This window comes from Pleurodeles waltl, chromosome 10 (assembly GCF_031143425.1).
Source record: "Pleurodeles waltl isolate 20211129_DDA chromosome 10, aPleWal1.hap1.20221129, whole genome shotgun sequence".
Taxonomy (NCBI): Eukaryota; Metazoa; Chordata; class Amphibia; order Caudata; family Salamandridae; genus Pleurodeles; species Pleurodeles waltl.
In genome coordinates this window covers 1,017,835,299-1,018,047,215 of record NC_090449.1, presented here as the reverse complement: position 1 = coordinate 1,018,047,215, position 211,917 = coordinate 1,017,835,299, and the positions used below count along the sequence as shown (strand labels likewise).

Sequence of the window (211,917 nt, the reverse complement as noted above, 5' to 3'; positions counted from 1 at the left end):
TTAGGTCAGGGCAGGCCTTAGGGGACCTGTGGACCCATTTCCATGGCCAAATACCCCAACTCCAGGAACACCCCCACCCACACCCACACCAGAGAGACACTGGAGGATGGGTTTTGCATCAAAAAGTATAAGTACGGGCCACAGTCTCTTATTCGTCTGCTAGATCTCTCCCAAAGGCAACTGGAACTGCCCCCTATACCAACTGACTGCCTAATCGCTCGCTATGGGTCACATGTATCCCCTCTTTTGACATACTAAACTGAGTAACTCTTTAGCCACATGTGGCATTCTTGTATTGCACATAACAGCATACTAAGCCTGTATTCATTCCAAATTCATAACATGTAACACCAGGGCCAGAATGGCCATAGCAGGCATCGGGCATTTTCCTGGTAGGCTGCAAGGGTTGGGGGGTGGTTTTGCAGCGATGGGGGCCACTTTTGTTACTAGTTCTGGTTTTGCAGCAGTGCCCCCGGCAACAAAAGAAGCAGTGTTTCCCACTTGAATGCACCCCCCCCCCCCTCGACCCGGGGGCCGGTCCAACAAAATTGCCAGGGCTGCTTTGGGTTCCCAATCTGGCCCTGTGTAACACTCAAGAAAGTGCTATCTAGCTTTCCTGTGTCATTGGGTCCCATTCGAAAGACCATAGACTGAGCTCGCACATTTGGATATATCAAGGCCTCTTCCCATACAATATTCATCTATAATATAAAGGTTTTGAACTTACAAACAAAGGCAGGTTGGTTTGCCTTCTCCTGAGCTCATGCTGGACATCCACTAAACTACTCAATACTATAACTATTGCTCATTTCAAGGCAGGCTGGTTTCAGTTGTTTTCACAGAACTGCTCCCTTCCCTTGTGTATTCCACCCCTGCAGAGCAGGCAGTCTTTGCTCAGGCAATAGCTCCTCGCCCTATGTAGAGACTAGAGGCGTATGAATTGCAGCACCCACAGTTCAGGAGTAGGACTGGCGAAACTTGGGGAGTTTCACTCCATGGAATCTCACAGAGTTACATGAAAACTCAGCAAGAATATGAGGAGCTCCACAAATAGATGAAAATAAGCACACCAACCTGCTTGTGCTGATTTTATGTGCTGAAACTCGTTCCGCATTGAAAAATTAGAACGAAAGGCAGCATGCCAGAGGGCTCTGCTTCTTGAGTTGATTTTGCTACTGCTCAAGTAGACTTTCTACTCAAACAGCAGCTTTCTGACCGCAATCGGTTGCAACTGCCCAAGTTGGGAAAATCTTGCCAGGTGCCCTCCTAGTGTAAAAAAAACGTGATATAATTGACGCAAAATCTCGCTCACACTCACCAAATTACCATTGGTGAGCCACGTGTGAGAACAAACTCCACCATAAGGTGGTTGGCGGAATTTGGTCGTAACTCCACATTACAAGAATTACAAGCATCACGAGGAGTGGCCAAAATGACACTGGTGGTGCAGATTTTATCACCCACCCCTATTCAGGACACAATATGGCATCTGGCTGTTATCGGTCTTTTGGTGTAGAACATCTAGGACAGACAAAGGAGAAGGCCTTGCCTAAAGGATTCCCTTTGTAGTACAACAGATTTTGGTGACCCACCTGCCACCATGTACCCAAATGGCAGTGCTCCTCGTTGTGATAATCTGCAGCTCCCTTTCAGAAAGGTCACTGTTGAATTTCTAAGGGCAGCCCTGTCCCCATCCCCCCACACTTCAGTGCATGGGCCACACTCTCCAACACAGCAATACTCTGCCATTTCTGAGAAGGCTGATCACAACCTCCGTTTTGTGCTCAGTGGTACATGGTGGAATCCATCACTGCAGTAACAATGGTATTAACAACAGGGGGGGCTACCAGCAACATAGTACCCACACAAACACAAAACACAGTACACAGTACACACACGCGATTTCAAAGCATGGTGTGGGCTCTATAATTTAGTGCAGTGGTTCCCAACCTTTTGACTTCTGTGGACCCCCACTTTATCAGTACTGGAACCCGGGGACCCCCACTGAATCATTATTGGAATCTGAGGAACCTCTAGTGAGTCATTACTGAAAGCTGGGCACATAATCTGTTCATATTTTTTTATTTTCTGAACAGCCGCGGACCCCCTGAGGAGGCTTCGCGGACCGCTAAGGGTCCCCGGACCACAGGTTGGGAACCACTGTTTTAGTGGAATTATACTCGAACATGGTCAACAGGCATCGTTATCACCGAAACAGAAAAAGGCATGTTTAAGTATATGAATTATTAAACAGTATGCTGCCACCACCACCACCCCTTAATGTACCCAAGATGGACACAGGCCGTAGTCTCAGGTCTACTAATGGCCAAACTAGGTCAGCCCCTCCAGGACACAAAGTCCACCTCTGGGTCTCAGAACGGAGACATAAAGCCTGGGACTCAGCACCCATGGAAGATGGTCATGTGTGGTTGGTCAAAACAAATTCAGGGCACGAGATAATCTGCAGCTCAGGACAGAGATGCATGTGTGTGTTCACTATGCAGGAGACATTCCCATCATAAGAGGCATTGCTGAGTAAAAGAAGACATTCATGCCTAGAGACAATGCTGGTCTTACTGTCAAATAAATGCAACAACTTTCGGATGCATACTGCAAAACTGGTGCCATATGGTTTGAAAAGACCACAACAGACCTTGAGATGATAAATGAACATGCTCTTGTCCCAAAATGTGACTGAGCAAAATCGTAGATTTAACTTGGAGCAAAAAAGTAGACCCCAATCCATATTCGAAAAAAAAATGAAGAATCACTAAGAAAACGAAGTGTAGAGTGTCTTTCAAGGGAGCAGCTATAGGGCCAAAAGATGCTGTGTCAAAGCCACAAGGGGGGTGATGATAAAACTGTATAGAAACGTTGCACTGAAAAGATGTCATTCAGTGCCCAGGTTGCTGACAACTGAACATATCTTAGAATCCATTATCTTGCAATTACAGCAATGGCTTTGGACATCCCTGTGCAATGTGCTACACATCAAACTATACAAGATTTGTGATATGCCGATTACACAAACACCTATCACAGTTACAAATTCCAGTATAGAATATTTTGCAATGCATGCTATTTTGGTAGACAATGGGCTAACATTTATTTCTGAAAAAAGGATAACTGGCAGCAATGGCGTGAAATGCAAAACAAACTAATTTGCTTCAGGCTCCTGTTATTAGAGCCTGTGTAGAAGGTCTTGCATTTTCTTTCAAGAAAGTCCTGTCGTCCAGGGAGGCATCTAAATGTACATCTAATTAGGTTGATGGCACTGCTGTTTGAACCAATGCACTAACGCTTCTGTAAAGAATTGCCTTTTAAGGTGGTTTGCTCCATGGTGATGACATCACTGAAGCCAGTCAACAATGTATAAGCTTTGCCTTTAACAACAATTTTAAGCCATCTTAATTGAAATTTGACACTATTTACTACAGCAAGCATGACAAGCATCAATGAACCAATAAATTGCAGCCAAATCATTTGTTTCCGGATTTCACTATGGCATGACTGCATAACTTTTAAAACACAAATCCAACTTTGAGCCTCCAAACCCATATTGGACACAAGTCATATCTAGTGGAGCAGTCCTAATGGTAAACCAGCTATAGCAGGGGTGGAAGGGTGGGGAGTGATAAGACCACTTTGTTACTTTCACTTGGGCTCTGCAGTCAGTGCACCAGCACCCCAGAAGCAGTCTATCCACTCTAACATTAGCCCCTGCAACCCCTACGGTGCGTGGGGGCAGGAACTCCAGCCCCCCACCCAGCCTCCAGTAAAGCTGGACCTGTGCACAGGTGAAAGGCCCCTGCCCTGGGTGCCCCACTGGACAGTCAAGCCCTGCAAAGCTTTGCCTATAACAACATAAGATCTGTTCATATAAAGTCACAAAGACAAGTTGGCTCTCAATGCCCAACCCAAACTGGTAAAATTAGTTTCACTCCCTATCCACCAGCTTTCTTTGGAAATAAGCAGCCACTAGCTGAGAGATCACTCCAAATATTAAACAAAAGACGAGCACAAAAGTTGAATGAACAAGTGATTTCATGAACTCGATAAAAGATATCTCCACGAACATCGGGTTCCGAGTCGGCTTTGAATCATAGACCCAAGCGGCCAGCGGATCCCCAGAAAAGTCGGTGGAGGCTAGTTTGGAGACAGAGGCAGGATCCAAATTTACACAACAATCCCAAGTTCCTAGTAGTATTCACGTGATACAATTCTCACGATTAATACAAGCAGGAACCTAGCCTGAGCTCACGCAAATCAGGGAATGTCCTTCACTAGTAATAAACATTTTAAAACATGTTTCAGCTGAGCGAGATGATCTGCTTTTCAAGTATCGAGACCCAAAACAAGGAGCGGATCCTTGGCAGAGACAAGCACTTCCTGTGGGCACTGCTAGCCTAAGGAAGGTACCACAGGTGAAGCAGGAGTTACACTCATGCAAACAAACCAGGTTTAAAACTTTTCACGACTCTAACCAACTATATGTGGCTTCTGGGCAACAACATCAGACAAATGACATCTAAGATGCTGGCACTGCTTGTTTGATTGCAAGCTGCATTCAAACATGTTACAAACGAGGTAGCAAACGTCACAGTTATGACTCATACATGTTCCACCTCAAACCTCAGGTCACACCTCCATACAAGACATTACTGCGTGGTCCTCCATGTTAGGTAAGTGGTAGTAAAAAGGCATGCAGTACTATTGTGCTATGACTTCTACCTTGCAATCACCTACACGTTATGACAAGCATTGGTATAGCCAATAGGTCTCGCCTTTGGGACCTTATGTATTTAGCTAGAGCTATTGGATTCGCCAATGTTCGTAAGCTATATTGTACAGTATTGGGCCTGGTATGCAGCAATGCAGTAATGAAACACCTACTTTTGACGACTAAAGAAATATCGCCTTAAGCGCAATAAAAACATGCTGACATGATGACGTGATATGTCAGAATCTATTACAGACATTTTGGAGAGAAATGTTGTGTTTACATGTCATGCAACAGCCAGTAAAAAGCTTATTTTAGATCCAAACAGGACCTAAAATGCGAGAAATGGGAGGCTGTCACAGAGATTATTTGCAGTAATATTAGTGAGTTGCTGCTGTGACAATATTGAAAACACATGTAACTATCCCCGAGTATTAGATGTAAATACATTTAGAGTTTGGACAAGTGCGCCTGTGTACTGTCAGTGACTTGGCCATAGAGGGCCAGTTGAAGTTGGATCATAAATTTAAAGCTGTCCAAACAAAGGCCCCTGAAATACGTTTGGCCCAGGTCCCCGAAAATTCTTAAGATGTCCCTGAACCAGCGACGCGTTCATAAGAAAAATATTGGGTTCCTGTACTTAAGTAACTTTTTATATGCATTCGGTACTGAATATATGCTATATTCCACGGAAAATGCACACATACATCGCACCACTAACAGAATTTAAATTATTATCGTTTTTAGTACTAAAATCCATGGTATTCCTTTAGTCTTGGAAGCGTGAGGTGCTGAGTTTAAACCTGTAAATTTCAAGATACAGAGACACCTTATCAGGAGGCACAAACTTCAACCCAATGAGCTATCTAACTTTGATTTATCTAATCGGACTACTTCCTCGAGCTGTGTGTAGGAAGGTAGCCTCTTTCTAGCCTTGTTACCCCCACTTTCAGCCTGTTTGTGAGTATATGTCAAGATGTTTGTACTGTCTCACTAGGATCCTGCTAGCCAGGACCCCAGTGCTCATAAGTTTGTGGCCTACATGTGTTCCCTGTGTGGTGCCTAACTGTATCACTGAGGCTCTGCTAACCAGAACCTCAGTGTTTATGCTCTCTCTGCTTTTAAAATTGTCACTGCAGGCTAGTGACTAATTTTACCAATTCTCATTGGCACACTGGAACACCCTTATAATTCCCTTGTATACGGTACCTAGGTACCCAAGGTATTGGGGTTCCAGGAGATCCCTATGGGCTGCAGCATTTCTTTTGCCACCCATAGGGAGCTTAGACAATTCTAACACAGGACTGCCACTGCAGCCTGAGTGAAATAACATCCACGTTATTTCACAGCCATTTACGCTGCACTTAAGTAACTTATAAGTTACCTATATGTCGAACACTCACTTGGTGAAGGGTAGGTGCAAAGTTACTTAGTGTGTGGGCACCCTGGCACTAGCCAAGGTGCCCCCACATTGTTCAGGGCAAATTCTCCGGACTTTGTGAGTGTGGGGACACCATTACATGCGCGCACTACATATAGGTCAATACATATATGTAGCATCACCATGGTAACTCCGAACATGGCCATGTAACAAGTCTAGGATCATGGAATTGTCACCCCAATACCATTCTGGAATTGGGGGGACAATTCCATGCATCCCCCGGTCTCTAGCACCGAACCCGGGTACTGCCAAACTGGCTTTCCGGGGTCTCCACTGCAGCTGCTGCCAACCCCTCAGACAGGTTTCTGCCCCCCTGGGGCCTGGGCATTCTGTTCCCAGGAAGGCAGAACAAAGGATTTCCTCTGAGAGAGGGTGTTATACCCTCTCCCTTTGGAAATAGGTGTGAAGCGCTGGGGAGGAGTAACCTCCTCAGCCTCTGGGAATGCTTTGATGGGCACAGATGGTGCCCATCTCTGCATAAGCCAGTCTACACGGTTTGAGGGATCCGCCAGCCCTGCTCTGGCACGAAACTGGACAAAGGAAAGGGGAGTGACCACTCTTCTGACCAGCACCTCCCAGGGGAGGTGCCCCGAGCTCCTCCAGTGTGTCCCAGACCTCTGCCATCTTGGATACAGAGGTGTTGGGGCACAATGGACAGCTCTGAGTGGCCAGTGCCAGCAGGTGATGTCAGATACCCCTCCTGATAGGTGCTTACCTCTCTCAGTAGCCAAGCCTCCTTTCTCAGTGGCCAAACCTCCTTTTCTGGATATTTAGGGTCTCTCCTCTGGGCTATTCCTCAGATAATGAATGGAAGAGCTCACCAGAGTTCCTCTGCACTTCCCTGTTCGACTTCTGCCAAGGATCGACCACTGACTGCTCCAGGACGCCTGCAAAACCGCAACAAAGTAGCAAGACGTGCTACCAACAACATTGTAGCACCTATTTCTGCCGGCTTTCTCGACTGTTTCCTGGTGGTGCATGCTCTGAGGGCTGTCTGCCTTCACCCTGCACTGGAAGCCAAGAAGAAATCTCCCATGGGTCGACGGAATCTTCCCCCTGCTAACGCAGGCACCAAACTTCTGCATCACCAGTCCTCTGGGTCCCATCTCTTCCTGACGAGTATGGTCCCTGGAACACAGGAGCTGGGTCCAAGTGTCTCCCACAGTCCAGTGGCCCTTCTGTCCAAATTTGGTGGAGGTAAGTCCTTGCCTCCCCACGCCAGACAGTAATCCTGTGTATTGCGTGATCTGCAGCTACTCTGGCTTTTGTGCACTTTTCCAAGGATTCCTTTGTGCACAGCCTAGCCTGGGTCCCCAGCACTCCGTCCTGCATTGCCCAACTCGCTGGGTTGGACTCCAACATCGTGGGACCCTCCTTTGTGACTCTGAGTCCACTGCTGTCCTCAGATCTTCTAAGTGCCTGCTCCGGTACTTCTGCAGGTGCTGCCTGCTTCTGTGGGGGCTCTCTGAGTTGCTAAGTGCCCCCTCTGTCTCCTCCTCCAAGGGGCAACATCCTGGTCCTTCCTGGTCCACAGCAGCACCCAAGATCCTCAACCGTGACTCTTGCAGCTAGCAAGGCTTGTTTGCGGTCTTTCTGCGTGAGAACACTTCTGCATCCTCCAGCACGCTGTGGGACATCTTCTGACCAAAGGAGAAGTTCCGGGCACCTTCCGTTGTTGCAGAATCTTCGGCTTCTTCCACCCAGAGGCAGCCCTTTTGCACCTTCATCCGGGGTTTAGTGGGCTCCTGCCCCCCTGGACACTTGCGTGACTCTTGGACTTGGTCCCCTTCCTTTACAGGTCCTCAGGTCCAGGAATCTGTCTTCAGCGTTTTGCTGGTGGTTGTAGTTCTTGCAGAATCCCCTATCTCTACTATACTGTCTTTCTGCGGTAGTAGGGTAACTTTACTCCTACTTTTCAGGGTCTTGGGGTGGGGTATCTTGGACACCCTTACTGTTTTCTCACAGTTCCAGCAACCCTCTACAAACTCCCATAAGTCTGGGTCCATTCGTGATTCGCATTCCACTTTTGGAGTATATGGTTTGTGTTGCCCCTAGACCTAGGTCTACCTATTGCATCCTATTGTGATTCTACCTTGTTTGCACTACTTTTCTTACTGGTACTTACCTGATTTGAGCTTCTAGACATATAATTTGTGTATATTACTTACCCCCTAAGTGAGGGTATCTTCTGAGATACTTTTGGCATATTGTCACTAAAATAAAGTACCTTTATTTTTAGTAACTCGGAGTATTGTGTTTTCTTATGATATTGTGCTATATGATATAAGTGGTATAGTAGGAGCTTTACATGTCTTCTAGTTCAGCCTATGCTGCTTTGCCATAGCTACCTCTATCAGCCTAAGCTGCTAGAAACACCTCTATTCTACTAATAAGGGATAACTGGACCTGGCACAAGGTGTAAGTTCCACAAGGTACCTACTATAAGCCAGGACAGCCTCCTACACTGTGTTTCTGTGCTTTAAGGTAAGTGTAGGTCTGCATTTGACCTACAGCGAAAACCAGAATTTGAAAAACAATCAGTACAGGTGTGGGTGAGAAGCGCACACGATATGAACCAATGCTGGATCCGTGCAACTATAATCAGTGCAGGCTCTCTCAAGGTTTAACAATCAACGTTAAAATGTGATCCCATTAGTAACGCCCCGGGAACGAAAAAGGTGGAGCTGGGCTGACATGATGAACATTTGTGCACAAGTGCTTTGCAACAGCTTCCCTACATGTATATTGCCAATGCGTTCATCTATGCCAATGGGTTCATTTTCAGCATTCCAGTATTTAATACCAAACACCCTCACTAAAAAATGAACATGAACCATGGTGCTGAGCCGTGAGGAAAAAGGATTACGGTTCGGATTAAAGGGAAAACCAAAACCAGAGGGGAGGAGGGAGGCAGGGCCCTGAAACTCTGAAACAGGAGGAAGCGTGACGTAGTGTGATGGCCAACAAAAAAGTTATTTTAGTGAAAGCTCCCGAGGCAGGAACTTAGCATGCAAAGGAGGGACATTTAGCACAATGCACCAGCAAAAGTGAAGCATTTAATACAAGCACAACAAAGAACAAATGGCAAGAGTGGGCGTGGCTGAAGCCCCTATACAGCATGTCTCTCAGAGACAGCACATGCACTGCCTAAGCTCAACCTAAAAAAACATAATGTGGTTGAAGCTGATGTACAGCTTCTTAGTATACAAAATACACAATGTGAAAAAACGTTTGTGCCTTTAACTGCAGTTTTGCAGCTTCCATCTATTATAGGTTAACATGCCACTGCCTATACATTCCCCTAATGTGGATGGGTAGCAACCAGGAATGTCAATGTCATTACATAGTACTACTACAGTCAGGGGTCTGACAAAAGATACAATATAACGGAAAATACAACCTGGTGAGGACATTGTGAGCTTCTGGCCAAAGTCATGTTGTCATTGCCTAGTATTTTCAGTTTGAGAAATAAAGTAGCCATTCTAGGTCCAGCCTGAGGGCGGTGGAATTATAAACAACACTGTAATGTTTAACAGACACATGCTGCAAAAGTAATTCAGAAGTAATTGATATTTACTTTGAATCGTTTCATTGGGAAGAATGAGTTTACCAATGGGGCAATTTTTGTTTGAGAAATTGCCTCAGGAAATCAGTGAGGCAGAGTATTTCTACCTGAAATGATCAACAAAATTAATTATTTTAGTGAGGGTTAGTGTAAACAAACTAGGGATGTTGGTCATTTGACAGGTGACAGGTATCAAGGTTGGAGTGGTGCAGTTTGCATTGATTCACACAGGCATGTTCTCATCAGGGACAAGTTTGGGATTCCGTTATATCTCTTAGCACATTTCTCTAATTACTGTTCTTGCGAGGAAGTCAGTGGTAAAGTAGAGGTGGACGAATGTCTCAAGGGTTAATGCCCTACAGCATTATATTGTAGCACGGAAATACCTCCTTACAGATTCTGCCTCACCCCTTACCTACACGAACAACTGACCAGGGTTTAACGCAGCAGCTATTATTTGCAGCATGTGGCAGGACTATCCTTGTAGAGGGCCTTAGTCATGGCTCTGGCAGATATATAGTAAGTAACTGATGTATTGCTAAAGTTTACATGAAACTATATACAATATTCATTTACATAAATACACACTTCGAAGATTATTGGCTAAAAACACATTAAAATGATAACAACAAATAAAAACGATACAACGCAGGTTGAAATAAATATGGTGCCATTAAATCAGGCTATTTCCCTTCCAGAGCTTGATGGCATGTGTCATGACTTTTACAGATTTGCCCACAGCTTTTACAGTACCACCCATAAAGCAAAATGATAATGCCTCTAATATTGTTCTCATGCGTGCTGCGTTAAACCTGGGTCTTTGTTATTTTTGTTCGCGCATCTAGTAGGGCTGGACACAAGCAATTTATCTCTTCAATGGACTCTTGGGCTGACTTATGCATCCAACAGGAAATGACAATGTGGCCCTCTAATTTCCATACCCCATCAAAATCCTTAAAAGGGAGATCAAAAATCCTAAATTGCATGAAGGCAATCTTCTTATGAGGCTGCATATTATAATTGAGATAAGTTTGCCTTGAGCAAGAAAAGGTTTCTCTGATGTACCTAGTTTGCTTATACCTAGATGCGGGCTCAATATCCGTAGCTAAAGTTAATCTAAAGTTAAAGTTTGTATCTCCCTTTTTCACCACTAACCTTTGAGCTGTTCCAATCATAGATGCTATTATCGCCATCAAGGGGGGATTATGTTTTACCAGCAGATTTACCAGTAGCCTTTCAGAAAGAAATGCTCCTCCCCATGCAGTGCAGTAAATGTTTTGTAAATAGGTGATCTTACAGTGTTAATTCCTCCTTAGCATCTATGAAATAAGTGATCCAATTTATGTCAACCAAAGCAGAAAACGGAGTCAAGCCTAAATCTAATCTTATTTGGCATAAAGGGGTCAACAGCCTTAAACGTAAGTTTTCGAATTCAATTAAAAAACTTGAGGGCTAGGTTTTGTGTACTTGTACTAGTCCCTATTAAGGCTCTGTATAAAAGAACGGATAATATTTGCCTTTATGATGTGGAACAAAGGACCTATCACTCCTCCCCAGTAAACCGTGGAGAACCTTTTTAGTGCTCCCAATGTACTTGTAATTCTAACTTTTAAGTTCTCAACATGAAGTTCCCCAGTGAGATTTGTATCCATTATAACACTCAAATATGGGACCTCCTAGATTTTAATGCTTCCTATCTTCCAGGTGAACTTAGAACTATTTTGACCAAAGGACATTACCTTGGATTTATTGCTGCTAATAAAAAACTTATTTTCTAGATTGTACAATTAGATTTGATCGAGGTGCCTCTGAAGATTAATCTGGGTTGTCGCCAAGATGACCAGATCATCATTGAAAGCTAAAAAGGGGACTTTCATTTTCCCTAGCTTCTGAACATCGTCTAATCTATGTACTAGTAAGTATGCTAGGTCCATTATGTACAGGTTAAAAAGAAGCGGGCAACACTACACCCTTGCTTTACACCATGATAAGTAGGACTTTTTGGAGATAGACCATAACCATTGGCCATCTTGACTAACACAAGTTTACTGTGGAGTTCTATTATCAGATGTAAAAAACCTGGGGAACACCCCACTCCTGAAGCTTCTCCCACAGCCTAGTTTGGCTCACCCTAACGGAGGCTGTTATAAAGTCTATAAAGAGGCAAAAAGGATGTTGTTATGAATGCACCCTTTCTGCCTGATCGATGTGGTATATAGGGTAGAGCAACAGAAATTAAAACTTAAAGATTTAGTGAAAATACACAGGTTCAGGTTCCAATGTACATTAGGTGGGGGAAGTACATAAAGTTTCTAGATTTATCTGAGCATCATTGTCTTTGAGATGAGAGGCTATGACCAAGATATGTATGAGATGTAGATTGCATTGTTTTGTTATACCAACATGGTTGCAGGTCTTGTCCTTTTCAACCACGTGGCCTACGTTAGTTCATATATTTATACAGTAATTTAAATTGTGAGGAATGCGGGTGTAAAACATAGCACAGAGGTTCAGAGTGGCCAGAAGAAGAGTTTTAGGGAAAGACCCTGATCTTAGGCAATTTGTTAAGTTAACATGAATACCCTGTCATTCTAGGACAACAATGTGTTGGTGCCCTTCGGTGGCCAGCTACTATGAGGCGGGTAGACGTCAATTCCACCATAGATAATCACAAGGATATGTATTTCACATTGCGCGCCCTCTCAGGTGCTGCTTAGACCACATTAGACTTAATGTGCAATTATTCTTTGATCGATGTCTGGCGGCACAAACATCTCCTAAATAGAGAACATTTATTTTATTCAACAGTCCATGACGCACGTTTGCGTATTGATTTCTGGCTGGGATGTATGTGGGAACTGTACTGAGGCGCTTATCCTTCCGAATACTGTATTAGAGCATTTTCTGGTCTACCTAACATTGATTATGACGCATCACCAAGTACCACCCTTGGGTGTTCACTTCTGCCTCACTATCAGAGTCTTTAAGGAGTAGATCCAATAGGGTATACTCAAATACTTTGCACTCCATGAGGGCTCTTAATGGCAATTCTACACCCTGGGAGGCTATCAAAATTTATATTTGTGGCGTCTGCATTTCTAAACAATTAGGTATACTGCAAGCAATATAGAGAACACTTCACACTCTGGAATGGGAGCAGAAGTGGTTAAAAGATGACTATGCAGAGACACACAACTATACTACCCTCACCCACATTCAGGCTGCATTTCGTAAGTTCAGTGATGAAACAGAATGAGAAGTTAAGCTCCTGGGTAAGTTTGCGATAGCCAGTTGCTATGGGGGTGGCGGACATCTAGGCCGCAAACTTGCTAAACCTCTAAGTCATCCAGAGTATGCAAAGCTTCGACCGCAGAAGATACCTTGTACACTTTTTCCTCATACCACTCTTTATCAACTGGATGGGTCTGCCGACACAGCCTGTCCCACTGAGTCCCTTGCTGATGTCATCCTTGATTGGTTTGAAGTACTTAACAGTGTACCCTTTAATATGCCTGTCACAATAGAAGTGATTGAAGTGATTAAATCACTATTCAGGGAGAAGGCACCTAGCTTGGATGCATTAATCACCGAATCGTATAAGGAATATTTAGGTATTTTGGAGCCCAAGCTTGTAGAACTTTATGGCGAAGCCCGAGTCTGATAGACTTTTCCCATCCCTAAGAGAGGCGGTCATCACAATATTGCTGAAGTCAAGGAAACCTGCATGAGATTGCCAAAATTATAGATACAAGGGAAATATAAGCTGAATGGTCTCCCTTGATCAATCAGGCTTCATACATGGCAGATCAACGTCAGACAATATTTGCATCTTCTTTGCATGCTCCAAACAGATAGATCCTTAACTTCCAGTTGCGGCAGTACTTCTGGATGCTCAAAAAGCTTTTGGCTCTCTATCTTTCTAGCATGGGGATGAGTGAGGGGCTTTTAGGTTAGATATAGTAGCTGCATGCTGAAACTGTAGCTAGGCTATGGATCAATGGCTACATGTCCTCCCACTTCAATTATCACATGCAATGTGGCAGGGATGCCTCGTCAGCACTACGGCAACAGAACCTCTCATTAGCATTTTAAAAGAAAAGCATCACTCTCACGGCCCCTACACTGCAAGGAAGAGCGATCATCTCCCTATATACAGACAATATTGTTCTTTACATCAGAGATCCCACCCGAAATCTCAGCCCTATCACGTGAGGGATATTAATATTTGTTAGATACTCGGACTGCAACTTAATTGGAGTAAATGGCAGATGATTCCCCCTCACAACCGGGGATATGCAAACCCACTGTTAGGTTTCCACTGTTTTGGTGTGATGGTCCAGCAAGATATTTAATAATGGTTCATCATGACCTGTCTTCTGTGATCCAAGCAAATTATAGCTTGAAAGTTCAGAGAATTGAACCCCCAAGCTGAGCCATACTCCTGACCCAACTAGCAGTACACGTTGTTATAAGACGATATTTCTAGCACAGCTACTTTATTTATTCATGAACAATACCCTTGTTCCTTACAAACGTTTTCTTCAACACAGTCTGCTCCATCTTCATCAGAATTGTGTGGGCCGGGAAACATCCTAGAGTTAAGCTGGGCAACACTTACACTCCTATATGTCAGAGGAGGATTTGCTGCATCTCATCTATAGTATTCTTAGCTCGTAGCTCAAGCCAAATATTGATTTAAATGCATACATCCTGAATTTAAAGTGGCAGCACACAAAATTAAATGAGACCTGGCCAGAAACACCTCGCTCATTGCTCTCATTGCTGAAACAATATCCAAAACCCACTTCTGCTCAGATGCGATGACATGTATATGTCACGCTTGGCACATGCTGGCACACTTAGCAGGGATTCAAGAACTCTTCTCTCTCTGGCTCTCCACATTTTGCACTCTGGTCCTCTTCTTTTCCTATGAATCGAAAGCACAACAGCAACTGACAGCATTGGGGCTGAAGATTATTGGTGACCCCCCTTTTGTTTTTTTAACAGATGGTCAACTTATCATGTTAGAAGCATTTAAACAAAGGGGTGGGACTTTACCCTAAGATATCTTCCTAAAGTAGCAGATAAAAAAACGACACTACAGGTACCTTCTCCTACTTTTCCAGCCACCCCCCACCCTCTTCTTGCCTTGTCACCAGGGTATGCCTCTACCTCCCACCCGAAAGACTCATAACCAAATTGTACAATGTTATGTCAGATGTGCCCATCCTCCCTGAGCTACAAACCAGGAGCAAGGGGGACAACTCCTTGTGCAACAGAATATCCAGATGTCATCTGTTAGAAAAACCCAAACTCAAAAGGTATCCTTAAATAGCAGACATAGATTTTACTGCATTTTAAGTTTCTACATAGCATGCACTGCACCCCAGCTACTCTGCACGCTATAGGACTTGCAACCGATTCCACCTGCTCTAGATGCCAATACCATGCAGCAAACTACTTCCACCTGCTACGGGTACCCCCTCCCTCTACCCACCCCCAAGCGGGATCCTGGGACAGAATATTTACTATCCTGTCTCAAATATCGTTAATGCAAATGACTTCTTCCCCGATTCAGTCCTCGTTGACATTGCTATGTATGTCACCTTTAATCACTGATGTACTAATGCACGATCCTACTATGTATTAGGCATTCGCTGCACTCTGATGATTGTATGATTTGATTCTATGAATATTTGATTTATGATGCTGATAGCCATGCACTTGTTGATATTTTGTAATGAATTATAACTTCATAAATAACATTTTAAGAAAGAATACCTCCATAGGTAGTAATACACAATTTACAAACTGCCTTTTGTGTACGTTAAAAGAGGTACAGCTTTTACAACTTGTCAGTAAAACCTGAAAAGGGTTGTAACATTTTTAGATGTTTCAAAATCATCTTCCAGACATGCTGGCTCTTATAATAACTGCACATAAGAAATTAGGAAATAAGATAAGACAACTTATATGAGTTAAATCTCCAGAGTTCAATATATTTTCCTTAATATATCAGGTAGACATAAGTACAATAAGACTCAATTTTCTAAATGGTATTTTTGTTCTCTTTTTTAAAAGAGTAATTAAACATATATTTTGGAATCTTTGCCGACAGTGCTTTTTCACATTAGTAACACACACTCAGGGCTTTAATTTCAGGCAAACCACAAAAGGAATCATTTTTATCAGCAGCACAATGTACAACTTTCTTTGCCGTTGTGCAAGCTTGGCATATTCAACACAATCCTGAATAAGGTTGCTAGCTAATCTTTCTGGACCAGGAAGTCCACTATTAAAGTGCTCTTTTCATTAGGGCTAAATATTCCAACACCAAGTTTGAACTAGCAATGCCTCAATGGTATAAGCACATTCTCCAGAACAAACAAGGGAATTTACTAGCTTCTGCTTTTCAGTTGACAACCCTATTAAAGCAGACAAGCAGTTTCCAGGGAAAACTGGGAATGAGGAAAGCAACTCTCCAACTTCCTTGCCGTTTGCGAACAGTTCTCCTCTGTGTTCTCCACGGGTTCATCTCTTTGCTTTGTTGCACAGTTTCATATAATACCGAGGACCCTTCGGTCAAATTTCAGAGTGCATGCAGTGAAAGGATCACTTCCACACTTTCACGATTCCATCTCTGGAAGCCGTCACTATGAAACCTTGTGTGGTCTGAAAGGTGGCAATGTCAGTGATGATATCATGATGGCCAACAGGCAGCGACTCAGGGCCCCTTCGGGGAGTATCATCTGTGGGTCCAGGTTTTGGTTTGCTTTGAATTTCCTGTAGAAACAGGAAAATAAAAGTCAGATAGCTTATTTCTAAACTCAAGAGGTTCACCCTAAAAACATGGCTGGTGTGCAGGCAAACAGATTGTAATATGAGATGAGTTGACAGCAACTCATGAGCACTAAAAATCAAACAGGTAACTTTATTGGGGTTTACTTCTACACAAACCTTAACAGGGTCCTGCCCCGATGCAGCGACATGTACACATATCCTCACCTCTTCAGCACCAGATCGCTACTATACCACAGCAGGGCATGACTATTATAGCCTTAGAACCCACCGTAGCGGGCTCTACCGGCTATTAAAGGCCCGCTCCCCGCGTTAAATGCCCGAGCCGAAGGCGAGGGCATTTAACAAGGGAGAGGGACTTTAATAGCCGGTAGAGCCCGCTACGGTGGGTTCTAAGGCTATTAGAACATTCTGCCACACAGGGCAGAATGTTCTATTAAAAAAAAAAATGTTCACGGAGCCCGAGGGGATTTAAATCCCCTCGGGCTCCATGAGGCTTTGTTCACAGCTGCTGCTGTGAACAAAGCGAACATTGGAATGCTGGCGCTGCGGGCTTTTACCGGCCAGTAAAAGCCCGCAGCACTCCATTGTTTTCAATGGAGCCTCCAGCATTCCAATGTTCTAATACATGTTGAATCACATACGATGAATGACATGGAGACCCCTAAAAACCAACGGTCAAACATATTTTACAACTGAAATCATCATACGCTAACGCAGTTTGGAATTCTGGTGGGTCTATTGGACTTGTATGTTGCTGATCTTGGAACACGGAGAGCTGTGTTCGGTACATGAGCAAAACCTAATGTGATTCTGCACAAATCACTATCTTTGTTTCTCAACATGCAAATGTATATACTGGAAGTGTGTTAAAACAACTGCACTGCCTACTGCTAACTCAATTACACATACCTTACACCAACAACATTTACATCCTGGTTTCCTGAGATGTTCTACTCTGGTGGGGAAGTATTCTGGATTCTGTATTAATGGGGGAAATCAGTGATGTACTCACTAACCCCAGGAACCATGAACAGACTCTCCTGATGTCTGGCTAAGTTCAGGAAAAATGTGAAACACAGAAGAAGCCTACCACTTTTGCTATTGGGAAATGCAGGCTTATTCAAACTGATCACATTGCCAACGTTTTAATTTGTGCTCCAAAATAAGACCTACCCAGTACCATAACTAATTTCAGAGACCAAGCTATGTAGTTAAATTCCTCCTATAAAAGGAGCACCTTCATGAATACTGACAAATAAGTTAGCTAGAAGCAAATATGATGGGGGCGTTGCTCTCGCAGCCTTACCAGCGTATTACGGAGCTGCACACCGACAGTGTTTAATGAGTGGGCCTTTGCTCCGCAAAATAAACCTTTGCTTACAATAGTTCGGCTTACCCTGGGACCTCAAACTTACCTAGCTGCACTGCAGTGGAGGGGGAAGATATATGCAGCATAGACCTACTAAGTGGTGCACTTTAGGAGGGGAGGGAGAGAACTGTGAAGATAAAAGATAGCTCCTCAATAGAAGGCAGAATCCTGACCAAGTCCCTTTCACCCAAAAAACGCAATTTCCGTTATCAGCCCTGCCAAGTACCATGCATCATGGGTTAGGCTAATGCATTTTAGTGCAGGTGTCCGCATCAATGCACTTATAATGCATTAGTTATGCAAATATAGTGCGCCAAGGTCTACCCCAAGGTGCACTATAACGAGAAGATGCTGCAATGCAATTAAGCAGCACACTTTGCAGTGTGGCCCAGCTGCATGCTCTTTGTCCTCACAATAGTAGACGGCTCATCTTTATTTCCAAAAAGAAGATACATTTCAGGCGCCATGGGTCTGGGATATCGCATGCCTCCGGGAGGCAGTTTAATTAAGTAAGCCGTCCTGTCCATCTAGTGAGAGTATTACGTGGCATCTGAATACACTGGGACTGAGTGCACCGTAATGTGGTCAGTTAGTCCCTAATCACTTACAGCTGATCAAACTGCATCAGTTGCTAGCCGGCTTCTGCCTCCCACAGCTGTGATGACTCTTAGGGCCTGATTTAGATCTTGGCAGAGGGAATACTCTCCGTCTGTTACGATCTCTATAGGATATCATGGGATCGTAATACGGCGGACAGGAAATCCATCAAATTTGTGACTGAGTATTCCCCTCCGCAAAGGTCTAAATCAGGCCCTTGGTTCTTCTGACCTGAAATGGGATCTCTCACTCAATACTGCAGAGCACCACCTGATCCCCCCTCAGCCCCGCTTGGCTGCATGAAAAAAACCCAGCTCAGCCTGGCAGTGAGTCAGTTACTCAGGCTGCACTTGTGGCTCTTGGCATAGGTGAGATAAACAGAGTTAAGAATGGTTTTAAAGTAAGACTGAAGCAGGCCAGTGGCGTTGTCACCTTTCCCCAAAAATAATAGCGTATTTGTTCATGATCTGGCAAAGGCCTGACAATGACAAAAGGGATTTTATATAAAATCGTCCCTATTCATTTTAAAAACTGATTTTCTGCCTTTGTTTGCTTTAATTATCAGTCACTGATCATTAAAGCAGTTCTAGAACACATTTTAAATGTCTTTATTTTCATGGTGCTGTTTTAAGTAGTGCTGATAAAAGGAAATATTACCAGAGTAAGGTGATTTTTCTTAATTTTGTGTGCTGCCCAAGACATTAAAATACTGGTCAGACCGGTAAAAAAAAAAGAAAACAACGGCCAAGTGGAAACCCTATTTAAAGCTAGTTCAGGTCTATATATAAGGGGCTAGCATGATTTGAAATGGTGATACAGATGGCTATTTATAGTGTTTGAATGCACTGCTCAGGGCTGACTGGTTCAGATTGCAAATAGGGGTATTGGGGGAACGGGTGCGGACAGGCTGGTTCTGATGGGTGTTTATGAGGCTACAATGGACTGCGCAGGGTCACACTGGTTCTGGTTGATGCAAATGGTGCTAGAATGGCTTTGAACTGACTGGCTGGGCTCTGATAGATGTGAACAGAGTTGGTGCGTATTGAGGAGGCTAGATCTGGATGTGTATAAAGTTTGAACACGCTGGGTGGTACTCACTGTTTCTGATACTGTTAATGGAGTTGGGATAGACAGGATTAGGTCATGCTACTACTAGGTGGTGTTAATAATGTTAGAATGGACTATGTATTTAGCCCAGTACTTATCATTGCTCGAAAAGTGGTAATTTATTAATTTATGATATTTAGCTCTTTATATGGACTTTATTGCTTGGTTTTGCAGGCGAGAAAGTGTTGAAGTGTCACACATTAGGTAGTAGAATGTCACTCATAACACTGAAACTATGGAAATGTCACACATAATCTGAAAACTTGGCAGCTATACATTATATTTAGGAAGATAATCAACAACACACCCACCACTCAGAATAAACTAGGAGAGAAGTGGCCTACACATTTGGTGGAAATGGAATGTGCAAAAGCACTACAGTGGCCCAGTGACCATAAGCGCAGAGTTCAGTTTGGTACAATTACAGATACTTCACAAGACCTATTGACACACTGGGCCTATCCCCAAATGAAGCCATTCTGGGAAGGAGTAACAACATGTTGTACAGGAATTATACATAGCCCAATCGATCCAAATGCTAATCTGTTGGTGCTGGGAGGACAGGATGAACAGACCTCATTCAAGTATCTGAAACTGTTTTGTAACTTGGGCTTGATAGTAATAGGATGGAATTTCGCTAGACTATGGGGGGCATCATGGGTATTATAGAACTGAAAAGGAGCTATATGTCAGCATGGCTGAAAAGTAAAACTATGAAGGCAGAGGGTGGTCAAAGAAATATCATACATTTAGGGGAGCATGGGGATAATATAGTGGGTTAATTTAAATTCACTGCTATAACTCAAACAACCAGATTATGTAGACATAAGAAAATAGGAGCAGAGATTAATGATTTTCCATGTCCACAATATGGTTTTGATTGGTTTAATACGATACCTGAGTGAACTTGCAATGCAAGGTTGGCAACTATAACTGTGCAACCGAACTGTCATGTTTAAAGTGAAAAATTAATTCAATATTCTTTTAAAGAAATGTGTTACTTACAAGCAACAATAGCATTGCAGCATTACATCTTTGTAGATTCACATATTTTGCATTACTCTTTCGGTTTAATGTAGATTTAGCCTTCTTGTTCAGTGTTGCCCACAGCCGTAGGCAGCAGAACTCACTATGAAGTCCAACGTAATTTACAATCCCCAGTACGTACCTCTTATCTTAAGTCTACTTCTCTTTACTGTGCATCTTTGACACAGACTACTGGGTTTTACAAATTAAAAATGAAATAAAAATTCTTCTGTTTTGGGTGCACTAAGTCTTCTTACACAGGGAGGTGGGCATGTGCACCAATTTACCTTGAAGCTGACTTGGAAAAGATTTTCTAACTCAAAACACAGCCCTAATAATGCATATGTTTGATCACCTCTTCTGGTGTCTACTGAACCATGAACTGTGATTGCTCTGATGTTCATGCCACAGCATATGTAAGACGTGTGATTGTGACTATATGGACCAAGGTAATCTCTACCTTTGTAAAGCTATTCTAATCTCCCCAAAATTCTTTTTGAAATGCAAGTATCAAGTTGGATCTAAGGCACTACTGCCCATGAACCACCTTCCCTTACATTATAATACTTTGCAACATTGGGAGCAACTGCATTTTGCCTTAAAGTGGATGTAGCGTCTCAAGTAGTAAAGCAAGAAAGTATGAAAAGGTTTTGAGAATCTGGGTGGAGGGCTTGCTTACATCACATTAAATCCGGCATATGCAGAGACTGCAGTGTTAGAGCTGTGGAATTACCATAACATGCAGGCAAATGTACTGCCCGATTCATGTTGAAGTCAGAAAATACCTTTGGAACAAAAGGAGGTTGAGTATGCCTTCATATGTCTTTTCAATGGAAATAGCTTCTATCCCACAAACCCCTCTAGTTGCAATTATAGCAATCAAACTGGTAACTTCCAAGACAGATACACATGACTTTGAAAGTGGGGTGTATCAACATAGCTAGCACAAAAGATTGGCCCCTAATAGTACAGAAAACGTCATGGAGACCCTTTCATTACAGGTGAGCTGAAACAATGGGGTATGGTTGACAAACTAATTCTTAGAGCTTTGAGGACAAATATTGAGGACCAGCCATATAAATGCAGCAGGCAAGGCCGTTTCTGCAGGCATCTACTATAGAACCTTTTCAACCTAATCAGTAGCACTTTATTGTGGATAATCTTTTTACCTTTTTATGTCCTACATGCAATATGAAGACCTAAAAGGCAGGTTGCCATGCAAAACGATGTCAGATTATTGTTGACTATCATGCACTCCAGTAGGCCGGCCCTATCTTACAACAGTATCCAATATTGTTGGTCTGATAAGCATAGAGGGCTGAGAATAACCACTGGTGAGGCCTGACGGAGGCTATATAATCATCCAGGTTTTGGGCTTTCCAATTATCGATCCAGCTATGAGGACCACATGAATTGTAACAAAAACATAAGGAATTCTCCTTAACCAGAGAATCAACAAGGCATTCCTCACTAACCTCAGATCTAGAAACCTGGAGGCACAGCCTGCACATACCACATTGTCTGTTGCTGTTAATACATTTGTCTCTTTTTCAGAGATGAAAGTGACAACGTCAAGAGTTTAGAGCTACCTTGGGTTACCTCAACAGCACTCTCAACTGTGAAAAAATGCCACTTTTTCCAGGGGCAACCCCATTTTCTGACGAATTTTACTCCTTCTTCTTAGGCTCTGCACATAGAGGAACTGCTATCCAGTGCCTAGTGTAGGTGCTCTGACCGCTTAAACAAGTACAAATTGGCAAATCTCTGGCATATTTAAATTTCCTATAAGGCCATGGTATATGGTACAGAAATACATCCATGCATCGAAAGTTAAATGTCACCTGTGGACTTCAGCACTTATTTTGACATCCACTAGAGTGAAATAGAAAACATGGCCTGAGGTCTACCAGTGTGGCCTGACTGCTGCAGTTTAAACCAGCTGTCCAACCTGCCTTTGTGACAGGGAAAAACCTCCCTTTTAAACATTCTCAAGGCACCCTCTATATAGGCCTTGTAGCCCACGAGGCGGGTACATGGTATTTAAAGGTTGGACAGGTAGCAATGTAAAGAAACCATGTACCAACAGTGACAAGGCCGGAGACGCTATATTCAATGTGGCAAGACCCGGCTGTCCAATAAGGAAATTAATAGTAAAGATTAAAATATGAATTCTGGTATCTCGAGTTTGGGATCGGCTACAAAACTGATTAAACCCCATTGTTTTCATAGTTTTTAAAAGCCCTATTCAATGGTGAATTTGGATGTATAATAGGTATTTAGGAAAGTAACCTTTATAAAGTCACCTTTTACCTGTCTGAAGCACCTGGAGGCTAACTTACATTACTTCTCCAGCAGTTGTCGATAATAATGTGTGAAAACGGCTTGTGGAGCAGAAACAATGGCCTGGCAGTGCGGAGGTGCTTTTTCCACTGGCAGGAAGCTGCGATGGCCCAGGAACTTAATTAACTTCAAAAGGTGCCTGTCTTCCCACAAGTTAATGGCAGGAGACACCTAGAAAAGCTTAGCCTTTGTCCCCATAGTCATCAAACTTAATTGGAGGAAAGCTACTCCAGTACCGGTTTTGAGTGACCACAGAAGAGGGGATTGTTCATTATCCTGGTTATACAACTGGGTGGGCACTCAGGCTCTGCACAAGGAGAGAAGTGTTTTTCCATTTTGGAATTTGAAAATAAAGTGCACTGTGGGATTGTTTGCAGTAGAGCAAATGAAAACTGATGCACATGTGGGTATGGATGCCCTTGGGAACTTTTACTCCATGAGTTAGTGAAGGGCCAAGAGTCGTTCCCACCCACCAGTTGGCACCATCTACAGAATACTCTCTGGGCCTGTTAAAGAATAGAAGGAGGACTGCACCTACTGTTTGACGCTTGTGAGGAGCCCTGAAGAGCGATGCCTGCTTCCACCTGTATCAAGGACAAAGAAGTGCACTCAAAGGGTCTATTAGCTGACCTCTTGTGTTGTTACTGCGACACAACAAGCTGCAAGAGGCCTTTAGACCCTACTGTTGGCCTCTGCATGACACGCAAAGAGTCTATAAAATGCCTTCCCCTGAAGACATGGGGACACTGGAAGTAAATCCTGTGACTGTTTAGGCACCAGAAGAAAGTTTGGAAACTTTTGAAAACTTTCCCTCCAGAGCTTCAGCAAAACCCACCTTGAAATGTATCCAATCGGCAGATCTTTAACATTATATTGTCAAAGTAATGGCACCATAATAACAAAAGTCTCTCCCTAAATACAACTCCTGAGCAGCAATCAAGGGGTTTCTGCCAAAATGGTGCCCACATGTCTACTTGTGTGGGTGCCCTATCTAGATGTGCAGGTTGATTCAGGGGGAGGTCAAAAGAAGGAGCAAATAGCCACTCATAAGTCATGCCAGTTGGCATAAAAAAGCCTTCTCAGGGAGGTACATGGATATCAATTGCATTGCAGCCTTACAAGGAAGAACACTGAAAGCTTAATTAATGCACATACTTATGCAATTTTGAGTTAGTCCTACAAAAAGTACTAAAATCTGGAGCTTGGGGAATTGTAGGCTGGCCTAAAAAAACATGCAGCCTCTCTTAGTGTTAACCGTTTGACATCATTGCCACAAACGAAGAAATGGTAAGTTACCTGGACAACCTCTGTGCCATCAATGATCTTTTTGTAGTAGGACACTGGTGGGGAGTGGTTTCCAGTACCAGCAACAATGTACGATCTCTCAGGGCACACTAAATCCCAGAACCTATTAAGAAAAAAAAACTGAAATTAAAAGCCAATAACATGCTCTTGGCATTTTTTCAAAGTAGACACACATCACAGACCGGTATGGTGAGGAAGAAGGGGAAATAATAGACATCATGAAAAGTCTTTTTTGATAAATACATTTAGAGCTGCTCCGACAAGCATTCACTGCATCAGCCCATTGGCGACTTCTTGGTCTAGATCACCAGCAATGAAGGAATCATCCTCAATACCTACTTTTGCTTTTTTCAAATAGTGAACATGCTTTTGGGGAAAGAATGTTCCTAGATGCTGGGGGATTGGATGAAATGAGAAAGGAATCATGGCTAGTTAAGCCAGTTCTGCGCCCTTTCTCTGCCTCCATGTTTTGCCAACTGGTCGAAGGAGTTGAGTTTACATTATTCAGTGTCACAGGCCTTTAGGCGACTCTCAGTCTCCTAGTGGAGACAGATTTTGGAATGGAGCTCACCCGTTTTTCCCCTCGATAGCAACAGGGACACATCTTGTGTCAGTCATTAGCAGACCCAACATCAGGATTCTGATCTGCATATCCTGACTGTGGAAGGGCTACTCAACCCTGTAGTTGCCTTGCAAGAAATCTCTTTTTTCTGTGGGTTCGCTCCAGATTTTTCATCCTTTTTAATCTTATTTTGCTGGTATTATGGCTATATACACTGTGACATTACCATTCAGCTTCACAGTGTATGTGCTTTTCACTAAAACCTTATTGCAAAATGAGCATGTACCAGCTGGGTTATTTCAGTGGTATGAACGTTAAATGCCATATCTGGGCTGCAGCATGTATTTTCAAAACCCACAAGTGACAAAAAATGTATGCACCAAATAGCACACTTATGTTATGCCTGGGCTGCTGTTCAAAAGCACTGCATTGATACATGGCCAAGAAAACTGCTGTTGTCAAGTAGAAAAAATACTTTTATATATCAGCAAGTTGTTGCTAAAGCGTGCCCACTAAGCCCACAGGGATCTGTGCTTAATATATAAAGGTGGACCATATTAGCTATTTGAAAACATATGCCTTCAAAGTGAACACTTGCAAAACATTGTTTGTCACTATTTAGGTAAATCTACATTATCCACGAACGGGCGTAGTCATAAATGAAAAAAACTTTTTTTCATTTTTTGGCTCTGGAAAACTTTAGTGTGGTCATTAATAGTTATTTTCCATTCACTTTTAAAAATCAAACGTAAACTAAACATTTGGCAGTATTGCGCTATGCTCAGCAGCTCCTTCCCTCCATTTTAATGCTGCAGGAGACCCATCTGCTGGGCACATCCTGCCCATTCCTTGCTCGCTATGATTTTGATCACGTATGCCATGCTGGTTTTACATGATGAACCAGTGGGGTGGCGATGTCAATCCTTTCATTTAGTGGTGACTCAGTCCTGGATTGATCCTCAAGGCCATTTCCTTGCCTTAGGTATGTCGGAGGGCCACCCCCTGAATATTTTCTGTGTTTATGCACCTCCCACGGCGCTTGATTCCTTCCTAGCCACACTAACCGAAATAGTGGCCCACCTTCCTCCTGGCCCCACAATCATTGGCGGTGATGTAAATGCAGACCTAGAAGCAGAAATGGATTTCACAGGTCCCCCCTCTGCCACCCGACGTCAAAGATCAGCCTTTCTCTGTAACTGGGTAACAAACCTGGGTTTATGCAATGTACAGAGGACCATGCACCCCAGGAAATGGAAGTACACCCATACCTCAGCCACACACCATACACATGCGCATACTGACGTCTCTAATGCCAGCTACTGATATACTGTCAGTCACACACACCCAGATCCTTCCTCGAGGAATCTCAGATCATGCTCCATTACTTCTCAGGATTGACCCACAGGACCCTCTCAACGCCCCCTGTGGCTACTCAATGTGTGGTTCCTCAGGTATGAGGCAAACACCCAAGACGTCCGACAAGAGACTGAGGCATACTTTTGCAATAACGCAGAAATGGTCCAATCCCAGGGAAGCCTGTGGGCAGCATGTGCAGCTACCGTCCGAGGACCTACCAAAGCTCTTCTCAGGCAGAAAGAGAAGGCCCAACAAGATCATATTACTCAAGTGGAGGCTCGAGCCTAGAATCACTGGCCCAAGATAGCCAGTACAATGCCGCTAAAACCCTGACCTTGGTGAGCAGAGCCCACTCCTTAGAGGTAGCAAAACAAATCTGGTGCTCTTCTAAGGCACAGATCTACAGTTGGGGGGACAAAAACAGCAAGCTGCTCTACTGGCTCGCTTGTGGGGCAGATCATACCTGCAGTGACTAATTCGATGGGATTTATGCAAACCACCAGGAACTGGAGATAGGCACCTTCCCTCTGGACCTTGACCCGGCAACTCTAGCGGTCATACTGGAGACACAACCCCATTTATATCTTGTGCTGATTACTAGCCTAGCTCCCTTATCAACACGGAGGTCAAGATTTATGCCACCATCCTATCTAATCACCTGCCACATTTACTGGGTTCCTTAATCTACTCTGACCAGTGTGGTTTCATTCCTGCCTGCAACACCAGACACTGCCTGCAACGTCTAAAAGTTGCATTTGCCCAGCAACACACTCTCCCAGCTCCATAGGCCTTGTTTCTTGATAGATTTTGAAACAGGGGACTGGGATTACTTATTTCGAGTCCTACGAAAGATGGGCTTTGGACCCTGCTTTTGACGCATGGTTCGCCTGCTCTGTACAAAACCAACTGCCCGAGTGCCCATCAATAGGGTGGTGTCAGAGGCATTTAACACATGCAGAGGCACCTGGCAGGGTGCCTTCTACCCCCCCTCCTTTTCACGCTGGCCATAAAGCCTTTCGCATGGCTTGTACGCTGTGACCCACTGATCATGGGATGGAGGTGGGAAACGGGCCACGAAGGCCGCATCGCACTTTATGCGGACAACATATTATTGTACCTAGCAAAACCGGCAGACTGTGGCCCTCGTTGTCTTCACCTCTTGCAACTATTCACAGAAGCCTCAGGCCTGATCGTTAACCCGGCCAAGTCACTCCTTGTTCCTTTGGCTAAAACACAAGATGCAGTGGACTGACAAGCGAACATACCAATCAGGCACCTTAGCTTCCACTATTTGGGTATCCATGTTGCCCTTGACCCGTGCCTGACCTGTTCCCTCAACATAACTCCAATAGTCCGTAAGGTTAGACAAGACCTTAGGAAATTGCAATCACTCACATTAAACACCATGGGACAAATCGCATTATATAAGGGCAAAGCATGTCCAACCTATATTACAAATATTTAGCATCTCAAATCTTAATCATAAATGACTGGTTCTCCGGGGGCTTGTCTGAGCCAGCCTACCGACTAGAACTCACCTTGTTAGGCTTCCCCCGTATTACAGAGCTGGTGGCCCCATCTTTCTAAACATTCCAGAAGTCACCAGGGTGGCGTTTTGAGGTTGGAGAGCTGCACGGGGCACACAGGAGGGTGGAAGAAAATTACCTAAAATACCCTCCTATGGCATGGGACGTGGCTGCAAGATGGCCTAGAGGGGTTCTTCCGACGGGATGCCATAGGTAGCCTGGTTGGTGATGTATGGTCAGGTACGAACATGATCTCCTTCCTGGAACTCCAACAGAACTATGCACTATCCAATAAACAATTTCATAAATATTTGCAAATACACTATGCGTTAAGGGTACATATTCCCCCCTACCCCCGACACACTTGTGCCAGGATTCAGCCCTATGGCAGCTAAGGTAGCGATGGGTGCACTGGGTAAGGGAGAGAGCCACCCAGATATTCCACTCCTTGATACTGAATGCCTTTGAGACTCTCCAGTCCCTTAGATCCTGGTGGGAAACATGGATTTGCCCCATGGAAGATGAAGATTGGCAAGATGTGCTGATGGTGCCCAGTCATCACAATCTCTCCCAGACTGCGACTGGTAAAGGTATACTACGTGCACTGTGCCTATCTTACTCTTGCCAGACTACATCGAGACAGGCCTTCTGGCCAACCCACAGTGTAATCGCTGCTCCTATTCACCGGCTGACTTCTTCCATGTGTCCTGGTCATGCCAGTCATAGCATGTTGCTGAAAGGCAATCCTGGACGAGTTTTCTGCGGTGCTGGTTCAAGCCCTTAACTTCTCCCCACATGTAGCCTTACTGGATGAGGGGTTTGGGGGCTCACGTGCAGATAAGGCCTTGCTAGGTACCGCCCTAATGGTTGCTAAAAAGGACACTGCGGCGCACTGGAAGTCACCTGGCCCTCCTGCGTTCTCGAGATGGAGGTGAGGAGTCGACTGGTGCGCCCAAATGGAACAACCAATGTACGTGGCACGAGGATGCCTCCAAAAACATGCTACAATCTGGTCCAGATGGACAGATGACGCAGGATTGGGCGCTGAACTGTAATAATAATGGAGTGGATTGTCCTAGTACGGTGATACTACCTTTGCATTGCACAATATGTATGTACTATAAGGGGTGTGTGCGGACTGGGACGGGTTGAGCCCATATTTACTGGATCTGTAATTGTGACTGGTTATCATTTACACATAACAATAAAACATTGTTTATAAAAAAAAAAAAAACATAATTCAATAGTAAAAGTATATTTTTGTTAACTTCAGTAGAAAAGTAATGAAAATGTCACTTACCCAGTGTACATCTGTTCGTGGCATCAGTCGCTGTAGATTCGCATGTTTTGCATAGCTCGCCATCTGGTGTTGGGCCGGAGTGTTACAAGTTGTTTTTCTTCGAAGAAGTCTTTCGAGTCACGGGACCAAGTGACTCCTCCTTTTGTCTCCATTGCGCATGGGCGTCGACTCCATCTTCGATTGTTTTTCCCCGCAGAGGGTGAGGTAGGAGTTGAATTGTAGTAATAGTGCCCATGCAATGGAGTGACTAAGTATGTACCTATTTAAGGTTGAGATGATACATATACAAATAGTTGAAGGTAACTTCCAAACTGCTACAGGCTCCCGGGGAGGCGGGTGGGCACATGCGAATCTACAGCGACTGATGCCACGAACAGATGTACACTGGGTAAGTGACATTTTCAGTTCGATGGCATCTGTCGCTGTAGATACGCATGTTTTGCATAGACTAGTAAGCAGTTATCTCCCCAAAAGCGGTGGCTCAGCCTGTAGGAGTGGAAGTAGTTTGAAATAATGTTCTTAATACGGCTTGACCTACTGTGGCTTGTTGTGCGGATAACACGTCTACACAGTAGTGCTTGGTGAATGTGTGAGGCGTAGGCCATGTGGCTGCCTTACATATTTCTTGCATTGGGATGTTTCCTAGAAAGGCCATGGTAGCACCTTTCTTTCTGGTTGAGTGTGCCCTTGGTGTAATGGGCAGCTGTCGTTTAGCTTTAAGGTAGCAGATTTGGATGCATTTAACTATCCATCTGGCTATACCTTGTTTTGATATTGGGTTTCCTGCATGAGGTTTTTGAAATGCAATAAATAGTTGTTTAGTCTTTCTGATGTTCTTTGTTCTGTCAATGTAATACATTAATGCTCTTTTGACATCTAATGTATGTAGTGCCCTTTCAGCTACGGTATCTGGCTGTGGAAAGAACACTGGAAGTTCCACTGTTTGATTTAGATGGAACGGTGAAATAACCTTTGGCAAAAATTTAGGATTAGTCCTTAGGACGATTTTATTCTTGTGTAGTTGTATAAAAGGTTCTTGTATTGTAAACGCCTGAATCTCGCTTACTGTTCTTAGGGAAGTAATGGCGATGAGAAATGCAACCTTCCAGGTTAGGAACTGTATTTCGCAGGAGTGCATGGGTTCAAAAGGTGGACCCATAAGTCTAGTTAGGACAACATTTAGGTTCCATGAAGGAACAGGTGGTGTTCTTGGTGGTATAATTCTCCTGAGGCCCTCCATGAATGCTTTAATGACTGGTATCTTATATAGGGAAGTTGAATAGGTAGTCTGCAGGTATGCAGATATTGCTGCAAGGTGTATTTTAATGGAAGAGAAAGCCAGGTTAGATTTTTGTAAGTGAAGCAAGTAACCCACTACATGTTCTGGAGTTGTGTGTAATGGTTGTATTTGATTAATATGGCAGTAGCAAACAAACCTCTTCCATTTACTTGCATAGCAGTGCCTGGTGGATGGCCTTCTGGCTTGCTTTATGACTTCCATACATTCTTGGGTAAGTTGTAAGTGCCCGAATTCTAGGATTTCAGGAGCCAGATTGCTAGATTCAGCGATGCTGGATCTGGGTGTCTGATCTTTTGGTTGTGATGTGTCAACAGATCTGGCCTGTTGGGCAATTTGATGTAGGGTACTACTGATAGGTCTAGCAGCGTTGTGTACCAGGGTTGCCTTGCCCAAGTTGGTGCTATTAATATGAGTTTGAGTTTGTTTTGACTGAGTTTGTTTACCAGGTAAGGAAGGAGAGGGAGAGGAGGAAAAGCGTAAGCAAATATCCCTGACCAGTTCATCCATAGGGCATTGCCTTGGGACTGTTTGTGTGGGTATCTGGATGCGAAGTTTTGGCATTTTGCGTTCTCCTTCGTCGCAAACAAGTCTATTTGAGGTGTTCCCCAGAGTTTGAAATAGGTGTTCAGAATTTGGGGGTGAATTTCCCATTCGTGGACCTGTTGGTGATCTCGAGAGAGATTGTCTGCGAGTTGATTTTGGATCCCTGGTATAAATTGTGCTATTAGGCGAATCTGGTTGTGAATTGCCCAACGCCAATTTTTTTGTGCTAGCAGGCTTAACTGCGTGGAGTGCGTCCCCCCTTGCTTGTTTAGATAATACATTGTTGTCATGTTGTCTGTCTTGACGAGAATGTATTTGTGAACTATTATTGGTTGGAAAGCTTTTAGTGCTTGAAAAACTGCTAGAAGTTCTAGGTGATTTATATGCAGTTTTGTTTGATGTACGTTCCATTGTCCTTGTATGCTGTGTTGATCGAGGTGTGCTCCCCACCCTGTCATGGAAGCATCTGTTGTTATTACGTATTGTGGCACTGGGTCTTGGAAAGGCCGCCCTTTGTTTAAATTTATGTTGTTGCACCACAGAAGCGAGAGGTAAGTTTGGCGGTCTATTAACACCAGATCTAGAAGATGACCCTGTGCTTGAGACCACTGTGATGCTAGGCACTGTTGTAAGGGCCTCATGTGCAGTCTTGCGTTTGGGACAATGGCTATGCATGAAGACATCATGCCTAGGAGTTGTAATATCATCTTTGCTTGTATCTTTTGTGTTGGATACATGCGTTGTATGATGGTGTTGAAATTTTGAATTCTTTGGGGACTTGGAGTGGCTACTCCTTTTGTTGTGTCTATTATGGCTCCTAGGTATTGTTGTACCTTGCACGGCAGAATGTTGGATTTCGTGAAGTTGACGGTGAACCCTAGTTTGAAGAGGGTTTGTATGATCTGATTTGTGTGATTTGAGCACTCTATTAACAAATGGGCCTTGATTAGCCAGTCGTCTAGATATGGGAACACATGTATTTGCTGCCTTCTGATGTGTGCAGCGACTACCGCTAGACATTTGGTAAAGACTCTTGGTGCGGTTGTTAATCCGAAAGGCAGTACCTTGAATTGGTAATGTATTCCTTTGAATACAAACCTTAGGTATTTCCTGTGCGATGGGTGTATTGGTATATGGAAATACGCGTCCTTGAGGTCTAAAGTTGTCATGTAGTCGTGTAGTTTTAGCAATGGTAATACTTCTTGTAGTGTGACCATGTGAAAGTGGTCTGATTTGTTGAATGTGTTCACTATTCTGAGGTCTAGGATTGGTCTCAGCGTTTTGTCCTTCTTTGGTATCAGAAAGTACAGTGAGTAAACTCCTGTGTTTATTTGTGTTTTTGGCACTAATTCGATTGCATTCTTTTGCAATAGTGCCTGCACTTCTATCTCCAGGAGATTGGAATGATGTTTTGTCAAATTTTGTGCTTTTGGTGGTATGTTTGGAGGGAATTGTAGAAATTCTATGCAATAACCATGTTGGATAATTGCTAGAACCCAAGTGTCTGTAGTGATTTCCTCCCATGCTTTGTAATAATGACTTATTCTTCCCCCCCACTGGTGTTGTGTGGAGGGGGTGAGTGACATGTGAGTCACTGCTTAGTAGTAGGGGTTTTGGGGCTTTGAAATTTTCCTCTATTCCTAGGGAATTGCCCTCCTCTATATTGTCCCCGAAAACCTCCTCTGTACTGTCCCTGGTAACTGGACGGTGTTGCCTGTGAGGTGCTGGCTTGTGTGCTCTGACCCCGAAACCCCCCTCTAAAGGGTGTTTTACGGAATGTGCTGTAATTCCCTCTGCTCTGCGGGGAGTAGAGTGCGCCCATGGCTTTAGCAGTGTCCGTGTCTTTTTTGAGTTTCTCAATCGCTGTGTCCACTTCTGGACCGAACAGTTCTTTTTCGTTAAAAGGCATATTGAGAACTGCTTGCTGAATCTCTGGTTTAAATCCAGACGTTCTGAGCCATGCATGCCTTCTGATAGTTACAGATGTATTAATTGTCCGTGCAGCTGTATCTGCAGCGTCCATGGAGGAGCGGATTTGGTTGTTGGAAATGGTCTGTCCCTCCTCAACCACTTGTTTTGCCCTATTTTGTAGGTCCTTGGGCAGATGGTCAATGAGATGTTGCATCTCATCCCAATGGGCTCTGTCATAGCGCGCAAGTAGTGCCTGTGAGTTAGCGATGCGCCACTGGTTTGCAGCTTGTGCTGCGACTCTCTTACCAGCTGCATCGAACTTGCGGCTTTCTTTATCTGGGGGTGGTGCATCTCCAGATGTGTGGGAGTTGGCCCTTTTCCTAGCTGCTCCTACAACGACAGAGTCTGGTGGCAGCTGTGTAGTGATGAAAGCCGGGTCTGTAGGTGGCGCCTTATACTTTTTTTCCACTCTTGGTGTGATTGCCCTACTTTTGACCGGCTCCTTAAAGATTTATTTTGCGAGCCGGAGCATACCAGGGAGCATAGGCAGGCTTTGGTAGGAGCTGTGGGTGGAGGAGAGTGTGTTGAATAAAAAGTCATCCTCGACCTGTTCTGAGTGGAGGCTTACATTGTGAAATTGTGCTGCTCTAGCCACCACTTGAGAATACGCAGTGCTGTCCTCTGGTGGAGATGGCTTCGTAGGGTATGCCTCCGGACTGTTATCTGACACTGGGGCGTCGTATAAGTCCCATGCGTCTTGATCTTGGTCCCCCTGGCTCATGGTGGTGTGAGCTGGGGAATGTGATGGAGTTTGTGCTGGTGAGACGTTAATCACAGGTGGAGGAGAGGGTGGTGGGGTAACTTTTTTCACCACTTTTGTTTGCGGTGTTTGTTCAGTTTGGAACTCCAATCTTCTCTTTCTTCTAATAGGGGGAAGGGTGCTTATTTTTCCTGTCCCCTGCTGTATGAAAATACGCTTTTGCGTATGGTCTACATCAATTGAGTGTAGCTCTTCCTCAAACCTATGCTTTTGCATTTGGGAGGTTAGCGAGTGCTCTTCTGTATAAGAGCCTGAAACTGGGTCGGTTCCAGTTTGTTTTGGCACCGAAACCCTGTCCGCATCTTTTTTCGGCTCCGAGGTGACTTTTTTCTTTTTCGGGGCCGAAACCTCTCGCCGTCGATCTTCTTCGGTGCCGCTGTCTCGGCGTCGAGCCGTGTCTACACCGGTATCTCGGTGTCGATGCTTGTCTCCAGCACTTTCTCGGTCCCGAGAAGGCTGCGTGCCGGTGTCTCGACCGGAGTCGGACGATCTCGGCACTGTTTGGGCCTTTTTCGGTGCCGACGGTCGGTCACCGAATTTATGGGTCGAGCCATGGCCTGGTGGCAGTGGCGTCCCCTGGGCCTTGTAAATCTTCTTCTGAGTGGTTTTCGACGTCTTACTCACGGTTTGTGTATCGTCGAATCCTTCGGAGTCCGATTCTTGGATCGAAAAGGTTCCCTCCTCTTCTTGTTCCTCGAACTCCCAGTGGGCTGTCGGCGCGGACGCCATCTGAAGTCTTCTGGCTCGACGGTCTCGGAGTGTTTTTCGGGACCGGAACGCACGACAAGCCTCGCAGGTGTCTTCACTGTGCTCAGGTGACAGGCACAGGTTGCAGACCAAGTGTTGGTCTGTATAGGGGTATTTATTGTGGCATTTGGGACAGAAACGGAACGGGGTCCGTTCCATCGGCGTTCTTCTGCACGCGGTCGGGCCGACCAGGCCCCGACGGGGGATCGAAAAAATTACCCCGAAGGGCACCGGAGCTCTTCGATCTTAGACGCGGTGTTGAATCTAACTACGCCGATCCCGAACGCAACAATACCGATGAAAATCTTCCGAAATTAGCTATCTTTCCGTTCCGAAACTCGGAGCGACAGGAACACGTCCGAACCCGATGGCGGAAAAAAAACAATCGAAGATGGACGCCCATGCGCAATGGAGACAAAAGGAGGAGTCACTCGGTCCCGTGACTCGAAAGACTTCTTCGAAGAAAAACAACTAGTAACACTCCGGCCCAACACCAGATGGCGAGCTATGCAAAACATGCGTATCTACAGCGACAGATGCCATCGAACAGTACGTTCATAAAACTGTACTTTGTGCTGTCTTGTGGTAAACTGGTATAGAACTGATCTAACTCATAGCCCTACTCAAAACTGAAATGCATCCCCGGCTGGCTGTTAGTGATCTTCCTCCTCAAAAGAATGGCTCGGTCTCAAGCAACAGGAAGGCCGGTGTGGTGGATAGAGTGGCCTCTTAGCAAGGATCAGATGTTTGAGGGGGGTACAGGAAGAGCTGACAAAACAAAGAAAAGCTTTCACAGAGCTTCGCCTGAGATTCCAAAAAAAGAACTGTAACAAGTGATCCCGCCACTGGCTAGTGCTCAAGATTTGTCTGGCACATCACCACCACCTCCTCCGAACACACCTGGACCGAAGAAGACTACACCGTAAGAATTTGGACTCCATCTGAAAGGGAGAAGAAAGGTGGCCCAATCAAGCCTTCTGGCTAACAGGGACTGGAACCTGTCTCCAAGGTTCAACTGGCTCATCTACGTATGCAAGGACACCACAAAGAGGGCTTCGGACTCCAAGAACGGCTAGATGACTATTTAGGACAGGATGAGCCCTGCACGAGCCCTGGCTGGAAGAGACATGGGCCCTCATTACGACCCTGGTGGACGGCGTTAGTTTGGAGAAAGGTACTGTGGTACTTTTTCCCAAAATATGACACTGGCAGTTTGGCTGAAGGCAAACCGCCAATGTACCACTCTGTCCACCAGGGCAGTAACAGGCACCGGGCTAGAGACTTCTGTCTCCAGCCAGGTGGCCGTCACAATCCCACCCTCGGGATTTTGACCCCGCCTACCGCCATGGTTTTCGTGACAAACTTATCACCACGAAAACCACGGCGGTAGGCACTATCAGTGCAAGAGAATTCCTTCCCTGGCACTGATAGAGGTCTTCCCCGCCCCCCTCCCCAGAGTCCTCCCTCACCCTACCCCTCCCACTCCCGACATACACACACCTACATGCAAAGACACACACACGCATACCCACATTCACCCACGCATGCATACATTCATACACACACACAGCAACACACACTGACAAACATACAAGCACACAGGCATTCACACAACATACACGCACAATCACACCCATTCCTGCACACAGGCATTCTACACGACTCACACCCGCATGCACGCATGCATAAACAGTCACCCCCCCACACAACACCACCCACCCCCCTCCCCTGTCGGAGCACCAACTCACCTGCTTGCAGGGGGTCCTCCGGTAGGAGACAGGATGCGGCACAGCTGCCAGCAGCAGCGTCTGCCAGTGGAACACCGCCAGGCCGTATAATTTGTGATGATACAGTCGGCGGCATTTTACTGGCGTGGCGCTGCTGATGGCCACATGACCGTAGCCGGAATTCAGCCAGCCTTCTGGCAGAATTCCGGCTATGGTCATAATTTGGTGGACGGTAGGTAGCCATGGCGACGGTCTTTTGGAGGCTGTCGCCGTGGCGGTAGTCAGGATTTACTGCCAATGTCATAATGAGGGCCATGATGTCTTACAGCCTGCCTTTAGCACCTGAGGGTTGCAGGACTGACCAAGAGGAATGTTATATGGAGTTGAAGAAATCTGCCACTTAGTCATTTCTTTTTACTTCCAGAGGATGGGTCAAGATACTGAGGCTGCCAATGGAGACCACACTGAGCAGGCAACATTCCCAGATTCACTGTGCTTAAAGAAGAAAGGGGCTTCAGTGGGACCTCACTGAGAAGATATCAAGCCTTGTAGAGCCTTGCCACACTGCAACTTCCAGTGCTGGCCTGCAGTAGGATTTTGGGAACCAAAAAAGTAACTGTGTGTGAAAGTAAGAATATGGGATTCATGTAATCTATTGTTGTTTTCCTTGGACAACCAAGAAACACAATTTCAGTATAGGCACCATTTGTACTGTAATCAGTATATATGGCGCCTGTGACTGAAGTAATTCCTTTACATGTTGGTGCCTATTGTACTAAGGTGAAGGATCTCAGCCCCAGTTCAAGTCTCTTCCTTGTGCTTGGTATAGCACCCAAGATCACAAATTTGATGATTCAGCACAAACCCATAACAATTTCAGCTGGGAGGCAGTAAATGCTATGAACAGATAATACTTTCATGCTAGTAACAATCACAGTATTAAACAAAGCACTCAGCCTTTCATACAAGAAGTGGAGGTGGTCATTAGAGTCCTGACTAAAACATAAAAAGCCATCTGTAAAGAAGAAACAAAACAGAAAAGAATTTGTTTAGGTTTACGATGCACATGATAAAGATTTTAATGTGTGATGATTCAGTGCACTCTTGAGATGTAAATAATTTTGTCATAAACTGCAAAGCAAGCAAGTCATAGGGTGCTAAACGATACACCCAAAAAACTAACAGTGTGTGGTTAGACATAAAGACTCCTCTTTGGAGGAGCCAAAGCCCAGTCTATGTATATGTTTAAATATTAGTTACAATAGGTCAACAGAAAGGTGTGCTGTCAATCCAGACCTAATTACAAACGAGTTAAAGTACATGTACAAAATAAAAAAACAATATAAAAAATAGTTATAAAAGACAGCGCTGATGTAGTAGTAGACAATATAAGCTAAATATGTTACACTTACCTGGATGAACTAGTGGTAGGCTCTGTAGCAGTAGGCTGAAAAAGGCCAAAAAAGTAACCTACAACTGTACTCTCATACAGGTTAGAGAGGTTACAGATGGTTAGAGGGGTAAGAGCACAGCGGATAAAAGCACAGAAACTGGAGATAAAAAAAACTAATTTTTCTAAAATATTCCCATTGGTTACTAATCCTGTTCCACTGGCCCGAACACAACTTAGCCCAACCCTGGCTGTTTGCTCAAGGTAAGACAGTTAATGTATCTTTGTAAAATAATTTACCGTATTTTCATGTCGGATCCTGCGGTCAATAATATGGGGTTTCCATCAGCTGGGCTGCAATATATTCCATGGACACTGTGAGGCGAGGGCTGTTGGATAAATACAGACATAACATTGCAAGTTTCTTACCATTAAATTGTTCCAGTTTCTGCATTTTAAAAGTTCTTAATCTAACTTGTATGATGGTCATGTTGTTGCTTCAAAAGTTGGTAATGGTTTACAATTTTGATTATTCACTGATGCCAGTTTATGGAAAACTGATCACGTTCTGACCCACTGTTGTGATGTGCCTTAAATATATGTTAAGGTGATACGAGGGCAGGGTAAGTAATGATATCACCATGAAAAAGATCATTATCTTTTAGTTTGTGTCTTCAAGGTGCTTTACAGCCTTAACCATTTTTGGGGGTTTTATTTCTAACATGCCTTATGTTTAAATCTTCCTACCTATGGTATGAACTTGGTTATGTCACTTTAACTCTCCTGTACTATTTAGGATTTTCAACTCAAACAATGTAAATTCTCTATTTCCCTCTTGAACTGTTCTTTAATTAAAACATTGGTTTGGTAAGGTTTTGCTAACCAAATAATCCAGTTTATTGGGCTTATTTAAAAACAACACAAAACAACACAAAACCTACTATGGCAAGTTATTTAGGATATATCTCTCCATGCTTGACTATATTTACTGCATCCTGCAGACATCCCTGAAAAAGAGTGACAAGTCAGAGCTCTGGAGTCTGGAGCCTATTCCATTATCCTTTCCCCGTTTCTACCATTGCCCCCCAACACGCAGAAGAAAATAGAGCAATAAATCAATTGTAGAGTAACACATTTCATTGCTCATGCTGAAGTCTGGATTGAAACCTTTAGATTATATCTATTTTATTGGTTTCAAAACAAAAGTCACTGAATGATATTAGCAACTGCTTACATCATCAATGGAAAATATCAACAGCACTGTACACTAAGAGCCTCATTACGAGGCCTTGTGATGGAGCTCAGACAGCTGCAGACAGGGCGGTCCGACCGCCCCATTATGACCGTGCCAGAGCTGTCCCGGTCCAACAGCCTGCAGCCCGACGGTCCCAGCGGTTGTAATCCGCCAGGGAAGTGCTGCAAGTAGCACTGCCCTGGGGAATACGAGTGAACTGTAAAACTGTAAAAACTGTAAACTTTGCACTTGTATAGCGCACTACTCACCCGTTAGGGTCTGAAGGCGCTGTACGCATACCGCTGTGGAACCCCTCCTGGCTTTTCCCTGTTAGGCGCCCACTCCTGGACAGCCCCAGGGTGAAGCCAACCATCCAAGCGCTGTGAGGGCTGTTGTGGAGATTAAGCAAGCTATTGCCAAGAGTTACAGAGTGGGACCCATTAATTAGATTAGGCACCGAGGTGAGAATTATCTGGTCCAAGGGAATTGAGCCCAAGACCCGCTGAGGTGGGAATTGAACCCTGGTCCTGGGCCAGATCTCTGCATCAGGGTCTGCCGCTCTAACCATTGTGCCACACTTCTCCACGAGTCCCCATTCCTTGCCAGGCTGGAGGAATGGGGGAGTCAGGGACCACCGAATTGGGCAGTGAAATGTGCGACGGGTGCTGTCACACCTGATGCACCACAAATTGCCGCCGGCTAAATTACAAGCTGGCGACAATGTTATGGTGAGTGTTCCGCTGGGCCTGCGGCGGAACACTCCTAATATGGTGGGTAAAAGACCTCCAGTACTGGCGGTCTTAGGCCTGCAACGGTCCTGTGAAAGGACCGCCGAAGTCATAATGAGGCCCTAAGTGTCTATACGCTCTACGCAATGAAAATCAACAAACCGAGACGAAGCTTGGCATCAGGAAAGGTGGCCATCTTGTAACGGAGCTCTGCAGTGCAGTTATCATGGGGCCCTGATAGCCGCAAGCGGTGGGCTGGTGGTACAGAACGGAATAACCAGGCCCAATTTTGGACTGCTTATGGCGGCTAGAAACATTTGCAGCTGCCCACAACTGCATGACTGCTTAAGTACAGTATAGGCTGTAAAGCATGTGGGGAAGGGGCGCACGACACAGGACCCATTTCTCTCCTCGGCAAAGCCGTAGATGTCACACAGGTGGGGAGCTGGTGGGACACTGAAGGGAGAAGCAGGAATGCGGACAGCAGGAGACCGCTGGCGCTATTCAACTCATTCCCTGGGATCAGGTAAGTACACTGCTGTATTCATATCTTCTGTTTTTCCTTTCTCAAGCTGTATCAATATTCTCCCTAGCTGCCCCCCCCATTAAATGGTAGCCGCTATATTTAACAAATTTTTCATACATTCACATTTTTGTTTTACCTGCTGTTGTTATACTGATCATGATTATGACAAGTTCTAAATACCATGCTAGCAAAGTTGAAACCATTGTGGGGTTCATTATGATTGTCTGCATTGAAACACAATGACTCTGAACAATATTCTCTTGAGTCTTATTACTGTTTTCTCTACCCAACTCTTGAAAACTCAATTGTTCAGAGTTAAGCATCTAGGCAACTACAGTCCAGCCAAGTCCACAGTGATGAACACTAGGCCCCAGATTGTTATTTGGGCGGATGGCCCACAAGTCTGGCATGGTGACGGAGTATATTACTCTGTGCACATGGAGGGAGGGACTGCTAGCCTCATTAATAAATGACCGACAACCAGATGGTCATTTATAAAAGCACTACCGCCATCATATCAAGTCTATGCAGCAGGGTGCAGCTCTGTAGCACACAGAGTATTTATTTGTTCTTTACAAATAAATGCCAGGGTTCACCAGAAAAAAATAGCTACATGTCCACCCATCTAACTCTGGCGGGCGGATGTGTAGCCATTTCTCCAACAGCCTTTACCCTTTCCCTGTCAGGGTTGTTGAAGAAGTCTGGCCACAGCAGAGATGGATAGTCCGTGCTGTGACCAAATTGATGATCCACCCGAAATTATATTGGGTAGGTGGACCACTATGTTGGTGTGGAAGCAATTCCGTCGGAACGGAGTTCCTTTCCAACCAACATATAAATTGAGACCTAGGTCTCCGTAGAATCTGTCCTACATCATACTTACCCCAAAGAGGACAGCTCCTCAATGCTAGGATTGAGTTGCAAGACTACAGTTTAGTACCGGGTTTGAGTCAACCACCAACTCAGATTCCACTTTCTTACTTTCCTGTATTTCTTACCCTCCTGTGCATTCTATATGTAACTGACCCCATCAACCTACTTGGACACTGATCCGAAGTGGACATTTAAACAGATGACCGAGTGAATACAATTACCCCACCATTAACTCAGCAACGTCCTTGGGCCCTGTCGTCAATCCTCTGTCAGCTATCTGACAAACCTTAATCACTGGTATACATAGTTGTCTGCTAGTCCCAGTACCTTTGGTTTCTCAAGATGAACCCTCCTACTCCCACTCCCATGACAAAATCTTTGAACGTACTGTCAATCAATGTGAGTGGTTTCAATGTTTATAAAACAGAAGAGAATCATTCATTATTTATGAAAAATGAAGATATTGTATTACTCCAAGAGATGCACCTTTCCGCTTCCAAATCCTCGAAACTAAAATGGGATTGGTTGGGCTCTGCCATGCATTCTGGCAAATGAGGGCAACCAAATACAGAACGCCAGATGAGAAAGAGAAATTGAGGGGTGATGTACTGGATTACTTGGGTATCAATATCATTTCTGATTCTGTTCCCTCTACTTAGGTGCTTTGGTTAGCTGGGAAGGCCACATGGTAAGGCAATATGATGAGGGACTCTACCATGGCAAAACATATTGCTGAGAATAAGAGACTTTAAAGAGAACACAAAATGAGGGCTCTAATGATAGTCTTTAGTGAAGTCTCAAAATGGACATTGAAACAAGCTAAAAGTCAGTATGTTAGCCTCAAATACTTTCTACACCCAAGCAGCGGAACGTGCCTTGGCTAAATTGAAATTTGACCACTGTGAAGGTGGCAGGAAGAGGGCCTATTACTGGTCACCCAACTGTTATGTTTATTTGCAGAGCACACAACTCACTCAGGAAAGTATCCTAATGCTGAAAGCAGGAGCTGCGCAGGCTAAATTCAAGAACTGAGGAGGAGGCTGTATTGTGCATTGGCAGGTCGTTCCAGACTCTGTGAGTGAGGTCAGAGAATGCAAGACCACCAGATCTGGCTATGCTTATGGAGGGGATGTGCAAGCAGGAGTCTGACTGAGCAGAGGTGTCTGGAAAGTTTATGGAGGTTTATGGGATTGTTAAAATAGGTAGGGCCAATGTTGTGCAAAGCTTTGTACTTGTTGCTGTAGTCCAACTTGCTGATGATGAGAGCTTGAGTGAAGGATCTGTGGGTGATGGTGGAAAGTCATTTAAAAATCTTTTAAAGCGTTTTGAATGTGTTGCAGCAGGAGGCAGAGACTGTGTATACTTGGCCGGTCATAGCGAGCTGGCTGTTGACTACTATTTTGAGGTACTTTGCATGGGCTTCCAGGTGGGGTGTAGGTCCGCGTCTAGTGGGTCATTAGGTGGAGTCCCATGGAGAGTTGCTTTAGCTGAAGATTACTACTTGTATCTTGTCTGTATTGAGCTTGAGGCAGCTGGTTTTCATCCATCTGGCAACTTCAGACATGCAGGTAAATAAGTTGGTAGAGATGTCCGTCGTTTTACTGGAGGATGAGTGTGTTCAGCCTGCGTAGTATATCATTTTGACTCAGTGGGCACGGATGATGCTGGCAAGTAGGGTTTTATGGAGCTGTGGGGCTGAGCAATGATCCTTGTGGAACACCACAGATGAGGTTGGCAGTAGCCGACATGAAAGGAAACAAGATGACTGACTTGATGCAGCCTGCAAGGAAGGAGCAGACCCAGCAGAGCCTTGGACATTAGTTTTATTCAGATACTGAATGAGGATTGGGTGGGAGACTGTCACACGTGGCAGAAAGATCCAGTAAGATGAGGGATGTATTATCTGCCCTGTCCACAATCAGTCAAACGTCATCCGTGGTGAAGATGAGGGTAGTCTCAGTGCTGTGGCTGGGTCTGAATCGGGAATGAGTCATGTTGAGGAGGTAGTTGTTGGTTGAGGTACGTGGTAATTGGCTACCATCTTCGGGTCGGCTGAGAGTTTCTTCAGGAGGGGGAGTACTGAGGCATATTTTGAGGTATCCAGGAAGTTGGCTATGTTGATCAAGCAATTCAGAGTCAAGGTCACAACTGTGCTGATGGAGTCCAGGTCTTTTGCAAGATATGGTGAGGGCAGGAGTTTGAGGGTGCTCTGTAGTACATAGATTGCATGACTGCTGCAATTTCTTGAGTGGTGATGGTCGGCTAGGCGGTCAAGGTGTCTCTCTCGGTGTTGGTGGTGACAGACAGGGGGGTTGCTAGGGCAGATGAATCTGGATAGGGCTCAATGTTGTCAAAGATGTTGGGAAGCTTGTTGAAGAAAGAAGAAAGCTAAGTGCAGAGGTCTTGTTAGATGGTGACTCTTGTGGGGTTTGGCTTTCATAATGGCTAAGATTTCCTTTACGCTGCTGGTGCTGCTTTCGATCTGCTGACGTATTCTGTAAATATTGTGGAGAAATATGCTTCTTGTTATGAATCTCTCTTATGTCCCCACCAACTAAACACTGCAGTCTTGGAAGAGGAGCATTTACAACTTTTGAAGATCACTTCCCCATCAGCAGGGGGCCTGGACTCCTTAAAGGGGAACTAACCGAGGAAGAGATCTAGGAAGGTTCATCAGCGTTACCCACTTGCTGCTCCTCTGGGGAAAAGAGATACCCAGGGGAATTTTACAAAAGAAGCCTGCTTGGTCTCTTGCTGAATAAGGCATCCAAGGAAGCAAAGTCCTTAGGATCTCTGAAGCACCTCTCTAACAAATCAATCATATCACTACTCTCTAAACCTTAAAATAATCACCTTGACTGCCCAAGATACAGGTCCATTTCACTTATCAATATTAACATAAAGATCCTAGCAAAGGTCCTGACCACCAGACGGACCTTGGTACCATTCTCTATGGTCCATGAATTTCATGTTGGTTTTGTACCTGACAGAACATCCAGTAATCACATGAACACTTTTTCTCATGTTTTGTGGACCTTCAGAGATGACCGAAAACTAGCATTACCCCACTTGTAGGATGAGGAGCAGGTATTTAACAGGGTAGACAGAAGACATCTTTTCAATACCCTCAAAAGAGCTGGGCTGAACCATCTGTCTCAATTCTTGAAGTTATGCCCCTCATTCAGGACTTCTCCTGCTTTCGTGGGTATCAGATCAACTGGGATAAATGCAAAGTGCTACTCCTTCACCGGACATGCAACAACGGCCTGTCTTCATGATTACCCTAGGAGATGGATTCTGAGAGGCCTAATGTACCTGCGAATGATGGTCAATAGAGGGCTGGAAAATGTAACCGACCACAACCTAAATCCTCAGCATGACAAATGGCCTCCAACTTTGTGCAATGGACTTGACTCAATTTATTAATGTGGGGCAGAGTAGAAGTAGGGAAAATGACTGAGGTGCCTTGCTACAACTACTTTTTCAATATACTCCCATTGGTAATAAAACATGAAAAGTTAAAGCATCCCATTTCAATATTAAATAGTTTTTCTGTAGCCGATCCAAGCCCAGACTAAAACCAGAAATACTGGGGCCATATACTGCTATTGAAGACCTATGAATCTCCCCACATGAGAATGTACTACTATGCACAGCATTTGCCTCAACTAGCCTAATATATGCCCAAAACATTACATAAGCCCATGTGGGACAACAGTGAGAGGCATCTCATTCACTGTGCTGACACCATATTACCAGTATGTAGTTATCTTTCACAGACATTACCAAATACGAACCCTGTAATAAATTGCATGCTAACAGTGGAAACACAAGCTTATAACCCTCTCCAAACCGACCCCCTTGTCCACTCTTTGGCACCATTGTGGGTAAATGCTGGATTAAAAACTAAAAGGAAAACCTTTGAGGGTTAGGACGGACAAGAAGTGGTATTATGAAACCAGACCAACTGTTGTCCAATGGGGAGTTTAGAGACTTTAAGGACCTATGACGTGACTTTGATCTGGCAGAAGGCCAGCTTTGGCGTACAGACAATTGTGCAGTTGTCTTCTAAACCGACTGGGCCCTTCTCTTCTAGAACTCCAGAGTTCCTGCAATACAATTAGACACACCATGTTTCAGGGACACTTTGTCTATGGTAAACACATACTCTAAAGCCACAGAGAAGTCTACTAGACCTAATAGAAGGCCATACTACACAAAGATTATAATGAAGCAGAATGGGCAGACTTGATGGACTCACACAAGAGTACTTTAAGAGGTGATGTATTTGTACTTCAAAATACTCCACTCAAGGTACTGGTCCCTGATGAGACTGCACAGCTCAGATTTGCTACCTAATGACCTTTGCTGGAGATGTAATGCGCATCACTGCAATATCACACACATACTGTGGCACTGGGTTCAACTGTAGTGTGCAGGCAATGTGGCAAGTAATGTCACAAATTTTCTCTATTCAACGTATCCCATTGATACACTTGGCACTGGGATTCAACACACTGAATATTTCTGGACTTAATCAAACTTTCTCATGGATGAGTACCAACCTCCCTGGTGCTGAAGTTAAAAGTTTTCAGTTTTCTGTTCCATCATTACTACTCTGTTTTTAAGGTCGCTCAGCTGCTTCTTAGATTTAGCAACAGTTTCAACAAAGCCAATTGTCTCCAGAACTTCTGTTTTAAAGTCTGAGCACGACAACAGGTATTCACCCCTCTTGATGCCCTTGACTTAGTCTCTCTTTGGATGCAGACTTGCGCATACTGGAAGAAATCTTTCATTTTCTTATTTGTCACCATTGTGCCCGCTTCCCTTTATGTCATGCTCACTGGTGTTCTTGCTGGATTCTCGCTGTCATATGCTTACATGCCGTAAACCCCTTACTTTAATGCTCTTTCCAGCCCGCCACAGGACAACACAACTGCTTGCTTTGTCCTCTCCAGGAATGGTGCCATCCCAGCTATAGCTGGCCTTTCACACCTCAGGGGTGTTGCCGTAGGCCTTGACACCACTGTTGACGTGTTACTCTGCACACTTGTTTGGTCTCTCAAAGGCTCGCTGAAGAGTTGCCTAAATTCCAACTCAGATCAGCCTGTGTGCACGGTGTGGCATCCACCACTACCACTAAGCCTATGCATCATACCCATCGCTGCATTTGTCTCAGTTGGCAGATAAGACGAAAACCCAGCTAGTGCCGGATGCTACAACGGCCATCTTGGGACACGACCAACGTCCCCTTTACTCTCCCCCACTACCGACCCACCCGGAAATGTAAACTTTTTAGCAGTGTTAGTTCACAGAGAGATGGCTCACCATTAATGTTTCAAATTCACTGGAAGTGTACATAAATTATATGTGAAAAATCATATGAAAGCATATACCTTTTGTACTATTGTTAATGACTCAAATTTATATTTTTTTTAATGATCTGTGTAAGTTGTTATCAAATTCATATTAATCAATACCAATCTTATGCCCAACATTTTTCAAGCAACAAGGTCAGAGGTTTAAACTGCTTGACCACAAATCAACAGGGCCACGCATTAACACATTAGAACAGAGGTCAGAAAATGATTTAATGGTTCTCCACTGAACAAAGACATAAACTGCCTTGCAACCTATGTTAAAAAAAACAGGTTGGTGATATAATAGAGTTATAAACACTGGATCGCTTACCCCCTAATCTAGCCATAAATGTTTTGGAAACTGGATGCTCTAGGAAGAGATGGAATCTCATTATTTGCTGTGCCATGCCCAGAAACGAAATTCAGCAAGACAAATAGACTCTGGTTGCATCAACGAAACAAGTGAAACAGCTTCTACAGATATTTAACCCATTCACATAGTGCATAATGGTCACGGAAATCAGAACAGTGACAGTAAAAATCATCATCAAAACAAGAGAACATACTGTAGTTTTATTAAAATTTTATATTAAGCAGAATTAAGTCAGGAACGTACATAAAGAAAAAGAATAATACCTGCATTTCAGAAAGTGGAGGAGCACTGCTAGCCCACAAGGTGGAACGCCGGTCTCCTGTCTCCATATCCCACATAGAAACTTCATTATTGCCTTGAACAGCTGTTATCACAAGAGTAACAGTCAGGAGATCATAAAAGACTATTAAAAATTCTTATCAAGCACAATCAGAGAAAGGCATCCATTTGCAGGACATTTTAACCCACATATAGATTATAGATGTAATCTAAAGTTTGTTGATGTATATCCACAAACAAAACAAGATGAGGTCTAATTACAGGGAATCAGAATGCCTCTGCCAAGATGGTCGCTGTAGAAAGCCGGCTCTTTATATGATATATCAAAATGTGGTATATCATGCAATGAGTCCGGGCGTTCCCTTAACTATTGGATAGGGGCTTGCTCCAGCAATCCCAAGGTGCTCCTTTAGGGGCTAGTTTGGTTGAGAAGCCTTAGGCTTATCAGAGAGGAGTGTGAGCCATTTGCAAATACACAGTGTCAATAAATGAGACACATGACCAAGAAGGAGATCCACACTAATTTACAAAAATAACAAGCATCTTTATATGTGCTTTGGCACCAGAATCAATTCGTTCAGGTATTTATATTTTTGTAAGAAGAATCTTGACAGTTTTGACAGTCCAATTTCTGGAAGCTGCAATGTTATCCTATGGGGGAAAACAAAGACGGCAAAACTGGTACAGTACAGCAACCTCAGGTAAGTATTGCGCAAGGGTTTAGACCACACCAACAGGCCACATAGGGCAGCACTGGAGTGGCCGGGTAAAGAGGGTTAGTATGGCATTGAGTGCCCAATGTTACTCAATGGAGATTGATCCAGTTGAGAAGACACTGCAAATGAGGACTGGGGATCCAGTCGGTGGGAACCAACAAGGGGGTGCCGATCTTGAGATGTCCAGGGACGTGGAGGCACCTCAGGTCCTCTTCTCCATTGTCCAAGGTGACGGGTCTAGAGGTGTATTTAGGTGTTGGGGTTTTCTCCACCGGAGCACTCGTGGTTGAGGGAGCCTGCGGTCAGAGGCTGCAGGCGACGTCTGGGGGTCCACAGTGGGCAAGTCCACAGTAGGCTTCCTTTCTGAAGGGGTGGTGGACCAAGTTAGCACCATTGGTCCACTTCAACTTGGTCCGTGTGGCACGAGTGCAGAGGTGCTTTTAGGTGACGGGTTTTTTGGCAGGCCAGAGTCCTCGCAGTTTGTCTTGGGGTGACTGCAAGAACTGCTTCACGGGGGTTCCTGGGTATTTGTTTAAGGCAGGCAGTCCAGCCATTGGAGCCACAACACCTGCAGGACGAGTCAACTTTGGCGCATTTCGGCAAGAGCAGTGGACAGGCTGGGAAGGCTAGGTCCAGGTCAGGTGCTTCTTCCTTTGCTTTTGTGGCATTTCAGTGTCCTTTGTCTTAGGTCAGCAGGAATCTAATTTCTTGATGTCAGGGGCTCCACTAAATACTGCATTTAGTGGCATTCCAGGGAGCACAGGGTAGAAGCCAATGAGCTAATTAACCCTGGGGCCACTAGATCCCCTATTCAACCACTTCCTGTGTGAAGGGGGCATAACCCTGTCCCAGGGTTCCTAAATCTGGGAATACCAAGAATTCTAAAAGTTGTGTCCACCTTGGGCAGCTCACCTCCCGTAATTTTCCGCAGGCCCAGGTGCCAAAGGGGCCCTGGGGCAGAGGTTGGCATCAATCATGTGAGTGAAGCCAGATTTGCATACCAAGAGCTGTGGGCCTCTTTGAAGCCCCCTGCTTTGGAATGCAAATGTATGGGTCCTCCTGTTGGGTGGGGTGTGTAAAACACCTCTCACAAGGCAGGCTTTGTGACTGACCTTCCAAGAGCACAGGCCCACACCCTAGGAGGTCAAACTCGTGTCTGCCTCTGGCAGACTGGCTAAAACTAGTCAGTCCCATACAGGTAGTTGGTAGGTTTTCAGGGGGGCACCTGTAAGGTGCCCTCTGGGTGCATGTACTGATAAACCCATCACTTGCTTCAGTGAGGGTTTATTAATACGAGATGTTGGATACCAAACATAGCTATTTTCAGTGACGCCATTATGTAGCTGGGGGATTCGTATTGACCAGTGTCCAGCACATGTACTTCAAACAGCTTCTCTGCTCACTCACTAGGTCTAAGAATTGACAAATACATAGCAGGGGCATATCTGCTCAAGCAGATATGTCCTCGCATGTAATATAGTGCAACCTGCCTTAGGGCTGTACTGCACGCACTGTTAAGGGACATGGTGCACAGGCGGTGTGCTATGTCGTGTTTTCACTTTTAGCTACATCGAGATACGCAGCCTACAATGTCAGTCTGTGCGTTCCAGGTGAGGGGTCTCTGAGGATGGCACCATACAAGTGGCAGACCATGCCTTAGGTACCAGGAGTGCCACCAACTATGGACTTAAAAGGAGGCCAAAGGTATTTTGCCAATTGGGAAACAATTGTACAGTTTTAGGGAAAGAGATCTGGCGCTGGGGACCCGGTCAGCAGAACGCAGTGCACTTTCGGTCAAAACTGCATCAAATACCAGGCAAATAGTGGGGGTGACCATCTAAAAAAAAAGGGGCACTTTCCCACAGTTGCAAAATACCTTACTTCTGACCACTTCCAGCAACATCCTTAATAAACATGTAGATCTAGCATTGCAACACGATAATTAAAATTAGATTCTGGTGGCCCAAATTTTCTGCAGCTGTGGAAGAACTACAATCATTTACACCAAGGTACTTAGAGCAGCAGTGACTCTGCAGGAGTTTGGTGTTTAAAGAAGATGTCAAATGGAGATTTGCTTCAATATGAACTCTTTGTTGGCGGAGTGCAGTTGCTCTAGATTACCTACCTGAGTTTCTTAAAGTTTCTGGATCTGATGCCTGCAATGTCTCTAAATTGATTCCTACCTGCTGACAATTTTTGGCAAAGGGGATGGACTTTCAGTACAGTGTCCGTTTATGGGTATAGGGTAGTGAATTTGTTTCTGTAGCTGTAGCCGAGGTGGCAGAAGACAGGTGTGTCAGCTCTGCCCATTCATCCTACCTTCATGCCAAATCTTCATGGACCCATCTTCTTTCTGGGGAACTGGATGTGGAAGCAGTACCCAACTAAGCATGCCTGGCTGGTCTGCTACTGTAAAGTTCCAAGATTAAAAGCCAAGGTCAGATTTCAGTGAGGGTGGGGGCTTGTTGCTCTGCTGACCCAATTCGCTACTATAGACCTTGGTCAGATGGAGGAAGGAATATGGTGTGAGGTTATACCAGAAACCTTTGGTAATGCTCTTTCTGGTGGATACTCAATCTAACTGCAGATTCCGCACCCTATGAACCACCACAGATTTCAGACTGGGTCCAGAAACTCTTGGAATAGCTCATGCATGTCGGAAGGTGGTGCCACTGACTTCCATCACAGGCACTGACATCAGTTTATTTATCATTCTCGTCCATGCCCTTAGACAAGAAGCATAGCTAATATGCTGACCTAAACTAGGAATGTGCAAATATAACTTGAAACCTTATTATTTTATGAAATTCCACTCCATAGAAACGGGGAGGAGGATGGCTGGTGAGTATTTTGTTGTTAGGAAAGAGTATCTACCAGAAAGAGCATTACCAAATCAGACAGAACACAAATAACAATCTCTGGTGTAAGAGAGACAGCTGATGAAGTAGAGAAATGTAGGAAAACATTCCCAGAATTAACTCTGAAAAGGTGTGACTGAGCAGAGCTTAGTGGTGACTCCCTAGCATGACGTGTGGTAGAAAATCTGAGGGGCTGCAGCTTCTCACAGGAATGTTCTAGAGGGCAAAGCAGGCTGACTGGCTGAAACCTATCTTTGGTCTCTTTTTTAAATTTACTAGGATATGTTACTAAAGAGAAGGGCCTAGTGCCTTCATGCATCATACTTAACACTGAATTGCTATTATAAGGTACTATGGACTCCCATCTCGATGACGGGGAACGATTCAAGCATGTGAATCTATGAAAGTTTCAATACTGGGGTAACTTGTCCTTCTGATGGGTATTTCTAACCACAGGTTTCCCATGTTGTGAATCAATACCAAAGCAATGCCCTCTTCAAGGAAATGGATCTGAGGAGTGGACTTCCATCTTGTAGGACTGAGTGTCCAAAATAGCCCTCCAAGTTGACTTGTAAATCAATGAATTAACGCCTGGTGAAAGTATGTACAAATTCCCACATGGCTGCCTGACATGTCCAAAAAGGAATGCTCCTAGTTAAAGACTTAGTTGCAGCTTTCGCCCTGGTGAAAGGAGCCCTAAGACCAGAAGGAGGCTTCTTTTTGGCAACAGTACAGCACAGCTTAATGCACAGGACAATCCATTGTGCCATGGCTCCTTTCTGGACTGCTCTTCCTTTCTCCCCACCACAGAGCCCAATGAACAGCAGATCATCCACCTCATACTGCTTAGTCATACAGTCATAAGCAAAGTAGCAACTAAGGGTTTACTGTAATCCAACTGTCGCCTCCTCACCTTCTTCTTAGATGTATGAGAAGGAAGAAAGTATTCAGGGAGTTTACTGGACTGCCAGCCATTGAAAGGTGACATGTCTATTTGGAGAAAGAATGCACATGTCCCAAGCACCACAGCTTATCAGGGAGAAGGTAGTATTCTGAGGCTAAAAAGAAGAAGCTTGCAGCTGGCTGACAATGCACAGTAGTGACTTCAATGAGAAGGTCTTCAGAGTTTGAACTCAACTATGAAAAGGCTTGAAAGGAACACAAATCAAGAATGATAGAACCAAATGTAAGTTCTACTGCAGCAGAATGAATGTGGCAGGGGAAGACATGTGAAAGCCCAAGATTACAAGAGCTGATAAGGCAAATGAAGAAAGGTGGCAGATACAAGTCAGTAAGCAAGCCTTAAGAGTGCCCACAACAAACCCTTGGCAGGCCAGAGATAACAAAAACAAAAGTACACCAGAAAATCTAGCATGTAGAGGATCCACCTTGTCCTTTCTAGTCCTTGTCCTTTCTAGCACCAGGCGTAAAACTTGAATCAACAGCTTAAATAAACTTGATTTTGTGGAGGGGCGGCAAGCAGTCAAAATGGCATACCTCAGTTGTGAGAGCAGATCAAAACCACTCAGCTGGTTACACTCAATTTCCACAACTGAAAGTGTAGATTGTGACGATTAAGATGCAATACCGTGTCTTGCTGCTAAGACAGAAAAGCCTCAAATAGGAAGCAGAAGTGGAAAACAAATGCTCAGAGGAAGATGTTCAGAGTACCAGACCCTCCTGGCCCAATATGGAACTCCTATAATCAGCTGTGCTCGGTTCCACCTTCCTTTCTTCAAATCTATGAAATCAGTGGTAATGGTGGGAATAAATACAAGATGCAACAGTCTTAGCAAGGGTGGAATGCGCTCCTTAAGGTACCCACAGGAGGAAACTCTAGTGGGCAGCCTACTAGATTCTGAGGTTTCTCAGAGGTAGAAAAGAGGTAAACCAACAGCCCTGATGTTGAGGGATCCTGCTAGATGAGTGGCTGTCAGGGAGCCACTCATCTAGCATCACAATTCCACAGCCACAGGTCCTCCAGACAGAGGAAAGAAAACTCCACACCGCCCTGTTTGCTGGAGGACAATATAGTAGTGGCATAATCTTGGCATTTTCTGCTTATGTGTCCCCATTATATTTCATATATTCATTTACTCTGAGTACATGTTTCTCATTTATAAATGCATGTTGCATTTAGTATTTGTTAGAAATGGGGTCTTTGGTTGGCAGTCAGGTTACCCCCTGACCAAGCATGGACCCTCATTTTAGTCAGGATAAGTCACACACAATCCAAACTATCCTGTGCCCACTTTCTGGTAGCTTGGAACAGAGCAGTCAGGCTTAACTTAGAAGGCAATGTGTAAAGTATTTGTGCAATAAATCATACAATACCACCTAGCACCACAAAAAAACACCACACAGTGTTTAGAAAAATATAGACTATTTATCTGGATAAATGCAGGTCAAAACCATCAAAGATGCAATAAGTAAATGTAGAGCTATCACTGAAAAGTGATATAAAGTGTCTTAAATTTTTAAAAGCAAACAAAGTCTCTTTCAAGCACAAAGTACATGGTTCGCATGAAAAATCCCTGCAAAGGAGGAGAAGCATTGAAACAAAGGAGTGTACATTGATCTCTCGGGCTGCACACGGATATGCGTCTTTAGTTTCCACGCAGGGACGGCTGTGTGTCGATTTCCGGCACTCGGTCGTGGATCCTCTTCAGTTTGCCAGGTTTCCAGATGCCCCGGGGACGGTGCGTGGATTTCCTGTGCTGGCAGGACGAAGTCACAGGAGCTGCGTCGATCCGGTGGGCGTTGCGTCGGATTTTCTACCACATGGCAGGTGGTGTGTCGATTCCTCTCTGGAAGTCGGGCTGCGTCGTTCCGGCTCAGCAATGCATTGATCCAGTGGGCCGTGCGTTGAATTTCCGGTCGCTTCGCTGGCGCTGCGTCAATCTTCTCGTTGCGAAGTTGGGCTGCGTCGTTCCAGTTCGGCGTGCTCTGAAATTCTCACAGCGGCTCTGCATCGTTTCTGGCAGGCTGTGTGTCGAATTTCGCTGCACAAGGAGTCCTTCTTGAAGAGATGAAGTCCTTTTGGTCCTGAGACTTCAGGGAACAGGAGACAAGCTCTATCCAAGCCCTTGGAGTGCACTTCTTCACCTCAGCCAGAGAGAAGCAAGGCCGCAAGGAAACAGCAAGGCAGCAGTCCATCAGAGAAGACTGTTTTAGGGACAGTCTAAGGCTTGGGAGTTTTAGGGAGTTTTAGGCTTGGCAAGTACTTTTAAATGCCAAATCGAATTGGCAGTGAAACTGCATACACAGGCCTTGCAATGGCAGGCCTGAGACAAGGTTAAGGGGCTACTGAAGTGGGTGGCACAATCAGTGCTGCAAGCCCACTGGTAGCATTTATTCTACAGGCCCTGGGCACATATAGTGTACTTTACTAGGGACTTAGAAGTAAATTAAATAGTCCAATTGGGTATGATTCAATGTTACCATGTTTAAGGGGAGAGAGCATATGCACTTTAGCACTGGTTAGCAGTGGTAAAGTGTGCAGAGTCTTAAAACCAGCAAAAACAGTATCTAAAAAATGGAGGGAGGCAGGCACAAAGTTAGGGGTGACCAACCTAAGGCTGTCAGGTCTAACATTATTGTTTGCACATGTATACCAAATAACATTTGTTTGCTTTAGTTTGCTTGCTCAGCAATTATTCATTTATACATATTAAGATGGTTTATAACGCTTAATAGAATTTGAGTGAAGGTGAAACAATAAGTTCACCCCTTTTAAAGTTATCAGAAAATTGTATTTAATCTGGGAACAAGCAAGTAAAAGGGAGAGAGGAAAAATTGACTTTCGTGGAGATTGAGCTTGATCAAGCAGAAGCTTTAAACACCCTTAAACACCCTTCATGATGATCCACAGGCACCTCAGAGCCAGTCTAGCCAAAGTTACTGATTACAGAGATAGTCATACAGAACCACACTTCTGTTGTTCCATTGAGGTATGAGAGGCCTAATTAGAGGCAAGAAGAAAAGGGTTGAAGGACAGAGAATGGTTTCACCTTTTCCACAAAGGGAAATCATGCACTATCATTACAATGCAGGAATTCTTTTTAATACTTTCCTTATTATTTGCTTTTCTTGTCAATGGTCTGTTCGTTTATATAGTTTCAGCTTCCCATTTTGTGCTCTATGAATGAATGGACTATGATATTAATAAAACTCCTATGTATTCTTGAGTGTTTCTATTCATAGAAAAAAGAGATTTGGAACTCATCAACAACAAATAAACCTGTGTGGCTCACAGGACTGATCGTTACCCATAATGCTCCATGCTCATGTAAAGCTCAGGGGGTTTGTGGGATACCCTCCACCAGGTTTCCTGTCTCTAGCTGGTAGTTAGGCGCTGAGTCTGCATTTTCGACAAATGGTTAGAAAATCTAACCTCCAACCATACTTCACTTATAATAGCAAAAAAGGTATCAGATCATCAGCACCTGGATCAGCTTGTCCTTGACAGAAAGCAGACAGCTCCTGAGGGCCAGCTGGATGCCCCACAATTCCAAATGTGTATGTATCTGTCCACAGTGGCCAGGTGTCCTCCCCAAATGAAATAAGTTGCGTCGGTTACCAGTTTCACATCAGTAGGTGGTGGGAAGAAAGTCCTGCTAGCCATATTCACTTGCATCATCCACCACCTAAGGTATCAGGCTGCCTATCAGAGATGTGGATCCTTCGTCTAGGGCATTCCCAGCACTGTACCCACTAAGCCCGTAGATTCCAGAGCAAGGCCCTCATCGACCAATAGGCATGATCCAAAAGGAGGATGCATGATGTACCAAGCAGCCTCAACCCTTCAGGGCTGGAACAATGGCTATCGCTTCACACACTGGGACATGGACTTGCTGCAGACGTGGAAAGCCTTCAGAGTGAATGTATCCATGATGGCCTCAACGAAGGGCAGGAACTGATACGGGAGATGGGACTGCCGAATCAAAACATGATATATTGCATCCTGTGACTCCATAGGCTCCACCCAGTCCTCGAAGACTAAGGCCAAGAGACACTCTGTAAAAAACCTCATATTGAACTTCTTTCTGAGGAATGTGTTCACCAACCTGGGACTGAAATATCGGTTTAGGCCCCAGGCTTTACTGGAGATCAGGAAGTACTAAGAGCATCACTGTATCGCCTGGTATACAATCTTGATCACACCATTGGTGAGTAACATCACCACTTCCATGAAGAAAATGTTGATGTGACCCTTAGATGTCTTTAGGAAAATTGGAGAAACGTGAAGAGTTGTCCTGAAGGGAAAGGACTAACCAAACTGAACAATCGGGAGGACCCACTGGTGTGAGGTAATCAAGCCTCAGCACTGTAGGCAATGCTGAATCCTTGCCCAGCCAATCACAAATGGTAATAGGAGAGGGGCTACAAAAGAGGTCTGGCAGTAGTGCTAGAAGAAGAGGTGGAGCAGTACCGATGCTGGTGGCCGCGTCTTTAGCAACACCCCTGCGCCTACAGCCGTGAAAATGTTGAGCTGGCTACTGGATAAGCTATGAAGGCTACCTCTGAAAAACAGCAAAGGACCCTTGAATACCTCCATTATTATTGGTGAAATTGGTGTGCTGGAAAAGAAACCAAGGGAATGAGCTGTAGTTCTACTGCCCTTAAAGGGTTGGAGAGCCACATCTACTTTCAGACCAAACATTTTGGCTCCATTAAAAAGGCATAATCAGAAGAGCACTTTGTTTGTCTGCTGAAACCCTAATGGAAGGCATCCAAGCACAGCCTCGGATGAGGATGCTAGAGCTTATGGCAAGACCAGAATCCAAGATATATTTAATAGCATCTTGACCACCTTGCACTGTTTGAGCAAACGCTTTTCAAGAATCTTCAGGCCAAGTGGTAAACTCACAAATGCCAAATCCAAAAAGGTGTGAGTATAACAACACAAAGGAAAACATCATTCAAGGAGTGCAAAGCTAGACTAACGGAGACAAGAAAACTTTCTTGCCAATCTTATTCTCTTAGATTCTGCTGGGGCAGCAGGAAAGGAGTTTTTGTAAAATTTTATATACACAGAATGAACTGATCCTCTTTAGCTAGCCGGTAAATATTTAAAGTAGATCCTACACATTGATCTACCTTACTTTAGTTATTCAGAATGGGATACATTTGACTATCAACAGTCAACTAGAAATCAGGGGTGTCCAAAATGTGTGTAATTTGTTTTCAAGACATTATGTGAAATTTCAGCAAAATTAATTGCAATTAGGTGAAATGCAAATTTGTATTTTAGATCTGTATTTTAGCAGGAATTGCATCCTTGTGTATATTTCTGACCCGAGGATTCATTTTGCACACAGAAAATCGCAAAACAAACGCACTATGAACAGCTGCTCAGATTCTGTTCCTGTGCATTCATGGTAAATATTTACTGCAATTGGCATGTTCATGGTAAATTTTGTACCACAATAATTACACAGCGTGGCATAATTAATGCAATTGTGGGAATGTTTTGTAACTTAAAATTCCAGAAGTCATGAGAATTATGTGGCATTTTGTCTAGGCCAATTAGAAACCTAGAGCCTCTCCTGCTGTGATGATGTTTCTGAAATTGCCACAATGACTGGGGCATTCTAAGATCTAGGAACCTAGAACCACATCTAGGGACTTTTTACAAGAATGGATATTCTTCTAGCCGTACTCTCAGTTTGACCTGCAGAAGCCTGTACCACGTGCTATGACCTGACTTGTACTCAGTGATATAAAAGGAGATGCAAGAAAAGATAGACATTCAATACCTCTGCAAAACCAAAGTCTTAAATGTTTCTCTATAGACTATCTTTGCCACGCAGTCAAAACCAAAACCTTGTTATTCCGAATGTGATCAGATGCACTGGCAAATACATTTGACACCGCTCCATGCATCCATGTATGGTAGCCAGAAAGGTAAAACAAGCATTTGCAATGCAATAGGTCTTGCATTTTCTTGAGTTAGAGCTACTGACTTTGTAAATTCATAATAGGACTTTTCTTGCCACATAAATTAGTCAACCCTGCCTCATAATTTGGTCTTTTTCTACCATATAATTCCAGTGGCCCTGCATAGAACTAAAGCACCTTCTATTTCCCTTCTATCTCTATCTGCAGCAAAAAATTAAAACGTTGCGATTTATAATCCTAATTGAAATCTGCCATGCTAATTCCAATATCACTTTCACCACCCTGCCATAAGAGTTGCTGGCTAGCTAAAACATTTCCCCAAAAACAAAAGACACCAGACAGCCGCAGAGGAGAAATAAACTAGAAGAGTCACCCAAACATATCAAGAGTGTTCAGTCATGGTGTAATGAGGATGTTAAATTGGCATGAATTCTGGCCATAACTGTAATAAGGAGAGGTTATTAAAACATATATAATTATCATATAAACCTTTATCAGAAATACATTTTTGGCATTAGACTGGAGTGCTCGAAACATCATAACACAAATATGATGCAACAGTCATGTAACCATATTATTAGCCTCTAAAGTGCATAACCCCATGGAAGAAACAGCGGAAAGTAATACAGTGTAAACTAATATTTAGTCCCTAGAGGACGTAATGCATTATACATTTTCAAGGCTAGTAAGTCTATTGCAATGATGCTACAAACAAGGCCTCTAAAACAACTTCTCTCAGCTGTAAAACTGAAGTTTCAGCCATAAGAGAACGTAAAAAGAAAATGAATGGTGGGAGGAGTTATTATTTTGGGGCCCACACTAACCAAGTGTAGGGACCCAGATGTTATGTAGAAGAAAGAGCACGCCGTGCTGAAAGTTTTGGTGGCAGTACCATTGTCCTAAGACTACCACAGACTGATTTATGGGCAAAAAACTTTTGTCAAATAATGCCCTGCAAAGCATTATGGATCGAGTTTCCCTGAGTGCAGTGAATATTGTAGTATCGGCTCTCCCACTGTTGTAATAGCGGCTCTCTCACTGTGCCGGAAGAGACGCTTTCACTTTGACGATTTCTGTTTTATGTAAAGCACTTACCAATTTCAAATGTTTTAAGGGGAGAGTCACAAGAAATTACTCTGATTAGGTAACTATGAACAATGTGACCAGCGCTTCAATCCCGCCGATCGAGTTCACGCTGTTGTGCCTGTTTGAGCTGTGAGCGCCATTGGCCGCCATGCAGCAAAAAGGGGAGAAACAAAAGAAAAATAGTTTGCCTACGTTGAAGTATATTGGCAATTGTACAATTATCCATGTAACAGGGGCAGTCTGCAAGGCGGTAACAAAACTGCCCAAAAGCGAGACAAACATAAAGCAATTACCAATGACAATAAGTGATTTCTGAAAAGCAAGTCCACAAACGAGTAAATATGATGGGTGTTACATGGGTGTGGTTAAAAGTCCACAACAGATCAAAGCGCTTCACGCTCGACCTAAAGAAAGTAGCTCAACAGAAACGGAGAGAGTATATTTGAAGTTTCAGCTCACCTGCAATGACACAAGACTGGTACAGCGGATGCATGAGAAGACGTCTGATTCGAGCTCTGGCTGGATGGAAGTGACTGGAGATTGGTAACTGGAATCTCATGTCCCAGCAAGCCATGGTTCCACTGCTGGTACCTATCAAGACAGAATAATTATCTTACAACACTAACTAGGAAATAGAAGGGTGACAGATATCCCACTTGGCTTCCTACTCCACCACTGAAGGTGCTGTGCTCAGCTGTGCCCATTCCAGGCCTTGCCCTGTGTTCTAATAGCCTAAAACTGGATAGTAGTTCCACCCTTTTAGTTTAGCGTAGTGCGAAACTACTAGCCGTTTTCATTTACCACACTTACTCTTAAGCACCCTTGTCAAGTCTTGCATTAGATCCCCTATCTTCAGAATCTCTCTTGCACTGTAATAATATAGGTGGCCATCATTTCTCCTATTAATATATTTGAACGTTCTTCGCTTGTCTTTCCCTTTAAATGGTCAGCTCTAATACAAGAGTCATTACCAATTATAATTCTGCTGACTTGTTATGTAATCCATAACAACTGATAATAATAAAACAAGAACCCAAGGGCTTGGATTGCCACTTTGCTTAAAGGTGCCAGGCCCACTGTTTCAAGTCCTGGTCTTTCATTTGTCATCTTAATGCATTTTAAGAACTATAGTGTTTCCCTAGATCCAACTGACAATCGCTTGTGTGAGAAAACCCCTTAAAAGGAAACAGTGCATCCTGCTGATCCAGGGCAAAATGACACCTGTACCCCAGTGTACTGCCATTTGATGGAGTTTGTTTTGACCAATGACTTTGTGTTTCACCACTGCGCATATTAGTTGCTCAATGTTCACCAGTAGCACATGGTATGTTTTGTTCAGTCTAGCCGCCTATTGGCTTTGACATTGCATTCCTATTGGCTTTGACATGATGTATTCAATTTAGCTGCCTATTGACTTTGACATGCTATTAGATATTCTGCCTATTGGCTTTGACATGATATTATATATTACATTTTATATCCAGCTTAGCTGCCTATTGGCTTTGACATGGTATTAGATTCAGCTCCGCTGCCTATTGGCTTTGACATGATATTAGACATTGCGTTTTGTATTCAGCTCAGCTGCCTATTGGCTTTGACATGATATTATACATTGCATTTTGTATTCAGCTCAGCTGCCTATGGGCTTTGACATGATATTATACATTGCATTTGATATTTAGGTTAGCTGCCTATTGCCTTTAACATGACATTGCATTTGATATTTAGGTTAGCTGCCTATTGCCTTTAACGTGGAGTTAGACATTGCAGTTGAGAATCCAAGCTGTATTTTTCCAAGCTGTGTTTTTGAACCAAGATGTTTTTCTCACAGTAGACTAGACCTGATAAGAGAGGGTACATGGTGTTGTTCTCTCTGCTTGAGCTTGGGAACAGGAGTAGTCTTGGAGACCTGGCCAGTCTCCAAAAGGCTTGCTCAGTTTCCCAGGTCTGAGAGGAGGGGGCACACCTTTGTAACGAATGTAACAGGCTGCAGAGGGTCAGATTCGAATCTGCCGGACCTCGTGCTGGAGCTTGGCGCCAGCTGCCAGCAATCCCGTGTGGGTAGATGAATCTCTTTCTCGCGGCTGACAGGGGTCATCAGCTTGCAGACCTTAGAAAGATGAAGCTGTAGATAGTTCCCACACGGTGAAGTATTTGTTTTGCTTTGCATTCAATATCTTATAAATATAACCTGCTGTGTATATTGCAAACTGATATATTTTGTTTGATTAATGCGGACTTGAAAGCTACTAATTCGTCATACATAAAAATTGGGGTTGGGGAAGAATTAACAACAATAAAAGTCTTCTTTGACCTCAGAAGTGCATTTCTGGTGTGTTATGTTAGTGCTTAGAAACTAGATAAGAGGAAAGCACTACACCCAGTCCATTGAAACAACCCAGACAAAATGTATTCTTATAATTTCTTCCCAGAAAATGGCATGCCTGTGGTTATAAAGCTGCAGTTAATCTGGTCTAGATCACGAAATTACCAAGCCACTCATGTAACTAATTACCTTCCCGCAACAACCTTCATTGTAGTAGTGGATGCTTGATTAATTTGGTGGGAACAGCCCAGAATGTGACGAGCCTGCACTTTTTCTTCGAAGCAGAGAGATTTTTCTCCCATCAAGAGAATCACTTGTTAAAAAACAAAGCCTCATGTTTACCATGGTTCCTAAAATTCTACTACTCCTCTAAAAAAACAAACCACTGGGTGGTGTGATAATCAAACACATAATACACAAACATCTGAAATAACTGTGCAAAAGTCAATAGGTCTGGTTATTTTAGAGGTGAAGTGATTCTTCACTGATGGACAAGTGTGTGTTTGGGCATATATGAGTGAGCGAAAGTGATGTCAACCACTAGATAGAGGTACAGATAAACTAATGTGCAAGCGACTGAGTGCATGAATTTGTATATTATGAGTTCATAAATGAATGATGGGTGGAAGGATGAATTGGTGAGTGCATGAGTGGGTAAATGAGCATGTAAATGGATGGCTGAAGCAAGAATACACAGGCCAAGGCCTTAGACATCAGTAGTCATAGTGTCATAAGATGGTGCATATTACTAATGTTATGCCAATAGAATATTACATCTTGGTTGCATACTGCTGGGCCAGGAACACCCACAATAAAAATAAAGAATTGACAACATTATACCAGTGCAAGCAATATGAGGGAGTAGTGCTTGAAAAATGCCCACCATATGTCAAAAGTCACTACTGTGTTCTGATCTGCCCCACAGTTCTGATTTGCACCATAACACATTGCATCCATATTTACATTGCCCAATTACTCACTAGTGCAGGTTTAGATTTAATATATCACCCAGTAAACCTTAGTTTATGTTCGAATTTGCACCATAATTAAGAGGTCCTCATCTTTCTGAAATTCAACATCTTCAACAATGGGCCTAACTCTAATCCAAAGCTTCAGCTCAAGCCATCTGTGGTTTTAGGCCAACCCTCATCTGCAACGACACAACTGAAAATATCTTGAAATCATCTTGGACAACAAAATGTCATTCTGTTTAGAGATAGCCTCACTGATCAAAAGCTCCAGTTACCTATGTTTATGAAAATCTGTCACTCGTTCACTTCTCAAAGTTCACTGTATCAACAAGAGTATTAATTCTTTCAAAGCTGGATTATTGCAACTATGCCTCCTCCAAACATTTAAACCCGGAAATTGCAACAAATACAAAATCAGTGGTCAATTTAAACCCACTTCATCTGCATTAAAGAACGTGTACTAGCTCCATGTATGACAAAGGAGCATATTGTAGCAGGGCATTACACAGCAAAGACCTGACGAGACCTTGCAGTCTCACTGACAACTTCCACAGGAACCCAAAATACTTAAAGAAGAAATATCCACGAAGATCTTGGCCGCACATCTGGAGCCAGAGGCGAAAATAACTACCTCCAATAGAAAGAAATCTTAAAACTGTGCTATTTAGAGACTGTTTCAACACACAAGCTTTTTACTTTACCCATTTCAAAAGCCAGGGCCAAGTTCTTCCAAATCTATATTCAGCGACATCTTGGTCTTGGCGGCGAGGAAGGAGAAGGATCTGCCGCCAGAGGTCTTGCGCTGGATTCGGGGGACGATGGCGAGGGCGAGGTGGGCAGAGCGGAGTTGACATGTGGGGACGTAGAAGCTGAGTCTGTTGTTGAGGTAGGTGTGCCCGGTGTCGTGTAGAGCCCTGTGAGCGTGGGTGAGGAGTTTGAAGGTGATCCTTTTTTCCACGGGGAGCCAGTGGAGGTCCTTCAGGTGCGGGGAGATGTGGCATCGGCGGGGTATGTCGAGGATCAGGCGGGCGGAGGCGTTCTGGATGCGCTGGAGTCGTTTGATGTCTTTTGTTGGGATGCCTGTGTAGAGTGCGTTGCCGTAGTCAAGTCTGCTAATGACGAGGGCTTGGGTTACCGTCTTTCTGGTTCCTGTTGGAATCCACTTGAAGATTCTACGGAGCATTCGGAGAGTGATGAAACAGGAAGAGGAGACGGCGTTGACCTGTTTGGACATGGTGAGAGCAGAGTCGAGGATGAATCCGAGGTTTCTTGCGTGGTTGGCTGGGGTGGGTGGTGGTCCGAGGGCAGTGGGCCACCAGGAGTCGTTCCAGGCCGAGGGGGTGCGTCCGAGGATGAGGACTTCCGTCTTGTCGGAGTTGAGCTTCAATCGGCTGTTGTTCATCCACTCGGCGATGGCTTTTAGTCCCTCGTGGAGGTTGGTTTTGGCGGTGAGAGGGTCTTTGGTCAGGGAGAGGACGAGCTGGGTGTCGTCGGCGTAGGAGATGATGCTGAGGTTGTGTTGACGGGCCACTTTTGCGAGGGGGGCCATGTAGACGTTGAACAACGTTGGGCTGAGAGAGGAGCCTTGGGGGATGCCGCAGATGAGGTTGGTGGCTTTGGAGCGGAAAGGGGAGAGCCGGACTCTCTGGGTTCTGTCGGAGAGGAAGGATGAGATCCAGTTGAGGGCTTTGTCTTGGATGCCGGCTTCGTGGAGGCGTGTCAGTAGGGTGCGGTGGCAGACTGTGTCGAAAGCGGCTGATAGGTCGAGGAGGATGAGGGCTGACGTTTCGCCGTTGTCCATTTGTTGTCTGATGTCAACTTTCGCTGGGAAAGGGAGGAGAGAGATCGGTCGGAAGTTTTTGAGATCGTTGGGGTCAGCCTTGGGTTTCTTGAGGAGGGGTGTGATTTCTGCGTGCTTCCAGCTGTTCGGAAAGGTGGCTGTGTTGAAGGAGAGGTTGATGATCTTGCGGAGTTTGGGGGCGATGGTGGTGTTGGCTTTGTTGAAAACGTGATGTGGGCATGGGTCCGTGGGAGAGCCTGAGTGGATGGAATTCATGGTTGTTAGGGTTTCGGCGTCGTCCACTTGGGCCCAGGTGGTGAGGCGGCGGTCGTGGGCGGAGTCGTCAGGGGTGGGGTCTGGCGGAGGTGCGTTGTTGAAGCTGTCGTGGATGGCTGCGATTTTCTGGTGGAAGAAGGTGGAGAGGTCGTCGCAGAGTTTCTGGGAGGGTGGGACGTCGTTGATGTTGGCGTTCGGGTTGGAGAGTTCCTTCACGATGCTGAAGAGTTCTTTGCAATCGTGGGCGTTGTTGTTGAGGCGTTCAGTGAAGTGAGCGCGCTTGGCGAGTCGGATCCGTTGGTGGTGATCACGGTTGGCGTCTTTGAGGGTGGCGAGGTTGTCGGGTGTGCGCTCGAGGATCCATTTCTTCTTGAGCTTCTGGCAGGTGCGTTTGGAGGTGGTCAGTTCTTCCGTGAACCAGGCTGTTTTTTTCTTTCCTTGGTTGATGGTGGGTTTCATGAGTGGAGCTAAGGTGTTGGCGCAGTCGAGGATCCATTGATGGAGGTTGGTGGCGGCGGCGCTCGGGTCGGAGGAGTCGAGTGGAGGGTTTTTGGCGAGGGAGCTGGTTAGTTGGTCTTCGGTGACTTTTCTCCAGCGGCGGTGAGGCGGTAGAGGGATGCGGTGGTGTTCGGTGTTTCTCTTGAAGGAAAAGTGGACGCAGTGATGGTCGGACCAGTGGAGTTCGGAGGTGTGGCTGAAGGAGATGTGGTTGCTTGAGGTGAAGAGGGGGTCAAGCGTGTGACCGGCGATGTGGGTGGGAGTGTTGACCAGTTGGCGGAGTCCGAAGTTGAGGAGGTTGGTGGTCAGCGAAACGGTGTTGGCGTCGTTGTTGTTTTCCAGGTGGAAGTTTAGGTCTCCCAGGAGGATGTAGTCTGGAGATGCAAGGGCGTGGGTGCTTACGAGGTCGGAGATGGTGTCACTGAAGGGGGCTCTTGGTCCTGGAGGGCATCCTACTGCCATTGCTCTTATGATTATCCTGTCTTCTAGTCATACTATGTTGTTAAGTTCTGCTACCTCCATACCTCTTTGCAGTGCTATGTGCCCTACCTTCTACTTCACTCTCTTTTTGTACTCTCTGTCTTCTCTCCTTATCTGAGAAAGTGGCATGCAATACTTGTGAGATACTACCTAAGCTTTCATAGGTACACAACACCTATATCAATCACAACCGGGTATACCTAACCCCAACAATCAACAAGCATTTGCAATGCAATGGGTCTCACATTTGTTCGATTTAGAGCTATTAGAGTTGTAATGTCCTAACGGGACATTTATTGCCACATAAAATGAAAATGAAAAGTGATATAGTTTTACATAACCAACCCGATTTAAAGCGCCACGCCATGAGCGTGAAGGAGCACACAAAATTAAAATGAAGTTTGCTCGCAGTCAAACGTATCGGCAAATGTGCAGCGAGATCGCGCTGCGTAGGAGATAAAAAGAAAACGTAGTCCAGAAACCATGGTGAAAATATGGAGCCTTGTATGTTTTCAGTAGTTGGCCGGTGCGCTCAAGGAGGGCTAAACACCAGAAAAGGCATGACGTATGCATGACTTTCACAAATATAATCAAGCGATTTTTAAAAGGCAAGCCCACGAACCAACGAAACTGATGAGAGTGCGGTGGGCATGGTTAAAAGCCCACAGAGAGATTACAGCAGGCTAGAGTGCTTGCACGCTCAACCCTAAAAAGGGACTGGCCTCAGTCAAAGACCACCTCAACTTTTTTTCTCTTAAGAGTTTATTTTCTTTAAAGAATCAAAGTTAAGGTGGTCTTTGACTGAGACCAGTCCCTTTTTTGATTGTTGGGGTTAAAAATACCCTTTTGGGATTGATATTAGCTAAGGGAAAGTATAACCCCTTGGAACCCCTTGGGTTATTTTAAAGGATTCTTCTCAACCCACAAAATTCTTCCTTTCCCTCCTGAGTGACGAGTGTGGCTTCCCATCCTCTCTTACCTCTTCCTATAACATTACACAACCCCTATACCCAACAGGAGCACCCCCTAATGACACGCTCATGATAACTTGAATGTATTGATTAGCCCATAGTGGAGGTTAATTAAAATAAAATCAATAAAACGTTTTGGAACAGTGAATACATTCATCTTGAATGACTGGCCATATTGTCACTCGACTGAGCAGCACGTCAGATTCCCATCATTACATAATACATGTGGCTGCTTGGGCACAATTAAATTACTCATTAATCTGAGTGCATGTTCAGATATGTACCATCATTTAGCAATCTCTTAGTAAGGATCTCACCATTACTCAGTAATCCTCAGTATATTGCACTATCACAAACTAATACCACCATATTCCAAGTGCAATCAACAAACAAGGCACAGGCAAATATAGTAAGCTATTTTCATATGTTATTATCATAGTGATTATGATGATGAAACACATACACCAGATACATGTAACAAGGGTATGAAGGAAGTTTTACCGAACAGATCATACATCTCTACTGACTTATGTTACACTGTTTCAGTGGACTGTAAAATCTCACCTTTTAGAAATAAACACAGTCTGATCGATCTACCTCCAACAACTTTGAAGAACTGTAGCATCAAAATATAAATATATATTGAATAATTAACACTATGTCTACTATCAATGTTTTTTTTAATTCCTCTGATGTGGTCCGGGCTATACATAGGTAACAAATAAATAGATAAAGCCCACTCTATCCTTCCTCAACACTGATTTCCTAGTCTGCTCGCTCCTCGTACTGGTGGCTGCACACAGGTGCAGCACCAGGATCGTTCCTTGTGGTCCTTGTAAAGTTAGCAAAAAGAGTGCAGTAAAGGGTGTTAACAGAGGCCCACTAAATGCAGCAGATGGATAGGTTACCAAAATCACCCCGAATTCAGAATGAATATTTACTTTAATAAAATTTTAAAATTTATTTCAGAAATGTATCTATTTGTAAACAAGTATTTCTTGACCGTTTCTAAACAGACATGCACCTGGCTATCAAATACAGACTTTTTATTTTGGATAAGTAAAATCAATACCCCCAAGAACAATTGTTTCAAGTATTTAAGCAGAAAACTATTTTTGTCTCAAATACCACTTTCTGATTTGTAGTAAATGTACAACTGCCTCAGAGGGACAGACTCTTTCACAGCCACTTGTCGTTCTCAAATACCATTTATGAAGTTTATCTAGGCAGGGATTTCCTCCATTATACCGGGGAGAGCCAGATTTTTGGCAGGAATACCCACAGAGCATCATTATGTCAGGGCCCCAGCCTAGACTACACTGTGTGCAGGAGTTAGAAAGGAGAAGAGAGAGTAGAAAGAAGAAAGACTGGAATCAGAGAGGAAGCAGAAGTAAGGTAGAAGGGGATACAAGAAATGGCAGAAGAAAAGGGAAGAAGAAATCTCCAGACCTACTTACAGAAGCAGACTGACAAGCGTTCGGGGCTGCAGGAACACAGTTACAAAACAATCAGTAAATCTTTGCAACTCACTTTCGCAATGAAACAACCAGAAATGTTCTTCTGGAATGTCTCTCCTGCCGAGCCCCTATGCAGATGTTAAGTTGTGCTTTTTGCCAGCTAAAACGTTCTGATGAAAGTTCTTGAGATCGAGAAACTAATCACTTGAACGTGTGTTATTCAATGAAGATGGCACTGTAACTGAAATGCCACCAGTGCCCATAAGGAAACGGTTCCCCCGACCGCTTAGCAGGAGGAGTCTGGGATTCTACGTAACTGCTCCTTTGTAGCTGGCATCCCAGCTTGCAGCACTAGGCAGACTAGGCTTGCAGCAATGGCTGAAAGCATGTTATTGCTGTGTGCGTCTTCTACTGTTTCTTTATCCTGGTCAAAGTTTTGATGGGATGGTGGGAACAAGACCTGCCTTAACACACTGACAGCATTGTACCTCAGATTGCCATAACTGTGTCACAATTTCTCATAATGTGCCAAAGAGGCAGCACACCTGGGCTACCATAACTGTATCAGGAATGGCCCCAATATTTCAAGGATGGTCCGCCTAGGCCAGGGCTACTATTAACAAGAGGTTGCCATACATATGTAGAGTGTGCTCATAATGTGCCAAGAGAGACATATTGACACCAGGTCCACCATTTTGCTAAGGACAGTAGCAATGTTGTCAAGACTACCTACACCATATGAAGGATAAGCCATTATTATGCCAGTAAAAGCCAGAATTCAGTTCAAGAAAGCACACAAAATGTTCAAGAATAGTCACACATGTAGCCAAAATAGTGTACAGAATCCTCACAATACGTCAAACATAGGTCAAAGAAGGACCACTAGTAAGCAATGAAAAGCCATACAATTGTCATACATAGGCAGCTCTTATGTCACAAAAAGACAACTGGCCACAACAATCATGGTTCATAATCAATAATTACTCCCTCTAACCTGCAGCACACAAAGGACGGTCTCTATTTCTCTCTCTTTACCTCTCATTTCAAAAGACTTACCAGCATCCTATACACTTGCAAGTCTTGCAAACTTGGTGGAGAATTCCCACCATCCAGAATGTAACTTATGGTAGCAGTGCCAGGTTTACGCCCTCCATTAGCTAATTTACAACAGCTTACACATCATGCTTAGCTGTTAGGGCATTGCTTCTATTAAACCAAAAGGCATATTGCAATCTTAAGGTACACCCAGAAATACTTCCATCTTCATCATTATCTAGTAAAAACAAACTGTGAAGCATCAATCTGTGCCATTAAACATTCTATCACCACAAATTATCTGCAAAACATGATGTTCATGTTTGGGATCTAAACATTATATTAAACTACTTTTGATAAGAGTACCCTTAGTCCAAAACATCAGACACATACATACACTTTCTATCTCTGAAGTCTGAATTAACTTTAAAGTAACTGATGCCCTCCTGAAATATATTACAACAGCACAACCCAATGTCAAATTATAATGTTTTGCCTAATTCACTGACTGGACTCATAGTAAAAGGTATGACTATAATGTCATCAAAACAACTGTCTCTCAAAAAACTGAACAATGGTATTTGGTCCCCTCAGCCTTTCGGACCACTACTACCTCTACATCACTTAAGCATGGACCATGTCACTATCCTGTCAAAGAGGTCTTCTAGCATAGGCCACAATGTACTAAATTTCAATATAGTCAATATAAGACACTGAAAAGAGATTACGAAGGAAAACTTACCAATACATAGCCAACACTGACGTACATCTACAGCAAAGGAAGTTATGAGACCTAATCGAAGATCATGCTTTAATGTCCATGCATTACTGGAAGATCTCATGTCCCAGCCAACAATAGACCCATTCACTGTTGCGTAGGCCAATACAGACTGAGATGCTGAATTAAACTGGTGCATGTCTACCACACAGCCGTCCTCCTTTGGGTCCAAATTTCTGAAAAGTAGAAAGTGAAAAATGAAAATGTGTTTAAGTCCTCCTACTGACTGGAAAAGGTTATTTGACCTGTAATACTATGTTTTCAACATAGGCATCTTGCTAATGCTCATTTTTTATTTATCTGTATTTCTCGGTTTCTGGACCAGAAAAAATTAGCATAGTTTAACTTCTAGTTTTCATCAGCTGGAATAACCAATCGTAGGTCATGACTGATAAGGAAACTTACAAAAGTATCCACCCTTACCATCAACTTCGAGACCTATTTGGAAACTGCAGTTATTGAAACATTGTATTTCAAAGAGGAGAATAGTGGGGATTTGATACAATACTTACAAATACAACAGAAAGCGACTGCCAGCACGAAAGCTCAATGTGTTAAACACATGCCACCGACATTCGCCAACTACACGTTATTAATGTTGATACTGATTAGGCCAATTCTGCAGCTTATCATAAAAAAATCTGGATATTTTGTACAGTTAAAATAAGTCCCAGTTGCTATCGTTATTTCAGTAATTGGAAACTCTAAAATATGCAATATATAATAAGATTTTTATTGTTACAGACACTTACTCTCTTATATTCCAAAATGCTGCCTATAAGAGAAGCAAGTTTTGGGATGTGGGTCAACACTGAACAAGGTGCAAGATGAAAGTGGTCTTCATTATCCCATAGCCAGCATAACATCCACTGCTGGTCCGTACATGTATAGGTTTCTGATGATTTCTAAGGCTGTCAGCTACGTGATGTGTGTTTAAATACTTGGACAAGGATGACCAGTCATCTCCTTCCCACTGGGGAGCCTAGCCACCCTCTTACTGTGTGCCTGCTTGGACCCGGCATCTCTGCAATGGCGGTACACTGAGGCTGTGAGGTGGAAGTTCACATTTAAAGCCTTTGGGTCCGAGCTAAGGCATCAGAAGTCAGCCAAAACTAAGCAGCTGATTTCAGGCCAACATCTCCAGAGCAACGTTGGAGGCACAAACAGAGCCTGGGATGATTTGTGCCTCTCTGGACAGTAGCTGTACCACAGCAGTTTCTGTGGGCTTGTGGTCACCACTTGTGCAATTTTTTTTAAAAAGAACCTAAAAGTGTACTTTACCTGCTTTGCAGTGATTGAATTTTTGGAGATTTCGGAGGCTTAGTAGACTCTATGCCAAGAAGCTGCACCATGCCATTATCTGAAGCTACAGCCAAGTAATGTGAGCCTTGACAGAAAGCAAGCGTCTTAATGTGGCCTCCGATGCGAGAGTATGTAAGAATTGCCCTAAATAAAAAGGAAAGAGAAACGCTGAATCAGATCTACAGTTAAAGTGGGTAAAATGCTTTCTTGAATACTCCCATAACCAAGGTAGCCAATGTTTCAGAAACAGAAAAACAATGTTTTTTAATTCCTAATTTTTTATTGTTTTCAAGCAAAAAAAACTGCTAATACTGTATCTTACAAAGAATATTTAAAAAAAGAAAATGAGCTTTCACTTTATATGATAAAATACACACAATATCTAGAGTTTCCATGATCTACACTAAACTGCATAGTCATTGCTTTTATTATTAAAAGGCTGAAAGTCAAGTTCAATGTTTAGAATAAAAAAGGATAACTATTAGAAATGGGGTCTCTAGTTGGCAGTGGTTTGCACCCTGTCCCAGTAGGGACTCTCATTCTAGTCAGGGTAAGGGAGTCACACAGCCTTAGTAGCTTGCCACAAGCAGTCAGGCTTTCTCATAGGCAATGTGTAAACTATTTGTACACACACAACGTAACACAGTGAAAACACCACAAAAGTACTCCACACCAGTTTAGACAAATAGCCAATATTTATCTGAGTAAAACAAGACCAAAACGACAAAAATCCATCATACACAAGCAAAAATATATATTTTTAACGATTAAATGTACTATAGCACTTATAAACACAATAGCTTCAACTGGGGCTATCACAATGTCTTGATGTAGTAGTTTTCAATAGTTTGACGCCACTCGCAAGAGAGTGCAGGCCTCTCACAGTCACACATACCCCAGGTACAGTACCTTGGATAACGATGAGAAAACAAAGACGTTGCACGGAGTCAGAGAGGTGAGTCATCACTGGAGCCGGTGCGGCGTTGGTTCCTTACTACTACCAGGGAGGTGAGGCCTCGGTTCCTTACTGCTAGGCAGGGGAGGTAAGGCGTTGGTTCCTCAAGGGTTGCAGGGGAGGTAATGTGGTGTCGGTGGCGAGGCTAGTTGCCCTTATGACAAAGCTGGGTCCATGAAGCCAGCAGGTGAAGACGTGAAGCGTCCAACTTTGTGGTGTTGCAATCAAACAACAGAGCCACAGGTGCTGCGTGGAGTCGGGTGCGTGCCACGGACATCGGTGTCACGGTGCTCTGGACTCATGCTGTGGCAGGACTTTGGAGGCGGTCACAGTCGTTACACTCAGCAGAGACCACGGCTAGGGTGCAGGCGGCAGTAACGCATAGCCGGAGACCAGCGCTGGGTCCGAAGTCTCTCTGGAGTCAATGTGCCTGATTTCTTTTTGGTTGCACCAGAACGCACTCCAGGGGACCCAGGAACTGGATTTGGTACCACTTGGCAGGTCAGGAATCTCAGCAGGAGAGCCCAGGTGCTACCAGATGAAGTCATAGATGTAGGAAGTTGGCTCTGTATGTGCTATTTCAAAGTAAGGAATAGCATGCACAGAGTCCAAGGGTTCCCCTTAGAGGTAAGATAGTGGCAAAAAGAGATAATACTAATGCTCTATTTTGTGGTAGTGTGGTCGAGCAGTAGGCTTATCCAAGGAGTAGTGTTAAGCATTTGTTGTACATACACATAGACAATAAATGAGGTACACACACTCAGAGACAAATCCAGCCAATAGGTTTTGATATAGAAAAATATCTTTTCCTAGTTTATTTTCAGAACCACAGGTTCAAATTCTACATGTAATATCTCATTCGAAAGGTATTGCAGGTAAGTACTTTAGGAACTTCAAATCATCAAAATTGCATGTATACTTTTCAAGTTATTGACAAATAGCTGTTTTAAAAGTGGACACTTAGTGCAATTTTCACAGTTCCTAGGGGAGGTAAGTATTTGTTAGGTCAACCAGGTAAGTAAGACACTTACAGGGCTTAGTTCTTGGTCCAAGGTAGCCCACCGTTGGGGGTTCAGAGCAACCCCAAAGTCACCACACCAGCAGCTCAGGGCCGGTCAGGTGCAGAGTTCAAAGTGGTGCCCAAAACACATAGGCTAGAATGGAGAGAAGGGGGTGCCCCGGTTCCAGTCTGCTTGCAGGTAAGTACCCGCGTCTTCGGAGGGCAGACCAGGGGGGTTTTGTAGGGCACCGGGGGGGACACAAGTCCACACAGAAATTTCACCCTCAGCAGCGCGGGGGCGGCCGGGTGCAGTGTAGGAACAGGCGTCGGGTTCGCAATGTTAGTCTATGAGAGATCTCGGGATCTCTTCAGCGCTGCAGGCAGGCAAGGGGGGGATTCCTCGGGGAAACCTCCACTTGGGCAAGGGAGAGGGACTCCTGGGGGTCACTTTTCCAGTGAAAGTCCGGTCCTTCAGGTCCTGGGGGCTGCGGGTGCAGGGTCTCTCCCAGGCGTCGGGACTTTAGGTTCAAAGAGTCGCGGTCAGGGGAAGCCTCGGGATTCCCTCTGCAGGCGGCGCTGTGGGGGCTCAGGGGGGACAGGTTTTGGTACTCACAGTATCAGAGTAGTCCTGGGGTCCCTCCTGAGGCGTCGGATCTCCACCAGCCGAGTCGGGGTCGCCGGGTGCAGTGTTGCAAGTCTCACGCTTCTTGCGGGGAGCTTGCAGGGTTCTTTAAAGTTGCTGGAAACAAAGTTGCAGCTTTTCTTGGAGCAGGTCCGCTGTCCTCGGGAGTTTCTGGTCTTTTCGAAGCAGGGGCAGTCCTCCGAGGATGTCGAGGTCGCTGGTCCCTTTGGAAGGCGTCGCTGGAGCAGGATCTTTGGAAGGCAGGAGACAGGCCGGTGAGTTTCTGGAGCCAAGGCAGTTGTCGTCTTCTGGTCTTCCGCTGCAGGGGTTTTCAGCTGGGCAGTCCTTCTTCTTGTAGTTGCAGGAATCTAATTTTCTAGGGTTCAGGGTAGCCCTTAAATACTAAATTTAAGGGCGTGTTTAGGTCTGGGGGGTAAGTAGCCAATGGCTACTAGCCCTGAGGGTGGGTACACCCTCTTTGTGCCTCCTCCCAAGGGGAGGGGGTCACAATCCTAACCCTATTGGGGGAATCCTCCATCTGCAAGATGGAGGATTTCTAAAAGTTAGAGTCACTTCAGCTCAGGACACCTTAGGGGCTGTCCTGACTGGCCAGTGACTCCTCCTTGTTTTTCTCATTATTTTCTCCGGCCTTGCCGCCAAAAGTGGGGCCTGGCCGGAGGGGGCGGGCAACTCCACTAGCTGGAGTGTCCTGCTGGGTTGGCACAAAGGAGGTGAGCCTTTGAGGCTCACCGCCAGGTGTGACAATTCCTGCCTGGGGGAGGTGTTAGCATCTCCACCCAGTGCAGGCTTTGTTACTGGCCTCAGAGTGACAAAGGCACTCTCCCCATGGGGCCAGCAACATGTCTCGGTTTGTGGCAGGCTGCTAAAACTAGTCAGCCTACACAGATAGTCGGTTAAGTTTCAGGGGGCACCTCTAAGGTGCCCTCTGTGGTGTATTTTACAATAAAATGTACACTGGCATCAGTGTGCATTTATTGTGCTGAGAAGTTTGATACCAAACTTCCCAGTTTTCAGTGTAGCCATTATGGTGCTGTGGAGTTCGTGTTTGACAGACTCCCAGACCATATACTCTTATGGCTACCCTGCACTTACAATGTCTAAGGTTTTGTTTAGACACTGTAGGGGTACCATGCTCATGCACTGGTACCCTCACCTATGGTATAGTGCACCCTGCCTTAGGGCTGTAAGGCCTGCTAGAGGGGTGTCTTACCTATACTGCATAGGCAGTGAGAGGCTGGCATGGCACCCTGAGGGGAGTGCCATGTCGACTTACTCGTTTTGTCCTCACTAGCACACACAAGCTGGCAAGCAGTGTGTCTGTGCTGAGTGAGAGGTCTCCAGGGTGGCATAAGACATGCTGCAGCCCTTAGAGACCTTCCTTGGCATCAGGGCCCTTGGTACTAGAAGTACCAGTTACAAGGGACTTATCTGGATGCCAGGGTCTGACAATTGTGGATACAAAAGTACAGGTTAGGGAAAGAACACTGGTGCTGGGGCCTGGTTAGCAGGCCTCAGCACACTTTCAATTGTAAACATAGCATCAGCAAAGGCAAAAAGTCAGGGGGCAACCATGCCAAGGAGGCATTTCCTTACACAACCCCCCCCCAAACGAAAGAGGATGAGACTAACCTTTCCCAAGAGAGTCTTCATTTTCTAAGTGGAAGAACCTGGAAAGGCCCTCTGCATTGGCATGGGCAGTCCCAGGTCTGTGTTCCACTATAAAGTCCATTCCCTGTAGGGAGATGGACCACCTCAACAGTTTAGGATTTTCACCTTTCATTTGCATCAGCCATTTGAGAGGTCTGTGGTCAGTTTGAACTAGGAAGTGAGTCCCAAAGAGGTATGGTCTCAGCTTCTTCAGGGACCAAACCACAGCAAAGGCCTCCCTCTCAATGGCACTCCAACGCTGCTCCCTGGGGAGTAACCTCCTGCTAATGAAAGCAACAGGCTGGTCAAGGCCATCATCATTTGTTTGGGACAAAACTGCCCCTATCCCATGTTCAGAGGCATCAGTCTGCACAATGAACTGCTTAGAATAATCTGGAGCTTTTAGAACTGGTGCTGAGCACATTGCTTGTTTCAGGGTGTCAAAGGCCTGTTGGCATTCCACAGTCCAGTTCACTTTCTTGGGCATTTTCTTGGAGGTGAGTTCAGTGAGGGCTGTCACAATGGATCCATATCCCTTCACAAACCTCCTGTAATACCCAGTCAAGCCAAGGAATGCCCTGACTTGAGTCTGGGTTTTTGGAGCTACCCAGTCCAGAATAGTCTGGATCTTGGGTTGGAGTGGCTGAACTTGGCCTCCACCTACAAGGTGGCCCAAGTAAACCACAGTTCCCTGCCCTATCTGGCATTTGGATGCCTTGATAGAGAGGCCTGCAGATTGCAGAGCCTTCAAAACCTTCCTCAGGTGGACCAGGTGATCCTGCCAGGTGGAGCTAAAGACAGCAATATCATCAAGATAAGCTGTGCTAAAGGACTCCAAGCCAGCAAGGACTTGATTCACCAACCTTTGGAAGGTGGCAGGGGCATTCTTTAAACCAAAGGGCATAACAGTAAACTGATAATGCCCATCAGGTGTGGAGAATGCTGTCTTTTCTTTTGCTCCAGGTGCCATTTTTATTTGCCAGTACCCTGCTGTCAAGTCAAAGGTACTTAGAAATTTGGCAGCACCTAATTTATCAATGAGCTCATCAGCTCTTGGAATTGGATGGGCATCTGTCTTGGTGACAGAATTGAGCCCTCTGTAGTCCACACAAAACCTCATCTCTTTCTTTCCATCTTTGGTGTGAGGTTTGGGGACTAAGACCACTGGGCTAGCCCAGGGGCTGTCAGAGCGCTCAATTACTCCCAATTCCAGCATCTTGTGGACTTCCACCTTGATGCTTTCCTTAACATGGTCAGACTGTCTAAAGATTTTGTTCTTGACAGGCATGCTGTCTCCTGTGTCCACATCATGGGTACACAGGTGTGTCTGACCAGGGGTTAAGGAGAAGAGTTCAGGAAACTGTTGTAGGACTCTCCTACAATCAGCTTGCTGTTGGCCAGAGAGGGTGTCTGAGTAGATCACTCCATCTACTGTGCCATCTTTTGGGTCTGATGACAGAAGATCAGGGAGAGGTTCACTCTCTGCCTCCTGATCCTCATCTGTTACCATCAACAGATTGACATCAGCCCTGTCATGGAAGAGCTTAAGGCGGTTCACATGGATCACCCTCTTGGGGCTCCTGCTTGTGCCCAGGTCCACCAGGTAGGTGACCTGACTCTTCCTCTCTAGCACTGGGTAAGGGCCACTCCATTTGTCCTGGAGTGCCCTGGGAGCCACAGGCTCCAGAACCCAGACTTTCTGCCCTGGTTGGAACTCAACCAGTGCAGCCTTTTGGTCATACCAAAACTTCTGGAGCTGTTGGCTGGCCTCAAGGTTTTTGGTTGCCTTTTCCATGTACTCTGCCATTCTAGAGCGAAGGCCAAGTACATAGTCCACTATGTCCTGTTTAGGCTCATGGAGAGGTCTCTCCCAGCCTTCTTTAACAAGGGCAAGTGGTCCCCTTACAGGATGTCCAAACAGAAGTTCAAAGGGTGAGAATCCTACTCCCTTCTGTGGCACCTCTCTGTAAGCGAAAAGCAGACATGGCAAGAGGACATCCCATCTCCTTTTGAGTTTTTCTGGGAGCCCCATGATCATGCCTTTTAATGTCTTGTTGAATCTCTCAACCAAGCCATTAGTTTGTGGATGGTATGGTGTAGTGAATTTATAAGTCACTCCACACTCATTCCACATGTGCTTTAGGTATGCTGACATGAAGTTGGTACCTCTGTCAGACACCACCTCCTTAGGGAAACCCACTCTGGTAAAGATACCAATGAGGGCCTTGGCTACTGCAGGGGCAGTAGTCGACCTAAGGGGAATAGCTTCAGGATACCTGGTAGCATGATCCACTACTACCAGGATATACATATTTCCTGAGGCTGTGGGAGGTTCTAGTGGACCAACTATGTCCACACCCACTCTTTCAAAGGGAACCCCCACCACTGGAAGTGGAATGAGGGGGGCCTTTGGATGCCCACCTGTCTTACCACTGGCTTGACAGGTGGGGCAGGAGAGGCAAAACTCCTTAACCATGTTGGACATATTGGGCCAGTAGAAGTGGTTGACTAACCTCTCCCACGTCTTGGTTTGTCCCAAATGTCCAGCAAGGGGAATGTCATGGGCCAATGTTAGGATGAACTTCCTGAACAGCTGAGGCACTACCACTCTCCTAGTGGCACCAGGTTTGGGGTCTCTGGCCTCAGTGTACAGGAGTCCATCTTCCCAATAGACCCTATGCGTTCCATTTTTCTTGCCTTTGGACTCTTCAGCAGCTTGCTGCCTAAGGCCTTCAAGAGAGGGACAGGTTTCTTGTCCCTTACACAGCTCCTCCCTTGAGGGTCCCCCTGGGCCCAAGAGCTCAACCTGATAAGGTTCAAGCTCCAAAGGCTCAGTTCCCTCAGAGGGCAGAACTTCTTCCTGAGAAGAGAGGTTCCCTTTCTTTTGCTGTGTTGCAGTTGGTTTCCCAACTGACTTTCCTTTCCTCTTGGTAGGCTGGGCCATTCTTCCAGACTCCAGCTCTACTTGTTCACCCTGTGCCTTGCACTGTGCTCTTGTTTTCACACACACCAGTTCAGGGATACCCAGCATTGCTGCATGGGTTTTTAGTTCTACCTCAGCCCATGCTGAGGACTCCAGGTCATTTCCAAGCAGACAGTCCACTGGGATATTTGAGGAGACCACCACCTGTTTCAGGCCATTGACCCCTCCCCATTCTAAAGTAACCATTGCCATGGGATGTACTTTTCTCTGATTGTCAGCGTTGGTGACTGTGTAAGTTTTTCCAGTCAGGTATTGGCCAGGGGAAACCAGTTTCTCTGTCACCATGGTGACACTGGCACCTGTATCCCTCAGGCCCTCTATTCTAGTCCCATTAATTAAGAGTTGCTGTCTGTATTTTTGCATGTTAGGCGGCCAGACAGCTAGTGTGGCTAAATCCACCCCACCCTCAGAAACTAGAGTAGCTTCAGTGTGGACCCTGATTTGCTCTGGGCACACTGTTGATCCCACTTGGAGACTAGCCATACCAGTGTTACCTGGATGGGAGTTTGGAGTGGAACCTTTCTTGAGACAGGCCTTGTCTCCAGTTTGGTGTCCATGCTGTTTACAGCTATGACACCAGGCCTTTTTGGGATCAAAGTTTTTACCCTTGTACCCATTGTTTTGTGAAGAGGCTCTGGGCCCACTCTCCTGTGCAGGTTTTTGGGGGCCTGTAGAAGACTCTTTACTATTTTTAGTTTTGGTTGTCTCATCACTCTTCCCCTGGGGAGTCTTTGTGACCCCTTTCTTTTGGTCACCCCCTGTTGAAGTCTTGGACACCCTTGTCTTGACCCAATGGTCCGCCTTCTTTCCCAATTCTTGGGGAGAAATTGGTCCTAGGTCTACCAGATGCTGATGCAGTTTATCATTGAAACAATTACTTAACAGGTGTTCTTTCACAAATAAATTGTACAGCCCATCATAATTACTTACACCACTGCCTTGAATCCAACCATCTAGTGTTTTCACTGAGTAGTCAACAAAGTCAACCCAGGTCTGGCTCGAGGATTTTTGAGCCCCCCTGAACCTAATCCTGTACTCCTCAGTGGAGAATCCAAAGCCCTCAATCAGGGTACCCTTCATGAGGTCATAAGATTCTGCATCTGGTCCAGAGAGTGTGAGGAGTCTATCCCTACACTTTCCTGTGAACATTTCCCAAAGGAGAGCACCCCAGTGAGATCTGTTCACTTTTCTGGTTACACAAGCCCTCTCAAAAGCTGTGAACCATTTGGTGATGTCATCACCATCTTCATATTTAGTTACAATCCCTTTAGGGATTTTCAACATGTCAGGAGAATCTCTGACCCTATTTATGTTGCTGCCACCATTGATGGGTCCTAGGCCCATCTCTTGTCTTTCCCTCTCTATGGCTAGGATCTGTCTTTCCAAAGCCAATCTTTTGGCCATCCTGGCTAACTGGATGTCCTCTTCACTGGAGTTATCCTCAGTGATTTCAGAGGTGTTGGTCTCTCCTGTGAGGGAACCAGCATCTCTGACTATTATTTTTGGAGTCAGGGTTTGAGAGACCCTGTTCTCCCTAGATAGGACTGGTAGGGGGGAATTGTCCTCCAAGTCACTATCCTCTTCCTCTGAGTTGCCACCCTCAGAGGGGTTGGCCTTTTCAAACTCTGCCAAAAGCTCCTGGAGCTGTATTTTGGTAGGTTTGGGGCCCATTGTTATTTTCTTTATTTTACAGAGTGACCTTAGCTCCCTCATCTTAAGATGGAGGTAAGGTGTGGTGTCGAGTTCCACCACAGTCACATCTGTGCTAGACATTTTGCTTCTAAAAGTTGGAATACTTTTTAAGAATCTACAACTGGTTCTAGAATCTAATTCAAACTTTTACAAACTTTTAAACTCTAAAAGAAATGCTAAACAGGGACTTAACACACAAGGCCCTAGCAGGACTTTTAAGAATTTAGAAAACTTTTCAAATTGCAAAAATCAATTTCTAATGACAATTTTGCAATTTGTCGTGTGATCAGGTATTGGCTGAGTAGTCCAGCAAATGCAAAGTCTTGTACCCCACCGCTGATCCACCAATGTAGGAAGTTGGCTCTGTATGTGCTATTTCAAAGTAAGGAATAGCATGCACAGAGTCCAAGGGTTCCCCTTAGAGGTAAGATAGTGGCAAAAAGAGATAATACTAATGCTCTATTTTGTGGTAGTGTGGTCGAGCAGTAGGCTTATCCAAGGAGTAGTGTTAAGCATTTGTTGTACATACACATAGACAATAAATGAGGTACACACACTCAGAGACAAATCCAGCCAATAGGTTTTTATATAGAAAAATATATTTTCCTAGTTTATTTTCAGAACCACAGGTTCAAATTCTACATGTAATATCTCATTCGAAAGGTATTGCAGGTAAGTACTTTAGGAACTTCAAATCATCAAAATTGCATGTATACTTTTCAAGTTATTGACAAATAGCTGTTTTAAAAGTGGACACAGTGCAATTTTCACAGTTCCTAGGGGAGGTAAGTATTTGTTAGGTCAACCAGGTAAGTAAGACACTTACAGGGCTTAGTTCTTGGTCCAAGGTAGCCCACCGTTGGGGGTTCAGAGCAACCCCAAAGTCACCACACCAGCAGCTCAGGGCCGGTCAGGTGCAGAGTTCAAAGTGGTGCCCAAAACACATAGGCTAGAATGGAGAGAAGGGGGTGCCCCGGTTCCGGTCTGCTTGCAGGTAAGTACCCGCGTCTTCGGAGGGCAGACCAGGGGGGTTTTGTAGGGCACCGGGGGGGACACAAGTCCACACAGAAATTTCACCCTCAGCAGCGCGGGGGCGGCCGGGTGCAGTGTAGGAACAGGCGTCGGGTTCGCAATGTTAGTCTATGAGAGATCTCGGGATCTCTTCAGCGCTGCAGGCAGGCAAGGGGGGGATTCCTCGGGGAAACCTCCACTTGGGCAAGGGAGAGGGACTCCTGGGGGTCACTTTTCCAGTGAAAGTCCGGTCCTTCAGGTCCTGGGGGCTGCGGGTGCAGGGTCTCTCCCAGGCGTCGGGACTTTAGGTTCAAAGAGTCGCGGTCAGGGGAAGCCTCGGGATTCCCTCTGCAGGCGGCGCTGTGGGGGCTCAGGGGGGACAGGTTTTGGTACTCACAGTATCAGAGTAGTCCTGGGGTCCCTCCTGAGGCGTCGGATCTCCACCAGCCGAGTCGGGGTCGCCGGGTGCAGTGTTGCAAGTCTCACGCTTCTTGCGGGGAGCTTGCAGGGTTCTTTAAAGTTGCTGGAAACAAAGTTGCAGCTTTTCTTGGAGCAGGTCCGCTGTCCTCGGGAGTTTCTGGTCTTTTCGAAGCAGGGGCAGTCCTCCGAGGATGTCGAGGTCGCTGGTCCCTTTGGAAGGCGTCGCTGGAGCAGGATCTTTGGAAGGCAGGAGACAGGCCGGTGAGTTTCTGGAGCCAAGGCAGTTGTCGTCTTCTGGTCTTCCGCTGCAGGGGTTTTCAGCTGGGCAGTCCTTCTTCTTGTAGTTGCAGGAATCTAATTTTCTAGGGTTCAGGGTAGCCCTTAAATACTAAATTTAAGGGCGTGTTTAGGTCTGGGGGGTAAGTAGCCAATGGCTACTAGCCCTGAGGGTGGGTACACCCTCTTTGTGCCTCCTCCCAAGGGGAGGGGGTCACAATCCTAACCCTATTGGGGGAATCCTCCATCTGCAAGATGGAGGATTTCTAAAAGTTAGAGTCACTTCAGCTCAGGACACCTTAGGGGCTGTCCTGACTGGCCAGTGACTCCTCCTTGTTTTTCTCATTATTTTCTCCGGCCTTGCCGCCAAAAGTGGGGCCTGGCCGGAGGGGGCGGGCAACTCCACTAGCTGGAGTGTCCTGCTGGGTTGGCACAAAGGAGGTGAGCCTTTGAGGCTCACCGCCAGGTGTGACAATTCCTGCCTGGGGGAGGTGTTAGCATCTCCACCCAGTGCAGGCTTTGTTACTGGCCTCAGAGTGACAAAGGCACTCTCCCCATGGGGCCAGCAACATGTCTCGGTTTGTGGCAGGCTGCTAAAACTAGTCAGCCTACACAGATAGTCGGTTAAGTTTCAGGGGGCACCTCTAAGGTGCCCTCTGTGGTGTATTTTACAATAAAATGTACACTGGCATCAGTGTGCATTTATTGTGCTGAGAAGTTTGATACCAAACTTCCCAGTTTTCAGTGTAGCCATTATGGTGCTGTGGAGTTCGTGTTTGACAGACTCCCAGACCATATACTCTTATGGCTACCCTGCACTTACAATGTCTAAGGTTTTGTTTAGACACTGTAGGGGTACCATGCTCATGCACTGGTACCCTCACCTATGGTATAGTGCACCCTGCCTTAGGGCTGTAAGGCCTGCTAGAGGGGTGTCTTACCTATACTGCATAGGCAGTGAGAGGCTGGCATGGCACCCTGAGGGGAGTGCCATGTCGACTTACTCGTTTTGTCCTCACTAGCACACACAAGCTGGCAAGCAGTGTGTCTGTGCTGAGTGAGAGGTCTCCAGGGTGGCATAAGACATGCTGCAGCCCTTAGAGACCTTCCTTGGCATCAGGGCCCTTGGTACTAGAAGTACCAGTTACAAGGGACTTATCTGGATGCCAGGGTCTGCCAATTGTGGATACAAAAGTACAGGTTAGGGAAAGAACACTGGTGCTGGGGCCTGGTTAGCAGGCCTCAGCACACTTTCAATTGTAAACATAGCATCAGCAAAGGCAAAAAGTCAGGGGGCAACCATGCCAAGGAGGCATTTCCTTACAATAGATGTCCCTGAGACTTCTTAATAGGAGGCAAGCTCAGTCCAAGCCCTTGGAGAACCTTTGGAAGAAGGATGTAGAAAGCAAAGTCCAGTCCTTTGACTCACAGGACAGAAGCAGCAAACAGCAGGCCAGAACAGCAAAGCAACAGGCAGAGTGGCAGTCCCTCCTATAGCCCACAGCAGAGTGTCCTCAGTCTAGTAGGATTCTAACTTTGTGGGGTCAGAAGTCCAGTACTTATACCCATATCTGTTTTGAAGTAGGCAAACTTCCAAGAAACGTCTTTATAGTGCACAAGACACTGCCTTGCCTGCTCTGGTCCTAGACACACTCCAGGGGTTTGGAGACTGCTTTGTGTGAAGACAGGCAAAGCCCTATTCAGGTGCAAGTGTCAGCACCTCCCACCACTCTAGCTCAGAAACACTCATTCGCCTGGTGATGGGCCATCAGGATATGCAGGGCACATCTCAGCTCTCTTTTTGTGACTGTCTAGAGTGAATACACAAACAGCCTAACTGTCCTCCTGACCTACACATATATTACGCAGATAGGCAGAGGCACAGAATGGTTAAGCAAGAAAATGTCCACTTTCTGAAAGTGGCATTTTCAAACTTACAATTAAAAAAACAACTCAACCAAAAGATGTATTTTTAAATTGTGAGTTCAGAGACCCCGAACTCCAAATCTCTATCTGCTCCCAATGGAAAATTACACTTAAAAGATATTTCAAGGCAATTGTCATGTTACCCTATGGGGAGATAGTGAAAACTGAAATTAGCAGTATGTCACTATCAGAACATGTAAAACACACCAGTACATGTCCTACCTTTTACATACCCAATACCCTGCCCATGGGGCTACCTTGGTCCAACCTTAGGGGTACGTTACAGGTAATAAAAGGGAAGGTTTGGACAGTCAAAATGGCAGTTTAAATCTGTCCAAACAGACACTGCGGTGGCCACCTGAGACATGTTTTGGGCCTACTCATCTGGGTGGCACGATCAGTGCTGCAGGCCCACAAGTAGCATTTGATTCACAGGCCTTGGGCACAAATGGTGCACTATACTAGGGACTTACTAGTAAAACAGATATGCCAGTCATGGATAACCCAATCACCAATACAATTTAGACAGACAGCATATGCACTTTAACAGTGGTGAAGTGCCCAGAGTCCTACAGTCTACTAAAACAAGTCAGAAAAAAATATCAGGAAGAAAGCAAAACGCTTGGGGTTAGTCCTGAAAAAAAAGGCCAGGTCCAATAATAATGAATAACCCATGCATTAGCTGAGCTGCTTGGTCATCTGTTCCCAGGGGAGTAAACTAAACCCTAATGAAATGATATGCACAGGCATATGTTTTCAAAACTATATACACTGAAGATTCACGTGAGTCCTACAAGAAATTAATTATAATGAACTATAGTCTCTTTGTAAAAAGATAAACAGTGGACAAATATTTGGAGGCTTTTCTGAGTGAGAAAAGCACCCCATACACTCTTGATGCATCAATTGCCAACTTAATAAAGGTATTCGTGGTAAAACGCTTGATGGCCAATTTTAAACAATTTCAATCATTTGTTGGATTAGAAACTGCCATATTACCCTTCAGGAGCTTTTCCATTTCACACATATCTCACAAGATGAAGCCTGACACCCTTGTCTGTTTTTAAGTTTGTTCAAGTCATAGCATATTTAAGCACACTCACAAATTATCTCTTGAAAGATATGCCTTTTGCTTTAGTCTTTATGCTGGATATCTCTTTATATACGGAGCATTTCATGGCCCACCAGGTCTAATGTTCTAAGACTAAAGTTTTAAGTCCACTCTTCACTGAAGAAGTTCTGGATGGAGCAGTTTGAATTGTGTTTATACATTAAGCTTGTTTGCTGAAGCAAAATTACAATGTTGTGTTTAGAAAATAGTTACTTTAGTATACATAGAAAGAAGAAATTACATAAGATACCAGAACGTTACTTGTTTTTGAGAAACCTCGTTTAGTTGGCATAGTTGCTTCTCTGCTGTAGGCACTCCTCTCTTCTTTACCTATCTTTTGTCAATATAGTTCACACTAACACATTTCTTCACAAAAGAGAAACCTTGGATCAGAGTCCAATCTCTTCACCTTTACATGCTCAAAATAGAAATGTGTTACTTGCTGTGCTACATACTCCGTTTCATTCCAATTGCGCTCTTACCACACCACATTGTCTTCTCCTGCTTCTAGACGTAAACTTCACTTTGAAACATCCCTGTACCTTATAAATCAGATTCACTAGGCATCGCACAGCATCATACATCAGTCAATATATACCACTTAACTGTCAGAAGATTGCTCCTTCCTCAAATTTTGTCCTTCTTTGAAAACATATACTTTACAATTAGACTATGGCTCCTGCCTCTAGAGTGGATGATGACCACTTTTTTTTAAAAATCATACTCCACAAATATTGTGCCCCTTCTCAGTTTAATTTTGTTGTTATGCTTCCTCTTTTTCACCAAGCTTCAACGTTTATTTCAGAGTCTACTTACATCCGTGCTGCACAGTGTCTGTGCTACTTTATTTCCATCTATGGACTAACGTGAGAGCTCTTTGGAGATGGGGAAGCATTTCTCTGGTTTAGAACAATGCCCAGATTCTGGCAATAAAATGTAACGGAAGGGGTCACTTGCGTTGGAGGCTCTCACTGTTCTTGGGTGACCTGAAGAGAGGAAGAAAAGATCCCTTGTGGATCCTGAAGTCCCTCTTCAGTAGGTCGGTGTCAGCAGTGCCCGGACTGAACACGCCACAAGCCTTATTTGCTGCAAATGCTCCAGTACCCAGTGTATTGATGCTGAGCAGCTCTTGGAGGTCCTGGCGTCTCCACACCTGGCAGGGAGATGGATCTGATCTCGAACAGCAACGACAATCTCATTCTGGAGTGTTGCTTCTTCGATGGGCCAAATAGCCAGTAACAAAGTGGAGCAGGCAGATGCTTGTCGGTGCCTGCAGCTCCAGGAGGATGGCTCCTCCACCAGAAGTGAGATGCTAACTGGTTGTCGACGTACAGGGCAGTCCTCCAAACATTGGAGAGGGTGCACAGGTTCTGGATGAGCTGGGTCTTTGCAATTGTGAAGGTTCCAGCAGTTAGGCAGGGCTTTGCGCCAATTACGTGGTCAGTCCTCAGTTCTCGCTCCAACAGCTCTTCTTTTGTCCTCTTCAGTTCCCAGGTAGTCAAATCTCAGTTCCTGGGGTCCGGAGGCCACCTAAATACTGAATTTAGGGGCATTAAGGGGAGTGTAGGGTAGTAGCCAATGGGCTACTTACCCCAGGGGTGACTACAACCCATACATGACCTCTTCCTGTGCAAAGTGGGCATAACCCTGTCCTAGAGTTCCTAATTCCACCAAAAACAAGAGAGTGTAACCCTTCTTTCGTGGAGCACATCAGGCAGCTCACCTAAATGGTGTGTCTAGCCTGGTGGTGCAACATGTCTACTGCATAGCTAATTTCCCACCTGTCCTGGTGCCAAATGGGTCTTAGGGCAGAGGGGATACATTCCCCAGGTGTGGAGGAAGCCGGGGTTGCATATCAAAGGCAGCATAGGCTTTGAAGACTCTGGCCTTGGTATGCAGATTTATTAGCCATCCTGCAGGAGGAGGCTGCAGAGCAGGTATTGTTTCCTGACCTCGGAGAGCACTGCGTTTCACCTAGAGTCAGAAACTTGTCTGTGTGGCAGGCTGGTTGAGAGCAGTCAGCCAGCACATAAAAAAAACGAGTAGGTTTCAGAGGGCACCTCTAAGGCGCCCTCTGGGTGCATATCATCAAAAATCCAATACTGACATCAGTATGGATCTATAAGACAAGGTGTTTGATGCCAGAAACCATAGGTTTCAGTAAAGCTATCATTTAGCAGGGGGGCTCGTAAGATAGCTTCCCTGTTCACTTGTACCATCTAGTAACTGAACTAGACAGCCTAGGGGCATATCTGCTCGTGCAGATGTCCTCACATGTAATTTAATGCACCCTGCCTAAGGGCTAAAAGATCTGCTGTGGGGGTGACTTATATGTATTAGAAGCAGTGAATTGGGCATGGTAAACAGTGAGTATGTTTTGTTGTGTTTTCATACATGGTTTGCACCACATCACGCAACCTGCAATAGTGGTCTGCATGCTATTTGTAAGGGGTTTCTTAGGGTGGCATAATACATGCTACATTCCTCAGAGACCCTCTTTAGTACTCATGCCAGAGGAACCATTTACTAGGGACTTAAAGGAATGCTAAAGTGTGTGCCAACTGTAGCACAATTAGACATTTGACTCTTTTAGGGAAAAGCACACTGGCACTGGGGCCTCGCTAGCAGAGACCCAGTGTACTGTCAGAGTCGAAAACCCGTATCTAGTAGTTCAAATGGGTGCAAAAATTGAAGGGACATCTGCAAAGAATTCAAGCTTCCTACAGTAAGTTCTGAGTTGTTACAGGTAAACTGTAACATCTCGACAAAGCAGGTTAAGCGTGTAGTCTGCTTCTGAGGAGTTGTCATTGAAGTAGAGACAGTTGGATAGGTATTCCCATGGGTACAATTTTTATGATCGACCAAAGCGATATTCAAACACTAAAATGCCTGTTTCACTGGTTTGCATTCAGATGACTGACATCAAAATATTGCGTCTGTAAGGTCACACTGTAACTTGGGTATTTTGGGGAAACGTAACAGATGACACTTGAGATGAGCTACTGACAAGAACAGGAGCACACTTCGCTTGAGCAGATGTTATTCCACGCAACAAAATCAAAAGAACCCTGCCCCAAGAGGGGCACAGCCCTCTGCTCAGAAATAGATAAAACTGTTCCCCTGTGGTTCGCCTGTCGGTGTTGTGGAGTATCTTGAAAGTATACGTATATAGCAAGCTGAACCTCACTCTTTAAGTCAGTCCGAGATTATACGGGTAAAGGAAACATGAGAAAGGAGTATAGAAACAGTGTGTGTATGGTCCTTTCACAGGAACTTAGCAGTAGGCCCTCTGAGCAGGTAGCCCATGTAAGAAAGCTTTCTAGTTACCCAAGTCTCAATCTGTCCTACAAATGATGAAATGCTGGGGTGTGAGCCTAGGCCAGAATGCTAAAGGCACACCTCAAGCTGCCTCTTTACCACTGAAGGAGTGATATCCGGTTCCTCAAGAAATATAGCAGTCCCCTGGACCTTAACTGCTTTGTTCAGATCAAAAATCTCCCGCAAATTTGATACTCTTCTACATGGACACTGACAGTAGTAGATGTAGTGCTCATGTGGGCCCACCTGAAACACACTAATTTGCACAGAGACGTTTAAAGAGCCTGAATTTGTTTCTTTCGTCCATGCTTTAACCATGTGTTGCAACTTCAGAAAATAAACCGTCTCAAAGGACTATAATCCTCAATGTCACAGTACTGGCCTGCTGAGTGTACACTACCTACAGCGAGCAGATCACATAGCCTGTCAAACTCTAGAAATAAGAATATGTGTTTCACCTGGTAATGTTACTGTAGGAAAGTGCCCCTTTTGACATAGTCACCCACATGTTTTTGCCACGGGTACTGAGGGTTTTTGAATGAAGGTGCACTGGGTTCCTGGTCCCCAGTACCAGTGCTTTTTCCCTAAAACAAGGTAAAAGGTCTAATTGTGTACAATTGACACACACTCTAGTACCTCTGTAAGTTCCTATTAAATGGTACCCTGGTACCCAGAGCATTGGGACTAGAGAGGGTCCCAAAGGGCTGCAGCATGTATTGTGCCACCGTAAGGGACCACCCTAAAAATTGCACACAGCCTGCCATCGCAGACTGCGTGTCACGGTACAAGAAGCCATGAGTGAAAACACGACAAGGCACACTCATTGTGTGCCATGCCCAAGCCACTTCAACTAATATATAAGTCACCCGTAAAGCAGGCCTTAGAGCAGAGTGCATTATATTTGATGTGAGGATAGATATGCATGAGCAGATATGCCCCTGTGATGTCTAGTTCAATTACTTAAACACTGCAAATGAACAGGTAAACACTGCAAATGAACAGGTAAGCTATCTTAAGGTATGTACTGGGCACTGGACAATACAAGTTACCTAGCTACATAATGGCTTCACTGAAGCCTATGGTGTTTGGTATCAAACACCTTGTCATAATAAATCCATCTTGATGTCAGTACCAAATTTATTATGACGTGCACCCAGAGGGCCCATAAGAGGTGCCCCCTAAAAACCTACTAGTCCACTAGTGTGCAGGCTGACTGATATCGACCAGCCTGCCACCACAGACATGTTTCAGACCCTCTGGAGGTGAGATCCCGTGCTATCAGACGCCAGAAACAATGCCTGCTCTAAAGGAAGGTGTTATTACCTCCTCTAGCAGTACGGCTAGTGAATCTGAAGTCCCTGGACTTGGTATACAAAGTCCCTACCACTTTTGATATGCAAACCCGGCTTCTCCAAGATCTGGCAGATCCCACCCACTGCCCTGAGGTCCATTTGGCATCAGGATAGGCAGGAAATTAGTTATGCAGTAGCATGCTGCACTACCAGGCTAGCCACACCCCTAATGTACACTGCTTGATGTAGTCCACAAAGGAAGGGTTCTACCTTTGGTGGAGTTAGGAATTCTGGGACAGGGTTATACCCACAGGAAGTGGTCATATAAGAGGTGTAGTCACCCAAGGAGGAAGTAGCCTACTGGCTCAACACTCCAGTTAATGCCCCAGAATTCAGTATTTAGGTGGCCACCTGACACTTGAAGAACATATTGACTGACTGATCAGAAGACGACAAAGAAGAGCCGAAGAAGCGAGAACTGCGGACTGCTGGCAGAATTTTGGCACCAAACCATGCCTGCTTACTTGCTCCTGTCACGACAATAGCAACACCCCACACTTGTCCAGCAGCTGTGCATCCTCCAAAAGCGTCAGAGGGCCTCTAGCACTTCACCAGGGTGCCAGCATCTCCGTTGGAGCAAACGAGCCACTTCTCTGCAGCTTGCAGGCATCAACAGCAATGTCCGATTCACAGTTCTGCTGACCACCGGGCCCACTGACACAGCAGCCGCTCAGGAGGAGGTCACCGTCCTCCAGGAGAGCAAGCCAGTCTCATCACCAAGTGAGAAGACACCAGGATCTACCGTAGCTGTCCTGCACCAATTCCTGGGGTACCGGACCTCTTGCAGCAACCAAAGCTTTTTGAGTCTAGTCCACACTCCAGCGCCACAAAGGACGTGGGCCCCTACTTATCCTAAGTCCAGAAGAACAGTCCTGTAAGTTGTTTGCAAGTGGCCGTATGCAGAGCATGTTCTCCTGATAGGATAACATTACTGCATGATTCTCATGTCTCAGATTTGACCGCTGTATTTTCTATACTGTGAAATATTGCTAACTTGAAAAGTACTTACCTGATCTTGTAGATTCTGGTGTCTAAAATAATATAAAAATCTGTACTATTTTCAACGGCGACTTTCACTGAACAAGGGTGGGGATAAAAAATAAATAAAGGAAAAAAAAAACCTTATCTGTTTCCTACGAAGGCGGGTTTGTCTCCTCTGTCAATCCTCACACCCAGGTTCTCCTCAGCTAATCACGGCACTGCTGTCACCAGCATGACAGCAGCACTGTGATTGGTGCAAGAGGCCTGGTGCTGAGCTCATAGACGGTGTGGCATCCTGTCCACTTTCTCCTCCCGGCTGTGCAATACAGCCGGCAGAAGAAATGCAAAGTGCGTATGTCTGTTTGGTCAGCCCAACACGCAAGCCAAACAGACATGCGCACTTATGGTGCAAGAACACCTCCTCCCCCCAGCCCCACCCTGCCTCAGCTGAAAAATACCATGATAAGAACGTTTCATTATTATCATTTTGTTTTCCCTTCCCCTTCTGCTGAAAGCAGTAGAGCGATGCTCCTCCACCTTAGTGGAGAAGCCACCCCTGAATATTTTTCTAAATTTGTGTTGGATTTCATTATTTGAATGTGTGTCTCATTTGTTGATTTTGTGAGTGCACCAAATGACCAACACTCCCCTATGATAAGCCTACAGCTGCTTGACCACACTACCACAAATAAAGCACCTGGGGATTGTTAAAGCAAGCACTGTCCACTGACTGAGGATACCCGGACAACTGCACAGTGCACCTCGTTTTGGTACACTATACAGAGAGACAGCTTCCTACAGCGGTTGTCTCAGACAGTTAATGTAAGCTCTAGAAATAAAGCTGGTGCCTCAAATTGAATATTTCCTAAATTAATACCAGTTAAACAATTCTTGTGGTATTAGTTAAAATCATGTAATATTTTGTAATAACAAAAAATCAAAGAAACCATCTGCTCCCCACTGGTTGATGTTAGTCCATCGGGCTCTATAGAGGCATTGTTAGCAAGTTGCAGGTTAGGTGGAACAGGAAGCTGTGACTTGAGCTTTATGTTTTCCAGAACGTTGACCTCAAGCAAAAGATTCTGGTCAGAAAACTGCCTGTATTCAAGTTAAGCTCATTTTCACTCATGGCTGCATGCATGGCTCAGTTCTACGCCTCAGTGCCTAGTCCACGGACCTGCCACATCCACTAATCCATTGATCTTCTAGCTTGATATTGCCAGACGCTCTGTAAATAAGACTTCTGCTTCCATTTCCTCGCCAATTACCCTTAATAAAAACACTCCTGTCAATCCTACTTTCTATGGTAAATCTACTTGGAAAGGTAGCTGTAGTTGGTTTAAAAATGCCTGCTTTGGGTGTGCAAACTTTCTTACCCAGCTTTCATTATCTGAGAGAGAAGTGGTAGGTTGGAAATGCCTTAATTCCCATTTTTATGTATTTAAACACCACCTATGTCTAAGTGCTTGCAGTACATAGAACAAGAAAAGCATTTAAAAGTGGTGAATATCAGTGTAAATGATAAAGGGGCACATAAAGGGTGGTTTCACTTTATTGGAAAAGTCTAATAGCTGTCAGAAAAACCCTTGTGCAGAAAGTGGAGTTTCACTGGAGCCCAAAAAATGTGGGAGGAGGTGGGAGTGCGCACAGAGTGAGGTAGGACTTTTAATAGCTTACAGATAATAAAGAAAAATGATTTAAATTGGGAAACGATGCGCTGAGAAGGGGAGAAACAGCTAAACCTTGGAAGAAGACACATGGGGCAGAAGGGATGTAGTGCTAAACAAGAGAGGAGAGGTAAGGAGGAGCCAACCTATGGCTAATCCACAGGGTCATCATAGAATGAGAAAGGAAGCTCCACCTGTGTTTCATGTTCCTGCTCTGAGAGAGCTGGAACCAGGATAGGGGAAAAATGCCTCCTGGGCCTGACCTCTCCATGCGTAAGTACGGCCACTTTGTCTTGGAAACAAAAAATACAGAGGAAGACCTTTTTTCTCTAAGGGCTATAGATAATTTTCTTTAATCTGATTTTGCATTTAAAGTAAATGATGTATTAAGGTACATTTAAAAAAAAAAAAAAAATGGTTCCCAACGTACACCCTGTGGTCTAGGAATTATTTTAGAATGTATGAATCTGGTGAGGATCTCAGAGCAAGGTACGAAAAACGGGACGCCTAGCTTGGCTGCATCCTCCCAAAAGGCAGACAAAAGGACTGCCTGGAGAAAGTTCTTAAATTGGCAGTGTCATCTAGTGAGGTTTTTTGGCTTGTCAGTAGTTCAACTATTCCCTACTAAAAGAAAGAACAGAGTAATTATCTTTATACATCTGTCTTGCATTTTTGAAGAATACTGCTTTTATTCAAAACACTGCACTGATTTAGCAAGATCAAAACACAACTGAATTATACTAGTGCCCATCTAGTTCTTATCTCCACAAAACCAAAATCAAGCGCATTCCTTCTATAAAACATTACTGAAAACTAGAAAACAGTTGTCATTTTGGCAAAAAAGCAATGTTCCAAATTTATGTGAGCTGGATCCATATAACTAAATGTCAACAAAGGCAAGTAACTAAGACACGTTAGCTGAGAAACTAGAAAACTGACATTAACCAGAGAGTCATCCTCTGCTGAAAATGGAGCCTTCTTGTTCACTCTCTCTTTCCAAATAAATGATTACCTGGTTGTCGTTGTCTTGCCTTCCATTTTTTGGCCATTCCAGATTTTCACAGTTCCATCATTAGAGCAAGTGGCAAAAATCGAATGCTCATCGGAGACTCTAATGCGATTCACGGGTCCCTTGTGCTCATGGAGATGGGCCACCAGTAAACCTTTAGGTCGCCATCCTAAACAAAAATATGAAAAATATATGAATTCACTCATGTAATAATGAAAAATGATTAATGCACACCCCAGCACAGATGAAACACTGACTGAGGGGGATGTACAGGGTATACTGCGCACCACTGCGGGGAACTACGGAAAATACATGACCAGGCCCATGAGTAGTAAACTGATGTGCAATCCTCTGGGCTGGCACACTCAACGCCGCTAATTGCAACGTGGATCTGCTCGTGCTGCTGTGTCTCCTGGGGAGTCTCCTGGTGCAAGCGGGCCCTCTTTCCTCTGACTGCAACAGGGATGGTGTCCTCTCACAACAGTGAGCCCCCCAGTGACAGACTCAGCCCCCACCCACCTTCTGCCCAGCTTTCTGCAGTACCCAACTGTTCTACTGTCACAGACTGACAGTACCCAATGAACTGGTAGCTATGCGCCACTGCCCAATAACTTACAACACCTCACCAGCAGCACTAGTCTGGGCCGCTTACCCTCAGTAACTGATGCTAGTGGTCATTTGCGCTCTGGAATCAGCAATAATTCCCTGGCACCGGGCTCCGGCTCCTCGGCGTCCACTGGCCAAAAGCTGGATGCTATCCTGGTGGCAGTGGAGTGCCTTGGTACATCCCTGGACCAAACTAGAACCTCCAAGGAGCAGAAACTTGACAAAGTGGTTGCTGATCTCATCTTGCTCCATGCTGACCACAACAAACTGGTAGATAGGACCCAGTCCCTGGCTCACACCCTGCATGACCTCACCCCTAAGACTCGTGAGATGGAAAACTCTGTAAAGACATTACTTGATTGTGTTTCTGCAAGGGATGATCCAGGAGAAACAATATTCATGTGTGGGTCTTCCAGAGGGAGTGGAGGGCAACAATGCTGTATCCTATTTAGAGCACTGGATACGTGAACTAGTCCCATCTGAGACGCTCACACCGTTCTTCTCTGTTGAGCGAGCCCACCAAGTCCCAGCGTGGCCCCCGTCACTGGGGTCGAATCCAAAACCTCTCCTGTCCTGCTCGCTCCGCAATGGATTCTACATTGCGGGATGTCACATTTGCTCTTCTCTCCTTCCCACCCCTTTTCTCACCTAACCTCTCCCACCCCTCCTGCCCCCCCTCCCCCCTTTCCTATCATTCCCACCGGATTACGCTGACTGCTAAAACGCTGTATAAATCCCACTGTAGTGTTATGAAGCACGCTTTGCCAAATATCCTATTATTGCCTGCACACTTACTGTATCTGGGGCTTCTACTGTTGGACTCACTCAACAAGCCCCTTTGAAGGTACTTTCTTCCTCATTCCTAGTTGGGCAAGACTGCCAAGTTCAGTAGTTTCCCTCTGCTCTTATGGTATTCCTATCCTCTCCTGTTGCGCCAATTGTTGGTTTTCAGCCATATTTGTTTGTTGCCGGATGGAGCTAAGCCTTTTGCTTCCCTCCTGCGGACTGCCTGCTAACTGTAGGGTGCCCCGTGGCTGCTCTGTGAGCATATGCATTGTTAAACCCCACCATCCATTAATGTCCACCACTAACATCTTCACCTGGAATGTGAGAGGTAAACACATGCCCGTGCGCCGGTACTCCATCTACTCATACCTTAAAAGGTACTCTGCACACATTGCGCTTTTGCAGGAAACCCACCTCACACCTCCAGAAGCCACTAGGCTGCAGCGGCGCTGGAGAGGAATACTATTTGCAACTCATTTCTCCTCAAATGCGAGGTGGAGCTCTTATATGGATTAGGCCGGATACTCTCTCTGTGGCCAACAAGCATGATATCGAAACCGAAGTCTGCTTCGTGTTTGTGCGCGGGCGCTTAGGTGGTCGCAAACTCTTATTAAGGTCACTTTGTGCATCAAAAACTGAGCAAACTCCCTTCCTTAACAGGTTGTCTGGCATCCTCTCTCGTTGGAGTGGACTTCAGTGGCTCATACGCCGAGATTTCAATAGTGTCATCGACTCAGGGCTTAATCGATCCTTTCCGCCATTGCCCACTGCTCCCGTGATATACGCTGCACGCTCACTACGAGACTGGGTCCAGCACTGGCAACTGACGATTAAGGTAAACTCATTCTTCTATGTTCCACACCAATTGCATGTACGACTAGATAGAATCCTCTGCATCCACAATCTGGCACCCACAGTGCTGTACACGGACTACTTGGGTCAAACCCATTCCAATCACAACCCACAATATTTACAGCTGACGTGGGAAAATTCGGTTCCTGTCATCCCCACTTGGTGACTATGACCTGAGACACTGAAGGATATCCCCTTCTGGACATCTCTGAGCACTGCCATAATCGAATAGATTGGTTGTAATGACGGCACTGCATCCTCAAGGCTTCTTCAATAGGATGCATTTAAGGTCACCATATGGGGGTCATACCTTATGCACGCCATGGAACATCCATCCATCGAAGCAACTTAACTCAATTGGAAGGTGCACTTTTACTAAATGAAACTCACGCAATACACGACCCGAAGGAGCGGTGCAAGCTCAAAGATAGGCACAGAGAACATGCGCCATTGCTGGAGAAACTGCACTGCCTCAACTATGCAGCACACTCGGTTCACACACACACAAGCCGCAGCAGACAGGTCGGGCCGGTTGTTGGTCTGGCTGCTACGTCAGGAGTAATCTAACATCCCTATTGTGGCACTGCAGTCCACTACAGGAACCCTACTACATACCCAGCATGAGATACATGACAAGCTCATGCACTGATGTGTCAGCAGACTCCGCGGACTTTGATGCATTTTTCTCCCCACTCTCCCTGCCTTGTCTCAGGACTAAGCAGTGAGCAGAGCTGGATGACCCTATAACGTCATTTGAGATACAGGGAAGCATACACGCCCTGGCTACTAGCAGAACTCCAGGCTCTGGCAGCCTCCCGGCAAAATTTTATAAAGCCTACGCCCCCCTGATTGCTTCTCATCTGCTGAGAAAATACGAGGAGGCCCTGTCTGCAGCTACCCTGACTGCTTCCCAGCGTGAGGCCTTGCCAATTTCCCTCCCTAAGTCTGGCAGAGACCCAACGGAGATGGGCTCCTATGGACCACTAGCGATGCTCAACACAGATTACAAAATCCTGGCTAAAACCTTAACAAGACGATTAGCACCCTTGGTACTAAAGCTGGTCTATTCGGAGCAAAACGGATTTGCACCAGAGCACAGTACTTCTTTGAATCTCAGGCATTTCTTCTGTGTTGTGGAATATTCAACACAAACCTGGCATGGTTGTCTTGTACTGGATCTTAAAAAGGCCTTTGATTTGTTGGAATGGCCTTTCCTGACCAAGGTACTGCATCAATGTGGTCTCGGCCCCCGCTTTCTGCGATTAGTGCAGTTGCTACATGCCTTACCCCTGATTAGAGTCAGAACTGGCTCTGCCATCTCGGGCCAATTCGATATGCAGGGGGACCCACAAGGGCTGTCCCTTTTCCCATTGCCTTTTTCATTGTCGATGGAGCTACTGGCAGTGGACCTCCGGTGTCAGGGAGAGGTATGGGGCATCCCACTAGGCGACGGGTCACACATTGTGTCCCTTTGTGTAGACAACCTCTTCCCATACTTCAGAGACATCTCCGATATCTCTGATGAAATTGCTGAAACACTGCAGCGTTTTGCCTCCTTGGCTGGTCTGGTCATGAACTGGGTGAAGTCATGCTAATTCCCTTTCGCACTGGAATTGCAAGATATGTGTCTCGTGCTCACTGGTGTACCCGTCCTTTGGCAGCCCAAGACGTTTCCATACCTGGGTGTTCTTATATACCACTCTATGGAAGACCTATATGATGGGCATCTCAAGCACGCAATCACATCTATCCGGGCCCAGATGACTTTTCGGCAAACACTGCCACTGTCAGTGATGGAGCGAGTGGCCCTCCTGAAGAAGATGGCGCTCCCCCAGATTTTATATTATTTCTCCAATTTACCTATATAAGTCCCGACTAAGTTCTTTAGGGAATTTGATCCCAGGATCAGGGAATTCATCTGGAACAGGGGCTGCTGTAGATTAGCACTAGCAATATAATATGTGTCATCAGATCAGGGTGGTCTTGCAGTGCCGAATCTGGAACAATATTATTTAGCCTCTCAATTACAATGGGTGTCTAGGTGGCTCTCGGGCCTGCAGTTGTCGGAGACGGCTACCATGTTGCCACCTATGACGCTATCCAAGGTGACCCATCTGATCACGTGCACCAGACTCCCTCCTACTGGGCGTTGCACACCGATGTTATCGTCTGAGTCTCCATCACACATGTGCAACGGTTCCTTATGTGCCAGTCCTAGCCTTACTGGGCACACCTACGAATGCCACGGTCAAATACACAGAAGAGCTGGAAACCTGGTACGCTGCAGGACTACACACGTTGGGACATCTATATAGCGAAGGCACTCTGACCCCTTTGGACGTACTGAGGGATGACACTGGCTTATCGCCGGGAAAATTTCTTCTATACAACTCTGTATCAGGGTTACTGGCACAGCACTTGGAGGACCTATAATTGAACCCTCGAACTACTTGATGGTACAAGATCAGCAGGTTATGGGAATGGGTAGGCACCTGGTGTGTTGGCTAGTTAACTCACCGCAAGCTCACACTACATCCACACATGCCGCCATGCGCTCGTTGGGAAGGCAACTTTGCTCGACCTTGTAAGGATAAAGAATGGGCTGAAGACCTGGAGGGCCCCACTAGCCTACCACGCAATGCAAGATTTTACCTGATTCAGTTTTATATACTACACAGGGCCTATCTCGCCCCGCTAAAATTAACAGATACTTCCACTGCACTGATGCAACCTGCCTTTGATGCGCTCTGGTTGTGGCAGACCTGCTGAATATGCTGTGTTCCTGCCCCTCTCTGAACACTTATTGGCAAGGTGTATCAGCCCGGCTCTCCATTTGCACAACACACCCACCACTGCAAACATGGGAAGTATGCATATTGGGTATAGCTCCTAGGGCCAAGAAACATAAAGCGACCTCAAGGTTCCAAGACCTAGGCCTTCTGACGGCTAAAATCTTTTTCACCAGAAGCACTGGAACTCCCCTTGCTTGAACCGTGGATGCAGTCCCGACGGTGTGGCACTGAGCAGAGAGGATAACATGCGGCTGCACAAGGACCCATTCGCTTACAGCTGGGATGCAATACTGTCTGAGCTTAGTGCGCTGAAGCAAGAGGCAAAAGGAGACACCTAGGATGGAGGACAATGCCCTTGTTGGCATGGTTACCCCCCCTGACTTTTTGGTTGATATTGATGCTGAATTGACTGAGTGTATGCTGGGCTCCTGCTAACCAGGCCCCGGCACCAGTGTTCTTTCCCAAAAACTGTACCATTGTTCCCACAATTGGCACACCCCTGGCACACAGACAGTTAAGTCCCTTGTAAAAAGGTACCTAGGGTACCAAGGGCCCTGTGGCCAAGGAAGACCCCCAAGGGCTGCAGCATGTATTATGCCACCTGTGGGGGACCCTTCACCAAGCACACTGCCATTGCAGCTTGTGTGTGCTGATGGGGAGAAATAGACAAAGTCGACATGGCACCCGTTTCAGGGTGCCATGCACACAAACCACTGCCTGTGGCATAGGTAAGTCACCCCTCTAGCAGGCCTTACAGCCCTAAGGCAGGGTGCACTATACCACAGGTGAGGGCATAGTTGAATGAGTTACAGTGTCTAAGTCTATTGTTAGACATTGTAAGTGCAGTATGGCCATACTGAGTATATGGGCTGGGAATTTATCACTACAAACTCCACAGCACTATAATCGCTTCACTGAAGTCTGAAAAGCTTGGTATCAAACTTCTCAGCACAATAAACTAACACTGATGCCATTGATGGATTTATTGAAAAATGCACCTAGAGGGCATCTTAGAGATGCCCCCTGTCTTTTAGCCAAACTTCTAGTGCAGGACCCGCTGGTCTCTGCCAGCCTGCCACTTCCAGACGAGTTTCTGACCACATGGGATGAAAGCCTTTGTGCTCTCTGTGGCCAGAAACAAAGCCTGCACTAGGTGGAGGTGCCTCACACCTTAGGCCTCTTGTTATAGTGCCCCAGGGCACTCCAGCTAGTAGAGATGCCCGCTGTAGGAAAGTACCCTCTTTCTTGGCATGGTCAACCCCATTTTCTGCCCGTTGTCAACCTGTTTGACTGTGTCCACTGGGATCCTGCTAACCAGGACCCCAGTGGTGATGCTCTCTCCCTTAAAACTTATTAAATGTACCTTTTTCTCCCCACATGTGGCACGCTGGTCCCCCATGTACGTCCCTAGTATATGGTACCCAGCGCATTGGGGTACCAGGGGATCCCCAGGGGCTGCAACCCATGGGGAGCCCATGCAAAATGTTCTGCAGGCCTGCCATTGCAGTCTGCATGAAAGGGTGCATGCACCCTTATCACTACAGGTCACTGCACCAGGTCACTGTAAGTCACCCCTATGGCAGGCCCTCCTAGCCCAGAAGGCAGGGTGCAAGTACCTGTGTGTGAGGGCACCCCTGCACTAGCAGAGGTGCTCCCACAAACTCCAGTTCCATTTTCTTGGACTTTGTGAGTGCGGTGATGCCGTGTTATGTGTGTACTGGACATAGGTCACTACCTATGTCCAGCTACATAATGGTAACTCCAAACCTAGGTATGTTTGGTATCAAACATGTCGGAATCATACCCCAATACTGTTGCGAGTTTTTGGAAGTATGATCCCATGCACTCTGGGGGCTCCTTAGAGGGTAGTATTGCTACCACCAGTCTTCTAGGGTTTTCCGGGTAGCCCAAGCTGCTGCCACCCCTCAGACAGGTTTCTGACCTCCTTCTGCTTGATCTGATCATGCTCAAGAAGGCAGAACAAAGGATTTCCTTTGGGAGACCGAGGTAAAACCCTCTCCCTTTGGATATAGGTGTGACTGGCTTGGGAGGGGTAGCCCCCACAAGCCACTGGTATGCTTTGAAGGGCACATTTGGTGCCCTCCGTGCATAAACCAGTCCACAACTGTTTAGTAACCCCCCCAGTCCCTGCTCTGCCGCGAAATTGGACAATGGAAAGGGAAGTGTCCACTCCTCTGTCGATCACCACCCTCCAGAGGGTACCTAGGTTCTGCCTTCTTGAAGCCCAGGTTGGCAGGGACCTCTGGGAGCATCTGAGTGGCCAGGCCAGGCAGGTGACGTCAGAGGTGGCCAATTCCTCTTTCAGGGCTATTTAGGGTCTCTCTCTTGGATGGGTCCTCAGATTCGGCTTGCAAGATTCCAGCAGAACTCTTCTGCAACCTTACTTCGATTTCTAGCTACTGGAACCGCGACTGAACCCTCAAGGGACAGACAATCTGCATTCACAAAAAAGACTCTTTCTCCTCTGGGTGCTGCCTTTCCTCCTGTGGGCTATCTGTATTGCTGAGGGTCCCCTCTGACTCCCCCTCCTGGATTGAGTCCTCCTGGGCCCTGCTGGTCCCCAGCAGCACGACCTTCCACCAACCGCAATATTTGTCTTTGCCAAGGCTTGTTGGTGGAATTCCTGAACCGACACCCGACTGCAATTCTCCTTCCAGCAAGGAACGTCATCTGCATCTCTCAGAAACTCCTCTTCGGCTCCGGGGGTGCAGTGCTGACCTTCTTCTCATCACTGTCGACCTACTCCTGCAACTACAGTTGGGTGACCAGTAGCTCCTAATCCTCCTGGACTCCCCTGTGACTCCTGCACTTGGTCCCCTCTCGCCACAGGTCTTCCTCTCCACCACTGGTTTCTTGCAGCCTTGCCCGGGTGTCTTCTTTTCTTCTTTTTGGTTGGTTTGTTGAAATTCCAGTGATTTACTCCTGCCTTCCTGGTCGCTGGGGGGGTACTGTGTTACATCTGTGGTGTTCTAGTACTCCCAGCTCCCCTCTACACATTCCACTTACCTAGTTGGAGAGCCTGTGTTCGCATTTCATTTTTTTTAGTATATGGTTTGGGCTCCCCTTAGGGTCACTATTGTCTAACTGCATTTGCACTGTTTTCTAACCTTTTCTATGCCAATCACTGTTTACTATTGTATATAATTAGTAATTTGCAGTATTGTGTGACCAAAAATAAAGTACCTTTATTTTTGCACAACTGAGTGTTTTCTTTCATGTGTGTAAATGCTGTGTGACTACAGTGGTATTGCATGAGCTTTGCATGTCTCCTAGATAAGCCGTGGCTGCTCATCCACAGCTACCCCTAAAGAGCCTGGCTTCTAGACACTGTCTACACTTCACCAATAAGGGATACCTGGACCTCGCATAAAGTGTATTTACCTTATGTACCCACCACACACCAGGCCAGCTTCCTACACCCGCCCCTAGGACAGAGCCCCAATGTTGGCAGCAAGTCCAGCAGGAAAATTAGGGAAAACAGGGAGGAGTGACTACTTCAGCTAGGGCCACCCCTAAAGGGGTCCAGCGCTGAAGTGACCCCCTTCCTGCAGAATCCTCCATCTTGAGTTGGAGGACAGGGACCAACAGGGTTAGGAATGTGCCCCCCTTCCCAAAGGGAGTGGGTCCAAGAAGGATGTAGCCATCTCCAGGGACAGAAGCCATTGGCTGTTGCCCTCTGACCCCTGTAACGCCCCCTAAATCTAGTATTTAGGGGCACCAATGAACCTACCTTGTCAGGTTCTGGGTGACCTCAAGAAGAAGACAAGAAGAAAGAAGGACTGCTAAGCTGACCCCAGCAGAGAAGACTGAAGACATCAACTGACTTAGCGCCAGCCCTACAGGCCTATCTCCAGCTTCTGAAGCCCTGCAACAAGAAGATGACGCATCCTGCAGGACCAGCGACCTCTTAAAAGTCTCAAGACTGCCTGCACCCCAGATGACCAAGATCTCCTATAGACAGCGGCCCTGTCCAGAAGGAAACACCAACAAAGAACTTCAGAACAGCCCCATTTCTGAAAGACCTGCCTACTCTACATCCACCGCCACTGTCCAGGTGGCCCAACCGGCTAGAGATGGTTCCCAGGCGATTCTGACCTAGTGTCCAACCTGGATTGATCCCTCCTGTCCAACACGACAATGCCGGCAGGCAGCCTAAATCGGGAGGACCTCCCTGAGCGCGAGAGAACCGGACGAAGATAGCCGATGCCCAAAAGTACCACTGCATCTGCAGCCCCCTGGCCTTGGGAAATCTGACCACCGGTCCAGCGACATCCAGCAGGCTGCCCTCCTCATTGTCCAGCCTTTGGTTTTCCTGAACCGACCCCCTTGGACTTAGCCTGGAGCACCTTTTGTGACCCCCAAGGTCCCCATATAAGAAAGCATTGGGTGCCCAATGCTGTGTTTGCACCCTGCCCGCACCTGCACCGCTGACGGTGTGTGTTTGGTGCTGACCTGTGGCACCCCTGGTGCGCCTCTAAACCTCCCAGGTCTGCCCTCCAAAGACACGGTTACTTACCTGCAAGCAGGCCTGATTCCAAATGCCCCTAGTCTCCATAGGAGCCCATGTCCAATCGACCTCAACTTTGACCTCTGCTCCCGGCTGGCCCCATGTTGCTAGTAGTGGGTGTTTGGGGTTAAAATGAACCCCAGCCTGTGGACATCCTCACCCCCAGAGACTGGCACTGTAAGTCTTGTACTTGTTCTGAAAAATGCAGTCAACTTCTAAAACATATATTTCCTATTAATTTGAAAACTGTATAACTTGCCAAATTGAAACAAAGTTATATTGATATATATGTTGGATACTTACTTGCAAATGTACTTACCTGCAACTTGAATCTTGTGGTTCTAGAAATAAAGTAACAGAATATATTTTTGCTACACAAAAACCATTGGCCTGGAGTTAGTCATTTTATTGCCCATGTGTGTAAAACAAATGCTTTGTACTACCCTCTGATAAGCCTAACTTCTCGACCACACTACCACAAAAGAGAGAATTAGTATTATCTATTTTAGCCTCTGTTAAGCCTCTGGGGAACCCCTTGACTCTGTGCACACTATATCTCATTTGATATAGTATATACAGAGCCAGCTTCCTACCTTCTGCTACAGAAGTGTGGCACAATAGTTAGAGCGGCAGACCCTGATGCAGAGATCTGGCCCGGGACCATGGTTCAATTCCCACCTCGGTGGGTCTTGGGCTCAATTCCCTTGGACTAGATAATTCTCGCCTTGGTGCCTAATCTAATTGATGGGTCCCACTCTGTAACTCTGGGCAATAGCTTGCTTAATCTCCACAACGGTTCTCACAGCACTTGGATGCCTGGCTTCACCCTGGGGCTGTCCAGGAGTGGGCGCCTCACAGGGAAAAAGCCAGGAGGGCTTCCACAGCGGTATGCGTACAACGCCTTGAGACCCTAACAGGTGAGTAGTGCGCTATACAAGTGCGAAGTTTACAGTTTTCACCAGATCCATGAGATTTACAGGGGTGCTGAGGTGGTCTGGACAAGCCCCTCGGGCCCTGCCTGAGGCCCTATCACCCGACCTCACTCTCTGTCATGGTCTGGTTGGGCCATGCTTGCCTCGGCCTGGCCACTGTGGTGTTGAGGTGCCTGGCTGGATGGGGCGGATTGGGGTATACTGGAACAGAAATGGCAGATATGGGCTCCAGTTGCAACTTTGTTGTTATTTTTATGTTTCACGAAAATACAGATTTTTTCCTTCTTTATTGTAAAGCTATGAATAATCAATCATTAAGAGATTACTTCTGTCTGCCTACAATTCTGCATTGCGGCACACCCTGATGGCCGGGGATACATTTAGACCTTTGGTGCAGGCAAGTTGCTTTCACTGCCTTGCATGCCATGCTTGCAGTTAACTGGCCTATGTACCTATGTAGCTGAATAAAAAGATTAAAAACAATATATATATATATTGTGTCAAAGCAGCTGAATAACTGGAAGAAAATGTCAGAAGCACATGAACAATAGTCATCTTTGTGGGGATTCCGGTGCTGCTACAAATTTTCAATAATGTCTCTCCTAGATATTGTTGCTTTAAAGTAAACATTAAAACAGTAATCATGTGCTTCTCCACATGCCCGTCATCTACCTATGTGCCGCTAACTGACCCAACAAAAGTATTGCATACCTATTCAGTCATGCATGGTAGTAGCACAGGCTTTGTCATTGAAGAGCACACTGTAAGATAACAGGAATACCCACAGGTTCCCAGATTTTCCTCCTGCTCTGCCATCACAACTAACTAAGAAAATATTTCACAACAGAGCATACTGGATGGAGAAGACAGCTTCCAGCTGATGGCTGGAGAACCCTGTGCACTTTACCCCTGCTTACCCATGATAAAATACCCAAGCTCCCCCTTTCAACGTGATGAAACTGGCATACCCCTTAACTGGCAAATCTAACTTACCTATACATCCCTGGTATATGGTACAAAGAGTACTCAGACCTGTAAGTTAAATGTCACCAGTAGACTGTAACACCTGTTGTGCTACCCACTACAGTGACAGTGCAAACATGACTGCAGGCCTGCCATCTGTAGCTTGCCCATTGCAGTTTTAAACTGCAAATTTCACCTGCTAAAATAACCCCATTTGACAGGTCCAAACCTTCCTTTTACATATTTGTAAGTCACCCCTACGAAGGCTTTAATGCCCATAAGGCAAGGTGCATGGCATTCAAAAGTAGCACGTGTAGGAATTTAATGTTTAACATGTCCTTACAGTGAAAAAGCTCCAACAGCTCTTTTCACAATAGCTAGGCTGGTTTTCCATAGAAAACACAGGGTTCCATTATTAAATTTAATAATGCTAATGTTGGTAATGAAACAGCTAGAAAAGTTATTAAACAACTATTTTAATAGTGATTAAAATTCAATTCAATGGTGAAGTCTGATTCCTTATAAGTATTAAGCATAAGGTACGTTTAGAAAGATACCTTTTCCCCTCCTACAGCCTGGCAGGATGAACAGAGGAGTTGAGCACACGAACTTGATATGAGGCCTCCGCTGTCACAGACAAATATTAGCGGACACCTAGGCAGGGCAGGCATCTTCCTTTGCCCTTTGCAATTCTACTGGAGTGCTGTTTGCTACAACAGAGCCCTGAAGGACTAGACCTGTTCCCTCTTACGCCCAGAACAAGGAATTGGGCTCCAAAGGTCAGCTGACTTGTCATCCAACTCCCCAAGCTAACCATTGGCAACTGGACCTTACTATTTGCTTCTGCTTGACAACCTGTGACCCTCTAAGTGCCTCCCCCGAAGTCCTGGGAGGCCTTCAGAAGTATACTATTGTGGCACATCGGGAACTAAAATACTAAATTCAAATGAGGACTTTTTTCACCAGGATAAACCTGATTGGTGTATCCAACCTGCACTCCCTCGAGGTAAGCATTAAATTATACCTAGTTTCTAGTGTACAGCAACCACTTACTATCAATGGAACTTTATGCTTCATGGTGCTATTCCTACTTATTATCTCTGGTTGCCCTGGTTGGATTTTTATCATTTTGGTGTCATTTTACTGTGTGCCATAGCTACCAGGGGATTAAGCTGAGGGTATTTTAGTGACTTTGAAGGTTCATTCTGACAAGGGATGTAATTATTCCATGAGGTTAGCAGTCACCCACCCTAATTGATGAACCACGTTTTCACAGTTACTATACATTCAACTATTCAAAGAGGAACTGTTAGTTATTTAAATAACTAAGTCTTCTGCGTTTCTCTAAAAGCTCCTGAGTTTTATTAGATTTACTGGCAAGTAACTACCTCACTGCAGAGCATGCAAGATCACCAAGTATTTAGATGAGACAGAAACAGGTGTGTTTGGAAGGGCACATATACTGCACAATGTTCCAACAGAAGCAGAGAAAACATGGCATATATACTGTTTAGGAGAACAAACAATGTAAAGGGAAGAATTTGCAGAACTTAGTAACAGGTTGTGTTCATGGCCATACCTAAGAAGGATAAATATCCACTGGAAAGCCTTTTCTACAGCTTTTCAGAGATCGAACTCACCCACCCCTACTGATAGAAAGTGGACATGTAGATGATGCCTAGGTTTAAGACTTATCTATAGCGTATACACATTTTTATCTACACATGAGGTATTATGTTCATGGAGCAGGCACGCATCCTAAATGCCTTCTGTGGTGGGTGCAGAAAACGTTTGAATAATACTCAACAGAACGGCTTGACATTTCAGAGCTTGTTATTTAGCCTAGAGGATTTACCAATGGCTGGCATCTTAAACAAACACTTAATGTACAACCAATTGTCGTAGGTACCCTATCATGATCATGTTTTTTTTCTTAAAGGCATTTGTGAATACCATTACAAACTAAACACAGAGGGCAGATCGCTTTGTAGTGATGAGAACAGCCTGCAGCTGTATGTAGATGATGATCTCTTAACCATCAAGAATACTTCTTTAATTATTTAAAACACATGACTTCCAGAAATTTACAAAGTGCCCTAAGGGTATAATGTCAATGAGGTCAGAACCAAACTGTTCCTACTTCACACAGTGAATAAAGGAAATATGTAAAAATGTAAATATTTGATGTCTACTCTGGTCTACCCAATTGTGATCAGAATTTTCAATCTATTGATATTAAGAATTCAGAGAGTCATTCTAGGAAGTTGGCTCTGTATGTGCTATTTCAAAGTAAGGAATAGCATGCACAGAGTCCAAGGGTTCCCCTTAGAGGTAAGATAGTGGCAAAAAGAGATAATACTAATGCTCTATTTTGTGGTAGTGTGGTCGAGCAGTAGGCTTATCAAAGGAGTAGTGTTAAGCATTTGTTGTACATAAACACAGCCAATAAATGAGAAAACACACACTCAGAGACAATTCCAGGCAATAGGTTTTTGTATAGAAAAATATCTTTTCTTAGTTTATTTTAAGAACCACAGGTTCAAATTCTACATGTAATATCTCATTTGAAAGGTATTGCAGGTAAGTACTTTAGGAACTTTGAACAATCACAGTAGCATATATACTTTTTACATAAAACACAATAAGCTGTTTTAAAAGTGGACACTGTGCAATTTTCACAGTTCCTGGGGGAGGTAAAGTATTGTTATTTTTAACAGGTAAGTAAGTCACTTACAGGTCTCAGTTTTTGGTCCAAGGTAGCCCACCGTTGGGGGTTCAGAGCAACCCCAAAGTCACCACACCAGCAGCTCAGGGCCGGTCAGGTGCAGAGGTCAAAGAGGTGCCCAAAACACATAGGCTTCAATGGAGAGAAGGGGGTGCCCCGGTTCCAGTCTGCCAGCAGGTAAGTACCCGCGTCTTCGGAGGGCAGACCAGGGGGGTTTTGTAGGGCACCGGGGGGGACACAAGTCCACACAGAAAGTACACCCTCAGCAGCGCGGGGGCGGCCGGGTGCAGTGTGTAAACAAGCGTCGGGTTTCCAATGGGAGTCAATGGGAGACCAAGGGGTCTCTTCAGCGGTGCAGGCAGGCAAGGGGGGGGCTCCTCGTGGTAGCCACCACCTGGGCAAGGGAGAGGGCCTCCTGGGGGTCACTCCTGCACAGGAGTTCCGTTCCTTCAGGTGCTGGGGGCTGCGGGTGCAGGGTCTTTTCCAGCCGTCGGGAAATAGAGTTCAGGCAGTCGCGGTCAGGGGGAGCCTCGGGATTCCCTCTGCAGGCGTCGCTGTGGGGGCTCAGGGGGGACAACTTTGGTTACTCACAGTCTTGGAGTCGCCGGAGGGTCCTCCCTGAGGTGTTGGTTCTCCACCAGTAGAGTCGGGGTCGCCGGGTGCAGTGTTGCAAGTCTCACGCTTCTTGCTGGGATTTGCAGGGGTCTTTAAATCTGCTCCTCTGAAACAAAGTTGCAGTTCTTTTGGAGCAGTGCCGCTGTCCTCGGGAGTTTCTTGTCTTTCTTGAAGCAGGGCAGTCCTCAGAGGATTCAGAGGTCGCTGGTCCCTTGGAAAGCGTCGCTGGAGCAGGTTTCTTTGGAAGGCAGGAGACAGGCCGGTAAGTCTGGGGCCAAAGCAGTTGGTGTCTTCTGTTCTTCCTCTGCAGGGGTTTTTCAGCTCAGCAGTCCTCTTCTTCTTGTAGTTTCAGGAATCTAAATTCTTAGGTTCAGGGAAGCCCTTAAATACTAAATTTAAGGGCGTGTTTAGGTCTGGGGGGTTAGTAGCCAATGGCTACTAGCCCTGAGGGTGAGTACACCCTCTTTGTGCCTCCTCCCAAGGGGAGGGGGTCACATCCCTAATCCTATTGGGGGAATCCTCCATCTGCAAGATGGAGGATTTCTAAAAGTTAGAGTCACTTCAGCTCAGGACACCTTAGGGGCTGTCTTGACTGGTCAGTGACTCCTCCTTGTTTTTCTCATTATTTTCTCCGGCCTTGCCGCCAAAAGTGGGGGCCGTGGCTGGAGGGGGCGGGCAACTCCACTAGCTGGAGTGTCCTGTGGTGCTGGCACAAAGGGGTGAGCCTTTGAGGCTCACCGCCAGGTGTGACAGCTCCTGCCTGGGGGAGGTGTTAGCATCTCCACCCAGTGAAGGCTTTGTTACTGGCCTCAGAGTGACAAAGGCACTCTCCCCATGGGGCCAGCAACATGTCTCGGTTGTGGCAGGCTGCTGGAACCAGTCAGCCTACACAGATAGTCGGTTAAGGTTTCAGGGGGCACCTCTAAGGTGCCCTCTGTGGTGCATTTTACAATAAAATGTACACTGGCATCAGTGTGCATTTATTGTGCTGAGAAGTTTGATACCAAATTTCCCAGTTTTCAGTGTAGCCATTATGGTGCTGAGGAGTTCGTGTAAAACAGACTCCCAGACCATATACTCTTATGGCTACCCTGCACTTACAATGTCTAAGGTTTTGCTTAGACACTGTAGGGGCACAGTGCTCATGCACTGGTGCCCTCACCTATGGTATAGTGCACCCTGCCTTAGGGCTGTAAGGCCTGCTAGAGGGGTGACTTATCTACACTTGCATAGGCAGTGAGAGGCTGGCATGGCACCCTGAGGGGAGTGCCATGTCGACTTACTCATTTTGTTCTCGCCAGCACACACAAGCTGGCAAGCAGTGTGTCTGTGCTGAGTGAGGGGTCTCCAGGGTGGCATAAGACATGCTGCAGCCCTTAGAGACCTTCCTTGGCATCAGGGCCCTTGGTACCAGGGGTACCATTTACCAGGGACTTATCTGGATGCCAGGGTGTGCCAATTGTGGATACAAAAGTACAGGTTAGGGAAAGAACACTGGTGCTGGGGCCTGGTTAGCAGGCCTCAGCACACTTTCAATTCAAAACATAGCATCAGCAAAGGCAAAAAGTCAGGGGGTAACCATGCCAAGGAGGCATTTCCTTACACAACCCCCCCCCCCCCCAAACGAAAGAGGATGAGACTAACCTTTCCCAAGAGACTCTTCATTTTCTAAGTGGAAGAACCTGGAAAGGCCATCTGCATTGGCATGGGCAGTCCCAGGTCTGTGTTCCACTATAAAGTCCATTCCCTGTAGGGAGATGGACCACCTCAACAGTTTTGGATTTTCACCTTTCATTTGCATCAGCCATCTGAGAGGTCTGTGGTCAGTTTGAACTAGGAAGTGAGTTCCAAAGAGGTATGGTCTCAGCTTCTTCAGGGACCAAACCACAGCAAAGGCCTCCCTCTCAATGGCACTCCAACGCTGCTCCCTGGGGAGTAACCTTCTGCTAATGAAAGCAACAGGCTTGTCAAGGCCATCATCATTTGTTTGGGACAAAACTGCCCCTATCCCATGTTCAGAGGCATCTGTTTGCACAATGAATTGCTTGGAGTAATCTGGAGCTTTTAGAACTGGTGCTGTGCACATAGCTTGCTTCAGGGTGTCAAAGGCCTGTTGGCATTCTACAGTCCAGTTTACTTTCTTGGGCATTTTCTTGGAGGTGAGTTCTGTGAGGGCTGTCACAATGGATCCATATCCCTTCACAAACCTCCTATAGTACCCAGTCAAGCCAAGGAATGCCCTGACTTGAGTCTGGGTTTTTGGAGCTGCCCAGTCCAGAATAGTCTGGATCTTAGGCTGGAGTGGCTGAACTTGGCCTCCACCTACAAGGTGTCCCAAGTAAACCACAGTTCCCTGCCCTATCTGGCATTTGGATGCCTTGATAGAGAGGCCTGCTGATTGCAGAGCCTTCAAAACCTTCCTCAGGTGGACCAGGTGATCCTGCCAGTTGGAGCTAAAGACAGCAATATCATCAAGATAAGCTGCACTAAAGGACTCCAAGCCAGCAAGGACTTGATTCACCAACCTTTGGAAGGTGGCAGGGGCATTCTTTAAACCAAAGGGCATAACAGTAAACTGATAATGCCCATCAGGTGTGGAGAATGCTGTTTTCTCTTTTGCTCCAGGTGCGATTTTGATTTGCCAGTACCCTGCTGTTAAGTCAAAGGTAGTTAAGAATTTGGCAGCACCTAATTTGTCAATCAGCTCATCAGCTCTAGGAATGGGATGGGCATCTGTCTTGGTGACAGAATTAAGACCTCTGTAGTCCACACAAAACCTCATCTCTCTCTTTCCTTCTTTGGTGTGAGGTTTGGGGACTAAGACCACTGGGCTAGCCCAGGGGCTGTCAGAGTGCTCAATTACTCCCAATTCCAGCATCTTGTGGACTTCCACCTTGATGCTTTCCTTAACTTGGTCAGACTGTCTGAATATTTTGTTTTTGACAGGCATGCTGTCTCCTGTGTCCACATCATGGGTAAACAGGTGTGTCTGACCACGGGTTAGGGAAAAGAGTTCAGCAAACTGCTGTAGGACCTTCCTACAGTCAGACTGCTGTTGGCTAGAGAGGGTGTCTGAATAGATCACTCCATCCACTGAGCCATCTTTTGGGTCTGATGAGAGGAGATCAGGGAGAGGCTCACTCTCAGCTTCCTGGTCCTCATCTGTTACCATCAACAGATTTACATCAGCCCTGTCATGGAAGAGCTTAAGGCGGTTCACATGGATTACCCTCTTGGGGCTCCTGCTAGTGCCCAGGTCTACCAAGTAGGTGACCTGACTCTTCCTCTCTAGTACTGGGTAAGGGCCACTCCATTTGTCCTGGAGTGCCCTGGGAGCCACAGGCTCCAAAACCCAGACTTTTTGCCCTGGTTGAAATTCAACCAGTGCATCCTTTTGGTCATACCAAAACTTCTGGAGCTGTTGGCTGGCCTCAAGGTTTTTACTTGCCTTTTCCATGTACTCTGCCATCCTTGAGCGAAGGTCAAGTACATAGTCCACTATGTCTTGTTTAGGCTCATGAAGAGGTCTCTCCCAGCCTTCTTTAACAAGAGCAAGTGGTCCCCTTACAGGGTGGCCAAACAGAAGTTCAAAGGGTGAGAGCCCTACTCCCTTCTGAGGCACCTCTCTGTAAGCGAAAAGCAGACATGGCAGGAGGACATCCCATCTCCTTTTGAGTTTTTCTGGGAGCCCCATGATCATGCCCTTTAATGTCTTGTTGAATCTCTCAACAAGGCCATTAGTTTGTGGATGATATGGTGTAGTGAACTTATAAGTCACTCCACACTCATTCCACATGTGTTTTAGGTATGCTGACATGAAGTTGGTACCTCTGTCAGACACCACCTCCTTAGGGAAGCCCACTCTGGTAAAGATACCAATGAGGGCCTTGGCTACTGCAGGGGCAGTAGTCGACCTAAGGGGAATAGCTTCAGGATACCTAGTAGCATGATCCACTACTACTAGGATGTACATATTTCCTGAGGCTGTGGGAGGTTCAAGTGGACCCACTATGTCCACTCCCACTCTTTCAAAGGGGACCCCCACCACTGGAAGTGGAATGAGGGGGGCCTTTGGATGTCCACCTGTCTTACCACTGGCTTGACAGGTGGGACAGGAGAGGCAAAACTCCTTAACCTTCTGGGACATGTTGGGCCAGTAGAAGTGGTTGACTAACCTCTCCCACGTCTTGGTTTGTCCCAAATGCCCAGCAAGGGGAATATCATGGGCTAAGGTCAGAATAACCTCTCTGAAACTCTGAGGCACTACCACTCTTCTAGTGGCACCAGGTTTGGGATCTCTTGCCTCAGTGTACAGGAGTCCATCCTCCCAATAGACCCTATGTGTTCCATTTTTCTTGCCTTTGGACTCTTCAGCAGCTTGCTGCCTAAGGCCTTCAAGAGAGGGACAGGTTTCTTGTCCCTTACACAACTCTTCCCTTGAGGGTCCCCCTGGGCCTAAGAGCTCAACCTGATAAGGTTCCAACTCCATAGGCTCAGTTCCTTCAGAGGGCAGAACTTCTTCCTGAGAAGAGAGGTTCTCTTTTTCTTGTTGTGTTGCAGCTGGTTTCCCAGCTGACTTTCCTTTCCTCTTGGTAGGCTGGGCCCTTTTTCCAGACTCCAGCTCTACTTTTTCACCCTGTGCCTTGCACTGTGCCCTTGTCTTGACACACACCAGTTCAGGGATACCCAGCATGGCTGCATGGGTTTTCAGTTCTACCTCAGCCCATGCTGAGGACTCCAGGTCATTTCCAAGCAAACAGTCTACTGGGATATTTGAGGAGACCACCACCTGTTTCAGGCCATTGACCCCTCCCCACTCTAAAGTTACCATTGCCATGGGATGTACTTTAGTTTGATTGTCAGCATTGGTGACTGGATAGGTTTTTCCAGTCAGGTATTGGCCAGGGGAAACCAGTTTCTCTGTCACCATAGTGACACTGGCACCTGTATCCCTCAGGCCCTCTACACTTGTCCCATTAATTAAGAGCTGCTGCCTGTATTTTTGCATGTTAGGGGGCCAGGCAGCCAGTGTGGCTAAATCCACCCCACCCTCAGAGACTAATGTAGCTTCAGTGTGACACCTGATTTGCTCTGGGCACACTGTTGATCCCACTTGGAGACTAGCCATTCCAGTGGAGTTGGAGTTTGAAGTGGTATTTTTCTTGGGACAGGCCTTGTCTCCAGTTTGGTGTCCAGACTGACTACAGCTACGACACCAGGCCTTTTTGGGATCAAAGTTTTTACCCTTGTACCCAGAATTGTTTTGTGAAGAGGCTCTGGGCCCACCCTCCTGTGCAGGTTTTTGGGGGCCTGTAGAAGACTCTTTACTATTTTTGTTTTTGGCTGTCTCACCACCTTTCCCCTGGGGAGGTTTTGTGACCCCTTTCTTTTGGTCACCCCCTGTGGAAGTTTTGGACACCCTAGTCTTGACCCAATGGTCCGCCTTCTTTCCCAATTCTTGGGGAGAAATTGGTCCTAGGTCCACCAGATGCTGATGCAGTTTATCATTGAAACAATTACTTAACAGGTGTTCTTTCACATATAAATTGTACAGCCCATCATAATCACTTACACCACTGCCTTGAATCCAACCATCTAGTGTTTTTACTGAGTAGTCTACAAAGTCAACCCAGGTCTGGCTCGAGGATTTTTGAGCCCCCCTGAATCTAATCCTATACTCTTCAGTGGAGAATCCAAAGCCATCAATCAGGGTTCCCTTCATGAGGTCATAAGATTCTGCATCTTTTCCAGAGAGGGTGAGGAGTCTATCCCTACACTTTCCTGTGAACATTTCCCAAAGGAGAGCACCCCAGTGAGATTTGTTCACTTTTCTGGTTACACAAGCCCTCTCAAAAGCTGTGAACCATTTGGTGATGTCATCACCATCTTCATATTTAGTTACAATCCCTTTAGGGATTTTCAACATGTCAGGAGAATCTCTGACCCTATTTATGTTGCTGCCACCATTGATGGGTCCTAGGCCCATCTCTTGTCTTTCCCTTTCTATGGCTAGGATCTGTCTTTCCAAAGCCAATCTTTTGGTCATCCTGGCTAACTGGATGTCCTCTTCACTGGGGTTATCCTCAGTGATTTCAGAGAGGTTGGTCCCTCCTGTGAGGGAACCAGCATCTCTGACTATTATTTTTGGAGTCAGGGCTTGAGAGGCCTGGTTCTCCCTAGATAGGACTGGTGGGGGGGAATCACCCTCCAAGTCACTATCATCATCCTCTGTGTTGCCATCCTCAGAGGGGTTGGCTCTTTCAAACTCTGCCAACAGCTCCTGGAGCTGTAGTTTGGAAGGTCTGGAGCCCATTGCTATTTTCTTTAGTTTACAGAGTGACCTTAGCTCTCTCATCTGAAGTTGGAGGTAAGGTGTGGTGTCGAGTTCCACCACATTCCCATCTGTGCTAGACATTATGCTTCTAAAAGTTGGAATACTTTTTAAGAATCTAAAGACTAGTTCTAGAATCTAATTCAAACTTTTACCAAACTTTTAAACTCTAAAAGAAATGCTAACAGGGACTAACACAAGGCCCTAGCAGGACTTTAAAGAATTTAGAAAAATTTCAAATTGCAAAAATCTATTTCTAATGACAATTTTTGGAATTTGTCGTGTGATCAGGTATTGGCTGAGTAGTCCAGCAAATGCAAAGTCTTGTACCCCTCCGCTGATCCACCAATGTAGGAAGTTGGCTCTGTATGTGCTATTTCAAAGTAAGGAATAGCATGCACAGAGTCCAAGGGTTCCCCTTAGAGGTAAGATAGTGGCAAAAAGAGATAATACTAATGCTCTATTTTGTGGTAGTGTGGTCGAGCAGTAGGCTTATCAAAGGAGTAGTGTTAAGCATTTGTTGTACATACACACAGGCAATAAATGAGAAAACACACACTCAGAGACAATTCCAGGCAATAGGTTTTTGTATAGAAAAATATCTTTTCTTAGTTTATTTTAAGAACCACAGGTTAAAATTCTACATGTAATATCTCATTTGAAAGGTATTGCAGGTAAGTACTTTAGGAACTTTGAACAATCACAGTAGCATATATACTTTTTACATAAAACACAATATGCTGTTTTAAAAGTGGACACAGTGCAATTTTAACAGTTCCTGGGGGAGGTAAAGTATTGTTATTTTTAACAGGTAAGTAAGTCACTTACAGGTCTCAGTTTTTGGTCCAAGGTAGCCCACCGTTGGGGGTTCAGAGCAACCCCAAAGTCACCACACCAGCAGCTCAGGGCCGGTCAGGTGCAGAGGTCAAAGAGGTGCCCAAAACACATAGGCTTCAATGGAGAGAAGGGGGTGCCCCGGTTCCAGTCTGCCAGCAGGTAAGTACCCGCGTCTTCGGAGGGCAGACCAGGGGGGTTTTGTAGGGCACCGGGGGGGACACAAGTCCACACAGAAAGTACACCCTCAGCAGCACGGGGGCGGCCGGGTGCAGTGTGTAAACAAGCGTCGGGTTTCCAATGGGAGTCAATGGGAGACCAAGGGGTCTCTTCAGCGGTGCAGGCAGGCAAGGGTGGGGGCTCCTCGGGGTAGCCACCACCTGGGCAAGGGAGAGGGCCTCCTCGGGGTCACTCCTGCACAGGAGTTCCGTTCTTTCAGGTGCTGGGGGCTGCGGGTGCAGGGTCTTTTCCAGCCGTCGGGAAATAGAGTTCAGGCAGTCGCGGTCAGGGGGAGCCTCGGGATTCCCTCTGCAGGCGTCGCTGTGGGGGCTCAGGGGGGACAACTTTGGTTACTCACAGTCTTGGAGTCGCCGGAGGGTCCTCCCTGAGGTGTTGGTTCTCCACCAGTCGAGTCGGGGTCGCCGGGTGCAGTGTTGCAAGTCTCACGCTTCTTGCGGGGATTTGCAGGGGTCTTTAAATCTGCTCCTCTGAAACAAAGTTGCAGTTCTTTTGGAGCAGTGCCGCTGTCCTCTGGAGTTTCTTGTCTTTCTTGAAGCAGGGCAGTCCTCAGAGGATTCAGAGGTCGCTGGTCCCTTGGAAAGCGTTGCTGGAGCAGGTTTCTTTGGAAGGCAGGAGACAGGCCGGTAAGTCTGGGGCCAAAGCAGTTGGTGTCTTCTGTTCTTCCTCTGTAGGGGTTTTTCAGCTCAGCAGTCCTCTTCTTCTTGTAGTTTCAGGAATCTAAATTCTTAGGTTCAGGGAAGCCCTTAAATACTAAATTTAAGGGGGTGTTTAGGTCTGGGGGGTTAGTAGCCAATGGCTACTAGCCCTGAGGGTGAGTACACCCTCTTTGTGCCTCCTCCCAAGGGGAGGGGGTCACATCCCTAATCCTATTGGGGGAATCCTCCATCTGCAAGATGGAGGATTTCTAAAAGTTAGAGTCACTTCAGCTCAGGACACCTTAGGGGCTGTCTTGACTGGTCAGTGACTCCTCCTTGTTTTTCTCATTATTTTCTCCGGCCTTGCCGCCAAAAGTGGGGGCCGTGGCCGGAGGGGGCGGGCAACTCCACTAGCTGGAGTGTCCTGTGGTGCTGGCACAAAGGGGTGAGCCTTTGAGGCTCACCGCCAGGTGTGACAGCTCCTGCCTGGGGGAGGTGTTAGCATCTCCACCCAGTGCAGGCTTTGTTACTGGCCTCAGAGTGACAAAGGCACTCTCCCCATGGGGCCAGCAACATGTCTCGGTTGTGGCAGGCTGCTGGAACCAGTCAGCCTACACAGATAGTCGGTTAAGGTTTCAGGGGGCACCTCTAAGGTGCCCTCTGTGGTGCATTTTACAATAAAATGTACACTGGCATCAGTGTGCATTTATTGTGCTGAGAAGTTTGATACCAAACTTCCCAGTTTTCAGTGTAGCCATTATGGTGCTGAGGAGTTCGTGTAAAACAGACTCCCAGACCATATACTCTTATGGCTACCCTGCACTTACAATGTCTAAGGTTTTGCTTAGACACTGTAGGGGCACAGTGCTCATGCACTGGTGCCCTCACCTATGGTATAGTGCACCCTGCCTTAGGGCTGTAAGGCCTGCTAGAGGGGTGACTTATCTATACTTGCATAGGCAGTGAGAGGCTGGCATGGCACCCTGAGGGGAGTGCCATGTCGACTTACTCATTTTGTTCTCGCCAGCACACACAAGCTGGCAAGCAGTGTGTCTGTGCTGAGTGAGGGGTCTCCAGGGTGGCATAAGACATGCTGCAGCCCTTAGAGACCTTCCTTGGCATCAGGGCCCTTGGTACCAGGGGTACCATTTACAAGGGACTTATCTGGATGCCAGGGTGTGCCAATTGTGGATACAAAAGTACAGGTTAGGGAAAGAACACTGGTGCTGGGGCCTGGTTAGCAGGCCTCAGCACACTTTCAATTCAAAACATAGCATCAGCAAAGGCAAAAAGTCAGGGGGTAACCATGCCAAGGAGGCATTTCCTTACAGTCATTCAGAGACTGGAGATGCAATTCCTCTCCCTGCTCCCCTAGGAGCATGAAATATATTGATTGAATGAAGGCATGAACAAAATACCACGTACTGGGCACAAACGCAAATTGTTTTGCTCCCAACTATTTATCAATCTTATCTCAGTGAGCATTTTAGCTGATGGATAAGAGGCTGCAAACCACGTATTATCCTCAAAAACACAATGTTCAGGATCAATACATAATACAGACACAAAGTGAACCTTTAAAAAATAGCACTCAGAAAAATGAGACAAACAAAGAATATAAGTTAGAAGAACCAACAGGAGTCATAAAAAGTGGAATGCAAGAGAAGATGTGCTAAAATGTATAACATGAATTAATGTTGTGATGAACTCTGGTGCAGGCACATTTCTGCTGGCATCTTTTTTACTTAGGAAAATTTGCGGAAATACATTTGAGGTATAGAAATTATTTTAAATTAAAAAGCTACACCACAGTAGATTAAAATGTTAATAAATACTTGGAACTACATTTTGCAAGGGGATAGAGGTACAGTAGTTCACTTCATTTCTTTGCATGCAACACGCTTGAAGGATGTAGTAACAGCAGATAAATGCATAAGATGTTAAGATGACCAGATCTTTTTTTAAAGCATAGCAGACCGCCTTTGACAAGCAAGAAAGAGGTCAGTTAGAGTATGAATCAGGCGAGCCATTAAATTGAGAGATTTGTGGATTGAGAGGTATTATGAATGTACAATAGTTAAAGCTTATAACAGTAATCTTGCAATGTGTGCAATTTCTCACAAAATCAAGTACACAAGCAAAAGGGTCTACCTGATCCTGCCCTCCTTAGGGGTTAAGAATTTAATAGTGTTGTACAGATCCTTCATTAAATGTGGAAGCAGACAAAACACATAGGAAATAATTTAAAGTCTAAAAGTGCACTATTGAACAATGTGCCCAGATAAAAATCCAAATAGATTCATCTCAACCAGACATACTGCTCCTCTTGACGGTGGTTAAAGCCAACCAAAATCTTCCCTCTGTTAGAATGCCAAGGCAACATCATGAATACCATACTGGGACAAAATGAACTGCATCCAGACATGGCTATTAATTTCTACTCAATGAGAGGCAGCCTGGGCCTCCCATGGACAAACCATATCTGAAGTTGCCAGAACACATCATGTCATGTGCGATACAAAGACCTTTACTAAATTCATAAAGCTGCAGATAACTTCTGTAGGCTTGGATGGGTCACATTTACTTTAAGAACAAAGCAATCATGTGTGTCGTTACCTGGTGGTGGGGGCTTGCTCTCCCATTCTGCATTATCCATCATTAATTTGGCTTTTCTCTCTGCATTACATTGCTCCCTCTTCTGTTGAATCAGCTGCTGAAGTTCAGTTTTGCAGGTGGTGATACGAATTTGGCAGGTAGATGGCAAGGTGGCACTGGTAAATATTGGTAATGTGGGTCTGCGAGGTAAGGCAGTCGCACCTTCAGTGGCCTACAAAACCAGTTGCACAAAATTAAGAGTATGCACTCACTGGCCATTTGAAATAACTCATAATGCATTCAAGTTTTAGGTAAAACGCTTTTCATAAAACATTTTTATATGCAGCTGATATAGATAAACGATTAATATTTATTAATGTATTCACATTGGTTGAAAGTCTGTAATTTGAACTTTGCACCAGCAGGTAACACACAAGTCTTGCCGGTTTACCAAAAATATTATTTTCCTGCTTTTATTTGGGATGTGAACACTTATCATTTTCTGGTGGCAAGTCAGTTGCTTGTTCAAATAGTTTGGCAATGCCCAACCTGTTACTTGTCAGATCCATTTAAAAAGAGAACAGGGGCACATTTTCTTACGCTACCTTTTCAGTGTTTCTTAATAAGGATTTGTAGAGTGGGATAATATTTCAGATCTCAGGAATATTACACCTGGAACTACTAATAAAGTTGACGAGGGGATGTAGAGAAGAAGTCATTCAACCACTGCAAAGTAAATGACGATCAACAACTCTTTTGACAATGGTCACTTACTCAATATTATATCCCAAATAATTAGCAACACACTTTCTTCAAAATGATAATACATTTTTTTTTGGCCATGATAGTGGCAAATCGGTATGGGCCAGGCGCTTTATATTTACCACGATTTCAACAGCCTGTAATTTAATAGGAAAAAGTGAGTGTAACCATTATGTTTCTAGGGAAAAAATGTACTCACCACAGGATACTCAAATGTTTTGGTACAACATTTTATGATAATTGGGGTCAGTTTGAAACTAACCTCAACTTTAGTATTATGTGACTGTATTTATTTTTAAAATCTTAAAATTGCAACTAGCTGTCTTAGTACATTGTTAGGATATTTTGGGTATATTTAGCCTCTGTCTAACTCATGGTAATTGACTTTCCATCACTTTCTCCCTTTCCATGTTTGTTTGAAATGTAAGGGTGAAATTATGAAATAGAAAAAGAAAACATAGCTGGCCACAGTTGTGAGTCCCTTGCAGCCACTAAGTGAAGGAAGAATCTGTGTAATGTGATAAAACATTCGCTCTAGTCGCGCATTTGTTGTGCACCAGTCACTGCATTTCTTTACTTTATTTAAATGACAAGCAAAACAGCCAAAAATGTGGAGCAAATTTATACTGAATGCTTTTTGGAACAAGTGAACACCTCATTGGTCATTTTTATTCATACAGCCTGTAGTCCAATTCCGAAGACGGATGGGATATGTGATTTATCTATGTTCTTTCTCTGTTGGTTGCTATATTTATACAAGAAAGTAAAGCATAACCTTTGCCTCCGTGTTTTCAATAGAGTTGCAAGTTTTACATTTGCAACTAAAACTGATCTTTGCCATGACAATATTGTTGTTCCATTGTACCTTTCATAGCCTTAAATGGGAGACACAGATTGATTCATTTTAAATACCTTAACAGGGTATACTACACTACTAGTCAACTATTTAAATATGGACTGCGTGCCACAGGTGACTGCCCGAGGTGTGGGGACGGAGCCGCTGGCTTTCTCCACATGGCATGGACCTGCATGGGTATAAACAGATTCTGGTCGACAGTATTTCTGGAGTTGGAGCATACTGTTGGGATTCGACTGACTGCTACGCCGTTGTTCGCCCTGCTGGGTTATGATAAAGATGTAGAGGGAGGAGTCAGGAGATTGGTGGCCATGGATCTTTTGTGGGCAAAGCACAGAGTGGCAATGAGGTGGGCCATTGCCTACCCTGAGAGAATGGCATGTAGATATGGCATACTGTAAACACCCAGACCGACAGATATAAAGAGTTGACCCCTTCAAAGAACAGTTCTAAAAACTACTGGGGACCATACCAGACCTATTTGATTAGTAAGGAAACTGGGGAGGCAGAAGGGGGGTCATCACACACACTGGAAATAGACACATGTGCATAAGGCAGTACCCCTGCATAGGACATTGTGAACCGCTTCTACTGTAAGTTTCTCATGGGGAGGATATGTTGGTTGAGTTTACATTCCCCTGATGTGCAATGTTCATGCATCTCTGGATTGTATCGCTGTATTGCATCTTAGTTTGGTCAACTTGTAATTCAGTAATGGACTTGTTGTGTGTATTGTATCTTGTTTTTTTTTATGGAATAATGAAGAAAAATCCCAAACAAAAACAATTGCTCTTTGCCACCATTTTCACAGACAAGGAGATTATCCACTTTCCCAACTTAGAGGGAAGAGCACTTATTTGTGAAAAGCAAGTAGTAACATGAAGAGGAGAGACTAGGCATGTGCTCTACCCTACATGCCAGACATAATTTAATGTGGACCCCTTTATCTGGGCTGATGCCGGGTAGGATGTGAGATGGAGGGGTGTAGGGTAATGGGTGTTTGAATTTCCCATTAAACCACCCTCAAATTATCTGTGCATCAGCCACTGAATCAATGCTGTGGGCAGTCTCTTTGCAACATATATATTTTGCTGTTCTACTACACTATCAAATAGGGGTATTATTAATGGGCGCTGCATACAAATTACAGTAAAAAATGCATTGTTCATCACACTACATTTTCTTTTTGTTGCCAACAACTGACCAGGTATCTACATTACTGTGAAATACCTGAGGAGAGGATGAGAGTGGAGCACACAGTGCAGCAGAGGACTCTGAACGGTGAGGTTTTCCAGCTGAAGTCACTTCTTGGTCTCCTGGAGGAAGGGTTCGAGGAGCAGACTGGGCAATGTTGGCAGGTTCTAAGGACCCAAACATGCTTTTCCATTCTTCGTTCACATTGGGATCTGGTTTCACAGGCTTTCGGACTGTTAAACACATAGGGAGTATGGAAATCATGAGAACTGGTTTGCATGATGACGTTTTTAAACCAGACTAACATGTCAACTTGGTTTTCACTGCAGGATAATGCTATTGCTCTACAAATTTCAATGAGAAATCATTGAAAGTCTCAGATACTGATCTAAATGACCACAAAGGTGCAGTATTGTACCAAGCAATGTCCAAAGCCTACTGGAATGAATATAAGGCAACGCTGGCTGTAGCAAAGAAGAAGGACTAAAGTGATATAAAAAGAAGGGACTGCATATCAAGTAAGGGTTGCTACAACAAAAGGAACAGAACCTCAAAATTCAAGCGATTAAAGTTAACCCAGAGGTATGGAAAGCAAACTCGAAGGTTCCTGGGTTCCAAAAACATATTCTAGGTGTAAGCATTGAGAGCTTTTTAAAAAAGTGAAAATAAATCATTTTGAACATGTTTCTGCATGTGCCACCTGTTATTTGCAGACACAGTTAGGTCTGCTGTAGGTTCACAAAATACAGTCAAAGGGAATGAGGAAGAGTCCCCAAAACACTCTACAGCTGAAAGTCCAACTCAATGCAACTTATAAATATGTTTGTGGATCCTCAAATGCAATAGAAGGAAGAGTCAAAGGTTGTTGCCTTTCAAGAGCAGTTCCCCACTCAATAAATGCTTTTAGGTTACGCTGCTAGAAACATAATTTATCGAAGGCTTAAAGTGAAAATCTCCAATTCATATGAAGTTCATGCTTCCTAGGGGATTAAGTGGTGTTGCAAGTTGATGTGCCTAATATTGTGTGGGGACACAGGAGTGAGTTGAAATTTCATAGTTAACCTAAAAAACAAAATAAATGCCCTGACCCCCTGATGGGTAATTTATTAGTTCACATAGGGAGAATTCAGAAGTCATATATTTTCTTTCTACCTAAAACTGCAGAGAAATGTGATACATCTCAAAACCTATGTGTACTATATTCAATATTAAAGGATATTATAGTACCATATAGCTACAAGAGAGTAGGTCGACAACTGAGCTTTTAAAGAATTTCTACAGCTCTGAAAAAAGAAAGAAGTTTTGAAAAAGGTTATACTTTTAGCATGTCTAAAATACTGATATCAATTTATATCAAACTTGTCCTGGGCTGTTCAATATCTCATTCAACAGGGCACGGCACTCCTGAGAACTACCAGACTTGTCAAAATGTGAGCTCTAGAGGCCTATATGTGATACCAAGTGGCCTTTCATTTCTGAGGCACAGAAGCTCTAATCAAAAGGTGGGGTATATAAATCGCTGCTGACTATACGGAATAAATGGATTTTAAGAGTTCATATGTAAGCAACATGTTCATCAAATTCTTGCAGTTTAAATGACCAGAGCATTCTATCAGCCAGATACCTGACTAAGGAACACTTTCTGGAGTGAGGCACAATAATCAAACCAAAGAAATCCTAAAAAACAAGAGAATTTGTAGCGCCAATGTTAATGATTTCAATTAATAATATGTAACAATAACATAAGAATGAGAGGATTTAAACAAAACACACCATCAAAACAAAGAACTCCACTAACCACGTTTGTCATCGGTTTCTAGTTTGGTTTTAACTAGATCGACTTGTCTCCCACTGAGTCCCAGAAACGACAGGTCAATCACTCCTTTTTGAACGCTGTCTTGAAGGTGACTCTGGTCAACGATGTTGGCTTTTGCCTTGTTTGACTTCAGCATAAAATCTTTCAATGCTAAAAGTTGATCTTCCTCTCCCTCGGTCATTCCCTGCAAAAAAAGCACAAGACAGAAGAGGAAAATTACTTACTAAAGTGAAAGGCTGTGCACATCTGCAATGTAAAATATCCATAATACATCTTAAGCAGTCCTAGGTAGTTTCAAGGAACTAATGCTGCTTGCTTAGTTACAATTAACGGTAACATGACAGTAAATGTAGAGTCAAAGACATGGTTTGATTTTCTGTGTGAGAAGAGTGCTTAACTTGGGCAAACAAGAATACACTGCTCTAATGAATCCAAAATAAAGAGCCCAATACAAAAAACGTACCCAGTAACCTATTTCTGCACATTTGCGTCTTCATTTGGAGTACATTCCTGGCTACCATGGAATTCACAGCCGATTCATCAGTCCCTCTTAGGGAATCTGCAACAGTTGCATATTCCCAGGAATAATTGCAGAACTATTTCCTAAACTTCCCTGTTACTCATGTTACCACTTACCTAAGTACAAATGTAGCTGATGTACATTTACATGCATGTAAATGCAACAAAAGAGTGCAAAAGTGTTTCCCCATGGAGAAACTCCTTCCAGTACCGCCTTTACAATAAATGTTGAGAATGTTACCTCCCCATTTTCTGCCCTTGACAGAAGTAAATATCTAATGGTATGCAAGTTAGGAATGCTGTCTGTCAATACCCAAGCTCTCTGATGCTTGTGGTTGTTCACCAACATTTCAAGGGAATGCCCACTTCCTGCCTGTGAGCAGATTTACATACACTAATATCCTACCATACTTAAATAATAAGTAATACATATTGTTTGTACAAAAAAAAAAAATGTTTGGCCCATACAAACCATAATTTTATACTGGTAACAAAAGCTACATTTACAAGTAAGACCAACTTAGATTTGAAAATCGATTTGTGAAAAAAGCACTGTTTTACATGAATTATAGACGAACTCTGTATAATGAGGTGATGAGCAGTCACATTTACCCCGACATGTGAAAGCAACATCACTGGCAACCAATGTTCCCTCTATTCTTTTTCCTTTGTGTGCAGCACTTGAAGATCTCTGTGCATTACAGCCCAGCCTATGTGCACTAAGGAACTGATCATGCATGCGAGTCCAGTGCTCAACTATATAAATAAATCACCACTTCAAAATTTAGTTTACAACAACAGCGAAACAGGTGATTTCACACATACAGCTTCGTTTTATTGTGTTTGTGACAGTTTTGCAATGTAGAGAAACACTGTCATGGTACAAATTGTTTACTCTAGTGGCACCTACACTCCAGTTTTAGAAAAGTACAGGACTCAGAAGGTAGTATCATTATAAGGTTGTACTGAAGGTAAAGTACTGTCAAGGTGATAATGACTTGGAAAGGTTAAAGCTGATTAATGCACCCTGTATGGTCCCAGAAGATGGGGATAGGGGCAGTGGTATTAGCTTCCTGCCTGGCTTGTAGACTCAATGCCATTGCTCCTCACACTTCACCTGCGACAAAGCGACCATTTTTTCACACAGTCCAGTATTTTAAATCTAGTGGCTGATAAAGTGTCTCTTGGTCTCAGAGCATGGAGCAGTGAAGTAGGCGCTTCGCAAGAGTGTGTGCGCGCTGGGGATAGGCATGCCTGCACGAGCGTGCATGTTACAAGGAACAATGCTGACAACTAAGTTTTGACTGTCCCTTTGCATTATGCTGATCAGAAAAGTCTCTCTTCTTATACAAAAGAGGAGCCCTGAGCTGGGGAAGATGAGATCATAAGTGCCGACTTCCTCCACCACAAATAACAACCAGGCCACTACACATCACATCCTGATAATAGTGACTTGGTTACTAGGACACAGTACATTAGACATAAGCAATTGAACATGCTCCCTTAACTTGCGCGGTTTCATAGCTATAAGCTTTTAGATGAAGAGCTCACCAAAATAAAGTAAGCTGGCAAGGTAAGAAAATAACAAAAAGAAACGGTATGGCATTTTTTGATGCATAGCGTGAAAAGTGGTTGTACTAAAAATAAGAGAAGTTGCATTCACCAAATCTGACACTCAAATTTCCATACCAGAATTTTGAAGTTTGTTCTAGTGGCTATGATACCAACTTTGAAACCAGCAGCCTAATCCCATTTAGGCACCTAATTTAAAATTGTGTGACTGTGCAAATAAGTAACATCACTGTGCATACAAAGGTGAATATAATCACTGTTATTCAATTGTAAACACACTAAATATAATGAAATTGTATAGGTCAACTGTGTAAAATTCACACTTGATGTAAAAAAGTCTCTATCATATCCCAACACACCCATTAATGTACAGTGCTCTGTTTCACCCCAGCAAGATTAGCACTATACAAACAGCGGCAAACACATACACGCATTTCATCAATGTCAAACAGATAAAAGCCTGAACTGGCCTCACTGTAATTACAATCTGTGCCCTCTATGCCCTCTAGTTCACTCACTGAGCCACTGTACCATCTTACACATGAGCTTGCTAAAGCTTTACTGAGAGCAAGCAAACATGCAGAAACACCAATGGGCTTCTTGCTAGTCTTGTGAAAAGAAATGCACTTCCTTTCAATTCAGTGCACCATTTGGGGCACGTCAGACGGATTATGTGTTTGTTACTCTCTCATCATTACAAATCTAAGAAAGCGGCAGAAAGCTGCAGAGAAAGATAGTGTGCAGCTACGAAGTAAATTCACAAGCAAGCCAACTGAAAATAATTGACTTTTGGCACTTCCCTTCCCCATCCTCTGGGGTCAGGGCAATGCAACATACAATTTTACCTCTACAACCAAAAGCGGATTCACCAAGGCAACGGTACTCAAGTTGTACTGCTCTACCCTGCCCCCAATCACACTTATCAACAGCACAGATAGGTATACCCAAGACAGTCTACAACCTACACACAGCCTCACCCCACAAGGAGGACAATGACTGCACCACTGCTCCCGTTCACCAGCTTTTCTGTACACACTGCTCAGTTTCTTTTAACAGAGAAATAACAATCCTTCCTGCCAGAAAATAACTTACCACCTAAAGAAAAGGCATCAGAGGGACAGACCTCTAACATTAACCAAGAAGGTAGCAGACAAAACACAGCCACCACAGGTGCTAGAAACAGACAGCCACAAAATGTTTTTTGAGTTGACAAACACAAATAGATACTGCCTGAAAACCAAGCATTCTGAGGGATCAGCTGCTAGTGGATACAGAAATGTTCATCATTAAGGGCCATTCTTTATAGGTTCTTCATGACAGACCATTTCATCTTCACCCCTCTTATACAATCCCTTGATGAACTGTACCTTGGTTCTACTGAACAGTGCTCTGTTACTTGCCAGGTAGGTTTACACTATACAATCCAAATACATATATACATACATTAAAGGACTCTTGATTCCCACAAAGATCCATGATGCACATGATAACCACTCCCCATACATTTCTCCAACCAACCTGTGACAAGAGCTTCTTCAACAGTTGCGCGATGGCTGGATCCTCAGGAGGTGGGCAGTCGGGAAGTAGACCATTCCGCTTCTGCTGCCTCAGATGAAGATGGCTGAATAGGCTGGCGATATTCTTTGCCCGTAAAGCGTAATCATAGATGGAACGACTGACTGGTGGTTTCAATACACTTAGCAGGACAATCTCCTTTTCGATCTGGCATTCAGATAGAGAGAAATTGTTTGGAAAAAGCTTCACAGTAGTAGCAGAGAAAACCAACACATCAGATGCAAAGATATAAGGGCCATAATTCAAGAATCATCAATATTTAAAAGTTAAAAATATATACTTTTTTTAACTCTCATCTTTCAGACATTCAGGTCAGAATCTAGAAAACCTCGAAAATAATTTTTCTATATCCTAATTATATCCTAAATAAATGAATGCAGTAATAAATCGGAGCAGTTACTTGGGCTCGGCATGTCCCGTGTCCTTGGCTGGGCAGCCAATTTTCCCACAGGAAACATTATCCCCTGGATGTCCCCTAACATCACTTAGAATCTCACAAATTGGGGTGCTAAAGTATAACATGTTCTAATATATTTCAGATCTGTCTGTGAAGCAGATATACCCTTGATAGATTCTCAAGACAGAAGGCACTGAAATGAAGGCTAGTTGGGCAAGCAGAACAGCGAGTGGACTTCTGCTTCTGGAAACATTGGCAAGTATAACACTTTGGGATGAGGAGACAGTTCATTCTCAGAAGTGCCCCAAGAAAGCATCAGCCAGTTTAGAAGAGATAAGGTGTGCAAAGCAAATCCCTTGCCTTATGTCCCTGTAGGAAGTTGGCTCTGTATATACTATCTCAAAGTGAGAGATAGTGTGCACAGAGTCCAAGGGTTCCCCTTAGAGGTTGATAGTGGCAAAATTAGATAATGCCAATGCTCTATTTTGTGGTAGTGTGGTCGAGCAGTAGGCTTATCAGAAGGGAATGTTAAGCATTTATTGTACACACACACTCCAAGACTTAACTCCAGGTCAATAGGTTTTTATATAGAAAAATATATTTTCTTAATATATTTTAAGAACCACAAGATTCAAATTTGAGGTAAGTACATCAAATGCAAGGTAGTCCACACAGGTAAGTATAGAACTTTGATTTAAAACAGTAGCACACACAGTTTTGGAAAAAATTGCAATAAGCTATTTTAAAAGTGGACACTGCAAAAATCAGCAGTTCCCGGGGAGGTAAGTTTTTGGTAGTTTGTCAGGTAAGTAAAGCACTTACACAGTCAGTCTCCTGGGCATACGCAGCCCACTGTTAGGGGTTCAAGGCAACCACAATGCCACAGCACCACAACACAGGGCCAGTCAGGTGCAGAGGTCAAAGGAGGGCCCAAAACACATAGGCGCCTATGAAGAACAGGGGTGCTCAGGTCCTAGTCTGCTAACAGGTAAGTACCTTCGAACTCGGGGAGCAGACCAGAGGGGTTTTGTAGAGCACTGGGGGGTGGGGGGGACACACACACAAGCACACAAAACACACCCTCAGCGGCACTGGGGCGGCTGGGCGCAGTGTGCAAAGTTGGCATTGGGTTTGCTATTGAAAGCAAAAGAGGGACCCTGGGGTCACTCAGGCAATGCAGACAGGGCACAGGGGGCCTTCTCGGGCAAGCCTCCAACTGGGCTAGGATGAGGGCCGCCTGCTGGTCACTCCTGCACTGGTAGGCGGTTCCTCTCCGGCCTGCGGGCTGCAGGTGCAGTGCTTGGTCCAGGCATCGGGTTCCTTTGTTACCAGGCATTCGCAGTAAGGGGGAGGCTCTGGATCCTCTATGCAGGCATCGCTGGAGGGGTGCAGGGAGGTCAACTCAGGGTGCCCACGTCATTGGAGTCGTAGGGGAGTCTTCTCTGCAGTGTTGATTTCTCCAAACTCTAGCCAGGGGTGTCGGGTGCAGAGTGTGAAGACTCACACTTCTGGCGGGAAGTGAGAGTCTCTTTAAAGTTGCTGCTTTGTTGCTTTTTCTGAACAGTACCGCTGTTCTCTGAGGTTCTTGGTCCTTTGGGTGCAGGGCAGTCATCTGAGTCCTCAGACGCCGCTGGTCCTGCTGGATGCGTTGCTGTGTAGGTTCTTTGGGTATGGAGACAGGCCGGTAGGGCTAGGGCCAAGTCAGTTGTCGTCTCCGTCGTCCCTGCGGGGCTTTCAGGTCAGCAGTCCTTCTTTCTGTTGTAGGTTGCAGGAATCTGATTTCCTGGGTTCAGGGTTGCCCCTAAATACTAAATTTAGGGGTGTGTTTAGGTCTGCGGGGCAGTAGCCAATGGCTACTGTCCTTGAGGGTGGATACACCCTTCTTGTGCCTCCTCCCTGAGTGGAGGGGGGCATATCCCTATTCCTATTGGGGGAATCCTCCAAAATCAAGATTGAGGATTCCTTAAGGCAGGGGTCACCTCAGCTCAGGACACCTTAGGGGCTGTCCTGACTGGAGTGTTACTCCACCTTGTTTTTCTCATTATCTGCTCTGGACTTGCCACCAAACGTGGGGGCTGTGTCCAGGGGGCCGGCATCTCCACTAGCTGGAGTGCCCTGAGGCACTGTAACACGAAACCTGAGCCTTTGAGGCTCACTGGTAGGTGTTACAGTTCCTGCAGGGGGGAGGTGTGAAGCACCTCCATCCAGTGCAGGCTTTGTTTCTGGCCTGAGAGAGCACAAAGGCTTTCACCCCATGGGGTCAGAAACTCGTCTCAGCAGCAGGCTGGCACAGACCAGTCAGTCCTGCACTGAAGGATTGGGTAAAATACAGGGGGCATCTCTAAGATGCCCTCTGTGTGCATACTTTAATAAATCCAGCACTGACATCAGTGTGGGTTTATTATTCTGAGAAGTGTGATACCAAACTTCCTAGTATTCAGTGTAGCCATTACGGAACTGTGGAGTTAGTTTTTGACAAACTTCCAGACCATATACCTAATATGGCAACACTGCACTTACAATGTCTAAGAATGGACTTAGACACTGTAGGGGCATATTGCTCATGCAGCTATGCCCTCACCTGTGGTATAGTGCAACCTGCCCTAGGGCTGTAAGGCCTGCTAGAGGGGTGACTTACCTATGCCACAGGCAGTGTTTTGGGTGCATGGCATCCTAAGGGGGATGCCATGTAGACTTTGACTTTTTCTCCCCACTAACACACACAATCCGCAATGGCAGTGGGTTAGGTGAGAGGTCCCTTAGGGTGGCACAACACATGCTGCAGCCCTTAGGGACCTTCCCTGGTCACAGGGTCCTTGGTACCAGTGGTACCTTATAGATGGGACTTATTTGTGTGCCAGGGGTGTGCCAACTGTGAAAACAATGGTACATTTTTAGTGAGAACACTGGTGCTGGGCCTGGTTAGCAGGGTCCCAGCACACTTCGTAGTCAAGTCAGCATCAATATAAGGCAAAAAGTGGGGAATAACTGCAACAGGGAGCCATTTTCCTACAGTCCCTCAATGAAAGATCTCAACAAAGCACAAAAAGCAGTCAGTTGACTCCTATTTCCTCTCTGCATTGCACTTGCAACCCTCCCTGTTGTATATTGTACAAGCTAGTATGATATATGGACAGAATTCACACTCAGATATATTGCATCCAATATGAATTAAGGCGTGTGTTAAATGAACATGCAAGTGAAAATGCAAAATAATGGAAATTCAAGAAGAATAGACTAGAATATTGCATTGTAGGATTTCTTCCTTTTTTCTTTTGAAAAGGCATCATGCAAATAGAAAGAAGAACAATGTCTGTATGCTTAACTTTAAATTAACTCAGTAGTTTAAAAAAAAAACCTGCCTTTAAAAGATTGGTGGATCCTGGTAGAATTCTGCAACTCTTCAAGCTTTTGCATTTAATGATTTAGGCAGAAAAAAACGTTCTTTCATACAACTTCAACAGGCTTTGTGGTGCTTCTCATATTCATCCAAGAACATCGCAAGAGTTAAAATGGAACCATGTTCAGAATCATTAAGATCATGACTGCACTATGGGGCTAGCAGTCCATGTCATGCTAATTAGCAAAAAGCACAATTGTTATACAGCTGCACTTGTGGTTGTGAAGCACACAACAGGCATATTTTATCACGCTTTTTAAATCTGCAGTGCAACTTATTATCAGCTTGATGAGATTACCTGGATGATCGGCTGCATGATGAAAGGAAGCAGATACTGCATAAGCTTGCAGTACACATCGGCAATGTTCAAATTTTGTGCCACAGCGGCAATAAATCCAACAGCACCATATCGGATCCACAGGTTTGGATGGCATAGGAACGGTGCTGAGCAGACAAACACAAGACAATTTGGCAGAAGGAATAATATTTTAGAATTACAACAAAGTTTAATACAAAAATTCTGAAAATGTTTGAAATATTTAACAGTGAACATAGTTTATAATTAGTTTGGAAATACTGGAAACAAAAAAGATTAAGTTACTTTTAGTAATATTCTATCTGACTGATGTGACAGCTCTGCAGATTCCTTGCATAAACCTTATTCCAGGCACAGACTGGAGCTCTGCAAGATTGTAGCAATATCCCTTCAGCAGAGCAAGTATGCACTCAACAACACTGTAGGAAGACCAGAAGTGGCAATGAATCCCCTATAAATGGTGCCACTTGCATCAGTAACCTCCGATCCAACCTGTTTACCGGTGCCACACAGAGGCTAAAGATGCAACCAGCGGAGCCAATATAACTAGTATAAACCAAAACACAATCCTTCAGCCAGGTGGAGAGAGAGCAAAAAGTAATTTGCATGAGTTATCATATCCAAAAGAAGGAAGGCTAGTAACAAAACATCCTTGACTTGTATGAACCCTTCATAAAGAACCATTACAAATGGAGCATTCAGGATATGATTGCTTTATACCTAGTAGCTTGGAAAGGCATCCCAACCAAATTGGGAGTGTGCTGATTATTGCAAGTCATGCTTATCAAGGCAATAATGCTGCCTGAAGAAGCTCAAGAAGGCCAAGTAGCTGCCTGACAAATAGACGTAAGTATACAAAAATATGATGAATGGAATTCTTGGGTGTGGGACCCACCTTTGCGAATCCCCGTGCACTTAGGGCAACACAATGAAGTATACAATAAATGATGGCTGGAATCCTTGAATTAATGCCACTGATAATAACTCCGACTACATCCCAATCCATCATTATTTTGCACACCATCACCTCAATTTGAACCCAGCTACATGCAAAATAGTCTTGACCCTGCTGCAATTGGGTACAATCCAGCTCGAACTGCCAATCCAGGTCCTCCTGGCACAGGAACACAAGCCAGGACTGGCTTCACCCTGGTTATGGGCTTCACCCTTGTTATGGGCTCAACTGCTGGGTACAGCTTTGTTCCAGTGACATAGTGTGCACAGGGCACACGTCTGGGGATTTATTGATGGAAGTCACTGGATATTTTTCCACTGCTTGATACGAAAGCATGTAATACATAACTCCTGGCTTACAAACTTACCAATATCACAAGAAAATTCATAGATGTGTGGTTTCTGTAAAAGCCCAAGCTGACACATGCAGGTAAGGGCATTTAGAGCTTTAAAAATAACAAATTCTTCAACATCGCTTAGGCCTTGCTGAAGCAGTGGCTTCAAAATCGAAGAGCTCTGCCAGCCAACATAAGCTGCAACACCTGCAAGATGATAAAGGGATAAACCAGAGAAGTATTACTGTAGAATATCTAGATGACCACACACCTGTACTATAAAAGAATGATGTTTATGCTACAAAGGGGACAATTCACTAACTAGGAGTAGCAATAATGTTTCAGATATCTCTGCTTGAAAAAGAAATGTACTCTATGAATATTATTTTCAGTCTGGTGATCTGATGGTCTGGTTATCCAACACACAGTACATAACAACAAATCTGGTGTTTTATTTATAGTGTTTGGCTACTGCATTCAGGTACAAGCTTACCAAGAAATTAGTGGTCGCTTCCTATGATATATGTAGCTACATCTCTGAATTGTTATCAAAGATGACACCAAAACCTTGCTAAACATTTAATTTCAGTGACGATCCAGTCTGTGGCTCATTGACGAGTTGGAGAAAAGTCTGTAAGCTTAATGTATTTAAAAGAGAGAGCACTTAGAGGTACAGCCTGAGTTAAAATACAGTCCCTGCCATTTGTCCACCACTAAACACCTGAGAAACAAAACATTAGATAGTAATCACGCTCCTTAGCCTGGAATTATTTTCTTGCAAAGGAGACTATCTAAAGCATCTGGTTAGAATTGACACAAAAGGCAACATAAATATTCTGCTAAATCTTGTGAGAACAAACAGTTCCTTTGATTGTTCTATGTGACTTAATTTAACTAAGCCACCAATGCGACTCTAGTTGATATCCTGATCCGTTTTCCTAAGTTTTATGTTAAGGATGTAGAAACAATATAAAATGTAGAAGGCTTAAAGTTGTGGATGGCCTGGCCACCATATTAAGAATGCCATGGATATCAATGCACAAGCTACGGAGAAAAGGACATTTAACACCTTTTGGTGAATGTCTCATACCTCCTAACTCTAAATAAAGCTCAATGTTTTTCAAGAGTTTATTACTCACTTCATCCCTGATGGTTCTACTAATACACACTGGGAAGATATGATGTAGGCAGGTTAGTAACACTCGCATTTGGGTCCTCTTTTCTACAACTTTTTCCAGTGCTCATGTTACCCTTCAACATACCGAGCTTTATGGGTGCTTGGAAGGCTCTGAATCAGATGAAAAGCTCCCCTTTTCCTGTTATCAGCTCCATTATATTTGTTACTAGTCTGACAGATGTTTTAACTTACAGTTTTATACTCTTTCATAAATTTCCCATTTAATAATCTACAGTTGACAGTACATTCTAAACTGCATATCCACTGTAATTAGTAGGCCATGGATCACTAAATGAAAGGGAAACTACAAGGTCATTGCATTACATATTACTAATGGAAGACCAGGTACCTACCAACAATGCTGTCAAAGAAGGCTCCACGGAGATGCCAGTCATTCTTGTCATTAAGGAATGTGATCATGTGAGATAGGAGGACATCATTGGCCTTTTGACGCCCAAAGAATACGCACAAGCGCGTTATTCCATTCTCCATGAGGGTCTGCTTAACAATATTTTCAGGGTCACTCAGCAACGTCACTACTTTCTGCTGGACCATTTCATGGAGGGCCTGCAACTCTGACAAAAGATATGCAAGCGAGAAATGAAGAGATGTGCATTACAGTTCTGTGCACATGCATGAATAACAGAATAGTATTCTATGCATTTTTCAGTTTCTGAAGGATTGTTTACGTGCCACAGGGCATGAATATACAAATCTGATCCACAGTCATATGGATTAATAAATTGAGGTAATCTGGAATGTGGAAAACTGTTTAGAAACAAACATTTGGTCAATCAGATCTGAAAGCAGGAACATTACCAACAAAAGCGTGCAATTATACCAGTGTGTTTAACATTTTGACGTCAACTATTCAATATTTATGACTGCAGCATTAGTTACATTTACAGTCCCCATAAATATCACACATTCACTGAAAAACCATTAATTATGTTAGGTTATGGGAGGCAGAGGTATTTGTGTGTACAACACAAAGCCTAAACAGTGTGGCAGTTCACCAGTAAAAGTGCAAACAACATACTATTGAATAACTACATTTTCAGTTTTTTCATGAAAATGGGTTGGCAAACATTCACTAATTAGGAGTGTGGTAGACTACAGTCGGTGGACTGGATTTGAGCAGTGTGGTGTGTGTTGGACTGAGGTTGGGTGTGTTGGATTGGATTGTGGTGGTTTAGAGGGGGTAGGAGTGGGGTAGATTGGGGTGGGTTGGACTGGATTGGGGTGGGGTGGATCGAGGTGGGGTGGATTGTAGTGGGGTGGTTAGGATTGGTGTAGGGTGGATAGGATTGGTGTGGGTGGAATGGATTGGAGTGTGGTGGACTGAACTGGGATGGGGTGGATTGGATTGGGGTAGAGTGGGGTGGACTGGAGTAGGGTGGGGTGGATTAGAGTGGGGTGGACTGGAGAGGACAAAAGACTGGGTTGGGGTGTTTTGAAATGAGGTTGTTTAGATTGGGTAGATGGATTTGAGTGGGATGGATTGGTTCGGGGTGGGATGGATTCAATTGGGGAAGTTTGGATCTGAGTGGATTGGAGTGAGGTACAGTGGGCTGGACTGGATTAGAGTGGGGTGGATTGGATTGGGGCGGGGTGGACTGGACTGGGTTAGGGTGGATTAATGTGGACTGAATTGGACTGGAGTGGTGTGGAATAAAGTAGAATGTATTGGAGTAGGATGTATTGGGTTGGTGTGGGTGGATTGTTTGGAGTGAGGCAGATTGGGTAGCGGTGGACTTGACTGAAGAGGGGTGGGCTGGTTTGGACTAGATTGGAGTGGGGTCAGTTACAGTGGGGTGGGTTGGATTGGAGTGGGATGGATTGGAGTGGTGTGGGATCGTTTGGAGTGAGGTGTAGTAGAGTGGGATGGACTAGAGTCTGTCGCATTGCACTGGAGAGTGATGGTGGAATGGAGTGGGGAAGGTAGGGCTGGGCTCAATTGGTGTGTCGTGGACTGGATTGGTGCGGGTGGATTGTGGTGGACTGGCAAGGGCTGGATTGTGGTGGATGGGAGTGGGTGAATTAGTATTGAGTGAGGTGGATTGGATTGGAGCGTGGCAAACTGGAGTGGGGCAGATTGTTTTGGATTAAATTTGGGCAGATTGGAGCGGTGAAGTCCGAAATGGACTGGAGTGGGGCAGGTTGTTTTGGATTGAAGTGGGGTAGATTTGAGTGGGACAGATTGTTTTGGATTGGCATAGGGCAGATTGCTTTGGATTGGAGTGAGGCAGACTGGAGTGGAGCAGATTGCTTTGGATTGTAGTGGGGCAAATTGCAGTAGGGTGGATTGGAGTGGGGTGAATTGAAGGGAGGTGGATTGGATTGGAGTGGACTGGAGTGGATTGGGTTGTATGAGGTTGATTGAATGGGGGTGGGTTGGAGTGGGGCTGATTGGATTGGACTGGGGTGGGGTATATTGTTTTAGATTTGAGTGGGGCAGAGTGGGGTGGACTCGAGTGGGACAGATTGTTTTGGGCTGGAGTGGGGCAGACAGGAGTGGGGCAGGCTGGAGTGGGGCAGATTGTTTTGGATTGAAGAGGGACAGATTGGAGTGGAACAGATTGTCTTGGACTAAAGTGGGGCGGATTGGAGTGGGGCCGATTGTTTTGGATTGGAGTTGGGCCGGATTGGGTGGGGCACACAGTTTTGGACTGGAGTGAGACAGATTGTTTTGCACTGGAGTGCAGCACATTGCATTGGAGCACATTGTTTTGGATTGGAGTCGGGCAGACTGGAGTGGAGTAGAGTAGAAGGGAGTACAGCATACTGTTTTGGACTGGAGTGGCACATGTTGTTTTGGATTGGAGCGGAGCAGATTGTTTTGGGGTGACACATATTATTTTGGATTGAGTGGGGCAGACTGGAGTGAAGCAGATTAGGTTGGGGTGGGATGGGAGTGGGGTGGGTTGGAGTGGATTAGATTGGGGTGAGTGGTTTGAACTGTAGTGAAGTGGACTGGTGTGGGGTGACGTGGGGTTGACTAGCGTTGATTGCAGTGAGGCAGATTGGAGTGGGATGGACTGGGATGTAATGCACGATTATGTGTTAAAGCATCATTTCAGAAATTACACATAAGAAAGAGACAATGTAGCTTTGCAATATTTAGAACAAGATAATCTTCATCTTTTCTAGAACAGCGCCCACGAACAAAACCAAAAGAAAAAAACATGAGTGCAAAGTGAACTTGGCAAATAAAGAAAAGTTAGCTAAAAGAAAACAATTGCAATTTTGTTTGTTCTGCTGGGCACATATTTTCCACTCACAAGCCTTCTGTTTGAAGGGGACTAGAAGTTAAAAAGAACAAAATAGTACCTCAATCAAGTTGGGAGCAACGGACGGGCACCAATTAAGTTGAATCAAACAGTGCCCATGAGCCAAAACAACAGAAAACATAAGTGCAAACTGGGAAAAGGCGATTTGGCAAAATAAAAGAAAGTTAACTACAGAAAATAAAACTTTGCAATTTTGTTTATCTTGCTGGGCAGGTTATTGTCAGTCACAAGCCTTCCGTTTGCAGGGAACTAGAAGTTAAAAAGAACAAAACAGTACCTCAATCACATCAGGAGCAGCACACGGGCAGTGAATTAAGCTGGACCAATCAGTGCTTGGTCCCTGCTACACAGAGAGGAACAGAAGTAATGCTTGGCCTGCAGTGAGGTATTACGAGACTGAAAAAAGGAATGCCACACAAGCCAAGAAATGGTAAACGACAGGCGGGCTCCAAGCCCTTTGCTGTCCACAACAGTCTCGCAAGTGAGACGCATGTGCTAACTCATGAACTCGCAGACTTGGCCTTAACAAAATAATGAAGTAAAACTATCACAGATTATGCCTTTTTGTGCTGCATAAATTACCTTTTTTTGCTGCATAATTTAGTCAGGACTGCTGCATAATTTGTAGCTTAACTACAAAGGCATAATTGTTGCCTCTAAATCACAAAAAGGTGTGATTGCCCTAGTGCATAAATTTCTGTACTGAATAAGTTACTTACCATTGGTAATGCTCTTTCAAGTAGGAAGAATCTATGTAACTGCAGAATTCTCACTTTTGAAATATTTCCCAGGTGTCGGAGTGGATTCGGAAACTTTTTTTGTTTTTGATAAACAGATTTTATTGAGTTTTGCGCACAGAGTACAACAAGACACACAAGCAAAATGTCGGAGAAGATTAGAAAGCTTTTGAGCACAGCACTCATAATCAAATGGCATATTGCAATAGCACAAAACAGTTGCAGCATTACCACCCTAAGCAGGACCTAAGGATAACTGGACAAGCCATTTTCCCCATACTAGACCATTTTTCAAAGGGACAGCCCCGGTTGTATTCAGAAACTTTTGAGATTCCTCTGAACGCCAGTAGGTGGCATCATGCAGTTCCGCACGGATGCTGTTCTGCTCCAGAAATGACGTGAGGAGCATACTTAGGCACCACTCCCGTCCAATGTTGTCAGTTGCTTTCCAGGCTGTCATGTCCACAGACGCAGACTTTGCCCAGGGTGCTGATTCCTAGACTTAGGATCATATTAAACGGTAGTGCCCAATTAACAGAACAGGGAGGATCGGTAAGGAATCTGCGATTAGATAAAGTCCCTAACAGAAACAGCACTATCATAGGTAAGTAACATGTTTGTCTTCTGAGAGAGACTTCTAACTGTAGATTCATTGCCATTTAAACAGCTATTAGGAGGTGGATCTGCGAAATATCTCATAGCAAGAAATCCTGTAGGACAAAGTGGGCAAAACGCAACTTTCTGCAAACCTGGCTGGCCAGACAGTAGTGCTTCTTGTAGCTAAGCCCACATAGCCACCTGGCAGATGTTCAGTACAAGGACTCTGTGTCAACAGTAGTAGCAGCTTTGACACTGGTTGAATGTTCTTATATACATTCTGGGGGTTGCTTTTTGGCCAATGTGCTGCAGAGCTTAATGAAGAGCATGATTCAATGGGAAATGGTTTGTTTCTTCACTGTCTTGCCTTTTTTCGCCTGGTAAACCTCACATAGAGTTGACCGTCCACCCGGTGTTCTCTGGTACAATCGATGTAAGAGCTCGGTCCACTTTTTGAGTCCAAGCAATGGAGGAAGGATCCCCGTGTCCACAGAATCACTTTGTCTGGAAAGAAGGTTGTGGATGGTGGATTAACACAGACAGCTTGAAGCTCACTCATTCGCAGAGGTGAAAGCGGAGAGAAACACCGTCTTGAAGGTGAGCAGCAGCAAGGAACAGCTGTAAAGCAGTTCAAAGGGAATGAACATCAAATATGTGAGGACGATGTTAAGGTCCCACTGAGGCATGACGAAAGGAGCGGGAGAAAACACAAGCTTGAGACTTCTCAAAAACACATCACAACTAATGACTTAAATAATGAGGGCTGGTCTGGCAAACTTAACAGGCTAAAGAAAGACCCGACATGCCAATACAGTTCTGGTTGAAGGACGTCTGGCTGCGAAGATGACATCAACCACCTCCTGGGGAAGGTTAAAGGTATTCAACTGTCTTTGCTCAACCTCCATGCATGAAGATGAACATTGAGAAGGCCGGGTAAAGGACCCTGCCTTATTGCTACAACAGCATGTTTTCCTGGAGCAGCAGCCTGATTAGACGACAGATGCTCAATCCCAAGAGTTCTCAGTATCATAGTCTCGGTGCCCAATCCAAGGCCACAAAGATTACTTGGGCCCAGCCGTTCCTGATCTTCTCTAGAACTTCAGCAGGAGTGGTATTGGCGGGAAGGTATACAGGAGTCTCGAGTTCCACTCAAGACAGAATGCGTCCCCTAACGAGAGGCACCTTGGAAACTCCAACAAGCAGAACTGCTGACATTTTGCATTCTCAGCGGTGGCAAATAGATCGCGCCAAGGTACTCCCTTTTTACACAAGAGACCATAGACAACCTATGGATGTAACTGCCACTCGTAATCTGCTAGGCATTGATGGCTGAACTCATCTGCCCTGGTGTTCAAAGATCCTGCCTGGTGGTTCACCACTAGGAACAACCCTTGATAGTCCAGCCATTTCCAGAGGCACAGCCCCTCCTGGCACAGGGTACAGGACCTCACACCTCCTGCTTTTACAATACCCCAAGGCAGTGGAGTTGTCCATAAGAGCCTGTACCATCCTCTATTTGATGGACCGAAGAAAGGCTTTCAACTCCAAATGAATGGCTCTCAGCTCTAGGGGGTTGGTATGGAGCAGGGACTACATCAGAAACCAAAGGTCTCTGATCTCCACCTCTTCCAGGTGGCTGCTCGAATCCAAAAGTGAAGCATTAGTCACCACTGTCATCTTCGAGTGAGGCAGGGAGAAGGGTCTGTCGCTAACTCAATTGCGATCCAGTAACCACCAATGCATATCTTTCACAATGCACTACAAACTCTGGACGTGGTCAGAGAGGTCCCCTTGATGATGGGTCCATGAGACTTCAGATCCCACTGTAGAGCAGTGGGATGCAGGAAGCCATCAGTCTCAGTAACAGCAGAGTCGACCTCACTGAAACACAGGACAGAGGCAGAAAGATCGGGACCATAGCCTGAATGTCCTGGACTCCCCTTCCTAGTTGAAAGGCACAAAACCAAAACATTTCCAGAATGGCTCTGATAAAGGCTAGCAACACAAAAGAAGTCAGGTGTGATTTCAGCATGTTGATAGTGAACTACAAAGTTGACAGGAGTTTAGCAGTAGTCTTGAGGTGGTTGACAACTGCCTGGGGCGATCCAACCTTCAACAGCCAGTTGTCGATGTAGGGGAAGACTGCGACCCCTAACCTCCAAAGATGTGCTGCTATTACTGCCATCATTTTAGATGTCACCCAAGAAAGAGTGGTGAGACCAAAGTACAGTGAACTGAAAATGCTCCTGCTTCACTACAAACCACAGGTAGCGTTAGTGTGCATGCTAGATGAATAGCTGTCCTGCGGGCCTCAGGAAAAAATCAAGTGTCCGGTGTTGCAGGCTGCCAAAACCTGAAATAGAGAGGTGGCAGGTCTAAATTGGATGAAGACCAACATCCTTCTCTCGTGGGAGAAAGTAGCAGGAATAACAACCACGCTCTACACCTGACATAGGCACTGTGTCGATAACCCCTTTGGGCAAAAGGGCTTGCACTTCCTCCCATAAGTAAAGCAAGATGGCCCTCCTTCAGTCGCAAGGTGAAGGGCAACGTGTACCCCTTCCATGCTATCTGCAGGACCCACCTGTCTAATGTGATGGTCTTCCAACCAAACAAGGTTCAATGGGCTGGCTTTGCTCCACTGAGGGCATGCTAAAGGGCTTTGGCACGTGGAGCTGCAGGGAGAGCAGAGGACTGAGATGCTTGCAGGCTCTGACCATTTGGCGGTGGGCGCCGCAGCTGAGAAACTGCTGTGCACCTTGCTGGGGCTGATTTGGCTGAGGGTAGGGGATACCTCTGCTGAAGTTGAGAAGGGAACAGTAGGTCTGATGCAGCTGGGAGGCAGGGCAAATATGCCCAGGGAGCGTGCTGTGGTCCTGCTCTCTTGGAAACGCTCAAGAGCGGAATCTACCTTGTCCCCAAACAAGTCCTGTCAAAGAGAATGTCCATAAGGGACAACTAGACACCACCAGAATAACCTGGGGACCATAGCCGCCAGGCGTTGAGGATAATGGCTACGTGGGTGCGAATGGCCCATCAGATGGAATCAAGAGTGCCCAATTCACTAGGAATTGTGAACTTCGCTGCATCACAACAATCATAGATAGCTTGGGTTAGGACAGGGCGGAGGTCTTCTGGTATACACAGGAGGAAAACAGTGAAGAATGCACCATATTCACCAAGAAGTACAGTTTACACAAGGGAGTGAGTGGGGGGCTGTATTTGATTTGCTGTCTGCAGGAAACTGAACTTCTTTGCAGACGTCTCCCCACTTTTTGCCCCCTTTATAACTACTGGATGCTGGATTTCAATTCTGCGTGCTAACCAGACCTCAGTGCCAGTGCTCTTTCCCTTTAAATCCAGACATGTCTGATTGTTTTACAATAAATCTAGATATGTCTGATTGTTTTATAATTGGTACTGGCATTTAGCACCCCTTTAAGTCCCTAGTAAAGGGTATCCCAATTACATAGGGCATGGGTACTAAAGAGTGACCCACACACAAATTGCACACAGACTGCCATCGCAGACTGTGTGTCAGGGTGTAAGCCCTCACTGAAAACACAATATGGCACCCTCATTGTGTGCCATGCCAAAGTAAGTCACTGCATTTATTATATGTAATTCACCCCTACAGCCAGCTTTAAGAGCCCTAAAGGCAGGATGCATTGTAATACATGTGAGGGAATGAGCAGCTATGCCCCATGATGTCTAGTTCTATTGTTAGATACTTCAAGTGAACAGGGAAGCCATCTTAAGGTGTGTACCGGACACTGAAGCCAATGGTGTTTGGTATCAAACACCTGGTCTCAATACTGATGTCAGTACTGGATTTATTATGAAAAGCAAACAGAGGGCACCTGAGAGGTGCCCCTTGAAACTCTACTAGTCTCCTAGTGTGCTGGCTCACTGGCATTGACCTACTTGCCACCATCAATGAGTTTCTGACTCCCTAGAGGTGAGAGTTCTCACTCACAGAGGTCAGGAACAATGACTGCTCTGGCAGGAAGTGTTATCACCTCCTCCAGCAGGATGGCTAGTAAATCTGCATACCAAGGCCACGAACTACAAAGTCCCTGCAGTCTTTGATATGAGACCTTAGCTTCCCCCAGACCTGGGAGAGGCAACCTTCTGCACTGACGCCCATTTGGTGCCAGGTCAGGTGGGAAATTAGCTATGCAGTAGATGTGTTGCACTACCAAGCTAAACACACCCCTAAGGAGAGCTGCCAAGCGGAAGATTAGATATTGAGGAGACGTGGTACACAGTCAGCGTAGTCACACCCTAAGGCTAACTGAAGTGAATACAAAAGGAGAATTCCACCATCTTGTAGATGGTGGAATTAGAACTCTGGGACAGGGCACAGGAAGTGGTCATTTGTGGGGGTGGTTGTGACTCCCAATGGCATGTAGCCCATAGGCTATTACCCTTCACTCCCCTTAGCGCCCCTAAATTTAGTATTTAGGTGACCCTCCTCACATCAGGAAAGCAGATTAGACTACTAGGAACCGAGGAATAAAAAAGAAGGTCCGAAGAGAGCAAAAACTGAAGACCTGAACCAAAGATTAGCACAAAACCCTGCCAGGCTGCTTGCACTTAAACCATCACTGGACCGACTTCACAAAGAGCTGGACATACTCCCCAAAACACTTGGAAGATTGCCCAGCACCTCAACAACCAGGAAAGATCTCCCTTGAAGCAGAGAAGCTGCCCCCCCTGCATCTGCAGGTACCACTCACAAAGTCAGGTACTCTGTCCCATTTGCCATCAGGCTCACCGAGGAAACAATAAGCCAGGAGAAGACTGTTTGGAGTTCAGGTGGTCAGCCCACCAATTCACCAAAGTCTTGAGACGCTGACCCCTCCTTGCACCTATAACTGGGGTATGGATCCCTTGCGCAAACCAAGGCTTGATGGTGGTCCAATCCAGACTCCAACAGCACAAAGGCAGGCCTACCACCGAGGGACGCCAGGATCGACAAGGCCAGCACCAAGAGTGACCCCAGTGCCCTGTTTTCCCTATTCACCTGGTCACAGAGTGAGTCTCTGACCACCGCAACCAATGCCTCAAACCACCCCTGCACCTGAGCCCCACAGCCCGAGTCCGAGAGAGACGATGGTGGCAACAGGGTCTTGAGGCCCTCAAAAGCTGAGCCCACCCTTGGGTATGGCCAGCCTGGAACCCCAGTGGCACCTGCAGTCTCGTTCTGTAGGGACCGAGAACCGCAAGAATCTTCAGGTGCGCGACCCCACCAGACAAAGCACCACTGCACACGAGATGCGCAGCCCAATTTAGACTGGACTGACGGTGTCCCTGCATGCCCAAGACACTGATCCCCCTTTCGGTCTGTCCCCCAGTTCCCACTCGCCAGAGGACCGTTTCCCATTGAAGTTAACGTAGTAACTGACGCTGAATTGCACCAGTGCCTTCCGAGGTGACCTGCTGGTGCTGCCTTGGACATTGTCCCATACTCACCTTAGGTTTAGGGGAACATACCTGTAAATCATTGCTAAGTGACCCTATGCAGTATATGGTTTATTCCCCATTACATTACAGCTCGAAGCCACAGTATGTGTATTTTATTGAGACTTAAAAACTAATAACTCAAAAAGTACTTAACCGATTACAACGGTCAGTGTCTAAATTCATATAAAAATCAGTGTTATTTTTATAAATTGATGCTGGATTTCTTTATTGAGTGTGTGTCTCATTAACTGGCTTTGTGTGTGTGCAAAAAAATGCTTAACACTATCCTCTGATAAGCCTAAACTGCTCGACCACACTACCACAAAAAAAAGAGCGTTAGGGATTATTACTTTTAACCCCGTAAACTAATAAAGGTAGCCCTGGACTATCTGCATAGTGTCCAGTTACACTGGTACACTACATAGATGGCCAGCTTCTTACACTATCACTTTCACAACCACAAGAGTCTGAAATTAAAATTAGTTGTATTGGCACGTTTTCAATGAGGGGAATGCTACTATGGAAGGGTGTGTATTCGCAACATGTGGAAAAGTGGCATCTGAGTTCAGTTCTATATAAAAGACTGTGGGCGTCATTCTGAACCCGGCGGGCGGCGGTTGCCGCCCACCTGGAGGGTACCGCTATTTGGCCGCACCGCGGTCAAAAGACCGCTGGTGCCATTTCAACTTTCCCGCTGGGCCGGCGGGCGCTACCCAAGGTAGCGCCCGCCGGCCCAGCGGGAAGGAGGCCTGCAACACTGAAGCCGGCTCCGAATGGAGCCGGCGGTGTTGCAGGCGTGCGACGGGTGCAGTTGCACCCGTCGCGCTTTTCACTGTCTGCTAGGCAGACAGTGAAAAGCATGCTGGGGCCCTGTTAGGGGGCCCCTGTTAGGGGGCCCCTAGACACCCGTTACCGCCAGCCTCTTCCTGGCGGTGACAACCGCCAGAAACAGGCTGGCGGTAAGGGGGTCAGAATCCCTGGCAGATTCGCCCAGCCGGGGGTAAACCGGCGGGGAACCGCCGGCCCCAGTTTTCTGACCGCGGCTTTACCGCCGCGGTCAGAATGGGCAAGGAAGCACCGCCAGCCTGTTGGCGGTGCTTCCGTCATTCGCGGCCCTGGCGGTCTCTGACCGCCAGGGTCGGAATGACCCCCTGTATGTGTGAGTTTTTAGCTCTAATACAAATGTGTATTCAATCACTGTCGGCAGAATTTTATTAGGGATTTTTCATTTCCAAAAGTGAATCATGTTGTGTTCGCTCAAAGTCTATGTCTTATGGGGGCCCTGGGTGCATCTGAAGCAGCAGAACAGAGACTACATTTAGTGAGCTTTTACAAATGTGATTGCTGGAATCCAGCAGTGGTTCCTTTATGGGTACAAGAGGGGGTGTCGCCCCCCCCCGGTCTGTTTGCCACATAAAAAGTTTCTGTATTGCTGATTCCATCATTTGTTTTTTGCTGCAGTGTGTGGCATGCCCAGGCAAAGAAGTTACATAGGAGGAAGAGGGAGCCTCTGATCCGAGCCTGTCTGCGTATTGATTGGCAGGTGCAGGTTCTCCATGGGGTGAAGGGCGCATGTCGGTTTGGATGAGTCCCTGGCTCTGACCAGCCAGACATGCGCACTTGAACCCTCACCGGGCTCTGCAATGTAGGAGCCCGAGAGATTGTTACCAAAGTCCCCAAGGCTCCAAATGAGCTTTGGCAAACACTGAACCAAGCAATCCTTCTACTGCTGGAGTCATGGGGTGGGACCGGGCCTGAGGTGAGGTGAGATGAGGTCATTCAACTTGCGGCACGCCAGAGTCAGTCCCAACCAGACTGGAGTGGAGTCTGAGCCATGAGCCCTGAGGTACAGATAACCGCTGCAACTGCGTGTTCGGTGCTGAGAGCAAGATCTGACATTGAGTGTAAGTCCTGAGCTCTCCCCAGCTTGCCCTGGTATCTGTCTAGCCTGCTATGTACCCGGATGTACTTCTAACCCATAGTTTGACCCTCTCCTTGAAATCCACGTCCTGCCTTCTTCTGCCCATTGCTTCCTTGCTGGCCCTCCAGATGCCTCCCTACCACACTGACGAGATTGTTTTATTCACAAGATTCTCCTCATGTACATTGAAGCATGCAACACGTGGCGTAGTTCATGTGACAAAATCCCACTTCACAGCGCACACTTGGTGGGACCCTGGCCAGATTTGAGTAACACTGTTGGTTTGTAGTACTGTTTAAATAGTCATGTGATGGTATATTTTGTAGAATCACCACTCCTTCTTCCTTGCAATTAAGTGAATCATTTCAATATGTGCACCCTTTAAAATGGAAGCACCTCAATTCTCCATGTACGTTCAAACACTCAACCTGGCCCAGCTGAAAACCAAAACTAATTGCAAGCGAGGAAGTCTCGGAGTATTAAAAAAATTATTGTGTGCACTTTATTTAGCTGCATGCATCTCAGAGTGGACTTCACTGTGGAAAGCAGCGCCTTATTGACTCATTCACCCTGTCTCTTTCGGTCTCCCCTCCAATGGGAGTAAAACCCTCTCAAGGCTGGATCAGATAGGACACCGCTGGCTTATCCCACTAGGCACAAGCATTAGGCACAAGCATTAAGCACTGTGCAGGCAACCGACAAAGCATCTGTGTGGTGTGTGCGTGGGCAGCTTCATGTCTGCTGCTGTGCATCATCTTTGCCATTTTTGTCTTTTAGTGCCTTATGAACAGTACAAGATGGACGTCATACTTAATGTTTCATTGTGTTGCATTTCAGCGCTTCAATTTTGTGAACGATTACACTGGTTACCCAGTTGTTTTGCACCTAGATCCATCTGCAGCATGGAGGCGGCATCAGGGCGCTAAACAAAAGTGACATCTACCCGTGGAGTGATTTTCAGAAAACAAATAAGCACTGAAAATCCTCTTTCATACTGTGGTGCTAGCATTTGTTTATATTATGACTGGTAACACCGAGAGCTCTTGGAATGAAACATTCTGTAGAACTGGTGTCCCCACACCGATTCCTGTATGTTTTTTGCAAAGTATTTCTCATGCTGTTTTGGGCGAAAAACGCCACACATGTGATGCTTCAGCTTTACTTGAAATTTAGGTGAGGCCGGCAACTTCCATTATCAGTCTTGTCAGTCTTACCATGATATTCACACTGAGGCCCTTAAAAGGAAGTCCTGCTTATTGTTCAAATGGCCATTTAAATTCTATTTGTTTCAGCACTATAAGAGATATTATTGTTGCACTCGTCTGTTAGGGGCAGAGGTGCTTTATTACATACCAAACAGTGTTGACAGTGCAGTATCTATATATCTGGAGGATTTCATGTGTTTTTATCTAGGGGTTGAAGATTTATGTTTTAGTGATGCATTTTTAATTGCGCTACTTGACGTGAAAACTAGCATGCTGTGGCTCAATGCTGACAGGTCACTTGTAGAGAAGTTGGATAGTGTTTTTATCTAGGTTGCATTGTTAGGTCTCCATTTTTGTCCATATCCGGGGTAGAATGCGAGGGTGCTGAAGAGGAAAAAGTTGAAAATGTGCAGATGAATGAGAAATGCAGTGAAAAAGGGCATGCATATTTAACATAAGGCACACATAACTGAAGGCCAATAATCCTTCCACAGGTCTCAATAATATTTAATTCATAGTCTCACAATTTCAGAATTTAAATCATTGTTGTTACTGATTTATCTTAAACAGCTAACAACCATTGACAAAGTCAAAAGCACTTACAGGTATTAGGGTTGTAGGTGTATGTTAGTTGTGTTATATATCTGGATGCACAAACATCTCAGAGAAAAAACTAAATACCAGTTGGGTGTCACAGTATAGAAATCATAGAAATGTATTTTACATGTTCCTTTTTAAGAAAGCCCCCACTTTTTTAATCTCACTTAAAGATCTGTCTGCACATATGTCTACTTCTTCCAATGTTGATGCAGCATGCAGTGCATGACACTGGACAAGCACACACTTTGAAGGGCCTGAAGTTGTTGTGCTGTAAAATTTGCACATTAAAGTAACTGTTGAACATATTAATGCAGAAAGATGAGGCAGAGTTAATATGCTTCGTATTTCAAGATTGTATATTCACACTGGTTTATAAACCTTGCTTTCTCATTAAATTCATTTGCTTTCAAATGCACCATTTGTCAATCTAATTTAAATTTTTTCCTCGCGAGGATGTTCTACCCTGGACCCCACATTTGTCCATTAAGTTTTCTCGCTTTGCTCCCTATATTAAAGTCATACCCAACTTTTACACCCCATCACTTTCAAATGTCACCAGCCACCACTGCTGGAATCTCATACAAATATGTATTTAGTTGGAATGTATTTGGTAGAGTATACAAATGTGCAGGTGTCTGTATGTATGCACTCAGTATGGAATACAGTATTGATGTGTCTTTGACGGTAATATGTTGGGCCGTGTATGGCATATGCATGCACCAGTGCTCCACTGGTGCATATTTGTTTGTGTGCAACAGAAAGCCATGCTTCAGAGTCTGTGAAAATGTCATACTGGTATGAATTCAGTTAGTGAAGAATGTACACATTTCTGAATCTCAAAGGATGTACATTAGATCAGTGAGGAACTGTGTGATGTGGGATGAATACTGCAAGCAGGACGAATGCTCAGCTTTCCAAATATTGTATGGATGCCTATTCACTTGACGATAAAACTTGGTAGATTAGGTAACATTTGGACCCTGCCCGGTTGTGTGCTAACACATTAATATACTATACATGTATGTATTCTTTTTTGTTATTTTTCACATGTGTGCATAGCTGGTTGTCTTTTGTTAAGTCAATGGACCACACTGAGCATGTCATATTTAACTGATATTGGCTGACCATGACTTCCTTTATTCTTTGCCCATCTAAATTATTGTTTCAATCCAGAACTCATTCACTCTTTTTCTCTCAAATGTAAAGGTTACCTTTAATAATTGTGAAGCTCACTCGTGTAATTAAGTGGGTTCCATATGAGTGTCAAGGTTGGTGAAATTTGATCTAGACAATACTGAGTTATTTCATTTTTATGTATTCTCTAGAAGAGCCAGTGGTAATGAAAAGGGTTCAACTGGCCTGAAAAAGACGTTTTAATCTATTAAATCCTTGACCAATGTTACCCAGCTTCTGGATGCACAAGTGCCTATCTATGACAACAATTCAAACTTTGGGAGACTTTGATAAAAACAAATGTCAAAGTTATACGCAACAACATAATTTTGAAATTCCCTGTGGAAAGTACAGCTCAATCAAGCCTGAATAATAAATCAAATGCTGTGATAGTAATACCTGTGTCATAGTTTCCACTGAGGAGTGAAACTTCGTCCATTTCTTCACTGCTTGGATCATTTTCCATACTAAGGTTTTTTAGCTGCACTAGTTCTAAAAATGTAAGTGCAGTTTCCGCAAGCATGGCTATGTTTTCTGAAAGAGGAAAAAAACATTATAAGAAACTGCCAAATCGTTCACAATTACAAGTTTTGCAATATATTTTTCATTGTACCTGATAGAATCATTTACTGACTTAGTCTAACACATTTTCATGTAAACAGAGTTTAATGCTTTCAAACTTATTCCACACTTTCACAGTCCGTGAGGTGGTGCAATCAGCACTGCAAAAAGGAACGTTAGCATTTACTCATGTCACTTATCGCTATAAACAAACGAACAGTAGAACTGAAGATGCAGGACAATAATCATCAATAGTCTACGGTACCTCATAGTATAAAAACCTCCTCCAAAAAGGTCCACGTGAGAGCACACATCTATCTCTTGTAGTCAGGAATGGAGGTGTCAATTAATCCAGAGCTGCTTAGCACTGCTACGCACATGGAGCAGTCATTTAATTATTGAGGGAAGTGTGTCCCAAGCCCCTGCCATCATCTTTATAATATCTGTCCCTCAACACAGAGACGAGCTGTAAGCTTAGGTCTCCAGCATGACATCAGGCCCATTGCCGAAGACGTTTTGGGCTGAACATTATTTTGTGTTTTATCAAGTTTAAGCTGAGTGTGAGAATCAGTTACTATGTACATCAAGGTCCAGCACTCCCTTCCTGTTAAAAAGTACCCATACTCCGTGGTGGTAGTCCAGTGCTTGAGGCTTGGACCTACTCAACATCTGTACTGACAAACTTGTAGAAAAGAATTAAGGCCCTCATTACGAGTTTGGCGGGTGGTGGAGGCCTCCGGCAAAACCCTTACAGCCACCTGACCGACAGTGCAGCCAGAACACCGCCGGCCCTATTACGAGTTCACCGCAGGGCCGGCGGGTGGAAACAGTGTTTTCCCCCGCCGGCCCTGTGGTGAACAGGGCCTTAACAGTGCAATCGAGCTGGCGGCAATGTGGTGGTGCGAGGGGTGCAGCAGCACCCATTGCACTTTTCACTGCCCGTAATTCGGGCAGTAGAAAGCGCGACAGGGCTGTCCACGGGGGCCCCTGCACTGCCCATGCCAAGTGCATGGGCAGCGTAAGGCCCGGCACCCTCTTTCTGCCAGCCTTTGCATGGCAGGGCTACCGCCATGCAAAGGATGGCAGAAAGGGGATTAGTAATCCCCAGGGCAGTGCTGCCCTGGCAGACTGAGACCGCTGAGACTGCCAGGCTGTCGGCAACCTGGCGGTGTCAGAGGTCTGACCGTGGTGGTTCCGCCATGGTCGTAACGTGGAGGCCGGACCCGTGCTTTGGCAGCGGTCTGACCTCCACCCCGGCCCTGGCGCTCTCATGACCTACAGGGTCGTAATCAGACCCTAAATGTATCTACCCTTGTATTTATAAAGAAATTCAAAGTTGTTGTAGTCTCTTTGTAATAGGTGGTTTATTTTATGGTTGGATCACCTGGTCTCCAACATATGCTTTTTTTATCAAGTAGTTGTACATGTATTGTTCGTACGCTGTGGGAAAGTGACATGTGTTTCGCCCCCTAAGCAGCTTGATGGACTGAGGCTTTTTCAAGGCTGCAAGAATAGAAATGTTGTGATTGATGGTAAGTTGCTAGGTCTCTTTATGCAGTTGTGTCCACCACCATCCGTGAGGTGAGAGGATAAGATATATGTCAGCAATTAGAAAAGGTGGTGAGATTTATATAAACGTTCTGATCTTGTGTAAGGTCCATCTTGGTTAGTAGGTGATATTTCCTGTCTATGTGCATATTAGCTCAGGTTTACTGACTTTATAAAGTTTTTCATAAAGTTTTAGTCACATCAAGTTGGTCTTGCGATTTGTGACTAGATCGCTAGAAAATTCATGTCATGTTAGGTACTGACATGCAACTCTTAACTTGCCACTTTAGTTAGTGTGAGTGTTGTCACATAAAACTTTACAAAGTCAGTAAACCTGAATTAATATGCATGTGGACTCTCACTTGTGTGCAACTTTCCCATCCAGGTGTTGCTCTCTCCCTCCACTTTGCCCTTCGTCCATCCACTTAGATTTATTTTTTCACCCATGGACCCTACTCGTTGCTTCCTCAAACATGCTCCTCCATTGCTCTCTAGCCCCTTGTAGTCCTTTCTTTTTATATATAAATTTCCAATTTGAGGAAAAGCCATGAATTGCTATTGGCCCCTCTACCTCTACCTTAAAAAATGGTTTCACTCTATTTGCATTTTCGTTTCCCTTTTTTTTTATTAACTGAACCTTGTTAAACTGGTAAACAAAAAAGGCACCAGCATCATTTTGCAGGCGTGCATAGACCTCCGTGCATGACGCTGCCAACGCCTGTATAACTGTGCATTCTTTTTTACTTTGTCAATTGCTGTACATCATCGGCAAAAAACGTTTTTTGTTGATGCTGAACAGAACTGCTAAACAGCACTGGCTAAGGCAACAAATGCAAAACACAAGACCGATTGGCTTCTCCAATGCTTGTTGGATTCGTCTTGTATAAAGGGCAGTTTCAAAGAATTTCAAGCTACTGCAATTTACGGTTTATATTCTTTGCAATTTATGTGGCAAACATGTTAGGTATTTCATGACAGCACATCTAGTCAACGATCATAATAAGAAACGCCAGCTAGGTTTGCAAACCAAACATTCCAACATGCACAAGAAATGACAGTATTTAGGTAGTGTCAGTCTTCAAATGCAGTAGCAGCCTCTATGAGACCTAGTGCTATAATACAAAAATGAGTCTGAATAGCTGACCTATTCACCCCTGAGAGTGAAGACCTAAAGGCTGCTCAGCACTATTTATTCACTGAAGAGTACTATCCATTCTATTGTGGGGGTACCAAATATACTATCTCCTATTTACTTTTCAGCTGTACCACCCTATTAGGTTGAAGCTGAAATCGGGTTAACTACTCAAGAGCGAGCACTACTATTTCTACCATCCATTTTTTATCTAACTCCACTTCCCTAAACATGACCACTGATCTACACAAATTGCTATGTTTTCTACATGTAGAATGTTCCTGGGTCTAATCATTAGGGCATAATAAATGAAAGTATTGTCAAGCTGATGTTCTGGATATTTAGAGAGTAATTTCAGAAGACCGAAAGAATAAGTCAGCTGTATTAGATGAGGATGGGAGAAGCTTAAACTCGTCACCTGAAAACAGAGTTTGTTCCTTGACAGAGGTCCACTTAGCCTTTGGTCCTTCAGAGATTGATAAAATAGATACCCATTTCATGGTATAACCACTGCGCCTAGTAATGGGCTGAGACACCTATACCAATGTATGAAGCCCTATATAAATAAAAAGCAATAAGAAGCGATAAAGGCAATCATGTATTTAATTTACAGCTATGTAATGTTGCAAGTAGAATCCTGGAAGTATTACTGTGATATATTTTCACATAATCTCCCTTAGTTAATTATGCTAGCATTGTATCCAAAATGATGTAACTGGATATAATTAATTGGGGTTCAAATGAACAATGTTAACAAGCTGAAATAATATATTATGTCTTAGTCTTCCTTTAGTTGATCCTCCCCGCTGTTCTGAAACTTTATCACAGATTATTGTAATGCTGAACCCCGGCACATTTACATTCTTACCAGCATATGCCAGACGGACAATGGTGGCCTCATCCTGTGCCAAATGTGCAATACCAGGCAAAATGTACTCTGGGTAGATGTTGATATCATTGCGTGGGACTTCCTTAACCAGGGCTAGAACTTTTGTAAGAGTCCTCACTGCTTCTGCTCTCACCCGGGGTTCGGTGTCGTTGCTGAAATGTAAAAGGTAGGGTGTAATGCGATCCAGTAAAATGTCAACACTCATTCGTGGTGCCAAATGGAGAACGAGTTCCAATGCAGCGAGCTTGGAATCACAGCACTTAAGTGTCTGCAAACACGATGTAATAACTGACACCAGAATGAGGAGCCCATTTTCCTTAGTATCGCCCTCAAGTTTCTCAGACTGATCATCACCACAGAGGTTGTGGATGATGTTGTCCAAGTCCTTGCGGATGACAAGGATTCGTTCATCTGCCAGCAGAAAGGTCTCCTTGGCAAACTGAGCCATATAGGGCTGCAAGAAGCTGTAGAAGATATCTGGGAAGGCATTCCCCCTCTGCTGTTTCAGGTAATCTTCAGCGTCCATTCGCTTCTCTGGCTCACGCTGGATCATTTGCGAAACCTCAGAAATTAATAGGGAGAAAAAGCAGATATTTCACATCTCCATGAGGCAAAATGAATGTTTCAGCAAATAAACTGAGTAGAATGGTGCTTTTTTATTGTGCCCCTTGAAAATATTGTGGCATCCCGATACAGACCAACAACACAAGTGCTATAGGATATAACACAACAATTAATGGAGCGTAAAGGGCAGAGGATCTGTAGTGGAAAAAATCTCTGAAGACCTTGCTCAATTTCAGGTGGTAAAAATTACTCTAAGATTTAATATTTTTAGGGGAAGATTTATCAGGGAGGATCCCGATCCAGTTGGGTTAATGATTTGAGCTATGATTTATGAGGAAGCACGATGACTAAGAGCCAGAAATAAATCAGGAAAGTATTTGTTATTTGGGTCCCAAATAACTGATAACCTTCTCAATTAAGTGTAAAGACATTACAATCCTACTGTGAGCACTGGAAGGTATTTTAATGTATCTGATGAGAGAGCCCATCAGCCACTTTCATCACAGTAAACAATGCTTCATCCTGCATTATTCATAATCACCAAACAGCTTGAACTAAATAATAGCCATTGTCCCCGAACCTAGATAAAATTGTAGTATTATTCACTGCAGCCTATCCTAACCCCCCAGCCTACCCATTCCAAGAAAGGCCAAAACATTCACTGCAAAGTTTTTTATTATAAGCTCTCTGACAATGGAGATGCCCCCATTTTGGAACCATATTAATTAACAAAGTTAAAACTAAATAAAAATAAAATAACAATGGTTGTGAAATAACAGGAAGTATATTAACTAATTAAACTGTCCTAAGTGGAAGTACAAGGGCACACATGCTTTCACATAAGTTGATGCTAAGGAGTGATAGTTCCCTTTCACACTAGAGGTCTTCACCCAATTGAAGACACTTTCATGAACATACAGAACAAGTTCAAGGATTTTGCAGTCCCAATCCCTCTAGATTTGCAGCAGAGTTTTGAATCAGTGCTGCTAATACTGGATGGCTGCAGAGCACTGCACACGAGTAGAAAGAGATTTCAAGTAAACAGTAAGCAAGGCTGAGCACTTACCTAGATTCACTTACTAGCACTGCTTGGGGAACCACTGGGTTAGAGGAAACAGAGCTGGGGAAAGTCGAAAGTGTAGTAGACAGACTTCTGAGGCAACAGTTTTCCAAGAGGTGGAGGCCTAGGCTTAGAACCAGCACTAACTGTTCTGCCCTGTTATTTGAAAGGGAGCCACCTAAGGAAGCCGAAGCTTTTGTCAAGAGAATCACCAAGAACTATACAAGGAAGTTAGTAGTGATGGAAAGGAGCAGTCAGAAAGGGTCTCGAGGAGTGCAGGCACTACACAGCATCAATGCAACAATCAGGCAGCTTTAAGCACAGTAACCTGGAATAATGAAAAAAAGGCTATCGAAGATGTATAATTTTCCTCACCAACAAACACTTATTTCTCTACTCCTGGTAGTCTATTGGGAAGCCACTCCACCTTACCTCATTTCCTACTCACTTCAGAATTACCAAAAAATATTCTTCATTTTTGCTGTACTAACTGCTGAATGTGTACTGTTCATATACAGGTATTTACATTCTGGTGTGTGTTGCGAAAGCAGACTTTTCTTTCACACTACCTGTACCCTAGTAAGACGGTCACATAATTCACTTTACAATTCTTACTCTGACTGCACATTAAAAAGAGTTTCTAAACACCAACCCCCATGTTAGTAAAGCAGCAATTTGTCAGAAGACACTTGATCTCTATCTTTGAAGCTCAGCAAATGTGACAAGATGAATGCAGAATTTAAAACTATCGTTACTTAACAGTTGGACGTTTGCGACCCACAAAAAAAAAAAAAAGAAAAAAAAAAACACGGTTCACAACCCTCCTGTGGGTCGCAGCCTACAGTTTGCGAAACACTGGGTTAAACATTTAAGAGGAGGGCATTCTAAAGAAAATGCAAAATGGCAACCTAAAAGAAAGGTGGAGGAGAAACAATCAAATAATTGGTAAGCTGCGAGAAAATACCCTGATAGGGTTGATGAAAGCATTGATTGTGATTGAGAATCTTTTTGTGAAATGCTGAGTAGCCACAATGCATTGTTCCGCCCTCCCCCTTCAGGGCTCTTCCACCTTCTAAGAAATATCAATACACTTTGGATATTGGATTTAATTCTGTTTGTGTCGATTCTGCCTCACCTCTGTAGTAAAACAATTTGTCCCGAAGATATATTATGAGCGACGCAAAGCTACAAGATTACTATCTAATGTGTTACAGGTAGACTTTGTCTGAATCCTAATGCACTGTGTAATGATGTGACATTTTTACGGACTGCATGAAACAATCTGGCATTACAATGCAAATTCATATGATGAATGGCTATCTGCAGTTTAAAGCACCTAACAAACGAATTAAAAAAAAAAATTAAATGAGTTGTATCCTCAATCTCAGCAATCTACTTAAAATCTATGCCAACAAGATCACTAACGGCAGAGAAGGTGAATCCAATATCGGTGCTACATTAAGCTACAGAGTACTGAACTTGAGAAGACTAATGTTTAGAATGACATTTACAAGAAACATTTATTCATAGCTCTCCCTCCTGTCTTCAGCTTCTCACTGGATGCTATAGTTAGGGATTCTTTAGACATCACCCACCTCCCAGTTCCTTATTTTTCAGCTTCAGGCAGGACGTCAGGGAACAAAAAAACAAAAAGAATCCACCTAGAAGCTTCAGCGCTCTTTCATGCTCAGTTCCTTTATCCATGATCAAATCCAATGACTAAATTATGCCTCAAAGTACTTTGGGAAGGCAAACATCATCAACGCTATATAAAATGCAGAGTGTCTATAACACAAAGTGTTACCTAATATGCAAAAACTCAGGTGGAACATCTAAGATCACATTTTATTACCAGGCTGGCCCGTAAAGAAGTTTAAGGAAAGGAACAACATCCATCAAGAGCATGGAGTCAAACAGTGCTTGAAGGCTATGGTGCAAAAAGAAATTATTTTTAAGTTACACTAGAATTTCTTGAAATAGATCTAATTCTAATTAATCATGTCAATCCTGGAGCCTTAAGAGGCCAATTCAGGAATTGTGGTGGGAAAACAAGACATGTCATGTTCTGCAGGATGGCTTCCCTATTTGACTGGAAGGGAATGTTTTCTAACGATGACATAGCTGATTTTCAAGTTAGGGTCTTGGCTCCAATCTGGACTTCGGCACTTGAGCCAGTATATAATACTGGGCAAAACACTTCACCTCCTTATGCACAGGATATTGCGTCATACATGTGAAATCAACCCACAGCTCAAAGGTCAACTGCAGGTGTCTTGATCTAAGCGTCTGTAGAACCCACAGTACACAACACTTCAATGCTCATGCTCCTTTGATGTGAATAGGGTGAAAGTTACATGTATCATTACAGGAGAGTTCTGTCTGACCCACGTCACTACAGAAATAGCATCTACAATATGAAGTGGAGAAAAATATTGAACTGAAAGCCAGAGAATGCAGACCTTTCAGAAACCAGATAAAAGAGTCTGTGGATAATATTCAAATTAACCCTGCTGATACGATTATGGAGAATGTTAGCATTCTTTTTTCTCTTTCAGTAGAAAGCAAAGGATCTACCAATGATATTAAGAATGACTTAAAGCTAAAACAAATGCTATGTCACTAAAATGATTTGTGTTGCCAATAAAGTACAAAGAGTAAGCAGTTCATGGCAAGTCCAATCACATGTAGAATAAATTACACTACAAACAGATCCTCACACACTCTCTTGAAAGCACCTCATAAGACGAAAAGCAATTGTCTTGTATCAATACCCTAAACCTAATTCTATCGTTTCACCATCTTAAACATAACTCACTGACTTTTTTCCATTCACACAATTCAACAAGAAGCTTAGGCGGTAAGCCTACAAAAAAACGAGCTCTTCGATCCTTCTACAACAATATCTGAATAGTTTAGCACCCTTGAAGTTTACTGTGGTGCAACAAGGGACTGAAATTAGCTGGGTATTGTAAGGTTTGTATCCGTAAATATCATTACGATGGATAAAATAAATTACCCTATTTTTGTTTTCTCAATAGTAAGGAATACATTCTGTAAAAGGGAGAAAATGATTAAACAAATGGAGATAAAAATAGATGTACAAAGCAAAAAACACACTTACCAGACTTCTGATGCTACGGTCTTCAATTTTGTTTAACACCTGTTCGGGAGAGAAATCCCCTTCTCTGTACGCTAAGAGCTGGGACAGATCAAATAAAGGGACTCCTTCAGTAAACAGCTCTGCTATGACACAACCTGAAATACAAAAGAAAAATCTGAGGTTTTACCTCTGTTCTCTATTTCATGCTCATGCACCAATCAATGAGTAATTACTTTATTTAATTGGGGGACAGAGAAGACTCCACATCCTTTACTATCATTTAGGATGGATTTGTGCAGCTTATGTAATAAAACTGAACACTTAAAGGGTCATTAAAAATATTCCACACAAAGAAAAGCAGAAAGAGGGGCAAGGGAGGCAAGGTGCATTAAGGGTGAGGATAGTGAGATAAGGATGTCAAAAGCGAGTAATTTGGTCCTTTTTACAACATACAATCCATGTACGCATGAATTTCAAATAAGAATACACACTTGATAAAAGTCAATGGCCAGTCTTAGTAAAGGTCCACCTGATAGGGCGCCATAAAACAAATGTTACATTACTGGCAGCAGGTGAGAAAGAGTTAAAAACACAAGAGAATGAACACATTCTGTTTCTAACATGAAGTCAAGCTACAGTATTTTGTGTTACCTAAAGCATAATACTACAATAAAAATACGTAAAAGTCTTTCTGTGCTAGCAAGTATAAGAAAGTGTAAACACAAAACATGCGAACAAGAGAATTGCTAATGTTGAAAAATCAGGATTCCCACTGGACAACAGTAAAGTTCATTATAAGCTTCAGAGTCACTGCAATCACTGGATAAAAAAGCAGTCTTGTCTCTCCTCTCCTTTTAAAAATAAAGTGTGGTCATGTTAGGCAGATAACATGTACAAGGTGAGTCACAACGGATATCAGCATTGTAAGCAAGTGAAAAAGGCAACACTCCATTTAAAGATACTTGCTAAATGATGAGTGATAAAGCAAAATGTCCACATTTTCAAAATACACAGAGATTATGTTCTCAATTGATTAAGCTTCCAATGGGGTCAAGACGATCTCAAGAAATCTAACACTCCTTCTTAAACTCTAGCCCGCGGAAAGACTCACAAAATGTCCAAATCCAGACCTAGAATAACTGCACCAATTCACTGAACAGAAAGAAATCAAAACCTAGTTCATGCAACTGATGATTACTTATGTTTCAAGCAAATAAAAGAGTTCATATTAATGGCAATCAACCCAACAAGAACAACTTGTTAAACGTACAATATGTGTGGGAATGAGACACCCGTCTCCATCAACACCTTTAATGACAGAGCTGCCTTCATTCTGCTTTGCAAATGGAATTAAAGGGCCCAGTACTTTAATTTCCTAATGTTTATAGCATTCGGAGTACAAAACGTACTAGAACAGCTGTTCCCATGGATGTCACATTCTCAACTGTCACTGGCAAACACACTCAAGATCTTCTAGAATGCTCAAATTCAAATACAATCAGTGACAATTCTGGCTCCAATTAATTTAACATGAAAAAAGATAACACAATGATGTTTAACAGGAAACTGATTGCTAACTGTAAAGTTGTGATGTGCTTGCGGGATATGGCTGTTGTGTGCAAATTGGCTAGTGGAAACTAGCAAACGAAAGTTTACTGGAAACAGAAATATGTGGTAGCTGAGAATGATTGCTTTCTGGCAACAGGGCACTAGGAAAACTGTGAGGTTACTGGGAACCAACAACCATGTGTGGTTGTGCCAGGTTGAAAATTCGATGTGCCTTATCAGGAGAACCTGGAAAGGTAATCTACCCACATACCACTTACATTCTCTATTGAAGATCAGTGAGTTATAGTGGTCAGTGCAGTGTCTGGGAGTAGAGATCAATGTTCTAAGCAAGACAACCTACATTTTTAAGCGAGGCTTATAAAATAGCCATTTAACACAATATGTTTTTGTTCAAGGGTAGAATACCTGCGGAGAAGATGTCCATTGCACGTTTCAAATCTCCCCTACTCTGTTGACTGTTGTTTACCAAGTCGACCAGTGGAGTTGATGCATCTTTCAGTGACTCAAGGTCAGTGGCAAACATGCTACCCTCTACAAAACGCTCAGGGGCAATATAACAAGTCCTTCGGCGGGAAGTGTCAAAGAAATAATTAAAGTCTGCTGGATTATCTTCAGGGAGATAGGTTGGTTTAAAACTGGCAAAATCAGTTAGAAGAACCCAGTTCCAACTTGTCACCATCACATTTTCGGTCTTGATGTCTCCGTGACGAACGCCGGATTTGTGGGCTTGGTCCACAGCTGTCAATATTTGGAATGCCAGCCACCTCTTTTCAATGTTGTTAAGGAAGGGGCGGGTGCTGATTCGGTCGTAAAGATTGTCTCTCACATACTGCCGAAACAACATTGCAGCTTTTTCAGACAAGGTGCTCTTCTGGAATGGCAGGCAGTTCTGGGCAGAGCACAGCCTTATTTTTATCTCTTCAACCTCTTGCTTGTACCTGGGGAGTGGTAAAGATGGGTCCTGGATTGCAAACACTTTCACAGTTACAAGACCTTCTCTATGCTTGGCTCGTGCTACTTTGAAAAAGCGAGTACTCCCAAGACTTTTGTCATACTCAAAGTCATGTATATCAGAGAAGTAGCTGTCAACAGAGAGGATTTGAGACGGCGCAATCCCAGCCAACTGGTTCCCCATGGCGGCAGCAAGTATCTACTATGTAGTAAAGATTAAATAACTACACCTGGAACACACACAAAAATAAAAATTAGTTAGTGCAGTAAGGCAAACATGTTCAACATTATCACATTTATTGACTGGGCGAGAAATACAAAATATCCAGTGGACCTATTTGTGAACACAAACTAGAAATACTAAATGAACATTTGTTTTGGTTGGAATAATTTCTGATCTAACAATCTCGCAGGCCCTGATATTAAATCCTATACAGCCACAAAGGGATGAGCCACTAGAAAGCCAAAAGAAAGGAAAACTACTAATAAGTACTTATTAAGTTTATTTCACTCAGCTTTATGTTAATACTGAATGTCTAATGTGTCTCAGAGGCACATTCTATAATGTTGTGTGGTTAGTTCTTCAAGAAGAACTCTCTTAAATTCTAAATTATAGTCTAATAATGTTTCATTATCTGAGGTCATCAAACAAAAGGCATAGTTTAAGATTTGCTAATATGAAGTGTGTTTGGAGTGGTGGTGGTGGGGAGTGATTTTAACTAAAAGAAGTTCCCAAATCAACTTAAGTTAGAGAAAACACCAATTGAATTAAGTAGCATCCTTCCGTTCGAAGCAGTGAAAACAAGAAACCAGCAAATGAATACAGCCTCCATACATAATTCAGTCTAAATGAAAAACTCTGTGAGCTCGACTCATGAAAAACATTTAATAGTGCATGCAGAGATTTACATCTCCACATGATCGTACTTTCAAAAATTGTAATAATTCACAAACATTTCCAATAGTTTGCTTGGAAACCTGCGCTGGGCGCAGATTACCAGGCATGCTAATGACAATGTCATGTGGTATATCCCACAGGCTCATACGCCTCACATGAGGTGATCTACATAGCGTATATTGAAAGACGGGGGGCTGAGCCTGCTGCGCAAATGCAAAAGTTTCTTCTTTTTATCTCAGGGTGGGGGGTTTCCCAGTAGTGAAAGCCATTATTCGACAAATTTATGAGTGGTCAGATTCTCTTCCCTTCCTGGAAGGGGGGATACTCCTGCCACTGGCTGATGCTAATCCCTGAGCATTTCCAGGGTGGGATCAGTTTTAGATTTATGACTCTCCACAAACTCATGTTTGAGAGTGTTCACAAACTTATAACTACTTAACATGTCTCGTAATGTCGACTTCCCAAACTTTTTGTGAGATTTACTACTGCAGGCTTTTCCACACTCTGAATGAAAAAAACATGTAGTCATAAACACATCTACCATTCCCAGGAATATTTTTGTGAATTGCTGGGAGTTGCAAAAGGGGTATTTTCAAAATAAACATGTTTACATCTGAAAATAGCTTTGCGACTCAGGACCATGTTCCAACTTTTCTTTCCTGAAAGCAGAGCAAAATGGCATTGGCTACTAAATGAAGGTACAAGATTTTTCCATGTGTATTATAACAGCATGACACCATTAATTAAACTAATGAAAATAATACTTCCTTACCACAAAAGCTCAACAGGAGAATGATACAAATAAATATAATGAGTCAAAATAATGAAATAGGATGTAGAGGTCACCTTTTACAAGCTATTGTGTGTATTGTGTGTATCTGTTTGCATCCAATACCAGAATACACTGTACACAATGATACTGTACATTATGACAGTACATGGAAATAAAAACAACTGAGTGCTTAAGCCTGAGGACAATTAAAATGTTTTGACACTTTTTTAAAAAACATTTGATGAGTGTGTTAAACCTGTGATGAACCTAGCCCTCAATCTGTTCAATACCTCAAGAGCAGGTACAACTTAAACATTTTCAGTTTTTTGGCATGTGTTCAAAAAAAGGGCCTTAATAATTATTTCACCAGCTACACTAATTCACTATAGAGACACTGAAGTAAAAAATATTATGAAAAAGGACACATCAAAATAGTGCTGACAGCCAACCACTCTGCTCTGCTGTCATGTTTGCTAATCAATTCGCAACTAAGTTCCACAATTTCTGGTGCAAATGTACGAGTAGAACCAATAAGTTATAGTTCAATACCTTTGTGTCATTTTTGCTAAGGATTTTGCACATAACTAATAATCACTACACTATAAAGACACAAACTGTAATACTTTTAAGAGGTCTATCACCAGTTCTATTCAAATTTCTGAGGTTACAATAACAGATGGAAACTACAATAATTTGACCTAGCTCCTCTCTTGGTGGTCTTCAGAGGAAATTTGCATTACATGGAAGGGCAGAATTTGGCCTATAGATTGATCAGAAGATACTCATGTGATATCAGTGCAAACCATTTCCTGTGCAACTACCCATCTCGCTGCATTACAAAGAAGGCTTCCTTAGACATCGTTATGTTATGTGTATTTGTAAAGCACACCATCACCGCAAGCATTTTGTAGCCTATGGCCTCCTGACCACAGATTAAGGTGACCTCAACTACCTGATCTTGCTGAACCTTTCAGCTGCCTATACACAACAGTCAACCATCCACCTTCATCTGCACCCTGAAGTCTCTAATGGAATTTACTGGAAATGTCCTCTGTTGGCACTCCTCCTACCCTTCCAAATGACACGTTTGTTAACATGGCCACCTGTAAGTCCCAAAAGAACCCTATCACCTGCGGAGTCCCCCATGGTTCCATACTATTACCTATCATGCTTATCCTCTACACAGAACTCCTTGAGGGTCTACTCACAGATAACAGCATCAAGAGTCTGCAAAATCTTGACTTTGCACAACTTAATCTGAACATCCCCTCTGCTTGGGCATCCAAAGCCTCAAGCACTTCCTGCACATCATCCAGACCTGGATATTCAGAGCCTACCTGAAGCTCAAGCCAACCAAGACAGAATTACTTATTTTCCAAGAACAAGCAAGAAATAATACAAATCTGGCTCAATTACATGCACCTTTATGTCCTCAAACTCCATCTTTCACCAAATGTCAAGCCACTTGGATTCAACTTGAACTCCACCCACACAATCAAAGAACTCCACTGACAAAAAACACAAAGATGACCCGGTGCCAGCTCTCTCTTCTAAAGGAAGTGTAACCATTTCTTTCAGAAAGCAACTTAAAAAGCCTTTGAACTGTTGCATCAGGATTGTAGAAATGCCCTGCTCCATGGTCTCCCAGACTCCACAGAGGCCCCCTGTAAGGGCATCCTACACGCTGAAGCACATCTCATCTAGGTCCTGCAGAAATATGATCACATCACTCCCATCCTGATGGAATATTGGCAATCCATGTTGGCCACAACCATTGTCAAAACCAGCTGCATCACTTGCAAAGCCATCAAGACCAGCACCTGGTACTTACCTTGCAGACAAACTCACCATCTCTAGTGGTGCTTGCATAACCAGCCAGGACATCATCAGGCAGGAGACCAAAAAGTCTAAAAAATGAAAAACAAGACCGTTTCCATTTCCATCTATGCAACAAGGTTCTGGACCAACATCCCTATTGCCATCCGGACAGACTCAACACTGCTCCAATTCAGGAAAGAGTTGTAGATGCACCTCTTTAAAGAACATCACAGCGCAATACAGCAATAGTACAGGACATCTCCCAGACTCCAGGTCCCTCTCCAATCGCTTGTTGCCTTTGACCCTGTACAGCGCTCTACTGCTTTTTGGCTAGGTCTGTGCTATTTAAATAACATATATTTAGACAGACTCTTCTCCCTTCGCAGACACTGTACTTCAAAGTACATACACTAGATGCACAGGTGAAAGAATACAAATGTGTTGCTAAGTCTAATATGGAGACTACTAACATGTTATGAGCACAGACGCGATGTTATGTACAATAATCAAATTAAACGTTATTGTTGTAATTTTTATTAACAAAAAAGTACCACTGCAGATTTAGATAACAATGTAGAAGTTATTTAATATTGTAATATTTCTAGTAAGTGCCACATTCTCAATTCACGCTTAAACAAATGAAAAAAAAGTTAAAGTGCTCTTTTATCTTAATGAATGTTAGCTTCTGACCGGCTACAGATACAACCTGCGACTACTGTCTGAATAAACAGATCAGGTCTAGATAACGTGACAACCCGTCCGCTACTTACAGGGTCTCCAGAAAATCCTGTCTAACGTCTAGGGTCCATTGTTGTTCTTTTTTCACGGATGTCATTTGTCCGTAAATTCAGTACTTCCGGGTCGCATACCTAACCGATCACATTGCACAACATAATTAGTGTGAGAGTGGGAGGAACTGGTAACGTGCAATGAGGCCAAGGATTGGAGCAACTAGCCTCACCACAGCCAATCCTAGTGCGTCGCAAAGGATGCCTATGTGCTGATTGGTTGTGGAGAACGCACGTGCCTCTTGTTTTACCATTCTTCGGAGGGTTGCAGGGGGTAGTTTATCGGTTGTGTTTTGCTTTGCACCGTCATTGACTGGACTCAGACACAGACTGTGAGATGTCCGACTGTTTTTACTCGGTCTAGTTAAGCATCTGGCTGATCCATGGTGAGGGAGAGGGAGCGATGGTTGAATCCAGTCCCCGCGCCACATGTCGAGCGACAGCCGGTGTTCTGGGCATGTTGACTGCTGCGCACATGACCGAGGCTCGTGAGCAGTAGTGGTCGCTGACTCAGCCTTGGCAGTTTAATCTCTGGTAAATTTACGAGTTAATTTCCCAGAAATGGGAATTACTGTGCGGACCCAGTTTGCACCGATAGAGTTCTAAATAGTAGTCCCACTTCCGAGGGTATTTGATTATATTTATTTTATTGCTTTATTGCATAACAGAACAGTGACACATAGCATGATTAATCATATCGGGGGTCTGGCTTTAGTGTGGGTGAGTGTCACACAGGGCACTACTAAGTAAACATACAGAACCACAATAGAACCAGTTGAGTCAACTAAAATCCTCGATTGCTCTTGCCCACAAGAAGCAACAGGTTACATTGCATGTGGAGGGACTGTAGCGGCACGGTCAAGTTCAAACAAGCATCAGAAATGCTACATAATTGATCAACTCCCAACAACCAGGGCGCAGCCCTGTTCACCCCACATGAGCCCTGTAGTGTTTGCCTGTGTTCAGGCAAACCCATTGCTGTAGTTTGCTGAGGTGTCAGAGTGGTCATACCCCTCTGCGAGGAGCCGTGGCAGTGCCACAATGGCGTTTCATAAAAGTTAAATATGAGCCGGGGCGGCGGGAAAGTTAGTGTGGAAATAGTGAGCTGTTGGGCTTATGCAATAAAGTGAATAACGTAACCAGCTCCAGGGCCCGGTGTCATCTTTGATCTACATTGGCAACGAGGGCAGGTCACCTTGTACTTCCTACCTGTGCCTGTGCGTGCAGTCATCCTCTGGGACACTGCTGCGCAGTGTGGTGTTTGGAACCTTCGCCCGGCTCCACCGCCGAAGACTCAGAACAAGTGGGACCCATTCTCCATGGGAATCTGCTGGCGTGCACTTGGTTGCTGTCGTTAAGGCAAGGCCTACCTCCGGACTCCTTGCTACCACCCAGGACGCTTATGGGAACTGCCTGCCAACGCAGCTGCTCCTTTGGGCCTCACAGTGCCCCGCCTGCCGGCTTTTCCAAGCCCGTCTGCCGCAGTGATCAGCAAGTGTTCCCCAGGCAATGTGAGGCCGCTGCTGCCAAGCCCATCATGGAAGCTGCTTGACACGTGCTACAGCACACGAAGACCGGTCAAGGTACTGTGCCTGTTACAGACTCCTAGTGTAGCCTGAGGAGGCCCTCATAAACAGTGCATGAACAGGGGAGGCATCCAATTTAAGCCCTAACCCAACATCCAGCACCCATTAACCCCAGGCTTCTTACAACACCTGGGCTCACACCAAACTGGTCCAAGACGTCACCTGTGGGGAAGAGAGAGCCAGACAACACTGGCAACCCTACCCAATCAAAAGGAGCCCCCCAAAGGTAGCCGACAACAGCCTGCGGCTCCCTACTACATGGCCAGCATACCAGCTCTTGAACCTTTCACAATTACAGGGCCCCTCCCACACAAGCGGCGAGATGGAAAGCCTGGATCGAACGCCTTGAAAACTACTTTGAGGCTCTAGAAGTCAAAGATGAACGAAAAAGGCTTTTGCTCCTGCACCTGGGTGGGGCTTACATACATAAAGTATAGAAGTCAGTGGTCGAAGCAACCCCCCGCACGTATGCCATGCTGAAGGACGCCATTTCCGTGCATTTTGAACCATATGCGAACCCCACTACGAACGTTTCCTGTTGCGCAAAGCGCGCCAGATGTCGGAGGAGTCTGTGGACATCTTTTATACACGCCTCAGAGTGCTAGCCAGTACATGCTTGATCCAGATGAGGCGGACGAGATCAGAGCCCGGTTTATCCAGGGGTGTGCGTCCTTGAAGCTCCGCGAGCACATTCTGCAAGAACCTAATATGCGAATGAAAGATATCCTCACACAAGGGTGCTCCCAGGAACTGTTGAAAGCAAGGGCTGCCCACATGGAACAAACGACAACAGTGCAAGTGAAGTCTGAGCCCGTCAATGCGGTGGTCACAGGCAGCCCTAAGAGCAAGGCGGCGCAAATCGGGGCGAAGCCGAGAGATAGACTTTGCAGATGCTGCGATGACCCCCTGCCCCACCCTAGCGGCTGCCCTGCCCGAGGAAAAACCTGTAGCACATGTGGCAAGCTCAGTCACTTTGCAAAAGTGTGCAGTTCGGCACCCAAAGCACCGCCTACTCCCCCAAAAAAATCAAGGCTGTAGCTGCCCTCCCCACTACCTCGTCAGACAGCGACATGGACGATGACCAACAGATTGTCCACGTAGTAAGGGCAGTAGACAAGGGCGCGGCCCAAAATCGACAGTTACCCACTTGTCAGGTCACCATGCAGAGCCAGTCCTTCCTGGCTCCAATTGACACAGGAGCCTCAATTAACCTTATGACCGCCAAGATGTACCACAGCCTAACAACACAACCTCCGCCCAAGCCAACCAAACTAATGGTGTATGCTTTCAGGAACAAACGGCCCCTAAAGAGAGCGGGCGCCTTCAGATCAGATATCGAGCACGAGGGCACGAAGCTCGCTAGAAAAATTTCTGTGTCACAGGAAGGGTCAGATTTCCTGCTCAGTTGCCAGACCGCCCAGAATCTAGGCCTGGTTCATTTCGCATTCAGCGTCCATACCAGCTGTTTGGAAGACCTCCCCTAGGAGTTTGACACCCTCTTCAGTGGCATTGGCTGCCTCAAAGGACTACCCCCCAACTACACATCAACGACTCTGCCCCCGTGCCCTTCAACACCGGCGAATGGCCATTCACTTCCGCTCAAAAGTAGAGTGGGAGCTACTACTTCTAGAACAGGCTGGGATCATTGAAAAGGTGTCAGGCCCCCCCCCCCTTGGTCTCCCTGATTGTCGTTGCGAAAAAAAAGAAACATTGCAGATGCGGTCCGCGTCTGTGTGGACATGCACCTGCCCAATCAGGCTATGAAGCGGGAGAGGCACCTTACCCCAACGATCAATGACATTATAGAGGAACTCTCGGGATCTAAATGGTTCTCCAAAGTGGACCTCCGGTCAGGGTACCACCTGATGGTGTTGCACCCAGACTCTCGACCAATAATGACATTCTCCACTCACATGGGCCTCTGGAGCTACACACGCCTGAACTTTGACATATCTAGTGCCACAGAGATATTCCAACACGCAAAGGAGTGTTAGAAGGGCTTGCAGGAGTTCTGAACATGGACCACTCAGCCCAGTCCTCAAAGCCAATCGATGAGACGGAGGTCTCACATCAGCGACTTATGTGTGAAGAAGTCAGAGAGCCCGTCGAGTCCCGATCCACACAGGGGACATGGTACTAGTGAAAGACTGCCATCCAGGCGGAAAATTCCGTCTACCTTTTGAAGCAGATCTGTGGACTGTGACTGCTGTCAAAGGGACTATGGTCACTGCAACAAGGGACGGTAAGAGCGTCACAAGGAATGTATCCTATTTCAAATGGTTTCCCACCTCACCATCTGCAGACCACAGGTGGGATGGCTCCATGAACAGCATCACTGTGAGTGATCAGGAGGGTGCTACTTTCTCACCTACATTCCCCTGGCAGACTGAGCCCTCGATAGAGGACGATGCAGTCTCTGTGCAACCTGCCCTGCCGCACCGGCCTCTCCCGGCAGGGGAAGCAGCACCAACCCTCGCCGATAGCTCGAGAACCCTCAGTGACACTCAGAGGGCACTGTCTGGGAGGTCAGGAGGCAAGCGATATCATCTCCGGTCCAATCCGGGCCCCTCCTGATGCTATGCTGACTTTGTGCTCGAGTGAATATTTCTCATTGTTGCAAATGTTATGATTGAGTTTGTTTGACTGCACCCTTACTCTTCTTTTCCTCTGGTGTTTCTTTTGTTTTCTTGGTTGGGGAGGAATGTAGTGTTTGCCTGTGTTCAGGCAAACCCATTGCTGTAGTTTGCTGAGGGGTCAGAGCAGTTACACCCTCCTCTGGGAGGAGCCGTGGTAGTGCCACAATGACATTTCACAAAAGGGTTAAATATGAGCCCGGAGTGGTGGGTAAGTTAGTGTGGAAATAGTGAGCTGTTGGGCTTTTACAATAAAGTGAATAACGTAACCAGCTCCAGGGCCCGGTGTCATCTTTGATCTACATTGGCAACGAGGGCGGGTCACCTTGTACTTCCTACCTGCCCCTGTGAGTGCAGTCATCCTCTGCGACACTGTTGCGCAGTGTGGTGTTTGGAATCTTCGCCCTGCTCCACCGCCGAAGACGCGGAACAGGTGGGACCCGTTCTCCATTGGTGTCTGCTGGCATGCACGCGGTTGCTGTCGTTAAGGCAAGGCCTACCTCCGGACTCCTTGCTACCACCCAGGACGCTTATGGGAGCTGCCTGCCAACGCAGCTGCTCCTCTAGGCCTCACAGTGCCCCGCCTGCCGGCTTTTCCAAGCCCGTCTGCCGCAGTGATCAACAAGCGTTCCCCAGGCAATGTGAGGCCGCAGCTGCCAAGCCCATCATGGAAGCTGCTTGACACGTGCTACAGCACACGAAGACCGGTCAAGGTACTGTGCCTGTTACAGACTCCTAGTGTAGCCTGTGGGGGCCCTCATAAACAGTGCATGAACAGGGGAGGCATCCAATTTAAACCCTGACCCAACATCCAACACCCATTGACCCCAGGCTTCTAACAACACCTGGGCTCACACCAAACTGGCCCAAGACATCACCTGTGGGGAAGACAGAGTCAGACAACACTGGCAACCCTACCAAATCAAAAGGAGCCCCCCAAAGATAGCCGACAACAGCCTGCAGCTCCCTACGACATGGCCAGCATACCAGCTCTTGAACCTTTCATAATTACAGGGCCCCTCCCACACAAGCGGCGAGATGGAAAGTCTGGATCGAACGCCTTGAAAACTACTTTGAGGCTCTAGAAGTCAAAGATGAACGAAAAAGGCTTTTGCTCCTGCACCTGGGTGGGGCTTACATACATAAAGTATAGAAGTCAGTGGTCGAAGCAACCCCCCACACGTACGCCACGCTGAAGGACGCCATTTCCGTGCATTTTGAACCATATGCAAACCCCACTACGAATGTTTCCTGTTGTGCCAAGCGCGCCAGATGTCGGAGGAGTCTGTGGACATCTTTTATACACACCTCAGAGAGCTAGCCAGTACATGCTTACTACCAGATGAGGCGGACGAGATCAGAGCCCGGTTTATCCAGGGGTGTGCGTCCTTGAAGCTCCGCCAGCACATTCTGCAAGAACCTAATATGCGGATGAGAGATATCCTCACACAAGGGTGCTCCCAGGAACTGTTGAAAGCAAGGGCTGCCCACATGGTACAAACGACAACAGTGCAAGTGAAGTCTGAGCCGGTCAATGCGGTGATCACAGGCAACCCCAAGAGCAAGGCGGCGCAAATCGGGGTGAAGCCGAGAGATAGACTTTGCAGATGGTGCGATGCCCCCCTGCCCCACCCTAGCGGCTGCCCTGCCCAAGGAAAAACCTGTAGCACATGTGGCAAGCTCACTCACTTTGCAAAAGTGTGCACTTCGGCACCCAAAGCACCGCCTACTCCCCCAAAAAAAATCAAGGCTGTAGCTGCCCTCCCAACTACCTCGTCAGACAGTTACATGGATGATGCCCAACAGATTGTCTATGTAGTAAGGGCAGTAGACAAAGGCGCGGCCCACAATCGACAGTTACCCACTTGTCAGGTCACCATGCAGAGCCAGTCCTTCCCGGCTCCAGTTGACACAGGAGCCTCAATTAACCTTATGACCGCCGAGATGTACCACAGCCTAACGACACAACCTCTGCTCAAACCGACCAAAATAATGGTGTATGCTTTCAGGAACACCCGGCCCCTAAAGAGAGCGGGTGCCTTCAGATCAGATATCGAGCACGAGGGCTCAAGGGCACGAAGCTCGCTAGAAAAATCTCTGTGTCACAGGAAGGGTCAGATTTCCTGCTCAGTTGCCAGACCGCCCAGAATCTAGGGCTGGTTCATTTCACATTCAGCGTCCATACCAGCTGTTTGGAAGACCTCACCTAGGAGGTGACACCCTCTTCAGTGGCATTGGCTGCCTCAAAGGACTACCCCTCCAACTACACATCAACAACTCTGGCCCCCATGCCCTCCGACACCGGCGAGTGGCCGTCCACTTCCGCTCGAAAGTAGAGTGGGAGCTACTACTTCTAGAACAGGCTGGGATCATTAAAAAGGTGTCAGGGCCCACCCCCTTGGTCTCCCTGATTGTTATTGCGAAAAAAACGAAACAGCCGGATGCGGTCCGCATCTGTGTGGACATGCGCCTGTCCAATCAGACTATCAAGCGGGAGAGGCACCTTACCCCAACGATCAATGACAATATAGAGGAACTCTTGGGATCTAAATGGTTCTCCAAAATGGACCTCCGGTCAGGGTACCACCAGATGGTGTTGTACCAAGACTCTCGACCAATAACGACTTTCTCCACTCACATGGGCCTCTGGAGCTGCACACGCCTGAACTTTGACATATCTAGTGCCACAGAGATATTCCAACACACAAAGGAGTGTTAGAAGGGCTTGCAGGAGTTCTGAACGTGAGTGACGATATCCTGGTCCATGCCCCCACGCTCGAGAGTCACCTTTCAGGAGCAGGTTTTGGCGCTTCTGCATCCTGAGGGCCTCGCAGGAGTAGACGGAGGAATGGACTCTGGTAAGTCAAATCTTAACTATTACATCCCCCACCCTACCTGCATGCTATCACATACCCCCACCCTCACCCCCAGCACCCCAACTCCTCACATATGTCCCAACATCACAAACCACCCATCCCAACATCAAGCCCTGCATGCAACAACAGAGCATGGACACCCATCACTAAAGCATGCCCACTGCACATACACCCCCCTAAACCACCATGACACATGCTCCCACACAGGAATGCAAGCACTGGGGTACACGCTCACCCACCCATTGCACACCATGACACATACAGATGTAATAACCATCCTTTTATACCCCTGCAGGACCCCTACCCAACGTCACCGGACAGGAGGGTCCACACATGTCCACACCACCAACAGAAGAGGCCCACAGTGATGACAGCACCTCTGTCCAACTGGATCTAGATGACCAGCCCGGCCCGTTGGGGACCCCTGGACAGTCGGTTCCCCTCACACTGGCAGAGGCCACCACAGACTTTCCCCCCCTCTGGAAACACCAGCACAGCACCCACCCAGCGGGCCCATACCTCCGTCCCCAGGACACGTCAATCAGCAGTGTGTCCACTACTACAGGGAACCCAGGATAACCCACCATCCCAACAACAACAGGGACCTGGGGGCATTGGTAGTGGGCACACAGTCCAGGGGACGGAGGCCCAGTAACACAGGGGAACTGGAAGGGCTGCTGTGCGACGGGGTGGACAGGCCAAGGGAACCCACTCTCCACAAGGCCCTCTCCTCCATCATGGGAGCCTACCACCACTCCCAGGAGACGATGGCAACAGTACTGGCCAAGTTTCAGAAGACCCAGCACCTGCAGGAGGAACAGTATATGGGCTTCAGGGAGGAACTCAGAACCATCAGCTCCACCCTGGGCACCATCGTAGGGGTGCTGAAGGAACTACTCAACACCAGGAGGAACACTGTGGCACTACAAGGGGCCCCTGACACTAGCATGGACGATGAACTGCCCACCACCTCCGCCGGCGCTAGTGGACAGAACGCACCGCCACAGGACCACCACACCAGCACCCCACCCCCTGCAGAGGGAGAACCACCCCGCAAACGGTCCCTGAGATCCAGGACAAAGACAGAGCACGATGCCAAGACCCCCAACAAGAAATGAGACCACCCTAATTGTCATCCTACTGTCCCACTTTGTCACCCTGTCCATATTTAAACTGCCCCAGCTCCACTTCCTATGCCCATTTGGGCAATGCACCTGTGAGACTAATAGACTGGACTCTGCCATGGACATTCCTCCGCCATCACCCCTCACCATTTCACTACCGCCCTTCAATATTGAGCACTTAAATAAATACACTTAAAACACAAAACAATCTGCAGTCTGTCTGTGATTTCGAAATAGTGTATTAGCAATTACAGTGGCAAAATGCTCTTTCAATTGTAATGTCAACATACCTATGTCACACAGCTCAAGTCCATGAGGAATCAAAGCAGATGTCACACAGTGGGACCCACATCTGTGAAATCGTAAGGGAAAGTGGCAACTCAGTGACCATACACTGGGTGAAAAGAACAGACAGTAGAGAGGTAGTAGTGTCTACGTATATGTAGTAGGCAGGTCTGTACGTCTGTACTCTTACCTGTGTCTCACTGGAAATATTGCTGGATCACTGAGTCCCTGTTGTTCATGGCTTCTTCCTCTGCTTCCTCGTCTTCACTATCCACAGGGTCCACAGCTGCAAGAACACCGCCATCTGGACCATCCTAGCGCAGAAAAGGCACCTGTCGTCGCAATGCCAAATTATGAAGCATACAGCAGGCCACGATGATCTGGCACACCTTCTTTGGTGAGTAGAAGAGGGATCCACCTGTCATATGGAGGCACCGGAACCTGGCCTTCAGGAGGCCGAAGGTCCGCTCGATCACCCTCCTAGTCCGCCCATGGGCCTCATTGTAGCGTTCCTCTGCCCTTGTCCTGGGATTCCTCACTCGGGTCAGTAGCCATGACAGGTTGGGGTAACCAGAGTAACCTGCAAATGGCGAGGGACAAGTATTAGACACACACTAACCTGTAGGGTAACCCCAGACAACCATTCCCACTGTCTTGCTTCCAGGTGCTCACCTAATAGCCACACACGGTGCCTCTGGAGTTGACCAGTCACATAAGGGATGCTGCTATTCCGCAGGATGTAGGCGTCATGCACTGAGCCAGGGAACTTGGCATTCACATGGGAAATGTACTGGTCTGCCAAACATACCATCTGTACATTCATAGAGTGATAACTCTTCCGGTTTCTGTACACCTGGTCACTCCTGCGGGGGGACCAAAGCCACATGGGTCCCATCAATGGCACCTATGATGTTGGGGATATGTCCCAGGGCATAGAAATCACCTTTCACTGGAAGCAAATCCTCCACCTGAGGGAAAACGATGTAGCTCCGCATGTGTTTCAGAAGGGCAGACAACACTCTGGACAATACGTTGGAAAACATAGGCTGGGACATCCCTGATGCTATGGCCACATTTGTTTGAAACGACCCACTTGCTAGGAAATGGAGCACTGACAGCACCTGCACTTGAAGGGGGATTCCTGTGGAATGGAGGATTGCTGACATCATGTCTGGCTCCAACTGGGTACACAGTTCCTGGATTGTGGCACGGTCAAGCCTGTATGTGGTTATGACATGTCGCTCCTCCATTGTCGACAGGTCCACCAACGGTCGGTACACCGGAGGATGCCGCCATCTCCTCACATGTCCCAGCGGACGGTGCCTATCAAGGACAACAGCGAGCACAGAGTCAATCAACTCAGAGGTATGTGCCCACAGTTTACACAGAACACCTATCATACACAAAAGGTGGCCTGTATGTGTGTTGAGTCTAGGCCTAGGTATGTGTGACGCAGTTGGAAATGAAGCCATGTGGGCCCCTGAAATGGCAGCTGCCTGACCTCTAAAGTGGGACAATGGGATGTGAGGTAACTGCACTGGCGTTGTACACCGTCACGGTAGGCGGTCAAAGACTGTGGCGCAATGCTGCATTGGTTAACATTGGACCCTATGGGTCCCAGGAGCCAATGACGATGTGCGCCGGCGGTGACGGTACGCACCGCCGCGGACGTGACCGCCATTTTCTATCTGTTCAATCACACAATACCTGATCTTCGACAGGAGAGGACCTACACTGCAAGTGCTGCTGTGACCTCGGTCTGGAAGAGACAATGGCTCGAGTGTCTGGGGAAAGGGCCCCTGCCTTCACATCGGAGGAGTTGGAGAAGCTCGTGGATGGGGTCCTCCCCCTGTACACGCTACTCTACGGTCCTCCAGACAAACAGGTAAATACACTGTGAGCATGCTGTATGGGCTATGAGTGTGTGGAGTGGGGTGGATGAAAGATGGGGGGGGGAGATTGAGGCGTGCATGAAACAACGGTGAGTGCATGTGCATCATGGCGAAGGTAGGGATGGGGGCCAATCACTTTGACGGTGCAGTTGGTAATAACTACACTTTTTCCCCTGTACATTTCATGTAGGTCAGCGGCCACCAGAAAAAAGATATTTGGCGTGCCATCGCCAAAGACGTACGGACCCTGGGGGTCTACCACAGACGTAGCACCCACTGCCGGAAAAGATGGGAGGACATTCGCCACTGGAGCAAGAAGACGGCGGAGGCTCAGCTGGGGATGGCCTCCCAACGTGGGAGGGGTGCCAGTTGCACCATGACCCCTTGATGTTCCGGATCCTGGCGGTGGCGTACCCGGAGTTGGATGGGCGCTTGAGGGCATCACAGCAGACACAAGGGGGTGAGTACACTCTCATTCTGCTGACTTTGCGCGCAGTGGAGGTGTCTGGGTGGGGGAGGTGGGCTGTGGGTTTCCCTAGGCCAGGACGAGTTCCGTAGGCAAGGCCCCTCCGTAAGGCAGGCCATGTGGCACCCCAGCCCACCTCTGTAGAGTGCCAAGTACACCTAGTCATGCCCCTGTGTCATCTATGTGTGCAGATGTCGTCCATAGCCTTGTAGGCCATTTCCCAGGAATTGAACAGTGGAGCCCAAGAGCGCGGCGTAGTGCAGGGGGCTTCTGTATCTGTCATGTCCGCCAACGGTAGCGGTAATGCATGCACTCAACATGTCTCTCTTCTGTCGTCGTCCCCTTTTTGTGGTCTCCCTGTTCTTGTGTGCATTAGCATCATCAGGCGGAGGAGCAGTGGCACCAGAGCACGAGGGAGCTGCATCCCACATGGCCCTGGAGGGCGACACTACGGAGTCTGAATTAACCAGTGGGATGGAGGGCGAGGGGAGCTCCACGGCGGGGACAGGAGCTGAGACCCGGACACGGACTCGTCCTCTGATGGGAGCTCCCTTGTGGTGGCGGCAACATCTGTGTCCCCTGCATCTGCAGGTACAGCCGCCACCCCCCCTACCAGCCCCGCCCTCCCAGCAGCCCCTCAGCCTTTGCCCCGTGCCCGCTCACCCAGGAGGGTGGGCACCACCTTCGCCCCAGGCACCTCAGGCCCTGCCCCAGTCACCCCTGCTTCCCTCAGTGAGGAGGCCATTGACCTCCTCAGGTCCCTCACTGTTGGGCAGTCTATCATTTTGAATGCCATCCTTGGTGTAGAGAGGCAGTTGCAACAAACAAATGCATTCCTGGAGGGCATTCATTCTGGTCAGGCGGCCCTTCACCGAGCTTTTCAGACTCTGGCCTCAGCACTGATGGCAGCCATTGTCCCCGTCTCTAGCCTCCCCCCTCCAATTTCCTCCACCCCAACCCAATCCCCTGTACCTCAGCCTATCCCAAGCACACCTACAGACCAACATGCACACACGTCAACACCCAAGGGTAGCTCAGGCAAACATAAGCACCACACATCCCACAGGCATTCACGCAAGCATCACACACATGCAGACACACCAACATCCACTGCCTCCACTGTGTCCCCCTCCTGCTCGTCTCCCTCCTCCCTCCTAGTGACGTCTACACTCGCACCTGCATGCACTACCTCTATAGCCACTAGCACCTCAGCCACAACATCTCCGGGACCAGTGGTGCCTGTAGTCACCGGAATCTGGAGTGCACCTGCCACCAGGGCTGCCAGTGTGGCACGGAGCCACAGCACAGACAGTCCCCCACCTGTGAAGCATCAGAAGTTGCCCAGTGCCCGGTGGGAGAGGGGGAAGACTCCAGCCACCAAAGCCGCTCCCAGGGGTCCCGGTGGGAGTGTGGAGTTAGCTGTGACACTTTCCAAGGTGGGGAAGGGCCACAAGAAACCCGGCAAGTCTGGGAAGGGCAGTACGGCGGAGAAGACCGCCATCATCCCCGCTGCCCAGGAGGCCAGCACCAGCCCAGCTGCCCAGGAGGCCACCGCCAGTACCAGCCCAGCTGCCCAGGAGGCCACCGCGAGCACCAGCCCAGCTGCCCAGGAGGCCGCCGCCAGCAAAAGCCCCGTTGGGCCATGAAGGACCGCCAGCAAATGCCCCGTTGGGCCATGAAGGACCACCAACAAAAGCCCCATTGGGCCATGAAGGACCGCCAGCAAATGCCCCGTTGGGCCATGAAGGACCGCAAGCAAAAGCCCGTTGGGCCATGAAGGACCGCCAGCAAATGCCCCGTTGGGCCATGAAGGACCGCCAGCAAAAGCCCCGTTGGGCCAGCAGCTGAGACCCTGCAATGGAGACCGCCATCTCAAGCACCGCTGCACAGGGCACTGCCATCTCAAGCACCGCTGAACAGGGCACCACCATCTCAAGCACCGCTGAACAGGGCACCGCCATCTCAAGCACCGCTGAACAGGGCACCGCCATCTCAAACACCGCTGCACAGGGCACCGCCATCTCAAGCACCGCTGGCCTATGAGCGTCAAGGGCACTGACGCAACTGAGTCTGTCACGGGGTGAATGTAGCACTCTGGGCACAAAGCCCCCTCCAGAACCAGTGGAGAGATACATCCTCTCCCTCTGTCCTTAGCAGGATGAAGTGTGCCCCCTCCAGCACCAGTGGAGAGATACATCCACTCCCTCTGTCCTTAGCAGGATGAAGCACTCTGGGCACAAAGCCCCCTCCAGAACCAGTGGAGAAAGGCATCCACTCCCTCTGTCCTTAGGATGAAGCACTCTGGGCACAAAGCCCCCTCCAGAACCAGTGGATAAAGGCATCCACTCCCTCTATCCTTAGAAGGATGAAGCACTCTGGGCACAAAGCCCCCTCCAGAACCAGTGGAGAAAGGCATCCTCTCCCTCTGTCCTTAGCAGGGTGAAGCACTCTGGGCACAAAGCCCCCTCCAGAACCAGTGGAGAAAGGCATCCTCTCCCTCTGTCCTTAGCAGGATGAAGCACTCTGTGCACAAAGCCCCCTCCAGAACCAGTGGAGAAATGCATCCACTCCATCTGTCCTTAGCAGGATGAAGCACTCTGGGCACAAAGCCCCCTCCAGAACCAGTGGAGAAAGGCATCCACTCCCTCTGTCCTTAGCAGGATGAAGCACTCTGGGCACAAAGCCCTCTCCAGAACGAGTGGAGAAAGGCATCCACTCCCTCTGTCCTTAGCAGGATGAAGCACTCTGGGCACAAAGCCCCCTCCAGAACCAGTGGAGAGATACATCCACTCCCTCTGTCCTTAGCAGGATGAAGCACTCTGTGCACAAAGCCCCCTCCAGAACCAGTGGAGAAGGCATCCACTTGAGAGACTGTGGCTTTGCACTCCCCAGGATTGAACAGTGGGCAAACCACCCACTGTAGATACTTGAGAGACTGTGGCTTTGCACTCCCAGGATGTAACAGTGGGCAAACCACCCACTGTAGAGACTTGAGAGACTGTGGCTTTGCACTCCCCAGGATGTAACAGTGGGCATGTGGCCCCCTCGTGGATTTGGCGTCGTGCACTCAAGCGGCTGAGGTGCCCCCCCTTTCCCTCCCCCTGAGGTGCCTGTTTAGTTGCTGTCTGATGCCCCTGCAGTGTTCTCTCCATCATGGTCGGGGATCTTGTGTGGGCCTCGCCCATACCGTGTGGTCCCAGTGTTCTACGGACTTTCTTAGAACACTACCTGGACTACTATGCTTGGTATTTATTATGTACATGGTGTATATATCTATTTCTGCCTACTTGCTTTTAATATATTACAATGGTTACACTCATTTTCTATTGTCTTTGCATTCTTCAGGGGGGCCTGGGGGGGTGTAACTGTGATGTATTGATACGCATTAATGTGTGTATTGTAGTGGGTGAGGGTGGGGGTGGGGATGTTGTGTGTGTGTGTCCCTGTTTTTTGCCTCCCTCCCCTGTGTCGTAGGTGCAGCACTCACCGTGGTCTTCGCCGCTGGCGTTCATGCTCCTGGTAGAGGAGCCAGAAGATGAGGGCTGGAAAAATGTGAAGCTCTGGTTCCATGGTGTCCTCGTGGAGTGTGTAGAGGTGAGCGTTTTCCCTTCGGGATTCCTGTTTCCGCCGTGTTTTTATCTGCGGCGAATCCGTCCCGGAAAAGGTGGCGGATTGGCCTGTCATAATACTGTGGGCGGTACATTGTCTCCCGCCTGTCTGTTGGCAGTGATCGCCGCGCTGTTTGTTTGTACCGTGGTCGGAGTGTTAAAGTGGCTGTCTTTGTTGGTGGTTTCCGCCACGGTCATGATTCCAAATTTTTTACCGCTGGCCTGTTGGCGGTCTTACCGCCGCTTTAACACCGACCGCCAGGGTTGTAATGACCACCATGGTGTCTCTTCACCAAGCCTCTGCACAGGGAATATTCGTGCATAAACAGGGAAGGAGAGTGTTCTCCCAGGAAGCAAAGAGACACATTGTCAGATATCCAAACCTCCTCTACAGTTCTGGAAGGCGTCCCTCTTTCAGGACAAGAAACTCATTTGGGTAAACACCTTGCTTTACTTGTCCATTGCCCCATTCTCCTTCACTAGTAAGTATATACCTGAAAGTGACTTGAGATTAGATCCCCTCAGATGGCAATCTCTTGAGCTAAAACATAAAGGCTGCAAATCCTGCAACTTTCCTGACGATTCACATAGCCCATAACCACTCTGTTGTCTTTTTTTACTTTGACCTGTTGATTGACCAAATGTGGCACCAACTCCAGTAATGCCAAATGTACCACTTTCAGTTCCCTCCAGTTCGAAGAGCTTGCTGCCAGAATCGGAGACTATTTCCCCTGCGGTGTTCTCGCCTCCAGTGTACCACCTCAACCTACATTCCTGGCTTTGGTTGTGACTATTCTAGATGGTACTGTGAGAAAAGGGCGCCCCCTGCTTAAGTTTACCTCCTTTAACCACCAGTCCAGACCCCCACATATGTGCCACCCCTTGAACCTCTAGCTTGAGATTTTGTGAAGTTGGATCCCTGTGTGTAAAACATAGTTTATCAGTGGTTACATATGTAAACAAGCCCAAGGTAGAACAGTCATGGTTGAAGCTATCAGAACCTGAATCCTCAACATTGTCTTACTGGAGGAGCCAACAATGATACACTCTCCACTCTGAGTATGTGATTTCTGTCCTCAGGAAAGAGCACTTCCCTTCAATGCTCTTAAAGTGTCTGCCTATGAAAAGCAGTTCTTAGATAGGAACAAAGCATGATTTTTTAAGGTTGAGCAAAAACTTGTGCTTCTCGACTGTTCTGCAAACCTCCTGGATCTGACTCTGAGCTCTAGAAAATCAGAAGCAGAAATCAACCTATCATCCAAGTATGGAAAAAAACGAATTCCCCTAGCATGAAGGACCCACACCATATCAGTTAAACCTTAGTAAAAACCTTAGGAGATGAAGAGAGGTCAAAACAAAGTGTTTGGAATTGGTAATGCTAATCTAGAAAACAGAAACAGAGGAACCTCTAAGAATTGGGATGCATCAGCACATGCAGGTACATAGCCAAAAGGTCTATGGAAGCCCGTAAATTCCCTTGACTGATGAATGGTAGGATCTCTTGCAGGGTTGTCATTTTGAGTTTTGTATGAGTAATATACCAGTTCACCTTCTTCAGGTCTAGGATTGGCCTGAACTTCTCTGATGCCTTCTTTACTAAAAAGAGGATTGAGTAGGTACCTCTTCCTCGTTTGTGTGCCAGAACTAGTACAATCGCCCCCTTTACCAACAACTTCTGGATCCTTTCTTTCAAGGCCAACTGTTTCTTTGGATTTGATTGCAACGGGGTATGACAGAAACATTCTGTGGGTTGGGTAGAGAAACCAATCTGAAAATCTTTCTCCACTATCTCTAGGACCCATTGATCTGATGCGGAGTTCTTCTATACCTCCAGAAAATGAAATATTCAACCCCTGACTGGTAACGTACTCCTGTCCAGATAGTCTGGACTTGCTAAGGGCTGAGTTATCATTATCCTAATGAGACTACTGGATTTGGGTGGCAGAATCACCTGGACTGCGGGGGACTGGGTCTGAACCTGCTCAAGGTGACACCTGTCAGCCTAATTCGGGTTTGTTCCAGCTAACTAGCAGTGCCTCATCTCTACCCAAGAGCAGGGATGATTTGGGCAACCGAGTGCATGTCATAAATGACTCCTCAGGGGAATCGTGGTCACTCAGATCTCTTCTGTTTCTCTCAATTGCATTAGTCTCACACATGCAAGGACAATCAGAGGCAGAGTAAAACAACTGATGTTCCAAGAAAATATCCCCACGTAAGAGTGTGTATGTGTCTGTGAACAGTGGAGACAAAGCGTACTACTTTTGCCAACAACCTATCTCTCTGCAGCCTTGAGAACGCACAGAGTGAAAGAAATGTTTTTATTTAAGAATGCAGAGCTGTCCTAGGCAAAGTGCAACTAGATAGAGAAAATAAAACAAGACCGCAAATGTGGCTGTTATTAAAATAATATAACAACGCTAGAATAAAAACATATCTAGGTTAAAGTACACAACGGCAGGACTGTTTGCTAAAATAACGTGTATGAAGCTATAGCTAAAATGGCTACACAACACCCTCCCATTGCCAGTTCAAAGGTGGTTCAAAGCCTAATTAAATAAAAACTACTAAAATCTATCCTCAGGCATGTATATATTTGAATGTCAATAATGACAAGTCAAAAGACAACTGAGCATGTAGTAAAAGAACAATTTAAAATGTTAGATGTGGCACACTAAAAAAGCAGAATTTCAAAAGTCAGAGTAATTTTTTAAATCGCCAATTGAATGCGGGATAATTGTAGACAGGAAATCCTCCACTTTGGCAGGTGGCAGAGTGGAAGTTCTTCACTAAGGAAAACCAAGGAGCATTTGTGTTCCAAAGCCTGAGCTCTAGCCGAGGCAGCAGCATTCTGTGGTGTGCCCAACATTAAGTTTAGAGCTGCATAATCCACAAAGGGCAACTTACAACTGGCTTCCCGTAGCAAAAGCACCCTGAACGCGCATGTCTGGTAATGAGACCTCAGTGAGAACATCACCAGATCATCGTCCAATAAAAGCAGCGCTGCGTAGAAAGACAAATCTTCAGTGCACCAGAAGCACCGAAACACAGGCTGCACATACTGCAGAACCGGTCTAAATGACAGAGACCAGTCGCACTCCAATTTCTCCAGGAGTGGTGCTCCAAAGTACTGCATTATGTGTTCACGACACAGCTGCGCTGGGGGGAGCGCTTTCAGTCCTCCTTGTTGTGAAGGGACAGCCATTGCGCAGAAAAAGTAGCAATGGCAAGATGCCACCTATTATAGCCTAAGTTATCGGAAATCCTCTGAAAATACTGGAGAATATTGAGTGGATGGCTGAAGGTATTAAGCCAAGTATAGAGGAGAAGGTGTGAACAAAACCAGAACCAACAGCCTTAAAGAAATGTGTGATTCCAGTAGTACTGGATGCGTTAAATATCTGACCCACTAGTTCACCAAAGTGTCTTGGAAAGTTAGTACTTAAAAGAGACCGTATCTCTGCCAATGACCTCGCAGCCTGAAGCGCATAGGTCTCACGTGCAGATGTGAGCGCCACATGTTTTTGAAACAATAAGGCCTTGAGTCTGCTCAACTTTCACATTTGAAGTAGTGATATGGGGCCAAATCTCATCTACTTCCCTCAGTCTTGTAGGAGTTAAAAGTACATTCTCCCAGCATGTAACAATTTTGGAGACCGAAACGATGTAAACTATTCCGGCTCGCATCCCCCAACAGCTCTCGCTATTAAGGAGTACATAGCTGCCATTCGAGAGCACATGGAACAGAGGTCTAATCAAGGTGAACTGGGACTCCCTTCAGATAACAAGCCAAGTTCTCTGCCAAAGCGTTACACGCCACATTCAAGGACAGCTGTTTACAAACCATTGAATGGCTGACTGAAGTCTCACATTCACTACCGTTAAGAAAGACCTCTTTAATGCCACTGAGACATTTGTACGAGAAGGGTAGCTCCCACACCTCATGGATGTAACTATCTCCTAGCCTTTCATATCTGCCCACTGGAATGTGTTTTAAGAAGGATGTGAATTGAAGTGTTGAAATAGGCAGATTTATGACCCTGTGTATTAACCACTCAGCAGACGGTATTTCAGCCACAGTAAAAAGTAACTTTTCTAATTTCTCAATATTTAACATGACTTAAGTCGCTTTTTTCTTAGCCATTAGTTGTTGTTGTCGCCTTAAATTAAATGTGGAAAATATGTCCCTTGCGCTAACGTGTTGTCAGGGAACGCGACCTGCCTTCGGTGTTTGTAGTGTCCAACCCAACTGCATAATGGACCTTGGTTGACTCTGTCCATGGTGTAAAGAGGACATGTTACTTTGTATTATGTCTATTGCAGAAGAAACAATGTTGTTTAAGGTGTATATCCGGTCAGACAGGGTATTAATCCCTTTATCTACAACAGCTAATGCCTTCTGTAAGTTTTCCTGATCTATTTGCCTTAACCGGGCAGCGGCTTCTTGTTGGGAAAGCTTTCATATTTCATTATAGACTGCATATAAGAAGAGCTTTCTGTGTTGTTTTCTGGGGCCTAGCAGGGAAATCCTGTAAGTCAGTGTTGTTAAGGAGATTGAGGTGTTGTTTAACAGCAACTAGTGAGGAACCCTCCGACCATTGCTGCCATAGTTTCCCTACACTGTATATTGTTACTATACCCACATGTTCAGATGACACATAGCAAGGGTCTGGCCTACTTGTTCTAAAGCCCCCGTGGAGTTTACAAAACGTTTATGTCACCCATTAGTATCTATTAGCCACAATAACCACCCACCAGGATGTGAAAGTGAAGCATTAAACGTGCCGTTCTGGACCCATTCATCGAACTGATCTTCAGTTGCATTGATATACTTTTACCATTTGTAAAACTTTGTAGGGGCAGGAATACTGGGCACATTCAATTCCTTAATTTTTGCTAAGCCTAAACAGCTTGTCTGTTGTACAATTTCATTCAAAAATATTATTTGAACAGGTATCAGGCATGCTCTAAATAAAGCTTCCTTTCCCCTTATTTGCCAATTATTTGTTCCCCACACACTTTTTAAGTCAATCGACTTCAGACAATATTCATAGCCTTCTATAGCCAACAGGGAAACAAAGGAATCTGAATAAATGAACTTTGTATCTCTCAATAATATATGTACATTTCCATCCATGGCAATTTAAAATAATATGACTCAGCATTTTTAACATTGTGCCCAGAAAAATATGCACATGTTTCAGAATATGTTTTAGAACTTCATTGTGGAGGAGTTGGACAATGTTCCCATTGTGTATAATTAAAAATATTCTTTGGGGTACTTGCTCTGTGAATGAAATGGTGTCCATAATAATTATAGCAGAACATATCACCATAATTTTCTTTGGACTGATATACATCTTCACTTTCAAATACAGTAAAATGCTGCAATTCAGTCATCATAGAATCATCCGTTTTCACATCCCAGTGATCAGAAACAACTCTGGGTATTATTACATCATTCATAGAAAGTTTTACAGTATTCATAGAAACTCATAAGGTATATGAATGAGACCTCCGTCTGGCTGTATATATCAAATGTGACTTTATCCCAAACAATCCCGTCAGCGGAAATGTTCACGAAAGTCAATACTCTGCTGACCTTGTGAGAATAAAAATAGGGTTTTAAGATCTCATCCACCAGTTCAACCGTTGATCGTTCAGGAAGGTAATGACCATGTATTAATAGAAAGAAAATATTAACAAAACTAATCCAAAGGAGGAAAGCTAATATAGTCAAGGAAAGCCACTGAGGTGTCAGCGTTGCTGATTAAGTCTTGTAGAGGGACATCTTGACCAGGAGGGAGAGGGATTCGGGTACTACTAGTTGTTCCTCTTGGTCTGCTGTGCAGGATCGGCCAGATGGTGTAACTTGACATTGTCAATGGAAACAAAGCGGTTTTCTTTAGAACAAGGCAGCGATGGTAAAATAACAGTTCTGGTACTGTGTATTCCCAGGACTGGGACCGCTGTACAGTATGAGGGACCGTACTCCTTTTTCACAGCAACCTTTTCTCGTACTAGATCTCCAACCTTTGGAATCCAGCCGGTAGGTGTTATTGGTACATCCTTAACTCCTACGGAGGCAGCACTGGCAGAAGCGTTGTCGTCACGGAACTGTTGTAATTCCTGCAAGACAGTGGCACGTTCATTTATGTCAAAAGGTGTTTCTGCTGCCTCCACGCCAAGACCATCAAGATCTGGAACATACATTTGAGTTCCAAACAGGCATTCGTATGAAGTATGACCCCCCCAAGGACCTTCTAGACAGATTATTAAGTGCTTTTTGGACTCCATGCAGGTGATTAAGCCAACTACGACCGGTACCAAATACTCTGGCTGTTAAGGATTGCTTTAAATCTCTGTTTCGCCGCTCCACTACACTATTTCCTTCAGGATGAAATGGAGACGAGTAGTGGAGTTGGACTCCTAACAAAGCCATGGCGTCCCTGAATGCCCTTGAGGCGAAAGCAGGGCCCTGATAAGAGTGGAAAGCTGCAACTGCATATGTGCCAATAAAGACTTGCAAATCTTTAACAACAGTCCGAGGGTCAGCAGAGCATTGTGGTCACACCCATAGAAATCTGGAGCAGGAGTCAACAGCGACTAAGATGTATTTGGATGCACTGTCCAGGTTTAGGGGACCGCTATGGTCCAAGTACACACATTGTAATGGTCTGTTGGAAATTAGGATGGGTGTCTGCGGTGGGCATTTGACGTGGACCCCTTAATTTGTTGGCAGATGTCACAACAGAGGACACATTGCTTGGTCTTTTTGTATAGAGCTGGCCACCAATATTGTGCTTGCAATAATGATATTGTAGACGCCACACCAGCATGGGTAGAGGCAACTCCTTCATCGCTGCTTTGATTAACTCTGTTTTTAGGTCTTTATTGGGAATTACTCGAACTCCCACGCCTGATATTTTTACTTCTGTGTCTAGGAAGCCTCCCATACGGTAGGAATATTTAGCAGGGAATGCTTTTGGGAAAGGCCTGCCTTCAGCAGTGGCTTTCACGGCATCCCATATGTCTTCATTCGGTTTAGTTCTAGAACGAGTTACTGCAGCAACAGAAGCCATAGCTACTGCTGATTTGGCTGCTTCATAAGCCAATTTATTTCCAGCAAGTCCAAGTGTCCAAGTGTATGTACAACATGGGCATTTGGTAGCATTTCCTTCAGATCCGCTACTTTCTCCCACAGAAGTCTGTGTTTGATGGTGTTACCTTTGGAATCTCTGAACCCATTCTGGCGCCAGTAATGCAGGTATTCATTGAAGGACTGGACGCAATAGTGCGATTCACTGACAATAAGCTTTAGCTGTTCAGGATCCGTATGTTCCAGCGAGCCTTTAGCTCTGCTAGTTGTGCAATCCCCTAGGGTTTACATAAAAGTATGTTGTGGATAGAATTTGCTAACTTCCATGTAGCTGCTCACGACTGCGCAAGCAGTGGAGTATTGGTGTTTTGTGCCTATAGCAGGTTGTGCTGAGCCATCGGTGTACATGACTCTTTGATATTGATCAATAGGCAATATATTTGCCGGAACTGGGTATTCTAGTTCGTATTGCAAAAATTCTTGAGTTTGTAATTTTGGGTCAAAAATATAGGCCCTCATTATGTCCCTGGCGATCTTTGACTACTAGGGTTAATGTGGCAGTAGTACCACATCATTAGATTGGTGGGTTGGCTCCAGCCAACCCACCAATTTACCATTCATCCCGCCATGGCGGTATGAGCCGCCGGGCTGGGGATATGAATCCCCAGCCTGGCGGCCGACAGAGTACCCTCCCTGGCATTCTGAGCCAGCCTACCACCATGTGTAGAAGGCTGGCCTGGCTTATTGTGGGTACCTGATGGTACTTACACCTTGTGCCAAGTCCAGTTATCCCTTATTAGTAGATTAGCAGTGTTCTAGCAGCTTAGGCTGATAGAGATAGCTATAGCAGAGCAGCTTAGGCTGAACTAGGAGACATGCAAAGCTCCTACTATACCACTTATATCATATAGCACATCATAAGAATCACAATACTCAGAGTTATTAAAAATACAGGTACTTTATTTTAGTGACAATGTGCCAAACATATCTCAGAGGATATACTCCCTTAGGAGGTAAGTAAAATACACAAAATATACACACAAACCAAAATCAGGTAAGTAAACAGTTAGAAAAGTAGTGCAAACACTGTAGAATACAATAGGATGCAAAATGCCTAGGGGCAACACAAACCATATACTAAGAGAGTGGAATGCAAACCACTTAGGGACCCCAGGCCTAGTATAGTGTGTAGAGGGTCGCTGGGAGTGTAGGAAAACAGTAAGGGTGTCCAAGATACCCCACCCCAAGACCCTGAAAAGTAGGAGTAAAGTTACCCTACTTCCCCAGAAACACACTAAAGTCGTGGTTGGAGATTCTGCAAAGACAACAACTGACTGCAAAGCACTGAAGACAGATTCCTGGACCTGAGGACCTGTAAAGGAAGGGGACCAAGTCCAAGAGTCACAAAAGTGTCCAGGGGGGCAGGAGCCCACTAAACCCTGGATGAAGGTGCAAAAGGGCTGCCTTGGGTGGAAGAAGCTGAAGATTCTGCAACAACGGATGATGCCAGGAACTTCTCCTTTGCACAGATGTCCCACGGCGTGCTGGAGGATGCAGAGTTGTTTCCACGCAGAAAGACTGCAAACAAGCCTTGCTAGCTGCAAAGGTTGTTGTTGAAGAAAATGGGTGCTGCCCGGGCCCAGGAAGGACCAGGAGGTCGCCCCTTGGGGGAGGAGACAGAGGGGGCGCTCAGCAACACAGAGAGCCCACGCAGAAGCAGGCAGCACCCGCAGAAGCACTTGAACAGGCGTTCAAGAAATCTGAGCACAGCAGTCGTCTCAACACTACAGAGGAGGGTCCCACGAAGCGGTGGTCAACTCAGCGAGTTGAGCAATGCAGGACGGAGTGCTGGGGACCTGGGCTGTGCTGTGAATGAAGGATTCCTTGCAAAGGTGCACAGAAGCCCTACCAGCTGCAGATCACGCAGTACACAGGATTACTGTCTGGCGTGGAGAAGCAAGGACTTACCTCCACCAAATTTTGACAGAAGGACCACTGGACTGTCAGGGTCAATTGGATCCAGCTCCTGTGCTCCAGGGACCACGCTCGTCAAGATGAGAGGGGACCCAGAGGACCGGTGATGCAGAAGTTTGGTGCCTGCGTTAGCAGGGGGAAGATTCCATTACCCAGAGGAGATTTCTTCTTGGCTTCCAGTGCAGGGTGAAGGCAGACGGCCCTCAGAGCACCACCAGGAAATAGTTGAGAAAGCCGGCAGGATTAGGTGCTACAATGTTGCTGGTAGTCGTCTTGCTACTTTGTTGCAGGTGTCCTGGAGCAGTCAGTGGTCGATCCTTGGCAGAAGTCGAAGAGGAAATGCAGAGGAACTCTGGTGAGCTCTTGCATTCGTTATCTGACGAGAGACCCACAGGAGAGACCCTAAATAGCCCTCAGAGGAGGATTGGCCACCTAACCAGGTAAGCACCTATCAGGAGGGGTCTCTGACGTCACCTGCTGGCACTGGCCTCTCAAAGGCCTCCACTGTGCCTCACACCTGCGCATTGAAGATGGGAGAGGTCTGGGACACACTGGAGGAGCTCTGGGCACCACCCCTGGGGTGGTGATGGACAGGGGAGTGGTCACTCCCCTTTCCTTTGTCCAGTTTCGCGCCAGAGCAGGGGCTGGCGGATCCCTGAACCGGTGTAGACTGGCTTATGCAAGGAGGGAACCATCTGTGCCCTTCAAAGCATTTCCAGAGGCTGGGGGAGGCTACTCCTCCCCAGCCCTTAACACCTATTTCCAAAGGGAGAGGGTGTAACACCCTCTCTTAGAGGAAATCCTTTGTTCTGCCTTCCTGGGACTGGTTGCCCAGACCCCAGGAGGGCAGAAGCCTGTCTGGGTTGGCAGCAGCGGTAGCTGCAGTGAAAACCCCAGAGAGCTAGTTTGGCAGTACCCGGGGTCCATGCTGGAGCCCTGGGGATGCATGGGATTGGCACCCCAATACCAGATTTAGCATGGGGGGACAATTCCATGATCTTAAACATGTTACATGGCCATATTCGGAGTTACCATTGTGAAGCTACATTTAGGTATTGACCTATGTGTAGTGCACACGCGTAATGGTGTCCCCGCACTCACAAAGTTTGGGGAAATTGCCCTGAACAATGTGGGGCACCTTGGCTAGTGTCAGGGTGCCCTCACACTTAGTAACGTTGTACTTAACCTTCACCAAGTGAGGGTTAGACACATAGGTGACTTATAAGTTACTTAAGTGCAGTGTAAAATGGCTGTGAAATAATGTGGCCGTTATTTCACTCAGGCTGCAGTGGCAGTCCTGTGTAAGAATTGTCTGAGCTCCCTATGGGTGGCAAAAGAAATGCTGCAGCCCGTAGGGATCTCCTGGAACCCCAATACCCTGGGTACATAGGTACCATTTACTAGGGAATTATAAGGGTGTTCCAGTGTGCCAATCATAATTGGTAAAAATGGTCACTAGCCTGCAGTGACAATTTTAAAAGCAGAGAGAGCATAAGCACTGAGATTTTGGTTAGCAGAGTCTCAGTGACACAGGCACTACACAGGGAACACATTCAGGCCACAACCTATGAGCACTGGGGCCCTGGCTAGCAGGGTCCCAGTGAGACATATAAAACACACTGACAAATAGGGTTTTACTATGAGCACTGGGGCCCTGGCTATCAGGATCCCAGTGAGACAGTAAAAGCACCCTGACATATACTCACAAACAGGCCAAAAGTGGGCATCATGTTTTCTGTGGCGTTGGGAACACCTAAAAAATCATGGCGATAGGCCCTACAGGTGACAGGGAATTGCTTCCCTGTCATTGGTAGGTGGCTACCCAGCCACCCAACACTCACCTGTCACCCCGAGATTCAGATACACCCCGCCCCCATACACACTCTAAGCCCCCCACCCCTACATTCAGATACACCCCCCCAACATTCACCTCTCACCCCCACCCCCTCCATCCAAACTCAGCCCCCACCCCCCATACACACACTAGGCCCCTCACCCCAACACTCACCTGTCACCCCCAAGCCTCCTCCATTCAAACTCAGCCCCCCTCCCACCCCCCATACACACACTAAGCCAGGCCATATCACAGGTCATGATACGGCTGGCGGCGTTCAACTGGCATAGCAGTGCGGGTGGTAGCAGCGCCAGCTTACCACAGTCCACCAGTCTGATCACTGCCGGATTTCCGCCCTTCTTGTGGCGGAAGTCCGGCAGTGTCATAGTCTGGCCGATGGATGGTAGCCGGGGGGCGGTCGTCACCACGGCGGTAGGCGGCTTTTACCACCAATGTCTAAATGACCACCATAGTCTACATCAGTGGCTGTCAGAGACGTTGTCCATTGGATCCAGCGTGGATGTAATACTTTAGCGTTTGGAACACTGGCTTTGGTAACAGCCTCAAGGGCTGGGATTGGAATATACAACAATAATGAGTTTCCCCTGGGCTAGTGGTCTTTCTTTAATGATGGCCATCTGAACAGCAGTGAGTATTTTCTCAGTGGGAGCAAAGTGTTGTTCTGCTGCTGAATACAAATGTGATTTGTATGCAATCGGGACGGTCTCACCCTCATTAAATGTCACAAAGGTGAAACCAATGGCACCAGCAATTACCCTGATGACCAGATGTTTTTTATTGTCCCTTGTGTGTAGGTGTTCTGCTTCAAGCATGCCTGTTTGCAAAGCTCTGAGTATGTGCGTGTGTTCAACTGTCCAGAATTTACTGGAGAAATCAGGACGTGTTAAGTCATATAAGGGTTCTATGCGTGATGCGTTATCTGGAATGTAAGTTCTGGCAAAATTTAGGAAACTCAATAGGGATTGGAGTTTTCTAATGGTATTTGGAGGTTGTAACTGTGCACATTTTTGTAAGAATTGTGGTGCTAGGCTCTTTCCTTCACTTGATAATTCGTATCCCAGAAACAGGACACTAAGGAAGGCTATTTTTGTTTTCTTGAAATTGAATTTATAGCCGAATTTGGCAAATCCTACAACAATGTGGGCTCCCCGTCTTTGCAGTAGATCATCATCCGTAAGATAGATATCATCTACATAGGACAATGCTTTAGGGTCAGTGTCGTGCAATATAGAAGTTACACAAGCTGCAAACAGTCCTGGACTGTTCTTGTACGCCTGTGGTAAACTACAGGATTTGTTCTGAGAGCCTAGTGTGCTGAAACTTGTTTTGCATTTTTGCGCACTATGTTGTTCATGAGTGCTGTGCTATAAGAATTTTGTATACCATATGTGCGTGTATGACTGTTTAAGTGTCTATAGTCTAAGACTATTCTGTACGAATGGTCCAGTTTACCTACTGGGAATAAATGATTGTTCATTGGTGAGATGCAGGGCTCGATTACGCCCTGGTACTCTAGTTGTGTGAGGATTTCCCTCATGGGTGCTTTAGCATAATGTTTTATTGGATATTGAGGTTGAGGTTCGGGTTGATTTTTTTCTTGAGATTACATGCCCAATCAATGGCATAGGATTCTCCGAGCTCTTCGGGAACAAGGGGCGAGAAAGAAGGTTTGATAACCTCTTCCCCATATGGGCAAGTACGGACAAATTCTGGTGGCCAATCTCTTTCGGCCAGTAAAATATCATATATATTTCCGATGCGGTCCCAAAAGATTGCGTCAATAGTGCGTTCAGTGTCTCCTTCTAACTGTAGCGTTACTTTGTACACCCTGTCAGGCGTGGAGACATGCATGTCCGCAGTTTCAACTTATAAGAAGTCATCAGTTACTTTCAACTCCAGATGATCTTGAAGATTCTGGCGAACTATTTTGACCTCTGCTGCGCTGTCGAGCAGAGCTTGTGCCCACTTTCAGTAGGGCCCTCTTCTTGAGTGGTATGACTAATCGCAACTGCTGCCACTATTTTCTTTTCAAATTGAGGTTTTTGCTGGGAAAGTTTATCTTCTTTTTTAACAGAAACTTCTGTTGAGTGTTGTAATTCCTGTCTCGGTTTCACATACTCAGTTCTTCGCTCTGACCGCCCACCTCACGCTCACTGTGTTTTTCCAGTGAGTTCTAAAAGGAACGAGTTTGGCGTATATCAGTATATTGATATCTGTCAGGCATTTTTATATTATCTCTATTTCTTAAATTATATCTATTTTGTGGGGTCTCTGTATGCGGAGGTTCTCCCCTTTCTTTTTTTAGGTGTTTGTTGTTTTTCATCCCAGCGTTTTTTAGAACCCTCAGGAACTTGCTTGGTAGTGTCTTTATTAGATTTACCCTGAAACTGTGGCTTTGTGGGCCTGACCCCCAGACTATCTCGACCAATACTAGAGTGGGTCTCTGCGATAATCTTTGGCAGCTCACATTCTTGATCCTGTGCAGGAACGTCCCTGAGCCGCATGTGCACTGCTAATGCAACTGCTTCCCCTTTAAGGTTGCTTACTATGATTGAAGATACCGTGGCAAAATTGCCCATGAGTTGCATCCCCAAGTCCAGTGCCGGGGCAGCCCCGTATTCATCTTGAATCTGTTTTAACACTTCTGGAAGATTGGAAAGTGTTGGTGTACCATGTGCAATGGTATAGAGCATGGCAAATACCGTGCCCCAAGTATTGCAGTTATCGATTGTGGGAACCATCCCAAATGGCAAGCACATAGTTAATATTCTATGTTTACCCTGAGGTCCCATATGGGGAAATACTGCTTCCAGTGAATTTATTTTTTGGGCTTACTAAAACAGAATCTCATCTCGTTTGGTAGGTACTTTACCCATGATCGAATGTGCAGTTGCCGGATTAATACCTGGCCTTACTGCATGTGGTTGCGCTGGAACAGCACGTGCTGGGTTTGTGTTTAATGTTTGCATTACAAACTGTACTAATCGTCTATATATTTCTGTGAGCTCAGTATATAAGCGGCGGACTTCAGCTACCGTCAAGGTTGCTGCATCAGGGTGCGGTGTATATGTGGCGAATAAAGGCCAGGTAGGACCATCATTACTTAGAGGACCTAACCTAACGTGTAGGATTGTATGTGGTAGGGCACCATCAAGCCAAATATTATGTTCTTGATAAGATAAAAGTATTTCTAGATATGCATATGCTCTATATTGTGCAGGTGTGCTGCAGGTGTATAGTGATGAAATGTATTTGTGTTCCCATCAGCTGCTGGAAATGTGACCCAAGAATAGAAGATTTCTGTTCTATAGCCTGGATGAGCCTCAACAACAAATGTAACAGGACCCCCCTGGGCCATTAGGCCATGTGCCAATAAGTGTGCAGTAAGGGGTGGTCGCATATTAACTGCAATTGTTACCCGTTGTGGCTTCACCGTGATGAATGGTATATTTCGTTCAGAGATAAGCACACCAAATGGGGATTATCCTTTTAGAGTTCAAGCTTGAACAACCTACAGCGCTAGTTAGGTACTCCCTACTTAGCTGAGGAGGAAAAATCCTCAGTGCAACAGACGTCTCTATATATGGTACTGAGGTGTCTTTGCATGTAGTGAGACAGAGATACTCAGAATGACCCAAATATTTGAGCCTGACCAAACGTTGGTGGCGCCATGTCGCATAGGTTCTCATTATCCTAATGAGTCTACTGGATTTAGGCGGCAGAATCACCTGGACTGCCGGGGACTGAGTCTGAAGCTGCTCCAGGTGACACCTGTCAGCCTAATTTGGGTTTGTTCCGGCTAACTAGCAGTGCCTCATCACCACCCAAGAGCAGGGTTGATTTGGGCAACTGAGCACATGTCATAAATGATTCCTCAGGGGAATCGTGGTCACTCAGATCTCTTCCGTTTCTCTCAGTTGCATTAGTCTCACATATGAAAGGACAATCAGAGGCAGAGTAAAGTTCAGTAAGGTTTAATTGAAGTAACTGTATCTTAGAAACTAAAGCATGTGCTGCAATAGCTAGGACGATGAAGCACAAAAGGATTAAAAAAGTAACAAGGAGAGTAAAACACAGAAAGAACACTACCATATTGTCACTAGGGTTTGTATAGATAGTTTCTACCTAGGCTATGTTAGAGCACAGCATGTTGAGCTCTAATTCTGCCCTTCCGGTTCTCCCTGGGAAGACATCATCCCTCATACCTGAGCAAGAGGCCTGTAGTCTACATAAACAGCTGCAGCGAAGCACTCAGCAATCAGCATACAGTTGTGGTCATCTGGCCATAATCTCCCTCTAAAGTACTTGGGTCAATGCAGTGTTTTTATAATAAAACAGCTGATGGTCCAAGAAAATATCCCCACATAAGAGTATGTATTTTTCTGTGAACAGTGGAGACAAAGCGTACCACTTTTGCAAGCAACCTATCTCACTGCAGCCTTAAGAAAGCACAGAGTTAAAGAAACGTCTTTATTTAAGAACGCGGTGCTGTCCTAGGCAAGGAGCAACTAGATAAAGAAAATAAAACAAGACTGCAAATGTGGCTGCTATTTAAATAATTTCTGAGATCTGAGCCAGATTTGACATCTTGCAGCTATTGAAGAGCCAGCTGTGGATGCTGCTGCACTTAAGAATCATAAGACATACCTGATAATAAGGGCACTTATTGTTCCATCATTACAAGCACCTGAGTCTAATTCATGCCCTGCTCTATCAGATCCTCCAATGAATGAAAAATATTTATCTGTGACTGGATAGTTTATGAAGGGTATGCTGCTGCTCTAAATTTGCTGCTACATAAGTTCACTATACTGCCATCTCAACCCTTTTCTGACTGACAACCTTCTTCGGAGCTTATGATGCTTTATGACACAAGCCCTGCCATCAGCAAATCCACCTTCAGAACTGATGGAAACCCTTCTCTAAATCTTGATTTGGATATCTCCATGATAAAAACCTCAGAAAAGAGCTCTTGCCAATCTCCTTCCATTCTGACTCAATCACTCGCCTGGTAGACGCATGAAGAGGCACACTGTATGGCTCCTTTTTTGGTAATGAAAGAAAAAGTCCTCTGATTCATCTGCACCAACTGTGGGAACACCAAATTGAGCTTACTGTTTTGGAGGATGTCTTTAAGGTCATGACCCTGAACCAGTCTTCCCCTTATCTCCTCCTCCTCCAATATCTTGGTTATCAGGCACCGACTCCACTTGTGACCTCATAGGAGAAGAAGGACGTTCTCTCTCCTTAAATGCCGCCTTGACCTCTAAATTAATCATCTCCTGAATAGCACATTTAAAGGGATGGCTGCAGCTTTCCCTGTATCCTCCTACACATTATGTGCCTTCATAGTGCACTTTCTGCCAGACTCCTTTGCAGGAAGACAGTGAAACGCCAATGGAAGCATTACTTCCTGCTATTTTATAGATGCTCAGCAACGGTGCATGACGTCAGCACGCTCATGCTCCTACTCTGAATAATCATAATTAGAGTAGCAAATGCTTGTGCTATGCGCACATGGACTGGGACAACACACATTGGTAAGACCACAGGGGAAAATTCCTTAACACAGGAGACACTTCCTTAACAATGCGCTGCGAACAACGGAGTCGTTTCCCATGCAAGCGTAATTACTTTTGCCGCAACAACGCTTGGCTTTTTTTGTGCCTTAACCATGCATATGCTAAACTACACATATGCGTGGTTAAGGCACTGAAAGAGCCATGCGTTGTTCGGGAGAGGACGCAGTGAGCTAAGTTTGGTATTTTAAAGGATTGGGGTAGGTGGGGGGTCAGGACGGGCTATTTCATTTTTAAAGTGGCAGGAGCGAGTGGGTTTAGGTATTTTTTTTATTTAGGGCTTAGGGTGGGGTAGCTTATTTTTAAAAAGGTGGGAGAAAGTTTAAGGAAGGGATGGGGGAAGAGGAGGAAGGATTGGGAGAGGCTACAGTGAGGTAAGTGAGGTTGGGCCAGGGTTGGCGGGTAGTTTTTAGCGGTGGGGTGGATTTAGGGTGGGTGGGGGTTGTCAGTTTACTTTAGTTTTTAGGGGCAGGGTGGGGGGGTCGGGGTAGTTTTTTTGATAGGGTTTATTGGGGTAATTTTGTTTTTAGGGACGGTAGGGGGTGGGGAACGTTTTTTTTAGGGCTTAGGGTCGATCGGGGGTCGGAGTAACTTACTTATTAGGGTGAGGAAGGTTTTGGTGCTCAGGGCGAGTGGGGGTTGTCAGGTAGTTTAGGTTTTAGGGTCAGGGGTGGGGGGTTGGGTGGTTTGGGGTAGTTTTTTATTTTGGGCTCAGGACAGGTAGGGGGGTCCGGGTAGTTCAGTTTTTAGGGGTGGGGGAGTCAGGATTTCTTTTTTTAGGCTTCAGGGCGGGTGGGGGAGTCGGGGTACTTTAGTTTTATGGGGCGGGGTATTTTAGGGCCTCAGAGCAGGTGTGGGGATTGCATGAAAGCACCACACATGCCGTTTTCACATATGCCTTTACTAGCCATGCTTTTACAACAAAATTTGTGTAAAGGCATGTGTGGTAAAGGCATGTGTGGGAACAACGCGGTCCTGGTTACGACCGCATTGTTAAGGCATGTGTTGTTCTGGCATGCGTGGTTCCATCATACAACCAACCTCAGCACTGGGTTGTTTGAACGCAAGTGTGCTGTGGCACAATTTGTCCAAATACCATCAGCCATTACCATTAGTGTAAAAGCTTCTCTTCAATGTACCAATCTGATCTGCTATGGCAGGATCCAAATCCACTCTAGCAGGACCTCCGTTTGGATTAACATGAGTTTGCTCAGCAGAACTTCCTTCTAAAACCAAAGTGGCAAACCCTAAAATTAAAATTAAACCAAGCCGAACAAACTTACCTGATCTGTTTGGAGATGTCGCTCACAGAAACTAAAAAACAAGACGTTAGGGGGGCTTGCTTCCAGTTCTATTTTGATGTAAAGGGAAAAGAAGTCGGTCATATTGGAGGGATGGGAAACCAGAATGTAGTTATTTTGGGATTTGGAGTGTTCTGTCTGCAAGAGGTAAGCTAGTTGTTAATGATTATGGCAAGGAAGATGGATGAGGAGGTGATACGTATTTTTCAACGGGTATAAGAATTGATCAAGTTTGTCGAAATTGCATAATTGTGTCACCAAACTGTTCCAGCTTCCAATCCTTGAAAAGCTGGGATCTTTTACTTTGTTCAGGAGACAGTGCCTCCTGCAGAGGCTTTTTTAATATTATAGTTAAATATATATTTCTGTTCCATGTAATGTGTGCAAAGATATTAAAGGTGACTTCTGTTCTGAGTGGATGAAAAAACACCCCAAGGTAAACTCCAGCATTAGAAACGAATACCTTGAGAGGTGGGGCAATTAGGAGTGCAAGGAGATAGCTGTATCTTTTCAGTACTGCTTGGGAGCTCACTGTCCTTCCCCTATAAGAAAAATTAAGAATTCTGTCTGGGAGACATTTCCATAAAAGAAAGAGGGAGCACCTGAGTTTGAAATTGATTTGAGCTGGACTGGTCTATCATCTCCGAATGCCTTCCATTCTTTTCTGTTGTGGTGCAGTCTTGAAAATCACTCTTTCTTGCAGTGATATGCCTAGCAGGGGAGGCATGTTGCTTTGATCGGATCGGTGGATCAATGTCCATCCCTAAAAGTGCAAGCCAAGCAGACTGTTCTGACACCTCCTAAATCTCTTAGGCTTTGCAATTAAGCTCCATCAGTGTGTCTTGCAAGGAACCTAAGGCCTGATATAGATATTGGTGGAGGCGTTGTGACAAGAGTAGCCCCTCCTCCAATATCTAAACATGCGCTGTGGCTCCTGCCAAGGTCCCGGGGTTAGACACAAGATTCTCAATGCCCTCACTGAGGAAATACTCAGAGGATCTTAGTTGTGTGCAGTACTGGGAGGTGTGGCACCTCTAAGAATATCAAGGCGGCTAAATGAGACGTGGAAATTCATCTGGACCTCATTCAGAGGATGCAATGATGTCTGGGCAGATCTCATAGCTCTCACCTTAATTGTAATCAATCATGATTCAGTGCCCCATAATGTTGTGTGCATTCGAGTGGTAACCATCAGTTATACGGCCCTTTTATTTGGCACAGAGAGCCGTGAAGATGCAGGCAGCCAAATTTGAAAAAGCAAATCCAATCCCGGAGCAGAAACAGTCATTGTTGATAAGAGTTCTGAACCCACCTCCTCAACTGACTTTATCCTGTCCTGAAGTCCATGTGCTCCACAATGGAGAGACACCTAGTAAAAAGAGATGTTGGGACACAAGTCCTCTGCATAGCTTGGAAAATCATTCTGTCCTGCCTTCCATTTTTTTAGGTCGAGCGTTAGCGTTTGGCCTGCTGTATACTTTTAAGTATACTATAGAGTGAGTTCTAGCGTTTTCATTTGTTAGTTGCAGTGTCCTTCAAAAATCCTTGCTTGCCAGTGGTCAATTCTGTCTCTTTGTCCTGCCTTTTTTCACTTTGGGAGCAGCACAAAGTACTGTGTAATTACGCTATGTCCTGTTTATCTCTTCTGCAAGGGACTTTTTTTGGCATTTGCTTGTTTCACCTCAACAGTTTGGGTGCTTGTTCAGTTACCCTTCCCCACTAGCTCCCTCTGTAAACATAAACCATCAGCAGAAGGGGACTTTTCCAGGGTGTGATGCTATTAATTGTGTTTGACCAATGACTTTGTGTTTCACCACTGCACATATTAGTTGCTCAATGTTCACCAGTAGCACATTATGGGGGTCATTACAAGCTTGGCGGGCGGCTACCGCCGCCCACCAAGCGGTAACCGCCGTGGCGGACCCCATTACAACATCCCCGCTGGGCCAGCGGGCGCAAACCTAGTTTACGCCCGCCGGCCCAGCGGGGATGCGGCCGCAACATAGGAGCCGGCTCCTAATGGAGCCGGCGGTGTTGCGGCTGTGCGATGGGTGCAGTAGCACCCGTCGTGAAAAGCTACATGGGGCCCTGTTAGGGGGCCCCTGCACTGCCCATGCCAGTGGCAAGCCCCCCTTGCAGTGCTGCCCTGGTCGCCCTTGCACCGCCGCGGTCGTAATGTGGCGTCCGTACCACGACCGCCATGGTCGTAATGACCCCCTATATGTTTTGTTCAGTTCAGCTGCCTATTGGCTTTGACATGGCATTAGCCATTACATTCTGTATTCTGCCTATTGGCTTTGACATGCTGTATTCAGTTTAGCTGCCTATTGGCTTTGACATGGCATTACCCATTACATTCTGTATTCTGCCTATTGGCTTTGACATGCTGTATTCAGTTTAGCTGCCTATTGGCTGCGACATGATATTAGACATTACATTCTGTATTCAGCTTAGCTGCCTATTGGCTTTGACATGCTATTAGACATTACATTTTGTATTTAGTTCAGCTGCCTATTGGCTTTGACATGATATTAGACATTACATTTTGTATTCAGCTCAGCTGCCTATTGGCTTTGACATGATATTAGACATTACATTTGCTATTTAGGTTAGCTGCCTATTGGCTTTAACATGGAGTTAGACATTGCAGAGATGTCTGTGTTTTTCCAAGCTATGTTTTTCCACAAGATGAACCAAGCTGTTTTCTTCACACCAGACCTTAGCTGATAAGAGCACGTAGATTTTATGTTTACCTCGCAATCCAGTCTGAGAGCGGAATGGCTCGGAGAACTGGCCATTCTCCAAGGCCGCTCAAATCTCACACTGAGTTTGCTTTTAAGGATGGCTCTGGGCTACAGTGAGTTAGATTCAAATCTGCTTGACTTTAGGCTGGAGCTAGACGTCAGTTGCCAGTCTCCCATTTGGGTAGATAATCTCTTTCTCGCAGTTGACCGGAGTCATCAACTTGCAGACCCCAGAAAGATGAAGCTGAAGATAGGCCCTACTTGCCCAAACGGTGATTAATTTTTACTTTTATGCTTTGCTTTGACTATAATCATATATATATATATATTTGCTGTGTACATTGCAACTGAGAAGTACTGTGATATATTTTGCTTTCATTGTTGCGACTACGTGTGCTTGAAATCTACTAATTTGTCTCTCAAGAACTTGTGGGTGGGGAGAATTAACAACAATAAAGGTCTTCTTTGAACTCAGAAGTGCATTCCAGAGAGGTTCTGTAAGCTCCGATATGAGATTTGTAGGAAAGCAGAACACAGGGCTAGCTCACCCTCCTCTCTTCCTTTTGTTATTTTCAGTCTGTGTGGCAATAAAAGTCCAGTCAGTAATTTACCACGCTATGAGCTCTAACTCAAGCAAACACGAGACTATTGCATTTCAAATGCTTGTTTATTTTCTTTAGCGAGCCAGACTTCGCTGTGCTGCGCATGCTCCGTGCAACAACAAAGGCAATACTTGTTTTTGCTTTTTACGGCAGATTCCTGCGGTTATTTCTGTTTAACTGCATTATTTTCCTCCTCTTTCCTCACCACCAATGGTGAGTCAACACCCATGTTGACTGTGGCCTTTGATATTATGTCATGATCCATAATCCATGGCTGCCATCCTATAGGTATTTGCTAGGGAAGTTGTTTATGTTTGCACCGAATACTTTAGAGATTCGATCGGGGAAACCCGCCTGACAGCCGTCCAGCAATGGCCGACGAAGGGTGAACTGTGGGGGTGTTAGGGAATTGGAAGGTGGTGCACTGAACGACAAATGTGTTCGCCGCCGTATCCGTCTGTTTAATGCTTTCTCATGCACAAGCCTGCGTTACAAAGCAAAGCATCTAACATAGGCACCGTCCATAGAAGGCCTGGCTTGACGGTCAGTTCAACTCGTTATTTTAAACAGTGACTTTATACTAGTTCAAGTTGGCAAATGTCTATCATAACTCGGGTTTGCCATGTCCGAATGTCGGTTAAAAATGTTGAGGGATTGTCTAATGAGGTTGTCATGTTGACAGACCAGCACACTAAACTTTTTTCTTTTTTATAATTCCTTAGCAGTCCGTCATAAAAGTTGTTGTGCCTTACTGTGTTTGCCGATTTCATTATGGCGATTTCGTTGCTAATGTAATTTTTGTTGTGCTTTTGCGAAAGTATGTTTTGAAACATGACTGTTAGGTTCTGGGCAGCGAAGGGTATAACTGTTTTTGGTCGCGTAGCGCGTTTTGCATTCCGATCACGGCGGCAATTAATTCACACAACTCGCCGTTTGAATTACTCAGCTCCGGACTGTTGGCGCCTCGCCAGACCAGCCCCTTTATTTTCCGTCCCCTGCGTCAGGGGCTAAACCACTCGTCCCCCAGGTAACAGGGGGACACAACAGTTGCAGTAAAACACATATGGTATAAACGAACACCCCTGCCAGCCGGGCCGACTTAGGGAGTCCCAAACATAACATTACTCCTCAACTATAAAATAAATTAAACTAACAGTGAAAATCAAACACAAATCTAATTCCATGATGTTCCAATGCTATCTGCTCGAGCTACCTGGCAACAAAATGCCCCTTACCCCAAACATTTTCGCTTATACCCCCCCCACTTACGGTCAAAGGACATCAACTGTGGGTTACACAATATCAAGTGTCCGACTACTCACATATATAGTCCTTCAGTCTCTCTGGGGGTGACGTGCGGGACCGCAAATCATACCAGCCCATACCTCGTCGTCGGACTACCTCATTTCTGCTGTTTTCAGATGGCACCTCTGTCAGCTGGCCCTCCTCAATCTGTGCAGGGGGTCCAGTGCTGTGATTTTGCCTTCTTCCCGTCCCTCCCGGGTTTGCGAGGGACTCCCCATCAAACACCCCTCAGCAGAGGGATAGGGTCTCCTGAATTCTTCATCTTCTCTGTCCTCTTCATCTTCTCTGTACTGGCCGCTGTCATTTTCGCTCCCTTGACGATCCATTTGATCTCCGTGATATGTTTTGAAACAGGAGATGTTCCTCGTCACAATCTCGCTCCCTCTAGTGGCGGTCACTAGTGTTCCTTTTACTCGAGTGACTGTCCACAAACCGGATTCAAATGGTGTTTTGAACTTTCCCCCGGGGTGTCGATTCTTCATCAGTACCACATCTCCTATGGTCAGATTTCTTGTGTGAGCTCTCCTCTTCCGTGACATTCGTTCGTTGTAGATACGTCTTTGTTGGAGCCTTGTTTTCACTTGGGGAATGGTGTCTCGCACTGCCCGTTGTATGCAAATGTGACTCGGGGATACCCCTGTTGTGCTATGTGGTGTCAGGCGATATTCCCTCAAAAATGGCACAGTCCAGATTCCTCTCTCTCACTACCGCGATCCTTAGTACTTTGTTTAGGGTCCTCATAAATCTTTCAACCTCGCCATTGACTTGAGGCCATCGTGGAGTAATTTTTCTGTGTTTGATGGCATGTGATTCTAAGTATGCTGCAAAGTCATGGCTGGAAAATGGGGGACCATTGTCAGTTCTTAGTTCTTGTATGATCCCATGCGTGGCCATTATTATCTCTATACATGGTATCACTCTCTCAGTGACCGTGGATTCTAAGATCTCCACCTCCGGATACTTTGAAAAATCATCAATCACTACTAACATGTGTCTTCCATCCGGTAAGTTCCCCAAATCTGCACTTGCTCTCTGCCATGGTGTTGACGGGATGGTTTCGGTGATGATGGGGGGTGGCGGATCTGTCGGCCCCACCAATTGACACACGTGACACCTTTGTATGGTCTTCTCCACTCGGGCGTCAAGGTCTGGGAACCACACTTTGCTTCTTAGCCTGGCCTTGGTTTTCACCATGCCCTGGTGGGCGGCATGGGCCAAATCCACTGTCCTTTGCCTCATACTGTCCGGAATGACAAGTTGACTTCCTCGCAACAGACAGTTTTCCGACGACACCGCCAACTCGTGCCGGACTCGGAATAAAGCTTGCAGATTGTTGTTGGCCTCCTCAGTCCTCAAAGCCAGATTGTGCTTCAGCAGGTGCCATCTTCCGTCACTGAGGGATGATATTGCCAACTGCAATACCTCATCTTCTCTTGTAGCGTCCTGTATTTCCTTTAGGGACATTGGCAGTGGCCGGGATCTCTCTACTATCAGCCTCAAGTACTCCTCCGTATTTTCAGTTTCCTCTTCTTCGAGCATGGTGAATGGCCTGGCGTGACGGGACAAATAGTCTGCTGGGTTCTGGGCACCTGGACGGTATACCACAGAGAATTGGTACCCCTGTAGCTGAAGAATCCATTTTTCAATCCTCGGGGGGGGTTGGCAGGCTGTTTTGTTGAACAATGGTATCAGTGGCTTGTGATCAGTGTATACAACAAAAGGGTGACCATAGATATACAGATGATAGTGGCGACAAGCCCAGCTTACTGCTAACGCCTCTTTCTCTATGTGTGAATATCTTTGTTCCGTTGCCGTCAGAGCTCGGCTGGCGTACGCCACTGGTGCCCACTCGCCATTGTTTTCTCTTTGAGACAGTACTGCTCCGAGACCTATTGGGCTGGCATCCACTGATAGCTCTGTTTCTCTTGCTGGGTCGAAGAATACTAAAGTTGTCTCTGCAGATAGTGCCTGCTTGGTGTCTTGAAACGACCTTTCGTGCGTTGCATTCCACTCCCACGGAGTGTGAGCTTTTTTTAGCTCCCGTTGTGGGGCAGTGAGTGAGGTCAGATTGGGGATGAATCTCCCGCAGTATGTTACCATTCCCAGGAAACTTCGAACGCCTGTGACTGAGGTAGGAGGGGGCGCCGACTTTATGTCCGCCACTTTTTCTGGATCAGGTCGAACGCCTCTTTCAGAGAAGTGATATCCGAAGAATGCAATGTCCCTTCTCAGGAACTCACACTTCTCCTGATGCAAAGTCAGTCCGTTTGTTTGCAGTCGGTGGAAGACTGCTCGTAGCCTCTGTAGGTGTGCCTCAACCGTTGGCGCATGTACCAGAATATCATCACTCACATTGATGACTCCCTCCAGGCCAGCCAAGACGCCTCTTATGGTATCCTGGAACACTTCAGCCGCGCTGGCGATCCCGAAGCTCAGGCGTCGGTATCTTCTTAGTCCCACATGGGTGGAGAAAGTGCTGATTGCTCTAGACTCCGGAGCCAGCATGATCTGGTGATATCCAGCTCTCAGATCCATCTTTGAGAACCATTTGGATCCGCTGACCTCCGTCACTATGTTATCCACGATGGGAGTGAGATGACGTTCTCTCCGGATAGCCACGTTTGGGAGGCGCATATCTACACATATTCGAACCTCCCCTGGTTGCTTGGGTTTCCTAGTGACTACAATGGGTGACACCCATGGGGTTGGTCCTTCTACCTTCTCGATAATATCTGCTTCTTCCAGCTTCCGTAGTTCTGCCTCCACCTGTGGGCGGAGATGAAATGCTATGCGTCTGTGCTTTAACGCGACTGGTTCTATGGACTTATCAATATGTAGTTTTATTTGACGATCCTTCAGGCATCCAATGCCTCGGAATAGATCAGCGTACTCTTCCTGCAGATAGTCTAGCTCACCCACGTGTATGCTGAACGCAAACGCCACCAGTTTCAGTTCTTCTGCCGTGCGGCAGCTGAGCAGCATCCCCGTTCCTATCTTGGTGACGTATACCTTGGTTCGTACCGTTACCTCATCATGATTGATATCCGTCACAAACACTCCTGCCATTGGGAGGGGTTTTGTTGACCCGAAAGCGAATACTTGTACTGTTGTGCGCCGTAGAGGGGGATGATGCGCCATTTGGTCAAAAGCAGATTGAGCTAATATGTTAATTGAAGCCCCCGTGTCAATTAGGGCTGTCACTTGGTGTCCCGCCACTTTGACTTTACATTTTGGAATTTTCTTTCGGCTTTGGCAGCCTAGTTCAGTTGCATGGATTATGTACACCGTTCCTTCTGGCTCATCATCATCATCCATGTCAGGGATTAGATCTGGTGGTTGTACTGCTTTTGCTCCTTGACTTGTTTTTCGTCTTTCACCTTTTTCTCTTGTGTTTGAACGGCAGACTTTTGCAAAATGATTTAGTTTTTGGCAGTTGGTGCACTGTTTTCCCAATGCGGGGCATTTGCCTTGATGTGGAAATGTTCCTCCACACATGTAACATGATCGGTGTGCCCCGGCCGGTCTTGTCTTATCCTTTCTTTTTATTGCGCTGTTTGAGGCGATGACATTTATCGGCTCTGTCTTGATGGTCTGTGCGAGCGCCGATTCCATGTATGCTGCTCTTACTCTGGACAACTCCTTTGACCTGCCCATCGTCAGCATGTCAGCCATTGTCATGCCTGGGATTTGAAGGATATGTTCTCTTAGTTTGGTCGAGTGGCATCCCTGGATGAATTGCGCTCTTATTTCATCATCCGGGTCAGGTAACGTACATGTGCTTGCTAGTTCCTTTAATCTTGCATAGTATGTGTCTACCGACTCGTCTGAGTGCTGTCTGGCTTGTCGCAGGAGGAAACGTTCATAGTCAGGATTTGCCATGGGTTCAAAATATGCTGTGATTGCCCTTTTGAGGGTTCGGTACGTGAATGGGGGTCCTTCCTCGGCCACTGTTTTGCTGATTTTGTGCAGCATTACTCCCCCCATGTGAAGAAGCATCGGTCTTTGTCTGTCCGGGTCAAGTGCGACCGCTGCAAAATAGTTCTCTAAACGTTCCACCCAGGACTTCCATTTAGCGGCTTGTGCTGATGGGGAACCCTTCCATGACAAAAGGCTCTATGATCGGAAAAGTTTTTTTTTTTTTTTTTTTGAGCTGTGTCTGTTTTAGCAATAACTCCTTCTTGTGATATTCATTTGAGTTTTTTTTTTCTTTTTGTATGTGTCCTTTCTCCTCTCTGGATACTGCTATGTGTGGGCCCAATTACTCATGTACAGATTGTCCGGGCCTCACTCTCCCAGGACACAGGCTCCATTCTTCCTCACCTCTTCACGGTGCGTGGCCAGTTTCCCGGGGCCCGTAGGAGCAGGGTGATGTGGTCCTTCGGGACGTGTGTCGCCCGTATTGTACGGTGTTCCTCTTCTGGAGCGTCACTGCTTGTCTACCCGAACGCGACTTATTCATGTGCGCGCTCCGGGCGATTCCGTCTCGGCGTGCGTCTCCGCTGTGCCGGGGCCGCAGACGCTGTTCTTTGCCCCACGTGGGTTTATCCCACCCTCGTCGCCAATTTGTTAGGTTCTGGGCAGCGAAGGGTATAACTGTTTTTGGTCGCGTAGCGCGTTTTGCATTCCGATCACGGCGGCAATAAATTCACACAACTCGCCGTTTGAATTACTCAGCTCCGGACTGTTGGCGCCTCGCCAGACCAGCCCCTTTATTTTCTGTCCCCTGCGTCAGGGGCTAAACCACTCGTCCCCCAGGTAACAGGGGGACACAACAGTTGCAGTAAAACACATATGGTATAAACGAACACCCCTGCCAGCCGGGCCGACTTAGGGAGTCCCAAACATAACAATGACTAGTGTATTATTTGCTGCAGCCTGATAAAGGTATTTAACTGTCCAGTGATAGATTCCCTGTGACTTTAAGTGCATCTTTACATTAGAAGATCTGATATGCTACAGGCATATGACATACTGCTTCCTGCGACTTAGACGGGATGCACTCCTGTAGATTGCAGTTTAGGGCACTAGGTTTGTCGTACATTTTGGAACTCGCCCTTTTGCTGTGGTTATTCCCCTCCCCTACAAAACTGAAAGCCATTTTTCCAGTGAGCTCTTACCCATCATGGTTCAAAATGTAAACAATAGTGTGCTAGTTGTCATCTGTAATGGCCTTTTAAGGGAAACGAAGTGATCTATAAATGTAAGTAGTGCAATTTGTTAGTTTCTGCAATACATCAGCATATGCCCATGTTTAATTAGGCTCTAGTTCTCCATGGGGAGTGTAGGAACACTTTTGAGGAAAGTCATTCTTGGACTTTAAAAAAACAAACTGCACTTTAATGATGGATTGCTAAACAAATCCCCGATATTTTATTTATGCCTTTTGAGGCCGTAAAGGAGGCCAGTACCGAAGTGAGGTAGTAACATTGCATCCTCAATGTTTCTACTGTTTGCAAAATGTAATTCAAACTACCATCGTACTCTCGACACAACATAACCTGGGGAAGAGAGGATCAGTTGCAGAAGGAGCTGGGTGTGTGCATCTCAGGAATCTGCGCAACTCCCAAAGTGCCCCACCACTAAGAGAGATGTATTGGCTAATAGCTTAGCACTTGTCATATCTCCTGTGATCACTAACATTTTAGCAAGCACTATCTCTTCGCCCTCTCTGATTTGCTCATTTTCCCTCTCGCTTCCTCTACCTCTCTCCACAACACACAAATCCATGCCACATACATCCACTACACACAGCACATTTTCACATCTCATAATAGCATGCCACGCAATTCAACTACACACACTTCCTCACCACATCATTCCACTCCATGCCACATAATTACAAACCAATAAAATGAACTCCAGATAATTCTACTCCAAATCATGTAACTACACTCCACACAGCACAATTCAATTAAATTCAATTCAACTCGAGATAATTACTCTACAAATAATTAAATTTCAACCTACACTTTACGCCACATATTTAAACTCCACATAGATCCACTCAAATCCAAGACACATAGGGGGTTATTACAACTTTGGAGGAGGTGTTAATCCGTCCCAAAAGTGATGGTAAAGTGACGGATATACCACCAGCCGTATTACGAGTCCATTATATCCTATGGAACTCGTAATACGGCTGGTGGTATATCCGTCACTTTACCGTCACTTTCGGGACGGATTAACACCTCCTCCAAAGTTGTAATAACCCCCATAATTACACTCCACAAAATAAATTCAACTTTCCAAACTGCCACATAATTAAATCCCACATATTACTTCACACGTTGCCACATACTACTCCACATCATGCCACATAACTCTACACATTTCTAAGCCTCATAATTCTGGACCACACAGCATAATTACACTCCACATAATACCACTCAGCGCCACATATTTACACACCATATAATTATACTGTACTCAATACAGCATAAATACACCTTGTAGGAAAGTACTCTCTTCCTGGCATGGTTACCTCCACTTTTTGCCTGTTGTCAATATGTTTTTGACTGTGTTCACTGGGATCCTGATAACCAGGACCCCAGTGATTGTGCTCTCTACCTTTGGAAATAGGTGTTACATGGCTTGAGAGGGGTAGTCTCCCCAAGCCACTGGTATGCTTTGAAAGGCAAATTTGGTGCCCTCCTTGCATAAACCAATCTGCATCAGATCAGGGACCTCCAGCCCCTCCTCTGGTGCGAAACTGGACAATGGAAAGGGGAGTGACCGCTTCCCTGTTCATCACCAACCCAGGGATGGTGCCCAGGCTCCTCCAGAGGGCTCCTTTATTCTGCCATCTTGTATCCAAGGTGGGCAGAGGCCTCTGGGAGCATCTGAGTGTCCAGGTCAGGCAGATGACGTCAAAGCCCCCTCCTGATAAGTGGTCACCTGGCTAGGTGACCAATCCCCCTTCCAGGGCTATTTAGGGTCTCCCTCTTGGGTGGATCCTCAGATTCGATGGGCAGGACTCCTCTGCACTGTTTACCTCTGGCCACTGGTACCGCAACTGGACACCACAGGAACCTACAATCTGCAGCAACAATGACGACTTTGCCCTGCAACACTGTTTCTCCAGCTCCCTCCAGCAACTGCAACATTTCCCTGGCTGTGCATCCTCTGAGGGCAGAAAGTCTTCAGCCTACACAAGAAGCAAGAAGGAATCTCTCTTGGACTGAAGAAGTCACTCCCCTGCATCCCCAGGCACCAACAGCAACGATGACTGGCCATGTGGCTCTCCTCTCATCCTTTTCTGCGTGGATCCTGCATCATAGGTGGTGGTCTGGAGTGGTCACCTTGGTCCTCTCTGCCAGCTGTCCAACTTTGGTGAAGGTAAGCCCTTGCCTTCCCACGCAGGACAGTACCCCTGTGCACCACGTCTTTTCCAGCTACCAAGGCTTGTTGGCATCTCCTCCAAGGATTCGTCGGGCTCCGTGTAGCCCCAGCCCCCAGCACTCTTCCCTGCGACGCACAGCCCTCTGTGTGCTTCTTCTGCAGTGCGGGACCCTTCCCCAGTTGTGCTGCGTGGGCTCCTCTGCGACTCCAGGGTCCTCTTCCAGTGGGTCTTCTGTGGGGGCTGCCTCGTCTTCTGTGGACTCGGCATTGCTGAGGGTCCCTTGGGACTCCCCTCCGTGGGTTGAGTCCCCCTGGAGCTTGCTGGTCCCCGGCAGCTCCACTTTTCGTCTACCTTGACTCTTGCCTTTGCCAAGGCTTATTGGTGGCTTTTCCACACCACAGACAGACTTCAATCTTCCATCCAGTGTAGAACGTCAACTACATCCTCTAGGAACTCTTCACCGGCTCCAGGACTGCATTGATGACGGTCTTTGTCCTACCATCGACCAAATCCTCCACCCACAGACAGGTGATTAGTGACTCCTGCCACCATCTGACACTTCCATGAGTTCTGCACTGGGTCCCCTTCTCTTTCAGGTCTTCCTTCTTCAGGATCCACTGCTGGCTTTTTGCAGTCTTGTCTGAGTGGTGCATTATTGTTCTTTTCAGTCCTTTTGGTTGTTTGGGTGAAAATCAGTAACTTACTCCTTTCTTCCTGGTTGCTGGGGGGCACTGTGGTACTTACCTTTTCGGGTTGCTAGTTCCTCCAGCTCACCTCCACAGATTCCACTTAACTGGGTGGGGGTCCTTCATTCGCATTCCATTTTTTTAGTATATGGTTTGGGCTCCCCCTAGGGTCACTATTTTCTATTGCTATTGTGCTGTTTTCTATTGCTTTTTATGCCTATTTCTGTTTACTAGTACACATATTTAGTGTGTTTACTTACCTCCTATTAGAGGGTTGCCTACCTACTACTTTTTGGTGATTGTGTCACTAAAATAAAGTACCTTTATTTTTGTAACACTGTGTGGTTCTTTCATGTGTGTACGTGCTGTGTGACTATAGTGGTATTGCATGAGTTTTGCATGTCTCCTAAATAAGCCTTGGCTGCTCATCCACTGCTACCTCTAGAGAGCCTGGCTTCACACTGCCTACACTTCATTAATAGGGGAACCCTGGACCAAGTATAAGGTGTACGTACCATAGGTACCCACCTCACACCAGGCAATCTTCTCACACAAACTCTAGTTAATTGCACTCTTTGCCACATACAAGCAGTCCACATAAATACACTCCACACCATAACACATTATACCAATAAACATAATTTTGCACAATGCTACACAGTTCACGCCACATAGTTCAAATCCACACATTTCCAAAACACACCACATAATTCCACATCAAACCACATATTTCAACTACACACCAAAAATCCACAACACATACCTCTAATACACATCACACAATTCCACATCATGCCGCAAAATGTAATAGCACACCACCAAATTCAACTCCACGACATGTCTGTCCACAACACACAATACTATTCCACATAATTAACTACATAACACGCAATCTCACTCCACTTAATTACAGTAAACTTAATACCATTCAGTTACTAGCCATAGAATTGTACAGCACACCATGCCACACATTTCTACTACACAACTCCACACCACTCCACGCCACACAATTCCACAACAAACAATTCTAATACAACCCATCCCTCCCTCGCACTTCCACCAACGCTGTCATCTCTCCCCAACACACCCACTGCTCCTCTCATCTCTCCTTTACACTCCCACTCTCATCTTGCACTACCCCCTCTCATCCATCCCTCAGACTCACTATTGTCTCTCTGTACTGCCTCCTCACACATGCTACCTTCCTGTACCTCACACTTTGCACTGGTCCACCTCTTCCTTTCCCCCTCAAGGTGCCCCCTGCTTTCCTCTTCTTTCTGTCTTTCCTACACACTGTTTCTGCTCCTCTATCTGGAGTTCATTCACCACTTCATGCACAAACTACCTATCTCTCTCTCTGTCTTCCTCTCTAACTATTCAGTGCAGCTCTCATCCCTGTCTATTCACCATGCACAAGCTTCCACTACACATCACACAATTCCAACACACACAATTCCACAACTAACAATTCCAGTACAGCACACATAATTCCACTCCACACCACATACATTCAATCCACTCCAAACCAGAACACATGGGTAAACGACATTGTCATTTACAATGCTAATAGCTCTAGCTCGCACAAATGCAAGGCCTATTGCATTGCAAATGCTTGTCTCTCTTGTGGACGTGGCAATTATGCAATTATACTCAAGGCATGCCATTTCTTTGTTCATCTTCAGAATTGTACTCTGAGGCCAGGGGGACATCCACAGAGTAACCCCTTTACAAGTGAGGATTGTTACAATCGCCTCATGCAGTGACCGACAGAGGCAGCAGCACATTACCAAGCCTTTGTGCCTGTGTCCAGGGGAGATTGCCTACTGGCTCTCTGCTGGAAAAGGTCCATCGAAGTCCAGGGACACCAAATGAACAGACTGGGCGCCACTTGTGTCAGTCCTTACCCTTACATATGGCCCTCTAGTGAACAGCGTTATTAGGCTGCTGTTGACTTGATTGACCACTAACATTCAGAAATACGTTGAGCAAATGGGCAAGCATTTATTTACAGATTTACTCAAATAAAGGAAAAGAAGGGGAGAACTGTCCTCACCCTCTTATCTTTAGGAACACCTGTGCAACAAACATGTAAAAATATAATGAAGTCTCTTCAGAATTGCAAAAAGTGTATTTCTCCAACATCTGAAACTGTTTCTCCTTAGTACATCAGATTATATCACTGCAGTGGCTTTCATTAAAAGTGACAGTTTTCAAACAAAGTTAGAAACATTAATGCCTTCCCCTTATCTCGGACAGTATCATCAACTAACCAGGAGTCAAGTAAATTGTCATATGCACTCTCTATGTGGCCCATGTTGTTATTATAAATGGAACATTATTAAATCAAACACAAGATCATTTTTTGTGAAATGTACATCCTGAACTCAAGTATTTCAAGGGGCTTTCATGTGATAATGAATTTAAAAAGGGGGAAAGGTGAAATATAAAAATTGCCTATGATCACATAGGCCCTCATTAAAACGCTGGCGGTCGGTGGTATAGTGGCGGTAATACCGCCAACAGGCCAGTGGTAATAAATATGAAATTATGACCACAGCCGAAACCGACAGACAGCCACTTTAAAACACCGACCGCCAGGGCAAAATCAACAGGCACCACGGCGGTAACCACCTACAGCCAGGTGGAAGACAATGTTCCGCTCACTATATAATAACACACCAATCCACCACCTTTTCCGGGGCGGTACCAATGACATCAAAAGCCTGGCGGAAACACTGCATAGAAGGGAAACGACTCACCTCTGGAGACTCAAGGAAGAACCACACCGCCATAGAGCCCGAGTTGCATGTGTTCCCCATGCTCTTCTATGTTCTGCTCCACTACGAACACGAACGCCGGCGAAGACGACCACGGTGAGTACTGCCGCCTAGCACACAGGGGAGGGGGGGAGGTAAAAGAGAGTGACACACACGTGCAACACCCCAACTCCCAACACCATACACACAAGCAGATGCAGTAACATTACATATTCACCCCGTACCTCTCAGAAATAATGCAAGGTCAACCAAAATAGAGTAAAAAGAGTGTAATAAGATAAATATTTTAGTAATATGTGCATCCAAATAAAAAAGTATATACATATTCACAAATCAAGGGACACTGCCCAGTCCTCAATGTTTGTGGGCCACATGGCCACATCACATAGTCCAAGGCCCCACCTCACTCCTGCACCAACATGGAGAGAACACTGCAGGGGCATCAGGTCGAAAATAGCCAGGCACCTCAGGGGGCCGGGGAATGTGGGGGCACCTCAGCTGGAAGATGGTACAATGCCACCGGTCCTGGAGGGGGCAACATGTGCATCACTCTGTCCTGGGGAGTGCAAGGCCACTGTCTCTCAAGTGGGTGACTTGCCCACATGCTCTGGAGGGGCCAACATGCGCTGTGCTTGGCCCTGGGGAGTGCAAGCCACAGTCTCTCAAGTGGGTGACTTGCCCACATGCTCTGGAGGGGGCAACATGCCCTGTGCTTGGTACTGGGGAGTGCAAGGCCACAGTCTCTCAAGTGGGTGACTTCCCCACTGGTTCCGGAGGGGGCATCGTGCCCAGTGAGCTTCATCCTGTGGAGGATGGGGTGATTGGATGGCTCTCCACTGTGTCTGGAGGGGGCATTGTGCCCAGTGAGCTTCATCCTGGGGAGCATGAGGTGAGTGGATGGCTTCTCCACTGGTTCTGGAGGGGGCATTGTGCCCAGTGAGCTGCATCCTGGGGAGGATGGGGTGAGTAGATGGTTCTCCACTGGTTCT

General features: G+C 45.6%; 1 protein-coding gene across 2 annotated transcripts; it reads right to left on the bottom strand.

The window, feature by feature from the left end:
* Nucleotides 1–15,049: 15,049 nt before the first annotated feature.
* Nucleotides 15,050–163,285, bottom strand: PIK3R4 (phosphoinositide-3-kinase regulatory subunit 4). Of its 2 annotated transcripts, XM_069211928.1 has the most exons (21): nucleotides 163,180–163,270; nucleotides 162,423–162,498; nucleotides 158,376–159,151; nucleotides 156,423–156,556; nucleotides 151,657–152,239; nucleotides 147,947–148,081; nucleotides 132,912–133,133; nucleotides 131,415–131,588; nucleotides 130,075–130,220; nucleotides 125,923–126,126; nucleotides 122,296–122,497; nucleotides 120,534–120,730; nucleotides 117,707–117,917; nucleotides 92,255–92,420; nucleotides 70,240–70,404; nucleotides 68,923–69,134; nucleotides 58,846–58,977; nucleotides 46,811–46,911; nucleotides 37,754–37,842; nucleotides 24,263–24,374; nucleotides 15,456–16,509 (listed from the first exon to the last, which is right to left on the bottom strand). In XM_069211928.1, exons 3-21 carry the CDS (start codon nucleotides 159,103–159,105, stop codon nucleotides 16,339–16,341), a joined length of 4,086 nt encoding a protein of 1,361 aa, XP_069068029.1. In that variant the 5' UTR covers nucleotides 159,106–159,151; nucleotides 162,423–162,498; nucleotides 163,180–163,270; the 3' UTR covers nucleotides 15,456–16,338. The 2 variants fall into 2 exon arrangements, with proteins under 2 accessions (XP_069068028.1, XP_069068029.1); XM_069211927.1 differs by lacking the exon at nucleotides 162,423–162,498 and having other exon boundaries at nucleotides 15,050–16,509; nucleotides 163,180–163,285.
* Between the last annotated feature and the right edge of the window lie 48,632 nt (nucleotides 163,286–211,917).

Excerpts from the sequence above, each read along its gene's own strand:
- PIK3R4 (XM_069211927.1), bottom strand. The coding sequence starts at position 159,105 with ATGGGGAACCAGTTGGCTGGGATTGCGCCGTCTCAAATCCTCTCTGTT. Across the intron at positions 152,240-156,422 it reads ACCGTAGCATCAGAAGTCTG|GTTTCGCAAATGATCCAGCG; the intron begins GTAAGTGTGTTT and ends TTAATTTCTGAG. Across the intron at positions 126,127-130,074 it reads TCATGCAGCCGATCATCCAG|ATCGAAAAGGAGATTGTCCT; the intron begins GTAATCTCATCA and ends TCTGAATGCCAG.